The sequence below is a fragment of the Schistocerca cancellata genome, chromosome 3 (genome assembly GCF_023864275.1).
Source record: "Schistocerca cancellata isolate TAMUIC-IGC-003103 chromosome 3, iqSchCanc2.1, whole genome shotgun sequence".
Lineage (NCBI taxonomy): Eukaryota > Metazoa > Arthropoda > Insecta > Orthoptera > Acrididae > Schistocerca > Schistocerca cancellata.
The window spans coordinates 102,257,081-102,545,438 of record NC_064628.1 but is presented as its reverse complement, the minus strand read 5'-3'; the positions used below and the strand labels follow the sequence as shown (position 1 = coordinate 102,545,438).

At 40.5% G+C, this 288,358-nt stretch overlaps 1 protein-coding gene across 3 annotated transcripts; it reads left to right on the top strand.

The window, feature by feature from the left end:
- The first annotated feature begins 61,619 nt into the window (after window positions 1-61,619).
- LOC126177108 (activating transcription factor 7-interacting protein 1-like) lies at window positions 61,620-247,989 on the top strand. Of its 3 annotated transcripts, none has more exons than XM_049924374.1 (16): window positions 61,620-61,671; window positions 66,271-66,930; window positions 169,088-171,643; window positions 180,928-181,259; window positions 186,376-186,516; window positions 187,509-187,619; window positions 187,931-188,002; window positions 200,077-200,277; window positions 200,468-200,669; window positions 208,488-208,654; window positions 210,662-210,763; window positions 217,397-217,499; window positions 237,576-237,730; window positions 240,014-240,122; window positions 245,613-245,779; window positions 247,323-247,989. In XM_049924374.1, exons 2-16 carry the CDS (start codon window positions 66,321-66,323, stop codon window positions 247,425-247,427), a joined length of 5,133 nt encoding a protein of 1,710 aa, XP_049780331.1. In that variant the 5' UTR covers window positions 61,620-61,671; window positions 66,271-66,320; the 3' UTR covers window positions 247,428-247,989. The 3 variants fall into 3 exon arrangements, with proteins under 3 accessions (XP_049780331.1, XP_049780332.1, XP_049780330.1); XM_049924375.1 differs by lacking the exon at window positions 61,620-61,671 and adding an exon at window positions 61,972-62,214; XM_049924373.1 differs by lacking the exon at window positions 61,620-61,671 and adding an exon at window positions 65,297-65,354.
- The last annotated feature ends 40,369 nt before the right edge of the window (window positions 247,990-288,358 follow it).

The following is a 288,358-nucleotide window of genomic DNA, read 5'->3' as shown; positions in this document are numbered from 1 at the left end:
TAGATATCCAGGTTAAACATAAGTGTCGCTCCGCACATTCTCACGGTATAAGCGGTCTTGGGTTCGGATCTTTCCAGACAAGACACGTTATCCTTTGCTGACAATGCAATGTCCGCAAAGAATTTTTTGTAGAACACTGCAAAACTCTGCAAGATGCATTGCGACCCGTGGCACATGCTGATATGACTCTGAGACAAGACAAATGTAGGCTCGCCTTTCAGGAGGTAAAATTCAGAGATCATATCATAAGCAGCGAGGACATGTGTGGGAGTGACGAGAAGTTGGAAGCCATCCGCCAATTTCCCTCACCCAAAAACCAGCAACAGTTGAGGGCTTTCTTACGTTTGATGCGATTTCGCCGGAAATATGTAAATGACTATGCTGGGAATAGTGTCCACCTGCCGGGACTACTAAAGAAGAACATTTCTTTCTGTTGGTCTGATGAGCACGAGCTCGAGTTCAGGCTACCAAGGTCTCGGTAGCTAGGAATATTTCACGTCACCATCCTGACTTTAACAAGCTTTTGCTCACCACGGATGGTTCCTGTTGTGCCACAGATTCAGAGTTATGCCACTAACAGGACGAGGGCGATCAGAAGGAACACAGAATCATTTGTTTTGCGAGGTTGATGGTAAGTGATTTGCAAGAGACGATGTAGTGTGGGTGAGAAGTACTTACTGACTGTATTCTGGAGCCTACACAGGTTTCAGTAGCGTCTACTAGGTTATCAGGTGACAATAGCGACCTACCACCGAGCGCTAACGTTCCTGAATAGCTGTGAGCATCTGAACGCCAGATTACTGCACTGGACATTTGTCGTGAAGGAATTTAATTATACTGTTTCGTACATGGCCAGCAAGGACAACACAGTTCCAGCCGCATTATACCCGACGATGATCTGGACCGGCCATGGAGTAAAGAGATTATCTATTGCATTAAAAACGTAGAGGGGCACTCAGAAATGAGGTGTAAGCTACAGGATAGCTTCTGATCAGTCAGAAGATCCGAAGCTTCTGGAAATTAAAAATCAATTACTCGAAGATCGAGGGAATGAGGCAGTGTGTATATACTCCCCTCTGCTGGGTGGAGTTCTGTGTGTCCGATTTATTCGATCAGCGAGAGATGGAAACTCTGCAGTCTGCAGAAAATGCAGGCTGTCCTTAGAGGATGGACCAAAGTTGTTCAGGCACTACAGTGCTGCAATGTGCCTTGCAGTTCGGATGTTGTTCTTGTGAGATGGCTGCGGGATTTCACCGATACATTTGGTGATGACGAGGGTGTCTTATCTGACAATGGCCCCCAATTCGCTTCTCGCACTTTAGTTATAGAGATGGGGTCACTACCCACAGAATGACCATAAATCACACAGTGGCAAGTACTATTGCTCCTGCGAAGTAGGGAACCTGGCACAAAATGGTTAGCTATATTCCACAATTTGAGGATATTATTAGCATTTAATTCGTGACTCCACACGTTGTTCCCTGACTGAAATCATGCTAGAGAAGTCAGCAATCATACCCATGGCAGCACGACATGATCATCCCATTCTGCTGAGGCGGTTCTACACTTGTGAGATTTCGTACCCGTGTTACGTACCCTCAACTCACAAAAATTTATTATAATTCGAATGCTGGCCAGTGTGGCCGTGTGGTTCTAGGCGCTTCGGTCTGGAACCGCGTGGCCGCTACGGTCGCAGGTTCGAATCCTGCCTCGGGCATGGATGTGTGTGATGTCCTTAGGTTAATTAGGTTTAAGTAGTTCTAAGTTCTAAGAGACTGATGACCTCAGATGTTAAGTCCCATAATGCTCAGAGCCATTTGAAGCATTATTCGAATGGTCAGAATAAATAGGGTACTGAAATGAAATATTGCTCTTTTCAGACTTATTGTTGTTGTTGTGGTCTTCAGTCCTGAGACTGGTTTGATGTAGCTCTCCATGCTACTCTATCCCGTGGAAGCTTCTTCATCTCCCAGTACCTACTGCAGCCTACATCCTTCTGAATCTGCTTAGTGTATTCATCTCTTGCTCTCCCTCTACGATTTTTACCCTCCACGCTGCCCTCCAATACTAAATTGATGATCCCTCGATGTCTCAGAACATGTCCTACCAACCGATCCCTTCTTCTAGTCCAGTTCTATCACAAGCTCCTCTTGTCCCAAACTCTATTCAATACCTCCTTATTCATTATGTGATCTACCCATCTAATCTTCAGCATTCTTCTGTAGCACCACATTTCGAAAGCTTCTATTCTCTTCTTGTCTACACTATTTATCGTCCACGTTTCACTTCCATACATGGCTACACTCCGTACAAATACTTTCAGAAACGACTTTCTGACATTTAAATCTATACTCGATGTTAACAAATTTCTCTTCTTCAGAAACGCTTTCCTTGCCATTGCCAGTCTACATCTTATATCCTCTCTACTTCGACCATCATCAGTTATTTTGCTCCTCAAATAGCAAAACTCCTTTACTACTTTAAGTGTCTCATTTCCTAATCTAATTCCCTCAGCATCACCCGACTTAATTCGACTACATTCCATTATCCTCGTTTTGCTTTTGTTGATGTTCATCTTATACCCTCCTTTCAAAACACTGCCCAGACTTAGTTTATTACAAATCCCACACGTGCATTCCTAGAATTAGCATATAGATCAAATTACAAAAAAAAAATAAAAGAAAAGAAACAAACAAAAGAACAAGAAATAAAACACACGGTGACAGATGATGTCGATGGCCGCCAAAGTTATTAAAGGGGAAGGGGATCAAGCTGAAACAATGTCTCCCTCAGGGTAACAGTAAGAACGCTTTCTGACTGTACATGAGGTACTGATCGAGATTGTAAACCGCTAGTTGAACATCAGTACGACATAGGTTGGTTGAAAAACAGGGTTGCAGGTCAGATGGATTCGCTGCAGTGAAGACTGAGTCCACAGACAAATAATGCTGTTAGGCCCAGCGTGCCGATATGCTTGTCACCGAACTGCCGAACGGGTGATTTGGAGACTGGCTGTAGGAGTGCAACTGCAAAGGCTGCGGCTGGCGTACCCTCTCGCCGAGATGTGCAGAGAATAACGGCTGGCGCCCCGAAAGAACCGTGACTGTCCTCTGTGGCGGCTCTCTGCCAATTTGCCGAACGTACAACGTACCTCGGCCGAACTGCCCAGACCGTCCTCTTGGTGGACGTCCACCAAATGCTTACAAAATCTCTCATCTACTCTCTCCTCGACACCAAATCCTTGTGGTGTCGCCAAAAATTGTCCCCTCCAGCGGGCAAGCTGCCCGCGCTAATTGCGCCAATGGCGACTTATGACACCGTTCTGGAACTCCCGTCTAGACACGGTATAGCGGTCCTCCTTCAATGAGGAAGTTTGGTGCCAAAATCTATGTTCTCCCCTGGTAAACTTGGCGCCAGAGAAACGCCTGTACATTCCACACCTGCGGCGGACAATGCCTCCCCAGAGCCAATCATAAAGCTCTGTCGGTCGCACACCCAAAGTGGACAATACGCCTCTAGAATTCAGGCCACTGGCCATTGTCCTGCTGAAGTCCGGGCCGCCGCCGTGGGCCGATTGGTGGTGAGATGCACCCTGCGTCCGCAAACAAAGCCATCGCACTTTTGTACGAGGTGCATTCAAGTTCTAAGGCCTCCGATTTTTTTTCTAATTAACTACTCATCCGAAATCGATGAAACTGGCGTTACTTTTCGACGTAATCGCCCTGCACACGTACACATTTTTCACAACGCTGACGCCATGATTCCATGGCAGCGGCGAAGGCTTCTTTAGGAGTCTGTTTTGACCACTGGAAAATCGCTGAGGCAATAGCAGCACGGCTGGTGAATGTGCGGCCACGGAGAGTGTCTTTCAGTGTTGGAAAAAGCCAAAAGTCACTAAGAGCCAGGTCACGTGAGTAGGGAGCATGAGGAATCACTTCAAAGTTGTTATCACGAAGAAACTGTTGCGTAACGTTAGCTCGATGTGCGGGTGCGTTGTCTTGGTGAAACAGCCCACGCGCAGCCCTTCCCGGACGTTATTGTTGCAGTGCAGGAAGGAATTTGTTCTTCAAAACATTTTCGTAGGATGCACCTGTTACCGTAGTGCCCTTTGGAACGCAATGGGTAAGGATTACGCCCTCGCTGTCCCAGAACATGGACACCATTATTTTTTCAGCACTGGCGGTTACCCGAAATTTTTTTGGTGGCGGTGAATCTGTGTGCTTCCATTGAGCTGACTGGCGCTTTGTTTCTGGATTGAAAAATGGCATCCACGTCTCATCCATTGTGACAACCGACGAAAAGAAAGTCCCATTCGTGCTGTCGTTGCGCATCAACATTGCTCGGCAACATGCCACACAGGCAGCCATGTGGTCGTCCGTCAGCATTCGTGGCACCCATCTGGATGACACTTTTCGCATTTTCATGTCGTCATGCAGGATTGTGTGCACAGAACCCACAGAAATGCCAACTCTGGAGGCGATCTGTTCAACAGTCATTCGGCGATCCTCCAAAACAATTCTCTCCACTTTCTCGATCGTGTCGTCAGACCGGCTTGTGCGAGCCCGAGGTTGTTTCCGTTTGTTGTCACATGATGTTCTGCCTTCATTAAACTGTCGCACCCTCGAACGCACTTTCGACACATCCATAACTCCATCACCACATGTCTCCTTCAACTGTCGATGAATTTCAGTTGGTTTCACGCCACGCAAATTCAGAAAACGAATGATTGCACGCTGTTCAAGTAAGGAAAACGTCGCCATTTTAAGTATTTAAAACAGTTTTCATTATCGCCTCTGGCGGTAAAATTCCACCTGTCATACGGTGCTGCCATCTCTGGGACGTATTGACAATGAACGCGGGCTCATTTTAAAACAATGCGCATGTTTCTATCTCTTTCCAGTCTGTAGAAAAAAAAATCGGAGGCCTTAGAACTTGAATGCACCTCGTAGAAGCCCGGATACTTTCCTGGAAGAGCCTGTGGCTGATTTTTTCACTTCCGCCGTTCTGGCCACGTCTCCTTGCCATCCTCAACGACACAGAGAAAATCTAACACTACAACTGTTATTGCTAGCGGTGGAACAAACTGTCATTCCCTGTCCTGCCTATAATTACTCGTTCTGATGGCTCGCCACGTAGCTGAAGTGGCTGCAATAACTCTGCAGGGACTACGTAATTAACAAGGGGTGAAAGACAGTGTGCTTGAAGGGTTGCCACCTTTAATTCTGAGCTGAAAAAAAGTCGTGGGACAGAGATGTGCACATATACAGGTCGCAAGGCATCGCGTACACAAGGTATACAACGGCAGCACATTGGCAGAACGCTTATTTGTACTCAGGTCATTGATGTGAAAAGTTTCCCGACATGATTATGACTGCACGACGGGAATTAACAGACTTTGAATGCGGAATGGTAGTTGCAGCTAGATGCATGAGACATTCCATTTCGGAAAACGCTAGGGAATTCAGCATTTTGACATAAACGTCAAGAATGTACTGAGAAAACATTTCAGGTATTACCTCTCGCCAAAGACAATGCAGTGGCGACAACCCTCATTTAACAACCGAGAACAGCGACGTTCGCATAGAGTTGCCAGTTTGCATAGACAAGTACGTGAAATAACCCCAGAAATCAATGCAGGATGTACGACGAATGTACCCATTTGGAAAATGTGTCGAAATTTGGTGTTAATCAGCTATGGCAATAGACGACCGACATGAATGGCTTTGCTGGTAGTACGACATCGTATGCAGCACCTCACCTGGGATCGTGACCATATCGGTTGGGCGCTAGACGACTGGGTAACCATGGCCTGATCACATGAGTCCCGATTTCACTCGGTAAGAGCTGATGGTAGGGTTCGAGTGTGACGCAGGCCCCATGAAGTCATGGATCCAGTTTGTCAATAAGGCTGTTCAAACTGGCGGTGGCGCCAAGATGGTGTCGACTGTGTTTAAATGGAATAGACTGTCCTCTGGTCCAATTGAACCGATATTTTACTGGAAATTGTTATGTTCGACTACTTGGAGACCAGCTACAGCCATATATGGACTTAAAATTCCCAAATAACGATCGAAATGTTATGGATGACAATGCGGCGTGACACTCGACCACAATTGTTAGTGAACATTTTGGACAGTTCGAGCGAATGGTCTGGCCACCCAGATCGCCCGACATGAATCCCATCAAACATTTACGGGACATAATCGAGAGATCAGTTTGTGCACAAAATCCTGCACCTGTAGACCTTTTCGCAATTATGGACGGCTATAGAGACAGCATGGCTCACCATTTCTGCAGGGAACTTCCAACGATATATTGAGTCCATACCATGTGGAGCCGCTGCACTATGATGGACAAAATGAGGTCCAACACGATATAAGGAAATATCCCATGACTTTTGTCACCGTATCCCATGGCTTTTGTCACCGTATCCCATGAAATTTGTGACGTCAGTGTATGGATGAAATTATCAGTTGCCCTGAGAAGGATTGTACAGAAGGGCGCTGTAAAAAAAAAGCATGGGACGATCGTACCGCTAACAAACTGATGATCAAAGAAGTAGATCTGGAACTGGTCAAAAACCGTCACCAAACCGACCTGACTGAGATAAAAAAATAGCCAAGTTTTAAAACTTTCTGACAGGTTAAAACTGTGTGCCGGACCGAGACTCGAATTCGGGACCTTTGCCTTCCGCGGGCAAGTGCTGTACCAACTGAGCTACCCAAGCACGACTCACGCCCCGTCCTCACAGGTTTACTTCTCCCAGTACCTCGTTTCCTACGTTACAAACTTTACAGAAGCTCTCCTGCGAAGGCAAAGGTCCCGCGTTCGAGACTCGGTCCGGCACACAGTTTTAATCTGCCAGGAAGTTTGATATAAGCGCACACTCCGCTGCAGAGTGGAAATCTCATTCTGGAGCCAAGTTTTACTTGATTGGTAATTGTCTACCCAGACACCAGTATCAAGAAGGGCGTCCATAATTTTGGGAACGCTAAACTCTTCATCAGCTAAGACCACTACACTTTTATATTATTATTTCAGTTTTGTTTTGCAAGGGTAATTATTATGGAAATTGCATGACCAGTTGGCTTTTCATCATGTTATAGGTATAAGAGTGAGACTGTTCTGTAAATGTTATGTTTTGTGTAAGTTCAGGGTATTTTGTCTTCATTATGAACATTAATATAGTAATTTATCTAGTTACTGGTAGGTCCTAGATGTGAACAGAGACGAAGCGATAGTGAGACCTGTGAAATGACAAGCTTCCGAAACCACTGAGGAGTGATCTGGTTCAGTCATAGAACATAGCACTTGTATGCTGGCACCTGGGAGATGACTGGTGTGTGTGTCACGGGCGTCGTCTTCAGGGAGTGCAGTGACTCAGAAAGCTGACACGGCCTGAATAGTTCAGAGCAACAACAGCTCGGTGTGAGCAGACACATCTCAGAACCCCAGGGAAGAATGAGAAAACAGCCCATTCCGATACGAGGAGATCTCGGAGCCCATTTCGGTGCAGATCCCGAAAGTCTAGACATCGTGGATAGTAGTAGTGGTACATAGGCATTGTCTTCCACCATTCTGGGAGAAGCCTCGTGCAAAGGCATTCAAATTTGATTAGCATGTTTCGCGATAGGACGCTTGCAGCAACTACGTTCGTTGCTGCTGTGCAATCACGCCTTTTGAACCGCAACCGTCCAGCACCGCGATTGCAGCGAAAACTACAGGGGAAGGGCAAAATAATGTGAGCACCTGTACTTACTTGGGAATAGTTTATTAATAAGGGTTGGACACCCATTCTTCTTACAATACTGACATATAAAGATTGTATAGTCTCCAGTGGAATGTTACGCCACTCTTCGATGAGAATCTCTTCTAACTCCTGTAGAGACAAGGGAAGCGGAAACCTGCTTCGGAGTTTGCACTCCAATACTGCCCACAAGGCTTCGATAATGTTCTGGGATTGTGGTACCCAACAAAGACGCCGCAGTTCAGTTGCATGCTCCTCACATCATGATTGTACTGCCCTGGCTGCGTGAGTGGGTGCATTATCGTCCTGAAATATGGCTTCATTGTTGGGGAACAACATTTGAATCACGGGGTGCACCTGATCACCTAAAATGTTCATACAATCGTTGGCTGTAATACGGCCTTTGAGAGTAATGATGGGACCAGCAGAATACCATGACATGGCTGCCCATATCATCACATTTCTGCCTCCATGCTTAATCGCTGGAATCAAGCAATCAGGATTGTAGGCTTCTTTTGGTGTTCTCCAGACGTAAACCCTGTCCGATGTTGGAAATAACGAAACCGTTGCATCGTCGGACCATATGACGTGTTTCCACTAACAAGCCGTCCAGGATTTATGCTCTTGACACCATGTTTGACGCTGCTTTGCGTCGATTGTCGTCACTAGTGGTTTCGGTATAGCAACTCGTCCATGAATATTCGCTTTATGGAGTTCTCGGCGGACAGTGTCGATAAATATGGCGTCTCGAAGATGGTTATTGAGCCGCCGTAGTTTTGTGTTGTTTTGACACAGTTCGTGTTAGCGTACGACGATCTCTGTCATTTAGTTTTGATTTGCGCCCACTATTACGTTGACACGATGATGTCTTCCCATGTTTCGTGTAGGCTGTCATGACTGTTGAAACAGTTGCTCTTGATACATTCAATAAGTTGGCTGCCTTGGTTACTGATGCTCTAGCTAATCGGACCCCCACAATATGCCCTCTTTGGAACTCTGTTAGGTCTTTCATTGCACGTCGACCTCGGCCTCTGAATGCAAATACGAAGTGTGCACTACTCGTAAACAGCCTACACTGATGCCTAGTCCGTACTCAACACGCACAGACCAGCGCGACACATGCCTTACTTGCGTTGTTGACCGTCAAACACGACCCTCCCATTACTACCACTGTTCACATTATTTTGCCTATCCCCTGTATGTAACTATTAAAGGAAGGCTTTGTTGTACTGCCTCTTGTCTTTGTGATAGTATTTTGAAACTCATGGTTAAAATCTTCCCTTTTCTTGAGTCATCTCGGTTAAGCAATTCTTATTCTCTGCTGGGCTATTACTATTGTTTAGTTTCCATTGTGTCTTGATAAAGCTTCTATTTCATTACTTGTCCTACAGCATGGTGGTCGCTTGCCAAGCCACTCAGAATTGAGTGTGGACCCGATAAAACACCGTGACAGAACTACACTACATTTGTGTCTTATTTTTCAGTATATTTGGAGTTAATTTCATTCGCTGGCTATTACTGATATATAACTTCCCCACTCTCCCCTTTTCTTGGATTGTGTCATCAATTTTCGCGACGAAATACCTGTAGTGGGCGAAGAAAGATGATGTCGCCACCGTCGGGGGATGGACTATTAGGAAGTGAGTGCAACGTCCTGGGTGATAGGAAATCAGTGGCAGGCAGTACATTCCCCACTGCCACAAGAGCCGTGACGACGGACGAGGTACCATGCCTGCTCTAGGCGCTACAACTTGTTCGGTTACCTTGTTATTGATAGTAATTTTTAATCTCATTGGGCGCGGGATTAGCGGAGCGGTATAAGGCGCTGAAGTCCTGGACTGTGCGGCTGGTCCCGGCGGAGCTTCGAGTCCTCCCTCGGGCATGGGTGTGTGTATTTGTCCTTACGATAATTTAGGTTAAGTAGTGTGTAAGCTTAGGGACTGATGACCTTAGCAGTTAAGTCCCATAAGATTTCACACACATGTGAACATTTGAACATTTTGATCTCATTGACTCAACTTCTTCAAATGCTATTAGTTTCAATATATTAACTGAGATTTCCATATTGTTTTCTTTGCTCAGGACGTATAACTTACTTGTGATTAACTGTGATTTGTTTTCATCGTCAAACACAATAAACTTGTCTTCTGCAAAAGACATGTGCGACACCTGTAACCCAGTACGTTCTTCTTGTTGCGATCTTAAGACGTCGTCAGTGTATAAACCTAATAATATCGGCGCTAAACTGCGTCCTTGTCTGACGCCATGAGTGACAGGTAACATGAAACTTCCTGGCAGATTAAAACTGCGTGCCGGACCGAGACTCGAGCTCGAGACCTCTGTCTTTCGTAGGTAAGTGCTCTACCAACTGAGCTACCCAAGCACCACTCACGCCCCCTTCTCACAGCTTCACTTCTGCCAGTACATCGTCTCCAACCTTTCAGGAGTGCTAGTTCTGCAAGGTTCGCAGGAAAGCTTCCGTAAAGTTTGGAAGGTAGGAGACGAGGTACTGGCAGAAGTAAAGCTGTAAGGACGGGGCGTGAGTCGTGCTTGGGTAGCTCAGATGGTAGAGCACTTGCCCGCGAAAGGCAAAGGTCCCGAGTTCGAGTCTCGGTCCGGCACGCAGTTTTAATCTGCCAGGATGTTTCATATCAGCGCACACGCCGCTGCAGAGTGAAAATCTCATTCTGGAAACATCCCCCAGGCTGTGGCTAAGCCATGTCTCCGCAGTATCCTTTCTGTAAAGAGTGCTAGTTCTGCAAGATTCGCTGGAGAGCTTCTGTAAAGTTTGGAAGGTAGGAGACGAGGTACTGGCAGAAGTGAAACCGTGAGGACGGGGCGTGAATCGTGCTTGGGTAGCTCAGATGGTAGAGCACTTGCCTGCGAAAGTCAAAGGTCCCGAGTTCGAGTCTCGGTCCGGCCCACAGACTTAATCTGCCAGGAAGTTTCATGTCAGTGCACACTGCGCTGCAGAGTGAAAATCTCATTCTGGACAGGTAACATATCTAAAATTCTTGCCCATGTTTTAATGTTTACGATATGACTAGCTGACAAACCTGACATTGCCCGGATGTGCAGCTTTTAAGTCTTCCCAAGATACAATGCCATTTGTGACAGTTATAATACAAAGATAGGATGATATCGAGAGCAGTGGGACGAACCTCACGTAATTGGAAAATTATGGAAAATATGGAAAATACGTAAAATTGTGAAAAATATGGAAAAATGAGATTCTCGTTCTGTATACTCTATGCCGATGCCTCAAATGACAATAATCGCATCATGTTGTTGTGGTCTTTAGTCCAGAGACTGGTTTGATGCAGCTCTCCATTTACTCTATCCTGTGCAAGCTTCTTCATCTCCCAGTACCTTCTGCAGCCTATATTCTTCTGAATCTGCTTAGTGTATTCATCTCTTGGTCTCCCTCTACGATTTTTACCCTCCATGCTGCCCTCCAGTACTAAATTGGTGATCTCTTGATGCCTCAGAACATGTCCAACCAACCTATCCATTCTTCTAGTCAAGTTGTGCCGCAAATTTCTATTCACCCCAATTCTATTCAATACCTCCTCATTAGTTATGTGATCTACCCATCTAATCTTCAGCATTCTTCTGGAGCACCACATTTCGAAAGCTTCTATTCTCTTCTTGTCTAAACTATTTATCGTCCACGTTTCATTTGCATACATGGCTACACTCCATGCAAATATTTTCGGAAACGACTTCCTGACACTTGAATCTATACTCGATGTTAACAAATTTCTCTTCTTCAGAAACGCTTTCCTTGCCATTGCCAGTCCATATTTTATATCCTCTCTACTTCGACCATCATCAGTTATTTTGCTCCCCACATATCAAAAATCCTTTACTACTTTAAGCGTCCCATTTCCTAATCTAATACCTTCAGCATCACCTGATTTAATTCGACTACATTCCATTATCCTCGTTTTGCTTTTGTTGATGATCATCTTATACCCTCCTTTCAAGACACTGTCCATTCCGTTCAGCTGCTCTTCCAGATCCTTTGCTGTCTTTGACAGAATTACAATGTCATCGGCGGACCTCAAAGTTTTTATTTCTTCTCCGTGGATTTTAAAACCTACTCCGAATTTTTCTTTTGTTTCCTTTACTGCTTGCTCAATACAGATTGAATAACATCGCGTTAGAGGCTACAACCCTGTCTCACTCCCTTCCCAACCACTGCTTCACTTTCGTGCCCGTCGACTCTTATAACTGCCATCTGGTTTCTGTACAAATTGTAAATAGCTTTTCGCTCCCTGTATTTTACCTCTGCCAATTTTAAAATTTGAGAGAGAGTATTCCAGTCACCATTGTCAAAAGATTTCTCTAAGTCTACAAATGCTAGGAACGTAGGTTTACCTTTCCTTAATCTTTCTTCTAAGGTAGGTCGTAAGGTCACTATTGCCTCACGTGTTCCAATATTTCTACGGAATCTAAATTGATCTTCCCCGAGGTCGGCTTCTACCAGTTTTTCCATTCGTCTGTAAAGAATTCGCGTTAGTGTTTTGCAGCTGTGACTTATTAAACTGATAGTTCTATAATTTTCACATCTGTCAACACCTGCTTTCTTTGGGATTGGAATTATTATATTCTTCTTGAAGTCTGAATACAGTAAATCTGCATGCCCTCGGGAAAAATTACGGCTGTAGTTTCCCCTTGCTTTCAGCCGTTCGCAGTACCAGCACAGCAAGGCCGTTTTGGTTAGTGTTACAAGGCCAGATCAGTCAATCATCCAGACTTGTCGTTCCATGTATCGAGTCTTCTCGTATGATATTTGTTGACCTGTTTTGGCAGCTATTTGATGTAGATGTTCCAGTGCTTCCTATGCCTCATTTGTTTTACTACTAAATATGGCTATGTCATCTGCAAATGCCAGACATTTTATGAGTGGTTTCACGTGTTCTTCCTAGCTGTATTCCTTTAATTTGTTGTTCCCATTGTTTGACACTTTTGTCTAAGACTATATTAAACGGGACTGGTGAAAGCCCATCTCCTTGTCGGACATCTGCGTGTATCTGGAAGGGTTCCGAAATTTCTCCCATGAACTTCATCTTCGAGGTGGTGTCTGTGAGCGTCTGTTGTATAATTGCCCTGGTTTTTCTGTCGATGCGATGTTCTCCCACTATGTCAAAGAGCGTTTGTCGCTCTGTGGAGTCGTATGCTTTTTTAAAGTCAACAAAGGTAACTACAGTGTTTCTTGTCTGTCTGACTTTCAAAAGTGTTCTCACGTTCCAGATCTGTTCTATGCCTGATCTCCATCTTTTTGTATTTGTATTCATATTTTACGCAATTTGCAAAATAGTTATACATCTGAATCCCAAGGATTAGCAAAATATAAAGAGACATAAATTATAAAATAAATATTAACATAGCCAAACCACATGAATCGAGTAACATAAGCTACAATATATCACGAAGAAATGCTTTCGAAATTGCATATGACTGCTACTTAACCCCCTGAAGGCAATGTAATATAAAAGCAATATTTTAAGCATAAGAACAACATGCACGATTACATGTAAAAACGAATGGCACGCCGTTTGTCGTTTCATTCTGGTTTGTAGCGATGAGGAGGTAAAGTTATTTGCATAGTCAAGAAACAGTTTAAATGAGTTTTCTGTTTGAATATCAGAGCTATGGAACCATTTGCTCTTTAGCGATTGTTGTGATAGCTTGTTGGTAGCTTAAACGGTGCAGATATTGCATTCGGATCCAGCGTTTTATTTCCTAGTTCGTAAGCTGGTTTGTCTCAAAGAGTAGCGAACGAAACTTCTACTGTTGTGTAGGTATATGACGTCCTATAAGAGTACTGTAACTTAAGAGCCGTGTTACGTTTCATACCATTCAAGATTATAAGAAAACATAAAGAATGACAAATGTGAAGTCTTTTTTATTGCTGCAGTATATTGCTCTACATACACAACTTTTTGTAGAAATTTTGTTACAGAACAATTTAAAAGTTACTATTCACGGTCAACGGATATCGTATATCCAACTGTTCCTTACTGGCTGCACACGGCACTGCCATTGCGGTGTATAACAGAAATAGAGGGTTGGGTTGGGTTGTTCGGGGGAAGAGACCAAACAGCGAGGTCATCGGTCTCATTGGATTGGGGAAGGATGGGAAAGAAGTCGACCGTGCCCTTTAAAAGGAACCATTTGCCTGGAGCGATTTAGGGAAATCACGGAAAACCGAAATCAGGATGGCCGGACGCGATATTGAACCATCGTCCTCTCGAATGAGAGTCCAGTGTGCTACCACTGCGCCACCTCGCTCGGTACAGAAATGGAAATGGGCGTTTGGCGTCATTAGCCGGGAGGCCCCTTACGGGGCAGCTCCGGCCGCCTTGGTGCAGGTGTTATTATATTCGACGCCACATTGGGTGACCTGCGCGCCGGATGGTGATGAAATGATGATGAAGACAACACCCAGTCCTTGAATGGAGAAAATCCCCGACCCAGCCGGGAATCGAACCCGGGCCTATGGGACGGCAAGCCATCACGCTGCCCACTCAGCTATCGGGGCGAACAGAAATGAGCAGGAGTGTTGCGACTGTATGGGCTGGAGTTGGGACGCACTCGTATCCTCACCTCGCCCTGTATCAACACATGCTGCAGCTCATCAGTCCAGGCGACCTTTTTCTATGCTTAAAATGTGCAATTCCACTGTTCCTGAACCCGTGCTAATCTGTGTGCCCTATGAGCAGGGTGGGTTTAAGGTCCAGACAGCCACTTGGGGCCCCAAACTGAGACTTGTATACAGGATTTATCACAGTTAGTAATGATAACTGACTGAGCGAAACTGTACGATAACAGAAGAAAAAACGTTTCAAAAAACATGGGTAACGAGCTGTTTGTGAGATAATTACAAATGTGTGGTTATGAGCTGCCACTGACTTCAGTATCTGTTGTCCTAGTTGGTATAAACGTACTTGAAATGCATTTTTTTGGTTAAGTCCTCATCAGTAATATGGTTGTGCGTTCATCTATAACTTCATACCCATACACTCCTCCCCAAACCCCACTGCCATCATAACCCAATTGTTCCATGTTTGAAATGACAGGAAGTTCAAAAATTAGGGGAAATTCAATAGCCCAGTTGTGCTACAGGGTTTTCTCCCACTTCTATGACATCACATCTCACTTGTGCTAAGAGTCCAATTGCCGTGAGTGCATGGTCTGAGGGATGCAGATGGGAACAGGTTGCATGTCTGTCAGGTCACTAGTGGTAAGTATAGAATCCAAGATGGCGGAGCTGTGGATATGGGCCCAGCCTGCATGGTTATCAGATTTCGCCAGCTGTTTGATGTCAGAATCTGAGATGGCCAGTGGGTTTTCCCCAGCCCTATGACACCAGACCCCAAGGTTGTGGACCTCGGGATATGAGACCTGCTTGCAAGGCAGCAGATTTTCCCAGTCCTGTGATGTCAGAATCCAAGACAGTGATCCAAGATCGCTACTAGGGTTTTCCCTGATATCACAGGCCACTTGACAAATCCAAGACTCCGTTTAAAATGGCGGGAAATTAAAAAACCCACTGTGCTGTAAACCACTAACCCCCCACCAGTTGCTACCCCATTTGCACTGTTTAAACATTTACAGTAAGGTAAGATAGTTTCTGGGCTTCCATTGACACCACAGGGCAACTAGCCAAGTTCAGCTGCCCCCACACAGTGGTACACTGCAAGAACCGAATCCAATTACCCTGCAACAGACCATGTGCACCAACTCTCAAGATTAGAATCCAAGACCCTACATACCAGCAGAAAATGCAAATCTAAAATAGTGCAACTGACACAGTTGTCCTCCTCCCCGATGTTACACCCTGCACCATCTCCATCTCAGCCACAGACCACAGGCACTGAGTTTCAAGTGGCGCGTTGTGGCCGAGTGGGTTTAGGTGCTTCAGTCTGGAACTGTGCTGCCACTACCGTCACAGGTTCAAATCCTGCCTCGGGCATGGATGTGTGTGATGTCCATAGGTTAGTTAGGTTTAAGTAGTTCTAAGTCTAGGGGACTGATGACCTCAGATGTTAAGTCCCATAGCGCTTAGAGCCATGTGAACCATTTTTTGAGTTTCAAGTTAAAAAGCCAAGAGTCCATGTGTCCTGTTTAAAATGGCGGGAAATTTAAAAAACCCGACCATACTCCGCCAAAACTAGATCCCCTAAGTTGAAAACGATGTCAATTGAACAATAACCAATACATATACCCTCTTCAGCCCAAATTATGACCACCTACCCAGCAGCTAGTATGGCCAACTTTGGCATGAATAACAGCAGTGACACATTATGACATAGAAGCAATGAGGCCTTGGTAGGTCCTTGGAAGTAATTGGCACCACTTCTGCCACACAAGTCATCTAATCCTGTAAATTCTGGGGAAGGGGTGATGAGCTCTGACACCATGTTCAGTCACATCCCAGAGGTGTTCTATAAGGTTCAGATCTGGCATATTCCTTGTACCATTCTGTCACAGTCCTGGCCTCGGCCTTGGGACATGGAGCATTAGCTATTGAAAAATGTCACTTCCATCGGGAGACATGGTCATTATAAAGGAGTGTACGTGGTCTGCAACCAGTGTACGATAATCCTTTGCCATCATGGTTCCTTGCACAAGCTCCACTTGACTCATAGATGGCTAAGTGAATGTTCCCCACAGCATCGTGGAGCCGATGTCAGTTTGTCTCCATCCCACATTACAGGTGTCAAGGAGCTGTTTCCCTGGAATATAACGAATTCGCGCCCTCTCATCGGCTTGATGAAGAAGGTGTTGGGATTCAGCAGACCGTACGTCGCAGAGCCACTGTGCCAACGTCCGATTCTGATGGTCACCAGCCCGTTTCAGTTATAGTTGCTGATGTCATGGTGTTAACATAGCAATGCATGGGTCATCACCCACAGAGGCACATCGTTAGGAGCGTTCGGTGCACTGTGTGAGATACACTTTTACTCTGGCCAGCATTAAAATCTAATGTTAGTTTCATCACAGTTCGCTGGCTGTCCTGTTTTACCAGTCTGCCCAGCCTACGACATCCGACATCTATAATGAGAGGTAGCTGCCCAACCCCACGACGTGTGGATGTGGTTTCACCTTGGTTTCGCCACGTGTTGAACACACTCACCACAGCACTCATCGAACACCCAACAAGTAGTACAGCTTCCGAAATGCTGGTACCGAGCCACCGGGCTGTCACAGTCTGCCATCTGTCAGTCTCAGACAGATCTTGCACCTTCCCCATTCTACACACGGACAGCAGGCTCACATGCAGCGTGTGTGTGTCTGACTAGCAGTCAGTCCTCGCCAGGTGACGCTGATACTGCCTGGATGGGTTTATATCGATAGTAGGTCGGTCGCCTTAATGTTCTGCTGATCAGTGTATATATACGTTCAACAGCATTTTCTTACTTCAAGTATCTCAGAGACAAATTCAAAAATCAGAAGATGCAGATTTATTCCTTGAGTATGACTCATGTAATGGAATGTCCCGGTAATATGCTTTTATCATTCACCACGAAAAATGTCCACCCGTGGTAGCTGAGTGATCAGTGCGATGGAATGTCATACCTAACGGGCCAGGTCCAATTCCCGGCTAGGTCGGAGATTTCCTCTGCTCAAGGACTGGGTATTGTGTTGTCCTTATCATCACCATTTCACCCCCATCGACATCCAAGTCGCCGGAGTGGCGTCTACTCGAAAGACCTGCACCAAGCGAACGGTCTACCCGACAGGAGGTCCTAGCCACACGGCATTTCCATTTACCACGAAAAGTTAATGTGTAAGATGGGTGGCTGCTATTAAAGAAGCACTAGTTAGCCCCATCAATAACCATCCTCCGCAGATCAGTCAAAACACACATATATGCTCCATAAATGTTCACTCCATAGCCGTGAATGCAATCCGTTTGCACAAAGAGGTAAGTTGAGCAGCGAGCATCAAAGAATGATACAAATACTGATGACGAAAAAGAACGGCACGTGTTGTACTGTATGTTAACTAGGGTCCTAAAAACGACGGAGAGGCTCCGCTCTCACTGCAGCCCCAGTGGTCCACAACCCCACGACGACTACCACAGTCCACTTCGCTCCTCCGCCGCCCCACACTGAACCACTCTTTCAGCGTTATTGTGCGGTTCGGCCCCTGGTGGTCCCACCCCAGGGAATGTCTCACACTAGACGAGTATAACCCCTATGTTTGCGTGGTAGAGTAATGGTGGTGTATGCGTACGTGGAGAACTTGTTTGCGCAGCAATCGCCGACACAGTGTAGCTGAGGTGGAATAAGGGGAACCAACCCGCATTCGCTGTGGTCGATGGAAAACCGCCTAAAAACCATCCACAAACTGGCCAGCCCACCGCACGTCGACACAAGTCCGCCGGGCATTTTCGTGCCATGGACCAGGCGCTCCTTCCCAATCCGGAAAGCCGTGCATTAGACCACACAGCTAGCAGGGCGGGCCTACAATAGTAGTAATCGATAGCCTTTCTGTGCACACCATTTCAAGTCGAGAACACTCTCAGGAGCGGTAGGCTCCAGACTCCAGTGCCATCTAGAGGGTGGATGCTGACGCGCCAGGCCGCAGATTCAATTTGTCGCATGTGTACAGCCGGCTGTATTATACATTAGGCTGTAGAAAGGTCACAGCGCCACATAGCATCGCGAATAGAGGCAAATGCCTTTGATTGTGACAGGTTTTCATGCTGGTAGTTGATTTGTGTGGAGTGGTACACCTGGTTGCTAGCAAGTGTTTGTGATGAGCGTATATACCAGGCACACAAGTAGGACTTTCTTCACTTCATTGTGTGTTCTCAACAACCACTTTAGCACGATTCTGCCCTCGTATCAAAGACAGTTATGAACAACTTTGGCACAATGACAGAAGTACAAATGGACCTACAGAGTATTATGCATTACAGAGGGCCAAGCAAAGACACCTTTGCGTCAAGTCATGATAGCTGTTGGGAAACTGTAAAGTGTCTTCGACGCTAGTAAAACATTATTAGGGTTCAGGTGTCCGCGGTATAGTTTTGCGGTAGCGTTCTCGCTTCCCACGCACAGGGTCCCGGGTTCCATTCCCGGCGGGGTCAGGGATTTTCTCTGCCTCGAGATGACTGGGTGTTGTGTGTCTTTCATCATCATTTCATCCTCATTCACTCGCAAGTCGCCGTAGTGGCGTTAAAGAACTTGTGGAGCGGCGAGGGGTCTCCCGGTCACCAATGCCATACGCTCATTATTCATTAGGGTTCAGGTCGTTTACAAGTCGTCGTGCTTCCACACCAGCCTCGGCTGTGGCTCATTCAGCTGCTTGTTGGATTATAGCGGATTATATTATAGAGTCAGCCAGTGGTTGCGCGCCCACGAGATGACGTCAGCTACCCTGGCGCCACGGCGGAGTCCCAGCGAGCAGGCTGGCTGCTGGTGTCTACTTGGACCCACTCCGAGTTCTACGATGGCGCTTGATGATCTGTCCGCGATATACCTGGTATCGGTAGTGACGTGGTCCGTTGGTCCCCTCCCTATCCTTGGTAGATGTCAGCAACCGAAGGCGACTCAGTGTTAAACAGGAACGTGTCGCTGCCTTCCGCGTTGAAGACTGCTGGTGGCAGCGCTCTGTGATGTGTTGTCGGAAAACAGTTTCTCCATTAGTCGAAGGTAGGTGGTGAGCAGCATGAAGTTCGTCAAGTGAAGGCCATCATGCTAAGAACATCTTCGGCTAGTTCATAAACTATCCTGTAGCATCTAGGGCACAGATTCACTACAGTATCGTACAAGGGTCACTCCAAAAGAAATGCACACTATATTTTTTTAAATCCATCTTTTATTCTACAAGTTTGAAAGTTTTACATTGTGTAGATACATCCTTTAGGAACAATATTTTCATTTCTCCACAGAATTTCCATCCCTCTCAACTGCCTCCCTCCATCTTGGAACCAGCGCCTTATACACACAGGGTAAAATTCTGGACCAGCCTGTTGGAGCCACTGTTTGGCAGCGTGCACAAGGGAGCCATCATCTTCAAACCTTGTTCCACGAAGAGAGTCTTTCAGTTTCCCAAAGAGATGATACTCACATGGAGCCAGGTCTGGACTGTAAGGCGTGAGTTTCAGTGTTGTCGATTGAGTTTTGTGATCGCTTCCATGGTTTTTTGACTGACATGTGGCCGTGCATTGTCGTGCAACAGCAAAACATCCTGCCTTTGCTCATGTGGTCGAACATGACGCAGTCGAGCTTGAAGTTTCTTCAGTGTCGTCACATATGCATCAGAATTTATGGTGATTACACTTGGCATGGTGTCCACAAGCAAGAGGCCTTCGGAATCAAAAAACACCGTAGCCATAACTTTTCCAGCAGAAGGTGTGGTTTTGATTTTTTTTTCCTTGGGTGAGTTTGCATGATGCCACTCCACTGATTGGCTCTTCGTCCCAGGTGAAAAATGATGGAGCCATGTTTCATCACCTGTCACAATTCTTCCAAGAAAGTCATCTCCACCATTCTCGTACTGTCCCAAAAGTTCGCTGCATACCGTTTTTCTTGTTTCTTTGTGAGCCACTGTCAACATTCTGGAAACCCACCTGGCACGAACCTTTTTTAACGCCAACACTTTCAGTATTCTGCAAACACTTCCTTCCCCTATCCCAACGTAGCGTGACAATTCGTTTACTGTGATGCGTCTGTCAGCAGTCACCAGTTCGTTAACTCTCTGCACATTGTCTGGAGTGTGTGCAGAACGAGGCCTGCCGCTGCGAGGACAATCCTGAATATTGCCGTGCCCGCTTTCATCACGTAACCTGCTTTCCCACCGACTTACTGTATTGCGATGGACAGCAGCATCTCCATACACCTTTTTCAAACTCTTGTGGATGTTTTACATTGTCTCGTTTTCACAGCACATGAATTCTATGACAGCACGTTGCTTCTGACGAACGTCAAGTGTAGCAATCATCTTGAAGACATACTGTGACGGCGCCACTCACGGGAACAGGTTGACCTAAGTTTCAAAACAAGCGGGAATGATGTATCTACACACTGTAAAACTTTCACACATGAAGAATGAAAACTGTGTTTTTACAAAAATAGTGTGCATTTCTTTTGGAGTGACCCTCATAATTATGGAATCGAGTGCTATTACTGTGAATGCCACCGATCCCAGTGATTAACTCATGACGAGAGCTGGAGAGCGGCGTATTTGAAGGGAGCTAACTTGAGGCTACTATGCAAGGCTCGGTTCGTAATGATCGCATGTGTCCTCTCTATTCTGCTCTTTCACTTAATAGGGAGTTAACTGCTGTGTTGGTCCCTCTCTATGTGCTCTTATGAAAGAGATAGAGTCTCTTGCAACATGTCTCACGAGCTGCCGAATATGCTTTTTTCGCTTTCTTTGGTTTTCAGTCGCAGTCTACTTTCTGCTGAATGCGTGTGCTTAGTCGGCAGGCAGTGACCCACTTGCGACATAATGACTGGCTTCCTGCTTTCCGCGACTGTCTCTGGCATGACTTGAATTTGCCTGAGGCAATGTGAGTGAGTTGGTATAAAATATTTCTGGCTTCTAGCCCATACTACTCTGTGCCGTAACAGCATACATACTGCAAACCATTGAATTTTCGTCGAAGTCAGTCAATTTATACCGAAATCAGCGAACATTGTGCCAAAGCCACTAGATTTTGTACCAAAACCAACGAATTTTGCGTCGACACTGCTCCCCACAGGTTAATGACATTAAATGTTACCAAACCTGTCCAATTCCTGTTCAACAGCTCCAATTTTAAATCGTTCAGATAGAATGCATAGTAACTTCGAAAGTTGAAGAATGGTTGTTACTGAAATGTTTCTTGTGGGGCAACACATATAGCACAACAAGATGTAACATTAGAAGGACGAAACTCCAGAACGATATTTTGTGTAGGTGGTGAATGCATAACTGATTTCCTTTTGATATCTGAAGACGGTCTGATGTTGGACTGAAATCGACTGTCTTCCATAAAAAATAGTGATATAGCTGTGTATTTCATAATGCAGTTTTTAACCGACCATTACAATAGTCACTTGGGGGGAAACATGCTCTTAAAGCTTCATAAAGACATGTTATGACTAGTGCTCGGATTTATATGCACTGAAAAGTATGAATATATGGATGCATCTATGCTTTAAAAATCTGATAAATTTGCTCTAAAAACTTTAAAATATGCATAATAAATAAAATTCATTATTTCAACTTTCTCAAATCTTTTAATCCTTCTAAAGTAATCTGATTATTCAATTATTCTTAAAACATTAATTAACAGAGTTAATATTTATTACTGTCTGTTTGTCACTTTCTCTTAGTCTATTTTAGCATCAGTTGCTTTTATTGCAATAAACAATTAAATATTTTCACAGTGTTCTGGAAGAAATGATTTCCTTCTGTCACTTAAAATGTTTTTATACGAAGAGAAAGATCTCTCTACATCACACGAAGTCATGGGACAGTACCGAAAAGAGGCTATGTCACTTACAGAATAACCATTAAGCTGTTTTTCAGATTATCCTTGTAACGCCTTATTCACATCCTGAAGAAACATTAAACCTGGATTCCTTGCTTCAGTTTTCTCAGTTCTATTGCGAAGACACTTTCCTATTTCTCCTGGTATGTCTCCGACGTCAGCTGTTTCGTAGACCTCAAGGGCAGAAAATAGAGGCATTGCTTTTTCTCCCAAACGTGTGTTTGTGGTTGGGAGTTTACTGCAATAGGTCCTAACAAACAGTAATTTAGTCTGGAGACTCTCCTCGTTGCAAGCACTAATTGCAGCTGGGATACTTGCTGCTTCGTTTCTGTCCATCACGTCAGTACCCTTTTCATATCTTCTAAATGCTCACTGTGATACAGAACTGCTTCTATCCATGTTCCCCACCTCGCGATGATTGGCTGTGGGAGTAAACGAATACGTGGCATCATTACAGTAAATAATTTTACTGGCGCCTTCACAAACACTTTTTTCACAGAGGAAATTAAGGCATTTACTTCTGGAAAATACGCTCGAATTTCTTCAGCCAGTCGGTGAAGAGCATGTGCTAAACAAATAATGTGAACTGCCTTGGGATAAAACACCTACAAAGCTTTAGCAGCCTTAATCATATATGCTGCTGCATCTGTCAGTATCACCAGAAGTCTTTCCTCGTTTTCTTCAGCGGGCCACAAAACGCGTAATGCATCACGAACAACCTTAGCAATAGTAGAATGGTTTGTTCTTTCCGGTACTCTGGAGACAATGAGATGTTCCTGGTTCAGATTCCGCCATTTTTCCGACGACAACGTTGGCAATATATCTCCCACATGAGTCAGTCGTTTCATCTACAGATAACCACACGTTTGAATCCCCAATATCATCTCTGATCTCTTGTTATTACCTGAAAAGAATTATTTTATTGAGAATTTGTAAAGAACAGCCATGGTAATATGGGTCTCACTTTCTTTTGGGGGGGGGGGGGGGACAAGTGTAAAATGGGGGGGGGGGCGAGGATAAGTACAACAAAAAATATTAAAAATGTTTTTTGATCGAAAACTCGTTGACACTACAGGCCATACGAAATTTTATGTTTCGATTTTAAAATATTTTTGTGTAATAGGTTTAAAATTCTTTAAAAAATTGAAAAGTTTTAATGAAACTTAAATGGAGGATGGGGGATATGGGGGTAGCTGACATGCAAACTAATTTCATTAAATAAATGTTTAAACTTACCTCTACGTAAACTTTGCCTAGATAGTTTTTCCTTATTGTTGATTCATCATGAACTTTTCGTTTGGTATATTTTTCGAGGAACCCTCGAAATTCTACATTATTTAATTTATTGAAACGATATTAGCTGAAACTAAAGCTTTGCAGAGATCTTTTGGAAAATTATCATTGCCATCATTTCCACTTCTGCTTGCAGAAAATGCTGCTACTAAGGTTATCTGGATGCTGGACATATTTTTATTAGCAGCATTTCTATGAGCAACTGTTTGTAAATGTTGTGTAATCTGGAATTTTTTATCACAGAGCACCTATAACAATGGTATAAAAATAAAGTGAGTTTATTTTCATTAAGTAAAAAACTCACTCGAAAATCACATTGGTTTTTAACTTTGAGAAAGCAAAAGTAGAACATACGTGCTTCCCACACACTTGGCACAATACTACATTTCCATCTGTTGTTAGAGTAGGATTTCCAGCAATCCACTGTCGAAGTAAATAAGCTTTACTGTTCTTCTCCTTCGGCATTGTGGTAATATGGTCTCCTCCTGTGCGCACTTCAGAAATCACAAACAGCACACTAGCTACTGGTTTATAGGTAGCTGACAATGGAACTTTTTCATTCTTGGAAATGTCACTGTTGATGCTGGCAGCTTCGTTTGTTACACAATACAAACCGTACTGACTTTTATGACGTGATGGCCGACCGAACTTTAAAGGCTTGCCGCATGATTGTTGATTGCTATTTAGTTTTTGTTAAGCTGTCGAGAGACATATTTTTATAGTACAGGAACCGCTCATTGCTGATTGGTATGTTCGCCTAATTTTTAGGCGCCCTTTTATGGACTTGTAAATATGACAGAGAAGTAATTCTACACAAACAGAGCAATAAAAGAGAAATTTGCTCAGGTCTTACTCTTCTTCTTAAACTATTGCTGTGAAATACTTGTATTTCAAGAATCATTACTGCAAAAGTAAAATATATGCATAAATCTGCAAAAGTTATATATATATATATATATATATATATATATATATTTGAAATAACCCCTTAAATACGCATTTATATGCACTATCATGCAAATATGCAAAAATCCTAGCTCTAGTTTGACAGTGCACATGTGGCAAGGTAGTAGTAGATTCATACCATAGACTGAAAGCAGATTCCCAATTAACTGTAATAGTAGCATTAGTAATAGTAACAGTAGTAATAGGAGGAGGGGGAGCAGGAGTAGGAGTAGTAGATTCATACCATGGATTCAGATAGACTATCAACCAGCTGTGCCACACAATTCCACACTTTTTTAACAGATGACAGTATCATTCTTTAACTAACACTGATTTTCATCTTACTTAGGCTTTGGTATGGTAGAAATTAGGTAGTGTATGTATTTGAGGAGTTTTATAGCTGGGTAGTTCAGTTAATAGTGCAAATGGAGGGAGAGATATATAACACATGTTGACATTGCACGCTTTCATGGTGAATAACGAACATACAAACTCGGTTCCTGTAATTGCAAAATTTTTTCATGAATGTAATTGATTGACAGGTTGTGAGATGTCTTTTTCATGGCAAGGTGTGTTTTGATGAGCTAACGTGGCAAACACATATGCAAAATTTTCAGAATAGTTTGACAAGCACACAAGATCCAAATTTCACGTCTCCTTTTTGGACATTATAATGACAGAATATTGTAATTAAGGGGCAATTCCCTTTTTTATCTCAGCTTATATCCATTTACTGTTATTTATATCACTATCAGATGATTTCGGCTTTTAGCCATTTTCAAGTGAATACTCCTTTATTGTTAAAGATATGGTGAGAAAAACGTTCTATGCTTGTCATCATTTTAAAATAACTAATGCTGTAGAGGTATACATGCGAAAACTAAAACTCGTCTTAATTCAACAGCATACAAAAAAATAAAACTCACCAGACAAGTAACATTGTCCTCCCTGGGTTGGTTTTCTGTTGCAGTCTACTTTCTGCTGAATGCATGTGTTTAGTCGGCAGGCAGGAGGTCCACCACCGAAGGCATCACTCCCAAGTTCGCACAAATAAGATAAAAAAAACATGATTGGGTTAGCTACTCCATTAAAACGAAGAGCAAAAGGTTATGGATGAGGCTCAAAATACATGATACATGTCAATTGATACATTATGTTCTATATTTTTTATAATAGTTCATTTGTTCTACTCATTGTACAGTGGTCTGAAGATGGCATCAATGTAATGCCAAAAGTGGTAGCACATAAGAAGTTCATAAAATTAATTTGTACAATACATGCGGCTGTTGGTAAATTATTGCCAGCTGTTGTCCCATGGTCCATAATGGATCAACAAAGATCAAAAGAGATTTAGTTGAACAAGTTTATTTAGTGTTTTGTAAATATACATTTTTATTTATTTATGTTTTTCCATTGGGTTTTATTTGTTATTTATACATATTTGAATATATATATATATATATATATATATATATATATATATATATAACAAAAAATAAATAAAAAATATATACTTACAGAAATATACTTACTAAAATATATACTTACAAATAATTGTGTTTTTATTTGTTGTATATCTACATTCAAAACAAATAAAACACGATAAAAACACAAGAAACACAGTATATATATATATATATATATATATATATATATATATATAAAGCAAATAAAACAAAAAAATAACTACAAAATATATTCTTACAAATAACTAAATAAATTTCTTCAATTAAATCATTCTTGATACTGTAAGACCCGTTTCCTTCCTTGCCTCTGAGAGGGCGGGAATGAGGCATTTTTTAATCGGATTCTACTACTACACTAGAAGCTTCCGAGTCGTCTTCGCGCATATTGATGGAGAAGGGAAGCCCTCTAAACTGTTTCCTCAGATGATCAATCATGTGCCGTGAATCGTCTTCAATCGCGTCTTCTAGTACTCGGAACGCTCCTTGTGGGTAGGAGGATCGTCGGACAATGCTCCTAGTCATGTCCGATACAATGCATAGCCGCGGAACGCTTGATGAGCCGTCGTCAAGTGGAACCACAAGTCGAGAGCGCTTTCGGGCGCAGCTCGCAAAATGTAGTACAGCACCATGTCCTTCGGCCAGTTGGCGGCGTTCGTTCTGGCTGTGGGCGGTTGTCGTAGGATCTCGTCCGGCGTCATAGACTCTGGCTGTCGTCGCAGCACTAGCGCCATCATACGTTGTGTTAAAGATCCCAGACACTGCCCATCGCAGCACTTGTCAAGCGGTGCGCGTCTGAATCGACGACTGTTCAGTGTGGGCACAAAGGATCTCCTTAAGATGGATGGAATGGAGGCGCTGGCGTGTGGCCAGTTTGCCATTCGCCACCACTTGCCACAAGATACGCTACCACAAGGTTCGAGTGTAAGTGGACAGGTATGGGATGTAGACGGCCCGCAACATCCTGTCCAGAGGATTGTCGGGTGATGCTGTTTGACGTTGTTGCGGCGTTGTCGTGCTTGATAGATGCGATAATAGTGTCTCGTGCTCGGAGCCCTCATCGACGGTACACCCTCGCTCAATTCGACCAGGAAATCTCGGATGTGGGAGAGAGAGGGAGCTATGTGGTCGACGGCGGCCTGGCGGTTGAAGATCTCGTGTACACTTGACCACCAATACGTCAGCTGTTCCTCTGAAATCTTACTCTACCCTTGCACAACATTTTCTATGCCGCGCTCAAAGAAAAATACTGGACTAGTACTGCGAGCACCTTGAGATCCAGCAGGAATGACATCACATCAGAGAACGTGCTGTCGAAAACAGCCAGCTGTGTCTCTTCTCCGAGTTGATTATGACGCAACTGACTGTCATTTCAGCTCTCGAGACTGGTTTGTAGTTATTACGGAGTGGGCGCTGAAAAACATGTTTTCATCCATTTTATTTCGCATTCGAAGAGAACTGGCTTAATTTTAGTGTGATTTCCGGCTGGTATTCGAAGAGAAATGGTATAATTTTACTATGGTACTTATACTGTACTGTAGCACGTGATCATCATCTAGCACCGTCCGCCCCTGGCAGCTGAATAGCTAGCGTGACGGATTGTCAATCCTCTGGGCCCGGGTTCGATTTCCGGCTGGGTCGGGAAATTTTCTCCGCCTAGGGACTGGGTGTTGTGCTGTCCACATCATCATCCTATCATTCTCATCGACTGCAGGTCGCCGAAGAGGCGTCAAATTGAAAGACCGGCACCCGGCGAACGGCCTGCCCGGCGGGGGGACCTAGACATACGAATAAGTAAATAAATAAATCGTCTATCACTGGTTACTGGTGCTTTTTCTTCACATGCGGCATTCAACTTAGGCAGCTAAACATGTCTTGTTGTTTTCATGCCATCATAAAATTAGATGATATATTTACGTTTCTGTTCCACTTTCTATGATGGAAAGTGAAATAATTGGTAAATTGTAGAATTAAAAATCTGCATTATTAAACAAAAATACTCAGAGAAATTTTAAATTTTCTTTCTTTCCACCCAGTTAACAGACTGCACATTTTTACTGAGACTACAGCACTACAATGGCCCTAGTTTGTTCTGCTTTCACTAAAAGCTTTTAAAGATTTGAGGACTTAGATTAAATGTAAATGAATTGTTTCTTCTTTTGATATTTAGCACTGAAATAAGATTCATATATTTATTTCTGTTGCCAAGGGTTTCTATATACACTACGTGAACGAAAGTATCCGGACACCCCCAAAAACATAAGTTATTCATAGTAGGTGCATTGTGCTGCCACCTACTGCCAGGTACTCCATATCAGCGACCTCAGAGAGCAGAATGGGGCGCTCCGCGGAACTCACGGACTTCGAACCTGCTCAGGTGATTGGGTGACACTTGTGTCATACGTCTGTACGCGAGATTTCCACACTCCTAAACATCCCTAGGTCCACTGTTTCCGATGTGATAGTCAAGTGGAAACGTGAAGGGACACGTACAGCACAAAAGCGTACAGGCCGACCTCGTCTGTTGACTGACAGAGACCGCCGACAGTTGAAGAGGGTCGTAATGTGTAATAGGCAGACATCTATACAGACCATCACACAGGAATTACAAACTACATCAGAATCCACTGCAAGTACTATGACAGTTGGGCGGGAGGTGAGAAAACTTGGATTTCATGGTCGAATGGCTGCTCATAAGCCACACATCACGCCGGTAAATGGTAAAGATGCATCGCTTGGTGTAAGGAGCGTAAACATTGGATGATTGAACAGTGGAAAAAATGTTGTGTGGAGTGACGAATCACGGTAGACAATGTGGCGATCCGATGGCAGGGTGTGCGTATGGCGAATGCCCGGTGAACGTCATCTGCCAGCGTGTGTAGTGCCAACAGTAAAATTCGGAGGGGGTGATATAATGGTGTGGTCGTGTTTTTCATGGAGGGGGCCTGCACCCCTTTTTGTTTTGCGTGGCACAATCACAGTACAGGTCTACATTTATGTTTTAAGCACCTTCTTGATTCCCACTGTTGAAGAGCAATTCGGGGATGGTGATTGCATCTTTCAACACGATCGAGCGCCTGTTCACAATGCACAGCCTGTGGCGGAGTGGTTACACGACAACAACATCCCTGTAATGCACTGGCCTGCACAGAGTCCTGACCCGAATCCTACAGAACACCTTTGGGATGTTTTGGAACACCGACTTCGTGCCAGGCCTCACCGACAGACAATGATACCTTTCCTCAGTGCAGCACTCCGTGAAGAATGGCCTGCCATTCCCCAAGAAACCTTCCAACACCTGACTGAACGTATGCCTGCGAGAGTGGAAGCTGTCATCAAGGCTAAGGGTGGGCCAACACCATATTGAATACCAGCATTAGCGATGGAGGGCGCCACTAAGTTGTAAGTCATTTTCATCCAGTTGTCCGAATACTTTTGACCACATAGTGTAGTACATATTAATTGAAAAAAGGGCAACCGATTTCCGCAATCACTAGATTGAGATTTATTTTTAAGGGTAAGCCCATAAGCCCAAGGAAAGACAACTGAAGGGGGAGAGCCAACTGATATGTTGCTTCTATGGAAAAATGTTCTCAAACAAGCGATGCCTGTTACGTGCACTAAGAAGAAGAACAGGATGTGGCAGTGACTTCTCTAACCCATAAGGGAAAGGTGGTTCTGATGGGTATGGCTGCTGACCAGTTGTAGCAAGGCACTGCAGTAACGACAAAAGTGCTTCAGTGCGAGCTCCATCTGTACCACCTTACCTATGTTAAGAGAAGCTGGTGTCACTAGAATCTTGTACAGAAGGGACGCCACAATGACATAACACTACGAAAGTCGGATGCACTCGAACCAATAAGCCGCGATTGATATTAGCCTCTCCTGTGTGTGAGCGCACCCTCAGAAATTGTGATGGGCAGAAACAGCTAAATATTTGTGACAAGCAAGAAAATCATTGGTGGTTTTCGTTGTTTCACTCGCAGCAATTTAAGCAGTGCTCTTTCATTCCTGCCTAACCACAGAGTCGGAAATACTGTCATATCCGGAAGTAAACAGCAAAATATTTGTGACAAGTAAGAATACAAACGTCGTTATGGTCTTTCACCAGCAGCAATTTCATCCATCGTTTTTTAAATCAGGATGAAATCACAAGGATGTAGAGGCTTATCTCACTAGGGGTAAGATAGATACTGCCTACAGGAAAATTAAAGCGACCTTCGGAGAAAATGGAAGCACTTGTATGAATATCAAGAGCTCAGATGGAAACCCAGTTCTAAGCAAAGAAGGGAAAGCAGAAATGAGGAAGGAGTATATAGAAGGTCTATACAAGGGCGATGTACTTGAGGACAATATTATGCAAATAGAAGAGGATGCAGATGAAGATGAAACGGGAGATACTATACTGCGTGAAGAGTTTGACATAGCACTGAAAGACCTGAGTCGAAACAAGGCCCCGGGAGTAGACAACATTCCATTAGAACTACTGAAGGCCTTGGGAGAGCAAGTCCTGACAAAACTCTACCATCCGGTGAGCAAAATGTATGAGACAGGCGAAAAACCCACAGACTTCAAGAAGAATATAATAATTCCAATCCCAAAGAAAGCAGGTGTTGACAGATGAGAAAATTACGGAACTATCAGTTTAGCAAGTCACAGCTGCAAAATACTAACACGAATTCTTTACAGACGAATGGATAAACTGGTAGAAGCCGACCTCGGGGAAAATCAGTTTGGATTCCGTAGAAATATTGGAACACGTGAGGCAATACTGACCTTACGACTTATCTTAGAAGAAAGATTAAGGAAAGGCAAACCTACGTTTCTAGCATTTGTAGACTTAGAGAAAGCCTTTGACAATGTTGACTGGAATACTCTCTTTCAAATTCTAAAGGTGGCAGGAGTAAAATACAGGGAGCGAAAGGCTATTTACAATTTGTACAGAAACTAGATGGCAGTTATAAGAGTCGAGGGGCATGAAAGGGAAGCAGTGGTTGGGAAGGGAGTGAGACAGGATTGTAGCCTATCCCCGATGTTATTCTATCTGTATATTGACCAAGCAGTAAAGGAAACAAAATAAAAATTCGGAGTAGGTATTAAAATCCATGGAGAAGAAATAAAACCTTAGAGGTTTGCCGATGACATTGTAATTCTGTCAGGGACAGCAAAGGACTTGGAAGAGCAGTTGAACGGAATGGACAGTGTCTTGAAAGGAGGGTATAAGATGAACATCAACAAAAGCAAAACGCGGATAATGGAATGTAGTCGAATTAAATTGGATGATGCTGAGGGAATTAGATTAGGAAATGAGACACTTAAAGTAGTAAAGGAGTTTTGCTATTTGGGGAGCAAAATAACTGATGATTGTCGAAGTAGAGAGGATCTAAATGTAGACTGGCAAAGGCAAGGAAAACGTTTCTGAAGAAGAGGAATTTGTAAACATCGAGTATTGATTTAAGAGTCAGGAAGACGTGTCGGATAGTATTATGAGTGTAGCCATGTATGGAATTGAAACATGGACGATAAATAGTTTGGACAAGAAGAGAATAGAAGCTTTCGAAATGTGGTGCTACAGAAGAATGCTGAAGATTAGATGGGTAGATCACATAACTAATGAGGAGGTATTGAATAGAATTGGGGAGAAGAGGAGTTTGTGGCACAACTTGAGAATAAGAAGGGACCGGTTAGTAGGACATGTTCTGAGGCATCAAGGGATGACCAATTTAGTATTGGAGGGCAGCGTGGAGGGTAAAAATCGTAGAGGGAGACCAAGAGATGAATACACTAAGCAGATTCAGAAGGATGTAGGTTGCAGTAAGTACTGTGAGATGAAGAAGCTTGCACAGGATAGGGTAGCATGGAGAGATGCATCAAACCAGTCTCAGGGCTGAAGACCACAACAACAACAATGAAGTCACAAAATCGAAGAATTCGTTCCTAAGAGAGTGTGCTCTTCTACGTACATAACATCGAATACTACACAAAAGACTTCTATTACATTAATAAGGAAGTCCCAGAATCTGTCACAGATTAAAGGTGAAAATGATTAGTGTATAATAGGTCGCAAAATTACATCGTTCAACTGATTAAATCTACGTATCTGATCACACAACTACGGTAAATACATAAAACACTCAACAATACTAAATTTGGTCTTATTATCTCCTGAAGGCATCTACCACTGATGTATCATTAACTGACATTTAATTATAAAATATCGTACCAAGGGTGGTGTGTTTGTGATAAATCTTCAATGGACCGTTGCTTTGAAAAAGCATACTGTCTTATTACCAAAATGGCGTCTGCAAAGTTGTTCATTTGCCGACTGCTATCGACTTTTGTTTTCGCATTGGGTGACAATCATTTTGACGTCACTTCTGTATACGTCAGCCACCTATCCATCAGGGCTGGTGAAAAGCGCCGAGATCGCACACCTTGCCCACTCTACGCCTGACTGTCACACCGACGGCAAAAACGATGTCTAATGGTGTCTCAGTCGAATTAGACACTGAACACACTTGTTATGTCAATGGGAGCACTCTCACCCCAACACATCTGGTACCTCTAATTCAGTTGTTTACGAGTGTTTTCCAGTGTATGTAGACAGAGCACCAAACTCCAAACCTTTTTTCGTTTCATGAATGGACCATATCCTTTATCCATTCACACTTGCCAGCCATCCCACATTTCACTGCACGTTTTCCCAGAACCACCATCATTTCACTTTCTCACGTCTTAATATCCTTATATAATCCCATAACCATCCCACCATACCCAGCATATGCTACCCTCGTTCTTTCACTCTCCTTCAGGGAGACCCACAGTTTTTCATATCAACAGGGGAAAGACTCCCCATACATGTGATATAGTAATTTTTGAGGACATTGTTATCTGCTCATCATTTTCTCCTGTTAATTTCTGTAGTACACTTTTAGCATCTGGTCAATGAATGGACCACGTCCTTTATCAAATCACACTTCCCGGCCGTCCCGCATGTACATGTAAACAAGCTAACAGCAAAATTATAGTAAAATCCGTTTTCACATTCCCAGATTTCACATTTTCCTGCCACTTACGTTATTTTCTGGTGGTCCCATTGTAAGCCCTATTCTCCACAATCAATTGCTTTCCTGCCATTAAAAATTTCATATGGATAACATTCCCCACATTTTGCGCTTTTGAACCACTACTTCAGCATCGATTTTCAAATCAACCTTACATAGAAACAACATCATGTTCCCACTCATGCACAACCTGTAGGGTAATACGTAGCGTAAAACAGCACATTTCCAAAATTTCACTTCGACTCACTCTTTTAATGTTGCCAAGGACGAAAACTTAGCGTGCCTGTAAGAAAAACGTAGCATGTTGCTCAAGCACCTATCGTACCTTTTGAAAATAAATTAATGGTTCCTCTATTTACTATCATTGTCAAGGTTATTACTGTTGTTAACTTGTACCAGGCATGGGTATAAAACAAAACTATCGATATTTTTATCGATACTGTAAGTAAGATAACGTACGTAACTGAAAAATCGATATTCCTGTGTCAATTCTTTTGGATTAGTTTTTGAAGCGTGTGAGGGAAATATGAATAATCTTCACAAGGATTTAAAGTCACTTAGTCTTGTACAAAAAGGTGTGCATTATTCAGGAACACACATTTTCAATAGCTTGCCAGCAGCCATAAAAAGCTTAAAACCAATGAAATTCAGTTTAAGAGAAGCCTAAAGGATTTGTTGGTGGCCAACTCCTTCTACTCCATTGATGAATTTCTCAGTAGAACCAATTGATTTGTATATATATATGGTCATTTCAGTGATACGTTTGCAGGTATATTAGGTCATAAAAATTCGGACCCTGTGGTTGCAGTTCCTTTGTCATATTATTCGTAAACTAAATGAATATTCTCATTCCGGCAGCTGCCTCCACTGCCTTCCTCCCCCCCCCTTTTTTTTCTTTTTAGCAGGCGCCTAAGCTCCCCTCTAAAAGCATACCCACATCCGATTCTATTATCCTTTCAATCATCGCGTGAACGCCGAAATGGCAGCTATTGAGGTAACAGATCGTGGAATAGAGAAGCAGTTACAATCGCTTAGTTGTGGAAGGGGATCGGAACCAGATGAGATACTTGTAAGATTCTACAAAGATTATGCGAAAAAACTTGCTCCCCTTCTAGCAGCAGTTTATTGCAGACCGCTGGAGTAACGACGGGGAAAATGCGCAGGTCATTCCCGTTTCCAAGAAGGATCATAGGACAAGAAGGATCCTAGGCCCATCTGTCAGTTTGTTGTAGAATTGCGGAACATGTTTTATGCTCAAGAATTATGACGTTTTCGGAGCACGAAATTCTCCTCTATAAAAATCAACATAGATTCCATAAATAGAGATCTTGCGAAACTCGGCACGTACTGTTCCTCCGTGACACCCATAGCACTGTAGACAACGGCGCTCAGGTTGATGCCGCGTTCCAGAAGGCATCTGAAACTGTTCCGCACTGCCGTTTATGGGGGAAAAAACATGACAAGAGTAATTGCAGTTTCCGGAATAGTCCAAAGAAGAGTGACAGGACCGTTACTATTCACAACGTATATAAATGATCTAGTAGAAAGCGTCCGAAACTCTTTAAGACTGTACGATGATGATGCGGTTATCTACGAGGGCAATCCACAAAGTACATTACGTTTTGGAATTAAAAATAAATAAAGTATTGGAAATTTTTTTATTATATACAGATGAAAGCCACACTTAAATACTACTTTTCTACATAGTTGCCATTTAAATTAAGGCACTTATCGCAGCGATGGACGAGCTTGGAAATTCCTTCGTCGTAAAATTCGGCCGCCTGCGCCTTCAACCACGTGGTTACCTCTTCTTGAAGCTGTGCGTCGTCATCAAAACGCTGCATAGCCAACCACTTCTTCACTGCTGGGAATAAGTGGAAGTCGCTCGGTGCCAAGTCGGGACTGTACGGCGGATGAGGAAACAACTCCCACTTAAAAGATTCGAGAACTTCACGAGTGGCATTTGCCGTGTGGGCCAGGGCGTTGTCGTGAATCAGCAAGATCCTTGAGCCTAACTTTCTCCTGCGCTTGCTTTGTATTGCTCTTCTGAGGTTGTGCAGAGTTTGGCAATACCTTTGAGAGTTTATTGTAGTGCCTCTTTCCAGGAAATCCACAAAAATCACACCTTTTCTGTCCCAAAAGAAGAGGTAACCACGTGGTTGAAGGCGCAGGCGGCCGAATTTTACGACGAAGGAATTTCCAAGCTCGTCCATCGCTACGATAAGTGTCTTAATTTAAATGGCAACTATGTAGAAAAGTAGTATTTAAGTGTGGCTTTCATCTGTATATAATAAAAAAATCCAATACTTTATTTATTTTTAATTCCAAAACGTAATGTACTTTGTGGATAGCCCTTGTATAAGGAAGTAGCAGCACCAGAAGAAAGAAGACTTGCAAATGATTGATGAATGGTATAGCCTCTGGCAATTGACCGTGAACATAAATAAATGAACATAGTGCGCATACAATGATGATGATGATGATGATGATGATGATGATGATGATGAAGAAGAAGTCCCATACTCCGTAACAGAGCGTAGGGGACGATGCGAGAGACCCGCACCGCCGTACTAGGCAAGGTCCTAGCGGAGGTGGTTTGCCATTGCCTTCCTCCGACCGTAATGGGGATGAGTGATGATGATGATGACGACACAACAACACCCAGTCATCTCGAGGCAGGTGAAAATCCCTGACCCCGCCGGGAATCGAACCCAGGACCTCATACATAAGACTGCGCATACATAAGAAAAGAAATCCACTAACGTATAACTATACTACTGATAACATTGCTGGAAACAGTAGCCACCGCATAGTATATATGGGTACCTACCCAGAGCGACCTTAAGTTCAAGAAAGGGAATAAGAGTAACCCACTGAATTAGAGACCCATATCACTGACCTCAATTTGCAGTAGGATTTTGGAGCATATACTGTACTCGAACATTATGAATCACCTTGAAGAAAATAACTTAATGATACACATCAGTACGCATTCAGAAAATATCGTTCTTGTGCAACGCAGCTAGCTCTTTATTCCCATGAAGTAATGAGTGCTGTCAACAAGGGATCTCAGATGGATATTCCTAGATTTCCAGAAGGCTTTTCCTACCGTTCCTCACAAGCGACTATTAATCAAATTGCGTGCATATGGAGTATCGTCTCAGATGTGTGAGTGGATTCGTGATTTCCTCTCTGAGAGGTCACAGTTCTTAGTGATAGACCATAAATCATCGAGCAGAACAGAAGTGATATCTGGCGTCCCGCAAGGTGCTGTCATAGGCCCTCTGCTGTTCCTGATTTACATAAATGATCTAGGTGATAATCTGAGCAGCCCCCGTAGATTGTTTGCAGATGACGCTGTAATTTACCGTCTAGTAAAATCATCAGGCGATTAATTCCAATTGCCAAATGAACTAGAGAGAATTTATGTATGGTGCGAAAAGTGGCAATTGGCACTAAACAAAGAAAAGTGCGAGGCCATCCACATGGGTACTAAAAGAAAGCCGGCCGCGGTGGTCTAGCGGTTCTAGGCGCTCAGTCCGGAGCCGCGCGACTGCTACAGTCGCAGGTTCGAATCCTGCCTCGGGCATGGATGTGTGTGATGTCCTTAGGTTAGTTAGGTTTAAGTAGTTCCAAGTTCTAGGGGACTGATGACCATAGATGTTAAGTCCCATAGTGCTCAGAACCATTTGAACCATTTGAACTAAAAGAAATCCGATAAATTTTGGGTATACGATAAATCACACATATCTAAGGGTTGTCAATTCAACTAGATACCTAGGAATGACAATTACGAGCAACTTAAGTTGGAAAGACCACATAGATAATATTGTGGGGAAGGCGAAACAAAGACTGCGCTTCGTTGGCAGAACATTTAGAAGATGCGACAAAACCCACTAAAGAGACAGCCTAATTACACTTGCCCGTCCTCTGCTGGAATATTGCTGCGGTTCCTTATCAGGTAGGATTGACGGAGGACATCGAAAAAGTGCAAAGAAGGGCAGCCCGTAGTGTCACTGATATGATACGCGAGTTGGGACGGCAGTCACTGAAACAAAGGCGGTTTCCTTTGCGACGAGATCTATTTGCGAAATTTCAATGACCAACTTTCTCTTCCGAATTCGAAAATATTTTGTTGACACCCACCTACGTAAGGAGAAATGATCATCATAATAAAATAAGAGAAGTCAGAGCTCGAACGGAAAGATTTAGGTGTTCCTTTTTCCCACGCGCCGTTCGACAGTGGAATGATAGAGAAGTAGTATGAAAATGGTTCGATGAACCCTCTGCCAGGCACTTACGTGTGAATTGCAGAGTAACCATGTAGATGTAAACCACATAAAGGAAATAGTAAGAAAAGCTGATACCAGGCTGAGATTCGCAGGAAGAATCTTAAGGAAGGAAGTGGCATGCAAGACGCTTGTTCGACCGATTCTTGAGTATTGTTCATCTATTCGGGATCCTTACCAGTTAGAACTGCTAGAAGAGATACAGGAGATCCAATGAAGAGCGGCGCGTTTCTTCACGGGATCATTTAATCGGCGCGGGGGCGTTGCAGAGGTACTCAACAAACTCCATTGGCAGATGTTACAAGAGCTGCGTTGTGTTTCACGGAGAGGCTGAATGATACCTGTCATCTTTTACTACTGCAAGGTAGTGGTAGGATCAGTCTCGCGAAATATCTATTTTCTGATTTCCTACATCTCAAGAATCACAGTTCGTTTGCCTCGAACAAGTACCAAACACAAAATTTCTGATTAGTGGGCAAAATTAGTTTGAATACTAATTAAGTAAAGTGATAAAAAGGCGCCACCTCACAGATCATTTGGTGATCTAATAAAATACCAGTCCATATATTGGATGTACAATAATCATGATAAATTTCATTGCAATGTTATTACGGGGAGATGCAAACTGACTGATTTTAAGGATCCTGATTAGGAAGCGGAATGGCGCTGTGAGATGTAGTAGCCACGAATTTACTAATAATTAACATTTATTTCCTCCTTAAAAGTAACAAACACATAGACGTTAAGTTAAACCAGTTACTTGGAATGCTGACCCGTGAATCTCGACACATGGTACATTATACAACGCATCAACTGAACCGGCACATGTGGGGGCAAGTCTTCTAAATTACTGTTTACAATTAATCAGGATCACACACGCTCGTTCATACTGATCACTCACACAACAAAGGATAGTATTTAGAAGAAAATTTCCGTACTCCACATGAAGCTCACAGGGTCTGGGCGCGACTGGCTTTAACGGTCAATTTCAGAGACCAAAGCCCACTTCCGAAATGCCGTACAACTCAGTAATTTTGTAAATAAATTTACCATGCACATCTACTGAATCAGTTCTAAAACGAGGTGATTACGTCGAATTTACAAATAAACGCGTGTGGTGCAACAGAGTACGAGCTATTAAGTTCGTGGGAAAGAAACACAAATTGGGCGGTAAATTAAATAAAATGTAACACAAGGATCCCACAAAGCACATGACAAATTCATACATGATACACGAAACTAACAAAAACTGTGCATCAATCGTTGGTACCGCTCGTCCACGTCAAGTTGCAGCTGCACAAAATATCTCATCGAATAAACCGAATAGTAATGGAATTAATACCGTTTGCTGACTGAATTAGTTGGCGTGGCATGATTATGAATGACACACGCCAGGATGACTACCGGAAACTCGAACAAAGCTAACTCTTGCACATTTCAACTTAGCAACTATAGGTGCTACACAGAGCATCGCCGCTCACTGGTGTCCTAGGGAAGAGGAAAACTAACCCACCCCGTCGTCGAAGTCTACACAGCAACCCGAAAACGCTCAGAGAGCGTAAGCGGTTTCTACCTGTACCAGCCTCACAATGGATGCTGACCAGTGGCCATTAATGACTCTCTGACCAAACGTAGCAGTATTGAAAGCTCTACACAAAGGCTCGCTAAAGTTCCCTTCTACATCTACATCTACATGGATTCTCTGCAAATCACATTCAAGTGCCTGGCAGAGGGTTCATCGAACCATCTTCACAATTCTCTATTATTCCAATCTCGTACAGTGCACGGAAAGAATGAACACCTGTATCTTTCCATACGAGCTCTGATTTCCCTTATTTTATCGTGGTAATCGTTCCTCCCATTGTAGGTCAGTGTCAACAAAATATTTTCGCATTCGGAGGAGAAAGTTGGTGATTGGAATTTAGTGAGAAGATCCCGCCGCAACGAAAAACGCCTTTCTTTCAATGATTTCCAGCCCAAATCCTGTATCATTTCTGTGACACTCTCTCGCGATAATAAAAAACGTGCTGCCTTACTTTGAACTTTTTCGATGTACTCAGTCAGGCCTATCTGGTAAGGATCTCACACCGCGCAGCAGTATTCTAAAAGAGGACAGACAAGCGTAGTGTAGGCAGTCTCCTTAGTAGGTCTGTTACATTTTCTAAGTGTCCTGCCAATAAAACGCAGTCTTTGGTTAGCCTTCCCCACAACATTTTCTGTGTGTTCCTTCTAATTGAAATTGTTCTTAATTGTAATACCTAGGTATTTATTTGAATTTACGACCTTTAGATTAGACTGATTTATCGTATAACCGAAGTTTAACGAGTTCCTTTTAGCACTCATGTGGATGACCTCACACTTTTCGTTATTTAGGATCAACTGCTACTTTTCACATCATTCAGATATCTTTTCTAAATCGTTTTGCAGTTTGTTTTGATCGTCTGATGACTTTATTAGTCGATAAATGACAGAGTCATCTGCAAACAACGTAAGACGGCTGCTCAGATTGTCTACCAAATCGTTTATATAGATAAGGAACAGCAAAGGGCCTATAACACTACCTTGGGGAGCGCCAGAAATCACTTCTGTTTTACTCGATGACTTTCCGTCAATTACTACGAACTGTGACCTCTCTGGCAGGAAATCACTAATCCAGTCACGTAACTGCGACGATATTCCATAAGGACGCAATTTCACTACGAGCCGCTTGTGTGGTACCATGCCAAAAGTGTTCCGGAAATCCAGAAATACGGAATCGATCTGAAATCCCTTGTCAATAGCACTCAACACTTCGTGTGATAAAGAGTTAGTTGTGTTTCAGAGGAACGAAGTTTTCTAAACCCACGTTGACTGTCTGTCAATAGACCGTTTTCTTCGGGGTAATTCATAATGTTCGAAGACAATATATGTTCTAAAATCCTGCTGCATATCGACGTTAACGACATGGGCCTGTAATTTAGTGGATTACTCCTGTTGTCTTTCTTGAATACTGGTGTGACCTGTGCAACTTTCCAGTCTTTGAGTACGGATCTTTCGTCGAGCGAACGGTTGTATATGATTGTTAAGTATGGAGCTAATGCATCAGCATACTCCGTAAGGAACCTAACTGGTATACAGTCTGGACCAGAAGACTTGCTTTTATTAAGTGATTTAAGTTGCTCCACTACTCCGACAATGTTTACTTCTACGTTGCTCATGTTGGCAGCTGTTCTCGATTCGAATTCTGGATTATTTACTTCGTCTTCTTTTGTGAAGGCATTTCGGAAGGGTGTGTTTAGTAACTCTGCTTTGGCAGCACTGTCCTTGATAGTACAGTATCTCCATTGCTATCATGCAGAAGGCATTGATTGTTTCTCGCCGCTAACATACTTCACATACGATCAGAATCTCTTTGGATTTTCTGCCAGGTTTCGAAACAAAGGAAACAAAGAAAACCCGAAGAACCATCTACAGACAAACCATATATTCATTGTAGCAGACGACAGTGGGAACAGGGAAGGTATGACATGAATATATGATAATGGATTACAGAGATACATACAGAACAAAGTTATGAATTTGAAACTGATAAAGATAGTCTCCTCTGACGTTGAAATGCTGCTGAAAAATACCGCTGCAATATCATGCATTCTCTCGTCCATCTTCCTCTCTAGGCATAGCTGTACCGATCTTTTGAGTCTCTAAAAATTAATACAAAACCGAAGATTGCTTTACAAGATCAGTGGAACGGCTCACATGGAGACGTTTTAAGGCTTACTACTGAAATTTCGAGAGAGCGCTTTCCAAGAGAGGTCGGGCCACATATCCTTTCCTCGCACATACTTCTCGCGAAGAGACCACGATTAGAAAATTCGAGAAATTAGAGATAACGCGATTGTTTACAGACGATAATTCTTCCCACGCGTCATTGGCGAGTGGAACAGGGAAGGGGGGTTCGATTAGTGGTACCAGAGTTACCCTCCACCACATACCGTTAGGTGGCTTGAAGAGTATGATACAGACGTAGATATTCCAACTCTCAGCAACAACTAATTCTTTCCGCACAGTAAATCAAAGCGAAACGAGAAACATAGTAAGCAGCTTAAGCATACCTTCTATGGACGTCACTCATTTTGAGCTTCCTGCGGATGAGGAAGACTTAAATCCCGCAAGGAATTTACCGAGCCTGCAAGCGACTACACTTCACTACAGGAGATTCCGAGCGGCGAGAACTTAAGATGGAAGACTTGGAGGAGCCTCAGGACGTACACATATTTTCTTCTAGTTTCACATTATGTGTTTGGTACACCTACATTTTACATTGTCGGGTTCAGCATAATTTGGGCTGTCCGAACTTTGAAACAACATATTCAGTCTGAGACTAAAATTGAACTGGATTAAAATTCTTTATTGGTGAATGACTGGGTTTATTTACTAGCTCGTAAAACAGATCATTACAGGAGACGAATACCAATAGAAAAATCGTTCCTGAGCGGTAGAATACGAGGGGCGTTTGAAAAGTCCGTGCAAAGTCCGACAAATGGCAAGACCGTCGCGTATCGAGGTCATGTTTAGTTAGTAGCATCTTTGAAAAGGACACACACCAAGTTTCAGCCATATTGGTGTATTTCTTTGTGTTTGGAATTCGTGTGAATCATTGAAGTCGAGTGATTGTCAAAAAATGGACCAAAAAGAATTTCGTGTGGTGCTTAAACATTACTTTATGAAAGGCAAAACGCCTCAGGAGACAAAAGAGAAGCTTGATAAACATTGCGGTGACTCTGCACCTTCGATTAGAACAGTTTATAAGGGGTTACAAAATTTTCGCAGTGGCCATATGGGCACAAGTGGTGCTGAACGTTCTGGACCCCCTGTCGAGATTACGACTCCAGAAATCAGTGATAAAATCCATGATATGGTGATGGATGAGTTAAGGTGCGTGAGATTGCTAGTGCTGTGTGCATCTCGAATGAGAGCCGGCCGCGGTGGCCGTGTGGTTCTAGGCGCTTCAGTCCGGAACCGCGTGACTGCTACGGTCGCAGGTTCGAATCCTGCCTCGGGCATGGATGTGTGTGATGCCCTTAGGTTAGTTAGGTTTAAGTAGTTCTAAGTTCTAGGGGACTGATGACCTAAGATGTTAAGTCCCATAGTGCTCAGAGCCATTTGAACCATCTCGAATGAATGGGTACATAATATTTTGCATAAACATTTGGACATGAGAAAGCTATCCGCAAGATGAGTTCCGCGATTGCTCACGCTTGACCAAAAACGGAATCGTGTGAAGTGTTGCAAGGATGGTTTGCAGCTGTTCCGAAAGAATCCGCAGGACTTTTAAGCGTCGTTTCGTCAGTGTGGATGAAACATGGATATATTACTATGTTCCTGAGACCAAACAACAATCTAAACAATGGGTTACCAAGGGAGACTGTCTTTTGGGATTCGCAAGGGATAATCCTCATCGACTATCTGGAAAAGGGTAAAACTATTACAGGTGCATATTATTAATCGTTATTGGACTGTGTGAAAACAAAGCTGCAAGAAAAACGCCGGCGATTGGACCACAAAAAGTCCTTTTCCATCACGACAATGCACCAGCACACACCTCAGCAGTTGTGGTCGCAAAATTATTGAAAATAGGATTCCAACTCGTTTCACATCCCACCTATTCTCCAGACTTGGCTCCCTCGGACTGCTATTTGTTCCCCAATTTGAAGAAATAGCTGGGGGACAAAGATTTTATTCAAACGAGGAGGCGATTGCTGCAACTAATAGCTATTTTGCAGGCTTTGACAATTCCTATTATTCCGAAGGGATCAACAAATTAGAACAGCGTTAGACGAAGTGTATAAGTATACAAGGGGACTATGTCGAAACATAAATAAAAAGGTTTACCCCAAACACGTAAGTAGTTTTTATTTTTGCACGGGCTTTTCAAACGCCTCTCGTACTTCATGAACAGCAGGATACTCTTTACTGTTTTAACCAGGATCGACCGTTAGCACAGAGCAACCAAATATGGAACACACACAAGCATATCAAAATTTACACGCCAAGGAGTAAACGCACAGGTACCGTCAGAACATATACAAAACACAGCGCATCTAGCGACTAGTGTACAAACTGATGACAGCTGCGATTCATTTGTCGCCACGCACACGTGACACTACAGCTCTGAATACGCCTAATGTCACTGGTTGGCACGAATCTAGATTGATGTCGCGCCACGTGCAGTAGATGCTACACTACTGGCCATTAAAATTGCTACACCACGAAGATGACGTGCTACAGACGCGAAATTTAACCGACAGGAAGAAGATGCTGTGATATGCAAATGATTAGCTTTTCAGAGTATTCACACAAGGTTGGCGCCGGTGGCGACACCTACAACGTGCTGACATGAGGAAAGTTTCCAATCGATTTCTCATACACAAACAGCAGTTGACCGGCGTTGCCTGGTGAAACGTTGTTATGAAGCCTCGTGTAAGGAGGAGAAATGCGTACTATCACGTTTCCGACTTTGATAAAGGTCGGCTTGTAGCCTATCGCGATTGCGGTTTATCGTATCGCGACACTGCTGCTTGCGTTGGTCGAGATCCAATGACTGTTAGCAAAATATAGAATCGGTGGGTTCAGGAGGGTACTACGGAACGCCGTGCTGGATCCCAACGGCCTCGTATCACTAGCAGTCGAGATGACAGGCATCTTATCCGCATGGCTGTAACGGATCGTGCAGCCACGTCTCGATCCCTGAGTCAGCAGATGGGGACGTTTGCAAGACAACAACCATCTGCACGAACAGTTCGACGACGTTTGCAACTGCATGGAATATCAGTTAGGAGACCGTGGCTGCGGCTACCCTTGACGCTGCATCATAGACACGAGCTCCTGCGATGGTGTGCTCGACGACGAACCTGGGTACACGAATGGCAAAACGACGTTTTTTCGGATGAATCCAAGTTCTGTTTACAGCATCATGATGGTCGCATCTGTGTTTGGTGACTTCGCGGTGAACGCACATTGGAAGCGTGTATTCGTCATCGCCATACTGGTGTATCAGCCAGCGTGATGGTATGGGGTGCCATTGGTTACACGTCTCGGTCACCTCTTGTTCGCATTGACGGTACTTTGGACAGTGGACGCTACATTTCAGATGTGTTACGACCCGTGGCTCTACCCTTCATTCGATCCCTGCGACCCCTACATTTCAGCAAGATAATGAGCGACCACATGTTGCAGGTCCTATACGGGCCTTTCTGGATACAGAAAATGTTCGACTGCTGCCCTGGCCAGCACAATCTCCAGATCTCTCACCAACTGAAAACGTCTGGTCAATGGTGGTCGGGCAACTGGCTCGTCACAATACGCCAGTGACTACTCTTGATGAGCCGGCCGATGTGGCCGAGTGGTTCTAGCCGCTACGGTCTGGAACCGCGCGACCGCTACGGTCGCAGGTTCGAATCCTGCCTCGGGCTTGGATGTGTGTGATGTCCTTAGGTTAGTTAGGTTTAAGTAGTTCTAAGTTCTAGGGAATACCCTCAGACTTCAAGAAGAATATAATAATTCCAATCCCAAAGAAAGCAGGTGTTGACAGATGTGAAAATCACCGAACAATCAGTTTAATAAGCCACAGCTGCAAAATACTAACACGAATTCTTTGCAGACGAATGGAAATACTAGTAGAAGCCGACCTCGGGGAAGATCAGTTTGGATTCAGTAGAAATACTGGAACACGTGAGGCAATACTGACCTTACGACTTATCTTAGAAGAAAGATTAAGGAAAGGCAAACCTACGTTTCTAGCATTTGTAGACTTAGAGAAAGCTTTTGACAATGTTGACTGGAATACTCTCTTTCGAATTCTAAAGGTGGCAGGGGTAAAATACAGGGAGCGAAAGGCTATTTACAATTTGTACAGAAACTACTGGGAGATGAAGAAGCTTGCACAGGATAGAGTAGCATGGAGAGCTGCATCAAACCAGTCTCAGGACTGAAGACCACAACAACAACAAGTTCTAGGGGACTGATGACCTCAGATGTTAAGTCCCATAGTGCTCAGAGCCATTTTTTTGATGACAGCTGCGATTCATTTGTTGCCACGCACACGTGACACTACAGCTCCGAATACACATAATGTCACTGGTCTACACTGATGTAGCGACACGTGCAGTAGATTCTACATCAACCCCTTCGCGGAAGCGGAGAGTCGTCTTAGAAATGGGCCAGAAATGCACACGTCGAGCGAAATGGGTCTTGCGGGCCTTTTGTTGTCCTGTAGTGGCTGTTCATTGCAACTGCAGTGGAAACGGTGGCGCTGGTTCTTGGTGACGCTGTGGACTTAATGTTACTCTTGTTGGTGGTGCATTGAAGGAAACGTACGCAGGCTTCACACGCGGTTTATTGACACCGTTGCGGACTTCTCGCCGGCCGCGGGGCCGTGCGGTTCTAGGCGCTTCAGTCTGGAACTGCGCGACCGCTACGGTCGCAGGTTCGAATCCTGCCTCGGGCATGGATGTGTTTGATGCCCTTAGGTTAGTTAGGTTTAAGTAGTTCTAAGTTCTAGGGGACTGATGACCTCAGATGTTAAGTCCCATAGTGCTCAGAGCCATTTGAACCATTTTTTGCGGACTTCTCGTTTACAGCAATGTCCTGCGTCTGCGTATCTCTTCTTAAGACATTATATGGCCGTGTAAGGGCGTTGCAATTATAGTTTGACCTCGTCCGTCCGCAGCTTTACGTGTGAACAGCTGTCTAGATAGCAGCGCAAGTAAAACATTGCGAAACTAGACGAAAGTTGGACGCGCTCCAGGCTGGACCGGTTGTGAACATTATCGAAAACTTGTTGCCGCAACGTGGTCGGTAGGGCCAAGAAGTGGTGCCATTGATGAAAGTGTTTAGCTACTGGTATTCCTGCTGCGACTTGGCTAGTTCCGAAACATCTATAGTTTTCGTCAAAGCGCTGAAGTGCGAACCGGGTTGCTACTTCTACATCTGATAATGACTCCCTATCCAAGGTAACATGCTGCGCCTTTCCTACCAGAAAGTCCTCAATCCACTCACAAGTTTCATTTCATGCCCCATATTATCGTACTTTTGACAATAAGCGTAATTGTGGTATGAGTCAAATGTTTTTCGGAAATCAAGGAATACCGCATTTAGCTGACTGCTCTAAAAAAAATGGTTCAAATGGCTCTGAGCACTATGGGACTTAACATCTATGGTCATCAGTCCTCTAGAACTTAGAACTACTTAAACCTAACTAACCTAAGGACAGCACACAACACCCAGCCATCACGAGGCAGAGAAAATCCCTGACCCCGCCGGGAATCGAACCCGGCAACCCGGGCGTGGGAAGCGAGAACGCTACCGCACGACCACGAGATGCGGGCTAGCTGACTGCCTTGAAGCTTTCAGCATGTCATGAGAGAAAGTGTGTGTTGGATATCACACGATCGATGTTTTCGAAATCCATTCTGGATTCTGTTCGACATACCTCATTACGTTATAGCTCAGAATATGTTCTAAAATTTTGCAGCTAATCGATGTCAAAGATATTGAACGCTACTTTAGTGGATCGCTTCTACTACCCTTCTTGTAGACTGGTGTGAGTGTGCTTTTTTCCAATTACTTGGTTTTTTGTTTCAGAGACCTACGACAGATTGTAGTTAGAAGAGGGACTAACTCAGCCGCGAATTCAGTATAGAATCTGATAGTAATTCCATCGGGCACTGGAGCTTTGTTCGGTTTTAATTGTTTTAGGTCTTTATCAACACACTGATACTGATACCTATTTCACTCATCTTTTCAGTGGTACGAGGATTAAATTGGGGCAGTTCTCCTGGTTTTTACTTTGTAAAGGAACATTTGCAAGAAGAGTTAAGCATTTCAGCTTTTGCTTTGCAACCCTCTATATCAGTTCCTGTCTCATTCGCTAGTAACTGGACACTAACTTTGATGCAGCTAATAGCCTTTACATACGACCAGAATTTCTTTGAGTTTTGTGAAAGATCATTTGACAATATTCTGATACGGTAGTACTCGAAAAATTCACACATTGTTGACAGGCAAACACACTTCATTTAGCATCTCTCTATCTTTAGTCCTATGCTTTGTTTACATCTCTTATGTAGTAGTCTGTTTCTTAAGAAATTTCTTTACTGTACACCATGGAGGGTCCCTGCCATTACATATCCATCCAGTGTCTGGTGAACGATTCTCTTAAACTGAGACATAGTTCCTGTACTTGCTCCTGCCCTGTGCTGAAAGTCTCATATTCGTCATTGAGATATGACACTACTGATTTTTTTGTCTAGTTTACTGAACATATATATCTTTCTGCTTGTTTTAGTTGTCCTTTGTACTTCGGTAATCATTGTTGCCACAACCATGGCATGCTCACTGATACCACTTTCGATGTACATATCCTCAAAACTGTCGCGTGTGTCTGTTGCCATTAGACCCAGTTCATTTCCATCATAAGTGGGGTTCCGAACTATTGGATCTAGATAGTTTTCAGAGAAGGCATTTAGTGATGTTTCACAGCACGTCTGTAATTTTACCAACTGGTACTTGCACTGTAAGCATAAATTGCTATAATCTGTTTTTTTCTTCAATATTTATTTATTTATTTATTTATTTATTTATTTATGCATTTATTTTACCTGGCAAGATTAGGGCCTTCAGGCCCTCTCTGACACCTAACCAGGCATACTCAGATTCAACAAATTTCAGTTTCTACAGAACATTAAGGACATATAACATGTTATACAGTATTAATGTTACAGAAAAAAATTAGAGATTATAAAAGTAGTACAATGATAATTATAACAATCAAAAAATAATTATAATAATCAAGAATAATAATAATAGTAATGACTATTTATAGGAAAGTAAATATTTTTTTTTCTTTTATGAATATCAGTCCTATTGCTAATTGGGAATTTTCTCGTTATATTCTTGCAGCTTGTGAGTTATTCTCACCAAGCAGAGACATAAGACGATAGAATGGGGTGAAAGAGATATAGAAGAGGTAGATAGGTTAGAGGAAGAGAAATAGAATGGTAAAATTCGAAGCTATGATGGAGAGAAGAAAGAAAAAGATGAGAGGGGCACGACAATGGTGGCTATACCGTCCCTAATATGTAAGTCTTGAGTTCCCTCTTGAATGTTAAGTGGTTCTGGATAAGACGCAGATCACAGGGGAGCGCGTTCCATAGTCGTATGGCTGAGATGGAGAATGACACGGAGAAAGATTTTGTGTTATGTAAAGGTACAGCCAAGATGCTAGACGTATCCGATCTGGTATTGCGGTTGTGGAATGATGATAGGTGTTTAATGTGAGAAGATAAGTATTGGGGGCACCAGTGGCTAAGAAATCGATGAAGTAAGCACACCGTGTGGAGATCGCGTGCCTTACGTGGGCGTATCCAACCTAGCTGGGAATATTGCGTTACATGCAGGCTATATACGCACTGCATCCGATCCTTCATTTCCATATACATCTCAAAAGCTGTAAATCCAAAAGGATTGAAACATACATGATTTATTTTAAATAAAAGCTATTGCACGACAAGATCACAAAGGGAGCGCTACGCAGACCAACTGCGTAAAGAGAAATTTCGTTGCGACAAAATTATTGACGAATTTGAGTGTCACTCACATTACAAATAGTAAATCAAATTACAGCACACTTGTTGAATGTACACACTGCAAAATGTCCTTGCCCATTTTCCCAATTTTACCTCAATTATATTCTGAAATGGGGCGCCTGAAACTCGTTCAAAAAGTTTGACACATCGCTTACGAGGCTTCTGCTCACAATGTGGAAGTTTATTTACCCTGTTTTGATTGTTTAGCAAACTTGAACGCAAAATTTGAACAAAATATGAGACGGAGAGCCTTAGACCACTTGACATGGAATCGATGTTAAAATTCGCACCACGAACTATCTAATCCATTCTTAAAATGAGCAGGGAATCCTGCAAAAAGCTTACGGTTAGTTTTTTCTTGCGTTCCAGCATGATTAATACAGCTAATATACCGATACTACTAATCAAAATCACTGTTGCAAATATCCGAAGCAATTAGTAATCTGTCACGATATAATGTATACACGTTGTAATACGTCTCCATCAACCAAACTCCGCCGAAGCATAGTCTCCAACAAAGACCCAATACGATGTGTTGTATGCGAGATGCTTGTGTTCCTCAGAATCATGCCGGAAGAGAATTTGATCCAGTATCCTAGTAGTATACTTGCTATCAAGGTAGCGAAACTGTATAAATCGAAAAAATAGACACAAAAATAACAGAAATAATAAGACGAAATTTCTGGACGTTTCGATTTTTAGGGGAAATGAGTACATTCAGTTGAGAATAGGGACTATGCCAGTAAAAAAAAGATTGGAAGGCATTTATGTGCTACCTGTAAACAATGGTTACCCCAGAGAACATACGGGAATCTCGAAGGAACATGACACCGTCTGCGTGGAATTGAGAGCGTAGCTTGATAACGTCGCCTCCGCAGCCATTGGCAGAAATGGGCCAATGCGTATTGATCTTTCCTCTACCCAGCACAGGCAGCCCTGGTTATTCTGCTACCAAAACAGGCTTGCATTGTCACAAGCCAGCTATTGTTCGTAAGTTTTTGATTACAGGCTAGTTTTGGCGTAAAACAATTCAGTAGGCGTTTATATGTGTAACACGCCAAGCAGTCTTCGAAAATTGTGCTGATTGAACACTGGAAGCTTCTTCTCCAGCAGGCCATACTCTCTCAATTTGGTTTCCACCTGAAGGAAATGGCGTTTCATTCTTTTCACTATATTGCTCGACTATGATTAGTCTTTGTACACATCTTTTGTGCAGTCTTTTTCGCAGTTTTCACATTAGGCTGTCAGTTTGTGCTTTGTCACGAGTAAGAATATCCTATTACATGCGCCATTTCATATAACCTTAGAACACTTATAAATTATGTAGGTCTGTAGTTAAGAATGTAATAGTATTTAGTTACCGCATAACTTGATTGCAAGCGTTCCAGAAATTCTATGGTGCGCAATATCTTATCAAAAACGTAAATATTTTACTCGCTGGACTTCTGCTGCTGCGAGTAAATTTTATATGTACTTTCTAATCAACTTGAAAGACGTCCAGCACCGAATTTGTACAGTAAAAGGCGCCAATGAGTCTGGTACTGTTGGTAAGCAAGATTCTTCTTTCTCATTGTTCTAAGGTACATGCCAGTTCTAGGTAGTAGCCATCTGAAATGGATGTTGCGACGTTTGCTATGCAAAGCATTGAAACAGAGTATGCCAAGGTAAAGGAAAATCGCAAAAATGTGTGTATCGAGTCAGTTGATGTAGTAAGCATTGCAACTGAGGAAAACTGGCCATCAAAATGCACTTTGTGTACTCAGTTCCACTTTTGCTTAATTTTTACTAACAAGGAATGCAGCAGTCGATTTCAACATGCAATATTGCACTGTAGCGCACTCCAGAGGATTTTATGCACAATTCGAGAACGTGGACGAAAGGTGGGTGCATCATTACAATCGTGATCACAGCGGCAATCAAATCTGTACCAACCTCTTGTGGTATTTCATCAAAGAACATAAACATAATTTTTGACATGTAAAGTTAATGGCCACTGCCTCTTGGGACAACTAGGTTTTAATTCTAACGGATTACCGGTAAAAAACGTTTTATGGGGTGGTTTCTGTTCTTTAGATGTTGTTTACAGTGACTGCCACGGAGTGTCCCTGGCATCATGAACCGTACTGGTAGGTAGATGCCTATCCAGTACAAGGTCAACTATTCTTCTAAATCTGAGCCACACTTCTACGTGCTCCTCTACGGAGCTAAGTCTTTCGAGTTCCTTAGTGAGATACGACACTACTGCCTCTTTATCTAGTTTGCTTAACACATGACTCCGTGAACTTGTTCTCTGTACTTCGGTAATCATTGTAGCTACCACTGCCTCGTGGCCACAGATACCAGTTTCTATGTGGATATCAGTTGTCTTTTTTTGCTATTAGATGCAATATATCAGGAGGAGGCTTCCGAACAATCTGTTATAGGTAGTTCACTGAGAACATACTTAGGTACGTTTCGCACGATGTTATGCTGAACATTTAAACCATTGAAATTTTCTCGGTTGTCTGTTGGATGGTTCAAATGGCTCTAAGCACTGTGGGACTTAACATCTGAGGTCATCAGTCCCATAGACTTAGAACTACTTAAACCTAAGTAACCTAAAGACAGCACACACATCCATGCCCGAGGCAGGATTCGAACCTGCGACCGTAGCAGCCGGGTAGTTGACTGTTGGATGATCAAAGTTTCCTCCAGTGATGGCAGTATGATAATGAAACTTACGTACTAGTGGACTTGCCTTGTTATTTTATCACTAAGTCACTGGTATTCTGTTCTTCCCTGCATCCGTTATAACTGACCGAATGAATCACTGTTTCGATGCTGAGCACTATTTTGATGCCTGTCGATGTGGTTCGCCATTGCCTTCCTCCGACCTGTTCCGAAGCTTCACGAATGTCCTTATCGTCTAGATCACTCCTAAAGAGTGTGTGGTTTTCTTTTTATTTATTTATTTATTTATTTTTACATTCCTTCTGTTCATATTGGGTTGGCAGCTAGCAAATTACTGCTCTTCAGCCTTTGGTTTGCCTATAAAATATACAGAAAAATGAATTTCATGAGGGTACAGCAAATATAATGTGCATGATGTGATACTGGTGGCGTGCCCTTTCCCACGAAGTGATGATGATGGTAATAGTGGTGGTGGCAGTGGTGGTGGTTGTAGACTTCGTAGTAACTGTGAAGCAAAGAAATCAGACAAGGAAGGAGTCGGAAACGATGTTATATGGAAAAGGATATAATATGTATGTTGTGGAGCAACCTAGTTGTCACGATGTAGAAATTCTGAGACCGTGGGACTTAGACAGGAAGAGGATGAAGTAGCGGAGTTTTTGCATTAAAAATGCGACCAGCCACTTCATAATGGTTTTGAAAAACATTTAATCTTAATCTTCCATAAGTTTCGCTTGGTTCGAATGGCTCTGCGCACTATGGGACTTAACATCTGAGGTCATCAGTCCCCTAGAACTCAGAACTACTTAAACCTAACTAACCTAAGGACATCACACACATCCATGCCCGAGGCAGGATTCGAACCTGCGAGCGTAGCGGTCGCGCGGTTCCAAACTGTAGCGCCAAGAACCACTCGGCCACACCTCCATAAGTTTACTTTGGAATCACTGAAAGCTCATCTTCACTTGTTTGGTACTTCCAGAAGTTGTTAAACCAAGTGAATGTAAGTGCTGTGTTCTACAGATTTCTCTGTAGTGGATCGCTCTGAAGTGCTGCACTTACAACTTCAGGAATTACATAACGTCGGCGCGGTCTCAGCGATTAGCCGCACATGATGTAAGATGTGAAGTGCCTGCAAATACTACTTGTAGATGGGCCTTCAGTAGATCCTAAACTAGTTAGTGGAAGAACATTTCTTTTAAAAAATAATGGTGAAGCAACTGGTAACAGTGTTAATACAAAGCTTCCGCTATTTTTACAACAATCACACAGTCAACATCCACAATGAATGAGATACATTTTTGGACATTTTGGATTGGAACTTCCGTTTTGGCTGTGAGAGGTATGGTAGGGTACAGATGGAGTAACGGGTGGATCTCAACGATTACATTGCGGTCGAGGAGAGGAAAATGACTGTAATTGCCCTGGAAAAGGCGCGGCAGAACGTTAGTGTTCTCAAGAGTAAGGGCTACAACTGAGATTCAAGCGTACGGACCATGAAGTTATTCTAAATGTTATGACACATATGGCAACCTTATGATCCGGTTCAGGATACAATTGGTGTAACACACACTATCTGTTCGAAAGTATCCGATCACCTCTATGTAATGCGGAATTGATCACTAGATGGCACAAGAGACTGACCCGCCAGTATAAAAAGGGCTGGGGAATATGGAATACTGTGTCGTCAACAGAGAGCAGTAACAGAAGAATGTGTTCGTCAGCAGATATCAGTGACTTCGCACGTGGATTGGTCATTGGACGTCACCTGAGTAGAAACCCAATGGTGCCATTTCAGTCTTTCTAAAGCTGCTCAAGTCGACTGTCGGTGATGTGATTGTGAACTGGAAGCGCGAAGAAACAACCGCAGCTAAATCAAAGCCAGGGACAGTGTGACATTTCCGAGGGTGGTAGTAAAATATCGTAAGAAATAAAAGGAAACCTAGAAGACGAAGGTGGGTAATATATGAAAATATGCAGGAGGAGCGAGGGTGGGAGATTAAGGTTTAACGTCCCGTCGACATCGAGGTCCTTAGAGACGGAGCACGCGCTCGGAATGTTTCAAGGACAGGACAGCAAATCGGCCGTGCCCTCTGCAAGGGAACCATCCCGGTATTTTTCTGGAGCGATTTAGGAAAATCACGGAAAACCTAAATCTGGATGGCGGGACGCAGATTTGAATAGCTGTCCTCCCGCATGCGAGTGTACCACTCACTGCGCCACCTCGCTCGGTAAAATATGCAGGAGCAACGCGGATTCCAACTGATGAAGATCGTGATGCATGGATATATCTAAAGGACGCTTTTATCCTGCAGTAGATGTCACGATGATGTCACGATGATGCTCTATTATATTTTAGAGCCCACCATAACAGTGATTATTTAAGAAAAGAAAATAATTAAATTGGTTACTAAATCTTTATCGAACCCATTTCGTTTTTACACCTCACAAAGTTTCATGTTACCGCTCTGGAGGTAATTACTTGCTGGTTGGGAACAACTGTTGTAAGATATTAAGTAATACAATCCAGATTGCTGCTATGGTATTTTAATGACGATTTATTGTGATGGATCTATTACGGCTAGAATGCCATTTTCAGACAATCTGCGAAAGTTACATAACATTTTTATTTTATTATGATGTCGGTCAATCATTTTTACATATACAGGGTGTTTCAAAAAGGTACGGCCAAACTTTCAGGAAACATTCCTCACACACAAAGAAAGAAAATATGTTAGTGGACATGTGTCCGGAAACGCTTACTTTCCATGTTAGAGCTCATTTTATTACTTCTCTTCAAATCACATTAATCGTGGAATGGAAATACACAGCAACAGAACGTACCAGCGTGACTTCAGACACTTTGTTACAGGAAATGTTCAAAATGTCCTCCGTTAGCGAGGATACATGCATCCACCCTCCGTCGCATGGAATCCCTGATGCGCTGATGCAGCCCTGGAGAATGGCGTATTGTATCACAGCCGTCCACAATACGAGCACAAGGAGTCTCTACATTTGGTACCGGGGTTGCGTAGACAAGAGCTTTCAAATGCCCCCATAAATGAAAGTCAAGAGGGTTGAGGTCAGGAGAGCGTGGAGGCCACGGAGTTGGTCCGCCTTTACCAATCCATCGGTCACCGAATCTGTTGCTGAGAAGCGTACCAACACTTCGACTGAAATGTGCAGGACCTCCATCGTGCATGAACCACATGTTGCGTCGTACTTGTAAACGCACATGTTCTAGCAGCACAGGTAGCGTATCCCGTATGAAATCATGGCGGTGAATCGAGGAAGTACAGTACATACTGACGAAACTAAAAGGAGTTCTAACATGGAAATTGAGCGTTTTCTTTATTTGTGTGTGAGGAATGTACCCTGAAACTTTGGCCGTACCTTTTTATAACACCCTGTATACGAATTTGGTACTTACGTCCGTATGCCATCAGTGCTCGCTGTCATTCCGTATTGTATAGCAACATGGTGTAGGTTAAAGACTCTTATGCTATAAGCCGGTTTGTGGTTTGCTCCTGTTATTAACTGTATTTTCTTGTATTTTTTATTAATTGGCGTTTTATCGTCAGATTAGGCGGATTGACAGTTGTGACACTTGGCCAAAGATGCTATATAGTTACATTGTTGGTACGGTGTGTTGCAGTTATCACTTCGGGCTGTATGTATGATCTTTGTAATCAATATGTCCGCGAGTAGTTAACTTGTGTCTATCACTTATCTTTGGTTAGTAATGCAATAAAATTTTCTATGAAATGCTTATGTTTTAAACCGTTTTCATTCAAAATGTGATCAGGGCGTTGTATGTGTGTAAGTAGAGTTCCATCTCTTCAAATACATTCATTGTTAAACCTTTAGGTACTATCTGTAAAATTTTCAGTGCTGATTCCATTAAACGATTATAGTAACAATCTGTATTTTATTCCATACTGTCTCTAAGAGATATTTTCCATGCTGCGGGCCCATTGAATCGTAAATCTTGTAAGATAATTCGTAGGATCAGTATTGCCCGACGTGTTCGTACATTTCACCGAAACCATCTTGTCTTGTCCGAGGTCTGCCTTTGGCATGTTTTTCATTCTTCTCTGTCTTGCGGTGTACGTTTTCCGATCTAATTGCTGGATCCGAAAGTTTTCTGTAAATATTTGGATCGCTACAGGACAGTTATGAGCGTTATAGGAATGGTGACATTTGTAACCCTATCTCGCGGATCCAGAGGTCGCTGGCGACCCGCATTCAGACTGATTTAATATTGGAACAGTTCAGAGGATTAGTGCTGGTCCGGCAAAAAAAAAAAAAAAAAAATTCTGGGTAAGTCCGGCGAGCGTGGATCGTCTCGCACGCTGTCCACTGCCAAAGAATGGGCAGATTACGATCTCGGCGGAAATAGAAATTCGCGAGGCTGAAACGGCAACTCCGACAACTGACGAATGGAACGTTTCTGTGGGAGAAGGTAATCTGGTGCGAAAAGCTAAGCAGAATGCAGATCAAGGTATTGGAAGGAGTCATAAAATTTATAAGGGGCAGAGGCCCACACAGGGGAGACTTGCTTACATTGTACCGTCTCTTAATTTGATCACTGCTGGAAAATTCGTACCTCTTGTACTGACCTAAATTTGTGAGGTCAGCATGAACTACGTGTTCTTCGGAGCCATATTGTCAGCTATAATCTCTGTGTGATGCAGAACAGATCGTGTGAAGATAGCGTTGAATATATTGTATTTTTCATTTAACTTTTTGTGGTATTGAGAATTGCTGTTATAAGGTAAGTGGCAACGTAATGATTTATTTATGGGTGAACATACATGAAATAATCTTAGTTTTCAGAGAGTAATGAAACTGTATTTATTTGATTCGTTTGTAGACAATGTAGACGTTGCCTGCATGCTTTCAGCGTTATTATTGCAACGTAATGTTTAGAAATGATGAGGTGAAGTTTCTCATGTGTTCTTTATCCTGAGTCATTAATTAAAAAAATATTTTGTATTACATTATGGCAGCAGGAAGGCGTTATGGACAGTGAAGCACAGATGACCTGCATTTAACTGTAACAGTGTTTGTAAATGGGGAACATGGATTAAATGAATCTGCACGCCCGTAAAATACACCGAAACCAAAAATTAAGAGTCATGCTGAAAACAAATTCTAAACAACAAACTGAGATGTAAATTTTTTTGGCCGTACTAACATGCTTACCAACGAAGCTGGAAATGAATTGGAAGAGCATGTTGTTACATTTGAAGAGATAATGTTCGATTTAATTGTGTACAACATAAGAAAACTTGCAGAAGGAAACGGATGTCCCCATAATTTCAACGCAGAAGAAGCCATGGCAGGCAAAAAATGGACAAAAGGTGTGCATCCACGATATATCGCGCTGTAGCTGTAACGCTGCAACAAATATGTTCAAAAATATCGGACGCAGAATCGCGGTTTTGCCGGGATCATGGTGTTCGGTTCCTATTTGAACTAGGAACATGGGTAAAAGTTTTTGATTTAATCCGGACCAGCGGCCATCTGTAGAGTCATTCATGTGTTTTACTGTAGCTCTGTTACAGTATATTATACAAGGTTTGAACAACTAATGGGAGCTGGCACAAGGCAAATGATGCAGATCCGGTTAATTCCTTTTGCAAAAGATTTTAATTGGGCTGAAATTAATGCTCAGGTAATGACAACATTTTTGTGTGTGCACTGTTCATATTTTACGCGTAAAAACAGTGATCCTTAAATAACTCCGGATTGGAGCAAGATTGGTGGTTTAAATTTGGTCCACAGGTGTATTATACCGTGGTATAAGATAAATTTTAACCGTTTGAAAAACACTTGCTACGTCTGGATTTTAGGTGCGAAAAACTAGTTTTTCTGGGAGGTTTTTCAAACGCGCCACTTCTGTAATTTAAACCTGTACGAATCGGTTCAAACTTTGCACGAAGATAGATATCAAAATGAAATTTTTCAATCCAATGATCTTTATCCGTTGTCAAGATGCAATGTTTTACAGTCGAGCTAAAAACAACACGTGAAATTAGTTCTTACGTTAATTGAATGCGCCGAAAGGGTTTAAAGTGATTCTGAAAAACAAAGAAACGTATTATTACGATAAAATTAAAAAAACTCGCTTTCAAAAATCTAGTTCATTCGAATTTGACGTGCGAAATTTTGAGTTTTTTTACGCGTGCCATTGCTATGTTCAAACTTATACGAAGCGGTTGAAATTTTGTAAGAAGGTAGACAAATAGTCGTAATTAATGGTCTCCTGTTGTTTTGTGAAAACGTTATTCGCTGCCACTATATAAGCAGCTTGGTACGAAAAGACAACAAGAAACATGTATCGGTGCAGTCGTTGCCCTAGTGGAAAAAAAAAAAAAAACTACATCGGTTGCTAAGCTACGGCGGTCTAATGTCAAAATTACGGCACAGTAAAATTTGAGAAGCAGAATGAAAAATGCTCCTATCGTAACACAAAAAAGGCATATATGCCCCGAGCGGAGTTAGGGATTTAAAAGAAGGGAACTGGCTTTTCAGCTATCTGGTAGACGTAACATTTTGAGATTCGCTCGAGTTAACCCCACTTTCCCCGTGCAGTGAGCTCTGTTAGGTGCAAGGTGTTGGCACACCTGCATCTTGCAATTTATAGGCTAAGTCCCTGATCCTGAGCCAAAAATCCGAAAGTTTCGCCAACTATAGTAAACAATATATAATATCATATGGCTGAAGACCAAAGTTTTTCTGGGAAGGATAAAATTTCTGGATGTGAATGTGTTCCAGGGAGACGACTCATGTGTCATGTTACTTTGCTTGGCGCGATGCATATTACATGACATGGGTACTAATATTAACAGATAAAAAAGCGCGAATATATCAATATGTTTTGATTTAAATGTCTTTGAAGCTGCCAGATGAGTCGAAAAAATAGAGAATGGATGATCACTGATGCACTTTCCATCTAGTTTTCGTATTCACTTGGTCTTCCTCCTCGGATATGGCAATTACTTTATTTCATTTCTACTGCCTAACCGCCACCCTCTCGCTATAGCTATCACTTAACGCAGACAGGGGAAACGAAAGTGGCACATCTCTCCTGCGCATCTTGTTTATCTGTATAATGTTTCTGAGGCACACTTGGTTATTCCGCCTCGCATTTGCCAAGACAAGTGTAGAAAAAAGAAGGAAAAAAAAGAGTTAACGCCCAGTAGAGGAAGTATCATTAATCTGGCGCGCAGTATGGATTGGCATTGCTTCATTTTTCCCTCTATCCACAAGCCAGTGCCCTGCAGTTTCACCTAAAAGACGAGAACTTCCGACGGTTCATCTAAAATATTTTCAGTAGAAGAAATTTGAGTTTCATCAGATTGTTCAATCGTAAACATTTTTCTCATCTATGCAACACTCGAAATATAAATGTACGTAATATATACATAGGTTCCTTGTACACATTTTTCGGAAATAACCACATTTTGACTCATCAATGGTGCAGCCACATCCACAAGTATGCACTGCAGATTAGCGAAACGTGCGTGGTAGAGTACATTTCATTGTACTATATTTGAGTTTCCTGTCGTTTCAGTTACAGAAGAATAAATACTTAAAATTCACAGAGCGGTGGGTCATTAGTCTGATTTTAGTCGTGATGTGTTAGGAACTGCGGACCATTCGCATATCCAAAGAACTAGTGCTTGGTATTGTCTGAAAATATTCCCACGGGCACCTGGCGTTTTACTTCAAATATCTGACGTTCTAAGTATTGCAGCGTTCCTGTCTCACGCTTCCACGAGTCAGATAATGCCTGTGCCAATTTCCACTACATTCCTTGACGTATATTCGATGTCCCTGTTTGTCCAGTTTAATGTGACTCCGTTGGGGAATCTTCAAACGCTTATAACAATAACAGTTTTATACTTATCACTCGTTCCGTGGGATTCACAGTCATCTATTATCTTATCCCATAAAATAAAAATTTACTGTTTTAATTTTCTCGACAACAAACAAATTTGACAGCCTGTTCTAAAAGTTTCTGACATATCCCTATAAACGACGAATGCAGAGATAAGCCATGATATGAATAAACAAAATCAGAAGAGAAATCCTAAGACCGAGCGAGAACTGAATTCCGATGCTTTGAATTTATAGTTTGTCACCTCTTTGTTATCATAAAACCACCGAGCCACTTCAAAGTTTAATAAAATATTTAATTCTGTAACACTAACAGCAGATATTATGTTTGCTAAGATAATATCATTAGCGTATTCCCTTCCTGTATTATCTTGCAATTTACAAACAGTAGTTAACAAGATCCAAGGAACGATTGTAATGTATGTATTAGACAAAACCACAAGAAGACGGCCATTTCCTATGAACAAAGATAGCCACAGCACATGCCAAGATTGCCCAGAATTACTCCAGTGTTTATGTGTGCTTTTGTTAATTTTTTTGTATTTTTATTGTCGCCTGAGGATGAGATTTGTACCTAGAAACATGTTGCTTTATTAAATAATTTAAGCAAGTCAACAAAAGATTTGTAACTGGTAGCTAACTAAAAAAACTTTTTAAATCTGTGATGTCGAAAAGGAAGTATAAAGCGATGTAAAAATCATGCCAACTGTGTGAATAAAATTACTGATAAAGAAGTGACTAACTTGCGAAATAGACCTGGCTCTCATTAAGATAACATATTTATAGCAGTCAGGTAACAGTTGTAATGAGAACAAAAGTTTAGACTAATGGAAATCGTAAGTGGTAGCGCCTCTGAAACCACAAAGAATGAATGATGAAATTGTCACATATTGAAATCTGTGTTTCATGAACTGATCATGATTTCTTAGTTCAGGTATTTCACATCCGTGAACCTGTTCGGGACGTTACCGGTATTAAAAGAATTATTGCAGCATTTGGGTTCATTTTAGGATTTACTGGCACATCAACATACCGAGATTCGCATTGATGATATTCTGAGTTGACGTTGATCCTAGGTAAAAGGCCCAAGGTCATCGTACGGTAGCCCTAGCAATCTTAGTAACGAGTATAAGTCTAAACCAGAAATAACTTACGGGCACGAAGCACGTTACTAACTTTAAGACAGGTTTCCTTTAACATTTTATCTCAATATCTCTGCCGGGAATGTCGCGGTTCCTATTTCTTTCTCAAATTTGGCTTTCAAGAACATGATTATTCACCTGCTTACAATATTACATCAAACAGATAACAACTTCTGTACAAAACAAGGAAAAAATACACGTAGTTCCGATAGCTAACGTAAAATAATACTAGATGTCACATGTACACATAACCTCTGACAAGTACAAGTTTCAGGTACGAAATACTTTAGAACGTATAAAAATTCTTTGACAACGGTAGTAAGATGTTAATTGTCGTAGGGGGCGATGTATTTCTACAGGAAAAATGAAAATCACCTTTAGAATAAAGTGGTATAAAATATTAACTTTTTGATGAGTGTCTTGATTTCTAGTAAGAATGTGGAAAGAGCTCTGAACACTTTGGACCTAGGTCCGACTTATCATCGTAGACAAGCGCTTCCGATCGTTTATAAGGGCAACGCAGAAATTGCTCCCATTAATGGCGTCATATTACCGTACCGTAACTGTATGAAGTACATCTTGGTTCTTAATCCGAACGTATTTTCTTGATTACTTGGCGCCTAGAACAACAATGGATTACAATGCCATCTCCTAAGACGCCAACATATTCATGACGATCTTTTGCTCGTCAGTCGCACATTGGAAGCAAGTAAGTGCTACCGTTTGGCTGGCACCGACACATAATCTTCCGCAGCGATATTGATTACGGTTGACAGAAATTGTGAGATTCCTTCAGGATGGTACCGTTGCATTCCGGAAGCTCTGTGTCTCGTAAAGGTTTTTGTAGCGTTAGTTTCGAAAATCAGAGAAGTTTTAACTGCGAACCAAATATCAATAGGGCTTCACGTAGTTACCAGTAGCGCCAAGAGATGGCGCTGGAGTCAGCGTCGGCCGTGCGAAACCTGTGCGCATGCGCACGCTAGCCATATGCATTGGGAAAACACAGGCGGTGTACACAGAGATACTTTGGTGAGTGAGATTTTGTTGTATTAAGTAGTTCGTAGACTCTGAAGGGCTTACGAAGTGGAACCTATCCGCGTCCTTAACAACAAACATGCCCACTGTAATAATCATAACGCAATGAACGTTTGATATAATGTGTTTTAGTCATCGGTACACGAAAGGTGTAAATAACGAGTTCGTTGAGAGTGGCGGTTATTTAGGTATAATATTTATGTTGACCTCGCAGTACGAACAACTCTTGTGTTTTGATGTGTCCGCAGTGTTTCGAGTTTTAGTTCTCTGACGTTGGAAAAGATCACCGTGTTTGTAAGACAGTGGCTAACACGAGAGTATGGGGTCACTGATCCTCAGTGAATTGGACTGATAGGGCAATGTTTATGTGCCAGCAGAAATTTCTTTTCTGCTATTCGTCATGTTTGATGAGAGTCCCACGATGACTAAAATTTGTCAACGTCTAGTACTTGTTCACGTAATCAGCATTGACTGCAGATTTTCAGTTTCAAAGCATAGTGACTAGTGGTTGTTTCGACCTTGTCATATTATCATCACGTAAGTAAAAGTATGAACCAGTGTATGATTATCGTGTACGTCGTTTACCTTTCACGGGGCATTGGAAAGGATTTGTTGTTTCGAGGTGAAACACGTTGTGTTTGGTTCTTAGTAACTAGGTGGCTTCAGGAAATAAATTTTACATATAACAGACGTAAACAAAAATGTTTTATTTCCCGAACCCGTTTTGTTGAGCTGGTTGTGTGCATGGTGTGAAACGTAGCAGGGAAGTGTACATGCAGGCGTGTGGTAGTTTGTTGCCGAAAGTGTTAGACAAATTGTGATAGTCTGTGTTTGAAAATGTATTTATATAGATGGTTGTCTCGCCTGAATTAGGAGGTATCAGTTGTGTGTCTTGATGCAAAACTGTGCATATGCACAATGGCATTTGCTTTACATCCGCAGCGTCCTACACCAAAGTGTACGATGATATCGTTCTAGACTCTCCTGTAACTTAAGTCTCACAGGACGAGGTATAATATCGAACTATTTGGGTCCATCAGAGGGCACACAATAAGCATACCTCAAAAGTCTGTAAGAAGATTCTTCATTTGACTCTGTCTGTACATTCTCCAGTTCGCCTAGTTTCGAGCAACACTTTCCCCAGCACCATAGCTACTCGCGCATGCGCATTATATGTATTTCCGGCGATTCAAAAATCAATAAATTATTGCTCACCACTGGCGATTGTTAGGCACGAGTTTAGAAATGGAGGTACACTCCTCGCACTCGGAAAATCTGACCGTAGGTGTTCAGTTTGTTACGACAGGCCCTGTCTAAGCCATGAGGTTAGGTAGGCCTATGTAATAATGAGTAATAAGTCCCACAGTGCTCAGAGAATAATGAGTTAAACGGTATCCTTGTAATTAGCTTCTGTTATTGCATTGTTCTACTGGCCCAGTTGTAGGTCTGGGAAATTTTTCTGAGACTCGACAGATAAGTGATTAAAGCGAGCTGAACTGCAGATTGCAACATTTCTCATCTTGTTTTGTCTGTACACACTGGTTTGGTTGTAAGGAGCATCAAATGAGTCGCGACTGCGGGTGGGTCAAGTCAGCTCTGACTGATTAACAATTAGTAATGTTCTTGTCTCTCTCGGAAGACTGTATCTGATACATGTGGCAACAGCGCTTACGGCTAGCCCGGGCAGCGCCTGAACGACAAGCAGGACTCGCCGATAAATGGAAGGTTTCGCAGTGGGATTGATTTTGTATGCACAGTGCTTGTGTGCATACACATTCCTGTCCAGAAAAGTTAGCGCAAAAAGCTTGTATTTGTCGAACAGGACACGAAAATTGTTCTTTTTAACATAGCCCGATATCCAGAGGTTTACTACTAGAACACACGCTAATTGTCCCATAAAGATGGTATCGACGTGCTACTAAGTGGGACAACTCATCTCTGAAATATTAGGGAGGAAAAGGGCCGAAGTCCACATCTTGGCGCCATTTCAATTAGGGTCTGCATTGGTTGTCATAAACACTTGAATGCTGGGATGATTCCTGAGGAAGGCAAGTTACATATCCTAGTCCCAAGCACTCGCCATCTTGAGTTTATACTTGGATTCTAATGACGTTGTTAATGTACTAAATTAAGAGATAGGTTGATGTAGGGGTATTTGGTGCACACAGTTGTGATCAGTTAGAATTCTTGGCTTGCAATGGACACAACCTTGGCTGAAGTAATGAAGCAGCATTTTCACGAACACTGGAGAAATATTAAGGTTTTTGCAGATGTAGATCAGCCTGTAAGCTTCCGCTCACTAATTTTTAAGGGTGCGTCAAACTATATTTTTCTGAGACGTTCAGAAATAAATTGTTGCGAAGTACCTAAAATGAGACTTGTCAAAGATCTTATTCTGGTTGATAGTATTTCAGAACCATCAGTTTTTTGAGTTGGGACTGTCGGGAGAACGTGGATAAGCCATAATGTAGAGTTATAAAGAAAAATTTACTCAAATGCAAAAGCACAGGTCGTGTTAGTATACACATGCGATGTCCAAAAATGGCACAGCAATATTCATGATGACATAGGTGTGGTCATGGTCAAGTCATTGAAGCTGCCTGGAATTGCAGGTGATGTAATACGGCCCAGATGGACCAACACACGTTAATGGAAGCTAGATATGATTTGACGCCCTGAAGTCGCTCAGTGACTGCAGCAGTGTCCCAGAGAAAATTTACACTTTTTTCCAAAATTTACCAATAACGTTATGTTTTTACTTATAACTAGGTACGGGAACGAGTGCTCATCGGCAAACTAATTTAGACCAAACTACTGCACAAAGGATTTGGAATATCTACCACTTAACAGATCACAAGATAGGGTAGTATTATTTGTGGTGTAAGATGTGAGCGCTTTACATCCCTTCGGTCAGTTTAATTAAAAGGTTGACAGTCGCATAACTGCTGTCCTCTCCACCTGATGGCAGTATAGTAGCAACTCTTTTACGAAATCGGATCTTGTTGCCCACATCGAAAATTTAGGAGTGTTTGCTACAGCCCACGATTTATATAGGTGGAACGGCTGGTATAATTTTTTTCTGAACTGGTTCGTTAATGTAGCTTTACCTAAGATGATTTAACATACCCGTGGAGATAATTAGTACAATATGGAATTTGTAAACTGTCGAGCAACCTTCGTCATTATGGTAACGAGGTGGTTAGACGTAGTGCGATGATAGTAGGTCACAAATGAGGATTAGAAAACAAATCTTTAGCATTGTGTTAGAGGAATATGGGTATGGTATAAGATGACTTCTTGTAGGGTTGCCTATTAATAATTATTAATTGGTATGTCCTCTGAAGCTGATAGTCTTGGATTCTAAAGTAGTTCCTTTGTATTCAGTTCATACGTAACAGCAATTTCAAATGGAAGCATTGAAAAAGGGCTGTTATTTCTTATTTTCTTACTGTTGATAGCAGATTTCGGTTTGATTACGATGTATCACCTTTATAATCTTTATAAGGTTTATTTAACCCGGCTATGAATTTTATTTAGGGGAACTTCGTATTTAGTCAAGGCCATCCGCCATATTGGAATTGCCTCGCAGCACGATACGTCACACTTGCAGGGCAGTGTGGACTTCAGTCAGGCGATAGGCAGCGTTCAGAAACCGCAGCTGTGGCTTTCACTTCAGTGTCAGTATTATAGTTTCAATACATAAGTCACCCATCCTAAAAGATGGTATTTTAAGTACGTTTCGAATAGTATGCTGTGTAGAATGTGATACTATTTCCAGTCCGTTAAGGCGTAGAGCCCTTTGCACTGTTTCGCGTAGGGATACTCATCTGTTCAGTACACGTAATGTACTAATATCAACTAAGCGTAGACTGGAGGCGAAATCTGTAAGAGGAATCTCGATAGTGGGTGTACTATAGGACTGAGGTTTGCACAGTAGCGACGTGGCATCACGCCAGTTGGACGTCGGACGAGTAAAATCTTTTCCGCGATCGTGTCTCTGGTTCTGTCTCACCTTATGAAGTTAGGTCGTTCAGCTTGCCTCTGAATAGTCACGCAGTGGAAACGGGAAGCACAAATATTTTCATAAGTCAGGTTAAACTATGTGGTTTGAGTGTTCTCGCTTTCGAAATGTAGATACCTTAAGACTGACTGACGTGTGGTTTGACAGCATGGTCAGTTATGGCAACTGTCATTTATCAAGGAACTGAGCCTTGAAAGCAATTTAAAATAGTAATGGTTCTTAGATGTACCCAAAGAATGTTGATTGTATTTGCTCTTGATTTGCAGTAAATTTAATTATTTTCGTCGCAGAAGGTACAAGTAATGAATACAGACGCCCAAAGTGATAAATTTGACCTTATCTGCGGTGGTCATCACGTTTTATTCTGTGTGTGTGTGTGTGTTGTGTGTGTGTTTAGGGCCGCCTCCGGCTCCTCCTCTCTGCCCCCCTCCCCTCTCTGCTTACTTCCTCTCCCACCCTGACCTATTTTTTTGCCCCGTCCACCCCCTTCGCCCCCATACTTTTACACAGCACTACTCTTGGGTGGTAATTGGTAAGTTGTTAAATGTCAATGAATTCCATTTCTTTTCCAGGGCTCGACGTATTTACAACAGAAATGACACATTCGTGCTGAGGAGGAGCTATGAAACTAACAAGCATGTTTGAAAGCTCAAGTGAAACTCCCGTTGTGAAGTGTTCGCAAGATGGTGATAAGTCGGATCAGTCTGGTGCGTTGCTCGCACCTGATTCTGCGGACTCTTTCGATTTGTCGTCAAGTAAACCAAAGATAAAAGACGTTCGGTCGTCACCAGTTTCGGATTTATTAAACGGAGACAGCGATGCAAAAGCTGATTTAAAGAAAACATTAGAACCATTGTCGCTAAATAATGGTGATGGTGCTTCGTCAGATGATTTGGAAAGAATTTCATGCAGAACACCAGTCGGCGATAACGACTCGTCGAGCGAAAAAGAAAATTACGTGTTTGATGACGGGGGTTCCGAAGCAAGTTTGAAACTTCGCATTACTGAGAGTGAAGACGAAGGCGAGATGTCTCCGAGAGCTAGTAGCCCATTTGAAGACATTGATCACGACTCCAGCGAACAAATATTGCCTCAGACTGAAGATCGTGACGGCATTAACGGGGTGACTGAAGACATTGAACAAAACTATGATAATGAGGAGCAGGAGAACGAAGCTACAGAAGCAGACGACGCGAGCCCAATAGTTAAAGATGAAGACAGTGACATGCCAGGTGAGTAAGGTTTGTTTTCTCTGATTCACTCCCTCTGTAATCATCAAAGGGGCAGGTGATGGTACATCATATGAATAGTAGTCGACATGGTGATCCCTCCCTATCTCTGGTGTAGTGTTCTGGTCTGAGTTTCAGGTTTAGAAAATGGTTCATAGTTTCTTCGTATATTTTCTTCTTCTTTCTGCTTCACGTTAGTAATTCTTTTTGCAGTCTTTATATTATTCCGGTGCTTTGTAGTAATTTTGGTCCTTTGTAATATATATCGAAAATTCTTTTGGAATGGAGGAGATCCAAAACCATCCAGGCGATACTAACAAGATCACATTAACTTGTTGCACAGATAAAACTTGTGCAAAAGCGACGTGCATCCTTACGGTGTGTGAACATTACAGTCGAGATGTCTCGTAAAAACTAATTTTTTTTTTCCATAAGTTCTTATGTTCATTCAGGCATTAGCTTAGAAAAAAACCGCTTGCGTATTGAAAATATAAGCTAATATTGTGCAGTTAGTAATAGGAAACTGTGATTTTATAGGTAGGCGTGGACGAGGATCAAACTAATGTAAGGTCTAACAGATGTGTGTAGAAATCTTTGTCTTACCGTTTTTGCTGATTTTATTAGTGGGAACAAAGTCCCTAATAAATGACTAGAACGCAGTGTGGTCTCATCTCAGCTTAATGACAAAATAAAAATGGGTAAGTATGTTTGTACCCGGCATCCCCTCTAAGACAATTGAAATTTGATTCATTATGTAAATCATTTGTTACTGTTGCCCATATTATTATTGTGTGCGGCATTAGCCGTATATTATTAAGGCAAATGGTACATAGACTGTCGTTTTATTAGAACATTAATCACTGTGTGGAAGTACTAAGGGATATGCCTGCATGTATAATACGTATAGAAAATACATACTTACTGATATGGAACATATTTCGTTAGGGACCATGTGAGTTTTAATTTCTTGACTATAGTCTTTGGATTGTTCAGAACATTTGGCATGGCACATTCAAGCGTCCAGTTGTAAAACATCGCTGTTCCGACAGCGTGACTCCATCATAGATGTGCTTTTATGAGAACATTTGCCATGTATGTCGCTGAATGATCCTCGGTTCTCAGGAAAGATTTAAGAGAGTCGAGGAGTTGAATTTTGAACAAGGGCACCCATTACCCTGAGGAAGGGGTTGCTCTTAAGGAAAGGGAAAAGTGTAGTGTAGTTAGGTGTTTCCTTAAAAGATTTAATCGTCGGCATTATATAGGTTCTTAACGGGATCGAGACTGGAACTTTTTTATGGCTGCCATTCGCCTTCCAAAATATTAAAAATACTCCACACCCCGAGGACTTGCGCTCGCGCACCCCCCCCCTCCCCCCCTCCATCCTTTAACAAACTTTCGTTTGTGCACCCTTGTTTTGGTGGATTGTGTTGCAACCCAGCTGTTTGCGCAAACTAGTTTTCTTTACACTATATCCACTCAGTCGGCAGATTTATAATTTCCAAGGAGTGGATTTACTTGAATGCCAGCCGTGCATATCTTTCAGAATCGCACAGTATCTCTCGGAAATAGGTGTCAGCAGTGATGGACACATTAACACATCTTCCACTTCCACGTAACTTAACACTCGAAACTTGTTGCACAGGTGTCTAAAACATCGGTTTCTTTGACAAATTTCCTTGAAATCCCCAAACGATACGTGAAGAGCGTTTTCATTTCCTAGCTGCATTCTATTTCAGATTTGCATTTTCTTTATGTAATGGCCCTTCCTAGCTCTGATGCGCCGCTCGTCGGTCAAACGGAAGTATTAGGCGTACACTGTCTGCGACCCCATGTAAATGATATTGCTTTCAAATCGTCGCATATTCGCAATATCCAACCGGTCGTGACGCGTAACAGTTTCCTTTGTGCCATTTCTTGGCTTTGATGAATCCATGAGCAATCGGTATGGTTGAACGCTGTTGACATAAGACATCGATTTCCCATATAGCAACAGATGGTGGTTCTCATTACAAAGAACTGCATAAGTTGTTTGTGTGTGCCAAAAATGTGAAGTTGTTTCAAATAAATGACATTCTTTAAGATCTGAATAGAGTGCTCCTGTTTAGAGGTTTGTTGGTGCCAGATCCCGTGCGGAGTTCACGAAGTTCAGCATCTTTTCAGAGATTGTGTTCAACAGGCTGGTAGTCATTGGAACGAGACGAACGAGACTTCTAGATTTTCATCAAAATGTATTCTTCGGGTGCTGCTAGTATTGGGCAAGTGATGGGCGCTTGTCGACTTGATTTAAAACTGAGGGAATGTCGGGATACTATAGGTGCACGAGTTTTGTTTTACGTGAAAATCCGGTGTCATCCGCCGTTTTGAAAAGTCCGTGGTGTGGTTTCTTGACTCATCGTCATCTTAAGGTACTGCCACTAGCTTGCTTCGTAACAAGTTGACACAATTTCGCCAATAGGCAATGTAACCCCAGATGACAGTAATTAAGCACAAAATATTTTGATATAAGCAAAGTATTGCTTCCTTGAATTCCACCGAGGTTGCCAGGATAATTTACGGCGTTTCCTGAAAAATGACTGTAAACCATGAAAATTTATGAAGGTATTTTAAACCTGAGGTGATATGAGCGAATAGTTTTTCCATCATGAGAAACTGCATTATGAAAAGTAAATGGCATTTCAGATGTCTGCAGCGTATCACCGTAATGTGCAATTAATATTGGCGATATATTTTCTTTAGTTTGAGTATGCATATATATGTCGGCATCCAGTGTAACTTAAAGGGCGTCCCCCCACAGATTCTATTGCTGGCCAAGAAAGGACCCTTCTTTATAAAGCCCTAAATAAACTGTTTTCCGAACAAGTTCGGTGACGACTACAAACAGTTTTATGTTAGTACTTTAAGACCTATCGTGGAAAAGTAACATACCTTGAATAATGAACAGCTAACACTTCATATGATGTGGCACAACTAGTTAGACGAATAGTTACCCAAGTTTTTTTTTAGCAGGATGGGTCATGCGGTTTTCCAAAGGCGTTACGACCTCTGAATGGCTGGACACGGATCGAACTGTTTGCTTTCAGAAAGCATCATTTGTATCTCATTCTCAAATTACGAGTGATTGGTACCGAATTCAAGCTGAATCGCAAGTCTAAGAACGTCACGAATAACGTCTGTTTCAAGTTGATTCGCTGTTGATGATGTCGATGTATGTACCACTCCAGAGCTACTAACTCGTCGTAGGTTCTCGACTTTCCAAGAAGTGGGGATGGGTATCAAAGGAAGAACGAAGTCATTCAAAATGCCATGAAGGAAGTTTTGCTAGCCACCTATCGCTTTTCTTTAGGATCGTTTCTTACAGTTTATCAAGGCAGCTTGTATGATGTGCCATTATTCTAACATCATGCGATTGATCCTGCTTTCGTGGAAGTGGAGTGAATACTGATGTGACACGCGTCCTGTTCTCTTGCAAAGTCCGGAGACACGATTACGAAAAGTATAAATCACTAGGATCGTTCTATGATTCGTTTTTGGAATTCACGTCATTCCTGCACATGAAGCAGTACCTGGCTCAGGTATGTAATATTTACGTGAGTACTAAGTCTACTTACCGCTAATGCGTGCACCGGTGATAACTAAAAGAAAACTGAACAAATGTGACACTGAACGGAGGCGAGTTTGAGAAGACGCAGTGGAGTTTGAGCGTGCAACTAGTTGCGTCACTGGCAAGGTCAAAGACCAGTGTACAAATAGCAAGCATCACAGTGTACGAGTGATTTGTCACATATGGCTGATGGTTTAGATCCAGCATGGAGCTGCTTTAGTTTTGTACAGTGAAACAATATCGTATCAGAATCAGTCCAGTGCTTCGAAGCACTATTGACCGTGGGCACAGCAGGTGTCTATACATATTTCTCAAAATTGAACGATCAACTGAAAACATTTGTTATCGAGTCTGGTGTTTTGTTGTAGACGTGCACCACTTTGTGGTCGGTAAATTGTAGTTTGCCCTGATCTGCAAACTTTGATACAGTTCACGGACATCATTTCCAGGAATTAACTCTTATCGATGAAAAACAGCGGATGTTTGCTAGAAATGTACGTGAAAAAATACTTTAGAGATTTTTTGCTGATTCTGTGATAGGACCGGAGGTATAGAAAGATTAACAATATTTTCGTAGATACTCCTTAAAATCATACATAATTCATATTTTTTGTTGGCAGCGGGCTACACTGAGGAGGCTATTCTCTGTTCTTCCGTTATTTTATTCTTTCCAGCCGATCAACATTATCGTTAAAGCGAATGGCATATCTTACCACTGTATGATCCGTAAGTTAAGTAGTCATCAGTCTGGAGGTTGGTTTTGAACACAAGAGTAGTTGACAAGGTATGATTCTGTTGGAGGTAGTATGCCTACAGCTCTGTCGGATATCCGAACTGTTTTACTAACCAGTTAACAGGGGGAGTACGTTTTAACGTAGAGTGACCCACATTGCAACTCGGCATTTTCCACGTTGACCGGCATTGCTAGAACTGGGGGAATTGATAAGTGACAGATCAAAGTCGCAGGAGTAAGCATGACTTGTGGGTTTATAATTTGACACTTTACCACTGATCCACGAAGTCGCGTAGTAAATATGTAATCACCAGAGTCAAGAAGAATGCGCCGCTCGGCCAAGCGAGGTGTAGGTTAATTCCTAGCTAGAGGAGAGCACTTATGTGAGTGGGCGCGTATGACTCCAGTTTTGTTTTAAAGCTACAACGAAGTATACAACATTTGGACATTCATGTTATTGTATTAATATGCAATGGCAAGTGCCCTTCCTCACGCACTTCAGTGGTGTACAGAGTACGTGTGTAGATTTGGGGAAGGAAGATAGTAAAATATGGAACAATGACATGATGGACATATGTCACCTCCAGCGGTTTTAAAATATATCGCGTTTCTTCCAGGTACACTCCGACGCTTCGCACCGAATACTGTGCCTCAAACGTTAGTTTTGTGGCATGTACTTACATTTGCTAGAACAAAACGTTCAACTTGGCGTGTGGTGGTCTACAGTTTCTTAAATTGCGAATAATTTATGAAATTTGTGAATAATTATGAAAAGAGAGCTGCGTATAAAGCATTACTGGACGTAACGAAACTGTGAAAATGACTGCAAGACAACGATTGAAGATATACACATCTGATGAGCACTTGAGCTGAATGTGGAAGGTAGTGGCGTAGTTTCTAATTATGTGGCTGTAGAAGACAACAGTTCATGAAAGTGGTGCAGTTGAACCTAAGATAACACAAAAAGGAAATAAAAGTTGGTTGTCGTTTTTCCTGGAGGATAAGTATTTTTATGTGGAAAAATACCACTGTGGCTAATATTTGAAAGGCCCGTGTTATTACAAGTGGCGAATCTACAATGGTGGGAGGGGGGGGGGAGGTGGAGCTCCTCTCAATGGAAAAATTTCTGCAAGTACTTCAGAGGGCATCTTATACATTGCACCTTTTGACAGAGATGTCCCTCAGTACTGAAAAATGCTTGAAGATGATGGTGTGGAGAACACTCAACGATAATTGCTCAAAAATTCGTCTTTGGAGTATGAAGAAACTCCATTATGTTTCCTGTCCAGATCAGACATCTGTTTTCAAAATTATGCCAGTAATACAGTTTGTTGTTGAGACAAGAGCAAGAAATGCATTCTCTCACCTGCCAACCTGTAGAGTCATAGGGACCTGGTGTCATCCTTGGGGTAACAGCTTATTAGTACTAGATGCTTGGGAAAGTATTGACTCTGTTGATGCCCCTCTGTATTGTCTTCTGAAGACTGAAGTGGCATGCTTCATGCTGAAGTGTGCTCCTAGCCCCATCCATGACTTGCAAAAATCAACCTGAAGAGGACGAAGAGCTGTAACTGTAAATATTGATTGAAAGCTAAATGCTGGATAATTGGATTCCTGTTACTGGAGCTAGTTTCCATTTCTGTGATGGACATCTTTGACTATAGTATAATATGTACCTGTGACAGTGCAAACTGTTTTTAAAAATATGGAATGTGGTATATGTGAGCTAAACTTGTATTACTTGAAGATTCACATTGACAGTATGTTGGTTGTGTTGACCATCCTTTTGAATTTACAATACAGAATTAGTCTGCTTGATTAGGCAAAGCATTCCCTGTTTGGTGGGATTATAGTATCACATATGTCAGTCGGGCAAGTGCACAAGCTCAGAGCATACATGTTTTGAGAATAGTACTCAGTGTGTGCCAGTCAGACTGAGTTATGAATTGTGTTGAGCTAACTAAAATTTTGTTATGTGTATAATTAATTTGTTATATATACTGGAGAGTAAACACCAGTGGCATTCTTCAAGAATGATAGTATCCATGAGAATTAGATAATTCCATTAATTCATTGCCAGTTTGTTTACCTGTAGAACTGCGTGTCATTTTCTAGAATAGAATTATTACTGCAGTCATACATATACTCATGCATAGTTAAATATTTTCATGCTGTTTTGGATTACAGTAAAAATAACACGTCAGATCTGTTCACACTGAACGAAAAGCTGGAGTGTACAAGAACTTACTGTTTTGTTCCTTCTTCACTAATGTTCTGGTGAATGTGACGAAAACTAATAAGTTATTTCCACAGATTGCATTTGTAAGCTTGCTTTTAAGTACATAATTCAAGTTGTCAGCAAAATGTGACTGGAATTGAATACACTGAGAATGGACATTTTTTGTGGGTTCTCTATTTTGTTTAATCTGTGGTTAATTTTTAATCAGAAAGCTGGTGAGTGATTCGTTAAAAAATACAGTGGCGGAAAAAAAATCGTAACACCAAGACAGAGTTTCTAGTAGCGCCACTATGAGGATGCAGGTCAGTTGTGCTTCAATACTGGTAACGGTCGTGAGCGTGAGTTACCTTTCAGATTACTTTTGTATTGGGCGTCATGAGTAGTTGGTCAAGAATGCCTCTAAGGTGACTAAGACGCTTTTATCAACACGTCACTGAGGTCGTGTAACAGGGCTGTGAGAAACTGGAATTTCCTTCGACAGTATTGCAGGACGTGGCAGGAATGTAGCCACTGTACTTGGTTGGTGGTCAGAGAATGAACGGTCGCAAAAAGACCGTTCTCCGGACGGCCAAATGTCACTGTCGCGAGGGAAGCGCTTGTCTCTAGCGCATCCTACCGCATCTGCAGCAGCAGTCGGCACCACAATGACACAACGAGACATTATAAATCGGTTACGTCAAGAACAACTCCGAGCCAGGCGGCCTGTAGCGTGCATTCCACATGCCTCAAACCACTGGCATTTGTGACTTCGGTGTTTCATTAGAGGGCAGGTTAGAGGTCTTTCTACTGAAGCTGTCTCTGGAGGTGCGGTCTGAAGTGCGATTTCCTATGACAGTAGGAGCACTCGCGTGGTTATCCACGCACCCTGACTGCGAACTTGTACGCCAGTCGGTGATTCGACCTGTTGTGCTGCCATTCATAAACAGCAGACTAGGGTTTTTTTTCCTACGGGATAACACTTTCCACATACCGCTGTTCTAACCCAGCATAGGTGTCGACATGTTGCCTTATCGTGCTGGATCAACAATCTGCCCTCAGGTCATCCACAACCAGCATTAACCGACCTATATTGACCAAGTGCTACAGGCATTCTACAAAGTGACATCTGGCACCCGTACAATACAATCCATGCATGTTGGCATTCAACATTCTGGCCGTTACACTGGTTATTGTCTCAGCAATTCATAGTTGCAATGGTGTTACCTCGCGCAAACATTAACCTCTGTTCTTGCAATGTTAATCTCTTAAATATAGTACCTAGACAAATATATATTCCCAAAATTTCATTACTCAGTATTATTTTTTTTGTTGCTTTTTTCCGTCTGTGTATATCAATAAAACGGATATTTGGACGAAATTTAGTTGCCCACGTGATTTAGAAATAAACATCCAATTATCTTTTGCTTGAAGCTAAAAATTACTTTTCGGCAGAATAACTGTAAAGGATACATGAATAAAACACGTTACTGGCGATTCATCCCCCCCCCCTCTCTCTCTCTCTCTCTCTCTCTCTCTGTGTGTGTGTGTGTGTGTGTGTGTGTGTGTGTGTGTGTCTCCATCCGCTCAGACGCCAGTTGTACTCAGATTTGGAACACAGCTTTGGTATAAATCTTAAATTAAATTTTCCCTGAGTCATTTAAGTCTCTAATGTATCTACGATAACGTTGGAAGTTGAAGAAGTGAATTAAAATGTATGCTGCAGCCAGGAGTTTGTGTTGGGGAGGGTATTTGACTTGGGTAGTTCGTGCAGCTATGTTGACGATAAAGGTGTGGAGGTGTAATGGTTAGCATATCTGCCTAGTAAGCAAGAAGACCTGGGTTTGAGTCCTGGCTGCAGCATAAATTTTAATTCACGTCTTCAGCTTCCAACGTTACAGCTTGGTAGTTAACATAATTATACTTCATTGTTGATCCTTCGGAAGAGTATTCAACTAGAAATAAATGCCAAAACAATTAACCTGACTGTTAGCTCGTTTGTGCTAGCTGCTTGAAGTATCAGATTCGCAATCCATGTTTCAACATTCGTCTTGCAAATGCGGCAGTGATGGCCCCGTTTCAGCGGAAAACCAGAGTGCGACGCTGCATCTGATATGGCAACGTGGCGTGACGGGTCTCGTTGGCGTCAGCGGACCCGTATAGCTTGTTGCTTGAGCGATGCATAGGGGGGTCCGTTCGCTCGGCTTAGGGAGAATACGAGATGAGCCGGGATGGAACTGATGAATAGTTCTCAGGGTTTGAACCGTGTTGAAACTTCGATGAGACGCAACGTTTCTTGTACAAATCGTAATGTCACCTGCGCCGTAACATTCCCGGCAGGCAGTTATCTGTAGGGGATTTTTGAGATGGCTCTAGTCCAAACACTTAGCTGTTGAAGTCGGCTAGTTAACTTTTAAGCCCTGTAGAAAGCCCCGGTAGCCACGCTAGCCTCTTACAGACGGGAAGAGGCGTATCGACCAGGAAACAGCCTCCAGGCTGTGTTTCGGACATCCTTTGCACCATCCTTTTTGCCTCGAATGCTAGTGCAGCAAAGACTGAGGGAGAGCTTTCGTGGAGCTTTGGAGAGTAAGAAACCGGAAGAATGGTGTGTAGGCAGCCATGACGCATGTGCTACTGACAGCTGCTGAAGTGTTGCCCGCGAAAGGCGAAGTGCGTGTTCAAGACTAATTCAGACACACATTTTGCATGTCGGGGAGTTTTTATAAAGCCATGTTTTGGAACACAGTCCAAGTGGAACCACTCCTTGATTTCAACCTCACGTCTCGGCCGGGATTTTGGTAAATCATGCGAGTGTAAGCAGTTTGATTTCTTGAAAACTTAAGGAACCATGTTTCAAATTCAAGTAAAACATCGCTACCACATGCAAGCGGAAATTCAACGCTAATTACATTGCGCTCCCAACCTGAAAACATTTGTGAGCTATTCTTTCACTAACTTTGTTGTCACTGATACCACTCGCTTACATGCGGCAGTAACTGTTGTGCAGTCATCACAAAATATTTCTCCTCGTGTTTCATTCGCCGGTATTGCAACATCAGGGACGGCTGGCTCTGAACCAGACTGTACTGGAAACTACCAGAAAAAATGTCTTGTGAATGCTCTTGCTTTTCCGCTAGATGCCCAAACCAGCATTGGAGATTAGTTTCTTTTGCGACTTTTTAAGTGTTGGCTGATCTTCCCCTCGTATGGCGACCTAAAATCCCCATCTACTGATTTTTGGCTCCAAGTAAACGAGAGAACTTGTAAAATGGTATTCTCATTGCAGATAGTGTGGACGTACTGTTCATGGATGTACATAAGTAATGGAACCCACTGAATGTGGACGCAAGCTAATGGAAAAAAAACCCTTAACTGAGGTATTTTTGTTCCCCAGTCAGATTTGCCCTCTTGCTTAAAGTCTTCTTGAAATATTTTTCTCAAAGTATTATCAAATGTAGTTACCAACTTTTTGCACAACGCGATAGATAGTTAAAATACAAATGAAGTCGCAGTCTTCATTTTAAATACTTAGAAACTTTCGACTGTTAACTTCATATCAGATTTCACAATCACTTGACGAAAACTGACATGTTGGATATGGGTTAAATGAGCCTTTTTTTTTTACATACGCGTTCTCTCTCTCTCATCGCTTAGTATTTTACCTTTAACCATTAGTGCCGCTTTGTATTCAGTGAAAATGTAATTTTGGTTTTATAAGCATGGTGACAAGTATTGCTGAATATTGTACATGAATGCTTAAAAAACTGGACTCTTTCCTGCCAACTTTTAGCTATTGCAATCAGAAGCTTCCATACTCTGCTACAGAAAATTGTGTGCCGTGAGTTTACTTGCAGCATCGAACAAGTGCGAGCTAGTATTCGCACCGAGACATTGTGATGGTAAAATGGGCCTACGCAGAGCTGATGGACTCCTACCGTCGGCCAGTTAATGGGTGTGACAAGTGATGAACCCGTTCACACACACACGCTTAGATAAGATATTTCATACATCATGGGTAAGTGAGAAAAGCAATCACTGGCCGCGTGTTACGTCCCGAGAGATCCTAGTGCTTTGAGGAAGAATGGACTGAGAAATTGATACTCGTTCATCGCCGTTCCCACACAGGATATCCGCTTTCATCGGAATCTAATTGCTTTTATTCATAAGTCTTAAGTCGCACGATCAAATGCAAAGAGACGTTTCGTGTGGTGTTGAATGCTGGCGGACGGAGAAAATGCATTCTGTGAAATAATTATCCATTGCTGTGTGGCCTCCAGTGACATTTTAAATAGAGGGTGCATTGTGAATCAATATACCGTTTGGCTAGTGATGAAAACTAGACTCTTGTTAGTCTTAGACATAGTTCTGCGAGGTATCTCGTGACAGGGAAGGTGCATGAACTTGTTAAGAATGAACACTGTTTGCGTCATCGTGTGTGCATACCGATTCATGTGGTACATGGTCTCTGGAGGACGGGCTCACGAAGTAAAGCTGCGGGTAAAGAATTGAACTAGTCACATTTATTATTAATGACAAACTGAGAGTCCAGTGTGCTGTTCTGGATTCGAGGAAGGATTTTCTGAGACTGTACGTTTGGAATACAGCATTGTATTCAAATGAACCATGAACTGGGAGAACAGAAAAAAGATAATCGAAACGTTAGTGATGTTCTGCTGTAGAAGGGTGTTGAAAATTAGATGGACTGAGAAGAAATGAGGTTCTTTGCAGTATTGACACGAAGAGAAACATGTGGAAAACTGACAGAAAAAAGGGACAAGATGATATGGGATGTGTCAAGACATTGCGGAATAACTTAAGTGGTATTTGAGGGAGCTGTTGAGGGCAAAAACTGTACGAGGAGACAGATTGGAATAAATCCAGCAAATAATTGAAAGCAAAACATAGGCTGCAAGTGCTACTCTGAGATGAAGAGGTTGACACAAGAAAGGACTAGGCGGCGGGCTACATCAGACCTGTTGAAAAACTGATGACAAGAAGATCTTCATAAGAGAGGTTGATTCTACTGGCTGTTAACATTGTAACTAGGCATCGTTTCCTGAACATCTTATCGTTTGATTCGTAAAATACGTAGGCATATTTCGAATGAATTTTTAAGTTGTTATCCATGTGCAGATACTCGCTTGTGCATCTGCAGCGTTACAGCATCCTCCAAATATAGAGGATTGGTTGGGAGCTCTTTTGTTACAGGCATTTCGAATAATTATTTACTGGTTAATGCCATCAATAATGTAGCTCCTAGAAATGAACAAAAATAATGGGTTTACTCAATGTGTGAAATACGAATCTTTAATTCTCCTACTCAGTGGGTAGGCTTTTCGGAATGTTTATTCAGACGATACGGCCACCACAGAGACAAAGGTTTTCAGGCAATATACTGCCAAAAGCAAATGCTTATGCGTGAAGTATGTAGGACGTAGTAGCACTTCCAGGTCGCTTTGTCTCGCATTGACAACCGCGAGAACAGATATTTGACAGCATTCGACCCGCAGAATGTAGCACCGCTCAAAACTCGGCGTCAGCCCTTTGTAGTATACAGGTATGTCCCTCACAGGTTTTAAGAGGTTGTCAGAAATCAGATGTTGAAGAGCCGAGTGGGCAGTCGGCCCTCGTCAATGAATGGCATCAGTTCGACGCTGTACAGTTACAGAACTTAGCAGCCATTCACGCACTTATTTCTGTCTTAGAAACTGAGAAGGACCATGTAGACTAGATGTGTAAAAGTTTTGCAGTTCCACGACAATGGTCTAACACACTGAATCGCAACACAACGTATTTCCTAAGTTGCTATTTTGAGGTGTTTGACGATTTATTTTATGGTGCTATTTCTTCTAGAGAATTCCGTCTTTTCCCACATCTGACGGGATTTCTTCGATGCCGTTCTCTCAACGCCTAAAAGGTGCTGCCGGTTTCTAAAGAAGACCCTGTTGTTGTCATCTTCAGTTCGAAGACTGGTTTGATGCAGCTCTCTATACTACTATATCCTATGCAAGCCTCGTCATCTCCAAATAACTACAACCTATATCATTTGAACCTGCTCGCTGTATTCATCTCTTGGACTCCCTCCCAATTTTTACCTCCCACTCTCCCTCTAATACTAAATTAGAGATCGCGTGACGTCTCATAACGTCCGATGAGCAGATCCCTTCTTTTAGTCAAATGGTTCCACAAATTTCTTTCACCCCAATGCTCTTCAGGACGTCCTCATTAGATATATGATCTCTCCAACTAAACTTCAGCATTCTTCAGTATCATCACAATTTAAAAGCCTCTATCGTATAGTCTGAATTGTTCACTGCTCACGTTTCACTTCCAGACAAGACTACACTCAAGACAAATACATTCAGGAAAGAGTTCTTAACACTTAAGCCTATACTAGATGTTACCAAATTTCTCTTCTTCAAAAATGCTTTTCTTATCATTGTAGCCCTACATACAAGGTTAGAACTTTAATAGTGCCATGTATTTATTTACAGCTCGTACAAAATGGATCAGAGTCTCAAAGTTTTACTGACCTTCAAAGTAGTCACCAGCATTGTGTATAACCCGTTGCCAGCGATGTGGAAGTCGTAGGATATTCTTAGCAGTGCCAGGTGTGTTGACAGTTCGAACGGCGCGGTCCATTGCCTGACGAATTTGTTGCAGTTCTGAAGCGAAATCGAGTTGAACTTACTAGGTCAGGGGAGTGCAGTAGGTGGTATAGCACTTAGCAGCCCCGTCAGTCAAACAAATCAGTAACAGCTTGCTCTGTACGTGCTTGAGCATTGTCCTGCAAAATGGTCAGCTCCTGCAGAAAGTGTTATCACTTTGTCTCTAAGCTGGTCGTAGGTTGTGTTCCAAAAATGAACAGCGTAGAGACAGAAGTGATGACACTTTCTTCATGACCTGACCATCATTGTGCACGACAATGCTCAAGCACGTACAGTGCAAGCTGTTACTGATTTGTTTGACTGATGGACTATTAATGTTCCAACCTTCGTATTAAATCCACCTTACTGCAGCCATCAATACTGTCCAAATAGAAAAACTCAACGCCATTTTTTCGTCTCCTAACCTAATTCCATCAACATTGCGTGGTGTAATTTGTCTAATTCATTTACCCTTGTTCAGCTTTTTTTGTTGTGCATCTTATATTCTTCTTTCGAGACAAAAACCATGCCATTCAGCTGTTCTACCAAGTCCTTCGCTGCCTCTTACAATGATGTCATTGACAAACTTTAAGAGTTTTTATTACTTCTCCCTAAGCATTAATTCCGTCGCCAAAATTTTCTTTTGTTTCCTTTACTGGTTGTTGACATAAAGATGTAACACGTGCAATGGCGTCTTGGTTGAGTAGTGGTTCAACGATTTCTGTAGCGTTTCCAGTAAATGTTTTAAAGCATCTTCATTTTCTTCGTGTTAGTAGCCCCAACAATATCTTCCTTTCTTGGCTAATGGTAGTAAAATCATTCGTGGGCTCAATGGCTGACAGATGTTATTTGTTACATTACCTACTTCATATTTCCGAAGTGAGATTTAATTCTCGAGTGTACATCGCAAATCATTACCTTACCTGTTGGGAATGCCCACAACAGTGACAGCGAGGCTCGTATGTAAGGCGATTGTTTAAAGAGGGACCTGTAATAATGTGCTGAATGTCAACACGGGTTCTAAGCTTCACAATTAAGAATCTCGTGCAATAGTAGCATATACTATATACCTAGTTTTTTGTGATAGTAGAATGAGACAGTGATGCAAAAAAATTATATTGCAAATGGTAAATGAAATTCCTGGTATAGCGGAAGGAAATATTTTCGAAACTTATCAAAGATTCTTGTCCAAGATTCCTTTCCCATCTAATTCCTAATGGTTTGATGCCGTAGAAGACGTCTTGTTTTCAGTGTGGAGTAAAGAAAACTGCTAAATTTTTATAGTATCACTGACCCATTTTGCCCTTGTATGTACAATGTTACTATATCCACCTTACGGATTTTAATGACATTTACAAGTTGTAAAAACAATGTATATGGAGTGTATGGGTTGCGAGTACATAATTAGGATACCAATGTACAAACCAATTGAAGAGAAAATGAAAATGATAGCCGAAACTACCTTTGTAACGTGAAAGCTACAAATCGTGAGGGCAAAGAAAATTGGACGGACCGACGTATCGTAAAGGGCTTATGCCAGTAACCTGAAGAAGATACTGGCTTTTGATGCTACCACACGTACATTAATGGAGAAGCAAAAGAAGAGAGGGCGAAGATTAGAAATTTCAGAGGAAGATTAGAAATTTCAGCGACAAAGGAAACCCGAGTGACATTTGAAGTTGTAGCATCCCCATTGTAGCAGCCACGAGGAGAAACATGTTTGTGACGGCCGTATCAACTACAGAAGTTTCCAAGGCGCCACGATTGTGCATCGCTAGGATTGCCACAAATTCTAGTAAACAGTTGGGATGAAAAGCTTCACATATTAGGTAAGACAAGATATTAATAATCGGACGTTCTGGTAAGTACCAAAATCAACCAACTAAGGTTGTTAGTAACATTAATTAGGAAATTATTGAACTACCGTCCAATATCCTTGACATCGGTTTGTTCTAGAATCGTAGCACACATTATGACCTCAAACATAATGAAGTATCTCGAACAGAATGACCTCCTTCATGGCAACCAGCGTGGATTCCGAAAACATCGATAGTGTGAAACCCAAATCGTACTTTCCTCACATGCTATACTGAAAGCTTTGGATCAAGGCAGGCAGGTGAATGCAGTATTTCTTGATTTCCGAAAAGCGTTTGACTCAGTACCATCCTACGATTATTCTCAAAAGTATGATCACATGGGGTCTCCAGTGAAATTTGTGACTTGATTGAGCGCTTTTTGGTAGGGAGGACGCAGTGTATCTTGGATGGTTCGCACTTCAACACTGTGGCGAAAACGATAGATTTTGCGGAAGTAGCCAATGTCCAGTAACTTAGTGTGCTCTGTGGAAGCGTATTCAGACTGTTGCTGTTAATTAATGAACTAGTGGACAATATTAATAGCAACCTCAGACTTCTTGCAGATAATAAAGTTATCTATAATGAAGTATTTGTCTGAAAGAAGCTACAAAAATATTCAGTCAGATGTTGATAAGATTTGGAACTGGTGCAAAGATTGATAACTTGCTTTAAATGTTCAGAAATGTAAAGTAGAGCATTCCAGAATGAGACATAAAAGTAGTATCCTGTTAACTATAATATCAGTGAGTCACTGTTGGAATCGGCCAACTCGTGCAAAAAAATGGCTCTGAGCACTACGGGACTTAACATTTGAGGTCATCAGTCCCCTAGAACATAGAACTACTTAAACCTAACTAACCTAAGGAGATCACACACATCGATGCCCGAGGCAGGTTTCGAACCTGCGACCGTAGTCGCCGCGTGGTTCCAGACTGAAGCGCCTAGAACCGTTCGGCCACATCGGCCGGTTGCCAACTCATGCAAATATCTACGTGTAACACTTTGTGGGATATCAAATGTGCCGGCCGCGGTGGCCGTACGTTCTAGGCGCTGCAGTCCAGAACCGCGGGACTGCTACGGTCGCAGGTTCGAATCCTGCCTCGGGCATGGATGTGTGTGATGTCCTTAGGTTAGTTAGGTTTAAGTAGTTCTAAGTTCTAGGGGACTGATGACTTCAGATGTTAGTCCCGTAGTGCTCAGAGCCATTTTTGATATCAAATTTAATGATCGCATTGTCTCAGTCGTGGGTGAAGCAGGTGGTAGCCTTTCGTTTATCGGTAGAATACTGAGGAAGTGCAGTCAGTCTACGGAGGAGATTGTTTACAAGTCACTAGTGCCGCCGGTTCTAGAATGGACTAACAGGGGATATTGAACGAACATAGAGAAAAGCAGCACGAATAGTTACAGGTTTGTTTGATCCTTGGTAAAGTGTCACAGAGATATTGAAGGAACTGAACTGGAAGACTCTTTAAGATAGAGGAAAACCATCCCGAGAAAGTTCAGTAACAAAGTTTCAAGAATCGGCTTTAAATGATCACTCTAGGAATATACTACAACCACCTACGTATCGCTAACAGGGATCGTGAGGATAAGTTTAGAATAATTACTGTACGCACAGAGGCATTCATTCCATCATTCTTCCCGCACTCCAAAGTGAATGGAACGGGAAGAAACCCTAAGAACTGGTGCAATGGCATGTACCCTTTGCCTCCGGTAATAACGGTGGTTTGCAGAGTATAGATGTAGACACAACAAGTTAATTGCAAATACAAAGAACAATACTTGGTTAATTATAAGTACGATGGTAGCCGTAAAGTTTTAATTATCACCTCAAAAAATGAGTTACGCTGTTAATTATTTCTTTGTTTGCAGCTAACTGTCCGCAGCCCTGGAACACATTGTAATATCCGCGTCACAGTACTATAGGACGCTGCCAGAAAATCAAAACAAAATAGCAAAGCCCATTAAAAAAAAGGTATATCGTGCGGTACTTAGTTTTCGGCAGCAGCGGAAATGTTTTAGCTGTATCAGAGTAATCGAGGCGGCAGAGGCGTCACCTGAAGGGGGCCACGACAGCTGCAACATTTCCAGTGCTGCCGAAAACGAATTACCGAAGTACGCCATTTTTTCAGTGGGCTGTGCCATTTTGTTTTGGCTCCTCTGGAGGAGAGTGACGGTACAGTTGCGCTGGGATTTAATTATGTACCTGCAAACAACAAAATATAATTCCCGGTACATAACTTTATTTTTTCGAGGGGGTCGTTGCGCCTTTCGTTATCAGCTCAACTATAGGTAACACATGTTTCCCGCATCGCTTCATTGACAGGATACTGAGAAATTGAAATTGATTTTAAGGGGACTGGTTCGTGAAAACAAGGGGAACTCTTTAAAAAAATTGTTTTCTAAATAGTATAGTTCAAAGAATAAGTTATGAACCCGTGTAATGCTTACGATATTTTAACAGATCTGTTGGAGACATTTTGATGAATAAACCACAGCTTTTTTTTGTAAATTGCATTTTGTGTTGCAAGTGAAATCAAGCATGTTACTTACATTCGGCGTAGGTAAACGTATCTTGAAATAAAAACTAAGTAGAAGCTTGATTTTCCTTTTTTCTGGAAGTTCTTTACACTATTATGTTTAAGTTAGACATTTTAAAAAGATGTTGCTATCATAAATTACAGTTAAAATTTTTTAATGATTATCAAAAGTATCAGTATTTAACTCGTAGTTTTTCTACAGTGTCCTCAAGTTTCAAATTTGAGTCGTATGAATACTCGACTTTTTAGTTACGTGAGCACATTTTCAGTGTACAAAATTTCAGCCCTATATCTTTGATAGTTTGTAACCGTTGTACCAGAACATCAAAAATGTGAACTTTTGGAAATTCAAGTTAAAACTTCTCTATCTGCATAACACAAATACATCCCACATTGATATTCATCTTGTTTCTGGTGTTCTTCCTCCCTTTTCTTTTCTACACTACTTCTTATTCTTGCTTCTTTGCTTCTTTGCTGGTTTCCAATACTAATTCCTCTGCTTGGAAGAGTCTCGTGTGCTTAATTGCGATATAATCTATCTGCATATTTGGTCCACCAGGCACACTCATCAATTCCATAATCTTCAACCTTGACACTGCACCATCACTGAAACATAGCAGAGCATCCAGCACACCCATTTTCAGAGTATTTAATCCTACCAGAACAGTTCCAAAATACAGTTTTTAAAACTCTCATTTGTGTATTTGGTCTTACTGTGTAAACGGGTCAAATGGCAAAGAATGCTAATGGTGAGAACAGAATTACCAAACACAGCTGTCTATCTGACATGGGAGCGTCCATCATATGTGCAGCCACTTTTAAATTCTTTTAATTTTGGGGCTTTCTTCGGTACAGTTTCCTGGAAGCAAACTTTTACTTGTTTAGAAAGCTACAGAGAATTTTTGAGACAAATTAAAAAAAAAGATTTCTTGACATCTATTCACGTATTAGCCCCTTAAGGAAGAGGCTAATGCATTGTACAGGCAGCGTGTATGGTCACTAATTGACCAGCTTACACGAGGTACAAGAATTCCTTAAAAAATGCAATTGGCATGTGTTAAAGAAACTGCAGAGGTCAGTTTCAACTTGAAAGTTGGTAGACACACTCGATCAACGTTCTTGAAGTACAATTAAATAAAGATATGTAGTGGCAACCTGTTCACGGCACACAGTAAGAAACCTTTTGTCTCGCGCTCTTAGTTTTACAAACAAGATTCAGTGAATTATTGTTTGAGAAGTGCCTTCAGGTACAGTATTTCGGAACGATAAAACTGCCGTTTTCTGAACGATTATTCACCACAAATAGCGGAACTCCTGGTATTCTTTTACGACGTTAGGTTTCGTGTCAGCCTCCAGAGTCATATGACATTTGGTAACATATTGTGATAAATATCACAGGCAAAAGGCGTGACTGAAGTATGCACTAACTGGGAAATGCTCTTATACCAGTATTGACTGTATCTATTGTTTTGTACTCACTTGAACTGATGGCTGTAAGAAATTCGTTCTGTGGACTTGCTCACATGAAACCTCTTCGGGAGGGGCACGTGAGTGCAGTATCTGGGCGGTTTTGTATTAATTCTCGCTTTACTTATGACCCCAAAAATTCCGCACACTGCACTCCAGCGTGCCTACGAGAGTAAGATAAGTCCATCATAAGTGTTGCACGACCATGAGTAAAGCAGTCATACTGTGAACTGAACGTACGTGGCAAGCTCACTTCTGTAGAACATGGAAATATTTATTATGAAAAGGCCTATTGTATAGACATTTGGGGCGGGAACAAAAGTACAGAATTTGTGATATCAGTGGATATTGTTATGCTCGGCGACATTATCGGAGTGATACGTCACATAAAGACCACGCTGACACACAAACATTCAATACACTTACACTATTGTGAAGCAGAGGGACGATTTCCTTTAAAAAAATAAATGAAATAAAAAAAACGGGCATCACAATTTAGACAACGCGGGTCGTGAACGTAGTATGTAGTAAAATTTCATTTATGTCAGTATAATCAGATAATTAAGAATCACTACGGAAGCACTGACCTGATGGTTTGATCATGTGATCCATGGCAGAATTTGCTACATTCCGGAGGCTATAGCGACTACCTATTGTCTAGTCGTTGGCCATCATAAAATGTTTACAAAATCAATTGGAATTCCGCCAATGGGTCACTACTGAAAGTTGTCAGTGGCACCATACTGATACTCGACATCTGTAGAAGTGGTCAGTGGTTGCGGGTACAGTCTCCAGAAAATTCATGCGAAATAGGGAAAAAGAGTTGTCTGTGACGCATAGCAATCATTGTCACCATTTAGGCGTGTGCTCCCGGCGGATGCATACATGCTTACTATTAGAGAAACGGATGGATTCAATAGTAAACCATTCAACGAAAGAGTCTTTTGGTACATCAGAAAAACTGAATTCCGTACCTTGACATGCATGGTGCATTTCACCTTTCCCAATAAAGAAGCTTTTTAGTCGTTTTTAATTCGACTACACATGTAGATAAAGGAGAATGTATACTCTCACATCTGACAACGAATGTATATGACTGATACTCTGCTGTTTCCAGAGACAGCCATGTGAGCGCTAGGATCTCTGAAGTGTCGAATTTTTCTGTGCACATTACGAACGAGCTGAATGTTATACTTGCCCAATCATACGCCTTAAAATTCCAAGGATGCAACGCCGAACTTTCGTTTTGGTATTTCATGTCTCGTATTGACGTATAGAGTTGTACTTCCTACGGAATCTTGGCGACTGAACGTACTGCACTTTCAGCTGTTTCGCTCGACTACCAGGGAGAATTACTGATAACCGCAGACCATAGATCGTAAATGATCTCAGTCGTTTGCGTAAGAGTGATTGAGCATTGTTGTTAAGGCTTAGAACCGTGATTTCTATCCAGTAGGTATTGGTGGCGAGACAACTGTGTAGCAGGTGTAGCCCATGTCGAGTGCTCTTTTTTTCGCAGTTGCTCGACGATGTTAAAATTTAGACGCTGCTGCAATGGACTTCCAGGCGCGGCCATCGGACCATGGACATCTATATTTCAAGGTAGTAGATGAGCGTTCATTGTTGAATACGACTTCGCGGCTTAGAGAAAACATGTTCACATAGAAAGTTTGTTTTACCTGTAGTGCCCTTGGCATCAAGAATACGTCACGGAACTTAACTTATGGAATGTAAATTATGTCTCCAGATGGGAGTAGTATTTCTTTTCGACTAAGTAACAAAGGAACACAAAATGTTGCATAAATGTTTCGGTTTCCCATACAGGAGAAAAATAGGCTGTATAGCACCGAAGGGTAAAAACAGACGTAGTTACTATCCCTGTCGCCCTTTATCTTCCTACCTGATTTAGGACAGTTATTTGTTGGTACTTGAGACATTTAGCGAGCTTGTGTTTATTTATGTACACAGTTATTTAATAGGAACATATTTTTCTAATCCCGTAGGAAGGTATGAGCTCCTACATGTACATGATTACTCTGCAGTTTACGCACAAGTGTTTGACAAAGGATTCGTAGAACCAATTTCACACTATTTCTTAACCGTCCCACCTTCGAATAGCGTGTGAGAAAATCGTTCCGTGCGGTCTCTGATTTCTCTTGCAAAAGACGTTCTTTATGTTCAGATGACGACAGCTCACATTTTATTGATCACTACTGGGTGGGCAAAATAAAAATGGCCCGAAAAATATTTACAATAAGCCTGATGTGGAATTGACCCATTTTGTGACACATAATTGCGCATTTTCTGTGAGTTCACATACCCTGGCAGATCGGACCAGACCTCATTTAAAGAAATCAAAAACAGCATCCAAAAGTCCTGATCCCACTTCTCGTCAGAACTCATCTGGACGCTTTAACTAGGGCACAACAGTAAAATTTCTAAGAATACATATACATATCATTTTCGGCAATGTTTCGACATAGGTCTCTGAATTCCTGCTTGCACAGATAAAGGGCGTTGAGATTTCGTCGGGATTTGTACATTGAACACGCGCTGTTTCATAGGGACAGAATCATGTGTTGCATCCAACTGGTCACTAAACACGTCTACTCCTCTCACTCACTCAGACGTAACAACACAGCGAAGTACTCGGACAGAGCATGCGGGAGATGCGCATGTGCAGAGATGTGACAGCAACGATATCACGGTTTCCAGCATTCCCTAAGATCAACAGTTATGTCGACGAACATGGATAATTTCATGTCAGTCTTACAAATATTTTCCGGGCCAGTATTACGAGTGTAGTTTGATAATTCTGGTAAAAAAGTAAAAAAATGTTCGTTTCCTAACCTCTGATTTTACTTCTCGACAGTCTCATTTGAGCGATGTACACATGTTCCGGAGATCCTCCAGCTTCCAGCAAGCCAAATTTCATGTTACGGAACAGGAAGAAGTCATTTGATCCCAAGTGTGGTTATCGCTGTTGTGTGGGAAGATGCATTGTCCTGGTGAATGAGTACTATTTTGCGTGGCACCCTTGATCTTGTTTCAGCCAACTCAAGTTTCAGACGATCCAACAATGAAGTGTAATAGGATACAGTTATGGTTCTGCCTTTTTGCAAATAGTCCTTGGGATCCCAGCTGACAAAATGGTCAGCAGCTTCTGTCCATTGTGTTGACCGCCGTTTTGACACAAATCACCGCAAAAAGTCCTGTGAATTGCGATTAAACATAGCCAGATATTGTGTTCAAATGTTGTACTGGATGCTCTTTTGATCGACTGTGATCAGGTTTTTCGTAGCCAGTTTTCTGTGCAGAATGCTATGCACTCGCTCAGTCGAGATTCCTACCGTCTCAGTAATCCCACGAATTTTTATTCGGCGGTTTTCCTATACCGTATCATCGATTTTGTCGATAGTTTCCTTTGAGGTGACCTCAGCTGGATTGCCGGAGACCGTTTCGCCTTCTGTGCTTGTCCGACCACCTTCAGGTTCATTAATCCAAATTTAAATGGCCTTCATTGATGGTGGAGAGCCCGCGTGAGCTCCATCCAATCCTGTTTAGATTTGTGCGGCAGTCCAACCCTTCAAATGCAAATGTTTAATAACAGCACCAAACTGTTTCCTCCATTTTCAGTAGCAGTCGACACTCTTACCAATCCATACAGCTGTCAACAATAAACTGTATACTGTATATTGTTGACATTGTTTATACGATGCATGGACTAACAAATATACTAACCATCAAGGCACAACAAAAATGTTCCATTCTTTCACGGAAGTTTACCAGACTTAGGAAACCATCTTCGTACTTTTCTCTCCCTCTGGTTTCGCTCAGGTATTTATTGCTCTGATGGCGACACATTAAAGATATCAAAGTTAAACCATTGTTTCCATCAAGACAGTGAAGATGCTCCTGTCTCATGAGCGAAAATAGTAATAAATAAAATTATTTGCGATCTGTGATGGTTTTATCTGTACATTAATCCCTAACAGTTCAGTAATGCTAGCCTTACTTCAAAAAGATCTTCTAAACCTTTGTGTTATTGTGACTGCGTCTCTCCCGAGACGTTTGGCCTGGAATATAATCATTTATTAATTAGAAATTATTTTTTGGTTTGTTATTTACAATGTGTCGTAGTAGTTGCCAGGTTTCATAGTTCTTCTTCTAAAACGTCAACTTCTGATACACTGAAGAGCCAAAGAAACTGATACACTTGCCTAATATCGTGTAGGGTCCCTGCGAGCACGCAGAAGTGCCGCAACACGACGTGGTATGGACTCGACTAATGTCTGAAATCTTTTGTATGTCCATCCTTTTAGCAGGACGTCTCTGGGACGACGGCCGTTTACTATCGTGACAAAAAATAAAAACACCTACAGCCGTCCTTATGATTTTATTTTGTCGCTACCAGTTTCGACGCGTCATTGCGTCATCTTCAGGCTGTTTTGATGCGATACAGGTTGATACGACCCCCATGCATAACCCATCAGTTGCCAGCATTACTGGATTCGCAGATAATCTGTCAGCACTGATTTCACAGTTGATGGTTGGAGTGTTGACACATTAGCGGCGAGTCCAGTAATGCTGGCAACTGATGGGTTATGCATGGGGATGCACCAAAACAGCCTGAAGAGGACGCAACGAAGCGTCGAAACTGGCAGCGACAAAATAAAATATAAGGACGGCTGTAGGTCTTTTTATTTTTTGTCACGAAAGTCTGAAATAGTGCTAGAGGGAACTGACGCCATGAACCCTGCAGGGCTGTTCATAAATCCGTAAGAGTACGAGGGGTTCGAGATCTCTTCTGTGCAGCACGTTGCAAGGCATCCCATATATGCTCAATAATGTTCATATCTGGGGAGTTTGGTGGTCAGCGGAAGTGTGTGTACTCAGAAGAGTGTTCCTGGAGCCACTGCGTAGCAGTTCTGGGCGTGTGGGGTGTCTCATTGTCCTGGAGGAATTGTCCAAGTCCGTCGGAATGCACAACGGACATGAATGGATGCAGGTCAGACAGGATGCTTACGTACGTGTCACCTGTCAGTCGTATCTAGACGTATCAGGGGACCCAGATCACTCCAACTGCACACGCCCCATACCATTACAGAGCCACCTCCAGCTCGACAGTCACCGAGCGAGGTGGCGCAGTGGCTAGCACACTGGACTCGCATTCGGGAGGACGACGGTTCAATCCCGCGTCCGGCCATCCTGATTTAGGTTTTCGGTGATTTCCCTAATTCTCTCCAGGCAGTTGCCGGGATGGTTCCTTTGAAAGGGCACGGCCGACTTCCTTCCCTATCCTTCCATAATCCGATGAGACCGATGACCTCGCTGTCTGGTCTTCCCCAAACAACCCAACCCCCAACTAGACAGTCGCCTGCTGAAATGCAGGGTCCACGGATTCATGAGGTTGTCTCCATACCCGTACACGTCCATTCACTGGATGCAATTTGAAACGAGACAAGTACGACGAGGAAACATGTTTCCAGTCTAAAAAGTCCGATGTCGGTGTTGACGTGCCCAGGCGAGGCGTAAAGATTTTGTGTCGTGCAGCCATCAAGGGTACATGAGTGGGCCTTCGGCTCCGATAGCCCATCGATGACGTTTCGTTCAATCGTTTTCGCGCTGACACTTGATGGCCCAGCATTGAAATCTGCAGCAGTTCGCAGAAGAGTTGCACTTCTGTCACGTTGACCGATTCTCTTCAGTCTTCGTTGGTCCCGTTCTTGCAGGGTCTTTTTCCGGCCGCAGCGATGTCGGGGATTTGATGTTTTACCGGATTCCTGATATTCACGGTACACTCGTGACTTTGTCGTACGGGAAACCCCACTTCATCACTACCTCGGAGATGCTGTGTTCCATCGCTTTAGCGCCAACTGTAACACTACGTTCAAACTCACTTAGATCTTGATAACCTGCCATTGTAGTAGCAGCAACCGATCTAACAACTGCGCCAGACACTTGTCTCATATAGGCATTGCCGGCCGCAGTGCCGTATTCTGCCTGTTTACGTATCTCTGTATTTGAATACGCATGCCTATACAATTTTCTTTGGCGCTTCAATGTATATTTGTTAGTAATATACTATTTGGTAGCCACATATCTACTTTAGTAGAAAAATAGCAGAAGAAAGTATCGAGATTATAAAGCTTGAAACTTTATCCTTTGGCTAGATGAAATATTACAAAATTAGCGGCTCGATAAAAAGGAACCTTAACTTTATTTAATTGTTGATTACATTAATAACATTTTCAGAATAAAGTTTGAGATAGGTTCTCAGTTGAATATAGGTCTAGGCTTGTGAAATGATATTTAAGACAACTGCAGAAGAAATGAATCCTGCTATCTGTTCTGACAGCTGAAAGATGCATTGCCTGACAAAAAAAAAAAAGTGATGCACTCCAAGACAAGGTTGTATGTCTGTGTAAATTCGTGCACACAATTGGCGGGTTTGTAAATGATCATAATTGCAGTTATCTGCGGTGGGTTGAACAGCAACCAGTGTGCATTAGTGTTGTTACCATTCCTGGTGGGATATGTAAGGAATGTGAGCAGCGTCAGACTTCGAATGTGAAGGACACGGAGGTGCTACGTACTCCTGTGACACAGCAGTATCAGCATCTGACCGAATTTGAAAGGGGCCGCTTGGTTGAATCAGTATCCAAATTTGTGTGGCATTCAGATGTGACAGTGGCATGATGTTGGACTACTTTACGACGTGAGGGCATGCGTATTCAGCACGGATGCGGTCGACCACATCTGATCACCACAAGGCAGGCTCGCCATATTTTGCACGAGGCACATCGTAACCCCTTTACATCTGGGCTAGCCATCTGAGAACGAGTAATGGACTTCCTGTACCACTCTTGTCACCCCGCACCAATAGTCGGAGACTAGCAGCAGTCGGACTGGGGGATTACCTTACTGTGCGTAGGGTGCTATTAACACCACAACACAAATGATTGCCCCTGGAGTGGGGCTGTGACTGGGATGCTGATGAATGGTTCAACATAAGTGTTCAACGATGAATTGTGGTTCTGCAGTAACCTTGGCGACCTTCGCCTATAAGTATGACGGCGACTGGGGAGCGTTCCCATTATTTTCCCAACTTTTGAAGAGGTCCAGCAGTTCGTTACTGCTGGCGTCATGTTGTGGGGACCCATCTACTGTGATTTAAGGGAATGGCTGGTAATGACTTAGGGAACGCTGACGGCACAGCCTGTCCCCTCTGTTACCTCTCGTCCAACTGTATCGCGGTGCCATATTTAAATAGGCCAGTGCTCCTCATCCAAATATGGCACGTGTCTCTATGAACTGTCTGCATGATGTTGAGGTACTGCTGTCGCCAGCAAGATCCCCGGATCATACCCCAGTGGAACACGTGTGGTACCAGCTCATACCTCAACTCCATCCCATTGCCACTATCCGGGATATCACGGACCAGTTAAAACGGTATTGGGTGAGTATGCCTCAGAGTACAAGGATTTTAGGACACCTTTCCCAACAGCACCAGTGCCTCCATCCGGGACAGAGGGGGTGCAACTTCATACTGTTAGGTGGACTCACTGCGACAGTCCTTGTAAATTTGACTCAATTTTGTGATCAGTGAAATATCACACACTTTCTCAATTCGTTAAGTATCATTTCGTTTCCTCTTTCCCTTCTAGGTGCTTCAGTTTTTTTCTTCGTCCACTGTATGAACAGTATAAGTGTTACCCTCTAATTTATAGTCTCCTCTGCAGTGAGGAGACTTTCCAACACTATCACCAGTAGGTGATGTCAACGCTTAAATAAAACTTTCCTGAGGAGAACTAATTGAGCGGTAGCACCAACTCAGTCTAATTAAAACTAACGAAGAGCATCCCTGTTTCAAATGCACTCTTGAAATACAAGCACTGGTATGTGCGCGATACAATCATGGAAATGATTGTTATTAAAGAACGCTTATTTGGGCACAGAGGTCCGTCGCTGGAGATTTTTCAAGGAATTCAACATCAAAGTACCATTCTCTAATAGCCATTCGAATGACGCAGTTGGTAGCTGCCTCATAGAAAAAAATAAATATTTCAGGAGCAACTGATAGCTGGTTATTTTATTAGAAATTAACTCAATTCTCACTATCATCCCTCAGCAATGGACGAAACAGATTTTAGGCAAGAGATGAAGATACGCTCCGTAATTAAGTCTTAGCAATGTCGATGTAGAACCACGGGTAGCTCTTCATTGATTGCATTTTACTCTTCTCACAGAATCTCTTTTTTCCGTTTTCTTTGTCTGTCCCGCTCTTTCTAGGATTTCTTCAGTATTCCCCATCTCTTGTCTTCTCCATGGTGACCGTATTTTTTTCCCGTATCCTGTCGTCGGTCTCCATCATCTTGGTCGGTGTGTACTGCTTCTCCTATTTTCCTTCCCTTCCACCTTGATCTCCAGTTCCGACCGATCCTTCCGGAGTTCCTGTCTTTCCTCTTGCTCTCCCTTTTGTTTCTCATACTCCTTTCGTCATTCTGTCCACACTTATCGTGATTACATTTCTGAAAAACCTTGCTCTTTTTCATTTGATTTCTCCTTGTATTGTCCTCTTGCTCTAACACAGTTATTTCCTAGGTCTTCGCATCCATCTCGCGCCAATTCTTTTGGGGTCGTTTCCTCAGGATTTTTCTTTTGTTTTGCACCATTTCTTTGTAGGGTTATCATCTCAGTCGCTTATAGAATCGCAATGCTCACTGTTGCCTTCCACTGTCTGATCTTCGCCTGTAGATAATTTTTTTAATTGGGTATGTCTCTCGTCGTACAGAAGGCTGATTTCATATTCTTAGTCTTCTCTATTTTCCCCTCATTGCTCCTGTTTTTTTTCTTGTTATGAATTTCCAGGTATTTAAGTATGTCCAGCTTTTGCATGATGCCTTTATCTTGTAGGTGATCCTCAGTTTCGCCCTTCATGGCTATCTTGTTGAGTTATGTCTTTGGGTCTTCTTCCGTCTCACTGTCTGCGTCGACCGCAAAATGCTATGCCGCTCACACGTGCGTCTTTGGTATCCCTTTTTTCTTGTTTCTTCTCCATTGTCCGATCACTTCATCTAATGCTAAGTTGAACAAAGTTGGCGACAATCCATCTCCCTGCTTGACACCAGACTTGATCTCAAACTCTCCTGATAGTACTTCTCTGAATCTCTTCCTATGGGTTGTGTGTCAGAATTTCCGTTGCTAGTTCTCGTGTAATGTCGTCTAGTTCTCTGCTCTTCAGGATCTTTTCAAGAGCGTGTCTGTTGATGAAATCAAATGCCATCTTTAAGTCCTCGAAAGTTACTACCGCCTTTTTGTTCTTTAAGGGCCTATGCTCTGTCTGTTGTTACAGGATAAATATCTATTCTGTGCACTCTCTTCCTAAATAACGCTTTATAGTCTCCAACTGTTCTTCCTATCCATTCTTCTAATCTCGTGAAGAGAAGTTTCAGCAGAGCCTTAGTATGTATTAGCACTATGATCGCATTCTTCCAACCTCTGGTAACTTCCCTTACCTTCAAATCTTGTTCATGTTGTGTACCACCGTGTCACGTCCTCACTTATCTCGGTTCCTATCCCATCTTCTCCAGTTGCCTTATTTGTTAGATTAATTCTGGCCAATGCAACCTCATCCGTTGTTGGAAGATGTGACACTTTCTCTTGTGTGCCCCAAATCTTTACTGTCCTTGTTTCGCTAACAGAACCTTTTTCTTTCCCTAAAGTTCAGACAGCTTCCCCAATTTCAACTTCACTGTCTTCCAGTTTATTGTTTTCTTGAACTTCTTCCTTGCAGTTGGCTTGATTGCATCTTGTCCCCGTCTTCATCGTTCCTCTTGCCCTATTCCTCTGTTGCCATCTTCCCCTGTTTGAAATCCAGTGACACTAGATTACCGTAAATTAGTTCTGATTCTATGCTTATCCTCTTCCTGAAGTTGGTGTTCATGATCTCTTAGTTTCTGTCGGACTGGTTGCTACATGGTCAATCTCTGTGTAATTCTGAAGTGTGTCCTCGACACAGCTCAGTTAACCTTTCCCCTTTTTTGTTTGTACTATGGTGTACTGGGCTCTTACTTAATATTCCATTATGTTGGTTCTGCCTTCCAGTCTGCACGTTATAATCGCCTAAGACGATGTTTACTTGTCTGTGTGGTATGGTTTTCATAGTCATCTAGCTTCTTCCAGAAACTATTACTTTATCTTTCGCGTTCTTGTCATTAATAGGCGCGTGTCCAATCACTGTTGTGTACATTTTGTTTCTTGTGTCGACTGTCAGCATTGATATCCTTTCTAACCTACTCTTCACTCTAGTCATGCCACCCTCGTATCTCTTTGTGTACTGTAAAACCCATACATAAGCACGTTACGCATTTTTCTTTCCCTACTCTGATTCCTGCTTTTCCTTTTCGCACTATAGGGAATCTTCAGGCCGCATTGTACCTTGGTTCTTATATGGCTAGTATTCCGGTGCTTTCATCTCAGATATTACCTGTTTTAAGTTCACCAGTCTCGGTAATTGTCCGTACACATATGGTCTCAATTCTGAAAATCCTTTTAATTTTAATTCTTGTGTAGGTTCTTGGGAGCTTCCCTTACGCATTTTTTCGGCAGGTCCTCCAGAATCCCACTGCCTAGTTGGGACAACCTTGGTCGACTGGGAATTGGCCCCCTGATATAATATCCATTCAAATGCCCATAACATGAGCCTTCAGAAACGTTTAATGGAACGGCTCGTGTCCGTTCAGTTATACAACTGAGTTTGTTGGGCCCAGAAGAAGAGTCCAGGCCGCCCCTGAGTTGGGTAATCAGACGCCTGTGGTGACCAGCCCTAACATGGTGGACCACCGCTACCCGATATGTTTCGATGGCTCTTCTGCTTTCTGGGGAAGTCCAATTCCTTTTCCGCCTTAAAGACCGTTGGCCGGGCTTCACACTTGTAACCCTAGGCAGGGGACCTTACTAGGCGCTTATATTTGGGGAGACAGATGGACCCACGTTTCTTACGAAGATGTTACTACTACTCCTCCTCATCCTTCTCCTGCCCCCCCCCCCCCCCCCCCGCCACCCTCCTCTATCCCCATCACTTGAGATTGGTTGAGATTGGGCGCAGCCTCGAATCCTCCCGCGGTCAGAAAAAAGGTACCGAATCCTCCCAAGCCCGCAAGGGTCTGAAAAACGATGGGACCGAACCCTCCCGTTTGAAGCAGGTAGCAGTTCTAAACGTTATGAATGCTCCAAACAGGCAAAGGAAAGCATATGAAGTTACAGTAGAAGACGTAAACATGTTTCGCGTGTATTGTATGTTTAAAAGTTTTATCTTTAATCTTATATAAATATTTATTTTTAGGAACTGTAATCATTTATAGCCATGATTTCTTCATAATTAATTTTTTTAACATCGTAGGCAGTTTTGGCAGAATTTTGCGCCTAGCTGTGTAAATAGAGTTACGGAAATTGTTGACATCTCTCGTAGTTATATCTTGCGTATCTTCTCCTTTTAACTTCTGGTAAATTATTTTTGGCGGTTTCTCACAAATATCTTCTATGGTAACTGCCGCGAACTGCGAAGTGGCCGCAGGCAGCTGTGGTCATTAGCGCACACAATGCTGTGTCGCACTGTGTCAGTGTGGGAGGCTTCGGTCCTGTTAGCTGCTTACCTACCTGGTTTCGGGAGGATTCGGGGCTGCGCCCGCAAGATTGGGGCCCCGATCTTGGAAGCGGCAGTGGCGGTGTAGCGTTGCTATGGTAGGTCTCTAGCTGTCTGGAGCAATTTACTGTGTGTGTGTGTGTGTGTGTGTGTGTGTGTGTGTGTGTGTTTGACTAGAAAATGCCAGGAAGTATGAAGAGAGTGGAACACCTTTCACCAGCTATCAATGAACCCTCACCAGAATGAGAAATCGTATCTGTAGCGTTTCTCTCTGCGGGTAGTATTCCAGTGATGGAGATAATCCAGTTAATAATCGGAAGAGCTTCCTCAGAAGCTTATTTGGTGATTATCGTCCTCAGGACAGTGCTTTCATAGCACCAATGTGCTAAAACTGTGAGAATATCCCGTAAACAACCCTGTTTTCAGGCTCTTGCGTCAATTGTAACAAGCTTTAGCAAAAATAGGTATAGTTATAATCAGCTTATATGAATTATGGTGATATTCGATCGTCAATTTTCGCTTACATGTCTTATAAAGATTGTTGGTATTTGCAACCAAGCGAGAGTTCTGATTAGCTATGGATTGTTTCAGAAGACACTTAAGAAACAAGGTTTGGGGTTACTGTATCTGGTGCTAGGGATAGATACACATGAAATAAACAGTCTGGACTACATAACGCAAGAAGAAAGTGTGAAATGATGGAGAGGCAGAGAGTAAAGAAGAAAAAAGTGCGAAATAAGTTCAAACGGGCACTTCAATGCCGAAATGTGAACCACTTTCTTCCAAATAGCACTTACGGGAAAATTGGGCTGGAACCGCGCGACCGCTACGGTCGCAGCCGCGCGACCGCTACGGTCGCAGGTTCGAATCCTGTCTCGGGCATGGATGTGTGTGATGTCCTTAGGTTAGTTAGGTTTAAGTAGTTCTAAGTTCTAGGGGACTGATGACCTCAGATGTTAAGTCCCATAGTGCTCAGAGCCATTTTGGAAAATTGGGCAAGATGCCTTAGTTCTTTTAAGTGTGACTGAAGCAGTGAACTTGATTATCCGCTTATTCAGCTGAACTGATCTTGAGGTATTCTACTGGTGCTTTGTCGTGGACCGTTAGATTTGTCATAACTCGGCATTCATTCGTCGTGAGTCATCGCTAGGATTCCCGTTGCTGCTTCCTGTGCTGCATCGCAAGGTGAAGATACACTCACACACACACACACACACACACACACACACACACACACACACAGAGAGAGAGAGAGAGAGAGAGAGAGAGAGAGAGAGAGAGAGAGAGAGATGCAGGCTTGTGGTTGCTAACAGGGTTTCTGAGCAGTTGGGATAGGGCGGGCTCTAGAATAAGGAAGGTACCAGGGAGATAGCGAGTGACTGAGGCTGTAGCCTCTACTCGGGAGAAACGGTGCCATTCCCAAACTGCCATCCTGCTCTAGGTTTCCACGGCGTCCCCCTTATCCACCTAAAGGGAATGTATTTATCCCCCCTACAACCCGGAAAGGCCACGTCATATCCTCTTCCTGCATCCGTGGCCAATCGAAACTTCTGATCCGTTTCTTAAAGATCTCTAAGTCCGTTGAACTCCCTTCCCAACATTCTTCAACCGTAAGTATGCACAGTATTTAGTAGTATGCTCAAGCGCCTATTGGTGCAAGTGCTTTAATATTATCGAGAGCTCAGGTGGCGCTTCAGATGTAAGTAAATCGTGATGTTGCTGACGTCGAAGGTAGATATACCTGTACCCATGTCGCACTGCAATTTGTGACATGGAACTTTCCAGAAATAGTCTTTGTCATGCCACAAGATAACCTGTACATATTACTAATTACGAGCATTGGAACTCTAATTCACAACCGATACAAATAGTTACAGGTTTTCGCCTGTTACTGTCCTTCAAAGTAGTCACCAGCGTTGTGTAGAACCCGTTGCAGCGATGTGGAAGGCGTAGTGCACCCTTAGCAGAACCTGTTCTGTTGTTGGTGCGAATGGAGCGGTCTAAAGTTATGCCGATTCTCGTGTGCGACTGTAATGGTGTTATCATAACGCATTATGTTCCTCCACGGCAGACTTCGATTTTTTAGCATCGCCTGCGACCAGCTTTGCGAAAGAAGTGGCGACACTTTCAGCGCAACCCACCGATCATTTTGCACGACAATGCGCGGGCGCATACGGCGCCAGCTGTGGCTGCTCTGTTCGGTCGATGGGACTGGGAAGTACTGTACCATCCACCATACTCCCAGGACTTGAGTCCTTGTGACTTTGATTTGATTCCGAAGATGAAGGAACCACTTCGTGGCATTCGCTTCAGAACTGTTCGAGAGAATCGACAGGCAGCAGACCGCTCCATTCGCACCATCAACAGAACAGGCCAGCTAACGGTATACTACGCCTTCCACTCGCTGGCAACGGGTTCTACACAACGCTGGTGACTGCTTTGAAGGACAGTAACAGGTGCAAACGCGTAACTCTTTTTTTATCGGTTGTGAATAAATAGTTGCCACTATTTAAGTTTCAACCCTCGTATATTTTGGGCAAACGCATAGCCCGTCAATTACGCTACATGTCGTGTTCTGATTTGATCGATCCTTGGATGACAGTATGTTTGAAAAGACAGTGTTTGCGAACGGTTCACTCGTTGTTTACTGTTAATTAAAATTTGGCATAATTGCAAATATCGTAAATAGAAGGTACAAAGCAGTAGGTGCTGGTGAATTAGGTTGAGAACCTTGGTGAGAAAGAAGGGCGAGAGTCATCCGGTATGCTGCAACGAAGATGTAAGTCGGCCTGATGAAAATTAACCGTCACTGTTCCTATGCCTCTCAATGGCCGCCGGTGTGAAATACCGGTGTACATAGGTGGAGTTATCTGAATTGTACCATTCGCACTGTAGTTCGTCTTTCTTGATGTAATAAATAAGTGTTGATGTAACTTCCCACACAAAAACTACCGATGTGTCAACGAATTTTGTCGTAATGTCCGTCGCTAATCATGAACAGTCATCGCAGTTGAAGAAAGGTTTTGAGGCACAAATTTTTTATACATTGACTGTGTATCGCTGCTTGGAGGAAATGCCTCCTGTAGACTATCTGCGTCTCTGACTTGAAATTAAGTTTATAGGACATCTTCAGCTTAGAGAATGCGCAGCATTCAAGTTGATTGTCGTCATCGTCCACTGCTGCAGATTGGAGAATGGGGGAGAACGCTTCGTGATTGTCACTAGGAAACGCTGTGAATGTAAAAATCTGTGGTCGTTTAATCAGTTCCATCTGTCCATGACCCAATAAACTTTTGTCAGCTAATTTCTTCTAGCCTGTGCTATCACCCGAAGGCTTTCCAGGTTGGAATCCTTTACTTCTGTGATGCCGTCAGTCCATCTCATCTTTCGCCATCCTCTTTTCCTTGTGCCTTCGATTTATTCTGATGATGTGCTCAAAGCAGCTCAGTTTTTTATTCAGTATCAGACTTTCCAAGGAACAATCTGGTTTTGATAGCTGTAACACCAACCTTCTTTGCAGTGCATGGAACTTTTAAGGCGTTTCCTCCAACATCTCAGTTCAAAGGATCTATTCAAAGCAATCCAGTACTCGTGTCCGTACATCACAATTAGGTTGGTTCAAATGGCTCTGAGCACTAGGGGACTTAACATCTGAGGTCATCAGTCCCCTAGAACTTAGAACTACTTAAACCTAACTAACCTAAGGACATCACACACATCCTTGCCCGAGGCAGGATTCGAACCTGCGACCGTAGCAGTCACGCGGTTATAGACTGAAGCGCCCTAGAAAGAACCGCACGGCCACACCGGCCGGCGCCATCACAATTAGGAAGACCATAGCCCATACTGCACTGACGTTTGTTGTTAAAGTTACGTCCCTACTCCTTAAAACATTGTCAAGGTTAGATATTGCCTTTCTACCAAGTAACAACCAGTCTCTTGATTTCGTGACTGCAGTCAGCATCGACAGAAATCTGGGATCCGAGATAAATGAATCTAGAAACTACCTCTACGTGCTTTAGAGTGATAGGTGTATTTGTCAAATTTTCGTTGTCTTGACATTAAAGATTAGTTCAGCCTTTGCACTTTGTTCTTTCACCTCGGTGAGAGGATCTCTCGTCCCCGACTGACGCAGCAGGGCTACATTTAAAACTACGATAAGCAGCCGGTATCCAACTCTACAGAGTCACTCTCGCCCAGCCTGGAAGTTTTGCATGCTGCGGTCATTGTTTGTTGCTCGGCGGTAGTTAGACGTCACCATCAGTACCACGAGGCCACTGTTTGAGACCTGAGTGTGTCCCGACGTATACAGTGTTCAGGTAATGCAGCCAGGTGAATTCGTCGCCAACTGCCGATATTTCGACAGGCGTGCCCTGCCATTTTCATGGCAAAACTACCCAGTTTTAACTCTAAAAATGGCAGGGTGTGTTCCTGTCCAAATATCGGCAGTTGTCGACGTCACCCGGCTGCATTCCCTTCACTAATTCCATTAAAAGCTCTATTTGAAGGAAACCGCTTCCTTCATGGCAATGAAAGACGATCTGCGGGGACATCATTATGCTTGTGATGAAGACGTTGAGAGAACTGTGAGACTGTCGTTGCGGAAACAGTGTGTCGACTTCTTCCGTAACTGCTTCAGAAAACTTTGTTCATCGTTGACAGAAATGTATCCAATTGGTTGGTGATTATGTGGAAAAGTGAATATTGGTAATTGAAGGTAACATTCTAAGAGTTATTTCTGCGTTTGATTTATTAAAATATTCTCATCCAAACGCAATTAACGAAGGCGGAGGCATTACTTTTTATTCAACCCTCGTATATGGAAGTACTGTCTATTTGGAGAGTGTCGAATTTCGGCCAAAGCAGTGCAGAATTAACATTTGTCAGGAGTTGCTGAGTGACGTTAGTGAGTTGCGAACTGGTCAAAGTAGTCAAACCTGGTCATGGAACATGGGTGTGTGAGTGTGGCTTTAAAAGTGAAACCCAGTCGTCCCAGTGGAAGCAATCTTAGAAGAACACCTGAAAAAAAAAAGCAACCTTGTCAGCTCAAGTTTGAATGTGAAGCTTCTGCTCATTGTGATTTTGGATTTAAACGACGTTCAGTAGTTTGTTCTTGCTACCAAGTCGGGCAGTTAATAAATAGTACTCACTATATGGAAGTTCGTCGCTGTTGGTTTGAAGCAATCCACAGAGAAACCATGAGGTACTTGTGAAAAGTATACACACCGCGGCAATATACTAGCCCACATATCAGTCTGTTAGGAAGTATTTGTCCCAAAAACTATATTTGTGGTGATTCCGTCTGGGTGTTCGCCAGACATGTCTTGTTCCTATTTCCGAAGCTGAAAAGAACCACGAATCCACGTTCCGTCAGTATTGATGCACAAACTGACAGTGCGTGCGCTGTAACTCCATACCTCACCCCAGCAGCCCCGTGGGGTTGGATGGTATGGTAGCCTTCCCTCCTCAGCCGTGGAGAAGGTTTCGGAGCGTGAAACATTATTACGTGTTTTTGAATGTGCATTTTTGCAAGGTTCTCGGCTGAACTTGGTGGACCGCAATGTTCTCAGAAAGCAAAGACTGGGTGAAACGGGTCTCCTTCACCAGTGTGATCTATACGTAAGGATTATTTTGAAGGTAAAACACAAACATGGATGGATGAAGGAAGGAATTCTAGAGAAAAACGAGAATTCTATTTCTTTTTTAATAAAAACCGTCTTTCATAGCACCCCAGCATATGCCAAAACTTGTTAACTTCTTTTTCTTTAATAGAGGATTTCGCCTGACGCCAACAACACCAAGTAAAATGTTGCCTGGTATGAAAGCTTTGTTTGCCTTCCTTGATCCAGACGTTTCTCTTTCTTATAGATTACTGATTAGAGAGAAAGAGTTGTAGGTACAGCAACAGAGATCGTCCTGCACTGTGGCCACTTGGCTAAAACACCAAACTTTCGTGCGAACTAGAATGGTGACTTGAGCATTGCGGTATAGATTTCTCAGTAGAAATTAAATTATTTTCATCACCACAAATCAGTACTGTGTATTGCGATACTAAGCAAAACATATTGAACAACTTCAGGATCCACAATATTCGCCCATTTCTTGCCAATAAACAATAGCTATTCGTAGTAATAGGGTCAGTTAGTCGCATGTAGTCTTGAATCATTCAACATTTCTCAAAAACGTGGTTTAGAATTTTCTTCAACCCAAAACGTGGTCCTCCTACGTATAGAATACTTAATACCCTCTTGCCTTGTGGTAAGAAATGGTTAAAAAAAACGTGTTAGATGTGTGTAATGATATATCACTGTCGATGGCTCGCATAATCCATCATTTCGCCACCCCTGTGAAGTGGTTTACGAAGAAGACGTTTGGATTTAAAATTTAAAAGGGTGTATTGTGGAACATGGTATGGAGTTTAAATAACAAGGTACGTAACTTTGTCAACACACTACACATGTCATTCGCGAGTATGAGAACACCTCCCGTCGAGCTAAAGTCAGTTACAACTGAGATCTTATTTTTTCCCGTTAGTTGATAAATGAATCAGTCTAATAAGTTTATAGACTTGTTGTGTGACCCATGAAAACTTTTTAGACCAGCTATTAACAAATTTGTCATTATCATGGTAATTCTGTTTACTATCGGTGTCGTGGCAGTGCATAACATGTAATCACTTGAGGTATCAGTCGGTAAAATTTAGTTTATTGGCGCCAGTAATACACACATTTTTTCCATCATTCGCCAAATCACATTGGATACAAAATTTTATGACAAATGTCACTGTAGAATCATGCGAAATTCTTTTGCATACAGGTGATGATTCGTCACACGTTCGAACACGCTGTTTCAAAAACTTGAAAGTTCAGCGATGATCACACGCCAATGACATCGTTCTATGGGTCGATCGCACCCCACATCTGTTCGCACCCAAGGTCTGTTGCGATTAGTGACTACTGCGCATGCGTGGCAAAGTGGCATTGACCTCCAGCAATGCAGGCGAAGGAACCCTTCCTGCTTCCCCCCCCCCCCCCCCCCAAGCGATCTGCTGCCAGCCTTGAGTGCGCAAAACTGCCGAACTCAAAACCATTCTCCGCCTAGCCACACGACTACGAACTCTGGCCAGACTTCGAACCTAATTCAACAGAATAGTGTGTCAAGCTTCATGGCCACTGGGCTTACCAAATGAAAATAAGGCTTGATATGCATATTGTCCTTGCTTTCGGTACATTCGTCTGTTGGTTTCAAAATAGCATCTTGAGAACTTTGGAATCCAGTGGATGCTGTTTCCTCATTGAGTCCCGTGTGGATGATGAACTAGTCACCAACAGACTTATGCAAGGCATAATGTCCCAGTTCAGTCCGAAGGAGAAAATCTGGAATAGAACTGAGCACACGTAGATAAACGTATTACATAAAAAACGAGTCACTGTTTTTGCAGGAAATAATTCACTAGAAAAATAACTGACAAGTATTTTAGAAATGCAGTTACCTTGTAGAATATGCTTGACTGAGGTGGGTGGGATCGTGAAAAATACTGTCGATCGACAGGACCAAAGAAAGACGTCATACTAATTATCTTCCAAAATCAGAATTCTGAGTTTGAGAAATTTCTGCAAACTTAAACAAGACCTCACATCCCATTCGGCCATCGTAGCAGTGTGCTCAGTTGCAGATTGTTCGGTACGTTTATCTAACATATCGGTAACATTGTCTTGACACTGATCAGCTTGAATGTTAGTTTGCGAAAAAAAATCTACTCATTTTTCTCTAGTGTATTAGTTCGTTGTGAATGCACCACGTTGCACCGTTAAAGCTTCCTAAAACTGTGTGCAAGATGTATCAAAAGTTTTATAACACACTTTTTTTTAATGATAGCTCTTAAATAACCGGTCGGCTGAAGTGGCCGTGCGGTTAAAGGCGCTGCAGTCTGGAACCGCAAGACTGCTACGGTCGCAGGTTCGAATCCTGCCTCGGGCATGGATGTTTGTGATGTCCTTAGGTTAGTTAGATTTAACTAGTTCTAAGTTCTAGGGGACTAATGACCTCAGAAGTTGAGTCCCATAGTGCTCAGAGCCATTTGAACCATTTTTGAATCTTAAATAACCTGTGATGTCTTTTTGTCACTTTCATCCGCTACAGGAAAACATTATACTCTGAACAGATCTGTCGTCTGGATTCATCGATGGACTGCTGATTTTAAAACTCCGACGAAATTTCAGTACTTTTATCGAAAGCCTCGTAGATGGTGGCTGTTAAAGTGAGGGTCAAGTTTCACTCGATCGTCATACCTACACCTACAGGTTGGCGCTCTAACGAGGATACCTGTTTTCGGATGGAACTCAATCAGCATCTCGTTTTCATACTCGTAATCTCAAAGATACTGCATTTGGCTGCTTCTACATGCTTCGCATAGTCGCGAAGTAGCAGCTGGAAGCTTGCTTTGGTCGGAAACATGTCTCTTGCCATTTGATGAATGTGGGCGTTCTGTGGTTCCAGGCGAAGTGTAAAATGGCGACGGAGATTTGCAGCACTCTTACATAAGTGTTTACGTGTTGATGGCTGCGATTGGTGGACGCAGATTGAAAGTGAGGGCACACTTCGCGGACTGGTATATTGAATTTTTAATATGGTTCTCTTTCTCAAATTAACTAAATGTGATCGCTTGAGAACCACCTTCTGAATGCCCCTGTTGTGCCTCGAAAGGAGCAGACGGAATCCTAGGACATATATACGATCAAATTTATTTCTTCCTCATGTCTGGTTTCAGACAGATGCCCGGCTGAACGTGCGTTATTGCTCTGAACGGAGTTCCAAATAGTTTACTTTTCTTGTAGTAATAAGGAAAAAGACGATGAAACTGTCTTCCATCAGGGTGTAGAATGGGTACTGTTGTAATTCGGCATGCCGTCGTCGATAGACTCAATGACCCTTGTCATCTGATAAATGATTTTTAGAAGCTACAAAGTAACGTACAAGAAAGCACCACTTTAAAGATGGACAGTGCGCGAGTGAAAACAGTCTAGAATAAAACGTTGTTAGAAGAATTACGGAGGTCAAGTCACAGATTCGAGCTTTGAGTAGTCCGTACCTCATCAGTGCAGGAGTGTGTTCAATGGTGTAGGCTAGCGTTAAGTAATATGACATTAAAGATGAAAATACTATTTAGTAACTGTAAATTTCTTTCCTGCCACAAAAAGTATTGCTGAGTGCACACTTCATAATAGACAACTTTGGCCAATGTAGAGCAAATACAGGGTATTCGGAACTTACTGTTACAGACTTTTAACACTTGTAGAGGGGTGTGAGTAGATAATGTTGTGAATTGATCCGATGTCCGGAACCATTTGAAAACATGTTGGTAACGCGACCCTATTACACGTAACTGATTAGGCGTGACTCAGTACATCACTTATTTTACAATTGCACTGTTTAATAGCCTGATAAATTGCTCATGTGCTCGTTAACGGGTTCTTTTCACGTGGCACTGTACGGCCTATTCCAGTTCGGGTGTGCGGCGTCTCCTTAGACCATTTCGGTCACGCCTGCTGACGGTGAAAGTACCCTTCTCGAACCCGTCGTAATTGTGGTGAAAAATGCAGGCGGTAGAGTCCTTCCTTATGGAAAACGAATTTAATAAATGCGACGATCAGCTCTTCCATTACCGTGAGCTTCGCCATTCGGAAGGATCATGTCGGTGTATTCGTCAAACTTGTAGTCAACCATGTTGCTCTAACACTAACAGAGACGTAAATGAGGCTCGAAATAGGTCAAAGAGGTTGGATAGACGTTATATGACATCAGCCGATGCGACGTAACTACCCCCACCATGACTGCCGTGTCATCCACCTACATAGCAAACATGTTTTCAAACGGCTGACATTGGTTCCTATTCAAAATATTATGTACTCACTCCCCCCGACGAGTCCTAGAAGTTCGTAATGGGAATTTGGGAACACTCTGTATATGGAGTAGCAGATAAAAAAAATTCTGAACTACCAAAATTGGTGTATGAAAAACCAATCAACTTAATATCTAAGCTTTAGATGAAAAGTACAAAGGTACATTTGATCCCACAAACTCGGTTATGAGACGAAAGGATCATGCAAGCGGCTCTCTTAAGTTGCAACAGCCTTCGTAGCCATTTGCCTTCATATTAATCGTATCAAATATACTGAAATAAAATAAGAGTACATTAGCAACATTGTTAAACATATGTAATTCAGTTAGTCGCGTTGTAAACAAAATTACTCTGAACTTAAATCGCACGTCACCTCTGCCACGTTCTTCAAATAATGTTAGTCACACTCGATCGTCACTGAAAATATTAACATTCTTTGCTGTGACACTTACCTCCGAATTGTTACAACGTAAACAATATGAGAAGACTCTTTCACAAGATGGTCAATCGTATAACTCCACATTCTTCTGCAGGCCATTAGTAACTGTATTAAGTCGCGTAATGTTATTCGTCTGCTGAACCTGACACGATTTGTGTGCTGAAGAAACTACAAAGAGAGTTGTACTCGACTGTGATACGAATACTAAACGTTAAGAAGGAAACTGTGTACTTTGTTTAGTTGAGTATTGTTGGCGATTGCGAAGTTTCACGTCTTCGTTCAGCCGATGCAGTGCTTTGGTGCTTACGTCATTTCATCAACCAATGGGTGACCAGCATCTCTTGGTGCGAACATGGACTGCAGGATAGTCTAAATGGACTAGAACGATATTACTGAAGCTCTTCAAATAATTTAGTTGAATGTGTAGTAAATAGTATAGTATGTGGATCTTCCGTGATGTTATGCGTTCTTACATGGCCAGTTCTTCCGGCGACAGGAAAATAAAAGGTAAAAAGAAAACTAGTATTTCTCTTCATTCCAAATAGAACACCAAACTATTGGGAACTATGAATCGTAAAGCATGTCGGGACACAAATTTACTGTCGATGTGTTAGTTTTTAGACTTGTCATTACTCAGAGGATGCTCTGTTGAAGAAACAGTAAACAATGTAGTTAAACGTTAGGTCCCATGTGAAAAATGAAGCAAAGGACGTTGCTGTTCACATTAATCATCTCAGTATTTTTCAAAGAAAATACAAGTGACCTTGGAAATTTGCTCAGATACCTTTTGTTTGTGTTCCTTCAGCTGTTGTCGACGGTTGCAAATTTAGAGACGTTCCGCTTTCTTAGGTATTGCCTCATGGCATTTGTATCTGAATCTTCGGCCGACGTTTGTTAGAAGATTTTTATGGCTTTTCGCCAGCATGAGTGGCTGGCAATGTCAAAGGCTGATTCTCCATTGCTGGTGTCGGACAATTTTGTTGTGCCATCTGTTCTTGTAATAAATTTGAATTAGAACTATTGTTTTGATTAAAGCTAAATTTCATGTTCAATCCTACCAACGCCTTTCAGGGTGGCTGTTTTCTATCGTGTAAGTAAGTTTGTACCATTACATAAGCCTTAACTTTGTTCAAAAAAACATTTATGTTCCGTAAACGATTCTTGTGCTGCAAATTCTAGCGTTTGTGTTTTGTTCTTTGCTCATCGATTTCTTCTGCCAGTTCCTTGTGTTTCGTGCGCATGAGGAAGATGGCTGCCGCGAAGCTAATGTTTTAAGTGCTATTTTGTAGTTAATATGGCTGCTGTACAATGAAACTAACTAAACAGCCACTTATGCTGGCTGGTGCGTAGGGAGCTTAAGAAATTGCAAACTTCACTTTAAAAACACGAAAAAAATCAGATGCCAGAAATTTAAAGTGTTGGAAGAAACAACTGAAATTATAAGAAAGGTTATAGTTGCTCCAAACCACGCTAAATTTGTCAGCATGTAACAAAACTATTTTAATCGAACTAATTTGGAAGACAAGTTTAGACTGGAACGGAAATTAATATTATTTCAATCCATTGCAATGAATCATGTTTTCAGAGCCTGAAATAAATATCAGAATTCGTCGTAGCGAATTGTGAAACGTATGGATTGCAACATGATCAAAATATAGAATATTCTTTGATAATATAGTTGCAGTCGTGTTTCCGACCAAAATCAGTGTGAAAATATTTTCAGGGCACCAGCGCGACGTCAAGGACGATGGCCTTAGTTACAGTATTTCGAAAAATAGGAGAAACAAACAATTAGTTTCAATAGGTAGTTGTTTTTTGAGACTAGTTTGGTTGTGGCATTCATACGTGCAATACATTAAGGTAACTTGCTGGTGTGATCATTATTTTCAGAAAATAGTTGCGCGATTACTGAGTACTATAAAGGTATCCATAGTCTTGATTAAAATATGTGTAACATAGATATCTATGTCTTGGTTTACGCGTTCATCATGAACAAAACATTGAAATTGGCCGGTGGTACATATATGAGAAATTCTATTCTCATCGTCATACCAAGAGACTGGTAAACTGTTGTAAAATACAGTTCAGTAAGTGAAGTTACGGACCATTTGAAGTTCAGTAATTTTGATTGAAATTGGAGTTACTCACGTTCTCCCTCTTGAGTTCGTGTATTCAATAGCATGCAGTAGCCGGGAGTATTCGCCGTCGAGACACCATATTGGTTAAATAATTTCCCCTCTACCTAACGCTGTACTTTATCTACAAAAGCGATTTTCGTTGGACTTTCGTGCGATATTGTGGTGAAGGGAGGTTATTTGTAGAACATTGCTATTAACAGTACCTTTTCTTTTGTGTGTACGTTACATAATGGAGTTAAAATTTTCTCAGAAAAAAATATCGAGTAGTAACATCCAATTCCTTGCCATAGTAGAATTTAATCACCACATGACAACAATAAATGCAAACTTCTTAGTTCTTATTTCACTGCCTAACATTTCTACGGTCTTCCTTATTTTTCTCGTAATTACATAATTAGCAGTTGTAGATTGCTTAGCTGTGAATGTTGGATACTCCAGATTTATGAACAGTTTTGTATTATATGAGTGACACAGGAGCGCTCATGAAGAAAAGACTCTGGGAAAATTTGAGAGGTAAAGACAATTGGTCCCAGTCGTATTTTGAAGCAATTTCATCTCATTACAAATTGAGTAGCACTTTCAACACAGGCTATGAGTGTACGTAGTTTCATTCTTGTTAAGAGTATCCTCGTATCAAAAATTGCATGGATACTCAGAAGTCGACTCGATGTGCGATCTAAGTCTTGCGAAGAGTAAAGGCTTCAAGACGGACGTTGATAAATGTGGGTTTCGGCTAGCTCGAGAATCTTAATTCGTCTTTACTTATCAATTAATGTGAATAACGCATTTGTAAAAGTATGTATGAAGTTCAGATAACGTACTAAGACTTCAGCGCCCAGGGTATGCATTGTAATTTTGTGAGTGGGAGTATATTACTAACTTCAATTTTTACGAGGTATGTGATTTAAATAAAGGCGGGAAATGCTTTGCATTTGGGTGTACATATCATTACAGACTATTCAGCATAAGATAATAACAAATAACGCTTTACCAGTTGCTTAAGCAGATACCTGGACTGTCAGTAATCCCTAATAACACAAGTGGCAGTTTTTTAATACTAAGCATTTAATTCCTACCTGCGTTTCTGGGCTCAAATTATTTGTATTATGCATACATCTTAAGATATATGAAGTTCCTTACAAAAAGCACTTCTCATTTAATCAAGTAAAAGACCCAAATTTTAGATGGTACGTTGGAGTACCCTTCACGACTGAGCCAGGCTAGCACTAAATAATGTTACTTTGTGTGGCTCGGTGTCTCAGTCGTAATGTACCAAACTATGGGTGCAACACATCGTGTTCGATCCTCAGTTAATTCTAGGATTCTTACGCAGCGTCTCCCATCTTTCGCTCCCGGCAACGCTTGTTGATTTGAAAGTACCCTGTTGCGTTCCACGATAACTGTAGGTTCCCTTTAACTAGATGTGTAAGTATGTTCCGAGGTAGGATGAAGGCCACGTCTAGAAAAGGCTGTGGTGTTCAAACCAACCTTCGTGTAGATGAAGCCTTAACCTGAAGTGCTGTATTGTCTTGTCATAGCTGCAATACTATAAACCGTAAGAACTCTGTACCAGTTGACGGAAGAAACAGTTATTCACGATGGTATGAGAAAGTTGCACCAAGCTCTTATAGTTTTGTGAATGGGTAAAACGCTGAAAAAGAGTAACGTGCATTTACAGTTGTGTATAGCTATACCGTCAACCTAAAATAGGCATTATAAACTGGAATATCTGATGATCTTTATACAGTTTAGCTATTTTAGATTCATTCCAGTTTATAATGCATATTTTTTTAGGTTGCCGGTAGATCTATACAACTGTAAATGCACGTTAGTTTTTTCAGCCTTTTATCCATTCACAAAATTATACTGATACCTTCTCAGGAGCCTGCTGCAACTTTCCCATGCCATGTCTCTTCACATCAATTTTTCATCTTGATAAGAATGATTCGTAATGACATTTCACTAGTGTTTGAAGTTCTCACGTGCTCTTTATCGAAGCGTAGCATAAAGCATATGAATCAGTTAGCAGCGATGATCGCGTAGTAGTAAATGCTATCATCTCCTTTTGTTATGTGATTTCATTTTTAGTAGCGTACCAAGAACGTGCAATTGGCGAGAACAGTGTTGAGATCTTATACACACAGATACATCACGGTAAATACGCAAAACAGCTGTAATGACAGATTTAGATTAAGGTAATTCTTAGTTCACATGAATAGATCGGCAGAAAGTGAGCGAGGAAAGATGTGTTGGGGGGGGGGGGGGGGGCACAGTGAAGGAAGCTGACGGGAGGCAGGCGGCCTCCCCTACGGTCGGGGCCGCATCGCCGGTTTGGACTCGTCCAACTGCTTGGACTGGGGAGTGGGGGCCGCAACCGTTTAGTTCTATCCCAGCCGCCATATTTCTTTCGCGTAATTTCTGTAGGCTCACATCGTCACTTGCTCATAATTTTATTGCGAAAAGTAAAACTTACCTTTCACTTTCTCACACGACATAAAGAACCAAAGGAGCCCTATAGCCGTCTCTTGTCCTTATCTTTGTTATCAGTGTATAATGACGACACTGATTTGACGCGTGATCGATAGTGAGAGAGAGACGCTGTAACTGGCTCGTGGAAGATCCACTCGGAAAGCGGGCAAAATGTAGTCTTTCCATACTGCAGGTCAGTGTGTAATGGGTCTACTTTCCTGGCATGGTTTCGTGCTATTTTTGACATGAAGGCCACAGAGGGCAATACACGGCAGAGACTATTGAGTTGACTGTCGAAAGTTATTTAGTTGCAGAGTAACGCGGCTCGTCTGAGTGAGGTGTACAGGTGGTAATGTCTGGCAGCACAGGGGAATACTGAGATCTGGTATCTGCATGGTATACCCTGTTACAGTGTACGTCTCAGTAAGTGTGACAACCGGAAAGATGGAAAAACCCGATGGCTATCCCACGATCCAAATTGTGCGGCAAAAACGAAACCGTACATGGATTCTTCTTACAGTGTAATAATAAAATTTCCTGCCAGATCTGATCTTTGTGCTATACCTTTAACGACCTTGTTTTGTACTAAACACCCAAATTTCCTTCTTATGGGAAGTGGGAACGACTAACTGGCGACAAAGGTGCGAAATAGATTATTCAAGACTGCGTCCATTTTCATATGTTGTTCACAAATGAATGATGTATTTTACATTCAAGAATCCAGTATTTGACACAGTGGCGTTTATATAAGATCCGCAGTTCAGGTTATGTGAAACTAATGAGGACTAGTGCAGGAAGAACTGTTTGCCCATCGTGTCTGATTCGGGTTTAAATGCCCGGTAGATGATGGTAGTGTGGCTAACCGTTATAGGAATTAAGTATATGTGTAAATCGATACAGAATTTATTGCTTCACGGAACTTTTCTCTGCCAGAGCCATTACTTTTAACTATTTCATACGCAGTAGAAGAGTGTGTTCTATTGTAGGTGCTAGAGGAAAGAAGCAATGACACAAAAGTTACAGCGTACTGTAGCATTATTTGTCATCCTTGTCCCGAGATTGACGAAGATCTGTGGTATAATTCTTCAGACATGTGGATATCGTCACATTCTTCTCCCAGAACTTCATGTGGATGTATGAGCTCATCTTTGGCAAACCAGCTGCTTCAATCGAAACCCAGCATTAAGACAAGTGACATTAGTAGCTCTTTCTGGACTACTTCCATTAGCAAGCTCCGATGTGCTGGCAACATCTCACATGACAAGATATTCACCTTACTTGCGCTACTGCTTTGGCGCGTAGTTATTTTGATGAACAAGTTTTCAAGGACACTAGCCGGGTAATGTTTCAGAGTTACTTGACACGATTCCCAGTGGCAGTGGATCAGTTTTTTTACACTAGTTTTCTCAATACGCCCATTAAAAATAAAAATCAGCTGGTGAAGATAGCATTTTCGAGTGTTAGTCTGTGTTGACTTACAGGACGAAGGCTACCAAATTTTAAGTTGGAAACTAAATTTCCTGTCAGTCCGTTGGGATTGTTTTGGTACTCTTAACTGAGAGATTATGCTGAGTGTCGGTTTGCTGCCACAGAGCTTCTAGCTTCTAAAGTTCAGTTGAAATACCTTTAAGCACCCGCGCATACGTCGAGACATTTGATTGGATATTGTGCTTTGTCGTCATGTTTTAAAACATTGAATGGGATTTACAACTAACCCTAGAAGCGACAGATACCATCCTGTCTCTCTCCAAGCTGCAATCATTTCGTTCCCAATGTTCTATACTTTTCCAGTACATCGCGTGATAGATTTTCTTATGTATACACCATAAATGTTGTCCCTGACCTAGATTAGAGACGACGAAAATGTCTACATGATGTATTAAGCGATCAGGAATGTGTGAAGATGGGACAAACGAAAACACCGTTTTATCTTGGAAGATGGAAACATCCTTCATTCGGTAAATAAGAAACTATCACTTTGTGCATACAAGAAGCGCTTTTGGTGAACTAAATAAAGTTTTCCAAACTAGTTTAGATTGTGTCTGAAACTGAAAATTTATTTTCTGTGTCTGTTACTAGTTTTGTCAGATGGCAGACACATAGACCTTACGCACATGGAAACGATTCGAAAAGGGAGGGTTCTTCAGCGAGAAGTTGAAAGATGCATGTTGTTAGTTACTATGAGAGACATCTAAACAAGCAAATAGTTCAGGGATCCAGGGGGAGGAAGACATAGTGACAAATGAGAATGAATGGAGAAATCTAGAAGTGTCCGTATTCAGAAGTGGATGTCAAATGGCATGACGACGACAGTGATGATTATGATGTTTTCGTATCCCATTTGCTGGTCCCGGCGGAGGTTAGAGACCTCCTTCGGGGGGCGCGCGCGCGCGCGCGTGTGTGTGTGTGTGTGTGTGTGTGTGTGTGTGTGTGTGTGTCCTTAAGATAAATTAGGATAAGGATGAGTAGTGTGTAAGCTTAGGGACTGATGACCTTAGCAGTTATGTCCCATAAGATTCCACACGCATTTGAACGTATCGCATTTGGTTTCCTCGCTTTGGCGTAAGAAATTGAGAACACATTGTGCTCGATTTGCACAGCCGAACGCTCAGTGCCACGGCGATAACTGTGCGTTAAAATGTTGAACGATGATTATGCTTTCTCAGATAAGAAACAAGATAATATAAAAATGTAATATGATAAACCAATAGTATTATATATCCCCAGAAATTTTGCGTTGGGGCTCTGGAGAGACACTCTGAGTTTAGAGATTTCTAATTTTTTTGTGATCAACTAGAAAGAATACCAAACAAGATACCACTAAACCTTACAAAATACGTATTAGAAGATAACTGTTATAGTATCTGTTACATAAATAACAAGTGACCTCGGCTATATAGGCTAGAAATTGCTTCAGAAAGGTAAACGTGAATAATTGCTTCATTGAGTTGTGTTCATAAGTATTTGCGATATTTCGTTATATTTTAGAGACAGAGAAGTGAAAAGATTTCAAACATGGGCATTCTTGTGATTTTTAGTTCTTGCAGAAATTAAAAGCATAAGGCAGTTGGATAATGGAATGTAGTCAAATTAAGTCGGGTGATGCTGAGGGAATTAGATTAGGAAATGAGACACTTAAAGTAGTAAAGGAGTTTTGCTATTTAGGGAGTAAAATAACCGATGATGGTAGAAGTAGAGAGGATATAAAATGTAGACTGGCAATGGCAAGGAAAGCGCTTCTCAAGAAGAGGAATTTGTTAACATCGAGTATAGATTTAAGTGTCAGGAAGTCGTTTCTGAAAGTATTTGTATGGAGTGTAGCCATGTATGGAAGTGAAACATGGACGATAACTAGTTTGGACAAGAAGAGAATAGAAGCTTTCGAAATGTCGTGTTACAGAAGAATGCTGAAGATAAAGTGGGTAGATCACGTAACTAATGAGGAGGTATTGAATAGGATTGGGGAGAAGAGAAGTTTGTGGCACAACTTGACTAGAAGAAGGGATCGGTTGGTAGGACATGTTTTGAGGCATCAAGGGATCACAAATCTAGCATTGGAGGGCAGTGTGGAGGGTAAAAATCGTAGAGGGAGACCAAGAGATGAATACACTAAGCAGATTCAGAAGGATGTAGGTTGCAGTAGATACTGGGAGATGAAGAAGCTTGCACAGGATAGAGTAGCATGGAGAGCTGCATCAAACCAGTCTCAGGACTGAAGACGACAACAACAACAACAACAACAACAACAACAACGCAGTTGGGTTCTGAATTGAGTTTGCCTAGGAAAATCTCAAACACAGTAACAGCTTGTCTTATTATACTTCTGAATTAACAAAGATAGCATACAGATAACAATATTTAATAGAGTTGTGTTCGTAGAACAATTCCCAGTCTTACATAAAGAAATTATATGGCAGAGTGCTTTTCAGTGTCACCTGAAAAGTATTGGCGTTATTATTTACATGCTGTGTGGAACCTATTTGCAACAACTACTATATCTGTGGTGTGGAACATAGCAGTAGGTTTACAAATAAGTTACATTTTCTCGGTGAAAATATGGCGACATGCTAATATTTTATATAACTTGGGATTTCTTACAGCAAGATTAAAACAGAAACTAATAAAAATACCTCAACAACACACACTGTCAGACATTTATGAAGGAAGAGCTGTAATATGGAAATAATTTCAATGTGATTTTAAAACTGTTTTTATTATCTGTATGCACTTTAATTTCTCAAGGGAGATACTTTTTTGGCTACATACTTTGTTTCTTTCTGTGTATGAGTAAAATTATGGATAATTTTTCTCCCTAGTGTTGATTTATGAATGTTGTATTAATTTAAAGTGATGATTGTTTATTCACAACAAATTTACTGTTTTTGTGTATTGAGGGTGTTTAATTTGCTACATGAGTGTTTAAGGTGGATATTTCATATTATCCTTACATTTCTGTACCATGAATAAATGTTCAGTCCTGTTGTGAAATTACTCAAGAAAATTATTCAATATTTACATTAATAAATTGATATGAGCAAATTATGCCTACTTTCTGATGCTTTGGATTCCAAAATTAGCAGTTACTCTTGAAGCAAATAATCCTGAGTGGATGTATTTGAGACTTTGTCCAATACATGATTTCCAGTTCCAAACTCTGATTACGAGGCACACCTAGGAATTTTGAATATTCATTTATAAGGTAGAGGGAGGTATATTTATAATGCATTTGCTTTTACATTTTTTCACAGTATAACAAAGTATTTCATCAATATATACAGATGATATTAACAAGATCAACAACAAATAAAAATACAAGAAGTTGTATGTTAGAAGTTCAAATGGAATTTTTAATGATGGTCAAGTACGATAGGCATTGGTGGGTAATTTCATGATAGTAATATGATTAGTAGAGTGAATGATGTATGCCATTAGGTGTAACTTATTTTTAGTGAGAATAGGGATTTTCTGCAGGGTAATAGTGACTGTTGAAATTAAGTTTGTCAGGACAGCCATAAATCATAATGAGTATGTATTATTTTTACTGGTTCTGCTGTATAATTTTAGAAGAGCATCATCAGAAACTCATGAATTTAATATAACAAATACATTATCTTTGAACACACAGCAACCACTGTTGTGCAGCCGTTGTCATGTGTGGTGATGGCAATGTAATCAGCCAGCTGTTGTATTTTGAACGTAGGCTACTATTTTGTAAACTAAATTTGCTCTTTAATACCAGAATACAATAACATATTGTTGCACTTGATACATTAAATTCCAGGGTTCCTGATGGTGGTCATGTAAAATTATGGAGCAAAACAAGTAAAAATAAAACCTACTGCCTGGTCCCTTCAACCCCCACAAGCCAACCAACAAAACATACTGCTTGTGACTTGGTGCTATCCTGATAAAATAAATGCCAAATTTAATCAGAATTAGCATTTAATGCAGTACCCATATCACACATGAACATTTCTTCCTTAGTGTATGAAGACTGACACAAGACATCATGTGGAACTATGCAAATGACACACTGCACCCATTTTGCACTGTTCTGATTTCTCACATTATCTATATAGAGGCCTCCAAGTACGCCAACACCAGTAACAGCTCCACAGGTTGCGTCTTCTGGCTTCATCTCTTTGAGATGTAGATGGAAATGATGGTATTTCTTAGATGGGGTGAGACATTTTGCCTTTCCACCTCTTCCTACTCCTGATAGTTCCCTTTGTTTTCTTCGCTGCCTCTGGTACCTTAGGGGTGTATTGATGATGTGATGTTTCAGTTAGTCTAAAATCTATGGTGTTTTCTGAAAGCTAGTGGTACCTTCTAAAAGTCTTATCAAAAGCTGGATTGTCTTATGGGTTTTCTCTGGTTCTGTTTTCTTTCATGGGAGAACTCATATTGTCTGCCCAGTGGGATTTGAGACACTTGTAATTTCATACATCCAGAGGCTGTAGTAGATTTGTAGGACACACAGGCACAGTAAGATGATGCTGTTCTCTGACACCTTTGATTATAATTGAATTGATGTGTGATGATTGGGAGCCCATAATCAATATAACTGGCCCTATGGATGGAATGGACTTGATGACAAACTGGAACAATTGCTATCTCACTGGCAATCCATCCCTTTGTGGAAACATGAGCAAAATGTTTGGTAAACAGTCGATTCTTAGCTGTTCAGTGCATCAGATGGCATTAAAAGTGGAAACCGCATAAAAAATAGAGTATCCATATCCCATTTGTCACACAAATGTCGAACCAGAGTAAGAGTTTCTTATTGTTTTTACTACTTTCCCGGGTTTAACAACATTCAGTTTCGTCACAGTTCCAGATTGGCCTTGATGTTGAATTTCATTAGAAACTCCTAATTTCTTTATTTTCGTATTGCCAGTTGAAGGTCTGTAGGCAGCAAGATTCTCTGGAATCTAGTGAGTGAGGTTGTTTCTTCGCTTAAAATCCCTGTGTGGGTTTAGAAATTTCTGTTGACTATAGTCACGAACGATGGCGATTGATTTTAGGCTTGTTCTGATCACTTGTGTCATGTATTCTACGGCAGCCAATGAGCGTTCATCGTGTTCTGAGCGCTGTGCCGTAAATGCCGCAGCTAATGCGAGTATTAAACGTGGTTGTAGCGAGTTGTTTAGTGAATTTCAATTCCATTTGTTGCGAGTTGTCATCGCTGATTGTGGTGGCAAGTGATAAATTCTGCATAAGCAAGCGAGAGACATAATTTGCAGTATATACGCTTTTTTCAAACAGAAAGCATGCGTATTCCGCAACTTTCACTTGTAATCCTCAACGCGATCCACGTCCGTGCCAAGACATGGGCGAAGCGCCATCGTTCGTGGATCAGATTATGGCACTCCTTGCTATCTGATAGTTTCCTTACCGTGGCTCAACTGTCAAGCCAAAACCCAGTTTTTTCATCCTTATAATATTATAAAAGAGCTGAATTTCCATATCCGATGTCAGCGTAAAATCACGAGCGCCCGTACGATAGTTTATAGGGGGCGGGGGCGGGGGTGGGAAGGAGCCAACCCAAGGGGGATATGCAATATTTTTTTAATGTTCTGGAAAACGAATGGCGACTTGTAATATCCATAAAAAGTTTGTTCCGACACTGTTAAAACCCTCCGAGTACCGACTTTCAAATGATTTTCTTTACAGAACACCACGTGTCTACACTAAATTTTTTTCCTTTCCTGAAAGCCGATGGATGTGCGGCACCCACTTGCCCTAGGATATGGACTCCCGTGATGCAAATGGTTTTCCTAACTTAAAAATATAGAAACGCGTCCTTATTCTAATGTTGAGAAAGAGCGTCTGTTATTGAACTCTATGGAATCGTCATTTTTGCAGCTGCATAAACTGATGATCTCATTTTTTTTTTGCCGGGTTCACTGCTTCTGTTAATTAACGTCCGATACTCTAGATATCAAATTCTGAAGGTGGTAGGGGTAAAATACAGGGAGCAAAAGGCTATTTACAATTTGTACAGAAACCAGATGGCAGTTATAAGAGTCGAGGGGTATGAAAGGGAAGCAGTGGTTGGGAAGGAAGTGAGACAGGGTTGTAGCCTCTCCCCGATGTTATTCAGTCTGTATATTGAGCAAGCAGTAAAGGAAACAAAAGAAAAATTCGGAGTAGGTATTAAAATCCATGGAGAAGAAATAAAAACTTTGAGGTTCGCCGATGACATTTTAATTCTGTCAGAGACAGCAAAGGACTTTGAAAGAGCAGTTGAACGGAATGGACAGTGTCTTGAAAGGAGGATATAAGATGAACATCAACAAAAGCAAAATGAGGATAATGGAATGTAGTCTAATTAAATCGGGCGATGCTGCGGGAATTAGATTAGGAAATGAGACACTTAAAGTAGTAGATGTGTTTTGCTATTTGGGGAGCAAAAAAACTGATCATGGTGGAAGTAGAGAGGATGTAAAATGTAACTGGCAATGGAAAGGAAAACGTTTCTGGAGAAGAGAGTATAGATTTAAGTGTCAGGAAGTCGTTTCTGAAAGTATTTGTATGGAGTGTAGCCATGTATGGAAGTGAAACATGGACGATAAATAGTTTAGACAAGAAGAGAATAGAAGCTTTCGAAATGTGGTGCCACAGAAGAATGCTGAAGATTAGATGGGTAAATCACATAACTAACGAGGAGGTATTGAATAGAATTGGAGAGAAGAGAAATTTGCGGCACAACTTGACTACAAGAAAGGATTGGTTGATAGGGCATATCCTGAGGCATCAAGGGATCACCAGCTTAGTACTGGAGAGCAGCGTGGAGGGTAAAAATCGTAGAGGGAAACAAAGAGATGAATACACTAAACAGATTCAGAAAGATGTAGGTTGCAGTAGATACTGGGAGATGAAGAAGCTTGCACAGGATAGTGTAGCATGGAGAGCTGCATCAGACCAGTCTCTGGACTGAAGACCACAACAACAACAACAACAACAACAACAACAACTCTCGATATTTGGTGACTCCTTTTGACATTTTGTGACCTGATATACGAAACGGAAGAGATATTTACAGGAACCTGGAGCGAATTATACTCGATTAGTTTTGCTTACAAGGGAAACTAGCCATCTCACCCTCCTCAGATATAGTGGTAAAATGGGCCACTGGCTAGCCCTTCAGAAACTGAACACAGTTCAGGCTTGAAAACAAGGTGGTGGTGTAATGAACTGTGAAAAAAGAAGCAAAATAGAAACAGTGAACGATCCAAAATTAAGATGTGCAATATCAACCGCATTGCAAGAATCACGGTCTCGTTGTTGTGTTGTCACAGTGTTGGGACTGCAAAGTGGAAGATCAGTGTTCAGATCTCCCTCGCGACTCATATATCTTTACAAATGTCCGTTCGCCTTCTGTAGTCCACATCCTCTATAGTCTGCAAACGACCATGAGGTGCATGGTAGAAGATACGTCCCATTGTACCAGTGTTTTTTCCGTTCCATTCACGTATGGAGCGCAGGAAGAATGATAGATTGAATGCCTCTGCGTGCACCAATAATTCTAATCTTATCCTCACGATCCCTCTCTGAGCAATACAAAGGGGGTTGTTGTAGATCGCTGGGGTAATCATTTAAAAACTGTTCTTGAAACTTTAACAGACTTTCTCGGAATAGTTTATGTCTGTCTGCAAGAGTCTGCCAGTTCAGTCCCTTCACTCTCTGTGACACACTTCCACGGATTAATGAAACTTGTGACCATTCGTGCTGCCCTGTTCTGTATGCATTCAGTATCCACTATTATGCACTTACACAGTATTCTACCAAAAAAGTGAAGTCTACCACCTGCTTTAACCACGACTGAACCTATGTGATCATTCCATTTCATATCCCTACAAAGTTCTACACCCAGGTATTTGCATGAGTTAGGAGATTCCAACAGTGACTCACTGATATTATAGTCGTAGGAAGTTTTTTTCGTTTTGTGTAGTGCAAAATTTTACATTTCTGAGCATTTATATCAAGTTGACAGTCTCTGCACCACTTTGAAATCTTATCAAGATCTAATTGAATATTTATGCAGCTTCTCTCAGATAGTACCTTATTACAGATAGCTGCATCATCTGCAAAATGCCTGATTTTACCATTAATATAAAACATGAACAGCAAGGGTCTGATCACACTTCCCCGGTGCTAAATCGAAGTTACTTCTGCATCTGACAGTGACTCTGCATCCAAGATAACATGATATGCCCTCCCTACCAATACGTAACGAAGTGGTGAAGAAAATATGTTGTTTTTGCCTTCACATTGGTTTCTCTAGTGGACACTGAAACTACTGAATCCTATGCGAAAAACGTGGGCATTTGGAGCTAGATCAATAACAACTTGCTCTGCCAACAATGATCAATAATGTCCTAAGAAGCTACAAGTGGATTGGTGCGTTGCCTCTCCTACAGGTGTGGTCGCAGTGAGTTAACTAACAAACTGATCACAAAGTCACCGGTATCATGAAAATACCTCCCTTTACCTCTGATATTTCTGTTGATACTTAGGTTTTATATCTGCATTGCACAGAATTAAAGAGGATTTTCCCTCTTCTAGTGACACGCCATTTACGGAGATGTCTGAATGATTCATTCATTGGTCCTTCTGTTGCAGCTGTATTGAGCTCGATGACTATGCTTACACCATCAGCAAAAGGTGACAGAGCTGCTAGATCCCAATTCGTTGCTTGTTAATAAAACCAAAGTAGTAGCTACAACCTTTTGTACACCATCCTTCGACGGAACAGCATAAGAGTTTAAAACAAAGTTGTTCATATGGTCAGTTGGTAGTGAAACCGGTGCTAGAACTATTTGATCAGTTCAGACCGTTCAAAGCAATGTCCAGCGTAGTAGGAAAAGTAATGTGAGATGTTAAACCTCAGTTTCTTGTGTGATCGTCGTTTACAATAAATTATGGCGTTTGGTATGGAGGGTTTGGCATTTAAAGTATGATTAATACCACAGAAATGAAAAAAAGAGAACAACAGGAAGGATCAGAAGAGAGAGATTTAGAAATGAAATAATTTGGAAGTGATTGGACCTGAAAGCAATGAGTGTGATGTTTGAGGAGCTTCAGTTGAGGTGGTATGCGCATGCATGTTGAGAGAATGGAAGACGAAACAAAAACTAAACAAGTATTTGAGATGCGTTTGCAGAGAGGAGCTGGACGAGGAAGACTCCGCATCCTGTGGGAAGAGGTCTCGAGAAACTGGGCCAAAGCGGTGGCATAAAAAAATCTTCAGAATTAAGAGAGAGCGCGAGAATAGAGTAGAATGGAAGAATGGATAGAACGAGGCTACCACAATGCTTGATGCATAAGGGAACTGAAGAAGAAGAAGAAGAAGAAGGCGTTCATCATTCTAACATATAGCCTATGTGGCTAGTGTTTGCTGACCTGACCCTATAAGTATAGTTAACAGCGTATCCCTGTGACGGAAATAATTCGGATGGGCATTTCTGGTAGTTCCAATGATGCAAAACTACGTAACTGACACCGCGTACGACCTCCTGTTATTAGTGTTACAGCATTTGATTTTTGGGGAAGCTTTTCCACTAAGTTCAAAAATACTGAAGGGAACTTTGTTCCTGAAGCGTGGTGAATGCTAGCTGTTCGTTTCGTGAGCAGTTGGTCTAGCATGTAAACAACGCTTTAGTTCATTGGGGCATTCGGTAAGATTCAGATGGGGATTGGTGGTCCATACACGAATCAGTACTGTATCTTAAAACCAGGTTGTACTGGTTTTTGTTTTGTGGAATGTGGTATTAGCATGCTGATTCACTTAAAGGACATTCCAAATATATCTCAAAGTTTGCGGTTCTCTAAAATGTTGTTTAACAACTGCGTTCCGTTTTCCGTAGGCCAAAACTACGAATCCCAGCTCAAAACAGGAAAAATGACTGCCAGTAATCGCATATATGAATACTGTTTGCCAGGTGAGCTTCACGTGCTCCCAACACTGATACCCATGTCGTGAATGCTGACTTCTCACAACATAAACCTTATTTCACTGTTCCACAGACCAAATACGGTATTGTTAGCAGGATAAAAGGGAAAACAGGTCCTGCAGACGCACTATGTCACGGGCCTTAATAACATAGCTACAGCTGAAATCCTCTGCAATAAGTGACTCTGATGTCTGACGACTGGCCCATGCATTTCGCATTAAATCAGTGGTCGCCAGACTTCGTTCAAGAGCCAGTATTGACAGTGTGAAGCGGCCTTTAGGCTGCACATTATTATTATTAATAATAATAGGTAACCTAGACAAATTAGTATGTTATGAACCCGCAGTAGGCAAACTATATTAAGGGTACGATAAGTTGGCCAACTGCCAGTTGCGGGCCGTACGAATTCTTGACCCAGGCCGCAGTTTGACGACCACTGCACTAGATTATGCGATCCTAGTCTGTCAATTGCTCAGTCACGTATCCGTTTCACTTTAAAATTCCAAATACTGGACCTGAACATGAGTAACTTCTTTTATATCTGTGAAATTTCACTTCGACAGAAAACATTTAGAGAGTTTTGACGCGTCGTGACTGCACTAATTGCTTAATGCTGAGCATGACGTCACGTAGTGCTTTCAGTTGGGCACCAGTGAAACTGCAGGCCACATAGTGAATGCTATGCACTTACCGATTATCGCAAAGGGGAAAGCTAGTAACGCCTTGGAAGACTTGATAATTTGTACTGTTTACAGCTGGTGTCCCATTTTCTTTCACGGTCGTGGTTCTGCTGGAAACAAACGAGGGACCCGTTACCGTCCATCTAGTATTATGGAAGGAACCGAAATGGTGAAATGCACTTGTGAGGAGTGGCGACCGATGATAATGAATTTCTTACAGATGATTGCTCAGAAACTTGGAGAGGTCATATTTGAATGCAGAGTTATCTGTTGCTCTCGAGGAGGGAGAGGATAAAGCAATTTGGAGTAATATAACGTTCGTTCTTACGGAGCAAATGTATATGACGATTACATGTGGGATTACAATGCCCACTGAATGCCCCTGGTCTGTTGACCTTAATTCTACTGAGTGCACACAATACAAATCCTAATTTATACTTAGTAGACGCCTCTCTGGCGTTATCTATCAGGTAAGCAGTACAAGACCGCAACACACACACACACTCTCTCTCTCTCTCTCTCTCTCTCTCTCTCTCTCTCTCTCTCTCTCTCTCTCCCTCCCCCCCTCTTTTCCTCTCACCCCTCTCCCCCCTAACAATATTTGCATACCTGCTCATGGTCTGTCATGGGAGAATGGAAGTGGAGGGGAGGGGGTGTAATCAGGATTATCACGTGAGTTCAGAATTGGAAAAAAAGCACACAATCCACCTTCAATGAATGGCGTTGCCAAAACAGTTTAATATTAGTATCAGTTATATTATTGTCACAGTTATTTGACGTGGGTGTTAAATGGAAAATTAACATGCAGTTCGAGAGTGAAGCCTGCTTCAAAATGGAGCTGTATAAGTAAATATATTATAACTGAAATAACTGGCGTATCAATCTTTGGTTTTGCTTTTCAGTAAAAGCCATGGTAACTCAGGCATAACCTTGACTGTAGATACCGTACATTTTGAAGAGGAAACACAAAAGTATTGATTGACGGAATGGACGAATTACTGTTGCCTCAACAGAGTCCCTGTGCTAATAGGAGACTTGCACGTATGGAAGCTTTTCATAAAGTTCGTCCAGTCTGGCGGAAGCGGCTCCTGTGCACATACTGCCTTTAACGTCTTGGGTAATTTGTCTTAGAGTACTGGAATTTGGACCACAGAACACTATAGTACTTTAGTGATCACACTGTACCATGTTAAAGCATCCCCATTTAAGTACATGCTTTTGATGGAAAGGAAAAACTTGACTGATGAAAAGTTCGGATATTAGAAAGAGCTATGGAAGTGCCTATGCACTAGCTATATGAGTGAACTGTGCGTTGTATTCAAAGGACGATACTGGTTCTATATGTCACGCATTGGGTTACCTAATGTTTCTCACTCCATCGTGGTAGCAGAGTATTCGTGACAGGTGGTTAAAACAGTATGTCTGGGTGGGTGATGCAATCGGGTTGGAGACCATATTTTCACTTATTGTGGTACAGATGCCGAACACATACCAGAGATTGTTCGCAACGCTATACAAGTCGTATGGATTCTGTCTACAGTTTTCTGAACCATACCATCTTCAGTGAGACCCTATTGACATTACATGCAAGGCCTGGACAATTACGAGGGCAGTTCAATAAGTAATGCAACACATTTTTTTCTGAAACAGGGGTTGTTTTATTCAGCATTGAAATACACCAGGTTATTCCCCAATCTTTTAGCTACACAACACTATTTTTCAACGTAATCTCCATTCAATGCTACGGCCTTACGCCACCTTGAAATGAGGGCCTGTATGCCTGCACGGTACCATTCCACTGGTCGATGTCGGAGCCAACGTCGTACTGCATCAATAACTTCATCATCCGCGTAGTGCATCCCACGGATTGCGTCCTTCATTGGGCCAAACATATGGAAATCCGACGGTGCGAGATCGGGGCTGTAGGGTGCATGAGGAAGAACAGTCCACTGAAGTTTTGTGAGCTCCTCTCGGGTGCGAAGACTTGTGTGAGGTCTTGCGTTGTCATGAAGAAGGAGAAGTTCGTTCAGATTTTTGTGCCTACGAACACGCTGAAGTCGTTTCTTCAATTTCTGAAGAGTAGCACAATACACTTCAGAGTTGATCGTTTGACCATGGGGAAGGACATCGAACAGAATAACCCCTTCAGCGTCCCAGAAGACTGTAACCATGACTTTACCAGCTGAGGGTATGGCTTTAAACTTTTTCTTGGTAGGGGAGTGGGTGTGGCGCCACTCCATTGATTGCCGTTTTGTTTCAGGTTCGAAGTGATGAACCCATGTTTCATCGCCTGTAACAATCTTTGACAAGAAATTGTCACCCTCAGCCACATGACGAGCAAGCAATTCCGCACAGATGGTTCTCCTTTGCTCTTTATGGTGTTCGGTTAGACAACGAGAGACCCAGCGGGAACAAACCTTTGAGTATCCCAACTGGTGAACAATTGTGACAGCACTACCAACAGAGATGTCAAGTTGAGCACTGAGTTGTTTGATGGTGATCCGTCGATCATCTCGAACGAGTGTGTTCGCACGCTCCGCCATTGCAGGAGTCACAGCTGTGCACGGCCGGCCCGCACGCGGGAGATCAGTCTTGCTTGACCTTGCGGCGATGATGACACACGCTTTGCCCAACGACTCACCGTGCTTTTGTCCACTGCCAGATCACCGTAGACATTCTGCAAGCGCCTATGAATATCTGAGATGCCCTGGTTTTCCGCCAAAAGAAACTCGATCACTGCCCCTTGTTTGCAACGCACATCCGTTACAGACGCCATTTTAACAGCTCCGTACAGCGCTGCCACCTGTCGGAAGTCAGTGAAACTATACGAGACGAAGCGGGAATGTTTGAAAATATTCCACAAGAAATTTCAGGTTTTTTCAACCAAAATTGGCCGAGAAAAAAAATGTGTTGCATTACTTATTGAACTGCCCTCGTATTGCAATTGGATGTTCCAAGTCAACATCCTAAGACGTATTTCTGAGCTCTTTAAACTGATCCAATAGTCCAGTGTAGCTAAAATAGTGAACATTGCATTTAAATGTACTTCTCAGTTAGCGTCCATATGTTGCACTGTGAGAAAAAATGGCAAGCAGTTGTACGTCTCATCTCTGCATAACTACTGCATCCTACATCAGTTCGAACCTGCTTACTGTGGTCATCCCTTAGTCTTCCTCTACAATTATTCACATCCTTCCATGGGCAAATCTGAGTCCTTGATGCCTCAGGATACGCTCTACCAACCAATGATTTCTTTCTAGTGAGGTTGTGCACTGATATTTTTCTTCCTAGTTTTGTTCAGAACCACCTCGTTAGTTACTCGATGTAGCTGACTAATCTTCAGCAGTGTTTTGCTGCACCACATTCCAAAAGAATCTATTCTTTCTCCTCTTATTGCAATTGCTTATCGTCTACAGAACACACAGATACACTGATCCGCTAGAATATTGTGACCCCCCCCCATGCGTAGCAGCAGCATCTGGCGAGGAATGACTGCTAGTCAGAAGGCTGTAGTATCGGTGAGCGTGCTGCCCGTGTGTAGAATGGGGAAGGCGAGCGATCAGAGTTTGACTGAGGGCAGATTGTGATGTCCCGCAGGCTCGGCACGAGCGTTTTGGAAAGTGCACGATTGTCGTGTGTTCGAGGAATGTTGTGGTGAGAGTCTTCAACACATGATGAAACAGAGGTGAAACCACGTCCGCCGGCCGGTGTGGCCGTGCGGTTTTAGGCGCTTCGGTCTGGAACAGCGCGACCGCTACGGCGCAGGTTCGAATCCTGCCTCGGGCACGGATGTGTGTGATGTCCTTAGGTTAGTTAGGTTTAAGTAGTTATAAGTTCCAGGGGACTGATGACCTCAGATGTTAAGTCCCATAGTGCTCAGAGCCATTTGAAACATTTTTTTGAAACCACGTCCAGGCGTCGTGCCGTTGGGTGACCACTCCTCATTATATGGATGGCGGATGTCGTAGGCTGGGCAGACGGATGAAACAGGACAGGCAGCGAACTGGTGGAACTAACATCAGACTTTAGTGCTGGGCAGAGTACAAGTGTGTCTGAATACTGAGTGCACCGACCACTCCCAACTATGGCCTCCGCAGCCGACGACCCACGCATGTGCCAATGTTAACACCACGACAACGGCAACTACGACTGAAATGGGCACGTGACCATCGGCTCTGGACGTTGGCGCAGTGGCGGCGCGTTGCATGCTCTGATGAACCCCTATACATTCATCATCATGCCGATGGGAGTGTGCGAATCTGTCGTCTCCCATGGGAACATCTCCTTTACACCTGTACTGTCGACGGAGACAAGCTAGCGGCGGCTCCATTACGCTGTGGGGAACATTCACGTGGGCGTCAGTTGGTCCAGTGGAGTTCGTGCAAGGCACCGTGACGCCCAAGGAGTATCGTATACTGGTTGCAGACTACTATACCTCTTCATGACAATCATGTTTCCCGCCGACAGTGGCAGTTTTCAACAAGATAATGCGCCGTGTCACAAGGCCAGGAGTGTGATGGAGTGGTTCGAGGAATACAGTGGCGAGTTCCAATTGATGTGCTGGTCCCCGCAAATTGAACCCAGCCGAACACATCTGGGATGTGACTGATCGTCGCGTCAGAGCTCGTCGCCCGCTCCCCGGAATTTAAGGGAATTAGATGACTTGGGTGTGCGGATGTGGCACCAACTCCCTCCAGCGGCCAGCCAAGGCTGCATTTCTTCCATGTTTCTGTTATCCGTGCCAAAGGTGGACATACGGGTGGGTGGTCATAATTATCTGGTTGAGCAGTGTATATCCCAAATCTGAACGTACCTTAGCGCGTGCGTGGAGAATGAGTACTTCTTCAGTTTAGTGGACATCGCATATGGTTGAGAGATTATTGATGTTGTATCGCGCCCATATGGGTTATTGGTTTTTATTCCCATACGGTTCACCATTCTTTGCAGGAAAAGAAGAGAGATTTCATAATTGTTAAAATTTGTTCTATACGCTCCCCATTTCGATAATTCAGAAATTTTCAGAACCAACAAGGTACAAGAAAATGTGGAGTATGCAGGTCACGACTGCCTTACTCGCAGAAGCAAAGCACGGAGCTCTCATAAATCAATAATATAAGGCAAGATAAAAATATTAATACTGACATTCTGATTGTCAGTACTGCAGAGTATGAGTGCTGAGGGAAATATCTGGAGAAAGAATAATCTGCGAATGTATATGATGGTGTTACGAGGAAGAGCTTCACCAAAGCTCCAAAGCTGATATGGATTCAAAGGTAAAAAGAAATAAGAGGTACTTAGTTTTTAAGCACAAAGCAGAGACGACGTGTCGAGCGGTATCTTAATCTATTTTGAATAGTTTTGAGAATATGGCGCAGAATAATAAGCCAGATTTTTTCCACATTAAACCATAATGACAGTTCTTTTACAATGTTTAGGCAAGAGCTTTTATAATCAGTGGAAATATTTCTTCGTATCATCATCCCCCCCCCCCCCTGCAGCTCCATGGGGATTTTATGATTGGTAGCCCTTTGTCCCCATACCACCGACGACATTCGGTTTGAAACTGAAGGGGTTGGGTTGGGTAAGGAAGCGTCCGTGTTCAGGAGGATTCATATAGTCGATGGCGAGACCCATGCGTCAGCATACGTAGAAAATTGATTTGGGCGGATCACGGAAAACCGGAAGTGACGGAAAGTGAAATAAATTGAAGAGAATTGCTTAACGTAGTGAAAAGTTTGCGTTCTAAAATATTGTCGAATGTTTTTGAATACTCCAGTGCGTTCTGGATTGTCCCCGAGTGTTCATTGACGTTTTCGAATATTCTTGAATGTCTTAGAATGTTATAGATGGTTTGTTTGCTTTAACGGAGTGTTTCGAAATGTTCTCGGTGTTCCGTATATGATTGAATATTTACGCGGATTTAATATCGATTTCTTAAATGTCCATTTTTACAACGTTCTCGAGTTATCTGGAATGTTTTCAGAAAACGAATGAAAATAAAGGCAAGCGAATCGCGGCTTTTTCTGATAGTAAGAATGTATAATTGTTTTTCGATTCATTACAAGAGAGCTTATGTGAAAAAGCTAAGATTGTTGTGAAATGTCACATTTTGGCTTAATACAGGGTGAGGCAGCTGAGACAGGCGTACACCACCTATTTTTTCAGTGGAACTATATACTTCTCCCTGTGGCATTTCAAACAAGCTTCCAAGAGAACTAAAGCGACGTAACATGTACTGGACTAGATCACGTAGTATCAAGATAACAGCGCCGCAAACCACTGTTCCGCAGTCAGAAGAAGAGGATCCACACCTGGAGAGGTTCCACAAAGGGCTGACCTATTATACCAAATAACAGTAAACATGTAACTCAGGTGTGGTTATTGTGTTTACCTACACGCTTGAAGTCCATCAGTCTGTGTTCTGCTGTTGTAGCAGTCAGGTAACTTACTCGTAAAGCTATTGAGACATCCTCAATGTATACGACAGTCGAAAAAGTGAATATTGTTTGTGGCGAACGCCGCCAACTATTGGAGCGGCAGTGCGGTTGTTAGGCTGAAGAGTATCCAGATCATTGCCAAGTACTTAACGATCTGTCTTATCAAAACATTGTGAAAAAAGTTCCAGAAACTGGTAGTGTGGAGAATAAAATACATCAAGGGAAAAAATAGCAACTGAATGAAGAAATGAAACTAACATTTCAACAGTACTAACACAATGCGAATGACGCATCTCGGAAGTATGAGAGGGATCAACCAGAGTGTTCTGCAAACACTACATCCCATCGCATTTCAACACTTTACATTTCGGTAAATCTGCAGCTCCCTGACTCGAAGTGGATAAGAACAACGCTCTTGGTGTATCACCGTCTGGTGCTTGTTTTCAAGACATGCATTTGTCCTTGTTTCATGGATGGGAATGTACACACACTCTGGTATCTCTCTTTCTTCAGATATGCTCCCGTAATTATTAGACGACGTCTCACTGGAAGAAAGGCAGCCACTGTGCTATCAATATGACGGAAGTCGCTCCCATTCCGCACTTGTAATGACAGGCTCTTAAAGAGAACATTTGGAGAGCATTGGAACGGCCATTCAGGAAATGCGAAATGACCTGCACTCGCACCAAACTTAATACTTGCATAGTTTCATCTGTAGCGAAAACTGAAGCAAGAGGTCTTATCAGGACACGCAGATGACTCAGAAGTCATGCCTAGAAGTCAGTGCCGAGTAACAAGGGCCTCTGATGCCGTTAACTCCAAATGAAATACAACCTGCAGCATTGTTTTTCCAGAATCACTCTATAGCGTTTAGCAGCTCAAGGTCAGCACTTTGAATGCTTGCTATGACAGCCGTGATAAACTACGAACCATACCTCAGTTAAGTGCTTGCTTAAATTTGGTATAATGGGGCAGCGTTTGTGGAACATCATCTTCTGACGACGGGGACAGTAGTTCGCCGCGTTGTTACTCTGATAACTATTTGATCGAGTCCCATACATGTTATATCGTTGAACTGTTAGAAGCTTCAGAAATAGGCATGTAGTTCCATTAAAAACAAGTCGGTGGCGTAATTCGGCGACTATAAACGATAAAAATCACTTGCCTACGTCGGGAGATTCGCCATATTGTCCGCCATAACTTGGCGAAGACCGCACCTCAATATATTGAATCGTTCTCTATATATTTGCGGTGGTCTGTCTTAGCTGCCTCACGCTATATATGTTGAGAAAGTATTAATACAGTAACGTGGCCTCTTGACCGTTATATATGAAAATAATTTCATACTGACCAACAGCAGAATAGTCAAGACTGAACCTCAGTATTCCGTTCCGTTCTTTTAATCCTGTTCCACTTTACCTATCGTTTATTATGAGTGTTTGGTGGAAGATAGTCATAGCAAGCAAAGTGCATTTTTTTTCTTTTATGTCTCTCTTATGCTTCAGATTAACCCATTTCAAGTTTTTACACACAGTGCGAGTACATACTGAAACTTATGGAGACACCAATTTTTTTGAATTGAGAGCGCACGTTTTCTGTTAAAAACATGTATTTGCTTATTATCAGCCATCTCTATTGCCTTGTATCGAACATAAGACCTCAGACATGCCTTCGACTCTTGTACCTATTGCGGAAGAAAGTTTGTCGTTCCAAAAGTAGGCATATTGAATACTGTTGACACTGTGGACGGAATGGAGGATCAGTATATTGTATGGTCAAGATTTGCATAACATTACTTTTCAGACATCCAGGAAGGATTAGCCCAGCATAATATTTACTTATTTATATATTAAGGGATAAGCTTTAAAGTTATTAACCTATATTATTTGATTTCCATAGCGTTCCTATACTAGCTTCTAACAGATGCAACCTCCATCCATACTATGTATCTGCCTGACTTGGTTACAGAAGTGTTGTGCGTCGTTCAGCATTTATCGCGCCTCGTGTTGACGGTGTAAACAAGTCGAAATGACGTGGCATGACACTTGAGTTTGATCACAGAACGTGGTTGAGTTCACACCTTTTGTATTCTTTGAAGAATTAGCAGAGAGGATAACCGAATAGGATGAGTGGTTGAGAATTTGATGTTGTAGGCATAACCTGGTTGTGTTGTTCCCTGTAAATCTAAAATAGCTACTGTTTGATAGGTATCAGCTTATGTGGAACTGACCACTGTGCCCGTTGCAAACTTATAAAAGTTAGCTAAACTAATCCAAATTTGGTTGTGTGGAGGCATCGGATACCAATCATATTTGCCAGCCGAGCAGATAACTTTAACGGCGTCAGCTGCTGGCGTCTGCTGTCCGTGCCTGCGATAGATCGTACTTACAAGGGGGGAGGGCGGAGGAGGAGAAAGAGGAGGGGGGAGCTAGAAGTAGGGAGGGCTGTGAGAGGAGAAGGAAAGGAGGGTCTAAAAGCAGTGGCTAGAGAAAGTACCTGACAGATTATCGCAATCTTAGGTTGTCTGATGATGATAGTTCAGAGGGAAAGAAGAAATGAGTGTGCTTAGATCTGACTACACAAGACACGCGCATAGATAGATAGATAGATAGATAGATAGAGAGAGAGAGAGAGAGAGAGAGAGAGAGAGAGAGAGAATGCTGGACGAATGAAGTGACTAGCCCCGCACTACTGCTTGTACTTGAAAGGATTTGTGATTTGCCTTCCTTCTACATGACGATAAGACATCCCAGGTCATGGAACTTTATCTATGGCCTGCGACTATTGTTAAACGGTTCTACTTTTCGTGTGTTTTTTAATTTTTTAAACACTATCCATCGTAAGTCACGTGCTTACAGTCGCAGTCAACTAACACGAACGTTTTGTGAGAAACTTCTGTTGTAGAGTGCAGTCAATGTAACGACCTGAGGGGACGGGGTTTAAATCCTCGTGAGGCCATTGTGATCGATGTTTCTTCATTTTCCTCTAATTTATCATGACGCGATAGTTCTTCGAACATGGGACACTGATGCGGCCTTCTGAAATATTTCTTCACCTATTCTACTGATTTGGTGGCGTTATCTCAGACGCCAAGTAAACTCTTACGTAAACAAAAGCAAGATAAAAATTATAGCATTACAATTATTTTCGTGTGGAACATAACTAACGTTGTTCTACCTACGTGACGTAGTGATCGTTCCAAAGTGGGCGTAATGGGTATCCCATCCGAAAAGTACTTCATTCGGTTACTGTTCCACATATTACCGCTGAAAAGGATGCGTATTTTCTAAAGTCGCATAGGGATACTTGTTGGACTTACTAAGTTTTGCTCCTTATCAAAAATTTAGATTGCAAAACAGTGTAATTTGTACGTATGAGATTGTGAGGAACAAATCGACCCATTCCGAAGCGAAAGTGGTAACTGACTCGTGGGTTACGATTACGATTGGAGTTGGAATTGGCGAAAAGATCGTCGCACGACCACCGCAAAGAACAACAAACATCATTGTGGGATCGTGTTCACTTGGTAGTCAGTTTTCAAGGTATTTCGTTCACTTGTACGATAATTTTTACGAAAGACGAGCGAACTGTAGCCCGAGACTGCAGCAGTGCGACTGGCGCGACAAAGCAGGCATTTCGCGGTGGTTGGGCAGCAAAGGCGAGCGTCAACGTTGGGGCCGACGTGGACGGAGCGACGCGTTGAGTGGCAACCAGCTCTGAGCGCAGCCCAGGCAAGCTGGGCGGGAGCCGCAGCCGCCGCGGGCGCGCTGTTGCCACGTCTCCGCGCAGCGTGCCGCAACGCGCTGGCAACGTTACCACGTTTCTGAACCGTGCAGTAAGCTCGCTGCCGCCATTAATAGTCCACATTTGACTCCAGTTAACAGAGAATGTGTAAGTTGCATATGGTAACCATTACTGGTAGGATTAAGATAAATGGATGTGTGTATGTGTGTATGTGCACCTACCCTCCCAGTATGTAGCCGATCGATTAGCTTGGCCCGTGAATGTCAAGGTCCGTTCTCCCCACTGCTCCTTATCCGGCTGTCCAGACATGTAATATCTGAATATTAAACCCATCCACTGTTTCCAATGTTAGTAATAGTTGGCACAATTCGCAGATTTGTTGTCTTTAGGACCGGAGGATAACCCATGTCAAGTAGGCAATCATTTGTGAGTCATCGCACCTATCCTGATTAGAAGCCCCGTTAGACATGTTATGTTGGTTTACGACTCATGGAAACCCTGTGGGATCTATTTCTTGTTTCCCTAATGTCAGTAGTTTGGGAAACTATTACCAAATCTCGGGATATCATCGCCATTATTCTTTTGGCCACTCGGGAATAACCTTTCCCAAAGTCATAATAGTGATGGCACTTCGCTAGAAACAGTCACATGTTTGTTTCAGGTTAGTGTGCAGGTTTGGGGAGTTACCTATATGCGCTAAAAGGTTGTTCCCATTCTTTCTCCGTTTGGTGTTTCCCAATCAGTCGTATACCTGACACTTCTTTGTTGTGTCTCTAATTTTGGAGTGCAATGGAAACTCGATAGTTAACATAAATGTATTTTTCGGTGGCGTCGGTTAACGCCCTTGCCCATTTGGATGTCCGATAGGGTTTCAGATGTTTAAACTGGAAAAAGTTTTCGGTATTGTGCCCATTGGATACTGTGTGAACTAGCGTTATTATGTGCTGCTGACGATTTCAAGGAACTTAAACGCGGTGCTGATTCATACCCTGCTTCTCGTGAATCATACTGAGCGGTCGCCGAGCTTGACGTCCACACCCGACGTACGGATGATCAACATCAACAACCAGTCATACCAGCCAACCAATGTTATAATTTCCATCTATTCGGTTTCGAAATTAGGTAGCCCAAAAACAGAAGGGATATGGCACTGTAACGTAACACTAGAGGTTCATTATGTTGTTATTAAACTCGGAGTAAGGGCATATTTGCATTCATCAAGGATCGCGAAAGCAATAGGCCGAGTCCCCTTCAAAGGAATCCTCGCGACGTCCGTCTGAAGTGATGTATGGAAATGACTGCAGAACCTAAATCTGGGTGGCCAGGTGGGTATTTAAATATCGGTCCTCCCGATTGAGTGCTGCCTGAACCGCTCGGTTTCTCCATTGGGAGCCATGTTGGATGACTGAGCAGGCTTTTTCCGTTGCGCGTTCAGTTACGTAATGTAGCTGAAGATATCAGCCAACGTGTGCAGTCGGGTGCCGCCTACCTGCGACAGCAGTTACCGGGGCATCGCCTTGAACAAAGGTGGCCGAGGTACTCGGGAGCACAGAATGCTGGTACCAGCTGCGTGGATTCGACGACCTGCGGGCAATCCACAGGCGGATGAGACTAGTTGCGTCCTGAGCAACATTGGTATTGATCCTTTTAAAGTACACACGTCGAATTCCACAGCGTTAAATAGGGTTCTTATTCCAGTGTTATTACATTCAGTTTTACTCTGAAGATCTTGCCGATAAATCAGAGCCGAACATCAATGGACCTCCCTATGAATACGATGCGTAGCTTCACTCCACTGCAAAACAGACTCAAAATTAGTCATGCGTTTTGTAGCACACCCGTTCCCATTATGTAGTGTGCACCCGTAATGAGTACAACAAATAGAGCTGGGTTTGTACTTGAACGTTGTCCATTCACGTAGACATCGCGTATGATGACAGCTTTACAGAACCGCGGCTTGATCTACATTTCTACGAGTATACTTTATTTACGTAATATTTATTAGTAATACCAAGATCTGTCCAATATGCGACTAACGGATGAATAAAACTAATACCACTAGAGGAAAAAAAATCTGCTTTTCCCTACAACTACACAAAATATGATAAATCATCCATAGTTCTGTGAAATTGCCTCTTGAGAACACTAACTGGGTATATTTTATTCCATTTTCAGCTACAGTCCTATGGGTTACGTGCCCAAGTCTAGTTATTCACTCACTTATTCCAAAGTGCATAACACTTCTTTGTGTCTTACATTTCATTATTATCTACAGAATTCACTTTCAGCGTTTAAATTGTTAACAAAGAAGCGGTTGGTGTAAATTATTATTATTGATTTGCGGTTAAAGATAAATGGTTTACCAAAAGTAAAAACAAAATGAATAACTATAGAGACAACTATACAGATAACAAAGGAACTAAAACATTCAGTAGACATTCAACCAAGGAAAAAATGGAATAAAAATCATTTACATATCTACCTATAGTGTGTACGTCTATGAAGTTACATGAGCATCTGACCATGCCTTCTGGGAGCTTCGTTTTTTCTCAATGGTGTATTTTCAGCACTTATGGAGCCAGTTAATTCTTGAGAACTAGATTATTTTACTAAATCTCCCTTTTTATGTCGGAACAATGTTTTACCTTCTGTAAAATATTGTTGAGGATTCTGTAATTCTTGTGTTATTGTAATTTTGAAAAGTAGTTCTTTCGTACTTCTCCTCAGGTCTCTGAAAGGTTTCTGAGAAGTCACATTTCTGAGGCCCTTGTCAGTCCCTAATGTTTCAAGCAGTCTATTATAGTTGTTGGGCCCATTCCATATTCTGATATCTTTTCTCTGCCTTATATCTGGTCCGTGTTACAGGTAAGTTACCAGTGCTTTTCCACTTGTTGGCAACGCTCTGAACAACTGTCATTATTTTATGACGTATCTTTCGTGTCTCGGCTTTTCCCCATTGTCATTCTGTGTTGGCATTGTTGTGTATTCTTTTGTCTTTAGACTAAAGTTTCTAGAAGGCCATAAAATTGAAACAATCATGAGATGGTGCATGAAATATGTATCTTCTGTGTCATTTATAATTTCAATACTCTTCGAGCAAAGAAATAATAAAAAGGAACATCGGCAAAAACATGTGGTTCTGTTTTTCAGAAAATGATACCTTACATTTATATAATTGGGTGAATGCTATCTCTAGGATTGTGGCCAAAGATAATACTGGACGTCTATCAGTGTTGTGTCCATCTCGGAAAGCTTTGGCAGCCTCACCTTACCTATTGCGAACTCCGTGTATAGCAACATTTAAAAAGTCTGATGTGTGTCAACGTGGTTTTTAATCAACAAGTGAGTTTCGAATGGCCCTTCAAGAACAAAATACAGTCAAGTAGAAAAGACGTAAAAGAAACCTATGAGTCGAAAATACTAGGATAGGACAAAGATATGGAAACACCGCGAGAGACGTATGCTTAAACATAAATGCAGATGCTGCCAAGCCTGCAGGTTGCGCTGTCATATTTAACGACGAACGCGACCTGTGCTATGTACCCAAAGTGTCGCTCGTGGTCAGATCCGTGTTCTATGTACTTGTGAGTGCAGCATGTCAGAATTTTGTGCAATCGAACTTGGTCACATTGTTAGTGCCCGTATGGTGGATGCTTCCATAGCTAAGGTAGCCAAGTGGGTGGTGTTTCAAGGGGTAAGATTTATACCGCATACAGGCAGCGGAAAGATGTTGTTGTTGTTGTTGTGGTCTTCAGTCCTGAGGCTGGTTTGATGCAGCTCTCCATGCTACTCTATCCCGTGCAAGCTTCATCGTCTCCCAGTACCTACTGCAACCTACATCCTTCTGAATCTGCTTAGAGTATTCGTCTCTTTGCCTCCCTCTACGATTTTTACCCTCCACGCTCCCCTCCAGTACTAAATTGGTGATCCCTTGATGCCTCAGAACATGTCCTACCAACCGATCCTTTCTTCTGGTCAAGTTGTGCCACAAATTCCTCTTCTCCCCGATTCTGTTCAATACCTCATCATTAATGATGTGATCTACCCATCCAATCTGAAGCATTCTTCTGTCGCACCGCATTTCGAAAGCTTTTATTCTCTTCTTGTCCAAACTATTTATCGTCCATGTTTCACTTCCATACATGGCTACACTCCATGCAAATACCTTCAGGAACGACTTCCTGACACCTAGATCTATACTCGATGTTAACAAATTTCTCTTCAGAAACGCTTTCCTTGCCATTGCCAGTCCACGTTTTATATCCTCTGTACTTCGACCACCATCGGTTATTTTGCTCCCCAAATAGCAAAACTCCTTTACTACTTTGTGTCTCATTTCCTAATCTAATTCCCTCAGCATCACCCGACTTAATTCGACTACAGTCTATTATCCATCTTATATCCTCCTTTCAAGACACTGTCCATACCGTTAAACTGCTCTTCCAAGTCCTTTGCTGTCTCTGACAGAATTAAAATGTCATCGGCAAACCTCAAAGTTTTTATTTCTTCTCCATGGATTTTAATATCTACTCCGAATTTTTCTTTAGTTTCCTTTACTGCTTGCTCAATATACAGATTGAATAACAGCGCGGAGAGCCTACAACCCTGTCTCACTCCCTTCCCAACCACTGCTTTCTTTTCATGTCCCTCGACTCTTATAACTGGCATCTGGTTTCTGTACAATTGTAAATAGCCTTTCGCCCCCTGTATTTTACCCCTGCCACCTTCAGAATTTGAAAGAGAGTATTCCAGTCAACATTGTCAAAAGCTTTCTCCAAGTCTACTAATGCTAGAAACTTAGGTTTGCCTTTACTTAATCTATCTTATAAGATAAGACGTAGGGTCAATATTGCCTCACGTGTTCCAGTATTTCTACGGAATCCAAACTGATCTTCCCCGAGATCGGCTTCTACCAGTTTTTCCATTCGTCTTAAAGAATTCGCGTTAGTATTTTGCACCCGTGACTTCCCAAAGATATCATCCGCCAAGTCGCACCGCCTGCGAAACAGCGTTGAGTGATCGTGACAGTCACCGAAGCGGACTATAACGAAAAATTTTTGAACGACGGCTGCAAAAGTCCCTGCTGAACCGAATCGCTCGCTCTGGAACGCTGCCGGCACCAAAGCTCCATAAGCAGAGAACTGCAGGGCGAGCTGGAATTTCAAAACCATTCAGCAGGATGCAAATGTCCATAACATGGGAGAACGTGGTGCCGCAGACATGAAAGCTAGTCTATGGAGCAATGGAAGAAAGTCATTTGATCGTTTGAGCCTTGTACCTCACTGTTTCCGACTTCATGCCGAGTTTATGTCCCAAGAATGAAACATGGCGGGGATTCAGCAATGGTTTGGAGAGCCACGTCATGGTATTCCATGGGCTCCACGGCTACTTTACAAGGTCCCATTACTACCATGGATTATATGCCTATTTTGGATGATCAGGTCCATCCCAAGGCACAGTGTTTGTTCCCCAATGGCGATGCTGTATTCAAAGACGACAGGGCCCCAGTTCAGAGCTCAGATCGTCCAGGATTGGTTTTGTGAGCACGGGAAGCAATTGTCGTAATTCCCCCCCCCCCCCCCCCCAAGTCATCGGATTTCAGTAGTATCTCAGCCTTTGTTGTCTACATTGGAGAGAAGGTTATGTGGTTGCTACCTACCGCCATCATTATCTGAACTTTCCGCCATAAACCAAACAGAACCTGTGTTTATCCATTCTGAGGCGACTGGAAACTTTTTTGAAAGCCAACTGGTTTCCTATACCGTGTTAGATATGGCAATGTGTTGTGTTTTGGCGTTTCCATATTTTTGTGCAAACCCCTGTATGCCGAATGAAGAAATCGAAAGATTGGCGGGCCTTGCAGAGTGTGACTACATATTTGGAAGATAGCTTACAGGAAAGACGCTGCAACTATGACGCTGTCACATTGTAAACGAGAGCAGCGGTGTTGGACACACAATATGCGACATTTTCTGTTACATTCACGAGGAACTCTGGAACCGACGGAAAACAGATTTACAGTTCGGAGATTTGGTTGCGCAGATACAGATTTCAGTTTGAAAATTATGATTTAGGCTGCTTATAGTTACATGCTGATAGTTCTGTCAGAAAAATGATAGCCCGAAGGACGTTGTTATTAAAGAGACAAATTGATGTAGAAAACCAAACGGTATTTTTACGAAATGCGACATTCTACTTCACAAATTAATCCCCGCCACTACTAGTACACACATGTCCTTACGATGAACAAATTTTTTAAATTTCTGATCCAAAGAAGTTTGTCTTGGAGTTTGAGCCACTTTGCCACAAATTCTTTGACCATCTTTTCCCACGTAGTGCCTACTTGGGTGGATGAAACAAATGAAAATACGAGGGAGCCAAATCTAGGCTGTAGGGAGAATGGGGAAGTATCTCTCAATATATTGTTTTCAGTGGTTTGTTGGGTCAGCTGGGCAACGTGAAGCCGAGCACTCTCATGTAGCAATATCATGCCATTTCTTTGAGATCTGTCACGTTTTTTTCTCACATTGCTGTCTTTGCTTTGTACGCTGATCTTCCAAATAATCCCAAAAGACGGTCAACGTGACTTTTCCCGCTGATGAGGAAAGAAAGATACCGTCGTGAGCCACATGAGGGCACTGAAGTGACAAGTGAAAATTTATACCGGACCGGGACTGTAACCTGGATTTAAGCGTTTCTGCTCATAGAGCACGCTTCCCGTCCAGCCCAAATTCCAACTTGTCGCATACTTCCGTAGCGCTCTCCCTGTTGCGTTCCGAATTCCTTTCGGAAAGGCGAGGTAGTGTGCGTCCATTCCATGCTTTGCCTTTCGGACTCTGGTTTGTAATGATGAACCCAAGTTTCATAACACGCTAAATCTTGTTAAGAAAAGGATGACCATCCACGTCACTTACAGGTGACAGTCGTTGCGAATCAGCTTTCTCTCACGTGAAGACAGTTGGGATGTGAACATTACTTCAGGATGTGAAAGTGTCTGGATTGGATTCACAACTATTAAGATAACTATCTCATTGCCTTTGAAGCAAGATTTGAAATTGCAACCAAATACTGTGTCGGTTGTGTGTGATTTGGTGTTTGTAAACACTCCCACCAAACTACTCATATAAATCCTACAATAGTTGGGCATGTTTGCCTGACGCCATGTTCGCAAAGCAGTGCTACACGCGTTTTGGGAACTGCTTCAACATGTTACTTGAACAGAAGGGAGAACTGGGTGCCACACTGTTGGTGCGTAGTTACATTGGAAGAGAGATTCCGAAATAAACTGAGTCACAGTAACGATGACATTTAATCACTAACAAAAACATTAGGGCGTTAGCCAGAATAAAATATTAACCTTATTTTTCCAATTCGGTGGCAATTCACTAGACGAATGGAGCACATTATTCACATTTGAAATGTCAGAGCCAGACGCTACGTTTTAACGACTGCGTTTTTGTTAACATTACGTGTAACGCAATTATATTCGAAAATGAATCGCTGACTAATCAACATGTTTCCTGAAAAAATTTGAAAATGGTTTTTGAAAAATGTCATTTGACACTATTGTGTCGCTATGGGTACATATAACTAAAGAATGCGGTCAACAACTTGTTGGTACAGAAATAATTAGTATACCATTCGAGTAACAAAATTTATTGGAACAAATTATTTAATATGAAATTTAACAAAACTATTACTTTTGTTCAAACAAAGTGTTACATGGTATTTGGAACGTTGAACTCGGGTTCTGCCATTGCATTTTTCTTATTTGCATCATTGGTCTCTCCCTTCAATGTAATGTGGCCAGTGAGAAACCCCGTCATATCTGGCATATGAAACTGGCCTCACCTCTCTTTGCGATGTTTTTACCTCATCCGATGTGGGTTCATCATCTCCAAACCCATCCTCAGTCAATCGCGGACGTCCTCTTTTCCTCAAAGTGGAGCTGTTTTCCTTCTCCAGTAGAATTAAAGCTTCAGCTACCAGATTCTTGAATTTCAGCAGATCCATTTTCTGTTTACGTCCATTTCCTTGGCAACCAGATCTCTCAGCTATTGTAGCCATGAGTTGCATATGGAGATACCGACTATGTGAAAAATTACTTTTACAGACAACTTCTTAGTTTTGATGTGTACTCTGTAAAGAGAGATGAAAAAATCAGTTGTGTCAACGCCGCCCATAAATGCACGGTAATCCTGTACGATGGGTGGTCTTGTGACCTCCAGATGTTGCTTCTGTGCTGCACTCAACCGCTTTACTTTATCGATAATGTCTGCACCCACGTATGAGGAAGTGAGTGACAGCAGTATTATCGAGCCAGCGAACGAGACCAGAGATCTTCGGCGGTCACACAAACATAGACAGATCCTCTTCCGTCATTGTTCAGTTCAGACTCGGATTTAAAGTGGGCACTTTTGTAACCGGTTAGCTCTGATGGTCCCAATGGAAAAGATCTTTTTCAGCAATTCACACACCAGTGACATAGACGCAAAATAATTATCGAAATTTAGTTTGTACCCGCAGCCTTGTGGAATGTGTTCACTCACTTGCATCACAATGGAACAACCAAGGCCGAGGTGCTTCTGCTCACTTCAAATTCCCGTACTTTTACCCTGATATGTTACAATATCATACACAATTCCGGAAACTCCACAACGAACAAAAATTTTTAGACAAAAGTTTGAAGGAATCATTTGCTAGTCAATACTTTGTCTTTCTTCATGTTTCAGACTGAGACAAGTTTCCCTGATTACATTTAGCAGTGCTCTCAACCTCCAAAGTTTATCTTCCGGAGAGCCACCTTCCATATTGTCGACTAAATGTAGATGATTCCTCTGTTTGAATATTTTATTTATAGGAAATTCAGAATTCTGTATTCTTGTCTAAGGCTCCCAATACATACGCAATCTGGGAAATCATAATGTGCCCGACAAAATATGTACTCCAGTTAGTTTTCATATTTCAGAGCTGGTACATTTCACTGGCACCCCATTTTTCTGCACTGGATGCAAATTTGTTTGTTCCGAAAGTAATTACTGAAATATTGTCAAGTATTCTTAAAAATATTCACCAGCCATTGTTCATTCCTCGTATCTGCGGTACCTCTAAAAGTTTCAGGTCCAGCCTCTTCAGTGTCTGAGAACTCTGAAAGCTCACTACCATTGAGCTCTAGTAGAATCTGCTCAATTTCCATGTCAGAAAGTCTCGCCATATCGGTCTGAAAAATTAAATTATTTACTGAAATCAGCTATGTGATATGTGAAAATAATCGGAATATCCATTAACTATATTGAGAATGATTAGCTTTCTAATTTTTTTTTCAACTGAACATCAAAAATTTTACCTATAAAAACGGGAAATTTTACCTATAAAAACGGGAATGTCCATGCCAACATGAACGTGCGTCGTCACAACGATGTCAGATGACAACAACCAGATTTGAAAAAAATGTAGCTAACAGTGAAACAAAAACATCAACCAAAATAACACACACACAATAACCTTACCTTTAAGAAACTGATAACACCTTTGTCTTCTACAAATCTTCGACAGGCTCGAAACAGAAAGGATAAAATGTGAAGCACGTTTCACACACTACAGCACACGTAACACAGCACGACAAACATTCGGCTGTTGACTTCCCCTATTCAAAGGAGACGAAAGGTCTCCATTTGGCACACGCCCTGTACGAGATAGCTGTCATCTTCCACCAGCGTGACGAAATGTAGACATTCTGTTTTTCCACTGTGCAGTCGGTGAACATGTGTCAATTGACAAGAAGATGAACGAAAGGGTTAAATTAGCGGAGCAGACAAAGGCGGGGGATCAACCTAGCGAAGATGCGGATTGGAAATAAGGAAATCCATTGTGATAAGCGGAGCCTCTGAACGAGTATCTCGAAAACGGTGAATCTGGTTGAATGTTCATGTACTATTGTCATGAGCATCTGCGGAAATAGATAAGACAGTGAAACTGCCTCAGGGTGCTAAATGGTTGGGCGTCCACCACTCTTCACAGAACGTGGGGTTCGGAGGCTTGTCTGCTCTGTAAGTAGTAAGATGGTGATCTGTGGCATTTCTGCCGAAAGAGCACAATGCTGTTGCACGCACAGTTGTTTCGGAGCACACCCTTCATCGTACATTGTTGAACGTGGAGCTCCGCAGCAGACCACCCATACGTGTTCATATGCTGACCTTATGACATCAATTACGACTGCAGTAGGCACGCAACCGTAGGGACTTTGACCGTCGATCAATTGAAACGTGTCAGCTCTTCGTGTGAATCACATTTTTGCTACACTAGGTCGTTGGTCGTCCCCACAATCGCCGTCATCGACGTGAATGGAGGAGAAATGAGCAGCGCGCCATGGGACCAGTATTATGCGATGGGGGACATCTGCGCTTGCATGGGAGCTGTGGTAGTAGTGCAAGACACGCTGACAGCTGCGAACCACCTGATTTCCTTCATGCTTGATATCTTCCCCGACGGCGGTGTCATCTTTCAGCAGTATTATTGCCCGTGTCTCGGAGCCAGAACCGTGCTACAGTAGTTTGAGAAGAATTATAACGAACTCGAGTTGATGTTCCGGCGACCAAATTCGCCTGATGTAAATCCTATAGGACCCATCTTCGGGGTCGCCATCGGGCACTATCACCGCGAACGCAGATCAGCTGCCAGTTATTTACGGGAATTAAAAGACCACTGCGTAGACATCTAATGTCACATACCTGTACAAACCTACCAACAAACTGTCTGATCTCTGAGACACAGAATCAGTGATGTATTTCGTTCCAAAGACGGACAAACAAGACTCACAAAATGTTTTCAATGCTTCATTGGGAAGTAGTCATTTTACCTGACACCGCTGTGCACTTAGAAACGTGCACTATATGTTTTCCCGAGACCGTTAGTACGCCCGACTTTTTACACAGGTACCGAAGATTTGCACTTTTTATACAGACGAGATTATAGTTTCTGAAGAAGGGTTTGACACAGTGAAAGCTGTTTTAATGTGCGCGCTGATAATTCGCAACCTGTATCTTCCCTTGTGTCCTACAAGTGAAGTATGGTAACGTTACCAATTCTTCTGTCTAGAGATTTTTGGACGACTTCATTCTGTGTCAAATATTTGACGTACTTTGCCTACCCCATTGTGTGATAGCGCCTTGCCAACTACCATCCTGGCCATTGGTGGCAGTCCAGTAATCAGGAGAGCCGTTTGACGAGCATATTTTTTATTGTTATACCGGAAGACATGCTGATTAAACTGTTCTCATTTTTCGGTGTTGCCGTCAGTCTCGTACCCAGTGGAGGGTAACTACCCCGCCCATAGGGAAAAATCTTCGTCAAACGAGCACCCAAACTGCCCCACCAGACACAGACGTATCAGTTCAGTGTAACAGTTTGAAGAAAACCAGTGTGTGCTGTGGGTATTGACAGAGCCATCTGTCGTTAAATTTCAAAACTATTCAACTGACTTGACCTGCTTCCTCCTCCCGCACCAGCCCAGACATGAGTACGCTCTTGGTTCTTCTTTCTTCCGTCGTATAATAGTTTTCAACTGGAGGCTCTCGATCGTGTAGTGTTCTGAGCATCTTCTTTCATCTGTATGTTCGTCCATTTCTAATGTCGTCCATCACGTTTCTCTTACTACCATTACCTCTACAATTCTTTGTTACAGACAGTTCCTAGGCAGTATAATGCCCCGACTCAGTTTTTCCCTCTCTCTTATTACTTCCAATAATCTTCTTTATCCTCCCGTTTTCTTCATTACTTTTTCATTCTTAAGTGCGGCAGGCCTCTTCGCCTTTGGCATTCTTCTCCATAGCCATATTTCAAGAATTTTCTAAGTATCTTTCTTATTAACTGCGCATGATTCACTGCCGTGTAATACAACACTCCAGACATATCATTTAGCAAATTTTCTTGGCTGCATTGGAATCCTTGTAACTGTTCGTAACTGCTTCGCCTTCTCGAATGCTCTGTTTTTTTATAGATATCCTATCCATATCTTCCGTACAGCTTTCGTTCCATGTCGTTAAGCTACGCATCTACATTGTTCTGTTTTCCATTTAAGAATATGTTGATTATTCTAACGTTTTGTCTTTAGTATATTTATCGTCATACCATACTCATCACACCCTTCCTTCAGTAAACACTCATGTAGCTGTAATTCTTCATGCTTTCCCGGCGATCTGTTGACATCTTGGATATTCGTGAATCCAGCCGGATGTTCGCGTCGTCCTCGCACGATATTTCAACAGCGTGCCTCAGTCTCAGATAGCCCCTGAAGAAGACAGCGAGGCACGCTGTTGAAATATCGTACGAGAACGACGCGAACATCCGGCTGGCTTCCCGAATATCCAAGATGTCACTCCTGTAACTGCTTTTGATTCCACCAGCACTGCTTGAGCATCCACGTTTTTTTTATACCCTTTATCCTTTCTTACCAATTGCAATACCTCCTGCGTCGTCACCTACTGCGTACTCACCTATCCGTTCTTGTCCATGTTAAATAGTTTAGGCGACGGTAAGCATTCTTGCCGTAGACCCCTTCCAATGCTCGTCTGTTCAGTCTCCTCGTTCCCTACTCTATTACATTGTGCTGTGGTACATCTCTATTATCCTTCCGTCTTTCCAGTCGCTTCTCAGCAGTATTCTCCAGCTGACTCCATCGAATGCCATCTCTCAGTCGATAAAACAAATGTCCATCACCATGTTAATTTCTGTCATTCATTATCCACAATCTACTTCAAATAACCTGCACCATCTGTAGTTCCTTTACCCTTTCTGAACCGGAACTGGTCTTCCCCAGTATCTTCCTTTTCTTGCTGCATGACTCTTGTTGCAGCCTGTGTAACATGACACGATATAACGCCCTTGTTTGCTTATTTTCGGTACCCCTCTACTGACCGTCTTTACTGTTCTGTATATTTATTCGTTTTCTCCTTTTCTCTCAATTCTTCTAATTCTTCACGTTGGTTCCTCATCCAGTTCTCTTAACCAGTTCGGTTAACCTTCTTAGTTCATTGCTTTGTTTTCTGTATTATCTTCTACCTTTTCTGCCTTGCCGTTTTTTCGTTTCACAAGTTCATCCATTTTATCCAATACACTTTCTTTTATCCACCCTTTCGTATGCCTTGTGCTTTTCTTCAATTTATATCTCCTTTCAGCATTGTGTTGCTAATGACATTACACTATTCAGTGACTACTACTACACGTACTTGTTCAAAATTATCATCTACATAGTGACTGTGTAGACTTAGTTTTCGTTCGTGTTTCTGAATCTCAGGTTGATTATGAAAAAATGTATTTGACACCCTAGCAATATCACCCGGAGCTTTCCATGTATATAATCGTCGTTGACGATGCCTAAAGCAAGAATTAGAAATCCAGGGATTAAACTCCACAGAAGGCTGCCATTTTTCTCCCCTTTCATTGCTCTTTCTCAGTCCAGTCTCCACTTACGTTGTTTCTTCTGGCCTTTCTCACAATTCCAGTCTCCGATTAGTCCATAGTCGCCAGCTACGTTGTTTCATGTGCCTTTTCCATTTTGCCAATCTTCCATGATTACAATTCTTACTTGTCCTTTCCCATTTTTTTCGCACAGACTTCCTCAAACAGCTCATATAATACATTATTTTGTCCACTTCCATTTGCTTTGCATCTTATGTGGGCATGTAAACTTGATAATCAATGTGCCCACAGTGTTAAGCTCTTGGTCACCAGCTAGCATACTTAATAGCTGTTGATGTGCACATCGCAATTCGGGAAACTGCCAATATGTTTCAAATGAAGAGCGAAGATTGTCTTTAGAGATTTGTAATTGAACGGGGCAGCACGATATAATGCATGTTGTGCGGCGGCCATGTTGTCACGTGACGGGACCCTTCGCGCAGAGTAGCCTGTTTCGCTGCATTCGTGGCAGCGCTCCCTGTTTTGAGGGGAGAAGCAACGGCGGTTTCTACGTTTAGTTCGCAGTCCTATGTTGTTGGTGCCGAGGAATGCAGAAATTCACGCTAAAGCGACGAGCTATTTAGAACGGCCATTCTTCGAACGTACCGTCCGGGTGAGTCGTATCTCACGTGGCGTTTAGTAGAGTCGAGGAAATCATAGGAAGATCAGAATGTATTGTGTGTCTCAGTATTGTATCTTAAGTACGTGAGAGTTGAAAAACATTTGTGTCCTAAGACTCTACTCGTATTATAACTTTTGATATTACTTGCTCGGTAGGCACTTTTACATTTTACAAATAATTTTGTATCTTGGTTCAGTATGCTGCCTGTGTTCGACACACTTGAAACGGTCGAATGATAGACCTAGCAGCCTGCGACGAACTCCTGCTGAACTTGCTGTCATTTTTTTGACAAATTTTTGTACATTCTGTTACGTTGTACTCTGTACATGTTGGAGTAGGCCAACAGACGTCGAGTACAAGAAACTTTTGATGAAGGCAGTCAGTTGAGGAGAGGCCACACCCAATGTTAAGGGTTTCTCTTCAGTTGCATTTGCTCAGGGTCCTAGTATATTATGGTTTCCTCGAGTACATTTGGTGGTTTTCTGACATAAGTAAATTGTGTTGTCCTAGCTGATCTTGGCCTAACCAGTGATCCGCTTTCAGCTAAATTACCGCATGATTCTTGTAGCACCGTTTCGGAAATGTATTCTTCATAAAATCATGATGCTCATAGGAAACCGTAAATACTATGGCAGTAAATAAGTTGATCACTGCACTATATTCTGACCGTATTTCGCACAATGTACAAACGCAAAAGATGGCTAGCTTTTCAAATGCCATTTGCGAAGACTAACTTCAAAAGGTAGCATTGTCTGTTAACGAAGTTCGTTGACATAATTAAGGATTTTTAAATTATTTACAATGTATCATTTGTAGTTCTGTTTTTACGGTTGTTGGTTGGATCCGCGCCGTCTGCCATGGAACTACTACTGCAGTTGAACAGGGTGGTGGTTGCTGTGGGGCACAATTAGGTGTTACGAAGAAGCTCTGCTGAGATTTATTGGTTTATTCTGAAAATTTTCTCCAGATATTGTTAGTATACTAGCGTTCTTCTTTTAGTTGGCAATTATGGCGATAAATGCCAAGTATCCTCTAATACTGGTTTTTATAGGTTTGGACAGCAAGATTGAAAGCCACTGCGCCGCCATCTTGATAAGTGACATGAACAGTGGTGGATGATCTCTGCTTCTAAGAGTTAGTGTATCGAGGTTGTTTTTGAAGTTCGAAGTCATTTTTAAGAACGGCGGTGTGTGATAGTATGATGTGTCCATATATCTAACGTCATTCTTTCGTAGAGGGAGGGAGGGAGGGAGGGGGAAGCAGAGAGATTGGCTTTATTAGAAGATTTATTGAACACTGAATACAAACTCGTAATAATGAGAATTAAGGTAATTGGTCTAGTGAAAACAACAGAAGCGAGGAACGTTGTTCTAAGTTCAGTGAACGTAAAACAGATATTAACCTAAAGAATACAGTCATCTCTTGAGTTTGGCCCTTTAGTGTAACCTTGGACAATTGGATACTTTCTGATATTTTTTGTAGTTTTAAATATATATTTTCCCGACAGAATTTGTGAGGGATTTTTCCTGGGCTGCTATCTGTTTTAGAAAACGTGGTGGCCACATTGATTAAACATTTGCGTTTCAGGGAGATTGCTCTTGGAGGCAGCACTAGTTTGTTTCATTTCAATATTTTTGCAGCAAAGAAAGCGTCTTAGAACTTCTACGTTTGTGATACGGAATAAATGACAAATATGGTAAGCAATAATTTATTGCCTCCTGTTGGGCTGATCAAGTGTCAGTTAGCATTTTAATACAGAAACTTATTCCTTCTGTAATAACTGGAAAACGTGAAAAGACGTAATTCTGTGGGTAGAAAGATTACTTTATTTGAAAATTTTAAACATAATTTCTCGTGCTTTTTGAAGAATTAGTCACATAAAATGTGATTTCAAGTTTGAATAAAAAGTAGGTTTTAAGCAAATTTCCAAGGTATCAAGAGACTGCCGAGTATGTCGTTGCAGATCCACTTTGTAACGCCTACAAGAAACCTTAAAAGATGTTATAAAGAATATTGTAGAAAAAATTAATAGAAAGGAAACTGTTTGCCTGTTGGGTGGAGTATTGCTATTGATGATTTGAAGTGTGTCTGTGGAAGGTAACACAAATAGCAAACTTTGACCATCCAAACAAAACTGCAGTAATCGCTGATAATGATTTCTCAATTAAACTTGAGCTGAGGTCAATTGACGTGAGTGAAGCCCCAGTGGTGTAGAAACTGGAATCACTGTGGCTGCAGTACAACAGAAGAAAGATTTTGTGAGAGCATCGCAGGATTCCCTATAATCTTTCTACTAATTATAAGAAATGAATTACATTCCCTATTCATATTCAGAAAAGTACCACCTCCTAAATCTTCAATATTTCTGTTTCCGTGTAGTCCATACTTACAACACGTCTCTTCGATTTTTGTTCGGTTTTCCTTATTTTTGCCATAAACGGAGAGACTATTGGAAAAACAGCATTTTCTGTGTCTGAATAACTCCAAATATACTGCGTTGAATTAATCAGCTAGAAGTCACGTCGAGGAGAAAGTGCTCACTTGGTTGGTTTCGACGGATGAAGAGATTTTTCAGTTCATAAGACTACGGTATGGAAGTAACAAATACAAACACAAAAAAGTGACGAAAATTTACTTGCTACATGTGGTCTCACAGTTTTGTAAACAGAGACAAGTTGGATGTAGGGAAAGAGAAGCTTGTAAGATGAACGGAATTGGGGAGAGCCAGCAGTGTTCTTGATCATTAACAGTTTAATCGTTCTGAATAATGCGCATCAATAGACGTCATGAATAAACTAGATTTTGACTCATCCAGACCACAACAAAAATTATAAAAGCAAGAGTAGGTGCAACAAGAAGTCACTTTAAATTGAAGGATTTTGGTGCTTGGAATAAAACAGAAGAGTTTCTAAAATGTTTGTCAGCAATTAGATGATACAAAGTAGGACAAATTCACCATTTGAGAGACATGAGCAAAAATAGGATCCTGTGTCAGTTCAGTTTTTAGAGTACTTATACTATGTACCATTAGAGGAAATAAAGCAAAATGTGAAGAACCCCTTGAAATCATGCAAGAATAATACGTTCAATAAGAAGTGTAAAATAATGTACCATTAGAGGAAATAAAGCAAAATGTGAAGAACCCCTTGAAATCATGCAAGAATAAGACGTTCAATAAGAAGTGTAAAATAAAGTTTGTGGAAGCTTATAACGGAGTGTTCATTAGTTGTACTTGAACGTTTACATACTTCAAAGAGGAGAAAACAGAAGAAAGAAACAGGATCTCGTGAAATTGATAGATGATTGGTTATGTCAATTCAGATGGTAGAAAAAGGCCATACTATCCTCAATATGATAGCACCAAATACAGAACTAGTGTATTGGTATCAATTTTTGGGTTTAGGAAAGCGTTTTATTTAGCCATTGATAGTCTAGTTTGGGTTGTCCGTCGATTCCAGTGATGGTAGAGGAAAATGTTTGCGCGTGAAATGCTGTAGCGCCAGATATTAAAATAAACGACGACGTTCTGACGTAAAGCTCATTCACTTTCTGCCGGTACCATTTTTTTTTATGTCCTTGAGCGAGTTGTTGCCACATTTGAGTCGTATTCGAGAAGAGAGAATTTTCTGATATAGAAATTGAAGCTGCATGCGAGATTGAGCAAGAATCAGCATGAGGGGTGGGCATAAACTTACTATTGCATCCTTCTATCGCCCACCAGAATCGCCTCTTGATGTAACTGAAAACTTTTGCGATAACTTAAGTTCTCTTGCAATTAAGTTCCCCGATAATACTGGAGACTTTCATTACCCAACAGTCAGTTGGGTAAAGTATAATTTAGTTATTGGTGGGCGGGGCAAGACTTTATGTGAAACATTACTAAATGCCTTCTCTGAAAACTACCAAGAATATATTGTTAGTAACCCTACTCATGATGGAAATATTTAAGCTCTAAAGTCAACAAATAGATCTGACCTCTTCGAGGATGTCCATAAGGAAACTGGTATGAGTGACCATTGGACAGTTGCAACAACAGTGATCATGAAAGTAGCAAAGGGAAACTGAAACAAGTAGAACAACTTATATTTCCAGCTAACTAGATGAGAGGTCATAGTGCTATATCTCAAAAAGGAATTCAGACATTTAGCTCAGCAGAGGAGCATGCCACTACTGTGGCTCAGGTTTAGAAGAATAGTTGACCTTTCACCTGTAGATGTGTATTTAGTAACAGTTCATGATGGGAGGTAACCTCCATGGTATACAGTCACCATAAAGAAGCAAATTTCTAAAGAAATAGATTACTATAGAATAAGTGTGAAAGCTGAATGAAACGCATTTGTCTGTCAAGTGGTCACTGCGAGAAGCCTCCAGCACTATCGAAACAGAGTATTATCGTAGGATCTCTCTCAAAACTCAAAGAAATTCTGGTCGTATGTTAGTGACAATGAAGTTGTCGTCTCTTATGACCGAAACAAGAACTTAAACTGAGATAGCAAAGAGAAAACAGAAGTGCTTAACTCCGTTTTCAGATGTTCCTTCAGGAGTATTGCCCAATTTATCGTACCACTCCAAAACTGAGAGTAATAGATGTGTGTGTGAGAAACAGCCGAAATTGTTAAAAGCTCCAAGGCTGAATGGAATCTCTATCAATTCTATACTAAATGCGCGAGCGAGTTAGTCCAACTTTTAACTATAATCTAATAATCTACAATAGATTCCTGGAACAAAAAACCGTGCCCAGCTAGCTGATCTTTGCACAAAGATAGTGGCTTTGTAGCACATGGTATGTGATGACAGCCGTCTACGAGAAGGGTAGCAGAAGTGATCCAGAAAACTACCGTCCAGTAACCTCGACATCCATTTGTTGCAGCATCGAAGAACATACTCTGAGCTCAAACATACTAAAGTTTCTTGAAGCGAATACCTTCATGCCATCCGGCATGAATTCCCAAAACGTAGATCATGGGAAAACCAACTCTCAAGACATACTGAAAGCAATGGATCAAGGCAATAAGGTAGTCGCAGTATTCCTTGATATGTCTATAATGAAGTGCTGTCTGAAGGAAGCTGTGCAAATTTTCAGTCATATTTTTATAAGATTTCAAAATCATGTAGATATTATCCATTCGTTTTAATCGTTCAGAAATGTAAAATTGTGCGCTTCACAAAACTGTAGTGAATACAGTACCAGAGTCACGGTTATGGACTCGGTCAATTCATACGAATACCTGGGTGTAACAGTTTGGAGGGATACGAAATGGAATGATCACATAGTCTCAGTTGTAGGTAAATCTGGCGGCAGACTGCGGTTCATTGGTAGAATACTACGGAAATGCAGTCAGGGTACAAAGGAGGCTGCATCCAAGTTGACCCCAACCTACAGTATTGCTCAAATACGTGGGATCAGTACCGAATGGTACTAACAGGGGATATTGAACGGATGTGAAGAAGGGCAGCACAAGTGATTACAGGTTTGTTTGACCAAACGGAGGGTGTCACGAAGATGCTGAAAGAAATGATCTGTCAGACTTGAAGTAGGCAGGAACTGTCCCGTGAAAACTGTAGAACCAACTCGGTTATGGATCTACGTATATATTACAACCGCCTACATGTCGCTTCCTTGGGATGGGGTCACGCACACGCACTTTTAAGTATTCTTTCCGTGATCCACACGTGAATGGAACTGAAGAAAGCCCTAATAGGACGCACTCACTTAACAGTGGCTTGTAGAATATATGTAGATGTAAGACTTCTAAATTCCCATCCTGCCATCAACATTTATGATGCCGTTTGCTTATATACATATTTTGAGAAAGCCGCAATGATACGTTGTCTAATCTTTTCCTCAAACTTGACGGAATCAAACGCAAATGACGTCCATGTCGACGGGACTTCAAACACTTTAGCTTTCCTTTTCATTAGTCGTCAGCAAATAACTGCACAGCCAGTGGTAGTAAATTTTAACATTTTACTGATACACCTGGATCTTAGGGACCCGAGGGAAATCCCTTTTTTGTGTGGTAGCACGGACCTTGCCTCCCTCTGTCCTTCCCTACAATTCAGTTGGCTACAGCCCACAACATCGATGAAGTCGATATAAAGGTGATTGGGGCACCAGGACCCAGATGTATCTTCAGTGAAAGTTTTTTTTTCTTTTCAGTACTTTGAATTTCCGCTACCATATGTCAGAAAAATGAACGAGGAAGATATTACAGATACCCTAAACGAATCACTGGGCAGTGATATCAATGACATAAGCGAAACTTACAGCGATTGTGGCCAATCGGTTTCAGTAGTTTAGATGAATCAAAATATTGAAATTGATTGGTGAAGTTTTAATATACCTCGGAGTGAGAACAAATTGCTGAAAACTGTTGCCAGCCCTGCGATATCGATTTGTTCAAAGTCTGTAGTGCAGGTACAACGCCCCCCGCCGCTCGCACCCCCCCCCCCCCCCCCCGTGTCATGTGTACGTTTTTAAACAACTTACATAGAAGGGAAATATAGCAACGTATTTATTTATTGCTGAAGGATGTAAAGTATTTCCTCCGGAATTAGAAAACTGCATTGGATGTGCTTGTGCGTGGCAACGTTGCAGCGTTGCCGAGTGTGTCGCATATTCCTGCCAGCCGTCAGTCCCGAAACAGTTGCAGAATAAAATGCTACAGGTTGCGTATATCAAATGTAAGGGAACACAACATATTATTACACCTTTGTCCGTGCATTGCAAATGTGCGTTGTCTCAAATTTATTCCGAACCACACTACGAAAGCGGAATGAAATAGAGTAGAAAGGCGAAACCACATAAAATATTGCAGTCTTGATTCGTCGTCGTCGTGCAAGCAAAGCGTTCATTTCTAAATGGTACAATCATTTTGTCACAACTTTAAATGGGGGTGAATTTAATACCAATGCAATGAATACTGGCGACTGTTGACACACATTGTAGAATATAGAACGGACAATTGATAATTATCCCAAATCAAAAATGGAATGACTAGTGGCAAGCATTTTGGAAGTTTATTAATACTTGACATAACAGTAGCCGGCTTGAGTCTTAAGAGGGTTGATTGGGACGGCGACACTTTCTTCTATATAATAAAATAAACAAAGTTTTGATGCATTGTGAGAAACTTCTGTTGTTTGATAACATTGTGGACAATTGCTCAAACGTAGACGCATTACTGGGAGGTGCATTCGTTATTGGGCTTCGTTAATAATTTATTAAAATAGTTTCAGATGCTGTGGGCGAATAAAGCAGCGCGGATAGTTTACTGCCCCCCCCCCCCCCTCCCCGTTTCCATCCGATGAGCATAGATAGCCCAACAACCAATCTAAATCACGATTGTACAGATCATTTCCAGTATTTTATTCTGTAATAAAAAAGCTTAACTGCCACACCACAAGACTGTGTAAATGTTATTACAGGCTTTCTAGTGCAAAGGAAATGGTGTTTCCGTGAATTAGCATTTTCAATTAAAAGCTTAAGGGTAATTGTAGATTTCTTACTATGAGGTCAGGAAATAAAATTCACCCTTTTGTATAAAATTATATGGTCATCAATATTGCCATCATAGTGACCATGAAAATAAGAGAAGACTAATTACGTTGTACACTGAGCAGCCATTCTGTCTCCACTCCACCAGCACATGGAACAGAAAGAAACCCTAATACATGGTACAGTAAGAACTACCTTGTGTAATGCACTTGAGTACCTTGTGGACTACAGATTTATATGAAATAATAGTTATCTTAATAAACTTTCTAAACATGTACAGTATTTAACATTGGAAAAATATTCATTAGCCAAAGCAGGAAATAGTGATAGTTAGATAATATTTTATGTCATTGGGGAGCAACAATGACTGTACTTGAAATTTTAATATTACGTATATTAATATTACACATTATATTAATATTTTATATTTATTACTAAAAGAGTATTGCAGCTATAGGTTTGTATTGCGAGTTTACTGGTGGATAAAGTTAATACCTCTTTCCTGCATTAGATATTGCTTGGTTTATTATGTAACATGTGCTTGTGATACAAGACAAGAGTGTGTGGTCTTAGTATATCACTTTGCAACAAAAACTTTCACAGGCACTGAGACGTACATTTTAAAAACAGTTAGGCTATAAGCAAGTAGAATACTTCATGTACAAGTCATCCAAGGAAATGTTTTGCTTGTGTAAACACACACTTTGTATGAATTAGAATACAACTTGTAATAGTTAGTGCCCATTAGCAGTTTTCCTTCAAGACGTTGTCTATTGCCTTACTATTATAGCTGAAGTCCTATATGTTTGAGGGTGATTCAGTAAATGCTTGGATCATTTTAGTTTCACAAGTAATGAGCATGACCAGCCATCCTGAGAAGTTATGAATGTTTAATGAGCTAGATAAAGAAGCATTCTGTCATATTGCAAATATGAACTAAAAAAAATTATACTTGGGGAGGAGCATATAGTAGTCGGGCTCAAGCTTAGAAGAATAGTTGATCATGCGCTGGATATATATGCACCTAGTAGAACAGTTTGTGATGGGAAGGATGCTCTATTGCAAACAGTCAGACACAGCAACTGCTGCATAATACTTTACTTTGTCTGAAAGAGCAAACCTTGTTGACTATCCACAGCTGTATGGCATAGTCCATAATTTATTTGCTGACTGTAAATTCTTTGACATATACAACCTATTAGTGACGTGTGAAAATTTGTGCCAAACTGGGACTCGAACCCAGATTTCCAGCTTATCCTGAGTGGCCGCCTAAAAATCATTTTAGCTACCTGTGCATACTCTCCAGACCAATCATAATCTCCATTTCTCAGATTGTCTACATCCTTATGCCATAGTCCAAAATATTCATCACATAGTGCTTACCATCATTATTAATTACAGTCCTGCACCAGGGAAAGAAATTTAAAGGTTTCTCAAAAACCCAAAGAAATTCTGATCATATGTAAAAACGAAAACAATCCATTTTTGACAAAATAAGTTAATTGGATAGATAAAAAATCATCACAAAGTGGCTGCAGAACACACACTTAAAAGGTTATAATTAGGCAACCTTTTGGAGCCAGTGGCTCATTTAGACAGAAGAATAGAAGGGCGAGGCAGAGGGGCGAAGAAAAAGGATGGGCCCCTGACCCGCATTTCTGTGTGACTTTCCCGAAATCTTCACCTTTTTTCTAGACCTCTTCCAGCCCTTTTCCTTCACACCTCTTCCTCCCACTTCAACCCTTTTGCCTGAAGCAAGAGACACGGCTCCGAAAATTTGCGTGATTATAAATGTATTTTGTGTGTGTTCTGCTGCCGCTTGGTGAGTAGATTTATCTATCCAATTAATTTATTTGATCATACATATAAAGATTGTACTACAGATGACACAGGAACTGAAATTAATAAAACAAGAAAAAAAGATATGCTGAGCCCAATTTTCAAATGTTCCTTTACAAAGCAGGGGTAAAGGGACACTGCTCCAGTTTTGTCTTGGACCACTGCAAAGTCAGTGATATGAGTCTCAGTGGTATTGAGAAATAGATGAAACATCTGAAACTGCAGAAGTGTCAGGGCCCAGTCATCAACAGATTTTATACAGAATTTGGGATTGAAATGGACTATGTCGGTAACCATAATCTGTCATAGATCTCTTAAAGAAAAAGCTTTGCCCAATAGTTGGAGGAAAGGACAGATCATACTTGTCTAAAGGGCTGGTAGAAATTACCCATAAAACAATTGTTGAATGTCTTTGATGTCCATTTGTTGTAGAATCCTAGAATATGTACTGAGCTCAAACATAATGAGCTAACTAAAGAAGAATGACCTCCTATATGCCAACTGGCATGGATTCCAAATACATATGTCATGCAAAACTCGGCTTGTATTTTTATCACATGATATCTGAAAGTTATGAATAAAGAGAATCAGGTGGTTACTGTGTTTCTTCACTTCTGAAAAGCATCAGGCACAGAACCACACAAATGCGTATCAATGAAAGTATGATCATATGGCCTATCACACAAAATCTTTGATTGAATGGGAATACCTTGCCATGTAGAATGTAGATTATTTTAGATTAACATAAGTAAAAGTAACTTAATGGTGTCTGAGTGAAATGCACAGTGAGGAACCCAATACATCTTGTGTGTTAAATATTAATAGTAAACTGCAGGTGACGAAATATTTTTCATGAAGTATTATCTGAAGGAAAAAAAACTGCACAAATACTCATTCTGATTAAAAGATTTTGAAATGGTGAAAAGATTGGCTGCCTGATTAAACTGTTTATAAATGCAATATTGTACATTTCACAGAACTCTGAAATATGGTATCATGTGACTACATCATCAGTTCACAGTTGGAATCAGTCAACTTGGACAATTACCTGTATGTAGCAATTTCTGGCAATTTGAAATGGAATGATCTCGTAGCTTCAATTGTAGATAAAGTAGGTGGCAGACTTGACATCATTTGTAAGATAATGAGAAAACACATTCTCTCTACAGTGGAGATGGCTTACGAACTACTTGCACAGCTCATCCAAGAATACTGCTCAGGTGTGTGGGACCTATACAAAATAGGACTAACAAGGGATGTTGAATGCATAGAAAGAAGGGCAGCATGAATGATCGCAAGACTGAGTTACTGGAGAGTGTCACAGAAACACTGAAAATTGGCAGGCATTTGAAGATAGCTGACAATTAACCTGCTGCCAGTCTACTTACAAAGTTTAAAATAACCAGTATTAAGTGAAGAAAATAAATATTTATTTTTTCTTTGTCCCCCAAAGTATTGTATTAAAGATTAGTCTAATTATGGTGTGCACAGAGGTTTTTAAGCAGAATTCTCCTTCTGCTCTGTGCATAATAAGATGTTGATATAGATGCTGGACCCATGTTCAAAGTACGCCTACAAATTCTTTTTATTGAATTATAATGTTTTAAAGTTATAACTCCATCATCAAAGTGTATATTTCTGTGTTCATGTATTTGAATGGTTAGGTTCTTTACTTGATAATTGTCTGAACAAATGGTTGTTTGTTTCATACATCGTTCATATAAGGTTGAGCGATTTTGGGGGAAAAGGTTAAAACTTTATGACAGCGAATATGGGAAATGCCTCTTACTTAAATAAGAATACAGACAGCAATAATTGGAATTTTTCTTAACTAAAAGTAACAGTCAAATTTGTCCACAGAGAGATTAAATATCTTTTAATATTCTATCTTCGTAATTGTAATGGCCATATGTGTCAGATATGTAATAGGTGGCTTAATCTCTATAAGTTTGAACGTTAGTTTGATATAAAATAATCATATTATGAAGCACTGATATCAAAGAGTGTAAATATGTGATCACAGGTTGACTAGGAAACAGTGCGCAATAGACAGACAGAATTCTCTCCGTCATAAATAGGAAAGTGCATTACATATTTTCACAATGGAATACTGCTAAACTGAGAAAAAGGATAACTCCATTGAAGGTAAGTTTTGTTATAGGATGAAATTACTTTTTAATAGGTAATTGTCACAGATTAAGCCCATCACTAAGAAATGGTATAATGTTAGTTGCATGTGTGTAGATGGGGAAGTCTAAGTAGTTGGTTACAACAAACAGGACAGGGACACACTTAATAGTAACATGATTAAATCAATACTTACTAACAGGTGAGCATTTGTAATTTCTTGTAAAGGTGAAAGGAGACCATTAGATGTATTCCGAGTAAGTTGAGAATCTAACTTAAAGTATGAAAAATTTCGAAATATCAAATAGTAAGAAAACTGTAATAGTGCAGGGTATGAAAAATTTCGAAATATCAAATAGTAAGAAAACTGTAATAGTGCAGGGTATACTTCATAACAAATCAGGAAGAAAACCTTGAAAGAGATCAGATTTATTTATTGCATAGTACAGATATGTGGACATCAAAAATGTGTTACACATGAGCAGATGAAAATACAATTAAAACCACATTTTAGTTGATATAGTTTGAATAAGTTTAAATAAAACAAGAACAGCCATGGATGATACTGTTCTAAAATGATGCACAGAACTAGAGAAATAAACTATTTATCCAAATATAAGACAGGGAAATCATTATTCAGCATGGAATAACTATGAGGAAGATGGTAATTCCCCTGTTACGTGGCACAGAAATCAGACGAATAGAATAGAAAAGCGACAAAATGAGGAACAATATGCTTGTGTGTATCTTTAGAAAAGTTTTAATATGTCACAGTTAACTTTCTGGTAAGAGATTTTTCTCTGTCAATAGGGGGATAGGTAATTGTAAGAACAGAACTCTGATGACTAATGGATCAGACTTCTTAGTTATTATGGTATGATAAGTTTGAGAAGTCAAAAACGATGCAAGCCTTATAAGGTACTATAGGTGTAATTTTAGTTATTGATGGATAAAGTTTGAGAAGTCAAAAACGATGCAAGCCTTATAAGGTACTATAGGTGTAATTTTGACTGAAGAAGGTAAGTGTTAAGTAAGATGATTCTTACAAAATTGAAGAAGCCATAATTGCGAGGAATGGAGAAATAAAATATGTGCATGAGAAATGTGGTTATAAAATTACAGAGATCCAACACAAGTAAGAGAAGTGAAACGCTGGGAGAAAGATACCGAAGTAGAGGTACTGGATTTGTTATGTAGTTGTTATTTTTGTGAAACAGTGGAGAAAGTAGTAGTCAAAGAAATGTTCAGGCATCAGTCACAACAGGGACTTACATGCATTGAGAATGCAGAAATTTAGATTTGAATAATAAAATCTAAAAAAAGACAACTGATTGCTGCACTCTATAATTTATAAAAAAATGAGAAAGAGAACAACTTAGACCATGGATAAGTTATATGGCAAGGGAATAATGAGTAATATTGTGTGGTATTACATATCGATACCACTCCACGGCATTATTATGTTGGTAATGGAATGGCAAGTTTCTGTCCAATGCCAATAGCGGTTGTCCGGGGACCCGGCGGACCCACTGGAACGCATTCACTGAGTCCCCTCCACTGGCTCGATGCCTGGCGGCAGCAACTTGGCTCACTTGCACTCGGAGCCACCTCACTGTGACACCTTTGTTTGTGCCTCATTCTCGTGGACATTGTGGTAGTTTCTAGCTGCGCTACTGGTAATGGGTCTTTGTACGTTTGGAGAATAAAAGTTTAGTAAACCATCTGTTATTGTGTTAACTTGTTTGCTAATGATTTCTGCACTCAGATTTCCTATGACGGCATTCCTGCACCACTCTCTGGGCACCTCCACTTGTTGTTGTGTATGATGTCGTATATAACATTTTGAATTGTAATTAGGGCTGAGCAGAAGTTGTAGATTATTTACAGTTTATGGCAAAAACACAGATCCAAAATTGGCTACACAGCATCACTTTGCAAAATAATAATAATAATAATAATAATAATAATAATAATAAATGAAAACACAACTATGGAAGAGTTACAACTACTGATTTATATAGGAGCACTCACTACACTTAATATACACACAGAAGAAACCCACAAAACCAGCATGGCAACACAGGCTACAGATCACAATAGAAAAACTGAGAAAAGACATCAGACAGCTAACACAATTTATAGAAAATGAAATGTCAGAAAAAAAAAACGAAAAAGGTTAGATAAAATCTCACAACAAGAAGCGATAGAGCAATTAGATAAAAAGAAGCAGAAATTACAAGCATTGGCCAAACGACTTAGAAGATACAAAACAAGTGAAAATAGAAGGAAACAAAACCAAACATTCAACACAAACCAAAAGAAATTTTACCAGACAATAGATAACTCTCACATTAAAATAGAGAATCCACCAAACATAACAGACATGGAACACTTCTGGAGCAACATATGGTCAAACCCGGTACAACATAACAGGCATGCACGGTGGATACAAGCAGAAACAGATACATACAAGATGATACCACAAATGGCTGAAGTGATAATTTTGCAACACGAAGTCACCCAAGCAATTAATTCTACTCACAATTGGAAAGCCCCTGGAAAAGATAAAATAGCAAATTTCTGGCTAAAGAAGTTCACCTCAACACATTCACATCTAACTAAATTATTTAACAGTTACATTGCAGACCCATACATATTCCCTGATACTTACACATGGAATAACTTGTCTGAAACCTAAAGATCAAGCAGACACAGCAAACCCAGCTAAATATCGCCCCATAACATGCCTACCAACAATCTACAAAATATTAACTTCAGTCATTACACAGAAATTAATAACACATACAACACAGAACAAAATTATAAATGAAGAACAAAAAGGCTGTTGCAAAGGAGCACGAGGATGTAAAGAGCAACTGATAATAGATGCAGAGGTGATATATCAAGCTAAAACTAAACAAAGGTCGCTACACTACGCATACATTGATTACCAAAAAGCTTTAGATAGTGTACCCCACTCATGGTTACTACAAATATTGGAAATATACAAAGTAGATCCTAAATTGATACAGTTCCTAAACATAGTAATGAAAAATTGTAAAACCACACTTAATATCCAAACAAATTCAAATATCACATCACAGCCAATACAGATTAAGCGTGGAATATACCAAGGAGACTCATTAAGTCCTTTCTGGTTCTGCCTTGCTCTGAACCCACTATCCAACATGCTAAATAATACAAATTATGGATACAATATTACTGGAACATACCCACACAAAATCACACATTTGCTATACATGGATGATCTAAAACTACTGGCAACAACAAATCAACAACTTAACAAATTACTTAAGATAACAGAAATATTCATAATGATATAAATATGGCTTTTGGAACAGACAAATGTAAGAAAAATAGCATAGTCAAGGGAAAACACACTAAACAGGAAGATTGCATATTGGATAACCACAGCGACTGCATGGAAGCGATAGAAGAAACAGATGCCTATAAATATCTAGGATACAGACAAAAAATAGGAATATATAATACAAATATTAAAGAAGAACTAAAAGAAAAATATACTGACAACAGAATTGACAGCAAGAAACAAGACAAAAGCATATAAATACTTATGCTATACCAATATTGACCTACTCATTTGGAGTAGTGAAATGGAGTAACACAGACCTAGAAGCACTCACTACACTTACACAATCACAATGCCACAAATATAGAATACATCACATACATTCAGCTACTGAAAGATTCACATTAAGCAGAAAGGTAGGAGGAGGGGGATTTATCGACATAAAAAACCTACATTATGGACAGGTAGACAACTTAAGAAAATTCTTTCTAGAACGAGCAGAAATTAGCAAAATACACAAAGCAATCACTCATATAAATACATCGGCTACACCACTGCAATTTCATAACCACTTCTACAACCCTTTAGATCACATAACATCAACAGATACGAAGAAATTAAATTGGAAAAAGAAAACACTACATGGCAAGCACCCATATCATCTAACACAGCCACACATCAATCAAGACGCATTAAACACATGGCTAAGAAAAGGCAATATATACAGTGAGACGGAAGGATTCATGATTGCAATACAGGATCAAAAAATAAACACCAGATATTACAGTAAGCATATTATTAAAGATCCCCATACCACAACAGATAAATGCAGACTTTGCAAACAACAAATAGAAACAGTAGATCACATCACAAGCGGGTGTACAATACTAGCAAATACAAAATACCCCAGAAGACATGACAATGTACCAAAAATAATACGTCAACAGCTTGCCTTACAACATAAACTTATAAAACAACACGTTCCCACAAACAAGTATGCACCACAAAATGTACTGGAGAATGATGAATACAAATTATACTGGAACAGAACCATTATAACAGATAAAACAACACCACATAACAAACCTAACATCATACTCACCAATAAAAAGAAGAAATTAACACAACTAATCGAAATATCCATACCCAATACAACAAATATGCAAAAGAAAACAGGAGAAAAAATTGAAAAATACATCCAATTGGCTGAGGAAGTCAAGGACATATGGCATAAGGAAGAAGTTGACATTATACCAATTATACTATCAACTACAGGAGTCATACCACACAATATCCACCAGTACATCAATGCAATACAGCTACATCCAAACTTATATATACAACTACAGAAATCCGTAATTATTGATACATGTTCAATTACCCGAAAGTTCCTAAATGCAATATAACATATACCGTACAGTTAAAAGGAAGTCACGCTTGATCAAGGTCCGCATCACTTTCCATTTTTGACCAGACATAACGTCTGAGAAAAGAAAGAAATAATAATAGTAGTAGTAGTAATTGCAAAATATTTTGCTAAATGTAAGGTCAGTTCTAGAAGGCATGGTACCTCACATGCCGTTGCTGTTCAGAAAAGCACATTTTTCATCAAGAACCATAGTTGCTTAAGTATCTATGTAGATTCACTTGTGATTATTAAACATTCAGCAAAAACTTGCCAATTTTGCATACTATCAATAGTTGAGTGTTCATGTTAAAACAATTTCACTCCATAGAAACCTCTGTATGGGGGAGGGTGGAGGGGGGGGGGGGGGGGAGAGGGGCAAGCTTCCTTAAAATGCTTCTTGCACCTCCTGCAGTGTTGTTATTCTTTCTAGTCCATCCTATGGATGTCTCTACATCTCTGCATAACTATTGCACCCTGCATCAGTTTGAACCTACTTAGTGCTCTTGATAATTTTCACCTGCATCTTCCTCTTTGTTACCATACTAACTATTCCATAATGCCTCAGGATGTTTCCTGTCAACCTATTTAGTCAACTAGTCAAGTTGTGCTATAAAGATCCTCTCTCACAACTCGATTAGGCAGCTATTCATTGATTGTCCCATGTATCCATCATGTTTTAATTTTTCTTGTGTAACACCACATTGCAAAAGAGTCTATACCATTCTTGTCTTTAGTGTTCATTGTCATTAAAATATATATTTGGTGGACAGACAGACAGAGAGAGAGAGAGAGAGAGAGAGAGAGAGAGAGAGAGAGAGATTGTAATGTGGTATCTGAAGATAATGATATTTTCTTAAATAAATTCACACAAATTCTAGGAATTACTTTTAAGCAGCACAAACAAGCAGTGCTACACACTGCATGGTGTCTTGTGAAAAATTGAGGTAAATTGAATATCCACATACATATTCTGGAAAACACTTTGAAGTGCACGGGGGTATAGTAGTTGCCATTGCACACAACTTATTAGGGTTTCTTACCTTTCCATGTCTGAAGTCTTGTCCTGCTCTTCCTACAGCTCTGTAGGAGTGATAAATAGGAGGCCATAGTATATTCCTAGATTCCTCTTTTAATATTGGTTTCTGAAGCCTTGTAAGCACACTTTCGTGGAATAATAACTGCATCATCTGCAGAGTGTGTGATGTCTCTCTTAATATTTTACACCAGGTCATCAGTTTACAAAATGAAATGCAATGTTCCCAACTCTCTTCTCTGGGGAACACTGGAAATAACTACAGCATCTTTGTTATGCTTCATGAGAGATGACATGTTGCATCCTCCTTATCAAGAAATCCTCAGCTCTTACAAATATTCTTTTTCACATCCCTTATGATCTTTCTTCCATTAACAAGCTTTTATGTGACACTGAGTTGAAAGTACTTTTTAGCCTAAGAAGTGATACATCAACCTGATGATCTTGATCTGTAGCTTTTAGGATGTCATGTTGGGTTCGCATGACTGATATTTTCAAATCAATGTGGTGGGCATGGAGATTGTAGATATGTCGCTGTGCTTGAGCTCAGAATATTTTCGAAGATTCAAGAACACATGAGAACATATGGATGTCAGTGATATTGGACAGTAGTTTTTTTGGATCACTCCTGCTACCCTTTTTTGTAGATGAATGTGGCTTGAGCTTTTTTCGAGCTACTGGACACAGTTTTTTGTTAGTGATCAGTGGCTGTAGTATGATAAGAGGTGTTAACTCAACTGTAAACTCTGTTGAGAATTTCATAGGAGTCCCACCAGGCCTTAGGGCCTTGTTCAGTTTTAGTGTTACTGGCAATAAGAAACTGCTGAAATCAGTAATATCACTTACTTTTGTAGCAGAGCAAGAATGTGCCTTTACTTTTCTACCCTTGAGTTTATTTTGTTTCACCTATCACTCCTATGCACATTATAGTCCAGTCTGACAAGGAATGCCTTGAGTGTGAGGTTGCAAAAGAAGTGTTGCTTATGGCATTTGATGCCCCACATAGTGTCTGCCATGCCACAAAAATATTGGTTGTTAGTGGCAAGGGAACAAGACTGGAGGTATCCAGTGATGAGCCCAGCATGCATCTATTGAGCATGGTTGAACTGCTTAGTCTGACAGTACGTGGTTAGTAAGTGAAAGTGATATTGAAACAAGCATCGAGCCATGTATTTCATCGTACTTGTTGGATAGGGAGCCACAGATCCCATTTCCAGTGAAATGTTGTAAAGGACAATCTTTGTCCAAGGAGGAGATGCTAAATATAATTACATACATGGAAGGTCATCTGCAGCATAGTAAAAAACAATCATGAACAGATTTAGGATAAGTCTGCAAAAATATGATTTGTAGTGCATTACGGATATTTGAGGGAGGACAAGGCACACTTGTTTTAAAAACTGGTATTTGCACGTATCAAGGACACTTGATATAATTTACAGAATGTGCTTGATGTTCACCTCCTATATTATGCACAACAAAATGTGTGTATGATATGGATTAGTGATTTGGAGGGAATCAGTGGATGGTTGCATAACTCAAACAGTGCTACAGAACTGGACAGTGCAAGCTAATGAAATTTCAAACAAAGTGTCAAATTGACAATGCATAGCAGACTGCGGAATTGGGCTGAAAATTTGTAGATGAGATAAACAAACTTATCCCTTCATTCACTAAGAAATTTGTGAAACTCTAGACTATAAGGAGTTGAAGAGGAAATATATATGAAAGGAACCCAAAAAAGTAGAGGTACCAAGAGAATTTTAACCAGATCAGTAATTTAACTGCTTCATACATTCACATAAAATTATGCTGACTGTTAACCTGGATGGTAAGTTGGCTGGAAATTTATCTTCTTTTGTGCATGACCTTGTAAGGGCAGTGCGGAACATTTACGTCATAGCAAGCAAGAGCAGGAAAATGGGCTTAAGAGAACTGAAATTACGGCATCAGCACTGCTTTCGGCCAATAGCTGATCAAAATAACTTGCTTTTGCGCGGTTCCTGGTCCACGTATAAAAATCATACTCCTTTAGAGCAAACTATCCCTCCTGAAAAGTGTGTGACATTGCAGTTCATACCACCTGGAATCAGCCTCTGGATGTTTGTTTTTCCATGCCTATAAAACATATTATCTCACTATCTGCAGTGATGCCTTAAAGGATAACTACTTTAACAATAAGCTCCATGACATAGTTTTGCATTCGGTTGCATCCCATCACATTCCATAAGTCCTCATCACCCCTTTTTCCTGGACATTCATTTTCTTTCATCCTCCTGACTGACGCAAATGGTGAGTCATTAACTGCTAATATTTTCCCTGTCGTAATTGTTAGCACAACACTTGCAAATGAGGCTTATTAAAGATTGAATTTCTGTCCTCGTACTCAAGGGATTCCTTGTGATCTGTCTCTGATGATGTTACTACTATCATTATATTAAACTCCTAATATTCCTTTCTTGTGGAGGCCGTCTGTTGAGTTATAAAATCTAATAAATTCTGGTTACCTTTATTACTTAAACTTACCTCCCTCCTGCAAGTGATACTTATCTGAAATGAATATTAAGTCCTTGTCAAACAACTTAGATAAACCTAGTCAAGTGACATCTTCAACAACAGCTGATATTTCGGCAGGTGTGCACTCTGTTGTTTTCGAGACACAAATGCAAGTCGTGGCACAGCACTCTCTCATGGCATTTGTGCCGTAAAAACAACAGGATGTGCACCTGCTGAAATATCGCAGTTGTCGAAGGCATCCTCCCGTCTGCATTGCTGCGAGTTGTTTAAACAGTATATATGCTGAAGTCCTTAGTTAACTTCTGCCATTTCCCAATATTTCTACATCTTAACTTCGTGTTTTTTAATTATTTTCAGGGAAGCTGCTCAGAAGTGACGAAGAATGTGGATCAGATACAACTTGTGTGCAGGAGAAGGACTGTAACAACGCACATGCTGAATCTCCTGGTAGTGATGACTGTTATTCAACAGAACTTGAGCCAGAAAGATCTGAGCTGTGCTGTGATGTTGCAAGTGATTCTGATACTGTGAAATGTTCTTGTGATGGTGTGTGTTCTAGTACTTGTTCTACTTCTGTTTCAAAGCAGGAAATTGGTAGTAAACTGAAATCTCATACTGAGTCAGATATTTCATTGGAGTTAGACAAATTTACTACAGAACATTCAGTTACTCATAGTGGAGAACAAAGTGGTAATTTAAGTACCTCAGATAGTCATATAAATGAGAGAGAGAATAGCAGTAATAGTGAGACTGGTTTTCCAGAGGATTGCTCAACCAATAACGTTTTGCCAGTGAGTGAGCCGAAAGTTTCTGAAAGTGAAGTGGCCTCTGATATAACACAGAATTCTTCCGTAGATAAAGAAAATACTTCTGAGGAATCAGTAACAGATCTGGAAACTGCAGGGGATGTGGCTGTTACAAACACAGAGGAGGATGCGCCATCTTCTATTACAAAAATAGTTTGTCCTGTAATTGGGGAGAATGCAAAGTCAGTTACAGATGTATTAGCTGTTAGAACAAGTGCTGAGAGTGATTCTTTCAGTGGAGTTGGTAGTAATGGTGAGGATGAAGATTTAACTTCTAAAGATAAAGACTGCAGATCATATGTGGTAGAGCCTGTTGATGATACGAGGACATTGGAAGTATTTTCAGTAAAAAGTGAAGACATAAATGAGTTAAGCACTGCAGATGAAGATATTAATTACAGGGAAAATGTATCTTCTGTTAACAACCTTGATATGAAGCCTGATAGTGATGTTAATGTAAGTGAGGTTTGTGTGAAAAATGAAAGGGAAGGGCGTGTTGATATGAAAGAGAGTGAGACAATATTACCTATGACAGAAAGCAACTTAGGTGCCTCTCAAAACTCTGTTAGTATAATGGATTCTGTCTCTGTCACTGTTCCTGAGCAACTAAGTGATGATATGAAAGACAGTGAGACAGTATTACCCTTGGCAGAAAGCGAATCAGCCTCATCTCAAAACTCGATTACTATAACAAACTGTGTCACTTTTCCAGGGGAAGAGAACAATGATATTAAAGAGAGTGAGACAGTTTTACCTTTGGCAGAAAGCGAATTAGCTGCTTTTCAAAACTCAGTTACTACAAATAACGCTGTTGATGTTTCTGAGGAAGGGAGTGCTGATACAAAAGACATTAATACAATATTACCCTTAGCAGAAAGCAAATTAGCTGCTTCTCAAAACTTGGTTGCTACAACAAACAGTACCACTGTTCTTGAGAAAGGGAGTGATGATCCAAAAGACAGTGAGGCAGTGTTACCCTTGGCAGAAAACAAATTAGCTTTCTCTCAAAACTCTGACACTGTTCCTGAGGAAGGGAATGATGACATGAAAGAGCGTGAGATGGTATTACCCTTGGCAGAAAGCAAATCAGCTGCCCCTCAAAACTCTATTGCTATAACAAACTCTGTCTCTGTTCTCGATGGTTCTGCTTCCTCTTGTACTGATGTTTCTCAAGAGAATTCAGAACTGACGTTGAATTGCTTAGAAGCTGTTACTAAAAATGTATTGGAAGATAAACAAGCAGATGGGGAGATGCTCAGTGCAATGTCTGAAAGTAATAGCGATAAAAAAACTAGTGACATACATGTCAGTGGGAAGGAAGTGGTTTGTAATGGTACAGTGGATAACAGGATAGGAGATGTAATTAAGAGAAAGGGGTTGCGAGCACAGGAAAGTTGTTCTTCTGAATGTGATAAGATGGCAGATAATAATGAGAATGTGCTGACAATAAATCAAACTGTTGAGCTAGATGCTGGAGGGAGTGAACTGGAGATGAAAGAGAGCAAGTCATCTGTTCTTGTTGATGATGTAAATGTTAACACTAGTGAAACAAATGAAGTGGTAGACGATGAGTTGAAAGTTGAAGGATCTGTGGAGGAAGAGAAATATGTGGATTCTAAAAGTGAACTAGTCGGTGTTACAAATAAAGTGTTGGACCTGGAAAATAAAACTACAGATGAAGTGAAAGGCTGTGAGACATCAAGAGCAACCGAAGCTGAAGTGGAAAGCCATGTCAGATTACCAGAAACTGATGTAGCAGGTAACAACACACAAAAAACAACAGACTCTGAGCTAGATAGTAATATCACAGAAAGGACCTCCGATGACACTATTGTTAAATCAGGTACTTGTGAAGATGAAGAACCGCTGACGTTGTCAGATGTTGCTAATGCTTTAAAAGATGCTGTTGATACAGTTACTTTGCAAGATGGGGAGAGTGTCCCTTTCACTGGTTGTGAGGCTTCAGTACCACCACTCCCATCGGAAGTGCATAACTTGCCACCATCTGATATGCTGATTTCTGACAACACATCTGCCTTAGGAGTTCATGTGGCAGACCAAGAAGTGCAGCCTGAGAATGTTCAGGAAGCTCCAGGCATAGCAGAAGGTAGGGACAGACGGTTGATAGCTTCTGGGGGTGAAGGAGTTGCATATGTGTGTTTTACTGTGCATGCACTATTCTTATTGCCACTTTTGGTATGGCCTGATTTTTATCTATATGGAATGCAGTTAATTCCTTAAACAATGCTTCCAGCTACATATTTTCATAGAGCAACATGTTTTTGATTCTGAACTGCTGAAGTATACATAACATAACACGGCATGGCATTCACAGTTGCATTAGCTTCTCATTGTGCTTCTAGCATGTGCTCCTTCCTTGGATTATTGTGGCTAGTATATAACATTAAGTCACTGTATTCCTTCTTTCATAGCACTGTGCATTTGCTTTCTGGATGTTAAAATTTTTTCTTGTGTTCTAAACTGTTAAAATGACATGTGATGGAAAAGAGGTGTAAGAGGTTTTAAAATTTCACTGTATTGCCGTTGTTTAATTGGAGGTATTTAAGAAACAAATTCTGCATATATGTTACTCTTAAAATATCCTTTGTGAAATGGTACAGAGTTTTTTAAGATAATGTTAAGTGTTATTTGGTTAACCCCTTTCAGTTCTACAGCATTTTGCAGTATACTTAAATTTAAAACAAAGTAAATTGACCCCAAATTGAGAGAAATTGTGAATCCTATGCTGCTTTTGTTTGACAAAGTATTAGTATTTTTTATTTTACTGTATGGCCATTTTGAAAATTGACAACATCTGTAGGCATTTATAACTACAGCTAAAAAAGGACCACTTGTCTTCATTTGCACTATTGAAATTACAAATGTGCTTTTTTTATACAAAACTACTCTAAACACATTAAAGTGCGCGCACGCGCGCGCACACACACACACACACACACACACACACACACACACACACACAATGAAATTACATTGCTACTGAAAGGTAGTTTTTTTGTGGATAAGATCAGTTATCACTGTCCAGTGACATTAGATAGGGTGCCCAGAATTGAACTGAATTTCCTTGGTTGGCAGTGGTTGGTGGAGGTGGATGTGCAGAACAATTGAAAACTGGGAGAAAAGAAACGCTTTTAGATAGTCAGAGGGGGAGGGACTGGAAATAGGCAGTGAATTACTGATTCAGTGTCTACTTTATATGGTAGGCATTGTCTGAACAAATAATTTTTATGAGGGAAGAGGAAAAAGTACAAAGCAACATTGTGGGTTTAAGTGAAATCTGTACTCAAAGTAATCTCCAGAGGCCAGTTCACAACTATTCCAGTGTTTCACAAGTCTAATGATGCCCTGTTTTCAGAATTCCTGTGGCTGTGGCAGGAGCCAGTCCTTGACTGTGCCCTTCAGCTCATTGTCCGAGTGGAAGTGCGTCCCTTTGAGATTTTTTATTTCTTTAATAGACCAAACACATTTAAGTCACAAGAGACATGTCTGGGCTGTAGGGTTGATGCTAAAGCTGTCCCCACTTGAACTTGGCCATAACACTTCATCTGAACTTCGATATGTGGGGATATGCATTACCATCGAGCAGAATCACCCCCTCCATGAGCAGCCCAGGTCGTATGATCTTGATGGACATGCATAGGCTACTCAGTGTCTTTCAATACATGTTTAATGGTTTTTCCGTGCTCGAGGAATTCAATGAATATCAGACCTCTGACATCGAAAGATGGTGAGCACCATCTTGCCTGCTGCAGGCACAGCATTGATTTCTTAGGCAGAGGTGACAGCTCTGCGTTCGCATCCCTGTACACATCTCACTGTGTTATCCCAAAATTACATATGAAAATTTCAACTGGTTTCATTGTTATGTTGATTTTTTTTCCTCTTTTCTTTGAATACTCCATACAATTACTTGTCCATAGTATTTTCCAGTAGGTTTTTGAAAGCTCCCAGTATACAGAGTTCGCCTTCAGAAAATACTTGTAAAATTTCTTCTGGAGTAATCATTAATGAAAATAATTAAATATCCCACACCTCACAGTGATCCTGCTCCCATGGGACCACATGACAGTGTGAAATAACTGTGATAGTTGTGATGCTTTTGATTGAGCGTTATTGAATGGCCATTTGGTTTGCTTAACTTCAAGACATGTTGTGCATGTGAAAGCTCTCTACTACCAATAGCAGACAAATCTGATAATTTATTTACATCTGTAAAATTCAAATGCCTTTTGCATCGGTGCCACAGGAAAATGTTAGATTAGCAGTCACTTCTGTGTGTGTTTAGTAAATGTAAATTATTTAACAGTGTTCAATTTCTGTGGAAACATACCCCATGCTGTGGCAAAGCCATGTCTCTGCAATATCCTTTCTTCCAGGAGTGCTACTTCTGGAAGTTTTGAAGTAGAGCTTCTGTAAAGTTTGGAAGGTAGGAGGCGAGATACTGGCGGAAGTAAAGCTATGAGGATGGGTCGTGAGCTGTGCTTTGGTAGCTCAGTTAGTTAGAGCACTTGCCCATGAAAGGCCAAGGTCCTGAGTTGGAATCTCGGGTCGGCACACAGTTTTAATCTGCCAGAAAGTTTCATATCAGCATACCCTCCGCCGCAGAGTGAAAATTTTATTCTATTTATCAGTGTTGCTAAATGCACAATACAAATGTTCAACCATATTGCGAAAAATGTACTTAGCATCCATTTGTGACCATTGCAGGAACTGACAATATTAGTAGCAAGTTTTGGTGTATTTATTGTGTTACAATAGTTATTGGTGGGCTACGTACATAAAATAATCTTAATAATAATAAAGATTTTATTGTCTTTAGGCCATTACAATATATCCAGTCACATAGATTTGTCACATGCATTGAGGCACCTGAGTCGACATACTGTATGTCTGGATTCATCAAAATTGAAGTATAGTAGCTGTAAAACCTTTGACAAAAGTTTTATCTTCCTCAGATTCGCTTGCTGTGTTTCTCTTTGTTACATGGTACTGTCTGGCAGTGTGGCCACATTTATTGTGATTGAAGCACCATGGCCTTTTGTTACCTTTCTTTACATTTTGCGCTTGCACTTGTTTTCCTTGAACACGCCTTTTTCCTGTGAAGAGTACTAAACTCTTACAGTCTGTTACTTCTAATAAAAGCTTTTTTTTTGTAAGGTCTGTCCCAGTCTTATTGTCAAGCCTTCAGTTCAGATTATCATTGGTTTCTAAGTTTCAGACAAGCCAGCCAGCGTATTTTCCCAAGCCTCTCATTATGGAGACACAATTTAATGTTTCTTAATTTATGAACAGTGGACATAATATTGTTCACGTAAACTTATACACTTTTGACGATTCCAAAGTAGTGGTAATAAGGTTACTCACCAATGCTAATACTACTCACCTGTTTCAACTGCTGTCATCAAAAGCTTGCTCCATTTTCCCCCAGAATTCTTTGGTTTTAGATGCATCTTGTATGGGCACATAATTGAATGGATCTAATAATAAAATTAGCCTTGATCTCGCCTTTACTTTTTTCCTTTTTATTAGTGTTGGTCCCACACAGACAAGAGTCCAAGTATTCAACATGTTCCTCAATATGCTTGTACTGAGAGAACTTCCAACTCTCACAATTATCACATCTGGTGAATTTGTCAGTGTAAAATTGGTTTTTATTTGGACTTGTCTTCTTGTGTTGAAAGCATGCAAAAACAGTAACAGTCCACATACACAGTAGCTGTGGTTCTATTGAACAGAAGAGAATAAATAGAATCTTTATTGTCATGTGACATGTTATATGCAGTTATTTGATTGAAACATTGGTGGCTCATCAATGAGTAATTCTTTGCCTCCGTAGGTATACATAAAGAAAGATACATTAAAAGAAAGCATACACGTGTACCCAGAAGCACATTACAACAGAAAAAGATAAATACATTTTCTTCATGTTCTTTTTTGAAAATTTTCGCAATGGTTTAAACTTTTTTCTTTTTAAGTAATTTTTATGATTGTTTCTGTTGTTTATAAATATGGACATACAATCTGTGTGTCTATGGTGACACTGACACATAAAAAACACATACTCCATAAAAAGGGAACATTTCTATACACCTGTGTACTTATATACATAGTTTACACACATACCGTACATGTTTTATAAGCATGGACACACACAAAAACAACATACACTATATCTTCATTAAAAGAACACACGCATGCGCATAGAACAAACCAAATTTAATACCTCCTGCTTGTCTTCCTCATTTATAAAATCAACCACACTTTAGTGACATTTCCTTTTGAAACATATTTCAAGGTTTACTCCTGTGGGTTCTAGCTTGCAGTCCTTGATCTGTCTGTATTTTATTGCTAAGCTTCAAAGCAATGTAATGCGGAGTATTTTCAAATAATGTGAATTGTCAATAAGTCAAGGCTTGCAAATAGAGGTTTGCATAATTGTCTATTGTTTGTTCCTGTCATAGCTCTGATATTGTTTGCGTGAACTCGAAAGACAACGTGCTAGGGACTTTTTAAATACTTGGTGCAATGGTAACTGCAAAAACAGATGTAACCACTCCCAACCATGCTCTGCTACCACAAAGGGAATTTTGTGTGTTTGTATACAATAAAAGAGAAGTTTTGTTTAACTGTTAATTAACTCCAAAGATCGTACATGAAACAAAATGTAGTCTCGCAGTTTGTGAATATTTATATATACTCCACGATTTCATGAGAGTGCAATAGCATGTAATGATTTGCACCTTAATATCCAAAACAGATGTTTAAAAAATCTTCAAATGATTTTGCTTTGTTTTTGAGAGTTTTCATCTACCATTGTCACTGATGAAGTGTAGTGTCTACCCACAAAAAGTTTTATTTGGTTGATACTCATTATTTTAGCTTATTTCTATTAGCAAATTCTTATTGTATCATCCCACATCCTCCCAGTCATTTAGAAATTGTTTTGTTTAATTAATCATATTCTATGATGACACTAATATTATTTTGTTGAAATTTTTGTCTTCTCTCTAATAATTGCCTTGTTCCATTTTAGATTTCCTTCTAGTTTGCCTTCTTTGTCCCTACAACATCTTTAGGATGTTTGTATGCAAATCTTTGTCTATGTATCATATTAATTTTGTAGCATTCTGAACATTTTGTGTAATATAATTTGTTGTTAAATTAATTTTAATAATGTGCGTATCTAATTTTCTTCATGAATTTTTTCTTTTTTACTTTGTACATGTTTTTGCTCTGCATTGTACTAATTTAGGACTCTCACATCCCATACATTTAGTTTTTTTGTGTTAAAATATACAGTTTCATTTTGGGTTCGATTTAGTTCTTGTCAAGTACATTTTCTAGTTATGTGTGACTGATATATCCAGTTTCCCCCGAACAAATGTTCTTTAATTTTTGTCCTTTTTAGTTCAATTCCCTATAGTTTTCTTGCTGTTCATTAGAATAAGAACACATTGGTAAATAGATTTGAATGATTTCAGAAGATACCTGTAAAAGTGTAGGTAGTCTGTGACAGTTTTAGTGCGCATCTTGTTACTGTTAATAATCTGAATTAAATAAAGTATATACCATAGTTTCCTCCGTGCTCTGTCCCTCTGTTGTAGAACATGACATTATGTATCTTGATTCAGTTTGGTCTTTGTTCTTCTGTCATACTTCTGGTAACTATATATAGCTTTTGATTTTACTCAACTCTTCTTTCAATTCCACCAGCTTATCTGGAGCCTAGTGTTCTGTAATTTGCTCCTAAATAGAAAGTAAAAGTGGTTGTATTACTAAGCTCTATATTATTACCCATTTAGCAAGACTTGTGTGTAGTATAATTGAGGCTTAGTAGTAGTTGGATGTTTTCCCAAGGCTGTTAATATTCCTTCACTTGGACCTTAATATGTCACATTAACTTGCACATAGCAGTAGGTTGTCTGAGAACAATAAATGTGATACACTAACTTGCCAAATATTAAAGAGTTTCACAAGACAAGCTGATAATGATAATTCTCTACAGACCAATGCTCACAGCAGTCCCAAAACTGAGCAGAAAGCTTCTGAATCTCAAAGCTTGGTATCGGCATGCACATTTCATGCTCTGATTGTGTCAGAAGAGAGCTCAAGTGAATATTACCAGTTTTTTTATTGGACTGGAAATAAATTTGTCTAAATAGTTACCCTGATTTACCCTGTTATCTGCACTTCAGTTTGTTGAGCAGCCACCACATATTTGGTATACTTAGTGGTCCATCAAGATGGCTGTCTTGTACATCTACCTCTTGTAACAATGGAAAATTGTACTGAAATGCAGGAGGATCTGCAGCGAATTGACGCATGGTGCAGGGAATGGCAACTGAATCTCAATGTAGACAAGTGTAATGTGCTGCGAATACACAGAAAGATAGATCCTTTATCATTTAGCTACAAAATAGCAGGTCAGCAACTGGAAGCAGTTAATACCATAAATTATCTGGGAGTACGCATTAGGAGTGATTTAAAATGGAATGATCATATAATGTTGATTGTCGGTAAAGCAGATGCCAGACTGAGATTCATTGGAAGAATCCTAAGGAAATGCAATCCGAAAACAAAGGAAGTAGGTTACAGTACGCTTGTTCGCCCACTGCTTGAATACTGCTCAGCAGTATGGGATCCATACCAGATAGGGTTGATACAAGACATAGAGAAGATCCAACGGAGAGCAGCGCGCTTCGTTACAGGATCATTTAGTAATCGCGAAAGCGTTACGGAGATGATAGATAAACTCCAGTGGAAGACTCTGCAGGAGAGACGCTCAGTAGCTCGGTACGGGCTTTTGTCAAAGTTTCGAGAACATACCTTCACCGAAGAGTCAAGCAGTATATTGCTCCCTCCTACGTATATTTCGCGAAGAGACCATGAGGATAAAATCAGAGAGATTAGAGCCCACACAGAGGCATACCGACAATCCTTCTTTCCACGAACAATACGAGACTGGAATAGAAGGGAGAACCGATAGAGGTACTGAAGGTACCCTCCGCCACACACCGACAGGTGGCTTGTGGAGTATGGATGTAGATGTAGATGTAGATGTACTCTGCAAACCACCATAGTAGTAACTCCCGTGGATTTGAACACGTGGCTTGGACATTGAGGTTTACCCCATTAAGACCCTGTAATCTTCAAAGATGTTGTGTAGGGCTCACTCAGTTCTTAGTTGACTAACAGTGACATGAGTTTTATGAAGATTTCTGTCTGTGTACATCAGCTCTTTTACTAATTGTTTAGAGATGGCTAAATTTATGGACAATGACTTTTTTAGTGATTAAACCTCATTCAGTTGTGAATGTATCATTTATGGAAGTTGAATACATTCCAGAATATGGAAATGCTTCTTTAATTCAATAGGCAGAAGTAGTAAAACATGGTATCATAATTGGAGTTCCCAGAGTATTCCCAAATCTTCTTAGATTCTGTGTGTGCTTATTCTTTGAAAACCTGTCACAGTTGTCATCGTAATGAAAACATATGTCACTGCTTGTTCACCTTATGTGGCAAATGCAGAAGGGATTAATTTCGTGGTTGCCAGATGTTAAGTCTGTGTGATCTTTCCAAAATGTTTAGCTATTGAGCTACAATTTTGTCTTCCTCTGCCACCTGTATAGTAGTGCATGGCTGTAGAACTGTTCACTCTGTAGCCAAGAACTTCGACATTACTTGTAAGTTTGTAATTGGACTGATATTAATGAAGTCTGTAATGTTCAATATTTCTGGCTCCTGTTGGTGGTGTTAGAGAAGAATGTGTGGCAAGCACCCATAATTTGGAGTTTTATTACACCTGGAGTAATGTATGGGAAGCTCCTTTGACAAACATACGCTGCTCGCCTTTAATGGTGGTTTTTAATGTATACTATGGAAGCTGTTCATCCCAGTTGGTGCTTATTTTTAGGTACTCCCACTTGTCAATTAGTTCTATCTTTTAAGTATGCATGATGCTCATGGCAGCAATGTTAAACCTCATGTACACAATAGTTTTCAGAAATCATAGGAGTTCTCACCCACATGCAGTTTGGTAGAGTCTGTTTCTGTTCATTAGGTTCAGTATTTATGCAGCATATAAAATGTTGTACGTATCACTAAACTACTAGAAACAGATAAATTTCTTGTCATGTCATCGGAGTTGCATTATATATTGTGTTCTTCATATTCATTTATGTCGAGGAATGTGGTGTAACCTCTTACAGTGGCAAGCAACTTGTTGAGTAATTTATAACAAAGTTTATGTTTGAAGTGTTACCCAAGAATAAAGCAAAAACTGAATAATAATTCCTCATAAACTGTTCACATTTTTATTATGAGGCAGTATGTCAACTTCATAAATACTGAGAAATTGTGGTTAACATTTGATTTTGCTCTTTTATCTTCGTATTGACCAACTAGAATAACATTACTTCTGACTCTCCATTTTTGGTCATTTCCTATTTTTCCTGTATTCCTTCGTCATCTTCTTGTGTTGCCTTTAACTTTCTGCTATCCATGTTGTCTCCAAAAATTCTTCTGCCTTGAAATTCTTGTAAATATAATATTTTATTCTTATCAAATTTGTTATTTCCGATTCTTTGATTCTGTTTCTTTCTAGTTCTTTACTTGCTTATATGTACTGCAGCCCTTCTTGGAGACTGGAATAACCTGAAAGCTTTCCAAGTAATGTGAGATCTTTTATTGTTCCAGTGGACAATAATAAAAGAGGCCAGTTGTTCCATATGGTTGGCTCGGAATCTCACTAGTATCCCATCCAGTACTGCGGCCTTTTTTACATTTAATGACATAGGTTCTGTGCTCACTGGTATTTGTGTCATTTTAGCCACAGTCGAGTTAGTATATCAGTCCATAAATTATTTGTATCCAGCTATTAGTCGTTGTCAGATGTGGTTTAAATGTGTTAAGTTATCACCACAAGAGGAGTCACTGATTATGAATGCATAAATGAAAAAGTAGTAGTTTCGTTTGAGTATTCCTAAGTAAATGAAAATACAATTTTAAATTGTAAAGTTACAATGCTCTACAAATTTAGTATAAGCTGCATGAATGTGAGTGTTAGAGCTAATTTTACAGTCACTGTATTTTGCATTGCATGATGCATTCAGTTGAAACATATAAACTTAAACATATGAGCTGTTTTCTTTAAAAACCACACACACACACACACACACACACACACACACACACACACAGAGATAGATAGATAGAGAGAGAGAGGAACAATACAACAAAAATTTTCATCGTTGTAGCTCATATTTATTTCATAGCAAAATTAGATTTTAAGTATGATAAGAAAGTAGTTTCAGTAGCACTACCACATTTTTTCTGACTTTTGTATGATTTCTACCTTTATCTATGCAGCTGTGAGACGCAGACGGAAGCGTTCAATTGAAGATGTGGTGCCAGATAGAATATCAAAACGTACACGTGGAGCTTCATTGGCCAGCAGTTCTGGAGCTAACAGCCCTGAAAAACTAACCCAAACAAGTGCTGAATCTGCAAAGAGACCTGTCTTAGATTCATCTACAGAAGAGGATGCAAAAAGAGTGCGGTTGAATGAAGACTACAATAAAGTTGTGAAAAAAATTGAACGAACGGTAGTTGCAAATGGTGTAGTCACTGGAGAGATAGGAAATCGCCGAATATTTTTGGAGAAAATTAGAGCCAAAGACCTAAAGAATTTAACTGTAGCTGTAAGTATTGTTAGTATGTACATTAAGGTCCTCAATGTATACTTTTAGTGACTGTGTTATAATCTTGTTGTACGAGAAGTGGTAAAGTAAAACGGGCAAAGGTTCCTAAACTAGACACATCCAAGTTGCTTACTGAACAGGCATACAAAAATGGATCACAGCAAAGTATGTGTGTTTTCAGTGTTATATGTCAAATAAATATGAAGCTGCAGCTATTAGTTGTAGATATGGACAAGATCATGAAGTGAGAGCGAGTGACTCTGAAATTTGAAGAGCGCGTCTGCTTTGGAGACGAGAACAAAGTAATAAGATACAAAGATTTGAAAGTAATAAAGGTAAAAGGCTAGAGACCATGTTTTAACGTGATAAACAAAATGTACCATATCAAAGAACAGTTACATTGCAGAAAAATTCTGTTACAAGACTTATAAGGTATCAGGTCTTGCATGCTGTACTGAAACACAAAGCTCATAAATAATGTTTTACCTTCACAATAATTCAGGTGTATGTAGACATTATACTGAAATTAAGAAAATTATGTATTCTCGCAAAAGTAAAAGCTTGTCTGTATTTGATGGAGTTTCCAACAGTCAGCTTGTTAACAGTAACAAGCACTGTCTTGCTGAAATGTTTAACACATAATGAAATTGGGTATTTCTTTTTCAGAATGATTGACATACACCATTGTTAAACGCCTCAATAAGAAAGATGGTAGGAGAGATGTCAGTGACTACTGACCTGTTTCACTACTGACATCTTCCAAAATTGTTGAGGTCTTGTGTGCTAGAATAGTATCCCACCTGAGCAACAATTATATTCTCAGTAAATCACATTTGGCTTTCACAATAGTTGCTTAACTGAGACTGCCACCTTCCGCATTCACTAACCAAATTAAGATAAACACTAAATAACAAAATAGCACCAGTTGGTATTGTCTGTGATGTATTTAAGGCATTTGACTGTGTGAATCACAGTATTCTCTTGTGGACAAACTGAGGCTTTTTTTTTTTTTTTTTTTTTTTTTTTTTGGAATTGATGGTATAACAAACCAATGAATAGTTTCATATGTAACTAAAAGAGTGTAGAAAGTTATACTGAATAATTCAACTCATGGAAGCAGGGGAGAAATAACTGGCATTCAACAAGGCTCAGTCTTAGGTCCACTTTTGTTTATCGTATGCAGGGTGTTTCTTATTATCGTTTAAAAATTGTAGAAGTGATGTAGGTGACACTGAGACAAGTAATTTAATATAAGACATGCGGGATTGCAAATGTCGGGAAATACACCAAAAATGAACAATGAGAAATGTTTCATGTGATGTCACCAGGCAAATGTAATATGTTGTAAACATAGAAGTTACAGAATTATTGTCCTCACTGTATCCAAGTAAAAGTCGTTCTTGTTTTGTTTCTCTTTCCTTTTGTGTCTTCTTTTTTTTGTTTAAAGATCTTATTTAGTAAAGAAAAAATAGATTATTTACTGGTAACGATGTAATTCATAAGCTTATATTAATTTACTTGTGACGTAGTATGGTATGTTTTTGTTGTATGGTGCTATACATTGCAATAAACCAGCAAAGACTGAGAGACCACTAATTAAAATAATAAATCTTACCTCAGTGCAAAACACACAAGTATTTAAAGTAATGGAAAAAAATACTGCCTCCCAGATGCAAGACTCGAACCCTGAGCCCCGTGTGCTATAGCTGTACACTTGGGTCCAAGGCCACACCAACATGAATACTTACTTGTGTTGGAATGATCGGGTGCAACAGACGAGTAGGCTTAATCACAGCATGTGCAGCAAGGTAAATCATCTGGTGATTTCACATGTTCAACATTTCTCATCCATTTTAGGGGTATATCCTCACATTTGCAAGTCCATGTGTCTTATACACTCCTGGAAATTGAAATAAGAACACCGTGAATTCATTGTCCCAGGAAGGAGAAACTTTATTGACACATTCCTGGGGTCAGATACATCACATGATCACACTGACAGAACCACAGGCACATAGACACAGGCAACAGAGCATGCACAATGTCGGCACTAGTACAGTGTATATCCACCTTTCGCAGCAATGCAGGCTGCTATTCTCCCATGGAGACGATCGTAGAGATGCTGGATGTAGTCCTGTGGAACGGCTTGCCATGCCATTTCCACCTGGCGCCTCAGTTGGACCAGCGTTTGTGCTGGACGTGCAGACCACGTGAGACGGCGCTTCATCCAGTCCCAAACATGCTCAATGGGGGACAGATCCGGAGATCTTGCTGGCCAGGGTAGTTGACTTACACCTTCTAGAGCACGTTGAGTGGCACGGGATACATGCGGACGTGCATTGTCCTGTTGGAACAGCAAGTTCCCTTGCCGGTCTAGGAATGGTAGAACGATGGGTTCGATGACGGTTTGGATGTACCGTGCACTATTCAGTGTCCCCTCGACGATCACCAGTGGTGTACGGCCAGTGTAGGAGATCGCTCCCCACACCATGATGCCGGGTGTTGGCCCTGTGTGCCTCGGTCGTATGCAGTCCTGATTGTGGCGCTCACCTGCACGGCGCCAAACACGCATACGACCATCATTGGCACCAAGGCAGAAGCGACTCTCATCGCTGAAGACGACACGTCTCCATTCGTCCCTCCATTCACGCCTGTCGCGACACCACTGGAGGCGGGCTGCACGATGTTGGGGTGTGAGCGGAAGATGGCCTAACGGTGTGCGGGACCGTAGCCCAGCTTCATGGAGACGGTTGCGAATGGTCCTCGCCGACACCCCAGGAGCAACAGTGTCCCTAATTTGCTGGGAAGTGGGGGTGCGGTCCCCTACGGCACTGCGTAGGATCCTACGGTCTTGGCGTGCATCCGTGCGTCGCTGCGGTCCGGTCCCAGGTCGACGGGCACGTGCACCTTCCGCCGACCACTGGCGACAACATCGATGTACTGTGGAGACCTCACGCCCCACGTGTTGAGCAATTCGGCGGTACGTCCACCCGGCCTCCCGCATGCCCACTATACGCCCTTGCTCAAAGTCCGTCAACTGCACATACGGTTCACGTCCACGCTGTCGCGGCATGCTACCAGTGTTAAAGACTGCGATGGAGCTCCGTATGCCACGGCCAACTGGCTGACACTGACGGCGGCGGTGCACAAATGCTGCGCAGCTAGCGCCATTCGACGGCCAACACCGCGGTTCCTGGTGTGTCCGCTGTGCCGTGCGTGTGATCATTGCTTGTACAGCCCTCTCGCAGTGTCCGGAGCAAGTATGGTGGGTCTGACACACCGGTGTCAATGTGTTCTTTTTTTCCATTTCCAGGAGTGTATTATATTACTTGCCTCAGCATCATGTAAGTCACTTCGGAGATTTTTAAACGTTATAAGAAATACCCTGTTCATAAACAATCTTTCATCTAACACACAACAGGCAACATTAGTTCTTTTTGCAGATGTCACTAGTATTGTAATCAGTCCAAACATAGATAAAGCAACAGAAAAAATGGTAAATAATGTTCTTAAAAGTATTATTTAGTGAGTTTTTGCAAATAGTCTCGCTCTCAATTTCAGAAAGAGACAACACATTCAGTCCTGTATATCTAGAGGTACTACACCAGTGATAGGTTTAACACATGGTGAGTAAATAACAACTAATGTGGATATGTCCAAAATTTAGGTATCCATATTAATGAGAAATTAAACTTGGAAAAATATATTGTAGAACTTCTAAAACAACTTAGTTTAGCCACATGTGCACTTAAAATCGTAAATCTTGGGGAGGGGAAAAATCAGTAAGTTCAAGTATTTTATGTATTTTCATTCAGTAATGTCATACAGATTAATATACTGGGGTAACACATCTTTTTTTAAAAAACTAAGCGTTCATTGCTGAAGAACATGCTGTAAGAGTAATATATGGTGCTCACCCATGATCATCTTGTAGACATCTGTTTAAGGAGTTAGGCATTTTGACTACTGCTTCACAGTACTGTATATTTATTCACTCTTGAAGTTTATATAATTGACTGCAGTTCAAAGGGAGCAGTGATGTACATAATTAAAATACTTGAAGAAATATTATTCTCATTACTCCACATTAAGATTGTATTTAATACGAAAAAGGGGGTGCACAATGCTGCCACCAAAATTTTTGATCACTTACACAATCGAAATGTATAACAGACAGCAAAGTTAATATGAAAACAAACTAAGTTCATCCTTGACAACTCATTCTACTCTGTAAAATAATTTATAATTTTGTATTGTGTGGGCTTTGGGTAACCTTTCTGCAATTCTCCTCATTTCCTAAACCTTGCCAGTATTTTCCTCTCTTCATTCCTTTTAAGCCCTTCTCCCAAGACACTCCAAAAGCTTGGAAATTTCCTTAATTTCCATATATATGTTTTTTCTGCCACTGTTTCCTGAGTGGATTGTTTTACCTATCCAATTGTATTTTCATAAATTGTTTACTTTCATTTAAGTTTAGATTTTCATTGTGTTTAGGTAGCTTTGCTTAGTCATGTGGCAGTACCACAAGATGTTTTGTTCCCTGAAAAACAAGTGATTTTGACATATCTACAGTCCTATGTGTTTTTGTAGTGTGCTCTCCTCTCGAGTTTAGTGTTTGACCTTTAGACATTCATTATTTACAAACTGCATTGTACAATGAATGTGTAAAGGTTGAATGCAGGGCTCTTGAGGTAAGTACCAAATGAACGTGCACAGAATCTGCAGATAAGACATAATTGGTTTTCATGGGAACGATGCACCTGATCTAAACACCGGAACTGCCACCTGGTAGAGCAAAGCCTCTGAAATGTATCGTAAATCAAAACTTAGATTAGTGACAGCATTACATTTTTTATTTATGCTTTAAACAGTCAGTTACTGAAAAAAATGAGTAAGACATAAGTGAAATTAGTAATTACTGTATTAAATGCTTATTCACAGGTATAAATGAGGGCTAGGTCTTGGAATTATTCTTTATATGTATTGAAAGATGTTTCATACTATTATTAGACCATAAAAGTTGGTATGAAAGTCAGTTATGCTGCATTATGCACATGAGTGTTGTACTGAAGAACATAAAGGCTTATCATCTAAAAATTGACTTCTCGTTTTACAGGAACTGGAGGAATTTTTCGTGGAAAAAATCTGTGAAGCTCTAGCCTATCGTCATGAAATAGGCTTACTCCGTCAGAAGCAGCAAGCTGTTGAAAATCAAATGGAGCTATGGCGAAAGAAGAGTTTAGCAATGTGTAAGCAGGTAAAAACATGTTTCCTGGAGAATTAATGCTACAATCTGCATGTTACTGGAAAGCAGTTCCTTAATATTAAAACTGCAGTGGAACAGCATAATGAAGTAACTCGATTTCTTGTGTGCTGTATGACATAGATACTGAAATGTGAGTGTAAGTACTGTGCAAGAAACTGTCCTTTATTATCTAATCTCAACAGTAACTGATTTGCATCGGAAATAACAATACTTAATTGTTAGCTTGAATGTAAACAGTAAGATTTAAATTTAATAATTCATTCTTTGGAAAATGAAAATGTGCTGCAATAAACTTATTACGTAGATATCCCGTGGCGACTTTCATAGAGATGTTTGCTCATCTTAAAATATTTGGAATTTGACTGGGTTTTTTCCTCATGGATTTAAAGAGAATAATCAATGGTATGGAATAACCCCCTATTTCTTCAAATTTTCTGCTGTCTTCAGTATGAGGAGAGAGTTTCCTCTGTGTCAGGTTGTCCCAAATAAAGCTTTTGGCCTATAAGGCCTTCGTCAACAATCTCTCACACACTCACACACACTCACACACACACACACACACACACACACACACACACACACACACACACACACACACACAGTCGTGTGGTGTGAGTTGTGTTTGTGCATGTGCATTGCACGCCTGCGCTATTGCGTGCGTGTCTGTTTTTGACATAGGCCTTAATGGCTGAAAGCTTTTTTTTTGTGATAGTCTTTTTGTTGTGCCTATCTGTGACTCAGCATCTCTGCTGTATGGTGAGTAGCAACTTCCCTGTTCGTAATATTGTTGCATTCCATCCTGAATTTTCCATTGTTTGGTATTATTATTATTATTATTTGTATTATGAGTTTGTGACTGGTCCTTTCAAAACACTGTGTGAGAACAAGTATCAAAAATCTCTTGTAATCTAATTGAAAAAAAATTGTACAGATTGTTTGAAGTGTCTCTACTTACACAATATCGCCTTCATTCTAATTACAAGGTTAGAGACATGGAGCTGGTAATGAAAAGGTACCAGAATGATATGAAGATACGGAAAGATCGACCTGTGATTCCTGTGAAGGTGACTAGATCAGTAGGACTCCAAGTACATGTGAGTATATGTACTGTTTTCATGCCCATAAATGGGAAGAATTTCAGTATTGTAACTGTAAGATAGTTGTTACCATATTAAACACTTAGCATTAGGTATCTTTGTGGGCATTTCCCAGTGACAAGGAGCTAATTCTGCTTTCGTATCCATTTTGAATGGCTAACATTTCACATTTACTGTTAAAATTTTTCATTTTATTTGTTCATTTTTTGTCAGGAAGGTTTAGTTATCTTGGTAGTTTATTTTAGTGTTTAAAAAAGAAGAAAGGAAAACATAATAGATATTGACTTCTTAATTTTTTGTGTTTTTAGGATGTAGCGTCAGACCCTTCAAGGGCCCTCCTCCACAAAAGAAAAAGAATGGAACAGCAAGTTTCGTCAGTGGTAAGTTTTCTGTAGCCTTCTGTAGAGATGTGCAGAATGGAAGTTCTGGAAGAATGCTAAGATACATTGATTGGGGGGGGGGGGGGGGGGGGGGGGAGTAGTGTAAAATTGAGAATGTAAGTCTATTAACAGCATTTCGAGTGTTGCACTGTATATGTTATGTTCTGGGAGTGATGTTACTATATATTCATCGTGGATATAAGTTCCTGTAAGCAAATGTCAATATTTGTCCTGTGTAATCAAGTTTTATTGTAGATTTGTTGTGCTGTTTGTGTGGTACTACTTGTCAGTGTGCAGTATGAACATTAATCCATGGTGCGGGCCCATTTTTTAGCATCCAACACAGACTGAATCATCCTGAGAATCTGTATGTACTAGATGTTAAAAAGCTACATACACAGAATTTTAGTGCATTTAGAGGAGATAAAAATATTTTCTATGTGACAAAAATATCACAGGTGCACTGTTTCTCTGCTAGGTGTCTGTGCAGGTTTCTAGCACTAGCAGTGGTAAGTAGGTGGTGCTGTTGAAACTACTGTGGATGAATATTGTTTTAGAGATTTTGCTGAAAACTGCATCCATTTGCGTAAATATACAGCTGGCACTTGTGTGCTAATACTTGTCTAACACACTCAAAACTACCAAATGTTTTCATAAATAAACGCTGCCGCTTCAGCCATATGCTTCATCCCCTGCTATAGAAAGAAATCCATAGGAGTGAGGTTGGGAGAACATGGTGATGGCCATGGTACTTCCCCATCCTTCCCACTTCAACAGTTGGCAAGTGTAATGTAGCCCCGTCAGGCTGGAATCACAATGGTTATATGAATCCCACCAATGGTACCCACACCAAATTGTGAATATTCCTGCATTCAAAATGTCTGTTTTGCATACTAACAAGGCCGTACAAGGGTTACCTGACATTCCCCAACATCTCTGGTAGTACTTATGGAGAAAGATACAGTAATTTCCTCCACAGAACGTGTTAGGCATAAGATATGGCCCACTCAGGTCGTCATGAACAATTTTAGCCAGCACATTTATAGCAAATCTGTTAGCAGTGAAACAAATGAGTTGCATTAGGATTTTCCAACTTCCAAAGATGACTGCTATATATTTGTCTCCTTATGAAGACAGCCAAGTCCGTGAGCAAAGCACTTCTTTGGAAGTCAAGAATATTTACAATTTGGTGTAAATACCAGTGGCAGAGTTCTGCCAAATGAGCATCTATTTTTCTAGCTATAATTAAAATGATAATCTGATTACCCACAGTTACATCCTATTCTTGGCAACTGCTTCATTTAATACTACTGTATCATCAGTGAGTTTGACGAATGAAAAACAACCGTATTATAGTGGAACAGAATTCTTTCACTGTCACCATTGTTTGTGGTGTCCACAATAAATCCAAACAATGTTTAGCAAACATTCTGTATTCACTTCTGTTTGAATGATCATAAAAACATTGATCACATCAACTTTGTTACATTCCTTCAGCTCCTTCTCAACAGCCTTTTTTGAGGCACACATACCCACTAGGCACTGTGTGTGTTGCTACAGTTGGGAAACTCAGAAGTGTCTCAGTTTGAGAATCTTTAGCACTATTCAAAATTACATTTCTCAGATGAAATGCACGTGCCAAAGCCCCAAGTTCCTTACAGTTGTTTTCCTTGCTTCAGAATGCTGTAAACTTACTTTTGGCAAAGTTATTTGACTTGAAAAGAGATATCTTTACAAACGGTTTGCTCCCAAAACAATTTGCACGGCATTTTTTGTTGAGTATGAATATTGTCCCTCACATGTGTCTGCAGAGTTTAATTCTAGGTTGTTTAATTTAAGATACAGCATGTGATGTGGATATGTTGGTCCCTCGAGTAATGTTAGCAGATCCACAAACTTCGCATGATCATGAACAAACACCATGTGTGTTTGAATTCTGTTCGCATCTCTGTGTCAATTTTTTTTATAAAATTCACACCACTATTGCCTAGTATGTCTCATATCTGGCAACTGGAAAAACTGACAATCTCATGGAAGTAATTTTCCAAATAAAATACAGCTCCAAACTAGCTATTCCAATGAGTCACAATAATAGTTTTGTTTCTGTTACATTTCCACTGTTGGACTTAAAAAACTGAATGTATTTATATTTTCACTTCCGGGTGTTTAAGAAAGCAGATTTTACCATTGTCACAACTTGATATGTCAGACATAGCTATAGTCAAGCACTTGCTGACCAAACTGAGCTTGTGTGCCCAAAATTGTATGTGCATTAGTTGATATCAGTTATGACCTTAAAATTTTCGTAACATAGTGTCGTATATGGAGCACTGTCACTTACTAGTGCCTGTACTGCTTCATATGGGACTTTGTGATCACTTATCTCTAATATTAATAGAGATCAGTTCTTTGAATTACATGACTTGATGAGGAATTTCATTGCAGCAAGGAATAACTTGAAGTCTTCAAAGTCTAACACCTGAAACGGGACAGCGAAAACACAGCATCCCATCCTTTCTGTGGTTTTGTCACACAAGATGTATGTTTTTCTCCCAGCTACAGCTTCACTTGTGCACTTTTGTGCTCAGAGGCAATTTCTAGAAACAGTGAAACACAAGTCGCAAAATAAACACCATAGTCATAATCTGACTTACACTAGAAGTTAGTTTTGGCAGTAAAATTAGTGTAGTAGATCTGCTGTTTTACAAGTTCATTTTATTCAGTACAAAATGGTTGTTGGAACTTGGTAATGCTTTTATTACATCTAACAGTCATTGCTTTTATTTTTTGCACTGCATGTTCCAGCAAGTAATTATCATCAAGCATGTAGTCTTCCTGTATTATGGCATCTAAGTACTGCTGAAAATTTTGTTACTGGTGAATCTTGGCCAAGTATGAAGTAATTATAATGACAAAATCTTGAAGTGAATTTTGTGCAAGTGATCATTACCATATGATTTTCTACAGCAGATGACTTTCAAAACTATGTTAGTCACTTTCCCATTTGGCAGTATCTGTAAAGTAAAATAGGTTGGTAAGGATAAAATAAGATGTTCATGTGACTTTATAGAAGATACTGCATGCCACACTTACGGTGCTAATCGCAGCAGTAAAAAGCGCTTCTATAGATAACGTCAAGACATGAAATGAATAAAACTCATAAAATGCAGTAAACGTTTTGGTATATGAAAAAGTAAACTACCTCTTTTTACGAATATACTGTAGCAAGTAATCTGATGCACAAGGTCTAGAATTTTTTTTGTGTGTGCTGTGAAACTTAACTTTAAACATTAATTCATAAATCTTAGGTGGAAAATTGTCAATGAGAAAACTAGCATGATAAGGACTACAGTATTAACGTACCTGTTTTGTGAATTTCTCCTTTTTTCGGCAGCTTATTTTGAAACAAAGCTCGCTACACCAGTTATCACAGTATAATACGAAATGTGATTTTTAAAAAATATATCACCCATTTGAGAAATAGTTTTGTCACTTGGATAATTCCTCTTGAATTTAAGACAAAAGTGACCAGAAGGCTTGAATATGCCATTTCATTCACTACTAAAGTTCTGCAAATGATGATATATTCATGTTGTGCGCAGAACTCGTGTGTTTTTCATGTAAGACTTAATGCACCAGACCCAAAGAGTGCCTGTTTCCCTTACTTCTATCGTACACCACAATCTAAAGTTACAAAAACAAATTGTGTATGTGACACATATTTCTTACACAGCCTTCCCACATTACAGATCATCGTTAGATAATTCTGAAGTCCATGACCATAATGCATCATTTTCCAACTTGCATTTAAAAATGTGTCAACAGTATTTTCTGAAAATGTCTTTATCTTGTTTTCTTCTTTTAGCAGCACTTAAGCATTCAACAATTGATGATTGCCTCTTTTGAGAAGCAGTAACATTTTCTTGACAGTGGGCGTAATGCTTCTCTGATGTAATCTTTCTTCTCCCACTTATTTTGACAGGTGCAAAATTTGCTGAACACCGTCTGTGAATCTGTGGCATCTAAACCACAACTCACATACTGCTGTACCTGTCATATGCATTCACAGGCGTGCAGACCGTAATTCACATACAAGCAACGATACAGTAAAAACAAAATGATCTGAGAGACAGATTTTTGGATTCGACATGGTGGCTGGCGAGGGTTGCAGAATAGATCATCAAACTACATTGACCAGCATTAATTGCTCTCTTGTCACTACCAGCAGTAATTAGAAGGCAACATTGTGTTTAGGGCAACTGTATCTATAAAACCAGTAGTAACATGCAGAGTCAGTTTAGTGTAATTGAGATTGAAGTCGCCATATTTGTTGACATGTGAGAAACAATCATCATTATGTCTTTGGCCAGCTAAAATTAGTAGTGACAGTATAGCAATACCAAGTCAACGTATATCAACTTCTATTCATTGAGTTATTTCAGTTAATTACCTTGTCAACAATCTATTTATATGCAGAAAATAAAATTACCTCTAAATGCTGCAGATAGAATAATTTATTTGGATATATTTCACACAAAAATAGCATTTATTAGGCAGTTTTGAATTTTTTTGCATTTTGACTCAATTCGCACCTAAATTTGCATTTATTACAAATGCAAACTTTTCCTGTCCATAGTCATCAGTTAATAGAACTTATACCTTCTGAGACTGAGTGAAGTATATCCGTCTTGTGCATAACAATCAACACATTAATGTTGGAGGTATTTAGTCTCTTGGCTTTGGACCATGTGCTGGTACTGGATTTGCCCTAAGTTCACTATGATACAGCTTCCTTAAACTGAACAGTTTACACACTGTTGAGTTCTGCTGGTTTCACAAAAGCAACCATCAACTCTTTGAAATGTTTGTTAATCTCTTCCGTGGTAATTGTTCTGCATACAGACGGTTTGTTGCTAGAATATTGCAGTATACCTCCCTATAAATGAGATGCTTCTCAGATAACTTGTTTGGAGTCTAATCAGCATTAAAGAACCTGTAAACATCAGTTGTCCATGTAAACATGACGTTACACAAACAGAAATAATTCAAAAATATCAAAAAATTATAGGATTTAGCCCAATAAGTGTAACTAGATCGAGAATGGTTCCATTTTATTGTTTTCTAACCTAGAGCCTGTTGCTTTGTTTGTGTAGACTGTATGGTCTGCACAGACTTTCATGTTTTTCACAAACTGCAACACCTTCTGAACTTCCCACACTAAGGCTACAGAAGCATGGTCTTTGCAAATGTACTTTTCACCGAAAAGTGATTCTGTTAGCGTGAGTAAAATGGTTCTGTTATCATGCCTCTTGCATTCTTATGGTGAGTCCATAGAAACTTTCATCCTCTAACACACATTTCTTTATATCTAACAGAGAAATGAAATACCAGTTTTCATAGCTTACAAAATTTTTTGTTGTAACGAAATATTTCTTAACCGTATTATGAAAAGGACAGTTGCTACTCACCATGTAGCGGAGATGCTGAGTCATAGGTAGGCACAACAAAAAGACAGTCAGAAAATAAGCTTTCAGCCAACAAGGCCTTCATCGGAGATAGCGAGCGAGTGCGTGCAGGTGACCCCCCCCCCCCCCCCCCACACACACACACGATTGCAGTCTCTGGCTACTGGGTGAGAAACTGCCCCTATGCCCCCTAAAAGGAAATGAGCAATGGCTTGAGGATGTAGAAGGCAATGTAAACTATTGTATTAAAGACACATAATGTGTATCCACAGGACATGCGGCCTGTAATTGAAAAAAGTGTCATAACGATCTCCGGGAGGTGGCACCCGGGGGGGGGGGGGGGGGTGACTATGAGAAAGATTGGATAACCAACAAAAGGACAATGTTCTAAGAGTCGTGGCATTGAATGTCAGAAGCTTGAACACGGCAGGGAAGCTGGAAAACCTGAAAAGGGAAATGCAAAGGCTCACTCTACATATAGTGTGGATGAGTGAAGTGAAATGGAAAGAAGAGAATAATTTCTGGTCAGATGAGTATACAGTAATAGCAACAGCAGCAGAAAATGTTATAATGGATGTAGGATTTGTTATGTATAGGAGATGAGAGAGAGTGTGTTACTGTGAACAGTCCAATGATTGGGTTGTTCTCATCAGAATTGACAGGAAACCAATACTGACAATGACAGTTCAGGTATACATGCCGACATTGCAAAATGTAGATGAAGATGAAGAGATGGGGAAAGTATATGAGGATATTGAATGGGTAATTAAGTACATAAAGGGAAATGAAAATCTAATAGCTGTAGGGGACTGGAATGTTGTTGTAAAGGAAGGAGTAGAAGGAATGCTTATGGGACAATATTGGCTTGGTGATAGGAATGAGAGAGGAGAAAGACTGAGTTTTGTAATAAATTCCAGCAAGTAGAAGTGAGTACTTTGTTAAAGAATCACAAGATGAGAAGGTGCGCTTGGAATAGACTGGGAGATGCAGGAAGATATCAGTTAGATACACCATGGTCAGATATATTACGAAATCATGTACTGGATTGTAAGACATACCCAGGAAAAGATATAGACTCAGATCACAATATAGTAGTGATGAAGAATAGGCTGAAGTTTAAGAGATTGGTCAGGAAGGATCAATACACAAAAAAGTGGCATACGGAATACTAAGGAATGGAGAGATGTGATAGAAGTTCTCTTAAGTTTTTAGATACTGCAATAAGGAATAACTCAGTAGACAGTACAGTTGAAGAGGGAGGGACATGTCTAAAAAGGGCAATGACAAAAGTTGGAAAGAAAACATAGATACAAAGAAGGGAGCCAAGGCAAAATTGCTGCATGAAAAATGTGAAGAAATCGAAAAAGAAATGATTGTCGGAAGGACTCGTTCAACATATAGAAAAGTCAATACAACCTTCGTTGAAATGGTAGTAACGTTAAGAGTGCAACTGGAATTCCACTTTTAAGTGTGGAGGAGGGAGCTGATAGGTGGGGAGTACATTGATGGCCTCTAAGAGAGAGATGATTTACCTGATGTAATAGAAGGAAAAACAGTAGAAGATTTAGAAGAGAGAGGGGATCCAGTATTATAATCAGAATTTAAAAGAGCTTTGGAAGACTTAAAAGCTCAAATAAGGCACAAGGGATGGATAATATTCCATCAGAATATCTAAAATCATTTCGGGGAAGTGGCAGCAGATAGACTATTCACGTTGGCGTGTAGAATGTATGAGTATGATGAGTATGGTGATACCATCTGACTTTTGGGAAAACATCGTCCCCACGATTCCGAAGACTGCGATAGCTGTCAAGTGCGAGAATTATTGCACAATCAGTTTAGCAATTCATGCATCCAAGTTTCTGACAAGAACAATATAGATAAAAATGGAAAAAAAACTAGAGGCACTGTTAGATGATCAGTGTGGCTTCAGGAAAGGTAAGAGAGAGGCAATTCTGACGTTGCGTTTAATAATGGAAGCAAGACTAAAGAAACAAATTGTCGACCTGGAAAAAGCATTCTACAGTTTCAAATAGTGGAAGATGGTTGAAATTCTGAGAAAAATATGGGGCAAGCTTACAGGAGAGACAGGTAATATACAAGAGCCAAGAGGGGATAAGAAGAGCAGAAAACCAAGAACGAAGTGCTTGGATTAAAGTGTGTAGTCTTTTGCTCCTACTGTCAGATCTATACATTGAAGGAGCAGTGATTGAAATAAAAGAAAGGTTTAGGAGTGGAATTAAAATTAAAGTTGAAAGGATAGCAATGATACAATTTTCTGACGACATTGATATCCTCGGTGATGGTGAAGCAGAATTAAAAGATCTGCTGAGTGGAATGAATTGCTAATGAGTACAGAATATGGATGGAGAGTAAATCAAGGAAAGATGAAAATAATAAGTAGCTGAAATGAGAACAGCGAGTAAATTAACAAGATTGATGGTCATGAAGTAGATGAAGTTTAGGAATTCTGCTACATAGGCAGCAGAATAACCATTGACAAATGGAGCAAGGAGAACCTCAAAAGCAGACTAGCACTGGCAATAAGGGCACTGCTACCCAAGAGAAGTCCACTAGCATGAAACATAGTTCTTAATTTGAGGAGGAAATTTCTGAGACTGTACGTTTGGAGGACAGCATTGTGTGATAGCGAAACATGGACTTCAGGGAAACTGGAACAGAAGAGAGTTGAACCATTTGAGGAGTGTGGCAACAGGAGGATGCTAAAAATTAGGTAGGCTGATAAGGAAAGGAATGAGGTGGTTCTGCACAGAATAGGAGAGGAAAAGAATATGCAGAAAATACTCAAAAGAAGGGACACGATGATAGGACATCTATTACGGCATCAGGGAATAATGTGTGTAAATGACTGTGAATGTAAACTATAGCTATTGTAATACAATGAAGTGAGCAGAGGGAAGGTTGATGCTTGAGTCACTATCATCAGATTGCGATCATGATGATGGCAGTAACTCCGCATGCTTTCCCCCCCTTCCACACACTGCGAACCTATAGTACAGGTGTCTGTGACCCAATATGCCTACAGTGAATATCTTGCTTACCACACTAACACTACACTACATGATCAATAACTTAGCATGTAGTCTGCATTTTCTGCTTTCTTCCAAGGCTGACTTTGAGCAGGAATGCAATGTACTTTAATGTAAAAACGGGATTTTACCATATGTAGGAAGTGATATAATAGCGAATAGACCGACAATATACTGCTGGTTTTGTAGATAATGTTTTTGTCTGCCAGAATTCATGATGACCACAGACAGCAGCAAAAAGGATGCATACTGATAGGATTTTGACTGCAGACGTGAAAATATTGTGGTCATATGAACATAACAAAAATGAGAATGAATTTTAATAATGACTTGAGTGTACAAAAATTACAAATGACACTTTCTACCATGTACATGTGCACCAGCCAAGACGGGCAGTAACAACAGTCCCAGTGACCTCTGTGTGTGTGTGTGTGTGTGTGTGTGTGTGTGTGTGTGTGTGTGTGTAAAAATATAAACAGTATATTGTGTGTTACTCACCAGTGGCATTAATGTAATATATTTTGAAATAATGCTATCTGTTGATTGTTTACTAGTGTTTTGTATATTAGTTAACCCTATGAACTGAACTGCTCATGTAAATGATCTTCTACTTGCCCTGTTTGCCAAATCATAACAAGATGACCAATTTTGTGAAATTGAGAAATTATTTCCATGCATGTTCAAGATATCATTATTTGCCTCTACACAAATAAATGTAAAATTCCATCATCATTGGTTCAGAGATGGGTTCATTGCTGCTAAAACTATGTAATGCAATCATGGATTCATCATTACATAGACAAGGCAATGAGAAATTTAGTACTTACGAAGTTCAAGCCAATAAATTGATGCCATTGTCTTCGCTGTCAGATTGTAATGCGTATGTCCCACAAAGGTTTATTACAAAAGGCTACATAATACAGTCCCTACTAATTACTGTTAATAGTCCTTGGCCTGTAATTTTTCTGCGTGTCTTACACAATCTGCCCATGCCCATGCTCTCAATCACTGCATGCATAAGACTCCCGACATCTGCAGTTTTAAAAGTATTGTTATTCTATGCATCATGAACTTTGAAATGGGGTGCATTTCATCATGATGGGATTGTAATAGCAGTGTTACGGTGGTGGGCTAATTCCTTGGTGCCCATGTTGTTCAGAGATCTTTCGTATCTCATAGATACTTGCATTGACAGGCAGCATCAATTCTGCTCTAGTTCAGATGGATTGTGAAGGATGTTATTGCCCAATATCCAAACGATAATACCAGATTTCCTGGTATGGGACTTCATTCAGTTGCACTGAGTGGACATTGGCGTTATCCCTCACAATAACTGAATTTGGTTGAGGTATGGCAATAACTGCTTTATAAGCCATTGTTTAAATACACTGTACGTCGTCTCACTCTTGTAATCCACAGAACTGTTTGACTTTGAAGCCTTAAATATTAGTTTACTTTTGCGAATAAATCTTCTCCCTCCTGACCCTACAAGTACAATAGTAAAGCAACTACCATTGAATATTGAGACTGTAAGACCACCACACCCCATCATTCATTTCTCAGCACAATGTCCTTGCATGATTCTGGTTCGTATAGGTTTTGTCCAAGTAATGAGTGACATGTCACACTGTCTCGATTCTCCTGCATTCTTCTTAAAAATACAGGCCATGAAGCAACAGTATCACTTCTCTCCATAAGGAATTTTCTTGCATCGTTTATCGTTTGGTATCAAAAGCCCATCCTTAGCATTGTCCATTGACTGTCACTAAAATCCAAGTGTGAAACAAATTGTCTGCAGTCAGGTATTTGCCTCTTGAATACATACCAAATCTTGTATCAAGTAAAATGTTCTCAGAAAGTAATCCAGATCACCTACTTCTTCCATATGATTGCATTGCTGCCCTGGCAATTTAAAAGACACTGACCCAGTGGCTTTGATAGGTTTGTTCGCATTGCTTGAGATAAACACAACACCCAACACCTGTTCTTTCCTGGCTATTCACAATGTAGGGAATGAGCTCCACATGGTGATGAGCTGTCAGCTTCAGTCTCCCTCTGTTGAAGTTATGGTCTCTGAGCACTGCAGTTCACAAAGAGTTTCACAGGATTCAGTTTTGGGTCCAGTCCTATTCCTCTTATATATATATGTGATTGACCTTCCACTTAACATTCAACAGGCAAATGTTACAATAAATCCCATCAGAGAACAAAACACAGAAGTGATTGTTAATGACTATTTACAAATAATTATTTAGTGGTTCTCTGAAAATTGATTGACCCAAAATTTGGAGAAAAACACTATATGCAATTCTGGATAACAAATAGAATTATACCAACAATTGATGTAGTACATGTCCAGTAAATGTGGTAGAATCCTCCAAATTTTTGGGAGTACATATTGATGAAAACTTGAACTGTAAGAAGCAATTAGTGAGCTCAAACAGTTAAATTAGCTACTTTTGCTCTTCATGTAATTGCTAGTTTTGAAACAAGCAAATCAACTGTCTGAAACAAGCAAAATCAATTGTCTGACACATTTTCCTCATTTACACTCAGTAATTTCTCCTACAGTATTTTTCTGGGGCAATTCATCATATAGCAAGAAAATACTGATTCTACAAAAACGAGCAGTAAGAATATTATGTGGTGTTCACTCACGGACATCATATAGGTACCTGTTCAAGGAGAAGCTGTCAGTGGCTCAGAAAGGAGCTCAACATGCACCAACAAAAATTTTTGGTCATTTGCCCAGTAACATAAAATTTGTGACGGGTGGTATGGAAATGCCTCCCGTCGGGTAGGCCATTTGGAGCCAGCTTTAAATCATAATTTAAAATATGAGATGTAGGTGTTTGAGTAGGACTAAACATAATTGTGTGTTCATTAATGTTAACATTAATCATGTATACATAATTATCTTGTAAATTGACTCATTACACATCATTTTGATAAAAGAATCATTCAAATGGCTTATGGAACATGTAACAAACTGACGAACCGCTTTCCTGCACAGCGTCTTTTGGCACCAAGGACTTCTTTCTTCTGCAGTACTTATCTTTCTCCCTAAGTTCCTACCGTTCCCCTCCAGTCATCTTGATGCTTTGTGCTCTTCCTCCTCCTTTAAGTAGCTCTCCAAAGTTCCTCTTCTTAGTCCTCAGTGCACCTGTTTATGCATTCGGGAGGACGATGGTTCAATCCCGCGTCCGGCCATCCTGATTTAGGTTTTCCGTGATTTCCCTAAATCACTCCAGGCAAATGCCGGGATGGTTCCTCTGAAAGGGCACGGCCGACTTCCTTCCCCATCCTTCCCTAATCCGATGAGACCGATGACCACGCTGTCTGGTCTCCTTCCCCAAACAAACAACCAACCAACCAACCAACCAACCATCCTGTTTATGCCTTTCTCCATCTGGTTGCTGTCACCCTGTTGTATCTGGCCTTGAACTCTTCTAGTGACTAATGAGCAATGCATTTTGTCTGCTTTTGATGTCATAAATATATATCTGATGTTGAAATGCAAAGTTTGGTGGCTTTAATTTGCATTTCTTTTGTGTTACAGAATACAGTGCAGAGGCAAAGCCCTCAGTCTCCTATTGCATCGAATATTTCTACTGTGCCCACAACACAGAGTGCTTCAGTTTCTACACGTGGAACTACGTCATCACCTCAGTACTCTAGAACAGCAACAAGTTCGAACAATCAGACAAATGTGCCAGCGGCAGGCACTCGTGTACCACCGAAACCAAATAGTGGCTTAAAAGTAAGATGGAAATACATATCAATGGTGGTAATGATGGGCTTAGGTCTTAAGCGTATTTTTAACCGTAAGAAATTTTGTTCTTTTGTGTGTGTGTGTGTGGGGGGGGGGGGGGGGGGGGGAGAGTGAGTTACAGATCAGGTTGTCATGCTTTTACACAAATTTTAATGCCTATTGTGTATTCTTATTTCAGACTTTGATGCCTAGGCAGCAGTCAGTCAGTGTAAACACCAATACATCTACCACTAGCCCATCCTCAGCAAACAGTTCACGTGTCCAACAAATGACACGTTCAAAGGTTGCGAGCACTGCAGGTAACAGTCCAGTTGGGACTGTCAACAAAAGTTCACGTCAAGTAATAGATTTAACCGATGACGGAGATCGCGGGCGTTCAGGTGAGAAGACATTTTATGTGTGTCAGTAAAAAATTTTTGCCTTGGGTGTCCTGCTATTTAAGCAAGTAACAGTTGTGGTTTCTAGGAAAGGTTCACAATTTAGTTAAACTGTTCTGGTCTTATATTCCCATTTTGGAATAGGATGTAACCTGCGTGGCAGACGTAGGTTTTGCTTATTGGTCTCTCCTATGCTATAGTAATGAGAAGTGTTTCCAACATTATCTCATGCCAGACATTGCAATGTGACTTCATATATTATGTGATTAAAAGTTTCCAGGTACCTGGTTGAAAATGACTTAAAAATTCATGGCCCACTCCATCAGTAATGCGGGAATTCAGTATGGTGTTGGCCCACCCATAGCCTTAATGACAGCTTCCACTTCCACAGGCATACATTCAATCAGGTGCTGGAAGGTTTTTTGGGAATCGCAGCCCATTCTTCACAGAGCGCTGCACCGAGGACAGGTATCGATGTCTGTCGGTGAGGCCTGGCACGAAGTTGGCATTCCAAAGCATCCCAAAGGTGTTCTATAGGAGTCAGGTCAGGACGCTATGCAGGCCAGCCCATTACAGGGATATTATTGTCATGTAACCAATCCACCACAGGCTGTGCATTATGAACAGGTGCTCGATCGTGTTGAAAGATGCAGGTGCCATCCCCGAATTGCTCTTCAACAGTGGGAAGCAAGAAGGTGCTTAAAACGTCAATGTAGGCCTGTGCTGTTATAGTGCAAGCCCCCTCCATGAAAAACATGACCACACCACACCACCACTGCCTCCGAATTTTATTGTTGTAACTACACGTGCTGGCAGATAACACACTCGTCAGGCATTCACCATATCCACACCCTGCCATCGGATAGCCACATTGTGTACTGTGATTTGTCACTCCACACAAAGTTTTTCCCCTGTTCAATTGTTCAATGTTTACGCTTCTTACACCAAGTGAGGCATTGTTTGGCATTTACCAGTGCGATGTGTGGCTTATGAGCAGCCGATCGACCATGAAATCCAACTTTTCTCACCTCCTGCCTAACTGTCATAGTACTCACCGTGGATCATGATGTAGTTTGGAGTTCCTGTGTGATGGTCTGGATAGATGTCTGCCTATTACACATTATTGACCCTCTTCAACTGCCTGCAGTCTCAGTCAACAGAAGAGGTCAACCTGTATGCTTTTGTGCTGTACATGTCCCCCTCACGTTTCCACAACACCATCACATCGAAAGCAGTGGACCTAGGGATGGTCAGGAGTGTGTAAATCTCGCGTATAGACTTATTACACAAATGACACCCAATCATCTGAGCATGTTCGAAGTCTGTGAGTTCTGCGGAGCTTCCCATTCTGCTCTCTCTCAATGTCAAATGACTGCTGAGGTCGCTGATATGGAGTACCTGGCAGTAGGTGGCAGCACTATGTACCTAATATGAAAAACTTGTGTTTTGGGGGGTGTCCGGATACTTCTGATCATGTAGTGTATGATAATATAGTGTTAAATATGCCATGGCTCTTGTGCCAAAGATTCTGATTCACATTTACAGCAAATTTTGACCAAGTTCAATAAGGTGATGCACCTCTGTTTTTGTTTTCTACACTTAACATATCACTTCACAGGCAGGCATCCTTCGCATCTTCAAAAGCATATACCTCCTGTTGCACCAATCATGGCATGCAGCCTTTCAGGCAAGCCACTGATTAGTGCTGCAATGTCCTCTTGAGGAATGTTTCCCATTCCTTCAAGGATGCTTCCTGTATTTCCCCTGTTGTCTCTGAAGAGTGCTGATGGGCCTTCCTCCCTAGCTGATTCCATATGTGCTCAGTTTAATGTTAAACTGTCATTAGTAAAGAGAGGGAACGGCACAACACCCTCCAAAAGGATTTCATCTACATATCAGTGTACAAGTACAATGGACTCCCATGCTCCACAAAGATCAAATCTGTTCTTGCAGTCATACTGATTCCCGCACACATCATCAGAGAACTACCCTCGAAAGTTGTCCTGGGTGAGAATGTGCAAGGGGTATCTGTTTCTCCAATCCTCCTTCAGACCCCAATTTACCATCAGATGACTGCAGGTCAAATCACAGCTCATCAGTGAACAACACTTGCTCCCATTGTGGGATCAGCTAGGGAGCCAGGCCCACAGCATCCTTCAGAGATCCTAGAGGACCTATGAGAGGCCCTCCTGAAAGAATGGGAGATGATTCCTCCAGAGGACACTGCAGCACTACCGTATTTACTCGAATCTAAGCCGCACTTTTTTTCCGGTTTTTGTAATGCAAAAAGCCGCCTGCGGCTTAGAATCGAGTGCAAGGCAAGTGGAAGTTCTGAAATATGTTGGTAGGTGCCGCCACAACTAACTTCTGCCGTTGTAAAGGCACAAAGATAAATACTGGCGCCAAAACCTCCGCGTCAGTAAATAAATTAAAAAAAAAGGTGGAAGACGAGCTTTTTATCTCCGCCCCGAGTTTTGACCACTGCATTTTCGTACATTATCCAACAAAGTAAATACAAATTCCGTATTGTTGATCTTCGAATGTAGCATAATTTCAATGTACTAAGAAAATCCGACATGCAAAACTGTTTGGAATGTTTGTCAATATGGCCAACTCTACTTTCTGAATTTTTTCCTACCCGTGAGAAGAGATGGTTGCTAATAGGAACTTGATGAAATGTGAATCACATATGCAGTATTCTCTTCACCATAAGAATAATACAAATATCAACATTGTCATGTATTCTTTCGTGTTTGCTGCTATCTCATTTAAATCCTGCCTGCCTAATAAACTACGAAACTAGAGTGAAACAGCAAACGCGGAAGAATATACGTATCGTGTCATGTTTATATTCGTATTATTCTTATGCCTAATAGTGATACAGTGAGAAATGAAGCACGGCAACTGACTAGATTTGTAATTCTAAGATGACTCTAATTTCTGTGAAGAATTTGATGTACCAAAGAAGCGGCCGCAAAGATTTTCAAACGGAGAAACATTTTCGCCTAACTCTCGTTCAGAACATGTTGTATCATACGCAGTCTATTATTTGGTTCTTGTTGATCATTATCAAAGAAAGCAGCAGTGTAAGTAACAACAAATAGCAGTCTCTTGCCATTGTTTCGCTAATGAGACGATTACTCTCTCTCTCTCTCTCTCTCTCTCTCTTCTTCTTTTTTTTTTTAACTGTAAGCGGCGGTAGCGCGCACAAAAGCAAGCCATGCCGCGAGCGGCGACAGGCCGTAAACACGCACATCAATGCGACAAACAATGCGTGACACAGTACAGTAATGCATTTTCAGCTTAGAGTGACGCAAACACCTATAACAAAGAAAACAGCACTTATCTGATCAAAGCAAAATGAGCAATCGATTCAAACCAGACGAAGCACGTGAAAAAGTAAGGGTACCCGTATAAATACGGACAGAACGCCTGATGCATAGCAATGGCTACCTGGTAAAGCTTAACTGCTAAACTTACGACTCGAACCAAACTACTGTAGCTGTATCGTCATTCATTCGACCTAAATTGTGTCTCATATTACAATGGACCAACTTTTTTTCGATTTGGAGGTGCGGCCTAAAATTTTACTGTCCCCTTGAATTTTGAGTCTCAAATTTCTGGTGCGGCTTAGATTCGGGAATTTTTTTTTCCTTTATTTAGAGTCTCATTTTTTAGGTGCGGCTTAGATTCGAGTGCGGCTTAGATTCGAGTAAATACGGTAATTGGGAGCATGCCTGAAGTGTTGAGTGCTGTGATTGCTGCAACAGAAAATATTATATTGCTTTTATAGATGCACAGGTGGTCTGCTTGCTCTTGTGGGATGTAGTCAAGCTGTGTGATGCTCTGGCCAGTTCTAGGCCCATAGCATTTCTTCTGGATTGAAGATTGGCTTCTTTCACACTTCTTTGGATGGTTCTCTCACCAACATTAACCGCTCAGACTTGGTGAAATAGATTTCATGCTTCGATGTGCACCTCGCCCCTGATTAACTGGAGATGATGGTTGCAAAACTGGTATTACACTTATCTGGATAGGAGGGACTGCTTGTGGTTTTGATCATTAATTTTATGTGTATTCATATTCAAAAGCAAGGAATACATATTCTTAAAAATGCATAACTGTAAGCATATGATTTTAGATGAATAATTAAGTTACACTATTACACTGTATTAGTAGTCTCTGACTTTAGCTGCTGTAGAATAGATATTCATGAAGCAATGCATATTCCTACCCTTTTTCAAATGATATTCTTAATCATTTTACCTCAGATGTTGTTGTTAATATTTCCTCTTAAAATAACTACTCTGTCTTTATGTATAATTATTGAATTTAGCAAAACTCATTTTTCTGAGGTGTTGGATACTATCTACCGTATTTATCGCAATGATTTGGTGTAGAAGGTTGTGAAAAATCAATTCAGTTTCAACAAAGTGACTAAAAACTGTTCTTCAGTTTCCAGTGGTTCCATACATGCATACAAAGATATGACTAAATGAGTTCTTAGGAAAGGTATCTAATCATTCTGGCCGTAACTCAGTGTCCAGTACTAAACAATAGCACCGGTTACTCCCACAGCAAAGCACTTCAGAATATTAAAATCCCTCAAGGCAAATCGCACAAGTCTGCAGTCATAAGACAAGGAGACACTGCTCTTTGTAGACAAGACTCTGCAATGCAAACCATTCTGTACAAGATAACAATTGGATATTCCTCCAATTTCAGATAATCTTTCTTCGACCCCACTCTAAAACCCAGAATTGAGTTGCTCCTAAAACTATAATCCATAAGTGCTTGTTAAAGTTAGTTCAACCTTTATTTCTTCCCTAATCCTGGGTTCAAATGCTACGAGATTAGACAAGTTTGGTTGTTTTACACTTCAATAAAATTACTGAAAATTGCTAGTGAAGGGAACTCCTTTAAATTATAATTGAAAATACTACCTAGAACAGACTTAATCACTGTTCTGCTAAGGCTCCAAGATCCACCCCTTAGGCATTTGTTGCTTCATTCAGATGGATCAATAGCTTGACTGAAACTGTGGTCAGCTCAGGATGAAAGCTCAACCTCAGAACCACGAAGCCCATATTAAAATACTATGGAACCATTTACAATTGACAAAACAATGCATTTTTCAAACTTTTAACAGCAGTTCTGCTTAAGCAGATGGTGTCATATCATCTCCATGTGGCTAGCTTCTCTGCTGCAGATTATGGTTTTCTGCCAAGGAGTTTCCTCTTCGATGTTGCACATCAGCATCTGCATTCACTCAGCTCCTCTCTCTTTATTCATCTATAACACTATGTACTTTTAAAAAAAATCATACCAGCAAGAAATCAGTTGCTTACCATCAATCTACTTTCGCCCGTCACAAATGTCAGTTGTTGTTTCAGTTGGAGAGAACTCGAAGTTGTAAGAAGTGGTAATCTCTTGCCAACGTTGCTCTTCTCAAGCCTGACCCTTTTGTCCTTACATATGCTCATGTTTCCCTGTACCTTCTTACAATTCTGGAAATTGTGGAAGATGTAGTTCTTAACAATCTACAATGTAATGCATGCTCTGAGCATTTTCCACCAGACCAACGTCTTCACGGCGTCATGGTATGTTTACTCTACGAAGCTGATAATGATCACAGAAAGATATTACAAAAACATATGATTGAAAGGAGAACAACACAAGATACAATGATAAGTGCAACAAGAGTATCAAGTGATCTGTTTTTAAGGTTACACAGCTAAAACAAGGCTAGTGCAATAAATGGTTGAAACTTTGTTGATTGCTCACAAAGCAAGACCAATAACTAGGAACCGGAACCTGTAGCGTCTATTCTTGGCAAAATTCACTTCTTTTTTTAATTTGTAAACGATTATATGCACTAACATAAAAGGTTATTGTGCTACTTGAGTGAAGATGAACAAAGCCTTAGTTCTTTGAAATTGGCTTTTAAAAAAAAAGTCTTGATGGGAACTTTTTGACTGGATTGTTTGCATTTGCAAAAACTTCAGCACTTTTAGTTCCAAAATGGCCTTTGTTTTCTTGGTTCGGCAGTATTTAAGCTTTCAAGAATGACTGTCTGTTTAAAAGCAGCAGCATTTTCCCATCAGTAAACCAAATGTGTCACCAAATTAAGGTGTTTCTGGACATTATTTGTCTTTTTCCACCCAATTCGATGATTACAAAATCTGCAGACTATTTTGAGCTTTCGTGGGCTTTCATAACAGTGCGATCCATGCTTCACAACGTTATAAATTGAACAGACACTATTTAACATAGAAGTAGAACAGAATGTATGGTAATTCGGCTTTATGGTTAGGGGAAGGATTTCAGCGCAGTCGAAAAATGTAGAATTTTGTTTTCCAGTCGCTATTGCATAGAATGCAGGCACTATTGGCTATAGTAACAGAGAGCCAAGAGTGTAAATGTACTAGAAGTTTGACTGCCAGATGGGAGAGGAGAGGAGAGGAGAGGTGTAGGGAAACAAGCCCTGCCTCCCTTTAGCAGGAGAGCAGCCTACAGCAGGACTGACACATTGTTACAGTGATCGCTGATCTCTTCTGGTATTATAAGGGTGGTAATGAAAATCCATGATGTCCAGGATTAGTTGCTTAACTTTTTTCAAAGTAAGAAAAGAAAACCACAAACAACACACAACACACGGCATTCGGGGACGTCTACTGCGCAGTTGCTTGTTGAGTTTAGCAGAGTATTGTTAATGACATAGTTCATGCCTTTAGTGGTATTTGATGCGATCACAGTTAAATACATCATCCATATAATTTGCCATGTTAAAAGTTTTCGCATTAACCATCTTTTCGCAGTGGTTAGCACACTGGACTCGCATTCGGGAGGACCACGGTTCAATCCCGTCTCTGGCCATCCTGATTTAGGTTTTCCGTGAGTTCCCTAAATCGTTTCAGGCAAATGCTGGGATGGTTCCTTTGAAAGGACACGGCCGATTTCCTTCCCAATCCTTCACTAACCCGAGCTTGCGCTCCGTCTCTAATGACCTCGTTGTCGACGGGACGTTAAACACTAACCACACCACCGCCATTAACCATCTTTTGATCATTGGCTAACAAGCAAACGTATGCATTTCTTTGTTGTAAAATGCTAGGTCACATGGCTGAGTACTACTACAGACGATTCAGCCGCCCACAATTGGCATGGCACCAGTTCATTTTCAATATTTATATGCAGGCATTAAAGGTATTTCAGACTATTCTGATAAAATTGTTCATATGGATACAATTCACTGTGAAATAGTGTCTTTTAAGTAATTTCGCATTTTTGAATTTTGAGGCAGAATTTGCATCTATTTCACATTTATTGCAAAATGTGAATTTTTATAGTCCCTACCATATTCAGTCAGAAAGTACAGGATAAAGTGCTACGCTTCGATTAAACGGTTGTTTACATATCATTTATTATGTGTTGCGTTTTCTGTGCCAGTAAGTGCAAATCCAGTTTCGAGAAATAGCCAGGGAATGCACGGAATATTTGTAGAAGACAGGAAGAATTATTGCATTGATTTGACTTTTTAACTTTCTTTGTGGATAAGTACTACTCATGGGATTCATGCTTTTAAAAAAAAATGCTTGATGTATATTTAATGGCATTAAGTAAAGCAACTGACACATTTACACTGTCCTGCTGTAGAGACTGTAGGGATTGTTCTGTTGCCAAATAAATATGATCTACTTTTCTGTTATAATTATTTATGCATTGAGGTGTCTTTCAGTGTTAATATGCAGATATGTACCACGTTACTCATGATCTTCCAATGAAGCCTTAAACAATCATGGAAAAAACTTCTCATTGCAGCACAACCAAGGACAACAGCTGTAATGACCTCTGTCAATACAAATACAGTCCCAGCCAATAACTCTGTCGGTGCGGCCACAACCATGACACCCACAAGCTCCATCAGAATACTTCCACAACCGGTAACTGCAACTGCTGTAGCTGCTGGTGCAAACATATTGGCTACGGTAATATCTATTTGCAGAAGCTTGATCACACATATTATATATAGTAAGCTTGATCACACATTATAGTCTTGTAAAATTGAATGAGAATTGTCACAAAGTTAACTAGAAATAGGAGTGTGTTGTTGTCTTACAAAATTGAGTTAGAATTGTCACCATGTCAATAATTCAAATGAAACCTGGTTTGCTATTGAAATATGACATGCTTAATGTCATATATTGTAAGTATTCCTAGGTTTTCTCCTTGAGCAAATGATATTCATCTCTCTCTCTGTGCCCTTCAATAGCGGTTGGACACAAAAGTATATACTTCAGGGGAGGGGGGGAAGGTCCATATTCTCTAGCTGCCTTCCATAGCTGGATGGTTCCAAATTTCAACAGTTTTATGCTGGCATTGCAGACGTGGGCTTCAAATAACTGCATGTGTAAAAGCCGGCTTGTTTAATGTTGGGCCTCTGAAGTCGAGATACCAGTCTGTATTTACCTTTCCAACACACATAGTTAGTAGTAAAGAAGCCTACGACATGAGGCATTGAATTGAGCAGAAGCTGTAATATACTACACAGGTATTTCAGTCCATAGTGGGAGATCCTGTTACAGTGTAAGCAAACTATTAGCAACCAACCTTTATATTTGTCTGTCGAGTGTTTAGTGAGAGAACGAGTAGTTACCTAATGTGCATTAATTATTGATAAGAATTTTGTCTTTTTGTAAAAAAGCATGTTGCAGGCAATGAATCTGAAGTGATCTCAGAAATGGATCAGTGTGCCCAAACCAAGAGAGAACAAAAGCTGTGTTCAGAATCAGCGCTGAATTGTCCTGTGGTCACTGTTTCGGTCCTGTAGTTAGCTGTGTTATTTTGAGAATGTATTTCAGTCAGCTGGATGAATAATAGCTAGCTAACTTAAGGAATCTTCAGCCTTCTAAGTCTCTTAATTAACCCTGATGTATGGGCAACTTACTCTGGAAAAAATGCTGATCTCCATTGCTCATCCTCACAAGAAACAAACTTTTGCCAACTACAAATCTGCACTGCAGTAGGTTTTATATAAGCCTTTAATACAACAGAAGCTAATTTTGATTCTGTATAAAATGTCATATTTCAAGTGGCTGATTGGTTTTTCAATCACATGAACTGGAAAATCTATAAATCACATCAATGTAATGATGTGAGGAAGTTATTAGGACAGGAAGAAAAATATGTCCGATGTTTCTGGTTCAGAATTTTTGCAGATTTCTGTGTGTGATGACATTGCTCAGCCATCTAAAAGTAAACATAAATAATCTTGTGTAGAAAGAAAAGAAGAAAAAATAGAGGGGGAGATGGACTGAACACAACTCAATATAAATCACTGTATGCAGCAATATTTCCCATTGAGAAATCTGACTCATTCTGCATCGTAGAACATGTAACTGTTGGATGGTGTGGGGGGGGGGGGGGGGGGAGAGGAGACAGAGAGGTGTGAAATAAATAAAAACATTTACAGATGAATGCTTTCACTGTAATTTTTGATTGTCTTTTAAGTGAAAGTAATTTGTCAGTCTAATGTAAACAAAAACAGAAATCATTTCTGTGGTCAGTGGAATTGGTGCACATATTTAACCAGGTATGAGATGCTTGCAATTGTATTTTAAGTGTCTCCCTTGTATATGTAATCTGATACTCAGCTCATTGATACCTACTTTTTTTTACTCAGTATGTTCTTTGATTTCATTTGTTTCCTTGAACACTATCTGCTGTTTTGTTTGATAGAATCTCCTATTTTAAAAGTTGATGAACATATCACTATGTGCTTCTTTCTGCTGATGTTTAGTAAATAGAAAATTTTTCTGGTATATTTATTTATAATTCCATTTTTCCAGTTCTTTCTCCTGATAGGTGGTGATTACTCATTTACTAAAAATCTGTAATGACTGTAGGTCATCTGATGCAAACTAGCTAAGTTTTAGGTTAATACTCAGAATATTTTCTTTTTATTTATATTTAAAGATGTGTGTGAAATTTTTTAGGGCGTTACAACCAACAGCAATGTGCCTCGATTAACATACCTTGTACCAGCTACAAATCAGCTGCAGCAGCGACCTGTTCTATTGGCAAGCTCCCCGTCACAGGTCAGTGTGCGCGCGCCCACACACACACACACACACACACACACACACACACACACACACACACACACACACCACTCCTTTACTTTCTATGGAATTAGGTTCTTGTAGAGTAGTATCTGTTCAGTAGATGGTTAGAAATGCATGTGAAGCACAAACATCTATTTATATATCAAGTCACTTGCTTTTCTGAGACACATTTCGGGATATCATAACTTTCTTCATTAGGTGAATTCATTAAGAATTTTGAAGTGTGAGGCATGCAGAGCATATATGATTTTGAAAATAAACTTCTGACCGTTGAAAGCCAAGAGCTACATATCGCACATAAAATAATAAACACACAAAATCAATATTTATGTTAAATTTTTAACAGAATTCATGTGACGGAGATACATCCTCCGAAACTCAGTATGAATTCATAGAATAAGTGACAAATTAAAGAGTATTCTTATTTCAATTATATTCATAAGTCATATTTAGGTCTAACATAACATGTTTGCATTCAAAATGTGTGAATTTCACTTGTAAAAGTTCTTCCATGTGGATTATGAATGTGTTTGGTGTATCCAGTTTTCATGAGGTTGGAGAACTAAATGAAGAGCATTAATGATTATTACATCACTCTAAGCACATTATTTTACTAAGTTATGTGCTTAAGATAGAAATAGACCAAACTTGATGATCACCCATGACAGATGTGCCATGGTGTTTTGCCTTTAAAGAGCACAGTTGGACTAAACTACATGGCCAGTTCCTTGCTGCCCAAACTTCCCTCATTCGCTCGCTGTGTTTCTTTTTCCGGTTCTCTGTCCACGCTTCTTGTTGGCTTCGTGTCTTCGGCTTCATCTTGGTTGCCTATTTGGTTTGCCCATATTTCTTTCATCTTCCGGCTGTGATCTTGCTTGCATTCTTCAGTCAATTTTACGCCTGTTCGTTTGTCACAGTGTATCTCATGTAGTTTAATTTTCTTAATGATGATTCTGAATTTTATTCTGTCGTTTATTGTGTCTGCTGTTATGTTGACTAGGTTCAGGTCGGTTTTTACCTCTTGCCACCCATTTGTTGTTTCTAGTGGTTACCCAGTCAAAGATCTGTTGGATCAGTCTGTGTGATGGCATTCTGTACAGGTGTCCATAGAATTGTAGTCTGCGTTTTCTAATCTTTTCTGTGATTGTGTCCATATGTTTGTATAGTTCATCTGTAGGTTTCTTGCTCTATATTCCATTGTAGTTAGTTGCGCCAAATATTTTCCTAAGTATTTTCCGTTCTAGTTTTTCTAGTTGTCTGATACGTGTATGCCCTAGTGTTAGTGTGGTCTCTGCTGCATACAGTGCTTCGGGGAGCACCACCGTGTCGTAGTGGCATAATTTGGGATTTTGGGAGATAGACTTCTTGTTGTAATCATTCCACATTACTTTGTATGCCTTGTCCAGCTTGGTTTTTCTTTCTTTGTTTGAGGCTCTGTTATGTCAACTCATTTTTTGTGTTTCACCGAGGTATTTGAAGTTTGCCCTTTTGTAAATCGTGCCGTTCTTTGTGTTCAGAGATGAGAGTTTCATCGTGCTGATAAATTGTGTCTTTTCATAAGAGATCTGTAGTCCAGTTTTGGAAGAGATTTAATGTAGTTTTTCAATAGCGTCTTTTGTTTAGTTTATACCTTTCGTGACAATTGCCAAATTGTCTGCAAAAGCCAGCCATGTAATCTGTAGGTTTCCTAAGGTTATCCCCTGTTCTGATGTTTCCCATTCTTTTATTACCTTATCTAACACTAAATGGAAAAGTAGAGGTTACAGGCCATCGCTTTGTCAGACACCTGTGCGTATTTCAAAGGACTCTGATAGTTCCCCACGGAACTTTACTTTGGAGGTCGTGTTGGTCAAAATTTGCTCTATGATAGCCCGTGTTTTGTTGTCTACTTTGTATTCTGCTAGAATTTTGAAGTGAGTTTTCCGGTCGATAGTCGTACGCTTTTTTGAAGTCGACAAAGGTAATGATCAGGTTCTGTTTGTGTTGTAAAATCATTTTCAGGTTCCAAATTTGTTCCGCACAAGACCGCCCTTTACGGAAGCCTGCTTGGTATTCCCCAATAAAGTGGTCGGTTTGGCATTCTAGTCTGGTTTGGCATTCTAGTCTGTTTAGTAAAGCTTTAGAGAGAATCTTGTATGTGACCGATAGTAGGGATTTTCCTCAGTAGTTGTTCGGGTCAGTCTTGTCACCTTTTTTGTGTAGTGGGTGTATCAGGGCAGTTTTATAGTCTTCAGGAATTTCCATGGTCTTCCAAATATCTTCCAAGATCCTGTGGATGTCTTTGGTGAGTTCTGGGTCTTGTAACTTCCACATTTCTATGATGATACTGTCTTCTGCTGGTGCTCTACGATTCTTGAGTGACTTGATTATTTCTTTAACTTCTTCTAGAGTTGGAGGTTCACTCTGTGGATTGTACGTGCTCGTTTCTGTTATTATTTCTTTCATAGCGGGGTTCGTGTTCAGGAGTTTTTCGAAGTACTTTGCCAGAATGTCACAATTGTTTTTGGTATTGGTTTCTAGCGTTCCATCCAGTCTTCTGAAGCACAAGTTGGGTGGTTGATATCTAGTCATATTTTCTCTTAACGTTCTATGTATTGTTCTTCGTGAAGTCCGATTCGATCTCGGTCAGTCACCGTTTATCATAGTGTTGTTTTTCACTGCGATTGATTTTGCTTGATTGTTTCTGTGTTTTCAGGATTTTGGACGGTATATCTGGAGAAATGATCAAAGAAATGGGACAGGAAGGTATTGATGTGCTGCATTCCTTATGTAAAAGAATATGAGAAACTGGGGAGTGGCTGGATGACTGGTCAGTGTCTCTCTTCATCCCCTTACACAAGGGAGGGACTATCAGGAACTGCTCCAACTACCAGACTATTGCCCTCATATCTCACACAAGTAAAATTTTTCTCCACATCCTGAACCCACATCACACATTCAGCCTCTCATATCCACAGAACAAGCTGGGTTTTGTTGAAGAGAAAGGAACTTGTGAACAGATCCTCAACATAAGAAAAATAATAGAAAAATTGCGAGAGTTCGGTGTTCCTGTTTTCATCTGCTTCCTTAACTATAGGAAAGCCTTTGACTGTGTTCACTTGGAAAAGCTGTGGCAGTTGCTTGCCGAGTTCGGTGTGGCACCCCACTTGATAGAATTGATCAAAAGTCTATACAATAATCACTTCACAGCTCTAAAGACAAGTGCTGGCACATCATATTCCTTCAGAGTATCAAAAGGTGTGAGACAGGGTTGTGTCATATCCCCACAACTGGTCAACATCTATGCAGAACATGTCATTAGGAAAGCTCTTGATGGTTGGACCAAAGGCATCTCAATCGGTGGGATAACTATCAACTTCCTTCATTTTGCTGGTGACACTGTGCTTTTAACCAACAGCGAAGATGAACTTGCTGAGCTGCTAACAAGAATAAAGGACATTAGTCTACCATATGGATTAGACATCAACCTCAGCAAATCCAAACTCATGATAATTGATCGAGAACAACAGATACAGCTCACAGGTCGATTAAAGGAACTGGAAGTCATGCATTCCTTCATCTACCTTGGGTCAACCATCTGCAGCATGGGAAGTTGATAAGATAAGAAGACGGATCACGCTAGGGCGAGTGGCTGTGAAGCAGCTCACCAAGATCGGGCAGAGCAGAGCAGAGCAGTAACAAACAGCACAAAGATCCGGCTAGTTGAAACACTCGTGTTTTCTGTTTTCTTTTATGGCTGCGAAACATGGGCACTCAAGGCCAGAGACAAACAGCACATTGATGTGTTTGAGCTTTGGTGCTGGTGTAGGATGCTATGCATAAAATGGACCAAAAGAATAACAAATGTGTCCATTATTATGTCTCCAGACACCTTTCTTTTCGAGTCACCGAAAAAATTCTCCAGTTCTTTGGCCATATTGTGAGAAGAGGCAGAGAAAGTCTGGAGAAAATAATTTTGCAAGGAAAGATCAAGGCACGAGACCAAGAGGAAGAGCAGCGAGCAGATGTATAGATCAAATCAAGATCATTGCAGGTCTACCTCTTTTCAGGCACTAAGGGAAAGGGAAAGGGAGATGTCATCTGCATTGGGACTTTGTGCGGAACTGGTGGCGCCAAGTGAAAATGTGTGCCTGACTGGGACTCAAACCTGGGATCTTCCACTTACTAGGCAGTTGCATTAAGCATTGTGCCATCTGGACACAGTGTTTATTGCAAATGCATGGATTATCTCGGCATGCTCCCCAGCCAATCCACATTTCCACCTAGTGTATGTGGGAGTGTGCCAAGATAGTCCATACATTTTTGATAAACCTACCTCCCTGGTCACCATGACCAACTATATCATCACCCACAATTACTTCGCTTTTGGGTGCATCGTCTACAAACAAATCTGTGTTTCATCAGTGGGGACCTGCATGACACCATCCTATGCCAACTTACCCATGGGCCATCAAGAGGAAACCTTCCTAACCACCCAGAATCCCAAATCCCTCACATGGTTCAAGTTTGTCGATGACATCTTTGTGATGTGAACTGTGGGTGAAGAAACCCTATTTATATTCCTTCAGAACCACACCACCTTGTCCCCCATTCGCATCATCTGGTTCTTCTCAAACCAACAAGCCACCTTCCTCAATGTTGGCTTACACTTCAAAGATAGCTACATCAGTACTTCAGTCCATATCATACCTACCAATCACCAGCACCACCAGCAATCACTTTAACAGTTGCCACTCATTCCATACAGAGACATCCATCCACATAGCCTAGCGACATGTGGCTGTCACATTTGAAATGATGAGCAATCTCTCTCCAAATATACTAAGGTTCTCACTGAGCCATCACAGACAGAAATTACTCTCCCACCCTTGTACAGAAGCAGCTATCCTGTGTTCTTTCTATCCAGTCACCTATCACCTAACACATTCCCACTACCCAGTCACAAGGGAGTGTTTCCCTCATGACTCGGTACCATCCAGGACTGGAGCAATTAAATCACATTCTCTGCCAGGATTTAGACTACCTCTCACCATACCCTTAAAGGAGGAATTTTCTACCCATTATCCTTCCCACCCCTTTCACAGTGATATTCTGCCACTCACCAAACCTACACAGCATCAAAGTTGGTCATGACATTGAATATACTGCCAGAATTTTGAGGTGAATCTATTTGCAAATTAGATCTTTTGCCTACAGGAGTCGTACTGTGCCACGTACTTCAACTTTGGATTATGTTTCCAGTTGCTGTTACACTGTGATGCAGCTATTACATGTGCAGCAGCAGATCTATTTGAAGGATGCCCAGAATATGTATTCTTTTTTTCTGACAATGCACCACTGTTGCTTTGTAGTGATCTCAGTGTGGGACAACATACATAACTTACTTCTGAAGTTCCTATGTACATGGTCTATTCGGCTGTTTTCTATAGAACTGCAAAAAAGCCTTTTTCTGTGAAACAGATTTTTGTATGTAGGGTATTGAACAAACATAAAAACCTTACATACAGACAACACCTGTCTGAAGTGACTTTTCTGAGTTCTATTTGCCATCTCAGGTAGTTGCATGGTGTGGAATGACATTGTTAGTTGTTGGTGTTAGCACAGCTTTTGGCACTCTGGGCCATTTTCTCATTGCAAATGCGTCATCTCCATCGTCATATTACTCTTCTTATTCACTCTCTTCTTCTGTTGTAGTCTCTCTTCCACCCCCCACCCCCCGCAACCCCCGCCCCACACACACACACACACACACACACACACACACACACACACACACACAAAAGTACCGTTGTATATGGCTGTGGTGTGTTTACAATGGCCCTAAAATATTGAAAAGCTGCACTAGGATTTCATCACTTAGCTAATTCCAAAGAGAGACATCCTGTGACCTTAGTTACTGGATGCACTGGAGTGAAGTACTTCTTTGAAAATCTTAACTCATAATAAATGCTGTGTGCAGAAGTGTATTTTCTGCCATAGGAACATTTGTACTGTAACCAGAAGACTCAAGTAAATAGTGAATTGTGTTACTGGAACTTTAAGGAAACGTAGCAGTGTGTCACAGCGATAAGATGCTGTCCTTTTGATCAGGATGACGTATTGCTCAAGGGAAATGCTGGGATAGTTCCTTTGAAAAAGACATTGCCATTTCAAGTCCTTCTCCATTAGTGTTTGATGACCTTGTTATTTATGGAATATTAAAAACTAATTTTCCTTCGTATTTTACTTTTAGATTATTCAGGAGAAACATACGTAAGTTGTAGAAAGGGGAGGATTTGTAGATGTTGGTAAGAAAATTTAAAAAATCCTCCAGACTTTTGAGTCAAGAGATTAGTTGCTAAAAATGTGTTGGATCTGCTGTCTGGTTTTTCAATGCCCTTCTTCAGTTATTCATGCTTTGGCAGGTTGAAACCCAATACTGTTTATACTCTTGGACAATTGCAATTCAGCATGAGAAAGAGACAGACTATAGACTTGTTACTTTATTTCTAGTTTATCTGTTCTTCAATTTTAAGAAAATATTTTTTTATTATTTGTGCTTGTTATTGTATTTGAAGTGATTGAACTGGATATGATTTCTAAGGATTAAATAATTTTTGTCCACAGGTTGTTCCAAATGCTGTAGTAACTGTGACCAATGGACAAAAAAATCCAGCACCTGCTGTTTATGTTAAAAATGGAGCAGTTGTTTCTGTGTCACCACTTGTGGGTAAGTTTTCATTTGCAATATTATTTGTGCAGTGCACAAAATTTCATTAGAGAATGACTGCAAGAGGTGGCGCAGTGCTCAGCATACTGGAGTTGCATGTGGGAGGATGACTGTTCAAACGCATGTTTGGTCATCCACATTTATGTTTTTTGTGATTTCCCCAAAATTGTTTCAGGCAAATGTCAGGATGGTGCCTTTGAAAGGGCACACAGGTTGCCTTCCCTAATCAGAGTTTGTGCTATGCCCTTAATGGCTTCTTGGCTTCGCTGTTGATGCGACATTAAACACTAATCTTGTTCCCTTCATCCTCCTTGGAGAAGGAGTTTCTAAGTATTTACATCAGTGGCGTATCCTGAAAATGGTGGTAAGGCATGCAGCCTGAAACTTGCCAGTTGTACACAACTGTGATTTTATCTGTACTGGAACTCCACCCTGCAGTATTTGCAAAACTCCTCAGTAATATCATCGAAAAATGAGTTTCAAACTTTCACCTACACCAATAGCTCCTTGTCTGTGGACATGATGGAGAATACAGACAGATGATTTTGCCCTTGTGCATTCCCAGCAAAGGTATTTATTCTTTTCAGTGCAGGAAAATGATTGTCCTACTGATGATAGTGTAGTCAGTATGGTTAATATCAGTTCACTGAATTTATAGAGTTCTGGAACTCTAGTGTGAAGTATTTCCTTCACAGACATGGCTGCAAGATGTGACATGAACATAGCCGGCACTATAGACCTCAACCTAACAATATGAAACAACTTCCCATATGTTTTCCCTAAATTTTCAAATGGCTCCTTTCAATAAACTATAAGTCAGGCAGTGAATCAAGTCATAGATTTAAGTGCTTGGTTATAGTATCTAATATCTCAATATAAATCCTCTCTCATCCTTTGCATATGTTTCTGTGCAATTTTCTGTTTCTCTCTTCCTTGGAGTATCACATACCGGTTGCTTTCAGTCTTGCACTGTACTTTCTCAAAGCCATTGTCAAAGCTATTGTATCTCGTGCACAGCTCTCAAGTCTTCAATTTCTTTCCAAAGAATTTGACTGCACACTGTTAAATGTAACAGCTGTCATGAAACCATTTCCAAAAACACACACACACACACACACACACACACACACACACACACACACACACACACTATAGGAAGTTAAATTGAAAGTCTCGTAACATAATGAGAAATTGCCTTGCTTTATTGATAGCAGGTGCATCCCAATTTTGGTGATTTTTTCCCAAAGTAGTTGCCTCGATTGTTAGAAACACAACTTTCCCAGTATCCTCGAAATTACACTACTGGCCATTAAAATTGCTACACCACAAAGATGACGTGCTACAGATGCGGAATTTAACCAACAGGAAGAAGATGCTGTGATATGCAGATGATTAGCTTTTCAGAGCATTCACACAAGGTTGGCGCCGGTGGCGACACCTACAACGTGCTGACATGAGAAAAGTTTCCATCTGATTTCTCATACACAAACAGCAGTTGACCGGCGTTGCGTGGTGAGTCGTCGTTGTGATGCCTCGTGTAAGGAGGAGAAATGCATACCATCACGTTTCCGACTTTGATAAAGGTCGGATTGTAGCCTATCATGATTGCGGTTTATCGTATCGCAACATTGCTGATCGCGTTGATAGAGATCCAATGACTGTTAGCAGAATACGGAATCGGTGGGTTCAGGAGGGTAATACGGAAGTCGTGCTGGATCCCAATGGCCTTGTATCACTAGCAGTTGAAATGACAGACATCTTATCTGCATGGCTGTAACTGATCGTGCAGCCATGTCTCGATCCCTGAGACAACAGATGGGGATGTTTGCAGGACAACAACAATCTGCACGAACAGTTAGACGACGTTTGCAGCAGCATGGACTATCAGTTCGGAGACCATGGCTGCGGTTACCCTTCACACTGCATCACAGACAGAACCGCTTGCGATGGTGTACTCAATGATGAACCTGGGTGCACGAATGGCAAAACATCATTTTTTCAGATGAATCCAGGTTCTGTTTACAGCATCATGATGGTTGCATCTGTGTTTGGCGACATCGTGGTGAACGCACATGTGAAGCGTATATTCGTCATCGCCATACTGGTGTATCACCCGGCATGATGGTATGGGGTTCTACTGGTTACACGTCTCGGTCACCTCTTGTTCGCATTGACGGCACTTTGAACAGTGGACATTACATTTCAGATGTGTTATGTCCCGTGGCTCTACCCTTCATTCGATCCCTGCGAAACCCTACATTTCAGCAGGATAATGCACGACCACATGTTGCAGGTCCTGTACGGGCCTTTCTGGATAAAGAACATGTCCGACTGCTGCCCTGGCCAGCACATTCTCCAGATCTCTCACCAATTGAAAATGTCTGGTCAATGGTGGCCGAGCAACTGGCTCATCACAATACGCTAGTCACTACTCTTGATGAATTGTGGTATCGTGTTGAAGCTGCATGGGCAGCTGTACCTGTACACACCATCCAAGCTCTGTTTGACTCAATGCCCAGGCGTATCAAGGCCGTTATTATGGCCAGAGGTGGTTGTTCTGGGCACTGATTTCTCAGGATCTATGCACCCAAATTTCGTGAAAATGTAATCACATGTCAGTTGTAGTATAATATGTGTGTCCAATGAATACCCGTTTATCATCTGCATTTCTTCTTGGTGTAGCAAATTTAATGGCCAGTAGTGTATAATTCTAATTGTCTTAAAAAGTGGATGGCTGCTGTCAGTCTCTTAAGCATTTCCTGGTTCTGTTTCATTGGTTCATTGTGCTTTTAAAATGCTCATATGTTTTTGTTCATCTAATTGTAAATCAGTCCTACTTTTACCAAGTGTTCCCAGGGTTATCCAGGCATGAATAGAGATTCTGATTTTTCCTGCAGTGTGTAGATTATTAAGGTCCGCATAACCATGATATTTACTTTTACAAGGAGATTTGTCTTTTCTGAGAATCAAACATGGCTGCATAACCAGATTATTTTGTTGTTGTAATCAGGATTAAATGTTTGTGTGAAGTTCCTGGATTTGTTCTCTGTCTGTAAATTGCTGAGATCTACATCTACATCTACATTGATACTCCGCAAGCCACCCAACGGTGTGTGGCGGAGGGCACTTTACGTGCCACTGTCATTACCTCCCTTTCCTGTTCCAGTCGCGTATGGTTCGCGGGAAGAACGACTGTCTGAAAGCCTCCGTGCGCGCTCTAATCTCTCTAATTTTACATTCGTGATCTCCTCGGGAAGTATAAGTAGGGGGAAGCAATATATTCGATACCTCATCCAGAAACGCACCCTCTCGAAACCTGGCGAGCAAGCTACACCGCGATGCAGAGCGCCTCTCTTGCAGAGTCTGCCACTTGAGCTTATTAAGTTGATTGACCATTCTTAACAAGTTCCAACTTTTCACTGAATGGCTGTTAGTGGAAAGTTTAATGAAAACACTTATTGCTCTATAACATCACTATTACAGTCACTCGTTGTCTGAAACTGATGGCTAAAATATCACCTGACACATTAGAAGTGTTTTGTTCATCCATCATTAATGCACCCGGAGTTCAAGGTGGCATAAGAGAAAAGGTGCTGAATGCAATCTTCCCGTTGCATATGCATCTGCCCATGTTTCACGCATCCTTCCTGTGACATTACAAATTGCCAAATGGGAGTCTAGTCAACTACAGCGCCTTCCTTATGTGTTTCGAGAACTACCAATAGGAAGTGCCCATGCAGGTGCACCATCTCTTATGTAGTGCAGAAGCTAACTGTCGGCTCAAAGTGAAGAAAAGATTGGCTGAAATAAGTATCATATTATGATTTAATTATTATGAATGGACTTATAATTAATATTTGTGATGTAACGACACACACATTTAATAGAGCATGCAGTGCATGAATTGCATTTATGGAGAATGCACCTCTCGGGTGGTACAGGATAGCAGCACATTGATAAATAATGTTTTCATAGACCAAGATAAATTTATTCAAATAAAAAATTTTCCTGAAACTTCCCGGTAGATTAAAACTGTGTGCCACACCGAGACTTGAACTCGGGACCTTTGCCTTTCATGGGCAAGTGTTCTACCATCTGAGCTATCCAACCACGACTTACACCCCATCCTCACAGCTTTACTTCTACCAGTACCTCGTCTCCTACCTTCAAACTTTACAGAAGCTCTACTGCGGTTCGCAGGTCCCGAGTTCAAGTCTCGGTCTGTCACACAGTTTTAATGTGGCAGGAAGTTTCATATCGGTGCACACTCCTCTGCAGAGTGAAAATCTTGTTCTAAAAACTTTCCCTGTTAAGAATGGTCTGTCTGAGCATGATGCACAGCTAGTTACAGTATATGACGTAGCTCCATACAGTAATGCAAAACAGTCCTCCAAATCAGTGCGTTCATTTAATGATTTAACAATTCAAAATTTTAGGGAAAGCTTGCAACAGTTAGACTGGGATGAGGTGTACAGGGAACATGATGCTAATTTAAAATTTAACCTATTTCATGATGATACCTTTGTGAGTATATTTCAAATGTTTCCCTAAGAAAACAGAGAAATATAATTGTAAGAAACCAAGTAAAAAGCCATGGCTTACTACAGGGATAAAAATATCTTGTAAACAGAAAAGGGGGCATCTTATAGCTAGGAGTAGTAATGACCCCGAAACAGTGAAACATTATAAAAACTACTGCATTGTATTCAGAGAAGTTACTAAAAAGTCCAGAAGCATGTGCTTTATGCCCGAGTTAGCACATCTGATAATAAAATTAAAACAATTTGGAATATTGTTAAAAGGGAAACAGGGCAACCAAGAGCACAGGAAGACTTTTCTAGCAAACACAATGAAAAGTTTGTTCACAAGAAGTTAGAAGTAGAAAACATTTTTAATAATCATTTTTTCAGTGTTGTAGAGAAAATAGGATCCAGCTATTCATTAGAAAATGCAAGGCAGTATATTGAAGAGGCAGTACCTATGCAATTTGATAAAATTGAAATTCAACCTACCTCTCCTACTGAAATTAGGAAAATAATAAATTCACTCAAAAGTAAAAGCTCACATGGAATGGTGACATTTCCAACAAAGTACTAAAAGCTTGTTCCCAACAAATAAGTAGGATTCTCAGCCACATATGTAGCAGCTCACTGAAACAGGATATTTTTCCAGAGAGACTGAAATACATTATTGTTAAATCATTGCACAAAAAGGGGGATAGATCTGATGCTAACAACTACAGCCCAATCTCATCTCTGACAGCTTTATCAAAAGTTTTTGAAAAAGTAATGTATTCAAGAGTAGCATAACACATTTGTAGAAATGAAGGACTAACAAAATGTCAGTTTGGTTTTCAGATAGGCATTTTCAACAGAACATGCTATATGTGCTTTCACTGATCAAATATGAAATGCATTGGATAACCGAACATCACCCGTTGGGATATTTTGTGATCTCTCTAAAGCTTTTGATTGTGTAAATCATGAAATTCTTGTAGATAAGCTTAAGTATTGTGGTATGAGTGGGACAGTGCACAAATGGTTTAATTCATACTTAACTGGAAGAATGCAGAAGGTTGAAATTAACAGTACAGATGGTCTGCAAAAACCAACAGAGCCCTCTAACTGGGGAGGTATCAAGAACAATGTCTCACAGGGTTCAGCCTTGGGTCCCGTATTGTTCTTAATATATATTAACGACTTGCCACTCTATATTCATGAAGATGCAAAGCTGGTTCTTTTTGCTGATGATACAAGTATAGTAATCACACCCAAGAAGCAAGAATCAGCTGAGGAAATTGCAAATAATGTCTTTCAGAAAATTATTAAGTGGTTATCTGCAAATGGACTCTCACTAAATTTTGAGAAAATACAGTTTATACAATTCTGTATAGTAAATGGCATAACACCATTGATAAATATAAGCTATGAACAGAAGTCTGTTGCTAAGGCAGAATATTCAAAATTTCTGGATGTGTGCATTGATGAGAAATTGAATTGGAAGAGACATGTTGATGATCTGCTGAAACTATTAGGTTCAGCTACTTATGCTGTTAGGCTTATTGCAAATTTTGGTGATAAGCATATCAGTAAATTAGCCTACTATGCCTCTTTTCATTCACTGCTTTCATATGGCATCATATTTTGGGGCAATTCGTCATTAAGAGAGAAAGTATTCATTGCACAAAAGAGTGTAATCAGAATAATAGCTGAAGCCCACCCAAAATCACCTTGCAGACATTTATTTAAGAAACTCGGGATATTTACAGTGCCTTCGCAGTACTTATATTCACTTATGAAATTTGTCATTAATAACCCATCCCAATTCAAAAATAACAGTGAAGTGCAAAGCTTCAACACTAGAAGAAAGGATGATCTTCACTATTCTGGATTAAATCTCACTTTGGCATAGAAAGGGTTAATTATGGTGCCACAGAAATCTTTGGTCGTTTGCCAAATAGTATTAAAAGTCTGTCAGACAGCTAACCAACATTTAAAAGCAAATTAAAAGAATTCCTGAATGACAACTCCTTCTACTCAATAGATGAATTCTTAGATATGAAGTAGTGACTGTAAATTGCGAGGGAGCAGTAACTGCTGCGCAGAAGGAAACCCATTTCCGACGTTCTGCACATGACGTCACTGAGGAACAGCTCTTGCCGCGCGCAAAGTGTACATCTGAGCTTTGTGTTGTCTTGGTTCTTCCGTGTTGTGTTCCGTGTGTGTTGTCATTTCCGTTTGGTTATCTTTGTGCAGTGAGTGTTTGTCCGAAGTATTTGAGTGTGTGGAAGCAATGCCAGGTTGTGTTGTTGTTGGCTGTAACTCTCGCAATCGCAATACAAAAGGGACTGAAATAGTGATGCATTGTTTCCCATGTGATGAACGTCTGCAAAAGGTTTGGCTTTCAAAATGCTTTAGGAAAGATCCTGTGAACGTAGGGAACACTAGAATATGCTCTCGTCATTTCAAGGAAATGGATTATATTCGGGACTTACGTTCAGAACTGTTACATTTACCGCGGAAACTAATCCTTAAGAGTGATGCGTATCCGTCTTGCTATTTGCCTTGTGGCAGTAGTGCCAGTGATAAACACACTGATTGCAATAGAAGAAAGGAAAGAACGTTTTAACAAACGTGAAATTCGTAGAAGCAGCCTAGAGACTTTAAAGAAGCTCTCACCATTGAAGAGGAATGTTGACAAGTATACATTTACAGATGAAGATCTTTGTAGTGATCCACATAAAGTCACTTTACAGAATTCTGTAGCGTCACTACAGAGGAGTTTGAGGTGTGAGAAAATTAAGAATGTGTGTGTGTGTGTGTGTGTGTGTGTGTGTGTGTGTGTGTGTGTGTTTGTTTGTGGCAGTTCAGGTAGGTAATTCAAATGCTTCCTACAAATAATGTTGTTGTTGTGGTCTTCAGTCCTGAGACTGGTTTGATGCAGCTCTCCATGCTACCCTACCCTGTGCAAGCTTCTTCATCTCCCAGTACCTACTGCAACCTACATCCTTCTGAATCTGCTTAGTGTATTCATCTCTTGGTCTTCCCCCTACGATTTTTACCCTCCACGCTGCCCTCCAATACTAAATTGGTGATCCCTTGATGCCTCAGAACACGTCCTACCAACCGATCCCTTCTTCTGGTCAAGTTGTGCCACAAACTTCTCTTCTCCCCAATCCTATTCATTACTTCCTCATTAGTTATGTGATCTACCCATCTAATCTTCAGCATTCTTCTGTAGCACCACATTTCGAAAGCTTCTATTCTCTTCTTGTCCAAACTATTTACCGTCCATGTTTCACTTCCATACATGGCTACCCTCCATACAAATACTTTCAGAAATGACTTCCTGACACTTAAATCTATACTCGATGTTAACAAATTTCTCTTCTTCAGAAACGCTTTCCTTGCCATTGCCAGTCTACATTTTATATCCTCTCTACTTCGACCATCATCAGTTATTTTGCTCCCCAAATAGCAAAACTCCTTTACTACTTTAAGTGTCTCATTTCCTAATCTAATACCCTCAACATCACCCGACTTAATTCGACTACATTCCATTATCCTCATTTTGCTTTTGTTGATGTTCATCTTATATCCTCCCTTCAAGACACCATCCATTCCGTTCAACTGCTCTTCCAAGTCCTTTGCTGTCACTGACAGAATTACAATGTCATCGGCGAACCTCAAAGTTTTTATTTCTTCTCCATGGATTTTAATACCTACTCCGAATTTTTCTTTTGTTTCCTTTACTGCTTGCTCAATATACAGATTGAATAACATCGGGGATAGGCTACAACCCTGTCTCACTCCCTTCCCAACCACTGCTTCCCTTTCATGTCCCTCGACACTTATAAGTGCCATCTGGTTTCTGTACAAATTGTAAATAGCCTTTCGCTCCCTGTATTTTACCCCTGCCACCTTTAGAATTTGAAAGAGAGTATTCCAGTCAACATTGTCAAAAGCTTTCTCTAAGTCTACAAATGCTAGAAACGTAGGTTTGCCTTTCCTTAATCTTTCTTCTAAGATAAGTCGTAAGGTCAGTATTGCCTCACGTGTTCCAGTATTTCTACGGAATCCAAACTGATCTTCCCCGAGGTCGGCTTCTACTAGTTTTTCCATTCGTCTGTAAAGAATTCGTGTTAGTATTTTGCAGCTGTGGCTTATTAAACTGATTGTTCGGTAATTTTCACATCTGTCAACACCTGCTTTCTTTGGGATTGGAATTATTATATTCTTCTTGAAGTCTGAGGGTGTTTCGCCTGTTTCATACATGTTGCTCACCAGATGGTAGAGTTTTGTCAGGACTGGCTCTCCCAAGGCCGTCAGTAGTTCCAATGGAATGTTGTCTACTCCAGGGGCCTTGTTTCGACTCAGGTCTTTCAGTGCTCTGTCAAGCTCTTCACGCAGTATCGTATCTCCCATTTCATCTTGATCTACATCCTCTTCCATTTCCATAATATTGTCCTCAAGTACATCGCCCTTATATAGACCCTCTATAGACTCCTTCCACCTTTCTGCTTTCCCTTCTTTGCTTAGAACTGGGTTTCCATCTGAGCTCTTGATGTTCATACAAGTGGTTCTCTTATATCCAAAGGTCTCTAATTTTCCTGTAGGCAGTATCTATCTTACCCCCTAGTGAGATAAGCCTCTACATCCTTACATTTGTCCTCTAGCCATCCCTGCTTAGCCATTTTGCACTTCCTGTCTATCTCATTTTTGAGACGTTTGTATTCCTTTTTGCCTGCTTCATTTACTGCATTTTTATATTTTCTCCTTTCGTCAATTAAATTCAATATTTCTTCTGTTACCCAAGGATTTCTATTAGCCCTCGTCTTTTTACCTACTTGATCCTCTGCTGCCTTCACTACTTCATCCCTCATAGCTACCCATTCTTCTTCTACTGTATTTCTTTCCCCCATTACTGCCAATCGTTCCCTAAAGCTCTCCCTGAAACTCTGTACAACCTCTGGTTTAGTCAATTTATCCAGGTCCCATCTCCTTAACTTCCCACCTTTTTGCAGTTTCTTCAGTTTTAATCTACAGTTCATAACCAATAGATTGTGGTCAGAGTCCACATCTGCCCCTGGAAATGTCTTACAATTTAAAACCTGGTTCCTAAATCTCTGTCTTACCATTATATAATCTATCTGATACCTTTTAGTATCTCCAGGGTTCTTCCATGTATACAACCTTCTATCATGATTCTTAAACCAAATGTTAGCTATGATTAAGTTGTGCTCTGAGCAAAATTCTACCAGGCGGCTTCCTCTTTCATTTCTTACCCCCAATCCATAATCACCTACTGCGTTTCCTTCTCTCCCTTTCCCTACACTCGAATTCCAGTCACCCATGACTATTAAATTTTCGTCTCCCTTCACTATCTGAATAATTTCTTTTATTTCATCATTCATTTCTTCAATTTCTTCGTCATCTGCAGAGCTAGTTGGCATATAAACTTGTACTACTGTAGTAGGTGTGGGCTTCATATCTATCTTGGCCACAATAATGCGTTCACTATGCTGTTTGTAGTAGCTTACCCGCATTCCTATTTTCCTATTCATTATTAAACCTACTCCTGCATTACCCCTATTTGACTTTGTGTTTATAACTCTGTAGTCACCTGACCAGAAGTCTTGTTCCTCCTGCCACTGAACTTCACCAATTCCCACTATATCTAACTTCAACCTATCCATTTCCCTTTTTAAATTTTCTAACCTACCTGCCCGATTAAGGGATCTGACATTCCACGCTCCGATCCGTAGAACGCCAGTTTTCTTTCTCCTGATAACGACGTCCTCTTGAGTAGTCCCCGCCCGGAGATCCGAATGGGGGACTATTTTACCTCCGGAATATTTTACCCAAAGAGGACGCCATCATCATATAATCATACAGTAAAGCTGCATGCCCTCGGGGAAAAATTACGGCCGTAGTTTCCCCTTGCTTTCAGCCGTTCGCAGTACGAGCACAGCAAGGCCGGTTTGGTTATTGTTACAAGGCCAGATCAGTCAATCATCCAGACTGTTGCCCTTGCAACTACTGAAAAGGCTGCTGCCCCTCTTCAGGAACCACACGTTTGTCTGGCCTCTCAACAGAGATCCCTCCGTTGTGGTTGTACCTACGGTACGGCTATCTGTATCGCTGAGGCACGCAAGCCTCCGCGCCAACGGTAAGGTCCATGGTTCATGGGGGGGCCCTACAAATAAGGCAATTGCATAATTTCTTGAGTGAAAATGACAGTGTTTTTGTAGACATGATGTAAACAGAATATAAATGAGCGTTACATAGAGCTTGTCTACAAGTCAACACTTTTCCCAGAGCCAAAGTTAGAAAATTGAATGCTCATTTCGAACGTTTACTTCGTAGAGAACTGCAAAACAGACTGTACTTTGCACTTATTGTTGTATAGTTTGATCTATAGACGCTTGATTTTATTAAAGTCAGCACTCAGCAGTGTCTGTTTAAAAGCTGGACAAGTTACAGAATATAGCAGTAACTTTCTAGAAATAGCAGAATAACATTTTACCTTTTACTATTTCTATAGAAACTGAAACATTTCACAAATACATCGCTTAACTGTGCGGGCTGAGTCTCGTAGCGCTGTTCCAGAGGCAGCGGCGATTCCTTCGTGACATCACAGCCGCAGCCAATGGCAGGACAGAACGCTTACCGTATTTACTCGAATCTAAGCCGCACCCGAAAAATGAGACTCGAAATCAAGGAAAAAACTTTTTCCCGAATCTAAGCCGCACCTGAAATTTGAGACTCGAAATTCAAGGGGAGAGAAAAGTTTTAGGCCGCACCTCCAAATCGAAACAAAGTTGGTCCATAGTAATATGAGACACAATTTAGGTTGAATGAATGACGGTACAGCTACAGTAGTTTAGTTCGAGTCGTAAGCTTAGCAGTTAAGCTTTACCAGGTAGCCATTGCTATGCGTCAGGCGCTCCGTCCGTATTTATACGGGTACCTTTCCTTTTTCATGTGCTTCGTCTGGTTTGAATTGATTGCTTATTTTTCTTTGATCTGATAAGTGCCGTTCTCTTTGTTATAGGTGTTTACATCACTCTAAGCTGAAAATGCATTATTTTACTGTGTCATGCATTGTTTGTCGCATTCTGATAATGAGTGTTTATGACCTGCCGCCGCTCGCGGCATGACTTGCTTTTGTACGCGCTACCGCCGCTTTTTTAAAAAAGGGAATCGTCTCATCAGCGAAACAATGGCAAGAGACTGCTCTTTGTTTTCTTTGCTGCTTTCTTTGATAATGATCAGCAATAACCAAATAATAGATTGTTTATGATAGAAGATGTTCTGAACGAGAGTTTAGCGAAAATTTTTCTCCGTTTGAAAATCTTTGCAGACGCCTCTTTCGTACATTACATTCTGCACAGAAATTAGAGTCGTCTTAGATTTAAAAATCTAGTCAATTGCCGTGCTTCATTTCTGACTGTATCACTATTAGGCATAAGAATAATATGAATATAAACATGACATGATATGTATATCCTTCCACGTTTGCTGTTGTCTCACTCTAGTTTCGTAGTTTATTAGGCAGACAGAATAAAGACACATTTATAATTGTAACTGTATATAGGTCCCCATCAGGAAATTTTCATCTATTTCTGAAAAATTTGGACTCCTTGTTGTGCTATCTGTCAGACGGGGAAGCAAATTATTATTTGTGGGGACTTCAATGTAGATTCTCTGAAAGAGGGTAATAGGAAAAATGACCTTGATGTATTACTCGGTTCCTTCAATTTGACATCCGTTATTGATTTTCCTACTCGGGTGGTAAAGGATAGCAGCTCACTGATAGATAACTTCTTTATAAACCAAGATAAGTTTAACCAGATAAATGCTCAGCCTGTTGAGAATGGTCTTTCTGATCATGGTGCACAGCTAGTTACAATATCTGACATAGCTCCATTCAGCAATACTAAACAGTCCTCCAAAGTAGTACGTTCAGTCAACGATTTAAGAATTGCAAATTTCAGGGAAAGCCTAGAGCAGTTAGACTGGGATGAGGTGTACCGTGAACCTGATGCCAATTTAAAATATAATTTATTTCATGACATTTTTGTAAATGCATTTGAAAACTGCTTCCCCAAGAAACTAGTTAAATATACTCGTAAGAAACCTTGTAACAAACCATGGCTTACTGAGGTTATAAAAATATCTTGTAACCGGAAAAGGGAAATGTATCTGACAGCAAGAAATAGTAGTGACCCAGAAACTATCGAACATTATAAAAACTACTGTGTTATATTAAGAAAAGTTATTAAAAAATCCAGAAGTATGTGTATCATGTCTGAAATCAGCAACTCTGATAATAAAATTAAAACAATTTGGAATATTATTAAAAGAGAAACAGGTCAACCAAGAGCACAGGAAGACAGTATTACCATCAAATCGAATGAAAACTTTACGAACAAAAAGTCAGAAGTTGAAAATATTTTTAATAATCATTTTCTAAATGTTGTGGATATAGTAGGATCCAGCTGTTCATTAGAAGATGCTAGGCTGTTAATGGAAGAGGCCATACCTATGCAATTTGATACAATTGAAATCTCACCCACTTCTCCCTCTGAAATTAGAAAAATTATAAACTTGCTTAAAAGCAAAAACTCACATGGAATTGATGGCATCTCCAGCAAAATACTAAAAGCTTGTTCTCAACAGATAAGTAAGATTCTCAGCCACCTGTGTAATAGCTCTCTGGAACAGGGCATTTTCCCTGATAGACTGAAATATGCTATTGTTATACCTTTGCATAAAAAGGGGGATAGATCTGATGTCAACAATTACCGTCCAATCTCCCTTCTAACAGCTTTATCCAAAATTTTTGAGAAAGTAATGTATTCAAGAGTAGCTTCACATATCTGTAACAATGAAGTACTAACAAAATGTCAGTTTGGTTTCCAGAAAGGTTTTTCAACAGAAAATGCCATATATGCTTTCACCAATCAAATTTTGAATGATCTGAATAACCGAACATCACCCATTGGGATTTTTTATGATCTCTCAAAGGCTTTTGATTGTGTAAATCATGAAATTCTGCTAGACAAGCTCAAGTATTGTGGCATGAGTGGGACAGTGCTCAAATGGTTTAATTCGTACCTAACTGGAAGAGTGCAGAAAGTTGAAATAAGTAGTTCTCATAATATGCAAAGATCAGCACATTCCTCAAACTGGGGAACTATCAAGAATGGGGTTCCACAAGGGTCAGTCTTGGGTCCTTTGCTGTTCTTAATATATATTAATGACTTGCCATTCTATATTCATGAAGAGGCAAAGTTAGTTCTCTTTGCTGATGATACAAGTATAGTAATCACACCTGACAAACAAGAATTAACTGATGAAATTGTCAATACTGTCTTTCAGAAAATTACTAAGTGGTTCCTTGTAAACGGACTCTCACTGAATTTTGATAAGACACAGTACATACAGTTCCGTACAGTGAATGGTATGACGCCATTAATAAATATAGGCCTTAATCAGAAGCATATAGCTAAGGTAGAATATTCCAAATTTTTAGGTGTGTCCATTGATGAGAGATTAAATTGGAAGAAACACATTGCTGATCTGCTGAAACGTTTGAGTTCAGCTACTTATGCAATAAGGGTCATTGCAAACTTTGGTGATAAACATCTTAGTAAATTAGCTTACTATGCCTATTTTCACTCGTTGCTTTCATATGGCATCATATTTTGGGGTAATTCATCACTGAGGAATAAAGTATTTATTGCACAAAAGCGTGTAATCAGAATAATAGCTGGAGTCCACCCAAGATCGTCCTGCAGGCATTTATTTAAGGATTTAGGGATATTCACAGTAGCTTCTCAGTATATATACTCTCTTATGAAATTTGTTATTAACAACCAAACCGAATTCAAAAGTAATAGCAGTGTGCATAACTACAGTACTAGGAGAAAGGATGATCTTCACTATTCAAGATTAAATCTAACTTTGGCACAGAAAGGGGTGAATTATACTGGCACTAAAGTCTTTGGTCACTTACCAAATAGTATCAAAAGTCTGACAGATAACCAACAAGTATTTAAGAAGAAATTAAAAGAATTTCTGAATGTCAACTCCTTCTACTCCATAGAGGAATTTTTAGATATAAATTTTAAAAAAAATAAAAAAAATAAAAAAGAATAAAAATAAAAAAAACACAAAAAATGAAAAAGTTGTTATATTAACTTAAGTATGTTGTTAAATTAACTTAATTATGTCATGTATTGGAAAATTTGACTCGTTCCACATCATTACGAAATATCGTATTCATGATCCATGGAACTAGTATTAATCTAATCTAATCTAATCTAAAAATGAGGTAGCAGCAAGCACGAAAGAATACATGGCAAAATGTTTATATTCGTATTATTCTTATGGTGAAGAGAGTACTGCATGTGATTCACAATTCATAAAAGTTCCTATTTGCGACCATCTCTTTTCACATGTAGGAAAAAAATTAAGAACGTAGAGTTGGCCATATTGACAAACATCCCAAACAGTTTTGCCAGTCGGATTTTCGTAGTACATTGAAATGCTGCCACATTTGAAGATGAACAATACGGCATTTGTATTTACTTCGTTGGATAATGTCTGAAAATGCAGTGGTCGAAATTCGGGGCGGAGAAAAAAAGCTCGTCTTCCACCTTTTTTTTAATTTATTTACTGACGCAGAGGTTTTGGCTCTAGTATTTATCTTTCTGTCTGCAAAGCATGCATGTGTAGCGCTACATATATTCGACGGCAGAAGTTAGTTGTGGCGGCACCTACCAACATTTTTCAGAACTTCCGCTTACTTTGCACTCGATTCTAAGCCGCAGGCGGTTTTTTGGATTACAAAAACCGGAAAAAAGTGCGGCTTAGATTCGAGTAAATACGGTAGTGCTCAACCTTATTTTTTTTATGGACCTTGACTGTAAATAAATAAATAATTTTCTGTAAAGAAAACTTATGTTGAAGTGACACGTTTCATATTCATGATCTATGGAACGACGATTTGTGTGTGTGTGTGTGTGTGTGTGTGTGTGTGTGTGTGTGTGTGAGGTATAATTGAACAATATGGAGCCAATAAGTGCCCGCCAGACAATGCACACCAAACTCTTATCTTCTCTGAGCAGAGAGGTTCTCTGCTTGCCCTGTGGCCAGTATCTGCAGTTCCAGGAATTTACATAATGTGAAAAATCAAACCAGACCTCATCTGACATGATGTAAAGCAAGATGTCGAAGTAACTGTTAGCAATTGATGTTAACATCCAGTTACAATAATGCACTGTTTTTTCCTGATCCTCAAATTTTACGTCTTGCACCACCATCACATGGAAGGCTTTTAATTTCATATATTTTAGTACAAGATGTACAAAATACGTCAGCCTGCTGTAATAACTTCCCTGCCGACTTAACGGGGACTTCTCTTATGTCCATGCGGATTCTGTCTGTAGTTTCAGGGGTCCCCACTGTCAGATGCCTATTTCTCTGCAAATTCTGAATGGGTTCTACAGTCCTCCATCTCTTGTACAGATCTGGTCATGACGAGTTCTTTTTTTTTAATTTTTTATTATTGTTATTATTGTTATTATTATTATTTTTCCCAGGATACTTCACTTGAAACATTCTTTACATTCCTTGATTGGGGGCTGTCTTTATGTAATTCTGCACAGTATCAATTCGCTGTTGTAATGCAAACTGCCCCATTTTTGTAGTAACTCAACTAAGAGTTTCTCACAACTGACACACACACACACACACACACACACACACACACAGATGCCCTCAGCTTTCTGATAAAATGCAGTTTAGCCAACTTTCGAGAAAGTGTTGCCACTTCACAAGCAATTCAGCTAGAGACGATAAACCAGTTTGTGAGGTGTACTGGTTTTATATGCGACACCCTGTAGTACATTAGTGTAACTTGTATACTTCAGTATTGCATGTGCTCATTCTGTACTGTTTTTGCTTCTATTACTCTTGTATAGTTCTGCTATAATTAGATTATCATCACTCTTATCTAATATGTAACAACATATGTCCTACAGCCAAAACTATAATAATAATAATAATAATAATAATAATAATAATAATAATTCATGCCAAACTGAACGTAATATTAGCAATTAGCTCTCAAGTTATATTTGTATTGAAACCTGTCTCATACAGCGGCAAGCATCTGCATTGTAATTTATCCATTTCAACTTCTTTTTGTACACATTTTTACTACACAGTTACGAAATATTTCAACATATTTGATACGTAACAAAACCAATGAGCACAGGATTTTACATTTTCTGCCTTATCGTGACCTGACATTCTGGGCATTAATGATAGCTGTAGTTAAAATACTGGTAGAGGTCATGGTTGAACTGCCTCGTTTATGACACTGCCAATCTCAACAAGCAATTGCTCAGTAGCCATTACCGAATGTTTTGGTTGTGCGTTGATTATTGTTATCCTTTATTATTGTGAAATACATCTTGGTCCCATCAGAGTTGGATTATTATGGCAGAAGGGATCAGCTAGCCCGATGGCCATGTGCCATTTCTGCTTTTACAAAAGCACTTGAGAAGGGTGTAGGCTGGTTGCCCTGCAAGAGGGAGGCAGCGCTTGTTTCCCAGTATTGCTCCTATCCCCTCTTGCAGTATTTATTCCAGTTTTATGCACACGAGCTGAGTGCCAGTTTATAGTGTCTGCACTATGCACTATACCGACCACGAAACATGTAAAAATATTTAGGCCACACCAAAAATCTTCCCGTATGATGTGAAGAGAGTTATTATCTGTTCTTCTTCAGTGCTAAGTATGTTGTCGATTCTATCTGTTGTGACAGAATGTGTAGGTCAGATGGCTATGAATGCCCACAAAAAGTAGAGATCATTGTTCTGCCAGTTTTTATAATCATCAAGAAACACTCCATTCACTGACAGGATAATGCTGCAGCTTCTCAACAGGTATAAGTCATTTGTTGGAATCTTACATAAAGCCAAAGACCAAGTGTTGATGTTTTAGAAAAAGCAAACATTCCTATGAAAAAGCCTCCGCAATCACAACTTTTAACAGCCAATTTCAAATCACTGAGGCCTAGTCTGTAGTGAAGTAGTGTTATAACTTTCTAAATGTTTTTGTGTAATCATTTACACGCAATAAAATATGTTAAATTTTCATCCCTACAGAATAATCCATTTTCGGAAATGGCATGAGTATTTTGTGGGCCATGTTGGCAATCCCGATCAAATGCATGTTTATTTTGGTAAGTTATTGTCAACATGAAGGGTGTTAAGTGTTCCTATAAGAAGATGTAGCAATGAAAATGCCAGAATAGCAGCAATGCTGGGTGTATTAGCAAGTGGAAGGAAGCTCCCGCCCCATATGCGATCGTTCGCAGGAAAGTAACACAGATAGGAAAACTGCCTGCAGGACTTAACTTTAGGTGCCAAGAAAGGCCTGATGTTAGATTGGGTTGCTTCAAACAGAATACCAGGCTCTTTGCTTAACAGTAGGAAAATAATTGGTATCCAATTTTTTTCAGGGGACACCTCACCCTGAGAGTTAAGGATCTGACAGCAGTCCTAGCCCATTCCTGGTGGGATGACCACACAACTTCAAGTAATATATGTTACTGTGAATAGACCTTTTTTAAGGTTCACCTGCTACAGTTTTACAATGAGTGGCCTGTTCAAGGGGACCATGTCCCCACTCCAGGGGGAAATTAAAGAAACCTTCAATGTCCACACTTGGCCAATAGATTCTTACTGCATGGTGCAGAATCTCAAGTGAATCTGTAATGAAAGGAGTCAGAAAGTGCTTTATAGCCAGTGCTGTGGATGGTTCAGAAAGTGACATACTGCGGGAGTGTCAGGAATAAAGAAATGCTAGTAGGCTTACAGATGATGATGATGATGATGATGACACAGACAAAGCTAGTTAGAAAATGGAAATGAAAATAAAAAATAATGTAAACGATTTCTTTTTATTTTATTTTTTCTTGTATTATCAAAATATAAAAAGTCAGTAAACTGCATAAGTTTACAAAAAGTATTTTAATTTTTTTCAGATACTTCAAAACAGCTTGTATGTTTGATTAGTCAGAGTGTGCTAACAATAAAAATGTCTCAAGGAACCTCTTAAGCAAGAGGGTTGTCTTATGTTAAGGGCTGCCTTATAGTCGAACAAATACAGTATATTAGTGGGACAAAATGCAGTTTGTGTTGTTTTCATCTTTAAATGGTTTGTCATCTGTTAAGCATATATGCTTCTGTAAGGGATATGTATGTACAGGATTGCGGAATAGGTTATTAGTGTTCTGTATTTACATTTCTGTGGAATTGGTCAGCAGTGTCCAATCTTTTTATATCTTTCATGATTGTGTGTTTAGAGGGAAGTACTGTAAACGGCTTGCCTGTCCCCTCACTTCAAAGTGGATCTTGTGGATTTAAAGTAACAAGTGCACGCACATTGAATGAGAAGCTGTTTGCAGGTGCTGAATACATTGAACAGGCAAACAAAAAATGATATTCCTTCATCTATGAATGTTAAAGAAACAAATAGTATGAAATCAGATATTTCTAGATAACCAGAGATTTCTAGATAACAGTAGAATGTGATAGGGATGAACCACAAATTATTGTAGAGCTTGACCCATGTCAATCTTAAACATATTGGGCAGGTGTGGGTGTTCCTCAGTCATCAGGTACATTTGAGGATCCTCAGGGTTCTACATGTTCTAAAACAAAACTGTTTTATGTCATCGCCTATTTTACATCAATAAAAGATTACCTTTACTAGGCACCAAAAGACATAAAGTTCTACTGTAATTGCATACACACCTTAAACAGCCCAATTGGAAGCTGTAAAAGTTAAAGAATGTCTTTGATTACTGTCACTAAACATATTTATTACTGTTATTCCGTATTTTTTTAATGCATTTGCATATTCTAAACTAAAACCCATAGTTACATTGATGCTTTGAAACTAATTATGTCTTATTCGATTTGCTACCTTTCATTTTCATTTCTTTGTGAGGGGTCCGATTTCGACAACTGTTTTTCAGTATATTTTCTGAAAGGAAATGTAAATGATGCAGAACATCACCAAGCCTTTTAAAACATACTTACTATTTTCTATTTTTAAAAACAGAGTGAAATGGGGATTCAGTTCAGGGAACTTTCCTCTACTTGTTTCATTATTTGTCATTTTTCATATGCACTCCTTATGAAGATTGTTGATGAGACAGCTCGGACTGGATATGTATTCGCTACTTGTACAGCTTACAGCACAATGTATAAAACCGACAAGATAAACAAACAAAAAATTCCGAAATAAGGCAGTCAAAGTCTTTAAGGGATTGAAAAATTGTGCTAATCTGTTTTCAGTAATCATGTAAAACTTTTATGTCTTCATTTTTGAATATGTAATTGCTTTAGTGCACATTTTCGAATGTGTTATTGCTTTAGTGCAGGAATGTGCACACTGAATTATGTAGCCATATAGTTAGATTTAAGTGTAATAAACAGAAAGTTAGAGTAATTTGTGGGTATGTCTGTAGGTGTTGTTAAATTTTCTTCCCTAGGGTCTGGAGCAGTGGGCCAGCAGGTTCCAACATCGACACGTCCTGCAGGTTTGCAACCATCAGTAGCCCAAGGTTCACCGAGCAGGCCACAAATTCGTCCTGCACAGGGTTTAACAGCTTCTCCTCAGTCGCGGTCTTTGCCTCAACATGCCCAGGTGTGTCCAAGAACTCTTTATAACATTGTAGAACACCTCTGCTCCACAAACAATAGTATAAAATTTTGCTATTTAATTTTTTTTTATATTCTTTAGATTGTTCATTGTTAATGTAGCTATTTTTAATGTACAGATCGTTTTTGCAGAAAGCTGTTTTGTAACCCTTCAAGTGATCATACTGTATTCAAAAGTGGAGACATTGATACTGTAGAACAGCATTTTCTTGTCCAAGTTGAAAGCAGAAGTGATCATTACTTACTTAATTACAGCTGACTGTGTTTGTGGAGTCCCTATTGTAGTTTGTGAGCTTCTGAAGGAAAATAGTGGAATGTTAAAATATAAGGCAGCCTTATGAACTGCTTGTATTCCACATCTGAGAAAACTGTCTGTTCATTGTCATACCATACTCACATTTTAATCAGTTGCTCACAGATTTTTGTCAGGTTAAAATAATAATTTAGTTATTTAAGCCAAATGTCTCGACACTGTGTTTAAATCACAATATCTATGTCTGAATGCAGCAGGTACAGTAAATAACAAGTATTTTGTTAACAATAATTTGGATATATGAATTGGATGCACATTTGAGATGTGGTTATGAAATACATACTTGAATGTAATGAGTGTTTAAGGAAGTATCGTCTTACTGTTTACGGTCAGTTGGAAACTGTGCATTACCATTGGAGAAGAACAGAGTGAAATTAGATACTTGGTTACAATAAATTGATAAAACTTTTGTTGATAATTTTTTTGTTCTTTGATGGGAAAGTGAAATTGTGGGCAACATTAAATATTTAGGATCTGAGGTAATGCAGAATGTAAGGATGGGAGAAAGAAATTGGCAAAAGGGTACAACACAGCAGTGCATTTCAGCAATATGCCTGGGGAAGGGAGATACCAATGAAGTGCAAGAAAGTGCTGTACAAGACGTACTTTATTCATATTGATTTGTGAATTGGAGACCTGGACAATGAGTCGAAGACAGAAGAGTAGAATCAAAGCCAGTGAATGAAATTCCTAAGAAGTGTGCCAGAGGAAATGAGAGACAGAGTGGGAAATGAAGATGTTAGGAAGGAAATTGGTGTGTAAAAGTTGAATGATAAAATTGAGAAGAGTTGGTTAAAAGGTTTGGACATGTAAAGAAAATGGAAAATGGAAGAATACCAAAATTAATGTCTGAGGGCAAGGAGGAGACCCAGAGCTAGATGGATTCACTAATTCAAGACCAGTTTAAGAGGAAGGAATCTGGACTGGAACAAAAGCAGTTACCGAAGAATTATTATGGATAGACAAGGGAAAGTGGAAAAGTACCATAAATGTCCAAACGTGGCCCGATGTTGGATAAAAGGGAGAAGAAAGTGACGATGACTGGAAAAATGAAAGCTGATATTTTCTGTTTTTCCAGCATCTGCACAGTATTTAAAGTAAGAACTTTAACAACGCATGTAATGCCAAACATATTTGAACCAAAGGTTCTTACATTCCTGAGACTACTTGTGCATTATTGCATTTATTTGTAATAAAAGAAAATGTCAAAATTTCTGAATGGGAGGTGCATGATAGCCCCATGTTGCAGACATTGTGTCTTATGTTGGTAGTGTTACAGTAAAGATATTGAAACATTGTTTACATTTATACTTCATATTGCATTTGATGCAGACCTCAAATAGAGATTGAGTACTAACTCGTGAAGAAATTTTCAACATTGTGATGCAAGTGCATTTCATATCAAAATGGTATTTAAATCGAATAGCGTTAAATGTAATATCAGTTTTGATTAGAGATAATGTTTGAATAATTAAAACTGAGAGTGTACATTATTATAAAATAAACAAGAAAATCAAATATGGAAACCATTTGCCAGTCTCGGAAATCATTTGGGAAACCTTGGTACGTACGACAGAAACTTGAATAAAGCAAGTACTGGTATTAAATCTTCAATTCTGAGTTGTATGTTTCTTCCATGTGGAGATAGTTGGGAGGCAGGTTGCACAGAACAAGAGGTGTCTACCAAATGAATGAGAGATAGTAACGGAATACTTGTCTTTGGTTCAGTAGGAACTGACTGTTCAGTTTACTGACACTACGTTTCCTTTGTTACATGTGTGTATCTCTGTTGCCTTTAAGTTTGTTTTGCTCAGGGCTCCAGGATAACAAGTTTGTGCTTGAGAGAAAGAGAGACGGGAATATAAATTACCATCCATCTTTTCAGCCTCTGTGTTTCACCTGTTAGCATTTTTAACTGTTACAAAATAAATTACAATACAATCTTCTTTGTTTCAGCACCCTGCACCTCTTCCCGTGGCACCAAACTTGAATCTAAATAATCCAGACTTAAAGAAGATGCCACCAAGACCCGAATTAAAAATATCAAAACAGAGCAGGCACCAAGGTAGATACTTTTAAAGATATTGTTGTTAAATTTTGTTTTCCATTTTAATGATTTGTGTGTATTCTAAAGGGAAATAATATTCATTCACGTAAGTATAAAACCATTATTTTTGTGAAATTTGCAATAGTTCTGTATAATAACTTTTATGGCATGACTATGCTAATAACTGGAATTGAATTGTACACAGTTAGTAAATACAGTGAAATGCTGCTTTTTCACTCTTCAGGGTACATTTAAAAAAAAAATTGTGTAGAATGTGGGAAAATGTGAAATGTGGGAAATAATGTTCGAAGCAGTTAAAGTTACATGTAGTACCTCTGTTAAATTTTCACATTTTGTGTAAGATATATGTACACAACAGGCATCAAAATACTCATAAAGGCTTGTTTATTATCTAATAAAAACTGCTGGTAACTGTGGAAAATAGAAACATTTGACTTAATTTCATAAATCCTGCAGCTGTCATTCGTTATTTAAATAGTGAAACATTGCACCAGTTACATATTTTTTCGTGCTTAGCGAGAGGCATTTCAAAAATTTATTCTCCTTGTCAAGTGCTAATATTTACGTAAGTATTTTGTATGATGTTTGCATGTGTGTCGTTCTGCATCTCTTTCCGTGTAAAACATGCACAATGCGAAGTGAGCAAAGGTGTCAGGTAGACAAACAGCGAAACATGCTAATATGATCCAACAAAGGTGTCACGAAGCTCCGCATGTGCACTTGCACAGTAGAGACAGTTTGAAAATGGTTTTGATCATGATACCTTCATTTGAACAAACCCAGTTACTCCCATCAGCCTCTGTACTGAATAGGGCTTGGCAGCAGCAAGAGATAAACATGAATTGTTCCAATTGTTACCTGTTCAGATCTGCTGAGTAAAAGGCTTTGGTGTCAGGAAACATTAACCGTGTAACATTTGTAAACAGTTCTTGATATCCAATGCCATGCCAGTGTCATTTTACATCAATTGTCAGTTTTTCTCCGCGAACATTTTTTCGTAAAGCATAAATCACAGGATAATTATAAATATGTTCATGCAAAATAGGGTGAGAATTACCAATGCGAAGATAGGAAATTTGAAGGGAGCCGTAATAATTGTCATAAATACTGGGAAAACCTTAGTTCCAGAAACTTAAAAGTGCAGTAGCTGTATTAGACTTCATTGATTTATGGTTAATTTTGGAGATAGTGAGGTAAAAGGGTAGATGGGGGATTTAAACTAAGAAATTTATAAAACTATGTAAAGATAGTCAACATGGAAAAGAAAATAATCAATTTTTGACAGTATAATGTAATTGAATAAATAAAAAATCTACTCACCAAGTGGCGGCAGGAAAATACACTTATAAAAAAAGGTTTTTCTTGGGCAAGCTTACAGAGCCAGTGGTTCCTTCTTCTGCCAGAACAGTTGAAGGGGCAGGAAGAGGAGTGAAGGGAAATCAACTGAAGAGGTTTAGGAAAAGGAGTAGAGTTTGGAAAAGTCACCTGAACCTCGGGTCAGGGGAGGTGTAGTGGACGGGCTGGGAAGGAAAGACTGACTGTTGGGGACTGCACCGGATGAGATTTAAAAATGGGAGAGCTTAAGGGTGGAAGAAAGGATAATATACAAAACAGAGAGTACTGCTAAAACATCATGCACGAGTTAATAAGAGAATGAAAAGCTAAGTGCATTTTCTGTAACAGAAGTGGTAGGGGACTGGCGGAAAATAGACAGGTCAGAAAATGAAAGATGTAGAAAACTAAAACAGAGTGAAGAAAGGAGTAGTTACTGTGAAGAAGTGCTGAGACAGAAGAAATTAACGTAAATTAAGGCCAGGTGGGTGGTGAGAACCAAGGACATGTGGAGTTCTCAGTAACTGGTGTGTGGGGGAAGCATCCAGTTGCAGCCTGTGGTGAAACAGCCACTGCAGTACTGAATGTCATGGGGTATAGCTTGCTGTGCAACAGGATTTTGTGTGTTGCCGGTATACACCTTCTGCCTATACCCATTTGTCCTAACTGGTAACTTACTTGCTCTACAAGTCATGACCTCAGTGCCTGTTTTACCACACATGCCATCTGGATTCTTCTCCCAGGCACAAGTGTCTCAGAACTTCACAGGTGAGAACTAGTGCTACTACATGTCCTCGGTTCTCACCACCCACCTGGCATTAATTTACACAAATTTCTTCCATCTCAGCATTTCTTCACTGTAACTTCTCCTTCCTTCACTCCGTTTTAGTGTTCTACATCTTTCATTTTCTGATCTGTATATTTTTGTTGCCCGCTTCCACCTTTGTTACATAGAATGCACTAAGCATTTCACTCTTGACTTGTGAACGATATTTTAGCAGTAATCTCTGTCTTGCATATTACCCTGTCTTACAACTTTAAGCTCTCCTGTTTTCAAATCTCATTCATTGTAGATCCCAACAGTGTCTTTCCTTCCAGCACTGTTCGGTAAGTCTCCCCTAACTCGTAGTTCTGGGTGACTTTCCCGAGCTCTATCCCTTTTTCAGACCTCTCCAGTTCTTTGCCTCTTCCATCCCTTTCAACCCTCTGTTGGAAGGAGGAGCCACTGGCTCCAAAAGCTTGCATAAGTAAAACCTTTTTGTATATGTGTGTTCTCCTGCCGCTGCTTGGTGAGTAGATTTTTTAATCCATCCAACTACATAATATCAGCATGGCAAAAGGATTACAAGTTGGAAAATTTTAGGAGAAAATAATGCAGGCAAATAGGGAGTGGGCTGGTAATGGAGGGAGCAACTGAGATAAGGAAAAGAGGAGATGAACATAAGATAAAAAATTAAACAAACAAGACAAAAGCAGCAGAGAGTAGATGGTGAATAGTATGGGCAAGGTAATAAGACCTCAGTATCACTACCTCTTGAGCCTTCATTTGCCCACAAGGCTCATATGACATTTTTGTAAGCATGACACTGTGCCAGTTTCAGAACCATAACACCACCAGCTGATTCTATGTGGCTGTGCTACATAAAAATGTTGCTCAGTACACTCAACTCCCCTGTTGCCTGCTTAGTCAGGCATCTATTGCAGTTGATCTTGTGAAGCAGTGAGCCACCTGGTAGTGTTCATGTGTCTTATTTGTGTGGCCATCATGAATGTACACGTTTGATTTAGGAAAGCATTCTATGTTGAACATAATGCTTGAAAGCAGAGGACCCAGTGTTGCAATTGACTTTTTGCAACCACCTATATGATGGTGTAGGGTAAGAACCCAAGCACACTGTGAAGCCATTCACCGTGGTGGGCCCTCATTTATGAGTAAAAGCCGAAAAACAATTCAGCTTGTTCCACTAGAGTATTAATTCAGTACCAGATTTTCCAATGCTGCCATAGTGTAGTGGATATCGTAACAGATTGGGAAACTGAAGGTGGCGGGTTAGAATCCTGTCACTTGCTTACAATTTTTATTTATTATTTTTTAATTTTATTTTTCTTCTGTTATTTGCATCAATTGTAATGTTACGAATTTTATAAACTTTTGCCAAGTCATTTTAGCCATTGTATTAACTTCCTTATTGGTTCTCATTCCTCCAATGGGCTCAGAATCATTGGTGGTTTTGCAGTTATATTAATAACGGATGAGGAAATCCAAAAATTAACAGATGGTAGTATGGAAAGGCTTACCTGATCATGCAAACCCTCTTAATCAGTCTCGCTGTTCCTGAACAATAATACTCTGCATCACAAGTTGAATTGTTTTCTCTGCGATTTGTTCACTCATCGCTACTGTGTTTACATTTTTAAAATTGGGTTTTCAGAAAGGAGAAACCTCTTCTTATAAATAGACAATGCATTGCATAAGGAATTCGTGAAATTTGTCCTTGTTTTTCATCAAATATCTCCATTCTTTCGTCATAACATTTGCCGGTTGATGAATTTACGTTGTCAGGCATTTTAAATGAAACAAAATCACAAATTTCTGATTGGTAACTGCAAATCCACCAATGATTTTGGGTGGTAACTGCAAATCCACCAATGATTTTTGAGCTCAATGGAGAAATGAGAACAAATAAGAAACTTAATACAATGGTTAAAAATCACTTTGAAAAAATTAGAAAACCATTACATTTGAAGCAAATAACTAAACAAAAAAAATTTATAACCATTTGACAAGATTTGAATAGGTCTCCTTCAGTTTCTCAATCTGTAACGCTATCCATTATGCTATAGTGTCATTCGAAAATGTTGTATTAATTTAAAGCTCTAGTGGAGCAAGCTAAACTGTTTCTCGGCTTTTACTCGTAGAGAAGGGCCCGCTAGGGCTTCAGAATGTGATACCCAGATTCTCAATCTGCAACGCCACATAGGTGGTTGCAAAAAGGTCAATTGCACCACTGGAACCTCTCCTTGTTACATATGTTCCTTCCTACCACCAGTACTTGCAATACTTGGAGAGCACCTTTCAAGATTGAGAGATTTGCACTAGTGCACTGCTGCTTGTTCTGTGCAGATGTAAGTTTTTCTGATAATTCAGTTACAGCTTCCTAGGTTTCCTTTCGTTTTCTTGTTGGTTAACAGCTCCCCCTCTGTGTAAGTATTTGTTAACTCTATCAAGTTCAGTAGGTCAATTTTCGTGGTCACTGAAAAGTGGGAGAACTGTTATAAGCTTACTGCTTTTGAATTGTTTAGGCAACTGGTGAAACCTTCTTTTCGTTTTTAAGACAGTTCCTGGAAAAAAATCCTGTATCAGGTACCAGAAGCCTATTTACATCATCTACAGAGCAAGATCTTTCAGTTAAGCCCTAATCAAAATTAATATAAAGAAAAAAAGTGCTATGATTGGTTGTTTTTGACTGGATTACTAAGTAGGCTACATGTGAATGGAATGGTCCTAGAATAGTATTGATTAATGTATAGTTAGGATTCTGACGCAGAAGTTTCTTATAAAATGATTTTGTAGCTTCAAATCTACTGCATAAAAGGAAAAATAATGGATTTTCATGAGGGAGAAGTATGTACTGAAGACGTGATAGTTACTGTTATGTTATTTGAATGCAATTAAATAATGTTTGAGAATTGATACTTCTTATTTTAAAACTCTTATAAAAATACAAAGTAGTGGCAGAAGAACAATAAAGATGACTCTGACGTAGACTTCAGTACTTACTGTATTTCTGGTTTACGCCTCCATTTTATTGTAGAAGTTTTTCGAAGGGATTTTCACTGAGATCAAAGTATGAGGATAAATTTGGCTAGCATGAATATATTCATATTATTTAAGGAAGAACAACAGTTTTGGAACAAGTAGAACTAGATCCTTAATAATATCTGCTTTTTAAATTAATTGGAGTACATAAGCACATGTAATAATGGGAGAAATTTTCAAACAGCTGTTTACCTGAATAGTGGTTAATGCAGATCTCTTACAAACTGTATCCAAAAGATAGTTTTCTTTCTAATGATATGTAGTCAAACTTATTCTTTCTTCTCACCTTCCTTTCGAATCACAACTGCGTGTTTTTAATATTAAATGTCTTACAGGTATTGTTCTGTCGTGGAATATGCCAGTGACAAATGAATATGCAGCCATTGCCAGCTACCAGCTGTATGCATATCAGGAGAGTTCATCACCTCCAAGTACAGCACATTGGAAAAAAGTTGGAGATGTCAAGGCTTTACCATTGCCAATGGCTTGCACGTTGACGCAGGTATGTATCTGCCTGACATTGATTTCATGTGACGTGTAGGTACAGTTTTATGGAGTTAGGTTTGCATATAATTTGTAAACACCGTGACTCATATATATTTGTCTTTATCCAGTCTTCTTGTGTCTTAAATAAGACTATGCAGCCTAAAATTTGAAATGACGGGGCGGATTATAGGAAGAGGCTTTGTAGAGTGAAAAGAATGTTTTTTTTGAACCAGGCTACATCAGTGTAGTAGGTAAGGATAGGAATTGCAGAAAAAATGACATATTGTGCTTTGTGGTACACTTGATTGAAAAATGTTGGCTGTAGTTAGACTGTGAGATTAAAGATATTGTAGATCAGGTAAAGAATGAAAATATGCTGACAGCTGATGTGATAAATAGTAATCAGTAACGAGCTGGAGTATCGTCCATTTTCCACATTTGAAAATTAACACTTTAGGAATGTCAAGAAAACATGACAAAAGTTTAGTTTTACTTTGATGCTCCTATAGTTTGTTTTTATTTTTGTGGACTGTTATTAGTCTTACTCAGGTATTACTTTTGTGTGTAGTGAGATAGAAGAAAAATGATGATAAGAGCATTATAGCATCATGATGGATCTCAAATACTGTAAACACATTAATCATTAATGTAGGTGTAAGTGAAATTGTAATACAATGGGTAACTTTTAGAAAATATACTTTCAGAGATGTAGAATTATTGAGGTATGAGTGCAAACTAAGGCTGGCAGACTACTTTTGGCCAAATGGGCACGCTATATGCAAGTAGTGTTCATGAAGCTATTAATACCACTAGCAGTTTCATAAAGTGCCATAAGTAACATTGTATAAAGTTACAAATACACCCAAGAAAACAGTACATCTGTATCAGCCATTGCTAATGCTGAAATATCTCTCTCTCTCTCTCTCTCTCTCTCTCTCTCTCTCTCTCTCTCTCTCTCAGCAAATATAATGTCACGAGACAGAGCATTACATCTGCATAGTGAAGTGGAGTGAATGGAACTTTTTCCCTGTGACTTGATATGCACACGGCTCGCCTCACTTGCCTTGTGAGTGAGCACTCAGTGATTAACTCAACAGCTGTGTAGCCTTCACAGCTTCAGTTGTAGTGGCAAGTAAAAGGAGCACATAGGGCATACAACTTTGGCATCTATTCAAGAGAGTGGAATCTACAAGGCCGTAAATACTATGAAAGTGCGGTGGCGCTTGGGAAACTGCAGTCAGATTGTGGGAAGTTTATTCTTCCCCTCCCCCCTACTTCCTTCACACCACAGCCAAGTGAACACCATGTGGATTGTGCACATCAGACTAGCACAGGCTGCAAACAGATTTAAAAGATTTTCTGTGTCAATGTTGCCAACAAGCCTATATGTTGTAGCCAGGTGTGCACATGTTTGGTTTGTAGATTGAAACGTACTGTCTATGCTTTTGATTGGGTTGCCTACAGATTCAGATGAGCTTGATTTCATAGGTGAAAATGCAATGATTTTATAAGTAACAAAAATTTGTTGTATTGTTGTAGACATTTCTTTTTCTTTGCAGTTTGTCGAAGGACACAAATATCACTTTGCTGTGAGAGCTGTTGACATACATTCTCGTGTGGGACCATTCAGCTTACCAGGGAGTATTGTACTGACTCGGAAGTAGATACTGATGCATTGTCTCTTGCTGGATGTTTTATTGTAAATAGTGCTGTGGTATTTATATAGAAATCTGTGAATAGTTGCGGTAACTCTGAATGCCATACAGACAGTGTTTTGCTGCTGTACAATGTAAATAAATTGCTGAGAACTTTTTTATTACATGTGTTTTTTGTGTAATGAAAATGTTTGTTGTAAATACACGCAAAAAATGTGAAAGCAGAAAAACAGAAACAGGTGTAAATATTTATGTACAGAATCTTATAATGGAAAATCTTTTTGGCAGCTGCAAATTTGGACTACTTGAATGTCAATGGTTTGTGTTCCAGGTATGGAATGTAAGTTGCTTACCATCATTCATAGGAGAAAAAAGAATGTACACAATAACTCCAAAACTTACTGCAGTTAGATGGTGTCCCAATATGTAAACAACAGTGTAAAAAAGTAATCTCAGACGTTAAAGTATTTGCTCAAACACATTGATAAATAGTGGTCCTCAAAACTTAGTACATTTGTGAAGATTACTCTTGTTTTTGTAAGGTCCAATTAATTTACTGTCCGTGTGTGTGGTGTGTGTGTGTGTGTGTGTGTAAGATGGATGATAAACAATTTGTCATACAGTTGTATGTAGTCTTCGAAATTAATTGTAAATAGGCTAAAAGTGAACTTAGCTGCAGAAACGACATGTATTCCTTGGTGAAAAAATTATGGGTGAATGAAGAAATAGCATAAAATTTCATTCATATTTTGCATTAACTGAAGCACTCAGCACTAGTCTTTGAAACTTACTCACATTTTGCCACCATTTTATTGGTGAATTGCAGAATCTGAAGCAATGATTGTTATTGCATTTGTTTAGTATACCTGAAATGTGTGTATTATACGTGCAATGATTAAGACATAAAATTTCTAGTGTATTGATAAAACAGTTATTTTTTATTTATTTATTTGGTCTTTTGGAGTGAACTTAACCCTGAAAGAAAAGGTTTGCTATGTCAATTTCTGTTGTTGTTGTTGTTGTTTTTTTTTTTTCCTTCAGAAAATCTGTTAATGGCTACCAGCAGGATGTAGAAAGTTGTATATATTTTTCTTTCTGTCTGTAAATATACATATATATAATTTAATTATTTGTGAAAATGAGCTTTAAATGGTAAATTTGCTTATAATAATTCCTACAAAGAGAAACTGCATTTTTTTAAAAATAGAATTGTTGTTACATAAATTTTGAGAATTTTTCATTACCTGCAATTCTTTTTAGTGTACCTTGTGTTCATTTTTAACGGTTAGTTTTAAGACTATCTACAGTGTTAATACTTCGAAAAAAACTGTGCCACGTTGTCGGCATGGTTTGGGTATCATGTCGACTACAGATCTCACTGCCAGCAGAATGGTTGTTCCAGTCAAATGTGTAACAACATTAAAATATGAAAGTAAATAAAAGTAATTGATTCTTAAAATGTTATCATTTCTGGGGTCCTGTGGAAAAAATGATATGCACTGCATGATACCACCACTGAAGGTAATTTTTTGCTGTTTCAATTATGTACTCGACTGATTATCTGTGTAGGCTATTCCTGCCAAATACTGTAAAATATTTTTCATCCTAAAAATTAAACAAGAAGTAATTACCTCTGCTCTGATGGTTACTACAGGAACCCCCTCAATTTAGAAAATGGACCATTTCTGTACACTTACGAATAAAATCATTGTGGTGTGTTATATAACTGGCACAACTTTTTATTCAGATAACATTAAAGTACCATTGAAATTGAGACAATTTTTAATGGCTGTTGTTTTGGGGCAACCTTTAATGTCCCTCTGCCTGTAAGATAAGTATGAGTTTTTATATTGGCTTGTAGAGGACTGACATGTATGTTAGAACAGTCATCAGTGGAGGTGCTGGAAAGAGTGGCTGTGGCATATTTGCAAGGCAATGCTTGCTTTGCCTTTATCAAATTTCTGTAGTTTTCTTGCTGCTGGCTGTTCCCGATTCTTATTTTCTACTGACCTACTTTTGTGTAACCACAGTGAACCAATGTTTTGAAGAATGTAGACTTTAGGTTATTTAGGTCTCTTTTCATATGTTGTAGCATTTGGGAATGGCTGGGATATACTACATTCAGCCATAGCAGGATGTGCATATTAACATTTTAGTAGAGCCTTGCTCGGTCTGCTTATGAGATGGCAGGTTGCAACAGTTAATGCCCGTTCCAACAATTCACTTGTTCTCTGTGATTGCATATGCATTTGATACTCAACAGCTTTGAGTGCCTGTATAACAAACACAAAGGAGATTGCCAAAAATATTGGTGGCAAACAGAAACTGAATAAAGGTGAAATTATTTAAGTCAAAAGAAATTGCCTATGCCAGTAAGAAAGGTACTAGACTGATTTCCGAAGTCCATGAACGTCATACAGCTGCTGTAGTTGCACAACTGCCTGCAGGTGCCATTAGAAAAAAACGGATGCAATGTTGTAACTGAACTCCATTTGCAGGGCAGTTAGTCAAATGACAGCTCACTAACACTTTCAACGGAAGTATGTAAAGTTCTGGAGAATATGTTCTTTTCATGTTTTAATTTCACCCACACTACATTCTGTGTTGAAAAACTGCCAACATAGTTAAAGAAAATTATGCACACTAGAATCACCTGTGGTCTATATTTGACCAATTGTGTTTATGAAGTTATGCAAGTCCAAATTTTGTATAATAATTGAAATTTATTCATACGCAATTTCTTAGTTCTTGCTTGAACACTGCTGTAATTGTGAGGTGACAGCATGCAAATTGCGACATAATAACTTCATTTTTATTCACTCTTGCAGTGGGCATACCTGATGGGTTGTGGAACAAATCAACATACCACCCAGTATCTCCATTAGAAAATAATAATGGATGTGCTAATGTATCCAGTGACAAGTCTAAAACAGAGATGTTTTTGACTATATCAGAGTTCCTAAAAAAAAACCCTCACCATATTTCTTTAGAATGGTGGATCACCAACAACTGTATTAAAAATAGAGGCCACATCAGTCTGATTGTGTCAGTATAACACCAGAGATCTAAATTTTTATTAACTGTATAACCACACAAATTTTTCTGTTTTCATTTTAGACTCATTCACAGTTATCGTTCATTGCAGTGAAAGAACGCACAAAATGATCAAAACTTTCTAACTCAAATGCAGTTTCATGCATTACATTGTTGTTGTTGTTATTACTGCACAGGTGGTTTGATTGTTCATTTAGTGTGTACTCTGCTGTGAACAGAAGTGTCTATGTGATGAGAATATAATTCCATATAACAATGGTGAAAACAACCATATGTAGAAGTCATCGGACCTGACCTATGATGAAGAAACTTCGTTTGTGATACACTCTACATAAAATTTTTGTATCAGAACTGACCATAGTAGATGCTGATAGTAGCTACCAGTGTCACTGAAGTAATTCTCGATTTATCTTCAATTCTTGGCTAATTCAAAGAGCGCCCTTGATAAAGTGTGTTGAAAAATAAATTTTGTATTAACACCAGCAAATTAATTTTTCCCTTACGACATCACAATGCAAATCCCTTTGTGTCATGTACAGTAACATCTGATGCGAAATTTTTTTGCATCACGAAATCTGCAATATAGATCCATCACACCACAGTTGTAACTTCAAAATTACATGGAATTACGGTTAGTGCACCTCTAAATGTAACATTAAATAAAACAGTTGCATTATCGTTAGAAATAATCATATTCCTATTACTTATATTTTCTCCTTTCAAAAATTTTGTCTATTTAGCTGTGCATCTTTCACTCCGACCCATTTTGCCGGCCGGAGTGGCCGTGCGGTTAAAGGCGCTTCACTCTGGAACCGCGTGACCGCTACGGTCGCAGGTTCGAATCCTGCATCGGACATGGATGTGTGTGATGTCCTTAGGTTAGTTAGGTTTAATTAGTTCTAAGTTCTAGGCGACTGATGACCTCAGAAGTTAAGTCGCATAGTGCTCAGAGCCATTTGAACTCCGACCCATTAGCATTCTCCTTCAAGGCATAGACTAAAAAAAATATAGCTGCCATATAATAAGGGAAGTTGGAAGTCATAGTTATTCAAAACATATGAATTAAAAGTCGGGAAATTACTTCAGATTTTCTGGTAAAGGCAGCAAATGGCCACAAAGTTATTTTCACAGAAAAGTAAGCGAAACAAGGACACCAACACACAACATTATTTGTAGACTTCATTATTACAATATTTTGATTTGTAAGACTGACAACATTATTGATGTATCAGTTGTTACATTGTGGGTGCCCAGTATTTATGTTTTCCTGCAACTGCCCCATGTAAACACGAAAGTGTCTGGAATCGATTTTATGAAATGATGTTACTTTTGTCTGCCATTTCTACCATCGCTCCTGATTGATACGTGGGACAGATGGACGGTGGTAGTGCTTCAGTTTTCGATGTTCACCTATTGGAAATTTAACACGTGATAAAGAGGTATTATCACAGTTATGAGTATGAGTATGAAGGCATCTATTGATTTTTGCTACTCTTAACGGCTACTTACACACTTGATTTATTTTTCTTTGTGCACATCTATGGCAAAGTACCTTTCGAATTGTGTAAGTTTCATTGGCATCCTTGCCTAATTAATATTAAAAATCGATATATCAGTTTTCATGTTCACATATTAATGTTAGGATTGGTGGATTTTCTTTTAAAAATAGCAGACAGCTTCATTTCGTAAGCCAACAGAGACTTTCAGTACAATTCCTTGGGACCAGTACTAACAGATTAAAAATAAAGGATTCCCTGACGAGCTACCACTGTCAGAAAAAAAAATTATTCTGCAATGTTTGTGAGGAAGTGAACAGAAATTGTCAGAAAACCAAATGATGAGAAAAAGAAAATCCTGCAGATAAAATCTAATCTCTGTAGGTATAACTAGCCTCCCATATCGAAGATTGCAGATTAACAGTCCCGACTCATTGACCACTTGGATCCCCACTTGTCACTGTTGATGCCACTTCCCTATACACAGGCATCCCATATGTCGACTCGCTTGCTGCTGTCGAATGCTACTTCTCCTGACATACTTCAGACTTCAAATCTACCGCATCTTTTCTTATCCATGTAATTACATCCTCACTTACAAATATAACTTTGAGGGGAAGCTGCACAAACTAATTTATGGTATGGCAGTGAATGTCTACAGGACACCCTGATCTATATCAAGCCATTTATGGGCCATCTAGAGGAAACCTTCCTAACTTACCAACATCTCAAACCCCTGCCTTCAGCTTCATAAGTGGTAATTTATGATCTGGAGTTAAGAGCTAAGACACCTTATCGTCATTCCTCCATAGGCTCGGCATCTTCACTCTCATATATTTCCCCCTGGCCCTCAGCTAAATGTGGTACCATCCTGGATGTTGACCTCCACCTCTGATGGCTCCATCCATACTTCTGTTCATATCAAGCCTGCTTTGAACAGTGTTACAGTTGGACAGCTGTCATCCCACTCCCATCAAAAAAATAACTCTCATAGCATCTGGACACACAAGGACATTGATGAAGATTCTCTTGCCAAGTATGCTGAAGGCTTCACTAAAGGCTGTCAATGCCATCGAGGTTAGTATCTTGACAGTCATGAAAAAGACAAAGTGAAACTGAGCATAGCAAAACAAAAGCAGAAATGCTTAATTCCATTTTCAAATGTTCCTTTACAAAGGAAAATGCAGGAGTATTGCCCCAATTTAATACTTATGCCACTGAAAAGATGAAATAGATGTTAGTGCCAGTGGCATTGAGAAACTGCTGAAATCATTAAACTGAACATAGCTCCAGAAGTCGATGAAATCCCTTTCAATTTCTATACAGAATTTGCAGCTGAATGAGCCCCTCTTTTGCCGGCCGCTGTGGCTGAGCAGTTCTAGGCGCTTCAGTCTGGAACCGCGCGACCGCTACGGTCGCAGGTTCGAATCCTGCCTCGGGCATGGATGTGTGTAATGTTCTTAGGTTAGTTAGGTTTAAGTAGTTCTGTGTTCTAGGAGACTGACGACCTCAGATGTTAAGTCCCATAGTGCTCAGAGCCATTTTTTTTTTTGAGCCCCTCTTTTAATTCTAATCTACTGTAGACAGCTTGAACAAAAAAACCGTGCCTACTAGGCGGAAGACACTCATCTTCAAGAATGCTACTTTTGAGCATCCCTAACATCCATTTGTGTAAAATCTTGGCACATTCTGATTTCAAATGTAATAAGGTTTCTCGAACAGAATGGTCTCCTTCACACCAACCAGTGTGGATTTTGAAAATCTTGATCATGTGCAGTACAATTTGCACTTTTCTCACATGACATGAATCAAGGGAGTTGGGTAAATGCAGTATTCCTCAATTTCAAATAAGCACTCGAATCAATACCACATCAACGCTTATTGTCAAAAGGATGATTGTATGGTGTATCAAGTGAAGTATGTGACTGGATTGAGGATTTTTTGATAGGGAGGATGCAGCAAAAAGTTCAAATGGCCATAACACTGTAAAGCACGGATACAACAAATGTGTCTTCACGCTTAAATTTAAGGTAAAACAAAATTTAGTATTAATTAAAATGTGTCACGAAAATGAAAAGTGGTGCCCAGATTTTAAAGTGTACAATTTTCCATAGTTACTGAATGCATGAATATAGTGATAAAAGGACATCTTTGCAAAACATAGTTACCGTATTTACTCGAATCTAAGCCGCACTTTTTTTCCGGTTTTTGTAATCCAAAAAACCGCCTGCGGCTTAGAATCGAGTGCGAAGCAAGCGGAAGTTCTGAAAAATGTTTGTAGGTGCTGCCACAAGTAACTTCTGCCATAGAATATATGTAGCGCTACACAGGCATGCTTTGTAGGCACAAAGATTAATACTGTCGCCAAAACCTCTGCGTCAGTAAATAAATTTAAAAAAAGGTGGAAGACGAGCTTTACTTTCTCCACCCCGAGTTTCGACCACTGCATTTTCATACATTATCCAACGAAGTAAATACAAATTCCGTATTGTTCATCTTCAAATGTAGCACAATTTCAATGTACTGCCAAATCCGACTGACAAGACTGTTTGGGATGTTTGTCAGTATGGCCAACTCTACGTTCTGAATTTTTTCCTATCTGTAGGAAGAGATGGTTGCTTATAGGAGCCTGATGAAATGTGAATCACATGCAGTATTCTCTTCACCATAAGTATAATATGAATATAAACATTTTGCCATGTATTCTTTCGTGTTTGCTGCTATCTCATTTAAATCCTGTCTGCCTAATAAACTACGAAACTAGAGTGGGACAACAGCAAACGCCGAAGAATATACGTATCGTGTCATGTTTATATTCGTATTATTCTTATGCCTAATAGTGATACAGTAAGAAATGAAGCACGGCAACTGACTAGATTTTTAAATCTAAGATGGCTCTAATTTCTGTGCAGAATTTGATGTACTAAAGAAGCGGCCGCGAAGATTTTCAAACGCAGAAAAATTTTCGCCTAACTCTCGTTCAGAACATGTTCTATTATACGCGGTCTATTATTTGGTACTTGTTGATCATTATCAAGGAAAGCAGCAGTGTAAGTAACAACAAATAGCAGTCTCTTGCCATTGTTTCGCTAATGAGACGATTCCTCTTTATTATAAGCGGCGGTAGCGCGCACAAAAGCAAGCCTTGCCGCGAGCGGCGACAGGCCGTAAACATGCACTATCAGAATGCGACAAACAATGCATGACACAGTACAGTAATGCATCTTCAGCTTAGAGTGACGTAAACACCTATAAAAAAGAAAACGGCACTTATCAGATCAAAGCAAAATAAGCAATCGATTCAAACCAGACGAAGCACGTGAAAAAGGAAGGGTACCCGTATAAATACGGACAGAGCGCCTGACGCATAGCAATGGCTACCTGGTAAAGCTTAACTGCTAAACTTACGACTCGAACCAAACTACTGTAGCTGTATCGTCATTCATTCGACCTAAATTGTCTCTCATATTACAATGGACCAACTTTGTTTCGATTTGGAGGTGCGGCCTAAAACTTTTCTCTCCCCTTGAATTTCGAGTCTCAAATTTCAGGTGGGTCTTAGATTCGGGAAATTTTTTTTTCCTTTATTTCGAGTCTCATTTATCAGGTGCGGCTTAGATTCGAGTGCGGCTTAGATTCGAGTAAATACGGTACACTGGGCAACAATTTTACAGTGTTTGTTGACTTTGTTATTTCTATATTGTCCTAAGATTATGCATAAAAAAATCAAAGCCATGATGGTACAGCTTTGTTTTTTGTTTTCAGTGGATTGCTATTTTATAACTGCTTTCCCAAAGTTTGCTTCATTGGAAAAAAATAAATTTTACTTTGCAAGACCTGTTGTAAGAGGTTCTTGGAGAGAAAAATGACTTACATAATTTTTGTAGTTGAATGTGGAACAACTTTTATACAAGGGTCACTCCAAGAGAAATGCACTCTATTTTTTTATCCACATTTTATTCTACATGTTTGAAAGTTTTACAGTGTGTAGATACATCCTTTAGGAACAATATTTTCATTTCTCCACATAATTTCCATCCCTCTCAACTGCCTTACGCCATCTTGGAACCAGCGCCTGTATACCCGCACGGTAAAATTCTGGACCAACCTGTTGGAGCCACTGTTAGGCAGCGTGCACAAGGGGGTCATCTTGTTCTACGAAGAGTGTCTTTCAGTTTCCCAAAGAGACGATAGTCACATGGAGCCAGGTCAGGACTGTAAGGCGGGTGTTTCAGTGTTGTCCATTGAGTTTTGTGGTTTTTTGACTGACATGTGGCCATGCATTGTTGGACAACAGCAAAACACCCTGCCTTTGGCGATGTGGTCGAACACGACTCAGTCGAGCTTGAAGTTTCTTCAGTGTCGTCACATATGCATCAGAATTTACGGTGGTTCCACTTGGCATGATGTCCACAAGCAAGAGTCCTTCGGAATTGAAAAACACCATAGCCATAACTTTTCCAGCAGAAGGTGTAGTTTTGAATTTTTTTTCTTGGATGAATTTGCATGATGCCACTCCATTGATTGCCTCTTCGTCTCTGATGAAAAATGATGGAGCCATGTTTCATCACCTGTCCACAATTCTTCCAAGAAAATCATCTCCACCATTCTCGTACTGTTCCAAAAGTTCTCGGCATACCGTTTTTCTTGTTTCTTTCTGAGCCACTGTCAACATCCTGGGAACCCACCTGGCACAAACCTTTTTTAAGTATTCTGCAAACACTTCCTTCCCCTGTCCCGACGTAGCGTGACAATTCGTTCACTGTCAGCAGTCACCAATTTGTTAAGTCTCTGCACATTGTCTGGAGTGTGTGCAGTACGAGGCCTGCCGCTGCGAGGCCAATCCTCAATATTGCCGTGCCCAGTTTCATCGCGTAACCTGTTTGCCCACTGACTTGACTGTACTGTGATCGACAGCATTATCTCCATACAACTTTTTCAACCTCTTGTGGATGTTTCCCAATGTCTCATTTTCACAGCACAGGAATTCTTGTTGCTTCTGACGAACGTCAAGTGTAACAGCCATCTTGAAGACATGCTGTGACGGTGCCACTCACGGGAACAGGTTGAAATAAGTTTGAAAACAAGCAGGAAGGATGTATCTACACACTGTAAAACTTTCACACATGCAGAATGAAAACTGTATTTTTACAAAAATAGTGTGCATTTCTTGTGGAATGACCCTGTTATTAGTTGTAAATGGGAACAAATGTATGAAGGAAGCCAGGCTGCCTGTAAGTGATGGATTGGGAAAGCTGGACTAGTAGCAAAGCTACTGTCTGAGGCTTCCACTCTCACCGCATCACTTTTTAACCTACGTCTGCTAGCCTATTGCAAGACTAACTGGAGGAATGAATGCAGCTTCTATTAGGTTAGCATCAACTACTACAGTGGATGGCATAAAGGACAATCTCCAGGCACTGTAGTGTGTGATGCAACAGTTGGTAATTCTGAGCATGTCTTAACATTAATGCTTTATAAGGCGGCTAACATCAACAGATTACTAGTTGTTAAAAATTATATTTGGTGATGTGTTTTGGGTGTAGCCCGTCATCAAAATATTTGCTAAATGAGACTTAACTGCCATGAAAGCCATGCACAATGCACACACGACATTAACAATAAAAATATTTAAAAAACTCGCAACTAAGTTTATATAGCATATAGAATGCATCATCAAGTAGTATTGTCACATAATTACATTCTCAACATAGATGTTCAATTGATGATATCAACACATGCCACCAAGTGGCATAGTTGTATGGTTGTAGCTATATTAAAAGTGTATGGCCAAAATAGATTACTACTGCTACTATGGGGGTCAACATCGTTGAATAAAAGTGAGATAGAGAAGGAAATTTGACAAAAAATAACAAAAGCGAATCAGGTGAACTACAGTTAAACCATCTATACTCATCACACATTGTATTCTAGGAAAGCAAGATACAGCTGTACGTGTCCCTAGTGCAACTAGTTATATTGTATGATTGTGTGACACGAGCTAGTGGTCACAGGTGTCAGAGGAATGCCTTTTTTAGGATAGGGAAGGGGGAAAGAAACCTAGATTTAAGAGTGATTGGCAGACACACTTAGTTTGAGAAAACAGATGAACAGGAGTCAGATTTTAGCATACAGCCTCCATTTAGATTAGATTAGATTTACTTTCATTCCAATTGATCCGTACTGAGGAGGTGCTCCAGGATGTGGAACATGTCAGAAAAACAATAATACATGACAAATATTTACAACTAAAACAAATAAGCTAATGTACCATTCCACAGGTCCCAAGTGGAATGATCGTCATTTTTTAATGAACACTATATGAAAGAGTCATTTTACAAATACTAATGCACTGAATTTAAAATAAAAAAGTTTATTTATTTATTTATTTATAAGGTAATAAACATCTAATACAACTACTATAATACTTATTTACAATGAACCCATTACTGCACCAGTGCAGAAGTTGGATTGTACTTACACACACACACACACACACACACACACACACACACACACACACACACACAAATTTTCAATGAACACATTACTGCTCTGAAATTGTGCAGAAGTTATAGTGTACTTATATACAAATCAGTTGGTTTTACTGAGAAATTCATCAGTGGAGTAGGAGGAGTTGGCCACCAATAAATCCTTTAGGCTTCTCTTAAACTGAACTTCATTGGTGGTTAAGCTTTTGATGGCTTGTGGCTAGTTATTGAAAATGTGTGTTCCTGAATAATGCACACCTTTTGTAGAAGACTAAGTGACTTTAAATCCTTGTGAAGATTATTCTTATTTCTAGTATTTATTCCATGAATTGAGGTGTTGGTTTGAAAAAGTGATATATTTTTAATGACAAATTTCATTAAGGAATAAATATATTGGGAAGCAGTAGTTAGTATCCCTAGTTCCCTAAACAGGCTTCTGCAGGATGTTCTTGAGTTCACACCACATATAACTCTTACTGCATGTTTTTGTGCCTGGAAAACTTTAGCTTGGCTTGATGAATTACCCCAAAAAATAATCCCATATGACATTATGGAATGAAAGTAAGCATAGTATGCCAGCTTTTTCATTTTTATATCCCCTATGTCTGACAAAATTCGCATTGCAAAGAGAGATTTGTCAAGACGCTTCAGCAGTTCTGTGGTGTGCTCCTCTCAGTTGAATTTATTATCAAGCTATAATCCCAAGAATTTAACACTGTCCACTTCTTCTATCTTCTTGTCATCGTATGTTAGACATACACTCGTGGGACACCCCTTACAAGTTCTGAACTGCATTTAGTGTGTTTTTTCAAAGTTTAGTGACAAAGAATTGGCTAGGAACCAGTGATTAATGTCCACAAATATTTTATTGGCTGATCTTTCTAAGACTACACTTGATTTGCTATTTATTGCAATGTTTGTATCATCGGCAAACAAAACGAACTTGGCATCTGGTAATGTTACTGATGAAGGGTCGTTGATATACACAAGAAAAAGTAAGGGCCCCAAAATGGAACCTTGTGGGGACCCCACATGTAATTAGTTTCCAGTTGGATGATGCCTGATAACTTGATACATGTCTCTTTCCTAATAACACCCTTTGTTTCCTGCCAGAGATATAAGATTTGAACCATTTTGCAGCATTTCCTGTTACACTATAATATTCTAATTTACTTAAAAGGATATTGTGATTTACACAGTCAAATGCCTTTGACAGATCACAAAATATACCAGTTGCCTGCAATTTTTTGTCTAATGAATTAAGCACATTTTCACTGTAAGTGTAGATAGCCTTCTCAATATCAGAACCTTTTAGAAATCCAACCTGTGACTTTGACAGTATGTTATTTGAGATAAGATGGTTATAAAGCCGACTGTACATTACTTTTTCAAAAATTGTTTAAAAGAAAGTAATCAGAAACTGCCAGTTCATCTTCGCCAAAACAGTTATAATCACATTAGTATGCAGTATCAGTTATCTTTATTACACCAGAACATTCTGGGACTCAGAAATAAAATTGAAGAACTACTCATTTGTATCGATGAAATGAATTCATCTAACCAAATTGATATAATCTGCCTCTCTGAACATCAAGTGACCACTGGCATAGATACGTTAGACATTTCAGGATTTAAGCTAGCTTCCTATTTCTGCAGAGTAGATATGGATGGAGGAGGAGTTGCCACATTTATTAAAAACTGCCATAAATTCAAGAACATTGACATTAATAAATTCTGTTTAGACCAGCATCTAGAAGCATGTGCAACAGAAGTAGAGTTCCATAACAGATCCTATACAATAGTAACTATTTACCGAGCACCTGCAGGAAATTATAATCTATTCATAAATCATCTAGAAGCTCTTTTGGGTTATTTAACAGGAAAGAAACAAAGAAATTTTGATTGCTGGTGACTTTAATACAGATTTTCTAATGCAATCTTCCAGTAAACATTTACTGCAGTTACTAATGTTGTCTTTCAATCTAACTCACACTGTAAACTTTCCAACTAGGATCACTAAATCCTCAAGGACAGCCATTGATAACATTTTTATAGACAAATCAAAGGAACAAAATCATATCATAAAACCAGTAATAAATGGACTGTCAGATCATGACATGCAGCTCCTTGTTTTAGATGTAAATTCTGAGCAGATTATCAAGACTGCTAAGTCTGAGTACAAGAGAGTAGTCAGTCAACCAAAAATTGAGTGTTTTAGAAAACTGCTCAAAGATATGAACTGGAAAGATGTTTATAGTGCCCATGACATAAATGAAAAATATAATACATTCATGAACAATGTCAGTACCATGTTTGAAAACTGTTTTCCTCTAAAAGTTACTCAAATTAAACAGAAGTCTATAATAAAACCATGGATTACACAAGGAATAAAGATTTCCTGTAAGACAAAAAGGAAAATGTATCTGTCTACCAAGAATAGCTCCAATACTGATGATTTAGCTAAATTCAAGGAATACTGTAAAGTAGTAAAAAAAGTAATTCAGACATCTAAACAAATGCACTATGAGAAGAAGATAGCAGTGTCAGGGAACAAAATGAAAACAATATGGGATATAGTGAAAGAGGAGACTGGAAGAACCAGAAAGGAACAGGAGCAAATAGCATTGAGGGTAGATGACACATTAGTAACCGATGGGCATAGTGTGGCAACTCTATTTAACAAGTACTTTATATCCGTTACTGATAGAATCCCCCCCATGAAGGGGACCTTGCCGTTGGTGGGGAGGCTTGTGTGCCTTAGCGATACAGATAGCCGTACCGTAGGTACAACCACAACGGAGGGGTATCTGTTGAGAGGCCAGACAAACGTGTGGTTCCTGAAGAGGGGCAGCAGCCTTTTCAGTAGTTGCAAGGGCAACAGTCTGGATGATTGACTGATCTGGCCTTGTAACAATAACCAAAACGGCCTTGCTGTGCTGGTACTGCGAACGGCTGAAAGCAAGGGGAAACTACGGCCGTAATTTTTCCCGAGGGCATGCAGCTTTACTGTATGATTAAATGATGATGGCGTCCTCTTGGGTAAAATATTCCGGAGGTAAAATAGTCCCCCATTCGGATCTCCGGGCGGGGACTACTCAAGAGGATGTCGTTCTCAGCAGAAAGAAAACTGGCGTTCTACAGATCGGAGCGTGGAATGTCAGATCCCTTAATCGGGCAGGTAGGTTAGAAAATTTGAAAAGGGAAATGGATAGGTTAAAGTTAGATATAGTGGGAATTAGTGAAGTTCGGTGGCAGGAGGAACAAGACTTCTGGTCCTGTGAATACAGGGTTATAAACACAAAGTCAAATAGGGGTAATGCAGGAGTAGGTTTAATAATGAATAGGAAAATAGGAATGCGGGTAAGCTACTACAAACAGCATAGTGAACGCATTATTGTGGCCAAGATAGATACGAAGCCCACACCTACTACAGTAGTACAAGTTTATATGCCAACTAGCTCTGCAGATGACGAAGAAATTGAAGAAATGAATGATGAAATAAAAGAAATTATTCAGACAGTGAAGGGAGATGAAAATTTAATAGTCTTTGGTGACTGGAATTCGAGTGTAGGAAAAGGGAGAGAAGGAAACGTAGTAGGTGAATATGGATTGGGGCTAAGAAATGAAAGAGGAAGCCGCCTGGTAGAATTTTGCACAGAGCACAACTTAATCATAGCTAACACTTGGTTTAAGAATAATGATAGAAGGTTGTATACATGGAAGAACCCTGGAGACACTAAAAGGTATCAGATAGATTATATAATGGTAAGACAGAGATTTAGGAACCAGGTTTTAAATTGTAAGACATTTCCAGGGGCAGATGTGGACTCTGACCACAATCTATTGGTTATGACCTGTAGATTAAAACTGAAGAAACTGCAAAAAGGTGGGAACTTAAGGAGATGGGACCTGGATAAACTGAAAGAACCAGAGGGTGTACAGAGTTTCAGGGAGAGCATAAGGGAACAATTGACAGGAATGGGGGAAAGAAATACAGTAGAAGAAGAATGGGTAGCTTTGAGGGATGAAGTAGTGAAGGCAGCAGAGGATCAAGTAGGTAAAAAGACGAGGGCTAGTAAAAATCCTTGGGTAACAGAAGAAATATTGAATTTAATTGATGAAAGGAGAAAATATAAAAATGCAGTAAATGAAGCAGGCAGAAAGGAATACAAATGTCTCAAAAATGAGATCGACAGGAAGTGCAAAATGGCCAAGCAGGGATGGCTAGAGGACAAATGTAAGGATGTAGAGGCATATCTCACTAGGGGTAAGATAGATACTGCCTACAGGAAAATTAAAGAGACTTTTGGAGATAAGAGAACCACTTGTATGAACATCAAGAGCTCAGATGGAAACCCAGTTCTAAGCAAAGAAGGGAAAGCAGAAAGGTGGAAGGAGTATATAGAGCGTCTATACAAGGGCGATGCACTTGAGGACAATATTATGGAAATGGAAGAGGATGTAGATGAAGATGAAATGGGAGATACGATACTGCGTGAAGAGTTTGACAGAGCACTGAAAGCCCTGAGTCGAAACAAGGCCCCCGGAGTAGACAACATTCCATTGGAACTACTGACGGCCTTGGGAGAGCCAGTCCTGACAAAATTCTACCATCTGGTGAGCAACATGTATGAAACAGGCGAAATACCCTCAGACTTCAAGAAGAATATAATAATTCCAATCCCAAAGAAAGCAGGTGTTGACAGATGTGAAAATTACCGAACAATCAGTTTAATAAGCCACAGCTACAAAATACTAACACGAATTCTTTACAGACAAATGGAAAAACTAGTAGAAGCCGACCTCGGGGAAGATCAGTTTGGATTCCGTAGAAATACTGGAACACGTGAGGCAATACTGACCTTACGACTTATCTTAGAAGAAAGATTAAGGAAAGGCAAACCTACGTTTCTAGCATTTGTAGACTTAGAGAAAGCTTTTGACAATGTTGACTGGAATATTCTCTTTCAAATTCTAAAGGTGGCAGGGGTAAAATACAGGGAGCGAAAGGCTATTTACAATTTGTACAGAAACCAGATGGCAGTTATAAGAGTCGAGGGACATGAAAGGGAAGCAGTGGTTGGGAAGGGAGTGAGACAGGGTTGTAGCCTCTCCCCGATGTTATTCAATCTGTATATTGAGCAAGCAGTAAAGGAAACAAAAGAAAAATTCGGGGTAGGTATTAAAATCCATGGAGAAGAAATAAAAACTTTGAGGTTCGCCGATGACATTGTAATTCTTTCAGAGACAGCAAAGGACTTGGAAGAGCAGTTGAACGGAATGGATGGTGTCTTGAAGGGAGGATATAAGATGAACATCAACAAAAACAAAACGAGAATAATGGAATGTAGTCGAATTAAGTCGGGTGATGTTGAGGGTATTAGATTAGGAAATGAGACACTTACAGTAGTAAAGGAGTTTTGCTATTTGGGGAGCAAAATAACTGATGATGGTCGAAGTAGAGAGGATATAAAATGTAGACTGGCAATGGCAAGGAAAGCGTTTCTGAAGAAGAGAAATTTGTTAACATCGAGTATAGATTTAAGTGTCAGGAAGTCATTTCTGAAAGTATTTGTATGGAGTGTAGCCATGTATGGAAGTGAAACATGGATGATAAATAGTTTGGACAAGAAGAGAATAGAAGCTTTCGAAATGTGGTGCTACAGAAGAATGCTGAAGATTAGATGGGTAGATCACATAACTAATGAGGAAGTAATGAATAGGATTGGGGAGAAGAGAAGTTTGTGGCACAACTTGACCAGAAGAAGGGATCGGTTGGTAGGACATGTTCTGAGGCATCAAGGGATCACCAATTTAGTATTGGAGGGCAGCGTGGAGGGTAAAAATCGTAGGGGGAGACCAAGAGATGAATACACTAAGCAGATTCAGAAGGATGTAGGTTGCAGTAGGTACTGGGAGATGAAGAAGCTTGCACAGGATAGAGTAGCATGGAGAGCTGCATCAAACCAGTCTCAGGACTGAAGACCACAACAACAACAACTGATAGAATGGGATTGTCAGGATCAGTAAATAATGCACTTGAATATCTGAAACTAGCCTTTACAAATAGCTTCAGCTACATGAATGTGTCACTCACTTCACCAAAAGAAATAACTTCCATAATAAAATCTGTGAAAACAAAGCATTCTAGTGGTTACGATGAAATATCAACAAAGTTAGTTAAAGCATGTTCTTGTGAGTTTAGTACAATTCTAAGTTACTTGTGTAACCAGTCAATTGTAACTGGGACATTTCCTGATTGACTAAAATATGCAGATGTTAAGCCTCTATTCAAGAAAGGGGATAAAGAGATACCATCAAACTACAGATCGATTTCACTTTTGCCAGCATTCTCAAAAATTTTAGAAAAAGTAATGTACAGGCAGCTTCTCAACCACCTGACCACAAATAACATATTATCAAGAACTCAGTTTGGATTTCTGAAGGGTTCTGATATCGCGAAGGCTATTTACACCTACAGTGAAAATGTGCTTAATTCATTAAATAACAAATTACAAGCTGCAGGTATTTTCTGTGATTTGTCAAAGGCATTTGATTGTGTGAACCACAACATCCTTTTAAATACATTAGAATTCTATGGTGTCACGGGCAGTGCTGCAAAATGGTTCAAGTCATACCTAGCTAACAGGAAACAAAGGGTGGCAGTACAAGGGACTAGTGAATTAAGTCATCAGTCATCATCAGAATGGGAAGAAATTACATGTGGTGTCCCACAAGGGTCCATCTTAGGGCTATTGCTTTTTCTTGTGTACATTAATGATCTCTCATCAGTTACACTGCCAGAAGCAGAGTTCGTTTTGTTTACAGATGACACAAGTATTGCAATAAATAGTATGTCGAGTGGAGTTCTAGAAAGATCTTCTAATGATATTTTCATGGATATTAATAAATGGTTTAAAGCCAACTCATTGACATTAAACTTTGAAAAGACTCACTACATGCAATTCAGAACCTGTAAGAGGTTTCTACCCAGCATATGCATCAAGTATGAAGAAGAGCAGATAGAAGAGGTTGACAGTCTTAAATTCCTGGGATTACAACTTGATAATAAATTCAGTTTGGAGGAGCACACCACAGAACTGCAGAAACGCCTTAACAAATCTGTGTTTGCAATTCGAGTGTTAGCAGACATAGGCGACATAAAAATGAAAAAGCTTGCATACTTTGCCTACTTTCATTCCATATTGTCATATGGTATAATATTCTGGGGTAACTCTTCAAGTCAAGCAAAAGTTTTCAGAGTCCAAAAGCGTGTAATACGTGTTATTTGTGGAGTAAATTCACGGACATCATGTAGAAACCTTTTCAAAGAACTGGGTATACTAACCACTGCCTGTCAGTATATTTACTCCTTAATGAGATTTGTCCTAAATAATATATCTCTTTTTCCAACAAACAGCTCAGTTCATACATACAACACCAGGAACAAAAATGATCTGCACAAACTAGTGGCCAACTCCTTCTACTCCATAGACGAATTTTTTAATAGAAACAAATGATGTATTGTATATAGTCACACTATTAGTATTGTTATTTCAGCTAAAAAAAAAAAAAAAAAAAAAAAAAAAAAAAAAAAAAAAAAAAAAAAAAAGAAGGTTGACATGTTCCACATCCACGAGGATCCCTCAGCATGGATCTATGGAATGAAAAACTAATCTAATCTAGTACACTGACAGTGGAAGAACACATCTGTGCACTTGAGAGGAAGATCATTAAGGAAAGCTTATGGCACAGTATAGAATACAGAAGCTGAAACAAGGGAAAGAAGGCACAATGAAGGTCTGTATCAACAGTTAAAGAAAGCTGATACTGAAAAAGTGATTTCTAGATGACTACAATGGGCAGGAAATGCTCTCTGAGCAGAGGGTACTCTCCCTAAGAAAGTATTAGTATGTCAGCCAGCTGGTAGACATCAAAGAGGTGAAGCAGATCCAACAGCTAGTTTTGAGGATGACAGAGACAGAAGTAAATGGGCAAACATACAATTCATGGATTGTATGTCATTTCATTACATTTTACGTTCATGTATTCGTATATTTTTGTCTTCTGCCATGGGCCTAAATGGCCTGTTTATGTGCAATAAATAATGATGAATCATATGAAATGTGTAAATAAAAATACATCAATAAATCATGTGATTCACTTTAGGTTTGGTGGGAAGTGGCGGATGGGGGAGGGGGGGGGGGGGGGCAGGTAGGGATAGAGACAGTCACAAACCAGTCATAATTCATACATATGACAGACAGTAACATAAAGCATGAGACTTCCTAACAGGTTCAACTGTGTGCCAGGTCAGAACTCAGGTTGCAAGTTCAAATCCTGGCCTGGCACTCTGTTTTAATCTGCCAGGAAGTTTCAGGTCAGCACACACACACTTCTGCAGAGTGAACATATTATGGAAACATACAGCACTGTCAAATTTGGCAGTATAGAAGAATCACTTATGGTTATTTACAAAACCCCCACAAACCAGCATGGAGATAGTTATAAATGAACAAACAGGCTCCAATTGACATTGCTTCCTTAATATCTTTGCTATCTTCTCCCTTGGTGTCCTCACCAGCAGTACACATGCTGACTGATCTGTGTTAGTGTTAATGTCTATCGTAACTAGTGATTGTCATGTTCTGTTACTAACCCGACCAAGAGATGACATGGTTGGCTTATATTTGGTGTGAGTATCTGTAACTGATCAACCCTTGAGTTCATGGGATCCGACAGCTGTGGAAAATGTCCCGAGATGTACTGCCTTGCTATTTTGGCACAGTTTCATCATATAGGTGGCTTTTCCTAATTTTCTGACTTGTTTCTGCCTTTTCTGTCAGGCTTTACTTAATCATGTCTAGTTAGCCTGTTGTGGTGCTAAATGCTTAGTCATAAAGGGTGTCTGGGTTAAACAGTTATTGGATCATGAGTTCAAGTTCCCAGATCGCTGGATTTGGAGGGGGGGGGGGGGGGGGTAGTCCATTGATTACTTGGCCCAGTAGAAGCCTAGACATTACGTGAATATTGTGTGTGTGTGTGTGTGTGTGTGTGTGTGTGTGTGTGTGTGTGTGTGTGTGTGTCAAGAATCAAGTGTACCAAACACCAGTTTAATCTGTTAGGAAGTTTATGCTTTGTGTTACTGTCTCTCATCTATATGAATTATGGTGGGTTTGTGACTGTCTCACTCTCTACCTCCCCCCTCCCCTTCCCCAGCCTCTCATCAGTGCTGCAAAATACTTGGCGAGAAGTGAATACAGTTTAAATGTCTGTCGCACCACTTTTAAATTAATATACTGTACATTAACCTTGTGGCTGCAATGGCATTTAAGTAAAAAAAAAAAGGTTTTTCACTGCATGCCTTATGCCACCCCCATCTCAGTTTTGTGGAGCATTCTCTTCCATGCCTCGTATCCTGATACTGCATTAATTTCACTTTTATCATATGTGCATATGGTACATTACCTAACAAAACCACAGTGACTGTCCCCTTGGTGCTTTAGTTATAGGCTTAATACTATTTGCGATTTTCAGTGAAATTTGTAAATCCATACACTACCTGGCAATTTCAAATATTTCATTGTTTTGTAATTTTTTTTAGTAACAGAGCACCTTTTTCCGCACTTTATGTATCCTCTCCTCCCTGTGCCCAGTCTGGTTTACAGGCATCTTCTAAAGGGACTGAGGTGATTCTTTCTTCTATAACACTGGATTCAACATTGCTATATGTTGTTGGTTTTCCTCTCATCTATGTAAATTACAGTTGGTTTGTGATTATCCCAATATGCTGTCTCTCCCCCACCCCCTCCCCTTCCTTGGTACTTCGTTCGTAACCTTCCCACCAGCTCTCAAATGAATCACGATACATTGATGTATTTTTGTTTATACATATTTGACTATTGCTTAATAATTTTCCTGATAGGTTTTTGCTCCTATTTATTATTAATTTCTCTGTTCACTTTTTATGTACACTTTTTATATCACTACAACCATATAAGTATGGCTCCTGATGGCACATGTACTGGTAGTCAGTTTTTGAAGTGGCAGCCTACCGACAGTTGAGTACCAATGTTGAGAACGTAATTACGTGACACAAATTTATGTATTAATGCATGTTGTGTGGGATGTGTACTTAATTGTGAATATTTTTATATTTTTACTCTTTGTGTCATGTGTACGTTGTATTTGTACTTTTATGATGATTAAGTTTTATTTGGCAGATGTTTTGATGATGGGCTCTGTCTGAGACACATATCTGTGACACTCTCCCACAGATTAAACAAACCTGTGACCATTCATGCTGCTCTTCTCTGTATACATTCAATATCTCTTGTTAGTCTTATTCGGTACGGGTCCCCCCACACTTGAGCAATACTCTAGTTTGGGTCACAATTGATTTGTAAGCAATCTCCTTTTGTAGGCTGAGTGCACTTCTCCAATATTCTACCAATATATTGAAGTCTGCCACCTGCTTTACCGATAACTGAATCTACGTGATCATTCCATTTCATATCCCTACAAAGTGTTATATCCAGGTATTTGTATGAGTTGGCTGATTCCAACAGTAACTCAGTGGTATTATAGTCATAGGATACTATGTTTTTTTGGTTTATGAAGTGCGAAATTTTACATTTCTGACCATTTAAAGCAAGTTGATAATCTCTGCACCACTTTAAAATCTCATCAAGATCTGACTGTTTAATATTTATGCAGCTTCTTTCAGATAGTGCTTCATTACAGATAACTGTATCATTTGCAAAATGCCTGATGTTCTATTTTTTTTACACGTTTAGTTCCATAGGACCAAATTGAGGAGCAAATGTCCAAGGTCATGGAACGTTAAAGTACATGAAACTTCAACATAAAAGTAATAACAGATAAACTAAAATGATTATGAACCCAAAAAAGACAAGCCATAAGTTTATGTAAACGCAATCAGCAATGTAACACAGAAACTCCCTGACAAAATAGAAGGAGTGACCCATGAGGAAACTTTTCAGCTTCAATTTGAAAGTGCGTGGATTGCTCCTAAGATTTCTGAATTCATGTGGCAGTTTGTTAAAAATGGGTGCAGCAGTATACTGCACACCTTTCTGCACAAGAGTCAAGGAAGTGTGATCCAAATGCAGAATGGATTTCTGCCTAGTATTAACTGAGGGAAAACTGCTAATTCTTGGTAATAAGTTGATATTGTTAACAAGAAATGACAGTAAGGAATATATATATTTAGAGGCCAGTGTCAGAATACCCAGGCTAGTGAACAGGGGTTGACAAGAGGTTTCTGAACTTACACCACTTATTACCCGTTTTTGCCCCAAATACCCCAAAATACAATACCATATGCCATAAGCAAGTGAAAATAAGTGAAGTAGACTACTTTTTGTGTTGCACTCTCACTTACTTCAGATACTGTTCAAATAGTAAAAATGGCAGCATTAAGTCTTTGAACAAGACCAGAATGTGAACTTTCCATGACAGTTTACTATCTATCTGAACATCAAGAAATTTGAGCTGTTCTACTTCATTAATCATATACCCATTCTGTGAAATTAAAACATCGGGTTTTGTTGAATTGTGTGTTAGAAACTGTAAAAACTGAGTCTTAGTGTGATTTAGCATTAGTTTATTTTCGACAAGCCATTAACTGCAGTATTTGAAACAGTGCCAATGTTGCACACAACATCCTTTACTAACATGCTAGTGTCATCAGCAAACAGAAATATTTTAGAATCACCTGTAATAGTAGAGGGCATATCATTTACATAAATAAGGAGCAGAAGAGGCCCCAGCACTGATCCCTGGGGCACTCCTATTTGACCATGCTCCACTCAGACCCCACATCATAGCCGTCCTCGACACAATGGATAATGACCTTTTGGTGCCTGTTGTTAAAGTAAGAGGCGAACCAATTGTAAGCTACTCTCCATATTCCATAAAGATCCAACTTCTGGAGCAATTTTGTGATCAACACAATCAAACGCCTTAGTTAAACCAAAAAAGAAATCTAGCATTCGAAACCTTTTGTTTAATCCATCCAGTACCTCACAGAGAAAAGAGAATATAGCATTTTAAGTTGTTAAACCACATCTAAAACCGAAGTGCACATTTTATAGCAAATTATGTGATATTAAATGATCAATTTACTTTAGAAAACACTGATGGCATAGAAATGGATCTAAAATTGCGTACATTATCCCTTTCTCGCTTTTTATAAAGTGGCTGTACTAGTGAGTACATTAGTCGTTCAGGAAACTGACCAGTCTTAATGGAAAAACTACATATATGGGTAAGTACAGAGGTAACAAGTTCAGCACAGTACTTCAATATTCTGCTAGGTAGGAAGGAAAACCTTAGTCTTCAGTGATTTAATTATTGACTCCATCTCCCCTTGTCCATATCACAGAGGAGTATTTCAAACATCAGCCTCAAAAAGGCATTTTCCAATAGAGTTATGTGATTTCCTATAGAAACTAAGTTTTTATTTAATTCACCAGCAATTCTCAGAAAGTGATTGTTAAATATTGTACATATATCTGACTTATCAGTAACATAAATATTTTTACTATGAACTGACCCTGTGCTGCTGACCAAACACTTCCTTCACAAATGACTATATGGTTTTAACTTTATCCTGTGAATTAGCTATTCTATTTGCATACCACATACTTGTTGCCTTCCTGATAACATTCCATACCATTAGTATTGTCTGCAAGGTCATTAATATACAATTATACTATTTGACAATGTTGGCAGGAGTGGATGAACCACGACTAAATACAGCGTCAAGAAGGAAACGGTCGACCTAGGGAAATGACAGAATGTGGGGACTGAGCAATCGTCAGAGAGGCACCCTGAGCCCCAGATTCATCATTGCCATCGAACTAACATGCAACTAGTACTTCAGTGACCACAAGTACCATTAATAGTTAGCTCACAGTGCCCCTTGGATTGACTACCATTGACTCTTGCCTTCAGTGCTTAGTCCCACTTTGAACTGAGCCGCAATATCCAACAAAGATGTGTCTGGAGATCCATGAACAGTGGTGGGACCCCAACCTGACTGTTGCCCACCGTATGGCCCTCTAACCGGGAGTGATTGTCTGGGATGCCAGTTCAGTTCATAGCAGGACTCCTTTTATCCTCATCCGTGACATACTTACAGTACAGCAGTATGTTGTCTATATTTTATGCTCCATTTTGTTGCACATCTTGGCAGGCCATTCTGGACTTACGTGTCAGCAAAATAATGCCCACTCGCAAATGGTTAGAGTTTTATTGCTTGTCTTTGTGCTTGCCAACCTTATCTTGGCCAACGAGGTTGTTGGATCTCTCTCCAATTGAAAAAGTTTGGAGCATTATAGTCAGGGCCCTACAAGCAGTTGAAGATTTTGATGATCTAATGTGGTTGATTGAACTGAATTTGGCAAGATACCCCTCAGGAGCAATTCCATCAATTCTGTCAATTAGTGCCAAATGGAATAACTGCTTGCATAAGGGCCAGAGTTGGACCAATGCATTGTTGACTTGCTCAATTTTATGAAGCTCTTTCTCTTGAATAAATCATCCAATTTCATGTGCATCCATCGACCAGTTTCCATTCCATTCAGATTATTTCTTCATGGTGTGTCATTTTTTTAAAGAGAGTATCAAGTTTAGATAATGCGTGAATAAAACATTTATATGGAAGAACTACATCAATATGCTGGTTTTTCATTTTCCACCTGTATATTTAGGAGCTTTACTTTCACCTCTCCAGCCCATTATCAAACCCAGTGGTGAAACTGCTTTCTCTTAGCTATGCCGAAAGGATGTTTGCATTTATTTGCCAAACAAACCCAAAGTATTAGGTAAGTAATAGGACTGGTATTATCCATAAGAAGATGTGATAATATATGAATATGGCATGGAAAGTTCTAGTAGAATGTAAACAGTTTAGGAGTAAAGCTCACAACTCACCCTATATTAGAGGCATTGGCTCATGAACAGGCCCATGCACATGACTGAAAACTTCACTAGCATTCAGACAATTTCTTTTCTGCCCCCCCCCCCCCCCCTACACACACACAGGTACATTTTTCAGCTGGGCAAGTGTGTGTGTGGGGGGGGGGGGGGGGACTGGTCTGTGTGAGTAAGAAAGCTGTAACGTAAACACACAACTTTACCAAGTTTTGGAATGATACTGTAACACAAAAAGCAGAGGGGGCCTGTTCAGACAGACAGTTCATTGTAGCCTCCTGTGAGTTAGATGTGTTGCATGCATGCTATTGTGTTGCCTTTCCAGAACCCAAAATGTCTCATGTACCAGACTACACAATGACAATGACCAGTCATATGCAATAAGGAATGTGCAAATTATCATTAAGGGCTCTGAGATCATTACATAGATGCTTCCTTACATCACTCTAAATTATGTTAATTCATAAACTATTTTGTAGTGCTAATGATATGTGTGATATCTTTTATGTAATATAGGGCTTAAAGCTCCCTGTTTCCTCCTGGGTAGTGCAGTTTTTCGAAGTGTTTGCCTAAGGTACTAATGCAGTTATAAGTTCTCAGTTTATCATTTAGTTCAAATATTAAGCCACCAATATGGAGGAAATAACAGCAATTTAATGTAAGCGGGTAAGCATCAGTTATTCAAAGTTGTAGCATTACTGTTACTTTTACTATATTTAGAAAGGCATCAACAGGTACACATGGCTGATAGGAGTGTAACAATCATTTAATTCTTTGTTTGGTTTCTAACTGCTGCTTCACTTTGTTGTACACTTCTGAGGAAGTTAGATATCCTTACCAAGTAATGTCTAGCACACACTATGCATATTTGCAACCATGACTGTGCATCGAGAAGTATGGTGTCACAGGTGTGTTCAGTAATAGTTAAATCAGGTGAAATGGTGGCCATGTAAGCATTCTCATAGTCTCACATACATGTATTCCTTAGACTATTCTGACACAATTAGGGAATGGTGGGTTTTATATTGTACATTGTTAGTCTTGTTGATCCTGCACTGAAATGACCAGCAGACAACCAGTAGAATCCCTGACAACATTAGTTATCTGACATGACGGAAAATTCCATTTGCCTTGGTGACAGACGCTGTCTCTAAAGCACTTGCCCATAAGTTACATCTTGATTTGTTCCATATTCCTTCATATTCAGGTAAATAGAACAGAGTGAATTTAAATATAACACAAGGTTTTCTGGACTTGAAACTGGAATTATTTGCATCCTTTAAATGAATCTTCAGTTGAAAGAAGGTCGGGAGGTGCTTCTGGAAGCCAGGTAGTGACATATGCTGGCACAAACACGAGATATGACAGGGGTGCTGGCTATCACAACAAGTGATCCTGTATCTTTTAAGTAAGAGAAAACTGTGTTTGAAATGAGACTTGAAAATTAAATGTTACAGGGAAACATATTGTCTCTTTCTACCATTTGCTGAATGTCCCTTGACTCTCTTCTATTGTTTCTTCCTTCAGCCATTGTCTTGAATGGCCGACTGTTGTACTCAGTTCCTAATATTGTTATGATGTCAAATAAAGTTTTTTCTTGTATTGTTTGAAGTGACTCTTGGATCTAAAAGATAGTTTCTCACATAATTTTGCTGTGATTTTCCTTTGAGTGTTGATTCATACAGCACATTAATAACTGAATGAAGTGTTACTTGACATCTCATTGTTTATGGTATGACATGATTATCTATGAGAATACACTACAACAGCTTTTCTTGTGTAATGCTGAATCCTATCTTGACAAAATATTAGTCCAGTGTAAAGATTAGCACCTAGCTCTTAAGATAAAGAAGTATGAAGTTGTAGACTTCATAACATGTAATGAGACAACTGGAGTCATTTGTTCATAAAAGTATCCAAACGAGGATATTAAGAGGGGCAGTTATTGGGGAAGCTGCAGAATATCTTTCTTTTTTAAATTAGTGGCTTTGCTGCTAACTTCAATATGTTATATTTTCTAAGAGCTAATTATGTCTGGCCAACATATGGAGGACATGGGTTAAATTGTCCTGCCAGTGACTTTTCCTTTATTGGAAGACTGTACATTCAGGCTGAAGAGGAAAATTGAGGAGCTACTTGACTGAGAAGTAGTTTTCTTATTTATTTTTATTTTTTAGCTTAAGTCCTAATACACTGGTGTACAAAACTTAAGGATAGAAGTAACTGCTGCCTGAGATGAACAGAAATGACACTTTTATTCAAAGGCAATAATTACACAGAAGTCACCACAATCCATGGTGGTCCCCGGGACCCAGTTTTTAACAAGGTGTGTGATCACTACGATTGCCAGTTCGTGGTATGTGGTGCGCTCCCATGCTGGCCACAATATTGGTCAGGAGTTCTTGTGGCAGGGTATTCCATTCCTCCGACAGTGCAGTTGATGGCTACTGGATACTCATTAGTGCACGTGGATGTGCTACAGTACTTCTCTTCGATGCATCCCAGATGTGCTCGACGGGACGTTAGTCGGGGGGAATGGGTAGGCCAGTCCACTGACAGATATTCTCTCATTCCAAGAGCTCCACTTCCACATGCACTGTTCAGAGCGGCTGTGCACTGTCAACCACACAAGTGAGGTCAGGGCTGAATGCACCCCTGAGTTTAGTTTAGTTTCATATTTCAGGGATCATTTGCATGATAAACTGTAATGATGTGGAATGAGTCATATTACATTCATATCACATATTAATTTGTAAATGTGGCTACATGCTCAACATTTGTAAAGTTGCCTTTTTTTCTTTTAAAAAAAATGTATAGATCTGAATTAGTAATTCCTAACCACCACCTTTAACATTTAACAATACCAGAAATTCTTCTGTGGAGTAGGAGAAGTTGTCAAGATGAAATCTTTTCAGTTCATTTTCATATTGTACCTTGCTGTCTATCACACTTTTTGTATCACTTGGTAAGTGATCAAAAACTTGAGTTGCAGCACTGTGTGCCCCTTTTTGTGCAGAAGATAACCTTAAGATGTAGTAACAAATGTCTTTTTTGTTCACCTAAAAATTATGAAGTGTCAATCCTATTTATTATCTTTCTACACATGTTCTACTTACCATTTGTGTAGTACTTCTGTACACGGAGAACTGAATGTGTAGCACCTTTTTAAAATTGACAATGAGATCACTCACAGGGAGCAAGTCAGTGATATTGTTGTGAAGATTTTTGCCATTTTTCTGCTACTGTGTGTGCATTTGGATTGACTACAGTATTAGTGTCATCCGCAAAAATAACTAATTCTGCTTTTATATATTAGACGCAGATGACAAACAATGGCAGACCTAATATTGTGCCTTGGGGAACCACATGTGTGATTTCTCCCCAGTCAAAAGAATCTTTCCTGATTACATTGGTTGAATTATTAACTACAACTTTCTGCCTTCTTTTGGTCAGGTATGTATATTGTTTGGATGTTCCATCAATTGCAAAAACCTCATTTTATCTAGGAGAATATTGTGATTCAGTCAGTCAGATGCCCTAGATAGGTCACAGAGAATATCAATTGGTGCTATTTTGTTATTTAGTGCTTTTAACATTTGGAGAGTGAACTTGTGAATGGTATTTTCAGTATGGCAGCCCTTCTTAAACTCTAACTATGATTTTCTGAGGATATAATTGTTGCTCAGGTGGTGTTCTGTTCTAAAATGAATGACCTCAAAATTTTGGAAAATGATGCTAGTAGTGAAGCAAGTCGCTAGTTATTGGCATCTCTCCTATTGCTTTGCTTATAGAGGGGTTTAACACTGTTACATTTCAATCTCTCTAGAGCAGTGACCGTCAAACATTTTTGCTTAAGAGCAGATACTGACACTGTGGAGCATCACGTCAGTCCACATATGTACCGATCTTATTATTAATTGGTAATCTACATAAATTAGTATTTTATTAGCACCCAGTAGACTAGCTATTGCAAGAGCGTGATAAATTGGCTGCCGGCCCCCAAGATGTACTGAATGTATGTGAAATGTTCGTTAATAGTTAGCACCATTGGGAACAGTTCATCCTCACTTCAAGAGACATTGAGGAAAGATTTGGAATATAAAACAAGAGATTAGCACAAAGTCTGGTGATCAAGAACTTCACGCCACCACCGCTCATCCATTGCTGGCCAAATGCTGGTAGTGAAATTTTTTTCCACTAGCAGGGTTCAATACCCGCAAGTCGAGCGCCAACCCAGAAACGTGCGTTAACGACCTCAGCCATGGAATTTTTTTCTATGCGAGCAGGTGATTAATTGAGCAATATCAGTAATTTTACTTATATTTAAATGCATTATGAAATACAAGACATGGTCACAAATGTTGACTCAGTGTTTTGAATGTCATTTTTCTTCTACTCCTTGCGGTGTATTACAACAGCCTAAATTTGGCATGAGTAGGCATTGCCTGCAGGGGGAGTGAATATTAAAACTAAGTTTTTGAAAACAATAGCAAGTCACACTCTGTATTTTTTACTGCCCGGTTCTGCTCTTTATATGAAAAAGATCATCAACAGAATACACACTGTTCAAACTGAGATAATACAGAAGACTTACACCGATGTCCCGTAAAGTACATATTCTAATTCCAGTGTGGTGACTTACATTTAAAGCTGGCTGACAGCATTAAAGATTGTGTTTATTGTTGGCTGAAGTATTGGGACAAGAGGGACACTACCCCAAGTACCGATATCTAAGATGATGTCATCCAATATGACAGTGTGTAGACTTGGCAACAGTGCATGACGTCATCCAATATGACGGCCGTGACGTCATCCAAGTGAACTATCTCCACTAACCTAACCCCTCTCCCCTCCCCTCCCCAGAAAATGGAGAGAAGTTCAAATTCCATCAGGACAATGCAACACACCTCTACTAACCTAAGAAAATGGCGAGAAAATAGGTCACCTAGGCTACCTCTACTAACCTAAGTTATCCGACCGCCACCTGTTCCTAGGGATTGGCGGGAAGTTTGAATTTTGGAGGGAGGGTAGGTCAATTGGGCTATCTCTACCAAACTAAGAAAATGCCGGGAAAGAAAGAGCACTTGGGCTACCTCCACTAACCTAAGTCATCCAACCGCCACCTCTTCCTAGAAAATGATGGGGACTGGACTCAGCCTGTGCTGGGCTCCTGGAGAGAGGAAGGAGTGTACTTTATTTACACTCCTGGAAATGGAAAAAAGAACACATTGACACCGGTGTGTCAGACCCACCATACTTGCTCCGGACACTGCGAGAGGGCTGTACAAGCAATGATCACACGCACGGCACAGCGGACACACCAGGAACCGTGGTGTTGGCCGTCGAATGGCGCTAGCTGCACAGCATTTGTGCACCGCCGCCGTCAGTGTCAGCCAGTTTGCCGTGGCATACGGAGCTCCATCGCAGTCTTTAACACTGGTAGCATGCCGCGACAGTGTGGACGTGAACCATATGTGCAGTTGACAGACTTTGAGCGAAGGCGTATAGTGGGCATGCGGGAGGCCGGGTGGACGTACCGCCGAATTGCTCAACACGTGGGGCGTGAGGTCTCCACAGTGTTGTCGCCAGTGGTCGGCGGAAGGTGCACGTGCCCGTCGATCTGGGACTGGACCGCAGCGACGCATGGATGCACGCCAAGACCGTAGGATCCTACGCAGTGCCGTAGGGGACTGCACCGCCACTTCCCAGCAAATTAGGGACACTGTTGCTCCTGGGGTATCGGCGAGGACCATTCGCAACCGTCTCCATGAAGCTGGGCTACAATCCCGCACACCGTTAGGCCGTCTTCCGCTCACGCCCCAACATCGTGCAGCCCGCCTCCAGTGGTGTCGCGACAGGCATGAATGGAGGGACGAATGGAGACGTGTCGTCTTCAGCGATGAGAGTCGCTTCTGCCTTGGTGCCAATGATGGTCGTATGCGTGTTTGGCGCCGTGCAGGTGAGCGCCACAATCAGGACTGCATACGACCGAGGCACACAGGGCCAACACCCGGCATCATGGTGTGGGGAGCGATCTCCTACACTGGCCGTACACCACTGGTGATCGTCGAGGGGACACTGAATAGTGCACGGTACATCCAAACCGTCATCGAACCCATCGTTCTACCATTCCTAGACCGGCAAGGGAACTTGCTGTTCCAACAGGACAATGCACGTCCGCATGTATCCCGTGCCACCCAACGTGCTCTAGAAGGTGTAAGTCAACTACCCTGGCCAGCAAGATCTCCGGATTTGTCCCCCATTGAGCATGTTTGGGACTGGATGAAGCGTCGTCTCACGCGGTCTGCACGTCCAGCACGAACGCTGGTCCAACTGAGGTGCCAGGTGGAAATGGCATGGCAAGCCGTTCCACAGGACTACATCCAGCATCTCTACAATCGTCTCCATGGGAGAATAGCAGCCTGCATTGCTGCGAAAGGTGGATATACACTGTACTAGTGCCGACATTGTGCATGCTCTGTTGCCTGTGTCTATGTGCCTGTGGTTCTGTCAGTGTGATCATGTGATGTATCTGACCCCAGGAATGTGTCAATAAAGTTTCCCCTTCCTGGGACAATGAATTCACGGTGTTCTTATTTCAATTTCCAGGAGTGTATTTTGGAACAATTTATATAGGGATGGATTTTGAGAGATAGTATATTTATCACAGTGATACAGAACGCATGCTCTGACATGCTTGGGATCACGCCACATAGCATACAAACATGCAAACAACTCGTAAATTACCGATGTATAATGCTCTACAGATGCACTTCGTAACTGTAAACAGCCAAAAATAATGCATTGCACAGCCTACAGACCTGCAAACCGCTTGTAAAATAATGAAATACATTTATGTCCAGAGACCCAAACAACTCGTAAATTGTCGAAATAATAATCCATCTAAATGACTCTGCAAAAATGTTAAATGTCAACTCTTGAAGTCATGCACCAGTCTTTATTTAAACAATTTGAGGCACTACAGCCATCCAGTGGGGTCACCAGGGAGTCTAGAGTCCAGCTGATCTAGTAGACAGTACCATCACCAGAGGGCACTATCGTCACTTCCGTTACGTAATCCAAGATGGCGGCTGGGGAGTGAGGGACATTGGTGGGAAACAGTGTGTTCACCAAGAGGTCTGGAGTCCAACTGGCGTAATACACAGTACCGTCACCAGAAGGTGCTGTCTCCATTCCATGACGTTACCCAAGATGGCTGTCTGTTTTGTAAATGAGTAGAGCATTATGATTGTATTTTACATAGCTTACCATATTGCACCAACAATTATACCCTGCAATGTGCCCTACAGATTGTCAAATACGGAAAGACTCTTACTCAATTACACTTCTCGCCCACTGAGGACAGCAGTTTTAATATTAGAGTGTGAAACTGATCTCCAGCTTAGTAATATATCACCGCATACCGTGTCGATGTACTAAACATACAGTTCGTATCCTGTGCCATACAAAATCAGTCCTTTTACATCATTTGTATATATACTGCGAAGACAGACAGCACTGTATACACTCCTTGCAGCACTAGATATTTCCCCATGATGTTGGCGGTCATCCACCCCCGATGGGTGACCAGATTGCTCTCAGCAGACTGAAGTCACTCTCAAAACTGTTCTACAAAATTGGGCTCATCCCCTCTCTGCACAAACGCGTTACTGTTTTTTGTCCAGACCTGTTTGCTTGCTCTTCTACAATCATGTCCAGACTCTGGGATTACAAGAATACATGTATTTTCGCATGGTTTGCCATAATGCTATATCATTTTCGCAGTACTTCTCAATATAAAGCACACAGCAGAATCATACTGATCGCTCGTGCAACTTAATTCAGAAGATGAAGACTTGAAATTATTTCTCTACAAACCCAAAAACTTTGGCTATGTGGGGCGGGCTGTAGACCACTGACTAACTAGAAACTTGTCACATCTGCGAAGACATTTACGGGGAAACTCGAAAAAAAACCAGAGAAAACTGATATTTCCACTCACCAATACCGATATCAGTGATGTAGCAGATTCCAAATTATCCCTATAATTTACAAATTCAACTTAAGTATTTCTCATGTCTACAGAACAGGCAAATGTGTCTTCCACATGCTAGATGCACACACCACAATCGATCTCCTCTCAGCTAAATAAAGGAGCGAAATATGCAGAAGCAATCAACGGAACAATTTATATTGGAGGGAAGAACAGTGCAGCACAAACACACCTTCATATTCAATCTTCTCAAATTTCCATGCAATCACAAAAGCTATCCACAAGCCATAGTAGACATGAGTTAGGGTTCAAGTGTGAATCCGCTGTGCATTATATTCAGAGGGATGTTGGGATGCAGATCCACAATATGCTGTACACGGAATAGGGTTTGAAGGTGGATCTGCCACACACAGTGTACGAAGCTGTGTTGGGGTTCTGATCCACAACATACCACAACCCAGTTGGTGTTCAAGTGTGGATCTGCCATGCACTATATATATATCCGTACTGATGTTCAGAGGCAGAACCACCACACATCGCATCTTGGATAGGGATCACAGGTGGACCAATCATGTGCTACATATGAAAACGAGTTCTATGTCTGAAGTTTGGTCCACCAGAAGGGGCGGGGGGACTGGGTTGTGAGAGCCTTCCGTGACACATATACGTATACACACACAGACATACGGAAAACAGAGCAAACCCTCTCCAAATGTGGAGGTGACTGGACACTGCTGAGTACAATTTTATACTATACCTCTCGATCAGTGCATCTGGGCTAGGTGTTGGCAGGTGTGGTACACTTAGAAGCAATTTTAGAACACAGAACGAGAGGCTATGTCATGATCGCGTGGATAGATCTGACACAAAATCGAAAGAATTGCGAAAAATGACAGCAGGATAGGTATAAATTGGTCAAATATACACCAAAATGTGGGGAAACTGAGGAAGTACTTGCTTATCTTCTGGTTCACATAGAACAATTTGTACGCAGGAACAACTATGCGGCAGGAAGAGGAATCCGAGAAAACGTCGATACGGAAGTGAAGGGAATCACGGAAGCAGACAATTGTAAGAGTCTACGGACTGCACGCAGCCATACATACGTTAACACGCGCTAGCCAGCCGACTTGTCTGGGATGCTGACAATTTGCTCGGTCAGTATACGAGCGTCCGGCCACACTGAGACAGGGCATATGCGACTGGCCGCATTCCACAGCGGGCTGTATTAACTAGCGTGGCCTCGGGCGTAAATATGTCTCTTTTCTTAGTTCACCATGGAGCCTTTCGATATGACCGTAATTAGCGGGTGTTAAAATGTCCGACACAGTGACGATAGGAGCGTGTACCGTGCATGTTTTATAATCCACCTTTGTTAATAAAACTGTTTAAACTTACTTCTCGTGTTCGCGTTTTGCTGTACCTCAAGGACCCACCACTTACAAACCATGCGAAAATACATGTGTCCTTGTAATCCCAGAGTCTGGAGATGGGTGTAGAAGAGCAGGCAAGCAGGTCTGGACCAAAAACAATAACACGTTTGTGCAGAGGGGGTATGAGCCCAAATTTGTAGCACAGTTTTGAGAGTGACTTCAGTCTGCTGAGGGCGATCTGGTCACCCATCAGGTGTGGATGACCACCGACATCACAGGGAAATATCTAGTGCTGCAAGCAGTGTATGCAGTGCTGTCTGTCTTCACAGTGTATGTACAAATGATGTAAAAGGACTGATTTTGTATGGCGCAGGATACGAATTGTATGTTTACTGCATCAACATGGTACGCGGTGATATATTACTGAGCTGGAGATTAGTTTCGCACTCTAATATTCAAGCTGCTGTCCTCAGTGGGAGAGCAGTGTAATTGAGTAAGTGTCTTTCCGTATTTGACGATCTTAGGGCATGTTGCAGGGTTTAATTGTTGGTGCAACATGGTGATCTGTGCAAAATACAACCATAATGCTCTATTCATTCACAAGATATCCTTTGTGCCAGGACACAGGAGCGTCTACAATTTGATTCGAACAAAGTGGATGGAAGATATGTACAGAAAGTTCTGACAAAGCAAGTGTTGAAAGACAAATTAAAGCAGACCATCCATCTCTGGCGGGGATGTCGTCATTCATCCACCACTGTGCCATTGGTACATCTCAAGACGTGTAGCTGTAGGATACCGAAAATTCCGGCCATTTTTTCTCTTCTCTAAGACAGTGCTACGAATTCTGTTTCCGTAATTGTTCTTATTTCCCCTCGTTTGTGCTCCCTTTCCAAACAACAAGAACGTTTCTAGGACATACATTGATAGCAGGACGAACATTTTGCACAATGCGTCTACCACACTGGGTACGTGTGCATGGCTAGATGCAGCTCGCATGTTCCATTAGGGTCAATGCACCCTGTGCTGTTTTGTGACATCAGTATCCACAGGTATTGCGCCAGCAGTGGTAAACACACGTGTTGCCCAGAGGCATCTAGCATATGGGACTGGCGTGAGCGTGCCTTGGAGTTCTGTGACATCAGTATAACACTTGAAGAACTCTAACTGTATAACCAAAAATAGAGGCAACTTTCACCTGCTCGCTGCAGGCAGCAGCGGCGTGAAAGCGATGGCTCACACTGCCTTGCGTCTGGCAGTGTGCGCCCTCGCAGCGTCTGTGCTCTGCAAATTGGTCTTCGCTCCCGTCCAGTCATGTCAGCAATATTGTCTAGGTGATCACGTATTTCGATAAGAATTTCTCAGGTGTCAAGTATGAAAGGGATGCCGCCACCTCATGTTTGAGGGAGCCAAATGGGCACCTGTGTGTGGCTTGGCAGCTGACGGCCACAGGACTTCCTGTGTGTGTGTTGGGGGGGGGGGGGGGGGGACTGCCAGTAGCCTCCTGTGTAGTCCAATGGACAGGGGGCAGCTGGCGGTGCCTGTGTGCACGTTGATTGCGTGTCTGTTGCATCTCTAGGCTGTGCTATGCGTTATTTGGACAGTTTACAAGTAGATTTCATGTCTGCACATCAGTATACTGCATTATTTAGGAGGATTTGCGTGGCTGTACTGAGATTATTTCGTTAATTTAGGAGTTGTTTGCGTGTCTGCAGAGCATTATTTACAAGTGGTTTACAGGTCTGTAGGCTGCGTGGCGTGATCCAAAGGATGTCAGAGCATGTGTTTTGTATCAGTGTGATAAATATAATATCTCTCCAAATCCACCCCTAAGTAAATTGTTCCAAAATAAATAAGGTACACTCCTTCCTCTCTCCAGCAGCCAAGGACAGGCTGAGTCATTTTCCCCTCCAGACAACCATCTTGGGTTACATCATGGAACGGAGACAGCACCCTCTGGTGGCCAGTTGGACTGCAGATGTTGTGGTGAACACACTGTTTCCCACCATTTTCCCTCACCCCCGCGGCCGCCATCTTGGATTATGTCACAGAACAAGACATAGTGCCCTCTGGTGGCGGTACTGTGTACTAGGTCAGTTGGACTCTGGACCCTTTGGTGACCACTCTGTTGCCCGCCATTTTCCCTCGCCATCTAGGATTACGTCATGGAATGGACAACAGTGCCCTCTGGTGCAGTACTGTGTACTAGGTCAGTTGGGCTCTGGACCCCATGGCGACCACACTGGATGGTTGTAGTGCCTCATATTGTTTAAATAAAGACTGGTGCATGATTTCGAGAGTTGACGATTAGCAAGTATGTTTGCAGAGTCTTTTAGATGGATTATGCATCTGCAGAGCATTATAAATGGGTAATTTATGAGTTGTTTCCATGTCTGCATGCTGTTTGGCGTGACACCCCAAGCATGTCAGAGAGTGTGTTCTGTATTACTATGATAAATATACTATCTCTCAAAATTCATCTCTAAATAAATTTTTCCAAAATAAATAAAATACATTCCTTCCTCTCTCCAGGATCCCAGCACAGGCTGAGGCCTCTCCTCACCATTTTCTAGGAAGAGATGGCAGTCGGATGGCTTAGGTTAGTGGAGGTAGCCCAAGTGCCCTTTCTTTCCCGCCATTTTCTTAGGTTAGCAGACATAGCCCAACTGACCTACCTTCCCTCCAAAATTCAAACTTCCCACCAATCCCTAGGAAGAGGAGGTGGTCGGATGACTTATGTTAGTGGAGGTAGCCGAAGAGACCTGTTTTCCCTCCATTTTCTGAGGTTAGTAGAGGTGTGTTGCTTCCCGCCAAAATCCGCCATCTTGGATGACGTCATGTGCTGTTGCTAAGTCTACATACCGCCATGTTGGATGACGTAATCGCCGCCATCTTGGTTAACCGTACTTGGGATAGCGTCCCCCTTGTCCCAATAGTGGCTAATAGCTCTAAAGATTAAACTGGTTGTGCTGTTGTGCTTAAATTTACATTTGAAGTACAGTAGTAAATGATGACATTGATAGCGTCCAAGATGGAGGTGACTGTACTACAGTACTTGTAATGTCCATAGTATAGTATGTAACCTGCCCCTCACTTATCGACCTTAATGACAGTGAAAAATTAAACTGCGTGTACCTAATGGAAATTTGGGAAAAGCAATCGTCACCGAAGTTAATCTATCGGTAAAGAGGGAGGAAAGGGTTACATATAAATGAAAGGAAAAATGCTAATGAAACAGGTGGAAATTAATTTTGAAAAGGGGTAAAGTTAATAAAGAAAGTAAATGTGCGGCCGTTACGTTAACAATTAACTAGCGGTAATTAGATATTTGAGATTTGGGGGAAATTACGGTCGCCAGTCCTAAGGACAATTACTATAGTAACTGAAAAAGAAAGGTTATTACACATGTAATTAGCACTAGAAGCGTGGCAACTGAAGGTTGACACGTGCAGTGTGAAAACTGAAAGTTTGTCAGAAGTAATAAATTTCGCTACACTCTGACTTAATTTAGCAAAAGAATTAATAAAACAGGAAAATCGAAAGTTAATTTAGTGACTGAAGTTAATAGTGAGCTTTCTTTCTGAAGCACATCGAAATTCAGTAAAATACGGTTAGTCTTGAACTACCTCAACAATCATTTCAAAAGCTACTTGAATCTACGCAATTTAGAAATAAGAGATTTAACTTTGAACTTGAATTAAATGATTCTGAACAATTAACAATAGTAAAATTTAGCATGTACCAAGCTGAGCTGCAGTCACAGGTAAGCTAAAATACGGTAAAAAAACTCCCACTCTTAATTTGTGCTTGTGTAATCTAAATATTGTGGCCAGCTATGAATACCTTAACTGAACTTTGAAATTACAGCATTGAAATCGAATGATGCTGGCGTTTGAATTTCAACGACACTCGGGTTCATTCCGGAAAAGGAAGGGACCCTGCTTGGTAATGCGATTGGGACAATGAGCAACAAACGTTCATGCTAAGTCGCTGTAATTTTGTGATGCAACAATTTTAAAAGTTTGAAAAACTGAGGTTTGCCATACAGTTCTAAAACTTTATGTGCTTCCAGTCTTCCTTGTTGGTTGATTGAAGGTTTGAAGCCGTCGATCGAGGAGGTGGCGACTGTTACTCATCGTCGGCCGTCGCTGTTGCAGAAGCTGGATGTTGGCGCGCCATCTTCTCGACACGGTCACCAGACGAAACCGGCTCTTGATGTGCGCCAGCTAATGCTTCCCGTCCGCGACACCTTGTCAGAAACTATCATCGCAAGTCGAGCGCAATTACATGCTGCCAAACCACGAAAGCGCGGCAACTCGCGGGAGCTTCACACAACACACCTGCTCCACTCGCTACTCCAGCCAGACCCTCTCTGCTCTGCCCGCGCTCCATGTGGCAGAGTCAACACTACCAAAGATCCTACACACTTTGATTCTTCACACGACCTATCGATGTCATCGTTCGATAGCATAGTTTTCCCTAGGCAAGACCCAGCGTAAAAATACAAATAATATTTACAGAACAACCAATTATACATCAACATAAATGCATAAATATATATATACAAACAGTAAAACAATTACAATATATAAAGAGACAGAAATGTCATATCTTGAGGTGACAAAACAAGAAAAAAAAATTATAGTACAATAGATGGAAATAGGAGGATATGCATTTCCGGCGTTACAAGTGTATTTGAAGGTAATTTACAACTACAGAAAATGAAATATACATTTTAATCGCCTCTTTTATGGGCATGTGTAGAGAAATCTCATGTCTGTACACATCTGCTTATCTTTCAGAAAATATGAGTACATTTTGTAACAATTATAATATCTTTCAAAATACGTTATGAAAAATAGAAATCTAAAATGTCACAATTTGCTATTCTTCTTTAAACGTAGTTAATTACTATAGTGCAGCTAGGTTAATCTTTAGGGCTGTCAGCCAACTATAAGTGCAATCTTTAATGCTGTCAGAACTTTAGACGTAAATGACCATACCGGAACTACTCATAGAATATGTACTTTATGTAATGTCAGTGTAAATTTTCCGTATTATCTCAGTTTTCATCTTTTACTGTTTATATTCTGATAACGCTCTTGCTCATTTGAAGAACGAAACCGTTCAATAAAAAATACAAAGTGTTCCTTGTGGCTGTTTTCATAAACTTTGCCTAAATTCCTTGCTGTGATAAGTACCGCATTTGAAGATCATCATCTGTAATGTGCATTCTCGAATCCGTGTCAAAATTTATTCCACAGCGGCGGATCACTAGTGCTGGAAGACAAACAATAAAACATTCCTCCCTCTCACATCCAATAACCCTGTAGTAGCCACACTGTCCCAGAGGGAAGTGGCGAACTTAGAACTTTACATAGGTCACAGCAGCATTCGTCGACGTCAATTAAAATTAAGCACATCTTAAAATATTTACTGTCGCTCGAAGTATTTTTGTAAGTTCTGAGGAAAACGAAACTCTCAACAAACTGTTCATGTTAGTTTACGTTTTCGTATTCGGCGGGTGGTTACTAGATGCCAGAGACGGCTGGTTATCACATGTTAATGTTATAAGCACACTGTACATATCGCAAGAAATTTATGACATTTCTCTTCGAATGCAAAACGAAATCGAACGAAATTACGCCATTTCTCTTTGAATGCATGCTGGTCTCCAAATAAAATGGACGAAAACGTGTTTTGTACCGCTTTCTCCACGATAACTGGATCACATTGTCGCCTGCCGAAATGATGTCAGCTGTGCTACGATCAAGTCAGAGAAGCGACGCAGCTGTGTGCTTTGAACCGCACATGCGCAGATGTTGTGCATCGTTTCCCGCACTACGGGTGCTTCGTTGCTCACAGCACCAGGTCAGTATTTTTCTTTGAAATTGCGTGTAACGTGTTGTGAAAGTGCAGATTGTGAGGGGTTATTTGTAAGTGGATGAAGTCACAGCTACGTGATCGAGTGGTTAGCGATATTTGGTAATTTGTTGACCTGCTTTCGATTTCTGCTGCTACTAATATTTTTTTCTTCGTTTTATTTTATTCCTCACAATGCTAAACAACAAATTACAAAATTTAAATATATTTAAGCAGTTCAATTTATGTATGTAAAATTAATATATTCAATATAATTACAATCACTACCCTTGTAAGCCAAAAGGCTATATTGTTATGGTTCGCACGGCTCCACCCGTCGGAGGTTCGAGTCCTCCCTCGGGCCTGGATGTGTGTTGTCCTTAGCATAAATTAGTTTAACTTAGATAAGTAGTGTGTAAGCCTAGGGACCGATGATCTCAGCAGTTTCGTCCCATAGGAACTTACCACAATTTCAAAAGGCTATGGGTGCAATGATCTTTGGATCCAGTGCCTGACTCCCAGTGTCAACATATAGTGAGTGAATTTGGTTTTCAGCGGCGCCTTCATTTTCGAGCAATGTTGGGCGGGAAAAGGAATACAGGCAGTGCACAGTAGCAGTAGGGCAACAAGGATGACAGCACGTTTTGTTAGAGCGGGTTGCCTACATGAGGGGCAGGTACGCATTCAGTGGCAAACCCATTCTTCTCCTTTG

Excerpts from the sequence above, each read along its gene's own strand:
- LOC126177108 (XM_049924374.1), top strand. The coding sequence starts at position 66,321 with ATGAAACTAACAAGCATGTTTGAAAGCTCAAGTGAAACTCCCGTTGTG. Across the intron at positions 171,644-180,927 it reads AGCTCCAGGCATAGCAGAAG|CTGTGAGACGCAGACGGAAG; the intron begins GTAGGGACAGAC and ends TTATCTATGCAG. Across the intron at positions 200,670-208,487 it reads CGGAGATCGCGGGCGTTCAG|CACAACCAAGGACAACAGCT; the intron begins GTGAGAAGACAT and ends TTCTCATTGCAG.